Genomic DNA, 288,358 nt, shown 5'->3' with positions numbered 1-288,358 from the left:
GAGGAGGCTTGGGGCATGCTGAGGTGGGGGGTGAAAGAAGAGTCCTTTCCATCATGCATAAGCAAGGCCTTCTGAGTTCAACAAACCAAACCAAGGAAATGAAGCAATGAATCCCATCTGGGGTTGGGAAGGAAATGAACCTCAGTGATAAAGGAGAAAGCAAGAGCAGAATTCAATGAGACCTGTGATGGACCATGATTCTGAAGCACTAAGGTGGGTTCTGAATGGTTAGATTCTCAAAAACAGAATCCACTTCTAAAGCAGAATTGAAAAGTACCCTGCAGTAGTTGCCTTTCCCTCCCAAGCCTCAGAACAAAATTTAGAGGTTTCAGTTTTATCAGTATCAGTTGGTTGATCAAATTGCACTTGGCATTGGTGGTTTTAAATGAGCATAGGAGATGCTTCCGCTCAGTGATGAGATTGCACAGTGGGATCCTGTCCCCTGCCAGGAGAAACAGAAGTGGAGAGCTACCAACAAGCTACCCTGAAGCCATTCCCAGGAGTCCCTGGGAAACAAATGAGAAAGTTGAGGTAGGAGAGGCTGAGAATTTGTGAGGACTGAAGATACCGTTGTGAAAACAAACAGACATCGAGTCCCAGGACCTCCAAAGACATGGTGGGCAATGTTTTGCTTCCCTATTGACTGGCTTAGCATAATATTTTCTCAATCTTGGTACCGTATCAATTTCTGACAGTACAATTGAAGGTCCATGTGGGAGCGCATTGTCTTCAGGGCCAGCCAAGGAAATTGGGAGCTTGGTCAGTGGCTGTAAATATCCTCTCTCGGTCTTTCAATTTGTTTACTCTTGAAGTGCTCTTTTAGGGACTGAGAGGCTTCTGGGACACACTGGCACCAGGTTTTCAGTGGGAAAGATCAGTTGCTGAGATAAGGGTTGGGGTCCGCCTGCCTTGAGACGTGCCATGAAAAAAAAAGATCTGATTTAGCCATTAAATCCCCCGAAAGGGTGGTGAGTTGGACTGTAACAATGGGGTATTCAGAAGAACACTTGGTAGGCAGGAAAGGCATTTTTCAAACATAAATGCCACAGCAGAGGCTTAAGGGACTAAAATGACACTCCCTCTCCTCTCAGGGCCACTAACTGACCCTCAGCAAGAAGACTGCAGAAGTAGGTTCTGACATCGGCCTTAGATATTGGAGACCAAACACAGGACAGCAAGATTTGTCCCCAGTGAAAATCCAGTCCTGATCCACATGGCTCACTGTGGGTGGTCCTGGCTGAGCTTAGGTGGATGAGCTCATTGGCTCCTCTTGTTTCTGTGTCCTCACAGACCCCCACTACCCCAGAAGCAAGATGGTTGGGAAAAAGAAGAGAGACAAAGACATTATGCAGAAAGAAAGACACAGAAAAAAAAAATGCACGCACAAATAAGCAAATGTTGAAGGAGGGAAAATCCTGGAGATAAATTCAACCGAGATTTATGCAGGGCAGCAGAAGATGCATACATGTCCGTAGTGGGTGGTCCCCTCTACCAAATAGTCAAGAGATACCATACACACACACACACACACACACACACACACACACACATGCCAGGAACTAAACAAAAGGGATTCTCTTGTGTCTGCAGTTCTTCAGTCTGAGATCTCTTGTTTGTATTTGGTGTAGAGTGTTTTCCCTCAAGGATATCCTGTTTGAGATTAGTATTGGCTGATTCCTCTTAACATCCTTGAAGACAGAAACATCCAGGGAAACTGAATAAACCCCCACCCCACCAATAGCATGCCAAATGATGTATCCAGAGCACCCAAGGGGAGACTTAACATGGACCGGGACACGGTCTCGTCCCCTGAGTAGATTCCTGCGATGGCCCACAGTCTGGGACGACTTCCCAGATGGAGAGGGAGCCTTGGGATCATGACTGGTGATCTAGGGAGGCAGGGTGGCATTGGAATCGAAACCACCTGAGACCAATCTATGGCATAGTGCATCGGTGCCTCATTCCCTTCCCTATACAATGAGGATAAACATTCACCTCACGAGGCCCCTGGAAGACCAAAAGGACCAAGTGTATGTAGTAGCACCTTAGAGCTTACCATACACTTGATACACATGGTTATTTTTCATCTTCCTTGCATCCGCCTGAAGATATTGACTTTATAGAAGGAGTGAATGAATAAATGAACATCTGAAAAATTAAACTTTTACAAATACTTTTTTTATGATTCAACTCAACAATAGACAGTACGTTTTTTTATATGCTACAGAAACACACAATGTGGCGATTATTGTTTTTTTTGTCACTGTCAGATTTAAAACATCAGATTTCCTAGTCATTGTTTCCAGGGTCCCTTCTTTAATCACTCGACAGAGTTATAATACCCACAGCCCTAACACATACGGGCGGTAGAAGTTAGGATTCTACGGAAACTGAGCCTGTGTGACCCAATAAATCGTACACCACTATTCTGGAAGTTCCGTATCCTTTAATCTCTTAAACCTGAGTTTTCTCATTTTTCCATGGCCATTAGCTTGGACTTTCGATGTAGCTTACCTGGAATTCCTGTAGTAACCTTTGTAATCATCATCTCCGTCTTGATTTATTCAGTCCATTTTCACAAGTCAGGCAACATGCTGACGGTCCACCACTTCAATCCCTTCACCATTCCTCATGATACTGTATCCTATCTAATAATCTTGGCTTTCCTGAATCATGTTCTCTCTGAAACTTTCACCTGAAATGAAAAGTTAAAAACCCCTTTTGACCTTCATTTTTCAGGTCTTAGGTCAGGTGTCCCCTCTCTGGGAGGTATTTCTAACCCTCTTTCCATGCCATTCACCTCCTTCCAAATCCATGGAAGATGCCCATCTGATATCATCTGGAGTCGTCTTGTGGGTTTTTTAAAATCACAGCACTCATGGTATGGCCTTGCAGTTGTTTATTCTCAGATTTTCCCTAGGACATTACAAGCATCTTAAGGAGGAGGATTATATCAAATGTCCCTTTGCATTTCTGAGACTTAGCACAGTGCCTGACATAGTACAGGTCCAATGTATGTTTTTTGCGATAGACAAATAGACGAGAGATCGAATGTGGTGAGCTGATATGAACTGCCAAGTGAGGGCAGCCTGCCTGCCTGGGGATTTTTTAAGATGAGGTCACAGAGCTCTCCTTTCAGGGTGCTTTGAAATGCAGAATTGGCAGAGGCTGGAAGATGGACTACTTGGTACCAGCATCCCATCTGGTTCTCTTCTTCCAGGCCCAAGGCTAGAGGTAGGGAGGGGGCAATAGTATCTTTACAAAGGGAAGAAACACACATCCAAATATACTATTTTGTCTGTACAATAATCTTGGGAGTTTGGTGTTTTTAATCCCCCTATTTTACAGATAAACTGAGAATTAGAGAGTTTAATTTAATTTCTAAAACTAGAAGATCCCTCAGTGGAAAAATTCAGGGTTGGAACCAAATTCTCCTGGATCTTCTATCCAGGCTTACTCATTTACTCCATTATTCATTCTCCAAATGGAGGCTGAGTAACCTCAGGTAGATGGTGCGCTGGCCACACAAAGAGAACCCTCCTCCTGGGACCATTCTCCTTAAAGATTTTTGGAGAAAATACTAGAGCCATATTCAAAACCCATGAAATGAAATTCACCACTGGTATAAATATTTAATACAAAGAAAGACGTTAAGAGAGACATTTTAATACAAAGAAAGATGTTAAGAGAGACATTTTCAGATTTAGGGCCAGCTGATTTGGGATAGAGCCACCAAATGGAAAAGTTTGAAATGTTCTGGATGACAGGCAAGAGAGCAGCAGACACAGGCCCAGAATGAGGAGGAGTCTAAGGACACTGTTGCCTCCAGACAGAGGGGGAGGCTGTGGAAGAGACTCCAGCTGTGACTCACGTGGTGGTGCAGGGTAGGAGAAGGAAACAGCAGGAGTTGCTCTGGGAGTTTGGTGGCTCAAACTTGTCCAAGAAGACCTTTCCAAATGGACATATCCCCTTCCCGCCTGAGCAGCTGACTCCAGCCCAGGGATGGAGCACCTTGCCAAGGAACAGCAAAGCCAGTGTTGTCTCAGCCATCAAGAATGAAGGAGAGAAGTTTGAAATGTCACTTTTTAAGCCTGGACTCAGATGCCCAGCCAGTGAAGAACCTTCTTCTGGAGTTCCTCCTCAATGTATATTGCACTAGACCCTTGACCTCTGAGCAGTCACGAAATAGCCAAGCAATCTAAGACTTCAATTCCACCTCATATCTAACAAGTATACACCAGTCGCCTTCTACATTCAGACACACATTTTATTGACATGCCTAACATCTCAGGTGATGATGATATGTCTCCTAAAATCTAGGGTACCTCATATAGCAAGGGATCATGTTTTTCCTTTCTGAGTGTCACATTCAATGATGATGTCTCTTATCATCAAAGGTTCTTGGAATTGAAATAAGGTATTGCTTTTACTACTGAGTTTCTGTATAAGCATCATTAATATGTGTAAGTTAACAAGCTTTAAACATTGTAGGCTGCTGAAATTCGTCTTCTGGTGAGCTCTTAAGACGAAAAACTCTGTACAAAAGAAATGGTCCTACAAAGACAAGGAAGGATCTTCCTCTACCTGTAAGGCTCCACTGAGGATCCCCAGGTGTCCCTGAGGCAAGTCCACAGGTTATGGCAAATCAAGTAGACAACACGTGGATGGCAGTGGATGACAGTGTATGTGTGTGTGCATGTGTGTGTGTGTGTGTGTGTGTGTGTAATATATAAGGCACAATATAAGTATCATAATTGATCTTATTGTCTATTTCCATCTCTGTTTTCAACTCCATGCCAGAAATAGGAAGCCCCCATAATGAATGAAGGTGTACATAATTATTTGAACCTATAAATGTAGTTGACCCTCAGAAGCCATGGGGAATTGGTTCCAGGACCCTCCATGGATACCAAAATTAGCAGATACCCATTTCAAGTCCTTGATATTAAAAAAAAATGGCATAATATTTGCATGTAACCTATGAACATCTTCCGAAGCATTTTAAGCTATCTCTATTACTTACAAGTAAGACAATGCATATATTATATAAATAAATAGTATATTGTTTATAGAATAATGATGCAGAAAAAATCTATGCATGGTCAGTACAGATGCAATTTTTCCCCTGAATATTTTCCATCCAAGATTGACAGAAACCACAGTTATTGAGGTCTGAATGTAACTTGAATGTATAACTTTGAGAAATTTTACAAAGGTAAATATCAAAAACAGAAAAATCTATATGATACAGATGAAGCTGTATTTAGAGAAAAATTTAAATACAGGGATCAATACAAGTAAAAGTAGAAATTAATTAATTATAAAGAAAAAAAGGTGAGAACTGATATATTATACATACAATATATTGTATATTGCTGGGAAAGAACAGCAACTCAAATAAACAATAAACAGTAAACAAGTAGAATACTACTAAAGTAACCAAGAAATCTAGCAAGTCAGACAGAGTCTCCATATTGTGACAGGAGTCAAAAGGGATTTTCATCAGGAAAAAATAAAAGAAACAGGAAAACTTTAAAGTAACTCATCTCTGTAATGAGAATATATTACTTGAACATATTTAGAATTATTTCTCCCAAACTTTAAACATTTTTGGTATTAAATTTAACACCTAAGAGTCAATTATTTTCTTTTATTTGAAACATAAAATAATTTTCATGATCATAGGAATAATTATTATTCACTAAAGGCAATGGTATGCATAGAAAAACATACTGAAGTATTAAGAAGAAAATAAACCCCACAATGACACCATTTAGAGGTGACACTGATGAATGTGGGTTCTTTTAATGCACGCTTTACTTGACATTGTGCATGAGTTTTGTCCTCATCATTTTACATCATTTTAATAGCTGCATAGTAGTTCATTGCAAAATATACATAATTTATTTTAACAATATCCTCTTACTGGAAATTTTGGCTACTACCAAATTTTTACATTCACTAAAAAAAACTCAGTTGGATAATTTGTATATACTGTGATTATTTTAAAAGGATAAACTTCTTTAAAAATTACCGGGTCAAAGATTATGAATGTTATCAAATGTCATGATATAGATGGTTGACATTTGCCCTTCAGAAATATTGTGCCTCTATGATTCCCAAGGAATATTCTTATAAATTCCTATAATTCATGAGCACATACCTATTCAGCATTTTTGTCTAGAAAGATCATGCCAGTGAAATACACAACTACTCGGGCAATGCAGGTCAAAACTAGACAAGGGTAAGAAGAAAAACATGGCCCCAAGGGGTGGCCAGAACAGCTCCGTCCATGACCAGGATTGGGGTCCCTGAGGAACCTCAAGTCACAGACAGCACTTCTTAGTGGGCTGTGCCCTTCAAAGAGCCAAGGAGGCTGACGTTGTGTTTTTGACTCCACACCCAAACAGGTTCAAACACACTCAAAAGGTCCAGACCCCTAGAACCCATTTCAAAATGGAAAATCCCAAATAGTGCAGAAGTATCAAGATCCCAAGGGCGCTCAGATCTCAGTCGTAAGTCACTGACGTGCTGAGCACCTCCTGATTCTTTTCTGCCCAGTTAATTGCACCTTCTCTCCTTTATCTGATAGTGGTATTCACACTTCGGACTGACTCGTCTTTGCCTTGTAATTCATTGTTCATCTCTTTATTTTCAACCTGTAACAGTTAAATGTGTTCCATGTGTCCAACAGATCTAAAGTTTTTAAAGTCAATCTGACAGTCTGTGTTTGATGGGATAACTATGCCAATCACAATTCACTTTATCCCTTATGTTTTGCTATTTATTGTATCTGTTTTAAAGGATTGCACCTACTTTTTCCTTTTATGGAATTTTTCTTTTTTAGACAACCTGATTGACGTTTCGCTTTCCCCTTGTTAATTTGAAAACTGTTGTCCATTCCCTTAGTGATTGCCTTTCTCTGCATTCAAAATCTAACTCTTATTTCTCTATTTTTATTTCCAAGTAAGCTAGCAAAATTTTCTCCCATCAAGATGCAGTATTTTCCCCATTTCTTCCTCCTCTTTTTTTAACTAAAATATTTTATCTCATCCATTATATTATATTGAGAATGTCATTACACATTGAAGAATTGATTATAACAATGGCATGATACAACAATAAAATATGATCATTAATACTACTTAATAATAAAATGATCCTCAGAAAAGCAATAAAATAATAGGATCATATCAAAATATTTTCCCTTTCATTCAAAAAGACTTTTTGTACTGCATAAATACATATTTTTAACTCTTTTTAGTTATATATATATAGCATTAGGATATGTTTTGACATAATCACAAAAACATGGGCTATAATTTGCTCTAATTCAATCTCCAGAATTCTTCCCCTTCCGTTTCTCCTTCCCCTACTCCCTGCCCTCTACTCTACTGATGTAATTTATTTGTAGAGTCTTTTTTCAATTAGTGTCTTGAAGATATACTTGATGTTGAGATTCATTGTATTATATTCATGCATGTGCATACAGAAGTTTAGTTAGATTCATTCCACTGTTCTTCCAATTCCCCTTCCCTCCTTCCTCCTTTTCAATTCCCTTCATCAACTCTACTGATAATTTCCTCTGTTTTGATGAAATTTCCTCTCTCTTTTCTCCCTCTCTTTATTTTTTCTTTTCTTTCTTTCTTTCTTCTCTCTCTCTTTCTTTCTTTTTTCTTTCTTTCTTTCTTTCTTTCTTTCTTTCTTTCTTTCTTTCTTTCTTTCTTTCTTTCTTTCTTTCTTTCTCTTATCCCACCACCTTATTTTAATTAGCTTCCACATATCAGAGAAAACATTCGACTTTTGACTTTTGGGGGACTGGCTTATTTCACTTAGCATGATAGTCTCCAGTCCTTCCATTTACAAGCAAATGCCATATTTCATTCTTCTTTATGACTGAGAAATATTCCATTGTGTGTATATGCCACATTTGCTTTATCCATTCATCTCTTGAGGGACACCTAGTTTGGTTCTATAGCTTTGATATTGTTAATTGAGTTGCTATAAACAATGAAGTGGCTGCAACACTGAAGTGTGCTGATTTTAGATCCTTTGAATTTATACCAAAGATTGGGATAGCTAAGTAAAATAGTGGTTCCATTCCTAGTTTTTTGAGAAATCTCCATACTGCTTTCCAGAGTGGTTGCACCAATTTGCAGTCCCACCAGCAATGTATTAGTGTACCGTTTTCCCCACATCCTTGCAGCATGTATTAATTTTTTGTATTCTTGATAATTGCCATTCTGGCAATTAGCATGAGATGAAATCTCAGTGTAGATTTGATTTTAGTTTCTTAATTGTTCGAGATTTTGAAGATTTTTTTCATATATTTTTTGTTCATTTGTAGTTCTCCTCTTAAAAAGAGTCTCTTTAGTTATTTTTTTCATTTACTGAGTCATTTGTTATGCTTTTGATTTTAGCTTTTGTTGTTGTTGTTTGGTGATTTTTAAGTTTGTTGTTGTTGTTATTGTTTGTTTGTTTGTTTTGATTGTGTTTTTGTTTTTGTTCCTTTGTTTTGGTATTAGGGACTGAACCCATGGGTTCTTAACCACTGAACTACATCCCCAAACCTTTTATTATTTTTTTATTTGAAACAGGGTCTCACTAAGTTGCCTAGGCCCTGTTTCTGAGGCTGGCTTTGCTTTGATTCTTTGTATATTCTGAATATTAATGGCTTGAGAGGCAGGTGGAAAAGATCTTCTTTAATTCTGTAGATGCTCCTATCATGTTCTTGTTTCTTTTGCTGTAAAAAAAATATTTTTTTAATTTGATGCCATCCCAACTTATTGATTTTTAAATTTTATTTCTTTCATTTGGGGAGTCTTATTAAGGAAGTCAGTTTCTGTGCTATCATGCAGGAATATTGGACCTACATTTTCTTCCAACAGTTGCAGGATTTCTAATTCCTAGATCTTTGATCCACTTTGAGTTCACTTTTGTGCAGAGTGAGAGATAGGGAACAAGATGCCCACTCTCACCACTTTTATTCAACATAACAAATAGCCAAAACAATTAGGCAAGAGAAGGAAATTAAAGCGATACAAATAGGAAAAGAAGAGCTCAAATTTTCTCTGTTTGCTACCAACATGATCCTATATTTAGAAAACTAAAAAACTCCACCAGAAAACTTCTAGAACTCATAAAAGAATTCAGCAAAGTAGCAGGATACAAAACCAACACCCATAAATCAATCATCTTCCTATATTCCAATGATGAATCTTCTGAAAAGGAATTAGGAAAAATATTCACAATGGCCTCAAAAATAAAATAAAAATACCTGAGAATCAATCTAAATGAAAACTACAAAATACCAAAGAAAGAAATTGAAGAAGATCTTAGAAGATGTAAAGACCTCTGATATTCTTACATAGGCAGAATTAATATTGCCCAAATAGCCTTATTACCAAAAGCACTACAGAGATTCAACTCAATCCCATCAAAATTTCAACAACATTCTTCACAGAACTAGAAAAAGCCGTTCCCATTTCTTCTTTATACATACAAGATTAAATGAGTTCTTCAGAATATACTCACTTCCTTTTATCTTTCCCTCCATCCCTCCTCACCTAAAAGATGAAATGTTAAACATTTTTCTTGCCCCAAATTCCTATTTTTTAGGAGTAGAAGTGTGTTTTTTTTTGTTTTTGCTCCTAGTCTTGTGTTTCTGAAAAATACATTAGTGATATCCAATGTCTTCAAATACATATATTTTCTTTTTTTATTATACTTATTGACATATTAATTGTACAAATTTCTGAACTCCACTGTGCACATGGTATTTTGATCATGTCCTCCCTCGCTCCTACCCTCTCTTGACCTCTGCTATCTACAAATGTTATATGCAAACATTTATTAAAATCTCCCTTACCACTCTTACAATGTTTTTGAATTTTCACTTTCATCATATATCCTACTAATGTAAATTTTTTTCACCATTTCTGGTATCTATAAAAGATCATTTCTCACTCATGTTTCCTTTCCTCTTTTACCTGACCTATAAGGTCTATGTTCATGACTTATTGCAATTTTGTTAGAGCTTCTTCTTGATTCCTAAATCTTCCTTAAACAAGGAATATGGGGTTTCTCTAAACTTTTGAATGTCTCAACATATTTCTATTATGCCTTAGCAAGTAACCAAGTCTATATTAGTTTATGCAGAATTTTGCATAAGTGACTTTCTCTCTGCAGTGAATGCCTCTTTGTAGCCTCTAGTGCTACAGATAGGAAGTCTGATCTTTCTTTTCCGTTGTAGGGAACTTGTGCTTTCTACAATACACATTAATATATTCATATCATCTTAAGAATTCAGGAATCTTACCATATAGTTCCTGGTGAATATTGTTTGTCATTAATCCTGACTTGAACTTGAATACTTTCAGTCTGCAAATTCAGAGCTGTCTTCAACTCAGGAAAAGTCCTGCCCTCATCCCTCAACCCCTCCAACCCTCACTATCTGGCCCCATTATTTGTTAAAGAATTTTGTTTTTTTTTTAAAAAAAAATCCTTTTCCAATGTCTAAAATTTCTGCTTTTCACATGCTCAGTCTTTGATACACCTGTACCAACCTTCTCATCTCCCCTGTAGCTACTTTATAAGTCTTTGTATTTCTTTGGGCTTTGAGATAACCCTCTGACCTGTCTCCAGGGTACTCATCTCCTCCTCTATTTATCTACTAACTTGTTTGATTGGAAAATCATAATTTAGCTCTGTGACAGGGGTGCACTTGAGTCTCCCTCGGTGTCTAACTATGGCTCAAACTGCCACTGCTGTGTCTAGCAAGCCTTCCTGGTGACATGCATGCTGTCAGAGAGGACTAGTCACGACTAGCCTCCCTCTTTTCTTTCTGCTAGCATCACTCAGATGTGTTTTCATTTCATTTGTCCATTCACTGATGCTTGATAGAGTCCCCACTTGGTGCAGAGAAAACTTTTTTTTTTTTTTTAATCCCTGTGGAGTGACAGTTTAGAAACCAGGAAGTTGTCAGTCACCTGCAAAGGCACCAGGAGAGGTCACCACACCGGGCACAAAACAGGCCTTCATATCCTGCCACCTCTAGGCCATGAAGAGCCCAGATCCAGCTCTCTCTTGGTTCTGTAGAAACCAGAGAAATCAGACACTCTGCAGACCCCTGTTGCCTTTCCCTGAAACCTGCACGTCTCAGAGCCACCATCTCCTCAGGATCTCCAGCCCGTCCTGTCAATCAATCTCCTTCCCAGCGCTGACACTGATTTAAAGAAGACAACCTGTGTTTTCCCTCCTAAACTCAGCCTCCTCTCCTTGCCACCCAGCTCAGGAAGAGACGAGAGGAGAGCTCCACTTGGGTAGTACAGAATCTTTACTCCTTTGTGTTCTCTTAAATGGTCTTGTGCCAATTTTTAAGTGAAAGGAAGGGAAAAAAATAATCAAGGCCAGAAATGAGATAATAAGATTATGTCATTTAAATAATGCACTCGTGGTCAAGATGTAAGAGGAAAGACCCAGCACTGAAAAACAGAAGACCTGATTTTCCCTTGGGACCCTGGCAGGGGAGTTCACACTACTCCTATACTTCCAATGTTCCTTCCTCCTAAATGAAGGTGCTAGACCCAGTCACCCAGGGCCCAAGCCCACACTGATGTCCTCCAAGGCCGGAGGGCTCAAGTCGAGCTCCCTCAGGATGTACAAGTGGTTTCTTGATCAATGCTCATCCCAGGTCCAAACTGACTTTAAAAGTGACTTTAGAAGTGTAAGAGCACCAGAGTCAGGAAAAGTGGGATCTGGCATTCTTAAAAACAGCAAAGCCTCAGTTCCTGCATCTGCGCAGCTGTTCAGGAATCCATATCAGCAACAGAAACACATACAAGGAGTGTCCTGGAGTTCTCTTTGCCTTGGGTCCCATGCAATAAACACAGAAGAATAGGATTAGGTCACTGGGTTCTGTGGTCCACGGGTCCCTCCCTGCTGACGGCAGAGTATGTGGGAACTGGACATAGAGTACCACTTTCCTTCCTGTCCCTGTGCTGTGCAGCCAGCCTAGACCACCCAGCTCACCCCATATGTGAACAGGTTCACTGCACTCGCTCAGTTCAAGGGTCTCATCTCTCTAACCCACTTGTCTTCTCCTCCAAACTTATTTCGGATCTCCTGGGCTCCAAAGCTCTCATCTGTGTTTATGGAACCAAACTCATTCCTCAGAACTGATGCCTGAACCAGGCTTTCTAGAACTGACTTCCAACTTCTCTCATCCAACTGCTGTTGAGACTGTTGTCTAAGTCTCCAGCCCAGAACAAGCCTGCTGCACAATCATGAGGTTCCCCCTTGGACTGGTATAAGAGTGGTCCAGGATAGTGAACCGCAGTCATGCACAACCTAAGGGGGTAGTGAGTTAGAGAAGCAGCTTGGGGACAACTTGGGAAGAGCCTTGAATCCTACAGTGTTAAATTTTATACCAGAGACAACACTGAGCTTTTACAGATGTTTGAAGAGAAAGCACCTTTCACCAGATCTGTTAGACTTTTAAAAGAGGGAGACAGGCAAGATGGAGAATAAGCATGAGAGACACCAGAGAAACAAGATTAATTCACAAGGCAGGAGAGTCTCACAGGTTGATGCTGGTCCTGGCAGTGAGGATGAAGTAAAGTGAGCAAAACCTCTTAGAGTAGCAGAGGCAAAAATTCTCTCAGGAATTTTGAGATTTAATTTGAAAAGAGAGAAGAGGCTCAGGTGATAGGTATAGTGGGTTGTAGAGTGTCTCCCCAAAATTCTTGCCCACTCAGAAACTTAGAATATAATCCTATTTGGAGGGCTGGGGATGTGGCTCAAGCGGTAGCGCGCTCGCCTGGCATGCATGCGGCCCGGGTTCGATCCTCAGCACCACATACCAACAAAGATGTTGTGTCCGCCGAGAACTAAAAAATAAATATTAAAAATTCTCTCTCTCTCTCTCCTCTCTTTCTCTTTAAAAAAAAAATCCTATTTGGAAACAGGGTCTTTGCTGATGTAATTGATAAGAATCTCAAAATGATACCACACTTGATTTGGGTGGACCCTATATCCGATAGCTGGTGTCTTTATAGGAAGAGGAGAGGTCACAGAGACAGAGTGAAGAATGCATATGAGGACAGAGATTGCAGAGATGGGGCCAGAAGCCAAAGATTGCCAGGGGCCACCAGAAGCTGAAAGAGGGAAGGAAGGAGTCTTTCCTAGAGCTGATTCTTAGAGAATAAATTCTTAGAGAATAAATATCTGTATGGCCAGGAACTCAATTCAAACTTTGCATACTTCTAACTTCAAATCTCATGTTGTATTTACAGATAAACGGAGGAAACAAAAATTAGGTTAACATGATGGCATCAGTGGATATCTGAAAAGAATTGTGAGATATTAAACTGAGATGTTTCCAAAAGACACTATTAAATGAAGGACATTTGAAGTAAATATGGGAATTTGGGTCTGATTTTTTTTTAAATTATAATCAGAACTACTGTCATTTCCCACTTACTATTCTGCATTCATTAGGTTCCTCATGTCATTCTTCCTCCTCCGGAGCACACAGTCAATCTCACAAGGGCAGGCAGGTGGAGAAGTGGGGTCTGGGTTTCTGAAGTCAACAGGGTAGAGTGTATTTCACCACATGAGCTGCAGGAACTGGAGACCAGGAAAAAGACCTCCACCAAACCAAGACAAACTGTTCACATCTGCAAACAATCCTCTTTGCCAAAATTCTGGCCGTTGTTTTGTTTTGTTATTTCCATACACATATACACAAAGAAAAATGTAATAAAACAAAAAAAATTAAAATAGATTACCCTGGGGTAAGGGAAAAACAGGCTGTGGATAAGGAAATGAGAAGAAAGGGGATTGCAGTTCTCTGACTGTCAGCAAACTACACATACAACACACGTGCGTGCAGAAATTCATGTCTGCCCATTAAATGTACATATAAAATTCCACACACAAGACACACACCACACATGGGCTTGGGTGGGCACAAACCATTTGAATACAGGGGGTCTTGCTATCAAACCCTGAGAGCCTAGTAACTTTGTATCCTCAAGTTCAATATTCTGAGCCTGCTGGGGTGGATCCTGCCTGGGAAAATCTCAGTTTAACTCCCTCTGGATCAGTTTATGCATTTTTAGTAGGGGTAGAGTGAAAAGCTTGTTATTTTTGAAAAGCAAAAGGAGGGAAGTTTGCCTCTTTCCACTAAGGGTTGTCCAGCAGCTGTAATTTTAATGGCAGTAACTGACAGGAACAGCTTGGTGGCATCATATTTAATGGGAAGAGACCAGTTCACCTCGTGCCCCAGTTGGAGTCCATAATAAAGGCCATGAGAGTCAATGCTTAGGGTAGAAGGAAACAAGGCCTGTCCCAAAGAAGAGGGGACTTGCTTTTGTCCAGCCTTGTTAGAACTTAGGAATGAAGCTCATGGGAGTGACTCAGGGGCCAGTCAAAGCTCCTATGAGTTGCTCAGAGATGCTTAACTCTAAGCAGTTTCTCTAAGTAATGAACTTGGGAGAACGTAACACAGGTTTCTGAGGACTGTCTGCATAGCAGATAACTTTCTAGAATTTTTAAAATGCACATCAGTTTCCATTTCTTACCCTCTGGAATTCTCTGACCCTCCAGCAATTGTCCATTCCTTGGAGCAGGATGAGTAATGATCCCAATTATTCGAGATGTGAAAACTAAAGGATGAGCAGGTTTCATCAGCCTTGAGAAGAAAAAAAGAACAGTACATTTTAAGAATAAACAGGTAAGAGGGACCGGGGTTGTGGCTTAGTGGTAGAGTGCTTGCCTAGCCTGTGTGAGGCACTGGGTTCCACCCCCCGAACCACATAAAAAATGAAAATAAAAACAAATAAAATAAAGATATTGTGTCCATCTACAAATTTAAAAAAAAAGAATAAATAGGTGGGAGTTTAGGAAATCAGTTGTATCAAAGGGTATAAATTAAGTGAAAGCATGAATTAGCTAAAAAATGGCTTCAAAATTAAAATGTTAAATTGAGAACACTTAAAACAGGAGGAATATAAAAAATAAAAGGAAATCTAAAAGTTAGGGAGAGAAGAATAAAATTAGAAGTGACAACACCAGAGTAATACAATTCTTAAAAAAGAAGAAATAATAATATAAATAATGGGGATAAACTTCCCTGAATGAAAGTAAAAATGAAGAGGAAGAAGCTTCATATGAAATGACAGAGTCCCAAAGAGAAGACATAAAGAAAAACCTCACATTGGATATCTAAAAAAGAAATGTAAGGATATCAAATACAAGGAAAAAATTATAAAAGCTCCTAGAGGAAAAAACAGATCCTTTATTGCAAAAAAAAAAAATCAGATTAATCTCAGATATTTCAATAGCATAGTAGAAACAGTCAACAAAAATTGTAACTTTTAAAACTAGGATAATATTCTTAAAGTATTATTTAAAAGTTCAGAAAACCAGTAAGTTTACACGCCGCCAGGTTGTTGTTTAATATGAGAGGATACTGAAGTCAATTTTGAATCAAATACTCAAATGAGTAAAAAATTTAGGTGATGACACAAGCTTTTTATGAAGTAACAGTGGTCAAATATCTTGGTAGATTTCGATGATGTCTTAAATGTTACCAAGTGGCATTGGCAAGATGATGAAATAGGAAATCCTAGACTTTGTTTCCCCACAGAAATATTGCCTTACCAATAACAACATATGGATCAAAATACTTTTGTGAGAATGGCAGAAAACAGATAGGAAATCTCAGTACCACTGGCAAACTCAAAACCAAGATCATCTGAAAGACCCCCGTTTCCCTGTCCAAGGAGAATCACACGAAACACTGGCTGCAAAAGCGCAAGAGGTTTGTTTATTGGGACACAGGCGCCTGCGGGTGCCCAGCAGAACCTCAGCCGGAGCTTTGGTGAGCTGGCACACCGGGCTTGGGGATACAGAAATTTTTATAGGGTAAAGGGGCAGTTTTGACGCGTGGTAAACAATAGGTTTCTTATTAATTTTAAACCCAGCATATAGATTACCTAAAGGGCAAAGTTGTTTTTCACTGTATGCTACTGAAAAAGAACCACATAAAAGCTACATATTTGCACTCTGGTCCTCTTGTTTCTGCTTATTCAGGCATGCCTCGGGACCTGGTTCTCTGTCCTTTTTCAACCGGTTACACCTAACTAATTATTTGAATAACACCTCTGGTGCCTGCGTAGGTTTGTGACATGCCTCGGTGGTTTTGCAACTAGGCCTGACGTTGTTGGGCTGGGGTCTTTCACATCTCCACTGTAAAAGGTAAGAAAAACTATTTTGTGTCACCTACACCTGCCCCTCCCCCCCACTGGCCCTGCTCGTGTGCAGATGGAAAACACATACCTTCTTCCTAAAGCAGGAAAGAAAGGTTGGAATGCAAATCCAACACCTCAGTTTTTATTTGTTTGTTGAGAGGGGGAATGAAGCTGCCTGAGAGATTTTTTTCTAACATGACTAAGAGAATTGTTGGGGAAGCAACCACACTTTGGGTGCCTGGCAGCTACTGAAAACAAGAGAGCTCAGCAGATTGTGGGAGCACCAGAGAACTTGGAATACTGACAGAAGCCAACATGGTTCACTGTAATAGGAAAATATACTGCACACAATTTCTCCCATAGGAGAGAAAAAGAAGACAGGAGCATGTGTTCAATGTTTTAGCTTCCTGAATGGGACTGATTTTTGTCCCAACTAACTCACTCAGAATGCTAATAGGAAACAGGCACTCTATGGCTGCCAGGAGGCCACTGAGAACAAAGAGAACTCAGTGTCACATAACAATACAAGAAAAAACCTGCAGTACCATAAAAATCCACCAGAGTGAGCAAGAGACTACAAGCTCCTTATCAAGAAATAAATCTCTCTATCTAGGAAGTAACACCCAAACCCAGAGAAATAGGATCCCTTTGAAAATTTTGAAGGGTCCCCAGAATTGTTAGCAGGACTGATGGAGAGAAAGTTTTCCCCTGTACAAAACCAATCCACAAAGAATGAAAAGGTAGCTAATTTTTCAAATACAAAACTCATAGCAATGAGTATAACAATGAATACAAAGAAACAAGGAAACATGACACAATTAAAGGACCAAAAAAATCTTCCCCTGCTGATCTTAAGTAATTGAAGGTTTGTGATTGCCTGACAAAAAAAAAAAAAAAACAAAAAACTAACATAATTACCTTAAAGAAGTCCAATGTATTGTAAGAGAACTCAAATGAACAGCTAAGTGAAATCAAGAAAACAATTCATGAACAAATGACAATATTCAAAAAAGAAACTATGAAAAATAAAACATACTTTCTAAATGCAGAATACAATAACTGAATTGAAAAATTCACTAAAGGAATCAGTAGCAGATCTGCTCAATCACTTCAGTGAACTCATAGATGGGTCATTTGAAATTATCAAGTCATATGAACATAAAGAAAAAATAATAAAGAAAACTGAAGAAAATCTAAGGGATTTACAGGATACAATCAAGTGGACCATTAACACATTAGAAAGTGAAAAAAAAAATCAGAAAAGAGGAAGTGGGTCAGAGAATTTATTTGAAGAAATAATGGCAAAAAACTTTCTAAATCCAGGGAAGGAAATGGACATTCAAATTCAAGGAGGGCAAAAATCTCCAACTAGGATAAACCTAAAAAATCCCACAGTGAGACACTAACAAACAAAAGTATCAAAACTCATAGCAAAAAATAATCTGTTTAAAAACAAGAGAAAAACAAATTTTCATATACAAGCAAACTGTTACAAGATGAGAGGCATATTTCTTAGTGAAGTCATTGTATTCCAGAATGAAGTGGCATGATATATTCAAAGTACTAGAAAGGGGAAGAAAACACTGCCAATCAAGAGTACTATATTTAGCAAAACTATATTTCAAAAATGAAGAATAAATAAGATTTTTCCAAAATAAATAAAAGATCAGGGAGGTCATTACAATAGGCCAGCCTATGGAAATTGCTAAATGAACTTTTTCAAGTGAAATGAAAGGATAATAACTCTTGACAATACCACATATATTAAAACATTAATCTCTGTGGCAAAAGTAATATACTGACAAATATAGAACCCTGCAATATTGTTATTGTGACATAAATTACCTTTAATTCAGATATAGAATGTAAAAAAGTATAAAACAACCACAATTATAAAATTATGCTATTAGATATAAAATATAAAAAGATATTCATGACATCAATAATATTAAGGAAGAGATGAGGAATGTACACAAGTTTTATATGTAGTTGAAGTTAAATTGCTATCAGTTTAAAATAGGTTATATAACCAGAAGGTGTTTTATGTAATCCTCATGGTAACTACAAAGAAAATACCTGTACCTTTTAATGAGGTCAAATAGAAGAGAAACAAGGAAATAGAGGACTTAAACATTGCTTCAGACCAAATAGACCTAACAGGTATATACAGAAGAGTCCATTCGACAGGAATGAAATACACATTGTTTTTGAAGGTGTATAGAAAATTCAACAGAATAAATCACATTTTGGGCTTTAGCAATTTTTACAAATTTGATCTAACAAATTCAGAATATCCTTAACAAATTTAAGGTTGAAATAATTACCAGTTATCTTTTCCAACTACAATGGAATGAAACTATAAATCAATAACAAAAGAGAAGGAAGCAAATTCAAAAATATGTGGAAATTAAACAACCCATTCGTGAACAATCAATGGGGTAAGAATAAATCACAAGGGATATTGGTACATCTTTTGATACAAGTGAAAAAGAAAACCTGATATATCAAAACTTAGCGCTTCCAGTAAAAACACCACCAAGAGGAAAGTTTTAATGGTTAACACATATATTAAAAACAAAAACAAAAAAATCTTAAATGAACAACCTAAATGTACACCTTAAAGAACTAAAAGAAGAAGAAATTAAATCTGAAGTTAGCAGAAAAAATAAAATAATAAAGATTAGAACAGAAATAAATGGAATAAAAATGTTGTAGAAACAAGTTGGTTTTTGTGAAACATCATCAGAATCAGCCAACACCTAGTCTAAGAAATAAAGAGGAGACTCAAACAGCAAAAATCCAATTCGGTGTCCACATATCTTATATATAATCAGAAATATGACGAATTATTGTATAATGGTATATTAAGAATTGTAATGCAAAATAAATAAATAAATAAAAATCATTTAAAAATAGCAAAAATCCAAAATGAAACAGAAAGCATTAAAACCATTGACACAGAAACTTTTAAAAATCACCAGAGATACTAAGAACAAGTATACACCAACAGATTGGAGAAACTAGAACAAATAGAGAGATTTTTAGAAATGTAAAATCTATCAAGACTGAGTCATGAATAAAGTTAAAGAATTATAAACATAACTCTATACTTAGTAAGGTGATAGAACCAGTAACCAAATGATCCATATAGAGAAAAACTCAGCTCTTTACAATTCACTGGAAAATTCTCTGAAACATTTAAAGCATTAATATCAATCCTTCTCTTTCAGAACATTGAAGAAGAGGAAGCATTTCTGTTTTTTTTTTTCAGCTAGGCACTTTTAATTTTAATTTTAAATTTTAAATGCTTGTATTAGAGTGTTACAGTTACACATAGTAGTTACATTCATTTTGACATTATCATACATGTATGGAATTTAATTTGTTACATTTCAGTCTCTGGTGCCTCTTCTTTCCCTTCCTAACTCCCTTCTCTTATTTCCCTCCCCCTTGTCTTTTATGTATTTGTTTGTTTATATTTTTATTTTATATCTTTATAGATACACATAGAGGTGGAATTCACTGTGGCTTCCTTACACAGGCATGTGGTGTAATTTTGTCAGATTCATTCTGCATTTCTTCCCCTTCCTGTCCTTCCTCCCTCCCTCTCAACTCCACTGATCTTTCTCCATCTTTAGGATATGCAGTCCCTCCTCCCCCTCCCTTTTTTTTCTTTACTTTGGTCTAGCTTCTGCCTGTGAGAGAAAAAAAAATCTGACCTTTGACTTTCTAAGTCTGACTTATTTCACTACCATAATGTTCCCCAGTTCTATCCATTTATTTGAAAATGCTATATTTTTGCTCTTCTTTATGGCTGAGTAAATCCATTCAGTTATTGACAGGCACCTAAGCTGTTCTCGTGATTTACCTACTTTGAATTGTGCTGCTATAAACATAGAGGTGGCTGTATGGCTGTTGTATGCTAATTTTAGTCCTTTTAGATAAATATCAATGAGTGGGCAGAGCTGGATCATATGGTGGTTGCTTTCCAATTTTTTTGAGAAGTCTCCTTATTGCTTTCCAGAGTGATTGTACGGTTGTACTAATTTGCAATCCTACTGACAATGTGTGAGTATAACTTTTCTACATCCTCACCAATATTTATTATTTGTTTTCTTGATGATTACCATTCTTACTGCAGTGAGGGGAAATCCTAATGTACTTTGGATTTGTATTTCCCTGATTGCTATGAATGTTTAACGTGTTTTCATATATTTGCTGGCCATTTGTATTTCTTTTTTTTGAGAAATATCTTTTTAATTATTTTGCCATTTATTGATTGAATTATTTGTACTTTTGGTCTTAAGCTTTTTGAATTTTTTAAATATTCAGAATATTGATTCCCTGTCCAAGGAGCAGTTGGCAAAGGTTTTCTCACATTTTTTAGGCTTTCTTTCCTTGCTTTTAACAGTTTTCTTAACTGGATAGAAGCTTTAAAATTCAATGATGTTCCATTTACTGATTATTGGTTTATTTCTTGAGCTTTTGGGGTCTTGTTTAGGAAGTTAGTGCCTGGGCCAACATGTTGGAGTATTGAGCCTGTGATTTCTTCTAGCAGTTGCAAAGTTTCTGGTCTAATTCCTAAGATCCACTCTAATTTGACTTTCCTGCAGCATAACAGATAGGGATCCAGTTTCATTCTTCTGCCTATGGATATCCAATTTTCCCAGCACCATTTATTAACAAGGCAATATTTTCTCCACCTTATATTTTGGCACCTTTGTCAAGTATCAGATGCTGTAAATGTGTGGGTTCATCTCTGTGATTTCTATTCCATTTGTCCTCATGCCAATATAATGCTATTTAGTTACTATAGCTCAGTAGTATAATTTGATATCAGGTATTGTAAAAAAGACAGAACACTTCTAAACTTGTTCTATAAAACAACTACTAGCCTAATATCAAAGTGAGATAAAGATATTTTAAGAAAAGAAAGCTGCAGACCAAATTCTGCCTAATAACTACATATATGTGAAATCTTCAATAAATACAAGTTGAGTATCCCTTATTGGAAATGCTGGAAACAGAAGTGTTTTTAATTTCAAAGTTTCTTTGGGTTTTGGAATATTTACATAGACTTTGTAGGTCTAGTATCCCCAATCCCAAATCTGAAATGCTCCAAGTCCAAAAGTTTTTGAGCATCATGTCAGCATTCAAGAAGTTTTGGATTCCAGGCTATTTGTGATCTCAGATTTTCTGATTGAGGATACTTCACCTTGACTAGCAAGTCAAATTCAACTGCATATTTAGAGGATTATACATGGTGACCTGATTAATTAGGAATAGAAGGAAAGTACCTCAACATAATAAAGGCTATATATGAAAAGTCTACAGCCAACAGCCAACAACTTAATGATGAAAACTGAAAACTCCTTCTATGATCACAAACATGGCAAAAATGCTCATTCTTAGCCCTTTTAGCCAGAATAATACTACAAGTCCTAGACAGAGAAGGAAGGAAGGAAGGAAGGAAGGAAGGAAGGAAGGAAGGAAGGAAGGAAGGAAGGAAGGAAGGAAGGAAGGAAGGAAGGAAGGAAGGAAGGAAGGAAGGGAAAGGAAAGGAAAGGAAAGGAAAGGAAAGGAAAGAAAAGAAAGAAAGAAAAGAAAGAAAGAAAAGAAAGAAAGAAAGAAATCGAAAGCCTTTCCTACCTATTTCTTAAGAGTTAATAAATAGAATAGAGTAAAATTATCTCTACTCACAAATCTGGTATATAGGAAAAGTCAGAATTTTTCACTACACCTCTCCAAAAAAAACCTGTCAGAACTAATAAATACAGCAAAGTTTCAGGTTATTAAATCAACACACAAAAATCAGGGGTTTTATGCACTAAATAAAAAGCAACCCAAGAAGGAAATTAAGAAAATAATCCCATTAACAATAGTATCAAGAATGAAGTACTAGGGCTGAGGTGGGGCTCAGTGGTAGAACACTTGCCTCGCACATGTGAGGCACTGAGTTTAATCCTCAGCACCACATAAAAATAAAATAAAGGTATTGTACCCACCTACAACTAATATATATATATATATTTTTTTAAAGAAGAGTTACATTCTTAGGAATAAACATAATCAAGGACACAAGAAGACTTACACACTGAAACTATAAAACATTACTGAAAGAAATCAAAGAAGACACAAATAAATGGAAAGATACCATGTGTTCATGGACTGAAAGACTTAATATTTTCAAACAGCAATACTACTCAAAGCAATCTACACAGACTGAATGCAATCCCTATCAAAATCCCAGTGGCAATTTTTGCAGAAAAAAGCATCGTAAAATTCATACGGAACCTCAAAGGACACTACACAGTCAAAATAATTGGAAGTTTCATACTTCCTGACTTCAAAACATACCAGAAAGCTACAGTTTTCAAAATAGTATAGAACGGGTATAAAACTGACATATATATGAATGGAAGAAAAGAGAACTCAGAACTAAGCCCTCACATAATCTGTCAAACGATTCTCAACAATGGTGCAAAGGCTGCGGAATGGAGAAAGGCAGTCTCTTGAACACCTGGTGTAGGGAAAATGCATATCCAAATGCACAAGACTGAAACTGCACTTCTATCTTAAGCTGCACAAAAAGATACTAACTTAAAATGGATTGGAGACCTAAATGTAAGATACATACCTCTCAGAAAACAAGAGAGAGGAAAAGCTCCAGGACATTGAATGTGGTGGCAATGGTTTCTTGGATATGATATAAAAAGCACAGAAAACAGAAACAAAAATAGATAAAATGAGACAACATCAGACCTAACCTATGTTCAGCAAAGAAAACCATCAATTGAGTGAAAAAAGACAATGAATAAAATGGAAGAAAATATTCACAAACCATATGTTTGATAATGGATTCATACTCAAAGTATATAAATAACTCCAGAAGCAGAAAAAGGTACATGTGTGTGTCTGTGTGTGTGTGTGTGTGTGTGTGTGTGTGTGTGTGTGCTGGGAATCAAACCCAGGGCCTTATGCATGCAAGGCAATCATACTACCAACTGAGCTATATCCCTAGCCCAGTCCACTTTTTAAAATAGGCAAAGGACATGAATAGTCATCTCTCCAACAAGCTTATGAAAAGATGTTCAACATTATGGAAATGAAAATCAAAAGTGCAATGAAATATCACCTCATATCCTTTCTGTTATCAAATGAGAAAAAAAAAAATACCTTCTGAAGAGGATGTGGAGAAATTGGAACACTTGCGCACAACTGGTGAGAATGTGAAATGGTATAGCTGCTGTGGAAGACAAGATGGAGATTTCTTCAAAAAATTAAAACAAAATGACGTATGATCCAGCAATCCCACATCCCGGAATAGAATGTAGCTTTCTTAATCTGATAAAGGCTTTCTAGGAAAAAGAAAGAAGAAGAAGAAGACAGCAAGCATCTACTATACAGGAGACCTTGACAGAAATTGGGTTCATAAAACCAGTTATGCAGTTTGGGACCTGGAGGTCAGTGGGACTCACTGTCAGCCTACACAGTTTTTCAGACTTCCCTCTTCATCCCACTGAAATATCTTCACATATCTTCAGAGAATTGGCACCACTTTGCTGGGAGATCTAGCGACCTCCTCATTTTTACACCTACAAATGTTAGGAGCATGCTTTGCATACACTAGGCACATCATAAATGCATATTAGGGACAGCAATTCAGGGGACCATAATCCCTAAAGCAGCACAAACAAGTTTCATTATTCTTCCCTACCCCTATCACTGGCCTGGAATGTTATTTGCAAGTGGGAGTAAATCTCTCATCTGGACCATAGTGTGTTGACTTCACTCTTCCCTGTACCCATTTAATTAACCTAGCAACAATTTCCTGACTAGGGAAGTAATCTGATAACTTCACTTTCCCAGGTTTCCTCCCTGTATTTTGTTCATTCTCTTCTTCTCCCCCTCTTGTCCCTCTATCTGATTTGGCTGGGGATTGCTTTTATTTTTCCCACCATAGAGTCAGTCTCTTGACTAGCTCCCTAGATATATCAATTAATGCAAGTTTAAATAAGTGCAAGACTTATTCCATAGTCTGAAAATGTTCATCGGCTATGGTTCCAAGCCCAACATTGAAATTACACGCAAAGAAAAATAACAAAAGAGTTTGACATGTAATATCCCCGTCCACCAGAAATCTGGAAAAACAGACATATATTTTGTTTCTGATTCGAAATATGAGTTTCCTACAGTGTTCCCAGCTTCATAAATTCTCTGCTTCCTTGGGAAAATCCCCATAATGCTAGGAAGCCACTTGGTCTCTCAGTGAATACTGTTCTTAAGGAGGCTTCATAGAGACACGGGAACAACAGGATATTTAGCATTTCAACATTAATTACATAATTTATGAGCTATTTTACATAACTTAGATCATATTTATATGTAATATGTGATATATAATTATATTACCTAGTTTACTATTTTGCATAATTATGAATCCTGAGCAACTCTGAAAGGCATAATCCACTTAGCCTTTAACTCTGCTAAAATGAGGGTCTACTTGCCCCTAGATAGAGGCAGCAATTTGAAAAGTCCCTGTGGGCATCTCTTCCCATGAGAAGCTGGACAGGTTTCACGCTGGAAGGTTTCTCTAGTTCAAGTCTCCTCCCAGACTTTTCTCCTTCCTCCCACCCGCTCCATTCCATTTCTTTTCCCACCATCCCAGCTCCACTAATGGTAGTGATAGGAAGCCAATTCCTTGTGGCCTCCTGCTGTAGGTCCTGAAATCACCTCCATCGACCACCAGGAAATAAATGACAACCTCTAGCCTTGGCTCTTTGAGCTCTGTACAGTTGGGGACCGATTCTTTGAGGAGGAGGAGGAGGAGGAGCAGAAGGATATGCAGTGGGTTGATGGACCCGGGTCAGGTAGTAGGTGACAGATGCTTCCTCGGCCCGCTTTTCATTTCTTCCTCACTTGTGGATTTTTCTACAACCCCAAGCCCCATCCATTCTCTCATATGGAAGCTTTCTGTGGGCTGTTTGATTTTTCAAGATTTGCACAGCTCTTTTGTAGGCATACATTCTTATCTTCAGGGCAAAGGCAAATGAATTGACCCCAGCTGGTGGCCCCTGTTACTCCTTCAGGGGTCTGGCCTTCCATCACAAGTCCAGAGTTTGGGGAAAGGAAGGCTGATGGGTCCAAGTGCAGAGCGGAGAGGAAGCTTGGTTTCCATGGAATAAGCCCAGAGGGAATTTCGAAGCCATGATCCTTTGTTTAGCGGCTTTGTAACCCAGCACGCTTGCTCTCCAGCAAAGGGATTTAGGGCTTTCCGAAAGAGTTGAGAGGTCTTGGAACACATCTCCACCGCAGGCTACAGAATCACGCTGTCTAGAAACTTGAAATAATATATAAACAACGATGACCGAATCCCCATGCCACTCGGAAAAGGGATGTGGTATGAAAGAAAAAAAAAAGTGAGATAATGTTGGTGAAGCACTTAGGAAGTAACAGGGGTATGTTAAGGACCTTTAATTACTGTAGTAATTGTCCCTATTGTGTCAATCTAAATGTTTATTTTCTTATAACATTCTTCATCAGTGCTAAGAAGGTCCTGCTGTTTTGTTAATAACTAACTCTTCCAAGGTCATCAAGATACATAAACTCTGTTACATCATTGTCCCCATTTGTGGGTCATATTCATTAATCCCCTCAATTGACTTTTGTTGAATAGGTATTACATAGCAGGCACAGAATTAAGTGCTCCGGGTTCAAAGATGGGCAAGATACGGTCACTACTCCTAGAGCGCTCACAATCTGGTTAGAGAAATAGCCACATAAACAATGGAAATCCGAAGCAGGGACAGCAGCAAACACCCTGCGAAGCATAAGGTCAGAGTTCACAGAGTCAGTGGAGGAGAGCTGTGGAGGGATCAGCCCACCCAACAGGGAGGGAGAAGGGAAGGGGATCAGGAAAGGCTTCCTGGAGTAGGGAACGCACCCTCACCTATTAGAACCAGATGAGGATTCTGTATCCACCAAGCCAAAAGGGAACTTGGGCAGGACATCCCGCAGCCTGAGCAAAGCAGGCAAGCCACAGAGTGTGAGTCACCAAGAAGTGCTCCTACAATTGCAAACTTTGTGCAAATAACTGGAGCCTGGGAAGGCGGGCGGGAGTGCCAGAGTAGCCTGGAGCAGGACCATAAAGGACCTTGGTGGCCTTGCAGTCCTCCCTCTGCTCTTTGGCCAGACAAAGAAAGGCAGCTAGCCAGATGCAAGAACAGCTGGAGGCGTGAGATAACAAGCACATTAAGGCAGAAACCCCACTATACAAGCCTCCAGAGGGGTATCTGAAACTGCCCAGAGAGACTCCCTCCAGCGCATAAGTCTGGTTCTAAGGCTCAGGAACGTGGATTTTGTGTTTGCGACAGGCCCCGGGTTCAGGACACAGTGCCCAGTGTTGAAACTCCCTCTTTGGAAGGAAGAACAGTTGCACATCTGGGAAAGGTTAGGGTCAAACATATAAATGAGGAGAGCGGAGCACACTGCTCAGAGACACTGCGTCTGTGACGTCAATGGCTCCTGGGTTTGGACAGAGGCTGCTCTCTCCTGCAGCAGGCAGGAGCCCATTAACTTTGCCCAGGGCTCCAGTGTTTATGTGGAAAATGTGAAGCCAGGAAGTTTCTCCTCATTATGATTTGGAGGTTGTCAAGTAACTAGGGTTGGTTTCTGTCTTTCCCACCTCTCCAGTGCCTCTCTGTTTCTAAGATCTCCTTTTGTCCTTGTCCAATTCCCAACCCCCTCCCCGGCTGTCTCTCATTTTCGGAGAGGCAAGAGAGAAAGAAGGAACTCTATTTACTCCTAGTGCCTTCTCTGTGTGGCTTTCTCTCTCTCTATTACAAAACCCAAGGTTCCCCCACACACACCCCTCCCTTCTCCATGGCTGTGGGCCCAGCTGGGAACTGAATTCTCAGAGCACAGAGTCCCACATAACATAGTGAGTGGTTTGACTGTTGATGACTTTCTCTTTCAAACTTCAGGGAGCAAGCTCCGTTCTTTTCAGGCACCATCAGGGCCTGTCCCTAATGCCAAATCACAAGGAGACAGGAACAGAGTCAGCACCATTCCTTACCCCCTCTTGTATCAACCAGCTCTAAAGAGAAGGACGATGGATACCGAAATCTGTGTGTTGGAAGACGCTTACAGTCAGAAATCCCCTTCTGCCTGCCTGCAATCTCTCACCCTCGTCCTATCCCCAACGCTTCCAAAGCCATTCAAAAAATAACTTGGAGAACCAGAGACCTTCTGTGGCAACTCATCTTCCTATGCAATTCTGGGCCAGTGTAAGGCACCCCAGCAATGCACCGCCAACCCTAGGGAAAGCATCAGCAGTCTGTTACAGTGGGCCATTAGCCGCTTACAGACGATCCACTTTAAGAAGGATCAACAGCACGTTTTAAGTCCAAGACTTCTGTGTTCACTCAGCCACTTTCCCTCCCACTACGCAGCAGCGTTCTTTTGCGTAAGTACTACTGTGAAGCTTGAGAAAGCCAGAGAAGAGCCAAGAAAGAGTTGGAAAATACAAACGCATTTCAAAACCAGCCTCCACCAGGCCTGGACTGAAAAGTGAATAAGCAAGAAGGGGGAAAAAAAAATACATATATATGTGGAGACACACACACACACATTACCTAATTTTGTGAATTTGCATTCTATTGATATCAATGTTATGTTCAATAATGTAAGTACATGTTCAGTACTTATCTTGATACGTTTGTGGTATGTGTGTGTGTGTGTGTGTGTGTGTGAAGCTGTTTCTTTAGATAGTTAGCTCCTTTCATTACCATCTCAGTCAATACCTACCCCTGGATGTGACCACTCTTCTGACTTACGTCACTATGAATGGTTTTCTTGTTCATCACATAAATTGAATAATAGGGTATATTATTCTTTGGTGTCTGGTTTCTTCTGCTTCAATATTTTTTTGAGATTTCCACTTTATCACATTTCATGTTTTTTTTTTCTCATGATCATGTAGAATTCCATTATATAAAAACCCCACAGTTTATCCACTCTCTTGTCCAATCATTTAATTGTTTTTTGTTTTTTTTTTTTCATGTATATACCTCAGATTGAACCCAGGGGCATTTAACCACTGAACCACATCCCCAGCCTGTTTTTTTTTTTTTCAACATTTTATTTTGAGACAAGGTCTCACTAAGTTGCTTAGGGCCTCACTAAGTTGCTACGGCTGGCTTTGAACTTGCAATCCTCTTGCCTCAGCCTCCCAAACTGCTGGGATTAAAAAGGTGTACACCACCACACCCGGCCCAATCACTTAATTTTGTAAATAATATTTTCTCTTTAGTATCATCCAGGATACTCTTTCTTTCCAGTAAGGTACTAACTACACTGCCGCAGGGTCTATATCTCAGTGACTTGCAACCTCAACTGTATGTTAACAGCACTTGAGTAACTGTTCACCTTACAGCTTTTTACAATAGTTGGATGCTCAAGGGCATTGTTTTAGTCAGCTCTTTCACTGCAGTGACCAGAAAACCTGACAAGAACAATTAGAGGAGGGTAAGTTTATTTGGGGGAATCACAGTTTCAGAGGCAACTGGTTCCATTCCTTGGGGCTAGAGATGAAGCAGAACCTCATGTCGGAAGAGTGTGGTGGAGGAAAGCATCTCACAACATGATCAAGAAGCAGAGAAAGAGAGAGTCTCCACTCACCATGTACAAAACACAGAACCCCAAAGGCACACCCCCATGACCCACCTCATCTAGCCACACTCTACCTGCTTATAGTCACCACCCAGTTAAACCGTGTCCGGGGATTTATTCCCTGATTGTGCTAAAGCTCTCATAACTCCATCATTCCACCTCTAAGACTTCCTGCATAATCTTACACGCGAGCCTTAGGAGGATACCTCATACCCAAACCATAACAGGCATCTTGGATTCTTCTATGAGAAGACAATTCTCAGAATCCCTCAGATGATTCAGTGATTTATTTTTTGATTGAGAATGGAGGATTTAAGATGTAAATGCATTATCCTGTGCTTGTGTAGCACAACACAGATATGAGGATGATGACAAAATGACATGTTGAAGCTTGCTGTCTCCCGGACCATGTGCTCTTCACAGTAAAATTGCACAATCTAGCTGGCTCACCACTGGAATCCTGTGACCTGGCATGATAAGGACACAGAGCAGGTGCTCTAAGTACACTGAGTAAGTAAATTTAAGTCAATCCCCATAATAGCCCTTTGAAGTAGGTGTCATTATCTCTATTTTTAAAGAAAAATAGAATATAAAAAAATTTTTAAATTTGCCTAGAGTTCCCCCAACACAAATGTGGGGGGGAAGTAGGAATTAAATTCAGATTTTAGCTACCCTGCCAGTGTATCCTTAAATGAATCTTAAAGACATGACTATTTGGAACCAGCCAAGGGATCCATCAATGGATAAATGGACAAAGAAAATGTAGTGTATATATATATATATATATATATATATATACACATAGTGAAGTTTTATTCAGTCATAAGGAAAAATGAAATTACATCATTTGCAGGAAAATGGATGGAACTTGAGAACATCATGTTAAGCGAAATAAGCCAAACTCAGAAGGTCAATGGCAGTATGTTTACTCTCATATGTGGAGGCTGGAGAGGAAATAGGCATGAAGGTTAAACTTGTGGACATGTGGTCATAAAGCTGAGATATGAACCTACAGATCAAACAGTAAAAGCTTCTTTTTCCCCCTCCAGGGACTGTGAAGGTTTAAGGTAAAATTGAAACACTACGAATACATTTTCAAGAAATGACAGTGATCTCAATAGTTGGAATTAGATGAGTTTCTGTTGGCCACCAGGACTGTTCAGACTCACCAGTTTCTGTAATGTCCATCCTACTCCAGCTGGACTGTCTATTAAGACATGTGAATTTATAATAGGCATCCCGGAATAGCTGCCCTCCAAGTGCATAATCCTGGGATGGACAATCATGGAAAACACTGTTGCCGAATATCTACCTGTTTGAGTGAAAAAAAAAAAAATCCTTGAGATGATTTTTAGAAATACAAATAGAAACTTTAATAGATTACAAAGAAAGAAAACCCCAACACATTTATTGAAGAAATTCAAATACAGAAAAATATAAAGAAAGTGCAGGCCACTGAGTCTACCTCCAGAAAGTTGTTCACATTTTAAGAAACTTTCAGAAAGTTATGAAAAGCATACCTATAGCCCGTCCAGATACCTACTGTGGTCTTCGGTACTTTAAGGTTAGAAAGAGACTGTTATGAACCCCTTTGCTTGGCCTTGAAGGAGAATTCATGTGCATTTGAGGTGCATTCTATGAAAGCCCATGAGGCTTATCTGCTCATGATGGTCGCTGGCTCTCATATGCTTTCCTTGAATCCAGACTCTTTACTGTGTCTTCCAGCTGCTTCTCTAACCTCAGTCTGGTGTTGACCTAAATGAAGAAATCTGTCATGTTCTTCTCATGCAAACTCCTCAGGTGTGAAATAGACTAAAATAAATGGGGGCTTTGCATTGTGTCAATACAAATAACTAAAATTCACCAGGCACCTTAGCTCCTTCATTCCGCCTTTCTTCTGCTCCCATCCTTTCTGTTCTCTCCTCTCCTTCCATCCCTAATTCTTTTCCATTCCCAAATGCACAGTGATTAAGCTGTCTCTCATCTTACTTTATATCTTATCTACCCAAGTCCTTGGGATCTCTCCTTCTTTCAGAAGCTTATAAAGGAAATTTATTAAACTAATAATCTTTTTAAAGAGAAAAATCTAGCATCTACTGGTATGATTTCTTAACTTCGCTTTCTTACCATGCCAATAAATATAAATATGCACTATTGATCTCTGCAGTGGTTGATTTTGGTAGCCCGCCTGATATCTAGAGAATTGGTAAAGCATTACTTTTGGTATGTCTGTGAGATGCTTCCAGAGAAGATTGGCATGTGGGTCAGTGAACTGAACAGGGAAGATCCAGCTGAAATTTGGGCTGGCATCATCCAATGGGCTGGGAGTCCAGATGGAACAGAAAATAAAATGGAAAAACTCACTCTCTCTAGTTCCTTCTTCCTGAGCAGGGTGCATTTTTTTTTTTTCATGCTGCTGTGCTGAAACTTAGACACTCAGTTCTTTAGCCTTTGGATTCTAGATTTGTACCAGAGACCTACTGGGGACTCCTGAGCTTTGGTCTCAAAACTGAGGGTTATACCACTGGCCTCCCGGGTTCTGAGGCTTTCAACTTCTTGGGCTGAGCCTCACTTCTGATCTCTCTAGCTCTCCGGGTTGCAGATGGCCACCTTGGAACTTTTCAGCCTCTGTGATCATGTGAGCCAATCTAATAAATTCATACATGCATGACATATATATCCTATTGGCTTCGTTTCTTTGGAGAATTCTAATACAATCTCCAAGAAAGGAATTGCATGCAGCTATTTGCAGATATGTTTGAGGTTTTGTTCCCCCAGAGTGTCTTTCAGGCCTAATGTATTCTGGAACATACAATGGAAAATGCTGAGTAAATTCCATTAAAAAAACAAATAAAGGAAAATACTGAAGAAAACAGCTTTGCAACAGTGGTGTGCTCTCCCTTATGACCAATCCCTCGGGCAATAGGAAATTTGCTCTCTACTCAGTAGCATAACTGAGTGAAAAAGGCGTTGAACAAAATCAAAGGCACTATTGACCCCCAAAGTAAGATATTGGGAAAGGAAATATTCTTTAAAGCCACAATACTGGAAAATGATCCAGATTTTTTTTAAAAGATCCTTTTTTATAAAATGGTTATGATCTCCTTAATCCTAAAAGTCTGGGGATGTCATTTCCTTTATGAAGTCCTCATAGCATTCTCTGCTTCAGAAATGTTAGATGTCTTCATTTCTCACCACCTTCCTCGTGTCACACATTGCTCACGTGGTGAGCCTGGCCCTGATCACAGGGTGGCCTCCTTACCACCTGCCCTGTGTCTGTCCCCTTAGGTGGGATAGAGAGAGGAAGGAGGGAAGGAATATGAGGAGAGGGAACACAGCCCCAACCCAAGGTCCAGCCCCACCCTACTGAGTATTAAGAACCTTTATACTGATGTGAATGAAATTGAAATTATTTGGAAATAACTAGTTAAACCAAAGTATAGAGAACACTTTTATTATGAGTAAAATAAAACAAGTTTTTATTACCTAGAAATCTCTACATCTTTCCAAATGTCTCCTAAATTTCCTGCAAGCACTTGTAAGGAATTAAATAAAAAACACTCAATCAACATTTTTAGCTTATAAATGACAAGATAAACAATAAATGTCAAGTGGAAGTAAAAGAACTTTCAAATGTTGAACTATGAGCTGAAGGAGATAAGTGAAGATTAAGGAAAAATACGAATCAATGGGAAAAGTTAGAAATGCTAAACAATTTTTATTTTATTTTATTTTTTTTTTATTGTTGGTCGTTCAAAACATTACATAGTTCTTAATACATCATATTTCACAGTTTGATTCAAGCAGGTTATGAACTCCCAACTTTACCCCGTATACAGATTGCTGTATCACATCAGTTACCCTTCCATTGATTGACATATTGCCTTTCTAGTGTCTGATGTATTCTGCTGTCTGTCCTATTCTCTACTATCCCCCCTCCCCTCCCCTCCCCTCCCCTTTTCTCTCTCTACCCCTTCTACTGTAAATCATTTCTTCCATTTACATTATCTTGTCTTACCCCTCCTTTCCTCTTATATATCATTTTGTATAACCCTGAGGATTGCCTTCCATTTCCATGCGATTTCCCTTCTCACTCCCTTTCCCTCCCACCTTTCATCCCTGTTTAATGTAAATCTTCTTCTCAAGCTCTTCGTCCCTACCCTGTCCTTGTTTACTCCCCTTATATCAAAGGGGTCATTTGGTATTTGTTTTTTAAAGATTGACTAGTTTCACGTAGCATAATCTGCTCTAATGCCATCCATTTCCCTCCAAATTCTATGAGCTAAACAATTTTTAATCATCTCAAGGATTAACTTTGTTAAATGCAGGCGCGTACTGTAAGATATAAGGTTAGCAAAATAATAAGAGAGTACATAGATATTTTGAGGAAATTCATATCAATTAATTCTAATAGTAATAGAATATTAATAATTAGTAAAACAAACATAACCAATTTTATTTACTTTTTTTGATTGTTGATTTTTTGCAGACTTGCAGAAAATGATTAGGTTACATGAACTAAAATATGTAAAAGCCAAAGAAAAATTGTAAGATGATGGCTGAAAAATAAATTAATGAAATGATAAGATTAAGAGAGCATTTCTCACAAAATTATCATCACCATATATTAAAAATTGAACACAAGTCCCAAATCATTCAAATGTCCACATTAAAAAGAAGAAAATGATATAGCATAAAAAATAAAAGCAAGGAAAGTAACTGACTTAAAATAGGTGGGGAAATAAATAAATAAATAAAAATTTTTAAAATAATATGTGGAATAACCTTAGTTCTCCATACCTGTTGGAGATTCAAATGAAATTTGTAGAAAGAGCCATTATTTTGCAGCCAAAGCTTTCAAAATTGATGGGTGGAGCAATGGAAGGACAATGAGTAGTTCAATGTGGCTGTTGAGCAGGGGTCAGAGTGAGGAAATGGGACTAATACTTTCTGTTTTTTCTCTCTTCCTGAGCTTCCTGGTTCACATCTTATCTGTGCATGGTCTCCATCATCATGTACATGGAACCAGACTGTGAATGTCCTTAAATGCCTAGAGAGGAGTTTAGATTTCACTCTCTAATAGATTGTAAGGGATATCTGGGGTGGGTTAGTGAGAGTCAATAAGTGTTCATTCTAGACTCATTTATTGTGTATCTATCCTGTGTAAAGCTTCATGCTCCAGCTGACCGGTAAATGTAAAGAAAACAGACACAATCCCAGGCCCAGTGATCTTATTTTCCAGTAAGAATATTTCTGTAGTCCATGAAAAAGATTGACTAAATCAGGTGAAAATTCCAAGAACCAGACAACATTTGACCGAATGATAATGTCACCATTGACTTCGTGAAATCTTCTCATGTTAACAGAAAACAAAGATGAGGCTAAGAAAAAGGATCCAAGTTCTCACTTGAGTTTGGATGCCATCTATTCCAATAGAAGCTATCATATCAGATTTGGGAATCCATATTTCAGAAATTTAAGTGTGAACTGTAAAGAAAAAATGCATTTTGCGTTATAGTTCATCTGTTGTAATTATCTTACCAGAATTTCTCATCAGCGAGGAAATAGAGTAGGACAGAACAAAGGACAGATTTGAAAAGCACCCAGGTGTTATTTCCTTACCTTAAATATAGATAGAGACATAGATGTAGAGGGGAATATGAATCAATATTTGTTTTGGATTGTACCATGGTGATGGAGAAGGCCAAGCACAGATGAGATGTCAGCCAGGAAGCTTAGAAAGAGAGGAAAAACAGAAAAGAAGAGCATAGGGATATCAATAACACACAGCATTATAACAGATCAGTAATGGCGAATACCTGAGTATTAGCATTATTGTATTTGAGGCCTGAAAAATCCATCTGAATTTTTAAATTTGTGTCTTCATTTCCATGATAGCACATCTTTGTAAATTAAATCAGGTGAACATCTGATGAACACTTTATAACAGTTCCCCCATGCAACCTCTGGGCCATTTCTGAACTTGAGACAAGAGCATTGATACAAAGTAAAGGTTCAATGACCCCATGGTGCACTTTTAAATGAAGTTGTAGGGTTGTGCAAGCAGACAAAAGAGAGGAAAGAACTGAGACGTCACACAGAAGATAACAGAAGTATCCTAGATGCAAAACTCCATTCATGTGATGAATAAATGGGAGCCGTGACATCCACCACCACTTGGATGTCACACTGGTGTGTGCATTTGGAGAAATGTCATTGATGTGGGGGGACTCTCTTTCCTATAATGAAAATTAAGATTATTATTTATTATTAAAACAGAAAAACAGTGAATGATGCGATAATTATGTGATAATACCACGTGCACGAATGGAAAAGAAACAGGTCAGCCATGAAAATAGAAAACCCAAAGTTCATTGTTTTTCACTCTGAACAGTGACCCAATTCTCACACTGTATAATTTACTTACTTGTGCAATTCAGTGGCTTTTGAAATATTGCATATTAATTTTTAAGTTGTGATTAAATATATTCTATATTAAATAATATATTTTATGTTAAACAAAATATGCCATTTGTCTATTGTTAAATGAAACATTTACTGGCATTAATTACATTCAATAGTTCATGCAATTCTTCACCACTATTTCCAAAACTTTTTTATCACCCCAAACACCAGCTCTGTAACCATTAACCAATAACTCTCCATTTTTCTCCTCTTCACTGCCCCTGATAATGTCTTATCTACTTTCTGTATCTAAGAATTTCTTAGAATGATGTTCACTGAAATTTGTTCCCTATTACTTTGAACCGATCCCAAACATGTAGTCAATACATATTTGCTGGACAGATGAGGGATGAAGATATAGTGTCTGGGTATCTTTGCCTAAACTATAGTTTTTTAAATGCCTCCTCTTTTTCTTCACCAGCATTTCTCCTTATGCCATCTTCATTTAAACTCCAGCTTGGAAGCTCATCTTCTCTAGGCAACAGTACTCTTGTTCCTACCCATGTCCTATACCATCCAGAAGTACACCATGTCCTACTTCAGCTGCACAGTAATCAATCAGCTGGTGAGAGGCCAAGGATACTGAGATGAATGCAAAAGCTTCCATGTCATCCAAGGAATGGTCATGACCACGGGCATCTCACACGGACGTAGATGATTAAGCAAGTCCCTGGACTGCTCTCACGGTAGGCTAGATGGGTAAGCAATGATAGACTCCTCCTGAATGTCATTGTCTCCCAACAACCCCTTTGTACTGTAGAATAGAATAGAGAAAGACGGGATGGGAAGCAGGTTTTGCATAGAGGCAACACAAAGAGAGATGCTTTCTTCCTGAAGTGACCAGAAGGAGGATGAGAGGTGGTAGTTGTTCCACTCATTTACCAAAAAAAAACAAACAAACAACAACAAAAAAAAACAGCTGTAGTTAGCATTTTGCTGAGCACTTTGAAGGGGAGCTCTTCCTCTAGAATTTCAGAATGTTAGCATCAGCGAAGCAATTGATGCTACAGAAATGCTCTTGATATGCTCCAAATCTGTACTTTAAACAATTGCACGTAGATAAAGAGTTGTCTGCATTTTGTGTAAAGCCACCGCTAGAATGAAGTAATGACAACATCTGGATGAGTAATTAAGAAAAAGAACAGGATCAATGGACTGCTTGAAACTTCAAATGGGTGTGTGTAACTGTGTATGAAAGGAAGAGAGAATCATCTAAAATTGACCTCGAGAGAGTCTTTTACTTCACAATTAAGAGTTTCATGAATTCCTTAATAAGAAAAGAATGGAAGTTAATACTGGAATACTACATATTTCTTTTAAATTATATGCTGCTATAATTTCAATCTTGAACATCCCCTTAAAATCCATGTGCTGGAGGCTTGGTCTTCAGCATGGCTTGACTGGAAGTTAATGGAACCTTTAAGACATAGGGCCTAGAGGAGGTCTTTAGGTTACTGGGGGAATGTCCTTCAAGGGGACCCTGGCCCCTTCATCTTAACATTTTCTTTTGCCTGCTGGCCAAGAAATCTGCAGTTTTGCTTCACCACATTCTCCCAAAATGATGCACTGTCTTGCCACAAACCCAAAGTCAAGAGGATCAATCAACCCGTGACTGAAACCTCCAGAACTGTGATTCCAAAATAAACCTTTTCTCTTTATAAGTTAATTGTCTCAGGTAATTGTAATAGTAACAGAAAACCTACTGACACATATGTACGGACTTAGGCTAATAACTTAGTAAAGGGATGTTTTATTATCTCATACCAAGAATTAAATTGTTCTTAATTCTTTTGTGGTCTTTAAAAAGTATTTTTTATTAAACCCACATCTAAGGTCATATGTTTGCTAAAGACACCTCCACTATCATAAAACCATAACCTCTGTGATCATAACTCTACTGGACAAAAATAATTTGTATCTTTATCAATTTTTCTACAAGTTCAGGGCTGAGTTCACAGGGTCTGGGCCCTAACCAAAGGTAAATGGTTCATCAAATAATAACCAGTACCTGTCGACAGGCTGATTACACAATGCTCTATGACAATGAAGAACACCATTATCCTTTCGGGCTGTTTTCAGGTGTTCATCTTTCTTGATGAACAAAAATCGACACTCCACCAGCAAGCAATCCCTCAATCATTCGATTCTCACATAAATCCCATTACCCATCACACAAGGATGTGTCGCCTTCAGCCCAGTTGAAGGAACAAAGGGATTTACCCCATCAGGGGACTGGGAAGGCACTCATGAGCAAGGAGACCCTGCGGGGAAACAGGAATGATGGACAGCAGATGACCAGGCAGGCCCCCTTCTCCTCCCTCCCTGCAGGTCTCCCCATGACTTCATCACATCATCATCATCATCATCCCTCACTCTCTCCTTCCTTCTCTCTCTCCCTCCCTCCCTCCCACTTCTGTCTTAGGAACCATTTCACCCTTGCTGTCGATCATGCCAGTCTTCTTCTCAAATCCCTCCAGTGACAACTGGAATAAAATCCAAACTCCCCCTCCTAACGCCACCCGGACTCTCTGCCTGGAATATTCTTTCCTACAACTTGTGACCTGGCTGGCTGCCTTCATCCTTCAGATCTCAGCTTAGGTCTCAATGTCTTCAGCAGGCTTGGGGAAGACCTCAATGTCTTGAGGTCTTCCCCAAGCCCCAAGCTAAAGCACACCAAGGATAGAAGGGACACCAGGAGAGAAAGGGGACCGAGAAGACGGAGGAGGATAGGGAAAGGGGAGATGCTGAGGAAAGAAACTGACCCATGTATCAGCAATGACAACGAATCTCATTATCACGTGTGATTGTGACGCACCAAAATCGTTTTAAGTTAGACAATTCCTATACAAAAATAAATAAATAAATAGAAATAACATGCACAGAGGTCCTCTCCATGAGATCCCTTGATTTTTAAATTTTATTTGTTCTTTTTAGATACACATGACAGTAGAGTGTATTTTGGCATATTGTACATACATGGAATATAACTTATTCTAATTAGGATCCCATTCTTTTTTTAAAATGTATATATATATATAATTTTTTTTAGTTGTAGATGGACATAATACCTTTATTTTGTTTATTTTTATGTGGTGCCAAGGATCAAACCCAGGGCCTCACACCTGCAAGGCAAGCGCTCTCCCACTGAGCCCCAGCCCCAGCCCAGGATCCCATTCTTGTGGTTGAGCATGATGTGGAGTTTACACTGGTCATGTATTCATATATTAATGTAAGAAAGTTATGTCTGATTCATTCTGTCTTCCCCAATGCCAACCCAGGTCCCTTCCCTTCAATCTCCTTTGTCTAATCCAATGGACTTCTATTCTCCCCTCCCAACTTATTGTGTGTTAGCATCTGCATATGAAAGAGGATGTTCAGTTCAGCCTGTGGTTTATGAGGACTGGATTATTTCACTTAGCATGATAGTCGGTCTCCAGTTCCATTCATATATATACCACATTTTCTCTATTCATTCATCTGTTGAAGGGCACCTAGGTTAGTTCCATGTATTGGATATTGTGAATTGAGCTGCTATATACATTAATGTGGCTGCCTCATTGTAGTATGCTGATTTAAAATCCTTTGGGTATATTTCAAGGAGTGAGAAAACTGGGTCAAATGGTGATTCCATTCCAACTTCTCTGAGGAATCTGCATATTGCTTTCCAGAGCAGTTGCACCAATTTGCAGTCCCACCAGCAATGTATAAGTGTACCTTTTCCTCCACATCCTCACCAACATTTTTTTTTTTACTTGTGTTGTTAATATTTGCCATTCTGACTGGAGTGAGATAAAATCTAAGCCTAGTTTTAATTTGCATTTCTCTAATTGCTAGAGTTGTTGACCATTTTTTCATATATTTGTTGACTATTTGTATTTTTTTCTTCTGTGAAGTATCTATTCATTTCCTTTGCCCATGGATCAATGGGGTTATTTGGGTTTTAGCGTTAAGCATTGTTGAATTCCTTGTATATCCTGGAGATTAACACTCTATCTGAGATCCAGGTGGCAAAGATTTTCTCCCATTCTGCAGGCTCTCTGTTACCATAAGTTTTACCATCAACGGATCTCCCTCTTATCTATTTCTCTCTCTTTGTATTTTGCATTTTTTTTTCCTCAGTTGGTCTGCTCTTCTATACCATGAAGCATGTCTTGAATTTTAGTTGTCACCACAGTACTAAGGACAGTGTCCCACACATCATAGACAATTGGTCAGGCAGAAAGAGATGGAAGGAGCAGGAAGGATTAAAAAACAGTGTCCAGCCAGGTGCAGTGATGTAATCCCAGTGAATCAGGAGGCAGAGGCAGGAGGATCACAAGTTGAATGCCAGCCCCAGCAATTTAGGGAGACTCTATCTCAAAATTTAAAAAAATAAAAAAGGCCTAGAATATAGCTCAGTAGTAAAGTGCTTCTGATTTTGATCTCTAGTGCCCAAAATAAATAAATAAATAATAAAATAGCATCGTGGGAAGTTTGGAGCAGAAAGAACAGGCAGGAGCAAGATAAAAGGGACACCCAGGGATGAGAAATGAAAGATGATAGACTCGTGATCTGGAGCTCAAATTGAAAGAAATGTATAGGAAAAAATAAATAAATAAGCCATCGTGCTGGCCCGCCCTGGCACAGAGCAGAAATCCCTCTATATCCATTCATTTCCTTCCCTGACAGGCCGCTTCCCAAGGCACACACACATACAGGCAGGATGGCTTCCAACCTCGTGACCAAGAAATGATCAACAGCCCATGCTGAACTTTCTCTCACTTCTTCAAGTGCAGCCAGCTGCTCTCCAACTCAGGCCCACCCCACAGTGTTTTCTCTGCATGCGCCGCTCTTCCAGTTCCCAGCCCATCTGCCTACTTAACTCTCTCTTTGCCTTCCTATCTCAGTTTAAATATAACATCGTTTCCCCAAGAACCTTCTTCCATCTCCCCGACGCCATCCTAGGTCAGAGCGGACCGTAATGTGCTGTTACAGATCCTTGAACTTACAGCTCCAAGAAACGGCTAGTATTCCCATCACAGCAACAATCAAGGTTGAAATGTACGGTTGAAAACAAAGGCTGTGAGTTGGTCTTCCCGGTTAGCATACTAGATTTTCCAGATGGTAGCTGTGTGTGATGTCCTACAGATTATATCACCTCTCTGAACGTCAGTTTTATCATCTGGACAACAGAAATAGGGATGGCCCCTACTTCAATGCATTTTAAGATCAACACAATACCTGAATGCCTGACACATAGTTAAGGGTCCTGTTCGTTAAATGTTAGTTACCACCACCATCGTGATCCTTGTCATCTGTAATTATGTATTTGAGTCATTAATGCCTTTCATTTCTATCAAACTGAAATCGCTATTAGGAAAAGAACAATGAGGGCTTATTCTAGTATAGTCGTGCGTCTGCCTTATGGTAAGAGTTCAATTAACAGTTGGATGAATGGATTTACATAGCTAGTTCTTCAATGCAAGATGGTTATCTTATAATATCCCTTTGCTGGGACGTGTCTGGCCACACAGCGTCTGGTCTCCCGTGTTGGGTACTGCAGACCCGATTTAGAACAAAACTTGAGTCATGGTTGTTTTCTTGTGTTCTGGCTACTATAGCAAAATGCCTGAGTGCCTTGCAAACACAGAAACATATTTTCTCACCATTCTAGAGGCTGGGGACTGGAGTCTTCACCTACAGACTGAGGCTCTGGTGGGAACCCTCTTCCTCAGAGACAGCCATGTTCTCAGTTAGGCCTTGAGTGAGGGAGAGCTGTGGGATCTCTTTTATAAGGTCCGAGTCCAAAGCCTAATCACCATCCAAAGGCACCACCTTCTAACACCGCCTCCTTGCAGGGGAGGACTTCAGCATATGAGCTGGTATGAACAAGCATCCAGAGCACAACAGGAGCTGCCGGGCCTGTGTCTGCTGATCTCTGTGCAGCTTCCACTCCCATCAGTCCTCCCTCTTGGAATTCTTTTCAGTTCGGGTATCTTCTGCCTCAGAATGGACTCTTCTGGTCTCATTTGCAGTGCTCTCCTTACACCTCCAATGGGTGGCTGTTTGGGTTCTAGAATGTTCTTTCCAGGCAGGAGAGGCCAAAGGAGAGGGATGTGCAGAGTAGAAAGAACAGCGCCACTGGCTGGGAGAGATATGGAAACGGATGAGCCACTCCCTGGTGATGGACGCTGTGATTCTAAGACAGGAATGGTGCTCAGGAGCTCACTGGATTGCTCCCAGAACCCGTGGGGAGGCTCTGAGCACAGGCAGGGCTCCTTCACGCCCTGGGGGCCGCAGTGCTGCCCTGCTGGGCACGTGGCCTTCCTTCTTCCTTCTGCACAGAGGCCAAGCAGAGCTCTAGCCCACTCAGAATGCAGGGTCTTCCAGGTGGCCCCTCTGTGACAGGGCTGAGTCTCCCTTCAGTTTGTTGCACAAATGGCAGGGGAGGGTGGAGCAGAAGGAAAACAGCCCCCCGGGGGCCACCAGGCTAAGCCATGCTGGTCGGTCATAGACTAAAAACAGCAAATTATAACTGCAGAAGATTCTAAGTCAATGCCCAAAGAACAGCAAGGTGGGAAAGCTACAAGTGACCCTGGAAGGAGAATTCAGGAAGAGGATGTAAACACAGCAGAAGAAATCAAACAGCATGAGGTCACTTCACAGAGGAACAAACAGACACACGGGTCTCAAATAATATCTGAAGACATCTAGCCTCTTCAGATAATAGCATAATGAGATTAGTATCAAGCTCTGAGTCACCAAGTAAAACTTAAATTAAGCGTAGCCTCTTATCTTTTGGGTTCCGATAAAATTATAAGAAATTTAGGAAATATTTTTAACAGTACTTTAATATAAGTGAGATTTGGAGCTGGAATAGATGTATGAATTCAATTTAATTTTATTGAGTACCTCATATGTGCAATGAGTAGGCAGGATTCTAGACATTGGGAATGTAAGAGGAAGTAAAAGGGATCAAATTCCCTGGTCTACTGGAACTTAAATTCTAGTGGACTAGACAGACCTATAAAATTTCTCTCAAAAGTCAGGTACAACCGGATGCAGTGGTGCACACACCTGTAATCCCAGAGGTTTAGGAGGCTGAGGCAGGAGGATCAGGAGTTCAAAGCCAGCCTCAGCAACAGCAAGGCACTAAGCAACTCAGTGAGACCCTGTCTCTAAATAAAATACAAAATAGGGCTGGGGATGTGGCTCAGTGGTTGAGTGCCCCAGATTTCATCCCTGGTACCTCCCCCCAACCTCCGGCCAAAAAAAAGAGCCAGGTACATAGATTTCTTTGTATCATACACTTCATTATCACTCTGCAGTCATCTGAACACATTTAAGTCTAAGCCGAACCATTTGGAAATCATCCAGGTGTTCTTCCCTGCCTGTTGGACAAGTCACATCTTTGACAGCCACCACAGCACTCAGCTCATCTTAGAGTCCCTCACCCCTGCCGCCAATGTGAACTCAATCAATGTTGCTGTGTTGGGCTCCATGACACTTTAAAAAAAAAAAAAAAAAAAAGGAGCTGGAGGGCAGTGGGAGATTATGTTCCACCAATTTGGATCCAGGACTAGGAAACCCAGAGCCATTTGGATCGGTGGTGGAGAGGATCCCCTGGAGGGACCAGTGCCTGGACTCAAATCTCCAGCTGACGTGGGAGAGTTACTCAACTGCTCCTTCTCGTTCTCTGGCACAGCAGTGCTCTAGCTGAAGCGTTGCATGGTCACCCTGGGCTTGGCAGAGCTGTCTCTGCTCTCAGGGTCGCCCCTCCTGCAGCTCTCAGAGGAAACGAGGACTCTGGGTGAACATGGGGCCGATTCCTCCAGCTCCAGGGATGGCTCAGCTTGAAGTCAAGGTCTCTCTTTCTTCCTAAGAGACCAGCCCCTTCCCCATTTCCAGCTGGCAGAGAAACAGGCTGCCTGCGCCAGGTTTCAGAGACAACAGTCATGCGATGGCGCAAGAAGTCAGACTGTGTTTGGGTACACACTGAAAGCTCTGGGGATCCTGCTGCTTAGGAGGAGATGGGCTAGAGCCAGAGGGAGGAGAATCTCTTTGATCTCGTTTCACACCCCACCACTGACGGCTCTGAAGGAGGTTATCAAATGAAGCCTTCTTACTGGACATTGGAGAGTCCAGTTAGCCACCACCTCTTAAAATTAGAGAAACCCTCCCCTCGGCAAGAGAACGAGCACAAGTATGTGGACAGTTCTTTCCAAGCTGGATGATTTACTAAAGCAGATATATGGGGGTGCAAGGAATGTGGGGGGAACAGAAGAAGGAGCCAGTGAACTATACAAGGACTCCTTAGCCCTGTATCTGTAATGCTGGGAATAGCAATATCCTCGGGGCGGGAGGGAGCTTGCTCTTTCCAAGGCTTTGAGCTCTTTGCCATAGATTCAGCGGGGGGAACTTTCAAAGCAAGATGGCCCCCACCCCTTTCTCCACCCAGGTCCTGGGGAAGGACTCAGACTACTTATACAACCATCTGGGAACAGCCCAAACCCAGTTGCAATTAGCTCTCCACTTTCAGGAAGATGTGAGGCGGTCTGTTTTTTATTACTCTACTCTTATCACATCATGCTGTTCTCTTGGGGAAGCAGTCTCATTTCCAAGAAACCTGTTTTGATTTTCCTCCCTTGCAGTCTTCCGGGCCCTTGCCTCCTCCCTCTGCCCAAGCCCTCCCCCATCATCTCACCCCTAACCCAATCCACTTCTACATCAGGCCCTTTCCCCCACCCTGCAAATTTGGAAGTGAGCTGCAAAAATGACCCTAAGTAATACCAGACCTAGGAAATAAAAAGATGAGAGTTTGATCAGAGAAGGCAACATATTATTCTCCGGCCTTGGCCATTTTCTTGCCTTCTTGCTTGTGTGGTTAATGGGACCATGGACCTCAGTCCATTTTGTGGCAACTTGGTGGAAGTGGCCCCGGCTTGTTTGCAGGTAGGACTCCTTATAAGAATCCTAGAGGCCCAGTCTGAAAGGCAGAAAGAGTAAGAAACGTGTTAGAGCCCAGCTGCCACCCTCCAACACCATCTCCCTCAGAACTCAGGGGTGATATGGAGGGTGAGCGTCCTCCATTGTTCCAGAAGTTTCCAAAGGACCTGGAAGGTTCTTGGCCAATGAAGACCAGCTGTCGGCTGCTACTCACGCTGGTGCCATTCAGTGGGATTGGGGAACCCCATGTGCCTCTCTATAAGTTCCTATCACTTGCACGGTCTCTGGTTTTTACTTCCTTCTTTCTTTGTCCCTAACATTTTCCCCAAAAAACACACACCTTTTTCTGTTTTCCCCATCTTTTCAAGAGTCTCCCTCATAGTGACTCATCCCTCTTCCCCAATGGGACAAACAGCTTCAACCAGAGACCACTGACGTGTCCCTGCTCCAAGGCTTCAGAGATCACCTCAATTCCAGTCGCTCCTATGCCCCAACCTGTGGAAATCCAAAGTCTCCACGTTTTCGGTGAATTCTTCAAGAGGCAGATCATTTGAGTGAATGCAGGGTCTCAACACCTAGTTCTACTGAGTGAGCTAACAGCGTCTATCTTGCTAATTCTTTTTATCAGTATCATCCAGATAAGAACCTGATCACTTCCTCAGTTTAAAAACACAATTCACAGCAGGTGCCTCTGTGTGCGTGGATGGAGAGGTTTAGAGCAACTTCAGATCTCAGGTAGCTATCCCTTTTATGAAGCAATCAAACCACACTTTGAGATTTTTTCATAGACTCCATGACCCTCTGGGGCCCTAGGCTCTCCTCCTCTCAATGTCCCTCTTCCTCATCTCTCCTCTTCACCACCTCTTTGTGGGACAGATCATTGTAATCACAAAAGAGCCAGTCACTTTTAAAAACAGGTATCTCTTCCTTAGAAACCTGTGGTAGGATTTTTTTAATTTTTATTTTTCATTCTAAATTGACAAATTACAGTTGTATATATTTATGAAGCACAATTTTATTTTATAGTTTAATCATAAAAATATTTGTAAACATTTAGAAAAGCAGAGAATGTTATATCATTTTAAGATGTAACAGATTTAAATAAGATATAACAAATGTTAAAATGTTATCAGTTTTGCTCTAGGTCTCTCTCTCCCTCTCTCTCACTCCCTCCTACCCCACCCCCCGAAATAATTTCTTTTTTCTAGTACTAGGGATTGAAAGATTGAACCCAAGGGGCACTTTACCACTAAACCACATTCCCAGCCCATTCTATTTATTTTGAGACAGCATCTTCTTATGTTGCTTTGGGCCTAAGTGGCTGAGGCTGGCTTTGAACTTGCAATCCTCATGCCTCACCTTCCCAAATCTCTTGGATTACAGGTGTGTGCCACCACGCTAGGCTAAAAAAAAAAAAAAAAAAAAAAAAAAAAAAAACTCTTCATACAGCTAAATCCCAGGCCCATCCCTTTCCTTCCCTGTCCCCTTTCTTAGGGTTGTCGTATCATCCCCATGCATGGTTTTGCACTTTGGTTACATACAAATATTTCCAAAAACAAGTATACAGTATTGTTTGAGGAGTTTAAAAATGTTTGTCTAATACTTGCAGCAGATGCTAGGAATGAGCTTATAAACCACAGCAACACTGTCTTACTCTGGTTCCCATCTCTCACCATTTCAGCCCTGGGCCCATCATTTGGAAGACACTTAACAAATACTCTGAATGAATTACATAAGAAAATAAGATCCACTAAGTCATTGATATTCAAAGTATGCCAAGTTCAGAAGTAATCCAAATAAGCAGGTATTCTGTATATGTCTTACAAAATGTTTTGGCCTAAAAATCTTCCATGACAACAAATAACTCTTCCAACTTGGGTACCTTCTTTCCTAGAGGAAGGGAGCTTCACAAATGCCTCACTAAAGCCACTTCTACCCAAGGACACAATGTGTCCCCCTTCACGTGGCTCTCCACATGACCCTGATTTCAGTGGGATCGCCTGGGACTTGCATTCTTAGTCCTCACCCAAAACCACTGACTTCATGGATGAGCACAGCATCTTCTACCACCCTCAGTTCATCCCCTCCAATACCAAAAATGGCACCTGATATCACTATGTTGGGAGCAGCCAAAATCCCAGCTGTCACTTGGTTGCATGGTGGAGTTCACCTCCCTAAGGCATTATGTACTCTGCCAAATTGTGAAGGAGCAAATTAGAGGTGCCATCCAGTTCAACCAGGCTGAAACTCCCTATAAAACAGAAACTCCACCCAGAATGATGGTGCTGGAAGTCACTGCAACCTCCTGCACAGCTCTGACCTTCAGTAGAGGGGTCACCTAATTTATCACCCAGACTCTAAAGCTTGAAAGTGAAGATGGTGCTATTCATAATTAGGCCAGGTTAACAGGCTGCTCTTGGCACACCAGGATGTATGATCACCCTAAATTAGTAATCCTGTGTAAAAGCCAACTCTAGTGTCTCTTCTTAGAAGATGCCTCAAGTGACATTCAGACCTTCAGGGAATGACGCCCTCCATCCCTCTCCCAGTATTGGTCTGACAATGGATGAGTCCATTCTCTTACAGAGCCTGTGAAGACCTAACCCTCAGGTAGTTAAGTTTCTCCACTGGAATGAGAGTAGTGCCAATCCTTTCCTCATAGCCCTCTGAAAATTTGCAGGGAAATGACAACAAATGTCAGACCCATGTAAATCAGAAGAGAAAGAAGAAAATATCACCAGGGGATCAGCACTGTAGCTCTGAAACAGGGCCCATTTGGCATCGTACTAGTGTTTATTGGGTGACCATATAGCTCCAAGAATGGGAACATGGGCTTCAGGATAGACGAACTGGGATTTCCAGCACTCTTTATATGACCTTAGACAAGTTACTTCTCTAAACCTCAGTTTATCCATCTATAAAACAGGGGGAAGGATGATATCAATCAATCTCCTGGGTTAGTTAGACATTTTCAGTAAGACAAGGAATTTAAAACCCCAGGGACAGTACTCAGTGTGTTTCAGTACCTAGCAAATATCTCCATTGTTATTCATACTATCGAAATCATCATTGTATATTTTTTCATCATTAGCTCTTCCTACTCCCATATACATACTCACTCTCTCTCTCTCTTCTCTCTCTCTCTCTCTCTCTCTCTCTCTCTCTCTCTCTCTCTCTCTCTCTCTCTCTCTCTCTCTCTCTCTCTGATCAAACTGGCTATATTTTTTTCCAAAAAATAAAAAATGCTTTTTCTTTATCATTTCTATATTTTTGCTCCTGCTCTGTTTGCTCCCTGGAATTCTTGTATCTTCCCTCTCTATTTTTATCTTCTTGTCTCAGCATGGTGGCATCTTACCCCTTTTCAAAGGCCCACTTCAACTGCTCCACCCTCCAGGGAGTCTTCTAAAAGGTGAGTTTTTTATCCCTCAATCTGATGTTTTCTTATCATTTCCACTTTGTGCTTCAAGGGATTCGCATATTTCTAGTACACTATAAATTCTTCAAGGACACATACTACATCTGATCAAGATTTCTCTTCCCCACAGAGCTTATCATACACTTGCAAAGGGTGCTCAGGAAATATCTCTCTTTTTTTTTCCATTTTTTGTTGGTTTTATTTTTTAAATACATAACAGTGGAATGCATCACAATACTTGTTACACATATAGAACAATTTTTCCCATTTCTGTTTGTATATAAAGTATGTTCACACCAATTCATGTCTTCATACATGCACTTTGGATAATGATGTCCATCACATTCCTCCATCTTGACCACAGTAAAGCTTAGAACACAGGGATTAACAGCTGAACTCAATTAAGACCTAGGATTCACTGACAACTTATCAGCTAAAACAAATTATTTAACCTCTTCTAATCTTGATGTTCCCCTCCCAAAATGGCACCAGCAAGATGAGGACTGTTATTCTATCTAGATTTGAACCATTGATAAACATTTAGAAGACAATGCCCTTCCATTGGATTTTTTAGTTTAGTCAATGTTGCAATCAACTTTATCTTCAGTGATACACTTTTGGAAAGATGCATATCTACTCCCATAATGTTGTTTTTGTTTTTCTTTATGTTTTGTTGTTTTTATTTAAATCACTGCCAATAAATGCAAGAGACCTCTGTAGCAAAGACCTATCCTATCCCTTCTACTTGGGGTCAAGTCTAACTTCCTGCAAGCTCTCAATTGCAACAGCTGCAGTGCTCACAGATTTTCATGAGAAGCAATATGGACATTAATCTCACCCAATGTGTTGGTTCTTGAGCTGAAGAACACATAGGGATTTCCTCTTCCCTAGCACAATGCACCTGAAAACAGAAGTCTGATCTTGTTCACTTACAAATACCTCCCTTCTGGGTCCACTTTGAGTAGTTCTTCTTTTTCTACCACTTAGTTTGTTTCTTCTCACCAGATTACTGGTTCCCCTGGGGACTTGCTGTTTACCACTTCTGAACCCTGACACAAGCCATCCACCCACCTCTTCCATCCAAATAGAACAGAGCAGAGTGGTGAGGAGGGTGGGCTCTGAATGAACAAAACCAGACACCATTTCTGGCTTCACCACTGACAGGCTAGAAATGTTGGACAACACGCTTCCCCTTTCTGGGCTATAATTTCCTCATCTATAAAATGTAAATAACTAGTAAGAGTGCCTTCTGGTTATATAAAGAACTGAGCTGAGGTGAAAAGGTTGCCCTTCCACATCAAACACACAGAGAAATATGACACACAATATAGCAAAAAAGTAAAACATTTAAATACATTACCAAACTCATAAATAATAGAAGGAAAATTCCCAAGTTCCAGAAACAGAATGGAAACTCAGAGACTGGGTAGAAAATGGTGGACAGATGGACAGAAATTGGCGAAGGCCTTCATGATGGGAGTCATGTTTCGGGTCTCTGTCAGGAAAGGTGCTGAACTTGAGTACCCTACTTAGAGCTGTTGGCACAAAGTGCCATCAGACCATGGAATTGGTCTTCAAATACTCCTTCCATTGGTCTGAAGGCATGATAAGAAAGCTACCCATGACCAGCCAGGTGCCACGGGCAGAAATTTAGACCTATAAGAAATCTCAGACTCTAGTTTAACATTTTCCACCTGGGGAAAGCAAAGAAAGCTAAGAATTTAGCACAAAAAAAATATTCGATCTTGGTAAAAATCCATTGACCTCTAGAAGAAGTAAACTCAGATCACTCTCTAAGGGAGCTGATACTCCCTGAGGATGAGTCAGAAAACAATTTCCAAACATCCAATAAGTCACACAAGGGGAAATTGGCAACGAATAGAAGGAAATGGCCATACAAAACAGAGCTCGAATAACATGAAAATTATTTTAAAACAAATATTTTTCGTCTTAAAGAGAGAAAGAATATAAACATAAGACATTATGAGAACATTTTAAAGAATTTTAAGAAAAATATCTGTTGAGAACCAAATAGAACTCTGGATAAGAAACACGTAGCCATTGCAATATATACAATCATACTTCATGCCTGGGTCAAAGGCAGGTTATTATTCATAGCTGAGGAAATAATTGAAAAATAAGAATGTTGTGCTGATGCTTGGATATTTTCACAGGAGACAACCAAATGGGAAATAAGCAAGATGAAAGAACTGGAGAGTAGGGTGAGATGGGCCCACGAGGGGCTAACGGGAATTCTAAGGGAACACAGAAAATGAAGGAGGAGGGAAGAAATATCAAAATAGAGATTGTATGATGGGTTAACCAGAATTTAAGGGCTGAAGTCTCAGAATGAAGGACCATTCTTAGTCTTAAAAAAAAAAAGAACAATAACAATAACAAAAAAAACCCTCCTAGTTATACTAATAGTGTAGTAACTCTCCCAGATACACTATAATCTGTTTTATAGTGACAGAATGTGAAAACAAATCATTTGGATCAAAACATCAAAATCTCCTGAGAAAAGGCAGATTATTCACAAAGAAATGACCATAACATAGAGAAGTCTCCCTGTTAGCGATAACGGATGCCCGGAAACAGTAGAACAATATCTTCAAAGAGCTAAGGAAACTCTTTGCTCATCTAGATTTCTATACTCATCTAAATCCTCACACAGGAATGAGGAATAGTGAAGAAATCTTTCACCTCAAAAAGACTGAGTTTCTTATTCACAGTCTCAGGTCAACTACTTCTACAGAATAACATTCTGCTAAAAGAACCTTAAGCCCCGATGGAAAGATAAGGATTCAAAAAGAGAAAAGAAATTGGCAAACACCTTGGTAAAGCTAACGTATTGTTAAGAAGAAGAATATTAAGCAAATTGGGCGGGGGTGGTTAAAACAAGTTGAAACTAAAGAACAAAAACATGGAAGTAGAGATTCAGAAAAAGCTAAAAATATTTTAGGTATTGTTTACAAAGAGATGAAAGATATCAATTAATTTTAGACTCTTTTTTTGGCGAGGGGTGAGGTACAGGGATTGAACTCAGGGACACTCAACTACTGAGCCACATCACCAGCCCCATTTTATATTTTATTTATAGACAGGGTCTCCCTGAGTTGCTTAGACTCTCTCTTCTGCTGAGGCTAGCTTTGAACTTGCAATCCTCCTGCCTCAGCCTCCCAAGCCACTGCACCCAGCAATTTCAGCCTTTCTAATACACACATGTTAAAGATGTAAGGCAACTGTTGCAAGAACAGAAATAGAATGTTGAACTTCTACAGGGAAGTAAAAGCAAGAATAAAGAAAGCCTAATTCATCAGATAAGGAACAGAAAGGGAATGGGGGAAAGAGGTTAGAGAAACAGAAAACACAAAATTGTTTCTTAAAGCACATACACATCTGAATACATGTGCACAGATTCAACTTCCCTCTGAAAAGACAAACTATTAAACTGCACTGTTCTTTTTGTGATCGCAAGATAGGCTGTTCACAAAGACGTACCTAAACAGAAGGGCACAGAAAGGTTAAAAACAAAGGGATCAGAAAATAATATACCTCACAAATGTCAGCACAGAGAATCCCTCCTGCCCCTCTTGGGTTGACAGCCTATTTCTAAAATTCATTTGGTAGAAGACCATGAAATTATGAAAAAGGTAAACAAGGAGACAGATCTTGCCTTACTAAGTATCAAGATGCATTTTAAATCATAGTAATTAAAACCCTGTGGTATTGGCATGAAAATGGACGAAACAGACTAAAGGAAGAGAAGATTCAGCCCACGGACTTGTAGAGACACAACAGCTCTAAGAACTAGCAGAAAGACGAGACACAAGTGAAGTCAGTCCTATGGAACACCTGACTGTTCAACTGGAAATGAGTACAAGTAGACAGACCCCCTACGTGGGTCCATATACAAAAAGTGAATTCCATAAGGATTAAAAAAATCTTCATCTGAAAAACCAGACTTTTTAGACATTTTAGAAAATGTTCTAGATGAAGCAAACTATCTTTGTGACATTAGAAGAGGAAGTCACAAAAGTCAAATCTGATGAAGAAAAAGCTTGGTCTATTTGAGTGAAAGAAACATGTTAGAATGACAAAAAAAAATAAAATAAAGTTAATCTGTGAGCAACAGATCAGAGAAAGATGGATGAGGGTCCAAATTATAAAAGAACCATGACACACAAAAAAAACAAATATTTACCTAAAACTATTACTATGGGATTAAGATTTCAACATGGGGGAAAACATAGACATTCAATCTATAACAGTATCTAAAAGCACAATTCCCTATGTGATCTATAATTCATACGGTAATATTAGTGTCTAATACGTAGTTTGATATATGAAGTTCCAAGTATTCTACACATTCCATCCCTCCAAAATATACATGGTGAAACCCTGTCCCCCAGAGGGACGGTATCAGAAATAGGAGCTTCGGAGGTGAGAGGGTGCTGAGTGTGGAGCCTGCATGAATGAGATTATGCTCTTATGAGAGAGCCCCAGAAAGCCCCCTTGGCCTTGTGCCATGTAAAGTGACAATGAGAAGATATTGTTTGGACACGGGCGCAGGTCCTCACCAGGCACCAATTCTGCCAGCATCTTGATCTCAGACTTCCTAGCCTCCAGCATGATGCGAAATAATTTTCTGTTGTTTAATAAGCTACCCCGTCTATGGCATTTTGTCATAGCAGCCCCTAATGGACTTTTTAGTTTGTATAATTGACCATAATTTAAAACAAAGAAAAGGAAACTTATCTTTCTGAAATTCACACTGAGTCTTTGATTATCAGACATTTAATCAATGGAGAGTTGCCTCCAAGCAAAAATCTCCTTTATGTTGTAAATACTATGTATATATATTTAAAATTAATTTTTTTTTTTTTAGAAAAAAAAGTGTTGTCTTTGGCAATTCAATTATAAAAGGAAAAGATCAGGTGGCAGAAATCGGGGGAAAAAGTAGTACCACATAACACTATCCCTTCACCACATCTCTGTTATCTCATTTAAAGATCGTGGGCCACTCTAGTTCTTTACATCTGATGCCCAGGCCAGAGTGGCCCCTTTCAGTTACACACACACACACACACACACACACACACACACACACGGCTTTCCTGCCTCAGGACCTTCACTCCACTGTTCCATCAAGTCTTGAGCACATATACCCCTGCTCCTCGGTGGTCTCATTCTAGAATTTCATAACTTCAGAGATGCCTTTGGGGGGTCCTGCTGCCTGAGTCTTCACTCTTCCCTTGCTTATGACTCTCAGTCCATGTGCCCTCTTCATTTCCTTTATAGAACTTATCACCATTCATTATATATGTGTGTGCTTGTGTGTGGTTTTCGTCCTTCTGTCCCGTGACCGCAGGGATGCTGGTCATTTTATTCACAATGTGTACTAGTATGAACACTGCCGGGCACCTAGAAGGCACTCACGATTATGTGAGAGTGTGTGTGGATGTGTTTATTTACATTTGATTGAATAAAAAATAATTTCTCAAGGGAAATTTTGCCCTGAGCCAAGATGGACCCTGGGCGTCTCCCTTTTCACCAGTGGAAAGAAGGTTACAATAATCGTGGAGGGCACTTGCAAAGCGGGCAGGCTACACTCAGATGGTAAGAAACTTAATGAGAGATGATTGAACACAGCCAAGGGCATGTGGGGGCGGGAAGGACATGATGGTGACTTGGGAACGGGGATCTCTCTCAAACCATCGCTCGGCTCCAGTAATAGGAAAATGAAAAACAGGCCCAGCTCTTAGAAGCTAATTGTTTAAGATGTGATTTAGAAGGAAAGGAGAGGAGGAAGGAAGGAAGGATAGAAAAGGGAAGGGAAGAGAATGAGAAGGAAGAAACCCAATGTTCTTGGTGGTTTTATTCTATGCAATTAAGAGCAACGTATCACCAGGGAGGAGGGAACTTTAATGAAATACTTGGAAGACTTTACTGACGGAACTAAAGCAATGTGTGCTGCTCTTTGAGAAAGATCTTATTGAACAGTTGGCCACCAATCCCAGTCACCGATGGCAAAGACTCTCTGTGTATAAATTATTCATCAAGAACTGGTGGCACCACCTTCTTCTCCATCTCCTGCCGCTGCTTCTTCTCAGAGTCCTTTCTTTATCTCCTCTTTTAATTATCTTTTCTTTTTAGACATACATGACAGTATAGTGCATTTTAGCATATTATACACACATGAGGTATAACTTATTCTAATTAGGATCCCATTCTTGTGGTTGTACATGATGTGAAGTTACTCTGGTGGTATATTCATGTATAAGGATAGGAAAAGTTAGGTCTGATTCATTCTACTGTCTTTCCTATATCTCTCCCCCTCCCTTCCCTTCACTCCCCTTTGTCTGATCCAATGAATTTCTATTCTTCCTCTTTCCACCCTCCCTTATTGTGGGTTAAGATACACATATCAGAGAGAAGATTCAGCCTTTCATTTTTGAGGACTGGCTTATTTCACTTAGCATGATAATTTCCAGTTCCATCCATTTATTGGCAAATGCTAAATTTCATTCTTCTTTATGGCTGAGTAATAGTTCATCTTGTATATATATATATATATATATATATATATATATATATATATATACCCCATTTTCTTTATCCATTCATCTATTGAAGAACACCTAGGCTACTTCTATAGCTCAGCTATTGTGAATTGAGTTACTATAAGTATTGATGTGACTCCATCACTGTAGTATAATGATTTTAAGTCCTCTGGGTATAAAATCAGGAGTGGAATAACTGGGTCAAATGGCAGTTCCATTTTCTGAGGAATCTCCATACTTCTGTTCAGAGTAGTTGCACCAATTTGCAGTCCCACTAGCAATGTATAAGTGTACCTTTTCCCCCCACATCCTCACCAACATTTATTGTTACTTGTATTCTTGATAATTGCCATTCTGACTGGAGTGAGCTGAAACCTCAGTGTGGTTTTAATTTGCATTTCTCTAATTGCTAGAGACGTTGAGCATTTTTTTCACATCTTTGTTGACCAATCATATTTCCTCTTCTGTGAAGTGCCTGTTCAGTTCCTCTGCCCATTTATTGATTGGGTTATTTGTTCTTCTGTGTTAGGTTTTTTTACTTATTTGTATATCCTGGAGATTAATGCTCTGTCTGAGGTGCAGATGGCAAAGATTTTCCTATTCTGAAGGCTGCTGTCTCTACGAGTTCTTGATTGTTTCCTTTCCTATGAAGGAACTTTTTAGTTTGATGCCATCCCTTTGGTTGATTCTTGATCTTACTAAGAAGTAAAGCTTTAGGAGTCTTATTGAGGAAGTCTGTTCCTAAGCTGACATGATAAAAAAAAAAACGGGCCTACTTTTTCCTATAGTAAGCACAGGGCTAAACCAAAAATTAAACCAATGTAGTGCTCGGGAAAACAAAGGTTGTCCTAAGGAGTAACAGTCAACTGTGTTTCTTTGATTAAAAAGAAAAAAAAAAAAAGCTTAATTTAAAAGGCATCTATCACCAAAGAGTTTCACAGCACCCCACCCGCTTTCTTGTTTTAGACATTTGATCTCTGTGCTGTTGTATTGATTACTTCTTCCACTGGTGCAGAGGAAAAGGATTTATATCTACATATTCTAATATCCCTCACTTACACACATACACTCCCCTCCACCGCCACCTTCCTGATCTAACAATTTTTGGGTAAACCGACATTCAGGGTTAATAATATTACTACCATGCAAATAGTTGTAGTTCAGGTGGTGAAAAAAATTCATGTACAAGGTCAGTCAATAAAATGTCTACAATTGTAAAAAAAAAATCAATCCTTCTTCAGCATATTTATGTGTAAGGAAGCAAAATTGGGAAGAGTCCACTAAGAGTTGAAAGTTGCCACTTCTGGGAGTGTTACGTGATGTTAGGGAACAGGACCTTGTAGGTCTGTTTGAATTTTTACAACATAATGGTTATTCTCTGATAGTACTTTTAATTAAAACGGAAAAATTATAATCTCCAGGGAGCTGTTTCCCTAAAAGTCTTTTTTTTTTTTGTATTTTTTTTTTAATTTTAGGAAACGTGTCCTTGAAATTAAAAAAAAAAAAAGTCCATTTAAGGATCAAATAATTTATTCTGAAAAACTGAAAAATCAAGTTAATGTAATATATATTTGGGACTCAGGCCATTTGGCCAAAAGAGGTTGACACACTGCACTTACTGTTTTTTCTTTTATCTTTTTCTTTCTCCACCCCCCTCATTTTTCTGTTTATCATCATGTTTCACTTCCAAAATTATTTGGAAACTGAAAATGCATATTGAAATTTAGCATGGCCATCTTTGAATCAGTAAAATCTCTTTAGTCATATTTCCTCTTGGTTGTGAACAATGAAAGGAGAAAGTTTAAAAGAAGACTGTGCACATATAAGTCTATGAACCAGTTTTTAATTTCTCATCTAAAGCCCAGTTCTTCTTGGAGTTTGCCTTCAGGGAGTGAGGGAAACAAAGATAAAAAGGTATTTGGGATCATTGATTTTCATAATTCTAACACATAAAATTACAGTTAGGAATATTTGTCCATATAGGTCTCCACAATTTGAGGTAAGTAACAAGTGTACTCCAAATTACTAAGCATGCTTGCTCTTTTTTCTTTCTGTAAATAAGAAAACTTGAAACTATTTCTCTGAAAAAAAAATTGCAAAACAAAATTTGATTTACTATTTAATCATCTAAGCTGCTGCTACAGGTGAGTTGAACTAGCCAGAAAATTATCCAGAGAATTTATACTCAGGGACTTGATAAAATTAGATTGAATATGTAAAGTCCAAATGTTGGGAGGGGGAAAGCAATTTAAAAACTAGGGGAGCCATTACTACCAAGCACTGGTATTCTGTTTTGTGAATCCTACATTTAATAATAGGACATGATAAAAAAAAAAAAAAGATTGGAATTGGGATTTTGATCCTAGATCTGCCACTCATATGACATTGGACAGCAGACTGGCCAATTTTCTCCTCTGAGCTTCTGTTTTCATCTGTAAAAATGAGAGGATCAGACTGGTTGATCTCTGAAATTTCTTTCAAATCTCAGGAGAATATAAAAATCACATAAGAAATATAACAAGAACCTCCTCTTTCTCCATGTATGCATCTCCCAGCTTAATTTTGTATAATTGTATGCAGGCATCTGAAAAACCCTTGCAGTCTTCAGGGAACTGACCATCAATTACAGCAGGAAATGTAGTAGTCTAATTTGAGCTAACTCTTAAATATCATCAGCAAGACTCAAAGCTTGGATGCATCTCAATTACCCCCACAAATTATGGGTGTGGTGTCAAACATAATCCAAAATATTTCCACTTAGCTTTAGGATCCATTATATTTGATGGTTTGCAGCAGCAGACTCAAATTAACATTTTGGTTTCCCAGGGCTGAAAATTTGTTGCTCTAATTACATAGGCAAATGATCTCGTCTAAAAATATGCCTAGCTCTAGAGAAGGGACCCTTGTCTTTGAATTCAACATAGTCCTTGAATTTCTAAGGGCTGATTTTATACAGAGACCTAGTGACATAGGAATAGAAGAGGCCTTTGTGGGGTTTGCTCAGCTCACAATTCTCCTTTCTCTGAAAAAGGCTCTCCACTCTGCTCCCCTGGGTCCCAGGGATGGGACTCTGGAAGCCACGTTTTTAGCTATAGAAAGCCTAGGATTCAGCTGATTGGACAATGGCTGAGCACCACAACAAAACGGAGCCAATCAGAGCCCCTCCTTGGGAATGTATAACTGTGACTCAGAGAGTAAAATCTTAATATGGAATCACTCATAAGGAAACTATATAAACTCAGAACTGGGACATAGTGATTGTCTTAGGAGCAGATGAGTTACAGCTGATTTGCAAAGACAACAAATGAAAAACATTCTCAGAGAAAAGCAGAAATGAAAAAAAAATAGAGAAACCCTGTTTTCTGGGCTGCTCATGGTTTTCCATGTCTAATCTTTTTTGAGTCACAGCTGCATCGTTGTCATTGGCTTTTAGGACATTATATTATATTGTCCTGTATATTAAATTCTTCCTTCTTACTTAGACTAATTCAAGCTGCTTTCTATTACTAACAACAACAACAACAAAAGTCTTTCTTTGGGTTTTGAAGTGGCTTTTTCAAACCAGATTGGGAACTCTAATGGAGAAATCTTTTCAAGTGCTTTTCTCCCCACAACCTCTTTTAATCTGAATTAACTTGTGGCTTGACCAGACAGAGAAGTTGCTTGGCTTCTGAGAGTTTCAAATAACTAAAAGATGACCGCATGTCGAGAAATTGTATCTTTTTGTTTTTCTGTGCCAATCTCTATCAATTGGGATGACATATGGCTTTTATGAGGCTGAAGAGAGGGTCACAGTGGTGGAAATCTTTCTGGTGATGTCCAATAACATTCCTGAATCAGGAACAGGTTAATACCTAATAATTAATTATTTTCTGGAATAATGGCTAGATATTCCTAAGAACAAAGAAACGAGGGAGCCACTGCTGTATTATGGCTGCCATGTATTTATTTATTTTCAAGATATGTGGTATACACACACACACACACACACACACCTTTATTTATTTATTTTTATGTGGTACTGAGGATCAAACCCAGTACTTCACAAACTAGGCAAGCGTTCTGCCACTGAGTCACAAACCCAGCCCAGTGGCCATTTATTGATTGCCTCCAGATAGCTGCAAAACCTATACCCTTTTCTGCAGAAACTGAAACTCCAAACTTCTGGGAAAACGAGAGCAGGTATTACAATAAGGGAGGGGCAGCTGGTGTGAAGCTTCATCTTTACAAGTGTCTTCACTTCTGTGAATTTTAGCCTTTTCATTCTTTCGATCTCATCAGAAATAAAGAGAATCTAGCATCTGGGTCTACTATAGATCTATGTGCTACTGGGTCTCCCTTCCCTAGACAGGGCACTAATCTGTTTGTGCTTCTACTTCCTTAGCAGTACCCTGGGGTGCTGATCATGCATACCTCACAGGGAGGGTTGTTTCAAGGCTGTTATTAGAGAAGGAGCTTAGGAGAGAACCTGGCACATAGGGACACTCAAGTGATGATTGCTGTTGTTATTCTTTATTTTAATCATTCCTGAGGAATCTTTCTAACCAGTTGGCTAGTTATCACGTATCTCATTGCTACTATTGTATCTGACCACTATCAATGATGTAGTTCGTGGGACTTGTTGGACAAGTGTGTGACTATAACCCAAACCAAATACATGTAATGATAAGACATTCAAGTTCAATTCCACTAAAAGTAAATCATTAAACTGGAGTAACTTAAAGCATTATTGGGTAATGAAGAACAGAGCTAAAGAAAGCCTATAGGCAGCCCCTGGTACATTTTTGGACCGACCACAGTTAATATTTGTTCTATGAGAGTAGCTTCCCATGTGGTTTTTACACATCTGACTTTTATGTAATGAGGACAAGCTGTTGAAAATCTATAGACATAAGAAAAGAAAAAAAATGGACATCCTCTATTTGTTTCAGTTCTAATATTGCTCACAGATCAGACCTTCTGGACTTCCATACTTCTGGTTCCAGAAAATTCTGAATGTATAAACCAATTGTTTCTGTGAGCATCCGGAAGAAGAAAACTGCTACGGAGTACAAGAGCAGATGGTGGTTTCTTCTGCACCTTTTCAGGGTAGCATCAGAGGAGAGAAGATGCTGTTCATTAAAACAGAATGACCCTCATTGAACCACTCCACCCCAGGCATAGTCTGGGAAGATCTAGAAATTTTTTTAAAAGTTAATTGCTCTGTACAATTAAGGGAGAAGAACTTTGAATCTCAAAAGCCAACTCAGGCAAGATAGCACAAAGAAAAGAGAGATGAAAAGTTATGAGCCATAAGAAGGAAGGCCAGCCCTTCATAAAAGCAGGAAGACATTCCCTATGGCAGAAGAGATGATGAATTTTAAGACAGTAACATCTAGTATTCTTATATCTAATATTTAAGCTGCTGTCTACATGGTGCTGTCCTGTAAGATCTGTTACCCCCTTGGGCGCCAATTGCTGGGTTTCTGTTTGCGACTAAAAGGCTCAGGGGTCATTCCAGTTAAACTGGGCTAACTGGGCTGCACGAAATAGCCACACAAGAGACACAAATACCTTTTTCTTTGGGATCGCTGTGATGGCTCCTCTGACCTTAAGGGTCCCCAGAAAGAGAGAGAGCAAGGCACCCGCTGACCCCTTTTATTGAGGAGAAACTATTCAAATGAGGCAAGGGGTCAAGTTTCAGGGAGCTGAGTCTATCTTCATGATGTCCACTGTCAGCAGGTTGACTGACACCTGGGTAGGCCACACCCAAGGGCACAGTAAGAGAAGGGGACACACACAAGGCACTTCCACGGAAGATTCTATCCTAAACAGGGCAAGGGGTTATATTACAAAGGAACAGGTGAGCATAGCTTCACCCATGGGGCTGTAGCAAGACACACCGATGCATAGACACCGACCCTCGCACCCAAGAAGGGTGCCACATTTCTGCAACTGAGAGCCTCAGCACCCAGCCAGGGAGTGTAACTCCGTCACGTGTAAGGTTGGCCTCCCACACCCAAGCTTCAAGTAAAAGAGATAAAGAAAGAATTCAAAAAGCAGAACTCAAGAGCAAGAGTGAGGAAGCACACTGGGACATGAGCAAAGTCGTGAAATACCAGAAAAATCCACGGGTGTGACTATTCCATAGCCATGTCATCTATGGAGTTTAAAAATAAAGGCTGGTCCCAGAAGGGAGAGCACTTGGGCTCACACAAATGACCGGTGGGTTACGAGATGCAGGGCGCATTCCTCCAGAAGGGAGAGACACCTGTCCACGTCATGCGAATGACCCCATGAATGTTATCTCCTCATCTTCAACCTTATCTTACCATTGTCCCATTTGTTTAGTCCCTTCTTGGGTCCCGTTTCCGGATGATTGTGTCGTCTCCACTTATTATAGTGTTTACATTCCGCTTCTGAAACAATTATATCTACTACAGCACGGAGTGTATGTAGAACAATGACTGTGTGTACTGATGAGTCGTGGGAATAAAAGTCATCTATCCAAAGTAGAGTTGGGTTTCAAAGGAAAAATAATAATAATTTAATTGGTTTTTTGTTTTGTTTTCGTTTTTACTCTGACATTTATTTCTTCCAAGGGGTCAGCGGACACGTAACACTCTCGTTTTTATTGAGACCAAAAGTTAAGCAACGAGAAGATCATGAATGCCACAAATATTTATGGGCCGCAACTCAGAATGAATGGCCCAGCCAGGAAGTAGGATCCCAGACAGGAATAATGAATTCAGTTAGAGAAACAGAAATGAAAAAAAAAAAAAAAATGGTGGCCTGTGTAGACACAAGGCTAAGATAATATAAAGAGATATCAAAGGATCCACCTTAGGGAGATACAAAAACTTCAAAGGAAGGTGATGACAGGAGCAAGTTTTTATGAATGGGTGGGTCTTTGCCCAGCCAACAGGAGAGAGAGGGCACAAGGGGAAGGCAAGGGCCTGAATCTACATGCAACCCTCACCTGAGCAAGGAATGCTGGCAGATGTGGGCCTAGCAAGAGAAAAGAGAAAGGCAGCAATGGGGGACTGTGGAAGTCCTGGCATGACAGATGTATGGCCTTGATTTTGAGAACTGCGGAACAAAAGCTGATAGAAATCTGCATGATTAAGAAAATAGGTGCTTTGGGGGAGGAAAAAAAAAAATGGGCCGGAAGGAGATAGAAATGAAGTCTGTAAGTACAAATGTCTCAACTACAGTAATGACCAGGGGGAGGGCCGGAAAGTCAGATCATTATTATTAGGTCTGAATAGAACGTCTCTATTTGATTTCCTGTGCCCAGCTGCCTGAATCTGATGTCGAACTCGCCTCACCAAAGAGGGTCAAAACAACTTCACTTATTTCTGCCGCCCTGGTCAATTTCTAATTCCCAGATGGAAAGTTCTACCTCAAAGCAATTTCTTCTGCTCCCCTGCATTTGTAACTGCCTCTGGAACAGTCTGCATGAAGGAGCTCCGCTGCCCCTGAGCTTCCCATCCCTATTGCTCCAGCGAAAACCTCCTGCCTCCACAAAGATTTCAATTGCAGAAGTGGGACCCCAAGGCCTCCTCTGTGAATGGCAGAGTAGGGAGTAAAGTGGATCTGAGTTCCCAGAGCAGCACTCACTGTCCTGAGCTGAACTGGTCAGCAATCCTCCTCTCCCCACTTCCTGACCTCCACCACCATGGGCAATCTCTGAAGAGGACCCTATCCTGCCCCAAGCAATCCAAATGGCCTTCTGCCAAATCCCCCACGGGAGTCTGCAGATCCTGGTGGGTGACTTGGAAAGCTTTTTTGTTTTTAGGTCAAATTTTCTCTTTTGTTTCTCTTTCCCTTTCTCAGACATGGAGGCGAGCTCAGTTTTCAGGTTGAGGGTGGACTATGGGTTAAAAACCTCCTCCCTAAAGGGACCTCTATGAGTCTTATTGGAAACAGTCTCCGTTGAGTTAACAAGGTGGCCAAGGATGTAGATATAAAACAATAGGAAATGAAGACTTATCTGCATAGCTGAGCTGTATCTACATCAGCCTACTTATTTAGAAGGAAAAGTTGTGTTTACCATCATATAAAATATTTTTAATGGAAAATTAGTTATGAGATGTTGGGAAAAGTTCAGCTAATTGTTTGCAAAACCAGCTGGCTTAAGGAAAAAAAGAACATATTCTGAGTGGTACCATCTTTGTATGGTTATTATGTGCTTCAGTCTGAAGAAACCTACCAAGGATAGTCCTGTCTCATGTTCCCTTTTTCTCTTCAGAGTAAATATCAACGTCTGTGAGCTCTTCTTCATGCAATTTTCAATATTCAGTGCTAGACAGTCTCAGAACCAATGTCTAAGAGAGATCCTTGTAGGTACAAATTAGGACTCCAAAACCCAGAGAGGTTAAGCGACTTATCCTAGGTTGCTTGAGAAGTTTGTGGCAGAGCTTCAAGTCCACTCAGATGTCCTTAACCCTTTAGGTACATTTCTTTGCACGCAAAATACATTTTTTTCCAGAGACCTTAGCAGAAGAAGAAAAAACAAATAAGTAATAAGTTAAATAATCACACCTGCCTGAGATGATACCCAAGTTGGTTAAAAAAAAAAAAAGAAAAAAATGTTGGTATTGATTTGCATGTTCACATATATGAAAAAAAACACTAGCTAGGCATTTATGATGTGCCTCACAGGGGGCTGGATGCTAGGATAACAATGAGACAACACTAACCAGGCTTTTAAGGGTTCCACGGTCCAGATAGCAAGACACACTAAAATAATGAATATTTTGTGCTCTAATCCTGGGGTGTGCAAAGTTCCAGGATTACTGAGGCTGAAAAGTGAAAGCAATATTTTAGGGTTCTGATCACTGGCTGAAATGTTTCCAGGGCAGGAGAGAAAAACAGGGCATTTCCAACTAAGGCCTGCCTAGGCTCACACATGAAGCTGCGAAGATACAGGCCCAAAGATGGGGTAGTCCTAGTCTGGGGCAAGGTCTGCAGAGTCTGGTATCTGCCAAAGATGGGGTAGTCCTAGTCTGGGGCAAGGTCTGCAGAGTCTGGTATCTGCCACTTCTACTAAGATGACTGCTTTCTGAGAATAGATACAAGGCTTCCAAACCTAAGTTGCTAGTTCCCATCTTCAGTGATCTGTTTGAGTTGGCTTTTTTTTTTCCCCTGACTGTAAAATGGTCTACAAGAGAAAATTCCTGTTCCATGTGCGCCCTCTCTTGGTGAGAGTTCACCTACAGCCTTTTCCTCCAAAAAAAAAAAAAAAAAATTATATATATATAATATATATATATATTATATATATAATATATATAGGCAAAGTGTGCAAACTGATATATATACATATATATTACATGTGTATATATATTACATATTACATGTGTATATATATTTCAAGGATACATGTGTGTGTATCCAAAAAGGAAATATTTCATTATATTTCAGGAATATCTAGGCAGACAGACAGACAGATAGATGTTCCTGATTAGAATTGCGTACAGCTCCCTCCTACAGATTTAAGAATAAGGCACAACTCCCCTGACAGTTACTTCAGTTGGCAATAAGAGTAGGCATGGGGGGGGGGGGGGCAGAAGCATGGACTGAGAGAAACAAGGTCTCATAGGCCTGATGACCTCAGGATTTTGCGTCTCTGCTTATTCAATCAGTAAATTGCACTACATGATCTTAGTCCTCCTTCTCTGATGTTCCCTGACCTCCAGAAGCATGGGTCTTGTGTCTTGGATGAACGTAAAGTGCTTGGTATTTTGATGACATTGATAGAAGTTAATGATTCTGAATAAGCCAGAGAATCTGCACCAGGAGAAAAATATTGTTTCTGGCTGTGGCAGTTTTAGCCTCTGAATTTTCCACAGCAGCCAGAGATAATTGGCCCAAACAAGTTTCCCTTTTACTTCTTCTCACATTTTTAACTGTAAAGAGCCTATTTGAAGATGGTAAATAATGTGAATACATCCTGCAGAATCACTACCGATTTCTGCAATCCACCCCCAACATCCCTTTAAACTAAAACACTGCCAGCAACATATCATCCAAACTCTGCTTTTTGAGCACAAGAGGGGACTCAAGAGGGTATCTTCTTCCTAGATGATTTCATTTTTCCAGCGTGCAATGGAATGGTTAAGTGTGCTGGCAAGCCGCCTGCTAAGGAGAGTGCAGAGATGACCCCTAAGGTGGTGGGATCTTGAAATCTGGAAATGCTCCAGCTTGCAATGTTCCACCGATCATTCTGGCAAATGCATAATTAAGGGGGAAACAGTTACTGGAAATAGAGAAGGAGGCAGAGTGTGGAAGCAAACTGTGAGTGGTCATATGGAGGGGAGGGGAGTCATTTGTTTTTTCCGTCGTTGCCCAAAGAATGTCACTGATGATGAAAAGAATTGAACTGGAAAATGAGAAAACTCCATTATTCTCCAAGCCACTATTGTTCCTTTCCTGCTCCTGATGGGAAAAGAAAATTGGACCCTAAACCTTAGGCTTGCACAGGGTCGTGGTCTTTGGGTGCCCTCTACTGGCGGGGAGAAAGACGGCAGCTGCCTTTGAGGAGGAAAGAAGAGGACCATCCAGAAACTGGGGGTGGGGGGGGTGGGGGGGTGCTGAGATTCAACAATAATTGTTACATAATAAGAGCAAAAGAAAAAAAAGTGGGAGGATGGCGGGGGAGAAAAAGGGACAGAAAAATCCTAAAAGTTCTTTCCAAGGCTGCAGCCAGAAACATGGACTCATAAAAGAGCACCTTCCTGAGTCCACAGGACTAGATGATCAAATGGAAGGAACTCCTAGAAATGTCTACAGGAGGGCAGCTCTCAGCACCAGATGGATGCTGAAAGGAGGTGTGATGAAAGAGGGAGAAAACGGAGGGAGAGAGAAAAAGAGCACTAACTGGCCCAAACCATTTTTCCCTCCAACCTGTCGTCTTAACAGAATGACTGGTACTCACTCTCATCTTCATAAGAGACAGAATTGTGTATGTTTGAACCCCTGAAAAAGACAACAAGAAGTTCTACTACTTTGACTTTTTACGGAGTCTTACACCTTCTGAATTGTTCTACCATGATGGAGTATTCTTTGTGGTGTGGACCATTTAAATTCGGAAGCGCAGGGTGCCTGGATCAAGGATTTCCCATTTAGGGGTGGAAGGAGGCGTCTTTGGCTCCTCAGGAGGAGAGAGCTGCTCTGACAGTTTGTTTCACTTCACTGAAAGCACAATGGATCATAGGTCAGGACAGACAGAACCAATACTTTTAATAGTTCCCTACCAGATGTGACATACAAGCTGGCAATTATGACTGAGAGACATTTGAAACTGACCTTTATACTCCACAACAAATACCTGATTTGGTACTAGGATAATTGAGAATGATCGGACTCCCTTGACAGATACCTTAAGCTTGCTCTAGTATATCAGTCAATGAGGCTGGAGTAACGAATAGACCCCTTCAATACTTTTTTTTTTATTTGCTTATGTATCAGTCCTAAGGAGGAGTTCCTGCCCCACAGGCAGCTGTTCTCACAGTGACTCAGGGCCCCAGGTCTCTTTTATTCGAGGCTCTGCTATCCTATAGGCCCTCACCATCGTATGCATTTGATTAGAGGAACATACAAACCAAGAAATCACATCCTCCATCATTTGCACTCACTTTCCATTGGCTAGTGCTTAGGCCACCCCTACCTGGAGGAGATGCCAGGAAATGCAGTCTAGTTATGTGCCCAAGAAGATTAACACAGATTTTGGTGACCAAGTTCTAGTTTACGGCTACCAGAACTTTTAGAGTCCAATTTGTGTTATCTCTCCTGATAATTCACCCTATCGAAATCCTTCCTTCCTATAAAATTCTTCAGGTTAGCATATCACCACACTTCTAAATCATAGCCCTAACATTTACGAATTCTATTACTTTGGACAAACTCCATAATATCTCTAACCTTCATTTCCTTCGTTTATTAAATGAGGATAATAACAGTAATTACCTTATAGTAACATCAGGATGAAATGAACTAACATACATAATATATTCAACAAGAGGCCGGCTCTTAATTAGAATGGCCACATTTATTCTTTCCTTCTTCAACCTAGATTGTTCCTTTTCTTTCAAATCAGCAAAAAGCAGATTAATAAATCTCTACTGCATTTTCATTTTGTTCAGAGTACCATAGGTAGTAGATATTTTTATCCCTCGCCTCAGTGAATTAAATCTATTTTGATGATGAAACATGAAACTGATGAGAAATTAAGTCTTCAAAGGATGCTTAGAGACTATTGAGTCATCAAAAGAAGAATTTTAATAAGAAGGTAAATTATTAATTCCTAAATTACTTTTGCATGCAATGGAAGTTTCAAAAGACAAAGTTCATGTAAAACTGCATGGGGAAGGTCGGATTTAGACTTGGTCTTGAGGAGTGAATTCTAGCTATAGAGTACAGGTAAGCATGAGAACAGAAGACAGTATAGGAAATTAGAGTGACAATAATAAATAAGTAAATCGAGTTAGGGAAAATCTGAGAGACAAGAAATGATATAAATTTTCTAGACATAGGTGAAGAGTAAAAAATAAAGCAGGAAAGGTAATTTTTTTTTTGCTAATAGGTAAGGTAAGAACTTGCCCTGGCAGGTCAGGGAGTAACCTAAATGTGCAGAAAAAAACATTCTGAAGATAAAGGGACACATATTAAAGGAGGCAGAGAGCAAGAGTTAAGCACAGGCTCCAGACCCACAGCCTGAATTCAAATCTTGGCTCTGTCATGTACAAACTTATGACCTTGAACAACTTTCTCAGCCTCTCTATGCCTCAGTTTTCTCATCTGTAAAATAAATGATAATCTTTTAGAGTTGGTGTGAAGATGAGATGACTTAGTGCATGTCAAGGAGTTGGGAAGGAACCTAGCACACAGTCAGCCCTCAGTCAGGGTTAGTCACTACAATAATGGCAATATAGTGATCCTCTTTCTTTTATGTGACCCTTCATTGCATCAGGATTGAAATCAAACTGGCTTCATACAATTGCTACTAGTACTAAGACAACCTTTTCCTCTCAGAAATAATGAACTCCCAGGCACCCCTGGACTCGGGGATCTCTGGTGTCTTCTGGGTGTCCTAATTTCCTCTTCTTATAAAGAAACTAATCGGCCCCTGTAATCCCAGGGGCTTGGGAGGCTAAGGCAGGAGGATCACATGTTAGCAACTTAGCAAGGCCCTAAGAAATTTAGCAAGATCCTGTCTCAAAATAAAAAATATAAAGGTCTAGGGACGTGGCTCAATGGTTAAGCATCCCTGGGTTCAATCACTGGTAACAAGAAAGAAGGAAGAGGAAGAGGAAGGGAAGAAACCAGACTGGATTCAGGCTGTTATGGTTTGCCTAGGAGGAGTCCCTCACAGAAATGCTCATGTGAGACAATGTAGCAACATTCGGAAGTGAAATGGTTAGATTATGAAAACTATACACTGGTCAGTGATTTAATTCATTCAATTAATAATTTAAATGGATTACTAGGTGGTAAACGTAGGCAAGTAGGGCATGGCTAGAGGAATTAGGTCACTAGAGGCATGCCTTTGGCAATTCTTTTGTCCACTGATATCTCTCTCTCTCTCTCTCTCTCTGTCTTTTCTGGGTGCCATTGGCTGAGCAGCTTTCCTCCACCATTCCCTTCCACCTTGCCTCACCTTGGGACCAGAGCTACGGTGTTGACTGTAAACCAAGACGTCTCAAACCATGAGACTAAAATAAACTTTTCCTCCTCTAAGTTGATCTTGTCAGGTGTTTATAGCCCCCAAAAGCCAACTAACACAGAATGGATAATAGAAGTAGGGTGACTAACTAAATTGATGGTATGGTTCAGAAACTTTTGGAACTTGTTTGTGGGAGGAGTTTAGAAAACTTGGGTAATGCAGGCTAGAGAAGACTTAGAATTTTGTAAATAGAGCTTAATGAGTGATTCTGCTAGGAGCTCAGAAGATCAGAATGCTAGTAGTAATGCAGACTGTAAAGACTGTGCTCATGAGGTTTCAGAAGGGAATGAGGAAAATTGGACTGGAGGCCATTTATGTTACATTCTGACAGAGAACTTGTGTACATTTTGTCCATGTCCTAAGACTTTCTGTGAATTTAAAGATTATTAATTAACCTGATGGAGGAAGTTTAAGAGAGTACAGCACTCAAGCGATGCATAGGTGCTGCTGGTAGCTTTGATTCAGGTTTACTGTAATCATCAGGAGAAGGACTCTAGAAGAAAGATTTTTAAAACTTGCAGTTTGGCCAGAGAAACACATGTAAACTGAAACCAAGGAAACTGTGGTTGTTGAAGACATCACCACAACTAAAGAGATGCTAAGTACTTTGCACAGAAACAATGGGAAAAATGCCTGAGAGCATCTCAAGAATCAGCAAGACCATACCCATGGCTGGCTCAAGGGTGTAAAAATAAAAATTCATTTAAGAGAACTTACAGGCATCTTGCTCATATATGGGGGGGGCCTAGGAAGTTGTTTCCCTGGAATTCATTTCACTGTGCTCAGCCACCCAGGCACTCAGGCCACTTTAGCCATGGTCAAGGGGGTCTGGCTATTGCTCAAGCTGGTGGAAGATCTTGGCATCATCCATTTGTGCTGGTTCTGCAGGAATTCAAGATGCTAGAGTTAAGGGGTCATGGAAGATTTCACCCAGATTTCAAAGAAAATCCTAGGAGTGCAGATGAAGTTGAGCAGAATGGAATCCCTGTGGGCTATCCCTGAGAAGGTGATGTGACATATAAAGCTGTGAGAAGGAAGCCAAAGCTCCAGTAGAGACCTCCAAGATTAAGAGATGCCAAAAACATAGAAAATCTGCCAAGATAGCCTTCTGGGTTTGGACAGAGCCCACCTAAGGCCATATGAGGTACAATCATCGAAGTCATAGGGATGGGGATGTACAAGCCCTTTGGAGATAACAGCTGTCACATGTTCCAGATGCCAGCTACGGGACCCAATGTTTGTCTAGCAGGGTTTCCATCTTGTTTTAGGCCCATCCCTTCTTTCTAGGCTGCTATTCCTTCACTCTGCAAGGGAAATGCTTACTCTGTGCCATTATGTTTGTATTCTACATATTTAACTTGCTCTTGATCTTTAAAGCTTTACAGAGTCTCACAGCCAAGTGTTTGCCTTCACGCTGAGATGAGACTTGGACCTTTAGGCAATGCAGGAACTGTTAAGACTGTGGGGACTCTTACAGACAGACTAAATGCATTTTGCACCATGAGAGGGACATGAGCTTTGAGGGGCCAGGGGTAGAATCTGTTATGTTTTGGATATGAGGTGCCCCCAGCAAAAACTCATGTCAGGCTATGAAGCAGTGTTCAGAGGTGAAATGATTATGAGAGCTTTAGCTTGGTCGGTGGGTTAATCCATTTGATTAAAAATTTATTGGGCAATAAATGTCAAGAGCATCTCTTTTGTCACCACTCTCTCACAGTAAATAGTCTGATAACTTATCAAGAAAGGCAAGAGGTATTTTTGTGAATGACTCCATTCTTTCATTTCCCAAATATGTATTTAATGCTCAGAGTGTGCCATGCTCTGGGCAGTGTGCAAGGATACAGCAATGAATAGACAAACTCCCTGCTGTCGTCTAGAGAACTTTTCAATAAGGGGAATCACACAGCATCCCTCAGAGTATGTAGAGTGAGGACAAGTGCAATGGAGGAGAATAATTGAGATAAGAGGTACTCCATGCAGGGAGGGTTGCTGTTCTATAAGTTGTCATAGACAGCCTCTCTCATAAATTCATATCTGAGCAATGGCCCGAAGGAAGCTCAGGAACAAAAAAAATAATGCAGATGATTAGTGAAAGAACATTCCAGCAGACAGAATAGCAAGTACTAAGGTTCTGGGGTAGAAGTGATTTAGAGGGTCCAAGGAACACTAAAGTGGCTCCAATAGAATAGGTGAGGGACAAACCTCCTGGAAGTGAGAAGAAAGAGGTAGGTCAGGCCACCTCGTACTGTGCTTTCTCATCCTTGCAAGAATGCTGGGTTTTACTGGAGTGAAATGGGATGCCTTCGAAGGTTTTATGCACATTCTTTTATACATATGTTATTATGTGATTCTAACATAATCTGACTTGTGTTTTCAAAGGCTCACTCGAGTTATGCTGAAAATAGTCCAGGTAAAGGCAATGGGGAAAGCTGAGCAGATAGTCTAGTTGCAAGTCAAGTCTGGAGATAACAGAGGTTTGGCACAAAGTTGAAACAGTGAGGTCTGGATTCTTAGTATAATTTAAATGTAGAGCCACCAGGACTCTCTGCTGTCCCATATGGTACCCGAGCCTCCCTCTCGGTTGCTTTTGGCATCCTGGCAAAGTTTTAGTTGCATCTGAGCATTCTTTCTATCTTGGAGCCAAGTATACATCTTAAATCCATGCATGTCCTCCCAAGTCCAATCTACATATCCAAATAAATGAACACTAACATTACATACATTCCACTTGGGAAAGTGGATAAAGATATAGTAGGCATCGTTAGCCATTAGCCATCTATACCCTCCCTAATCACGGGTTATAAAAAAGTCCAAAGTCAAAAGCATTGCAGAAAATTCCTCCAGATGGTATGAGACTCGGATAAGGAAATGCAGAATACCATTATGAGTGTGAAACATTTCTAACCAGAAAAGGGAAAGAGAGCAGAATAAAGAAAAGCAAACCAGGGAAGTGATAAAATTCGCTCTCCCTAAAACTGGGTAACTCGAATGGTGCAATTGGTTTTTTTTGTGTGTTTTTTTTGCACTGATACATGCAAAAGCAAGCTTACAAAAAATGGTCTTCTAACCGCTGAACTTAAGGGAAATTGGTGTCATCTTAGTTTTTCTTATTTAAAATGGAGCATGTAACCTGGTTCTGCTCATCTCTCTTTCCCTGATTTTTGCTCATACGTTCACCTTTAAATCAACATTAATTTTTATGAAGCAAAAATTACTATGACTATGATTGGCATCCTCTTTATGGAAAAGTGACTGTCCTGAGGACACTGGTTCCACACTAGACATATATAATAATGGAAGCTGGTTTTTTCTCTAGAAACTTGAGCCTCCCGGAAAATATCCACTCCCTAATTCCTGAAACCCATGAATGTTACCTTACATGGCAATTTATGCAGATGTGATTAAATTAAGTTTCTTGAAATGAGGCAATTATACTAAATTATCTAGGTGGGATAAAAGTGTAGTCACATTATACCCTTATAAGAGGGAGGCACTGCACGAAAGTCAAATCAAAATGGATCAAAGACTTCATAATTAGACCTTGCAACTGCTAGAAGAAAACACAAAGTCAACACTCCAATATATTGGTGCCACCCCAACTTCCTTAATAAGACTCCCAAAGTATAAGAAGTAAAACCAAGAATCACTGTGTGAGATGCTATCAAATAAAAATAAAATAAAATAAACTCCTGCACAGCAAAGGAAATGTTTAAGATTGTAAAGAAAAAGCCAACAGAAATGGGAGAAAATCTTTGCCAGCTACTCCTCCAATAGAGCATTATTACCTAGAATATATATTTTTAAAAAACTCAAAAAACAAATAGCTCAAGCAATAAATTGACAAAAAAGCTGAACAGAAACTTCTCAAAAGAAGAAATGCAAATGTCCAACAAATATATGAAAAAAAATGTTCCACAGCTCTAACCATCAGGAAGATGCAAATCAAAACTATGCTAAGATTTCATCTCCTTCCTGTCAAAAGGGCAATTATCAAGAACACAAATAATAATGAAGGCGGAAGAGGATGTGAAGGACAAGGTCCACTTGCACATTGTTGGGGGACTGCAGACTGCAAACATGGTGGAAAGCAGTATGGAGATTCCTCAAAAAACTAGGGATGGAACCACCATATGGCCCAGCTAATCTGCTCATTAGTATTTTTTTCCAAAAAAAAAAACAACTAAAATCAGCATACTATAGCAATTCAGCCACCTCAATGTTGATAGCAGCATAATTCACAATAGCTAAATTATGGAATCAACCCAGATGCCCATTGATAGATGAATGGGTTAAGAAATTGTGGTATATATACACAATGGAGTTCTACTCAGTCATGAAGAAGAATGAAAGTTTGGCAGTTGCTGGTAAATAAGGGAAAATGGACACCAATCATGCTCAGTGAAATAAGCCAGATTCAGAAACTCCAAGTTGAATGTATTCTCTCATGTGTGGAAGCTAGAGTGAAATAAAGGAAAGGAGGAGGTAAGGATAGAATATCATAAAGCTAGAGGAAAGAACATTAATGTAGAAAAAGGAGATCTAGAGGCAGAAGGGAAGGAAGGGAAAGAAAAGGAAATGCAGAATGAATTCTTTAAAAAAATATCATGTTTTGAGCACATATAAATAAACCACAGGGAATTTCACTTTCATGTATGAGTAAGAAGAACCAAACGAAAATAAATAAATATCCAGGTGTGTTGGCACATATCTGTAATCCCAGTGGCTCAGAAGTCTGAGGCCGTAGAATCATGAGTTCAAAGGCAGCCTCAGCAACTTAGGGAGACCCTGAGCAACTCAGTGAAACCCTGTCCTTAAAAGGGGCCTGGGGTGTGGTTCAGTGGTTCAGCGTCCCTGGGTTCAATCTTTGATACCAAAAAAATAAATGATTAAGCCAAAGGAAGTCTAGCAGAGTAGAGGAAGAAGAGGGGGCGAGGGGAGGAAGGATGAGGGAAGAGTGGAGGGATTGCATGCATGATTTTGTCAGGATGAACACAGCTACTCTGTATAAGTATAATGCTAAAAAAAAAAAAACCTCTCAACATGATTATAAAAAAAAAAAAGTGGCAAAAGGATTTTACCCATAAGGAGGAGAAGGCAATGAGAAAGCAGAGCAGATACCTGAAGATGCTGGCTTTAAAGATGGGAGCCAGGCCACCACAAGGCAAGGAATGCCAGCAGCCCAATTCACAATAGTGAAGTTATGGAATCAACCCAGATGCCCATTCATAGATGAATAGGTGAAGAACAGGGGAAAGACGGTGGGGGTGAGATGGACATCATTACCCTAAGTACATGTATAAAGACTCCAGTGGTGTGGATATACTTTATATACAACCAGAAATATAAAAAATTGTGCTCTGTGTAATATGAATTGCAGTGCATTCTGCTGTCATATATATAACAAATTAGAATAAAAAAGAAAAAGTAAAAATAAATTTAAAAAGGTGTGTGTGGGGTGCGGACAACAAGGAGCTGATTCTCCCGCAGGCCTGGAGAGGGCACGGCTTTGACTTTGGCCCGCTGGTGCTTATTTTGCCCTTCTGGCCTCTAGAACTGTGACAGAATAAATGTCTGTAGTTTTATGCCACAGATTTTTTTTATGCCACAAATATGTGTTCATTTATTATAGCTGCTACAGGAAACACGCCTGCCTACTTCAGGGCCTGCGATTTCCGTGGGTGATTTATTACCCCACATTGTTACTTCTAAAGATTTTTTTTTTCTTTTTCTACATAGAAATCCTGAGCCAGTGTGCAAGCGAAGGGCCCACCATCAAACTTAACTGGCCTTGCTTGTGACTGCATCTAGAAACTTCCTGACCAGCCTCTCCCCCAGGGCCTCGGCACTGGACTCTCCTCAACCTCTCCACTCCTTCTTCTTCCTTCTGGGCAGCTGCACCAACACCTGCTCCTCTAGATGTCTGGCCTCCTCCGTGCCAAAGACACGCCCTTCACTCCACCCCAGCAGGACATTCTCAGGGTCCTCCCCAGGACTCCCCAATCTCTGCTCCAGCCCTGCCCTTCTCCAGCCATCTCCGCCAACCCCCTGAAGCACTCACTAATCCTGAACTCCAACTCTTTCCACCATCACCATCCACCTCTCCCCTGACTCCCCTTGTTGTGGTGTGAACTGATAAATACAATCAATAAAAGTGTGAGTTATATAGATTAGTAAACAGTATAGATTATAGATATAAGATTTTGATAAGTGAGAGAAGACAATTATAAAGCAAGAACTGTGATAGGCAGGCCTCAGACTCCAGTTTGCTACCTTCTATTTAAAAAAAAAAAAAAGAGCTGTTTCTGAGAAACTGAAATGAAAGCTGTTTTTTTATTTTATTTTTTTTAAAATTGTCTTTCTGTACGTTGTACCCCACAAATTGTATCCTACCCAGCATGCAGTGATGGTCGTGGTGAGCTACATCCTGGGTTTGAATGCCTGTGTGGGTCTCCATGACTTTGAAGTAGATTCTCACCCCCACCCAAGTTCAGAATGTGACTGTCTAGCACCTGCTGGAACCCAGGACTGTGGTCAAGTGAACTGCAAAGTTATGCTTTTTTAGCTTCTGTTTATCACTTGCTTGCTGAATAGAAAACTCCAGTCCTGCCCAGAGCCCACAGGTCCCACTTATTAATGTTTTAATTGCTGTGATTGGCTAGCTTACATGACGATAAGCAAGTCACTGAGTTGTGGGGTTTGTCCTTATGTTCTCCTTGGATGGACCAGGAAGCTGCTGTCCTCCCACAGAGCTTGAGTCTCTACGGTGGATGACAGTCCCTGGCCAGGTAAATAAAGCTCTCTTTTGATTTAAATTCGGACTTAGAGTGCTTTCTGAGGCGTCTCCCCATAACCCTCCCATCACAGTCTACAGCCACCCCCAATGCCTCCCATCCCCACCACACTCCTTCCCCACCTGCCTCTTCAGACCGAGGCTTGGATCCAGGACCAGAACCTTTCCTTCCTCACTCCCTTACCACCCCACCCTCTGTTTTATCCACCCCATTAAACTTCCCGCCCCACAAACTATCTGCTGACTCTGAGCAGATAAACACATCACTTTAAACTCCCAGAACACACCCCGCGGGGGAACCCAACACTGCCCGGCAATCCTGACCTGCTTCTCTATAGGATATCTGTCTCCTCTTTCCTCAAAATAATGATTTCAAAATTCCTGCTCCTTTTAAATACACCACACATTTCCCCCGCCCAATCTCAGCTAATGGTCTTAACGTTTTCCTGTGTGGGATTTTTAAAAAAAGTCACTCAGGAATGAGATAAAACCAACCTCCTCTTCCTACCTCTAAAACCACCCCAAACCAACTCACTTTTCTTTTCTCTTGATACGATAGAACTGTCTCTGCTCCTAGTTCACACCCATCCTTCCATGTTTACTCTGGATGCATTTCTGCCCAAGGACCTTGCTCCTACATGTTTTCCTTTTCTCCTGTATCATCAATTGCCCGTGGGCTCATGCGCATGCCTTCATATTACTCATCTAAAACAAACAAGAAATTCTTTCCTCCTTCTCCCCTCTAGCTGTTTCTCTGCAATCTTTCACAACCGACCTCCTCAAAAAGATCTGTCATTACTGTCTCCACGTCTTACCGTATATTCTTTTTTTCAACCTACATTTGGGGGTTTCATCCCTCACCTCATCTCTTCTAAAACTCCTTCAGTTTTTATGAATTTCTCAAAACTAAAACCAATTCTCCATTCTCATATTATTCAACCATTGTGCACCTCCGAGCCCTGTTGCCTCTTCCTTGGTAAAAATCTCCCTCTATCTTGATTTCCATGACACCAAGTTCTCCCAGTTTTCCTCTGACCTCACTATCCACACTTTCTTTTCCTCACTTATTGGCTCTTTCTTCTGTGCTCAACCTCTAACTGGAATACTCTGCTGGAATACTCAGGCCCTGTCCTTATCCTTCTTCTCTTCCCTATCTGCACTTTCTGCCAATGCCATCAAATCCAGTTCCATGATTATACATGCTACCTACATATGGATAGCTCCAAAATCTGTATTGGCAATAGCAACCTTTCCACAGGATCTAGGTTCAGATATCTAACTGACTCCTCAACATCTCAAATATCACCAAACCAAAGGCAGACTCTGTATCCACCACCCCCATCCTACTTTGCTCCTGTTGTGCACATGTCACTAAATGATATCCCCCTAGGCCCAGTAGTTCACTCTGTCCTCTTGGTAGAACCATGGGCCCTTGTTCATCAGACATCTGCTCAACTCTCCCAACTCAATTTTGAAGTCTTAGAAACTCTCAGCCATTTTCTTGTGCCATCTAAGTATACTTTCAATTGTAAGGTAGCCCTGTGGTGGTCCCATTAGCTCTTTTCTCCATTCTTGCTCTCCACAATCCCAGAACATAGCTGCTCAGTGTCATACAGGGCATGAGACTTCTCCACCAACCTGACAGTCTCCCAAGGATATGCATGGCATCAAAGCCCAAGCCTTTCTGTGTTGGAGTGTTCATTCTGGTAATTCTACAGTCCTTCTCCCAATATATGACGTGTGGTAGAATCCCACGGGACCTTCTTCAGGACACTGGTTGACATCTAGGTTCTTGTTATCTCCTCTTGGAGCAGGAGTTCTTTCCGACGAGTCTTACTGCTTTTAGGGTAACAAAGCTGCTCACAGGTCTTTGGTGTGAATTTTATGCTTTTAGTCTCTTGCCAATATTTTCAAATTTAAAAAGAGCCCTGCTCTCCCCACCGCCTATGGTTCTAAGACCATGGATTTTGGGATGAATGTAGAGAAGTCCACCAAGAAGCTCAAGAATGATGAATTTGACTCTTCCAGACTGGATCTCTCCTGAGAGTCACTACTCTAAAAAAAATCCTGAAGACAAAGGACAAGAGAAACAGGTTCAAATAAGTTTGGGGAAAGAAATATTATCTTAAAAATATTATCCCCCACTACTTTGTTTTTCATTGTTTTTTGTAGGTTTTTACATTTTCTGTCTTCTGAGGAATTTTACTGGGAAGATATAAAAGGCTACTTCCAGGGACTGCCAGCCAGATGCTATTTTAAATGGAAGGTCTTTATTTTTTTTTTATGGAAGTAAATTTCACATACAGGAATGTTCTCTCATCGTGAACATTTTGTTCTGCTGTCATACCTGAGAAAAAGGGAGCAGAATCATAAAGAGCAAGTGCCAAAAGAAAACAGAGGAAGATCTGAAAGAACTTAACATACTTCAGTTTTCTCTGAGCCATTTCTGGCTTTTTTTTTTTAATCTATGCATTAGATAGGTCATCCATTAGTTCCCTAGAATTTTTCTAAGAACATAAAATTAAAAAGAGTAGCTTAAAACAATGAGATCTATCCCCTGACTTCTATGGAGACCAGAAGTCGAAATCAAGATGGCGGCAGGCTGGTTCTTTCCGGAGGCTCTGAGGGAGCACCTGTCCCCTGCCTCTCTCACAGCTTCTGGTGTTCCTTGGTTTATACACACCTCACTCCTATTTCTGCCTCCATCTTCTCAAGGTATTCCTCTCTGTGTGTCTCTCTGTCTTCACATGATCAGTTTATAAGAACACCAGTAACTGGATTTGTCGGGAGTCACCCTGGCTCCAAAGACTAACTTCCCCATCTCCCAAGAAGAGCCTCCAATGGTGAACCCTGCTGGCTCACATGATCCTTACCCATCAATCAGAGCCCTGATGGCTCACATGATCCTTACCCACCAATCAGAGCCCTGTTGGCTCACCTGATCCTACCCACCAATCAGACTAGCCCTGCTGGCTCACCTGATCCTTACCCTCCAATCAAAAAGCACCCCATGCCAACTGTCAAACCACCCCTGGCTCTATAAATATGCAGAGCTGTTCCTCAATAAACGGCATTTGCTCCAATGACAAGCCTTGTTCGTTCTTTCAGGATTCAAGACACCCTCTTATCCAGTAACACCTCATCTTAACTATTTATATCTATAAAGATCCTGTTTCCAAATAAAGTCACATTTTGAGGTTCCATGTGGATATAAATTGGGGTGAGGGGCATACTATTCAATGATAAAATTGTTCTGTGATAAAAGTGTGGCAGCATTTCTCCAGGGGTTCCCAGAGGAGCAACCCACTAGGCTATAAATGGGAAGCTGAGAAGGGCAGTGGATTGGGAGGAGGGCTATGTCCTCAGTGCAGATTTGAAGGGCAAGTTGTCTTTTGAAAATATAGGTGCCTAGCATTCAGTTTTTGTCATTATTGTCATTCTCGCTATGCCAGCTTATACAGCATCCATTGCCCTTTCATGTTTCACTCTATCTAGTTGAGAGTTCCAGTGAATAAAGGCAACTAGACTAGAATTCAAAAAAAAAAAAAAAAAACCTGCCTTAAAGCCTTGTTTCTGTCACTGAGTCTAAATGTGCTCAAAAAATAGTATCCTGAAAACAATGAAATTTCCAATGGTCTTTGGGGGATATTTGTGACATTTTTTCAGCCCTGGAGTTATTAAAATCTAACACTGCACTAAGACTTTTGTGATACTATATTTTATTGAGGACACAAGGCACTCTGAATGTAATACCAGAGGTAAATTCCCCTTCCAGAAGAGTAAAATCACACACACAAAAAAAATATTTTTGGTATTTTTAAGCAATAAACTCCAGTTGCCTAGAAATACAACTAGAATTTCGCAACTATACAGGACACACATTTGCCTGGCATTAGGAAGTCATGTTCCAGATCAGCAGTTAAAATGGACTGTAATGCAAATAAATGTGCATACAGGTAAGGATCCCAGGAGTTTCAAATACCCCACAACATAGGGCATTCCATGTAGGAATTTGATTCATATTTCAGGCACTAGAAAAGAGAGGTGACAGAGTAAGAGGGGGAAGAATGAGCTCATTAGAATTACATGACTTCTCTGAGCTTCAATTTTCTCTTTCCAGAAATGGGCTTAATAATTCATTTTTTCATCGGAGTTCTCTCACATGGAGTGTGTAGTGCAATTTCATTATTCATCACATAATCAAGCTCCAAAATGCCTAGCACCTCGCCAGCCTATAGTAAGTGTGCAATTCATGTTGGTAGTGAATGAAGGAATGAGTATGTCCTGACAATTTCAAGGGGTTGTTCTGAAATGTGTTGTTAACAGCTACAGGCCCCTGTTCTGCTAAGTAGGACTGACCATCCTCATTTCCCTGTGGCCTACAAATGTTTTCTTTCTTGAGCAGCCTCTGCTTTGGCCACTAGATGGCGCAAGAAGAAAGTCCTTGAAAGACACAGAACTGAGGCAAGATGGGAAATTGGCCCCAATAGGAATAAAGCAGACATCCTCCAGGTTACATCAGTAAAATAGGTAGGCAACAGTTCACCCAAGACACTGAAAGGAAGTGCAGCCTCCAGGAGGAGGATGAACTTAAAATGAACTCTGAGCACTGGGCAAAACAGAGACCAAAAAAAAAAAAAAAAAAGTATGCAAATAGTAATAAGATACTGGAGTCAAGAACAGTGATCTTGAATAACTTTCTGGGACCCCAGGGGAAGATCAGCACAGCTGGGACAATGCAAGAAGGCCGTCCAGATCAACCCCTGCAGTGAAGGAGTATCACCACTACAGTGAGAAACCTAGAACGGATTGTGAAAACTCCACTCCACAGAACCGAGATGTTGCGTAGACTCTAATGCAGATCACTCTAATCTAATGCAGATCATGCCGTAGGTAGTTCTCATTTCAGAGTCAATTCTTAACAAATCCTTGTGCCGTCCTATTTAAAGGCACCAAAGAACTCCCCTAAATGGTTACATGGAGGCACCAGGGCCATAAGCTCAGTTCCCTATTGAAGTCAAGAATCTGGAGTTGAGCGTGGGTGAAAGAGAGCAGTCATCTGGAATACAGTGCTGCTTTTAAAGCCTTGCTTCCTCTCGGTTGTGTAGCATGTGATTTCCAGATGCAACGGGGACCCCTCCACTTCCTGGGATTGTGTGCTCATCAGGAGACTTCCCAATGATTGATGGAAATTTCTTCCTGTAGATGAGCCTCCAGGAAGAAAAGCTGTGGTCTTTGGAGTACAAGCCACTCCCAACCCTGGAACAATGGCATTGGTCACGGAAGCTTCATGCATTGCTGTTCTGTATTTTTAACATCAGTCTCTTACGAGCTTGGTAAATGTGAATTGCTACCATGAAAAAAAAATTTTTCCTCTGGACAAAATTCGTTCTCTGAACCTGTTGGACTCAGAGCCTTGAATTCTGTGTTGAATGCCAGCTGGGATGTTTTTTGACACCCGATCGAGACCCCTGGTTGCTGATCCTTTTCCTTCACATCCTCTTTTCACTCTTCATGTCCAGGACTCTCTATCCTGGTTGCATATCAAAATTATGCATGAAGAATTTTATTCAATGCAGACTCCCAGACTCAAGCCCCAAAGATTGTAACTCAGTCGATGTGGTTGACACAGAATCTGTATTCCTAAGAAGCCAAAGGATTCCAGTGAGGCTACCCCTAAACCTCTGGTGTATAAGAACTGTTCATATCTTCTTGAGTATAATCCCACAGGTTACTCCAGGAGCAGAGAATCAGGAAGTATTTTATTTGGGGGATAGGGGGGCAAGGTCTCCTGATGAATAAGAACTCCCTTCTACAGCACCCCTGACCTTTCAATTTCCCATGGAAGCTGGGTATCAAGGAGCTTGGCCAAAAGCTGCCAGTCCACTAAAGCTTATCAATGTTAGGAAAACAGCCAACCTCTGGAAGCACCTGCCTTTAACTATAAGTATCAAGAGAATCCCATTAGTTGTTGGAGAAATGGCTACTGGTACACTGTTTGGGACCACCAAAATACATATGAGACCAAAGTCAGATATATAATTTATGGCACTCAATGCAAAATTTAAAAATCATCAATAGTTTCAAGATAGTAAGAGTAAAGCATTAAACCAAACGAGTACTCTGAGCAAAGGGCCTTGGTCTCCTGCACAATTACACACCCAGGAAGCTGGCTGGCCCTATTTAGGAGTCTGGAGACAGAGCTACCACTGAGACAAGAGAAAGATTGTAAATCAATAAGCATGTTCTAATCTGTATCCATCTTCCTTTTAATTTGCATGTCTTCCTGATCCACACAGCAGCCAAGGATCTTTTAAAAATGCAGATGGATGGTGTCACTCCCCTACCTGAGCTATTGAGTGGCGTCCCATTGCTCAAGGTGGAAGTCTGAGGTTCTCAGTGGCCCACAAGCCCCTGTGCCACCTGAGCCCCTGCCTTCCTCTCTCACCTTGCGCTCCCCATTCTCTCTGGATGCTCCAGTTCACACTGTCCTTGTTCCAGTTCCTCCCACTGCCCAGGCCTTTGCTGCTCAGAGCGTCCACAGAGGCTGTTCTCTGTAGCCAGAGAACTTTCCATACCTCACTTCTCCTAGCTAAATTCCACTTATCCTTCAGGTCAAAGGTTAAGTGCCGCTTCTTCACAGGAGCTGCTGCTTCTTGGGATCTGTCTGTTTTCTCTTGTGACCCACTATTCCCAGCCTTCCTTGAGGGTGCCCTGTGCAGTTATTTGTTTAACTTCCATTTTTCCCCAGGTGACTAAATGCATCTGTATCTTATTCCTGTCACACCTTCCTTGCTTAGCACAGAGCCTGAAACACAGGAGATGGACTAGAAGTATTTTTTAATTGATGAGTGGGGGAAAAAAGGTAAAGAGAGGGTAAAAATGCCAGCTACCCGTGTTGTCTTCTTGTGAAAGAAATACCACCACTCCCAAAGGCCACCGGCTTGATAGCCCCAATCACTCCATACTTGGCCTTGAACTTTCCTTACTAATTGAAAACAATGCAGTTGGCCCAGGACCATCCAGGTTCTTAACTTTAATCTCCGTGTGCTTATTGACGGCACTCTGGCTCACCAAAAATTCCATGGGGGATTTTTTTGTGGTCGCTCCTACGTACCGGGATTTCGTAGCAGGAGAACCATCTCTCCTTCTCTTTCTCTCTCTGTGTAGGGGAACTGGGGAGAGACGGTGTCTGTGATTTGGTGGCTCTGGGGTATTAACAGCCAGAGCTTAAGTTATTAAACAGAGCAGCTCTAATCCTCAAGGTTTCCTGGAGCAGGGGGGATTATTGTATTTGTTTTTTTAACAGCAGAGTCCATGGAGCTATTCTAATGAACCACAGTTTGCTCCCTGCCAGGCCAAAACTGACCCTAAATGCCTTTCCGCTAGGTCCGAGTCCCCACTGTGGGAGAGGTGATGGAGTTCTACCTGGAGATCGACCCCGTCACCTTGAACCTGATTATCTTAGTGGTGAGCTACGTCATCCTGCTCCTGGTGTTCCTCGTCTCCTGTGTGCTCTATGACTGCCGAGGCAAGGACCCCAGTAAGGAGGATGCTCCCGAGGCCACCGTGGATGCCCAGCCCTCCATACGCCTGGTGATGGTGCCACAGAGCACTCCTGGGGCCCACTGGGCGAGGGGGCCGGGCCTGCATATGAAAGATCCTGCCCCTCTGGGGAAGAAAAGCACCATGGTGTGAGCTGGATATGGGACCCTGGTGAGAGACCACTGGACCCTGGGTAGAGACCCCTGGACTTGCCAGAGAGGACCAACTCTTGCCTATGGTGGCTCCAGTTCTCTCAGCACGTGGGTCCTGCTTGGCTAAGGAAGCTGGACGTCCTGTCTTACTTTCTGATTTCTGGTCCCCCCTCTTTGTGGATAAAGCAACTGTTTAAGGTAAGATGCCCCAAGGGGTCTTCAGTCGAATTCTCCAAAGGCAAAATATCAGCAGGACCATTGTATGATGAAGTCAGTTCCTGTCACTCCTGAGAGGAGAGGTTGGCGTTGAGTAAGGGTTGAAAGGAGAGAGTGCAAGAGTGGGGTGTGTGTGTGTGTGTGTGTGTGTGTGTGTGTGTGTGTGTGTGTGTGTGACAGAGAGACAGACAGACAGACAGACGTCAGGCAGGCAGGCAGAGAGAGAGAAATGAGGAATGACACTCACTCAGATCCTTCCTATACTTTCCGAGTCCTTTACGTTCGAGGTGACCATGCTGGACTGACTCCAGGTTATTGTTATTTCTGTACTTAGCAGTTCTTCACCTGGTGACAGTAAGTCAGTGTCGGGAATGCGGGCGGCCAATCTTGCACAAGAGGCGCTTAGACACAGCTGTGTCTGAGCCCTTCCCCACCCTTTCCCAGGTCCGAGGGCTTGTCCCTGCAGAGGTGTGCCTGGCCACTGTCCTGAAGACCCAATCGTCGCCCCTGACCTTGGGATGCTGCCCCCTTAACCTTCATTGGATGGGATTTTCCCTGGAATTTTTTGTTCCCCAATAAAAGCTCACTCCCTGGCGTGTTCTCTCTCCCTCTCTTTCTCTCTCTCTCTCTCTCTCTCTTCTGTAAACCTCGCCACCGCATTAGGTGGCTGGAGGCGGGAGCTAGGAGAAGCTGTCTCAGAGCTGGTGTTAAAGGTAATGAGAGTCTGTCTCTTTAATTTAAAACTCCCTAGCAATTACTTATGAATGGAACCTTCTTTCATGAAGCCAGCCCTGGTCGCGTGGCAGAAGGGAACATGGTCACTGTAGAGCAACAATGAAGATGACAAAGCTTGGAGCCTGGGTTCAAACCTGCCTCCTCCACTTAGCAGCTCTGTCACCATGGCTGTGTCAGGCCAGCTCTTCAAGCCTCAGCCTGGTGACAGGACCTCGAAGATGCCCGGGCTATGTAAATGAGAGAGCACTTGAGACCTTGCTTGTCGCACGGCCATAGCAATTATGACACTTGGGGTCGTGATTCCCTGCCATGCTGCTCATCAAGTTGTTTGACCTGAGTCCTCCAATCTGTAACACAAAGTTTGTGAAGACTCATTAAAAAGCCAAGGTGCTTCCAAGTGCCGTGGCACACAACTATAATCCCAGCGGCGAGGGAGGCCAAGGCAGGAGGATGGCGGGTTCAAAGCCAGCCTCAGCAACTTAGCAAGTCCCTATGCAACTTAGCAGGACCCTGTCTCAGAAGGAAAATTAAAAAGGTCTGGGGATGTTGACTCCGTGGTTAAGTGTCCCTGGGTTCAATCCCTGATGCCAAAAAGAAGGTCAAGGTCCCTCAGCTGGGTGTCTCCGCTCCCCAAAACCCTGCTGGGCATCTTTCTCACGCCCTTTGTTCATTGTTGTTGACTAATCAATTTGTTACCCTGTTCATTTATTTACTTGCCTAATTTTGCATTATTATCTCCAGAGGGTGTGTGTGTGTGTGTGTGTGTGTGTGTGTGTGTGTGTGTGTTTAATCCTCCTCTCCCTGAGCTCAGGGCAACTTGTATGTTCATTTGGTGATTTATTCAACCCTTCTTCCCATGAGGACCTGGGTAGAAATACAAAGAAACAAGCACATCAAGCCCCTGCCCTCTGGTCTTTGCTGCCTGGCAGAAGGAAGAGGGGTCCCAGGTGACTTAGTCAATGAAGAAGGAGAAGGCACTGCAGGTGCTCTGCTGGATGTCCACCCAGGGTCCAGGAGTCCACAGAGGTGCCCCATGTGCAGGGAGGGCTCAAGGGGCACTCGAATGATGTCGAGTGGCCAGTTCCGTCTCAGACTTGGGCATCAGAGATAAGAGACTCTGATTGAAGGGTGAGTGGCCCCCACAGCCCTCTGGAGAGCAGGGCCTGGCACAGCCTCCCTGCCTCGGTCACAAGGAGCACGGTTTCCACTCTGAATGATTAAGTAGCTGTGGCAAATGTGAAGATAACCCCTCTTGCATTTTTTTTTTCTGATTTTGACATTTATTTTTAATTTTGTTCTGATTAGATCAGAAAAGTATACTTTCTCGTAGGCACATGAGGTGAAAATGATATTGAAAACCCTGCTAGAGTTTGAATCTTGAAAGCTTCCCAAAAGCCTGTGTGTTACAGGCTTGGCCACCAGCCTGTGGCACCATTGGGAGGTGGTGGAACCTTTACAAGGTAGGACCTACCTGGTGGAGGGAAATTAGGTCACCGGGGGCATTCTGTTGATGGGCTGTTGGGTACCCGCTCCCATCCTCTTTCTCTCTTTGTTTCCTGGCCAATGAATGAACAGGTCTACTCTACCACACCCTACCACCCACACACTGTCCTATCACAGGCCTAATGCAATAGAACCAAATTACCATGCGCTGAAACCATGAGCCAAAATGTACCTTTTTTTATTTATGAAGTTCATTTTCTCAGGTATTTTGTCACAGCAATTGACAAACACAAACTTTTTTTCTTTTATGGTCAAGTAGTTATCTCTACTTTTATAATGAAAATATAAAAGGAAGGGGTAAACACAGTAAATTCACAGTGTCTTCTAGGAATCTGCTATTTCTCTAGTGTGAACTTCCCCTGGACTAATCTTCTTATTTCTCCTGTCATGGGAATGAATATACATATATATTCATCAATTAGGGGAAAAAAATCAGTGGACCACAAGAAAATAATGATAATAATAATAATTAATGTATGTTATCAAGAGACAGAAATATATGTTCAACCCATCTAATATTAAAATTAAGAATATGAAATAAATATTCAAAAAAATTTAAATAAAATATCTCCAATTATGTCTTCATTTTTATATTAGAATCAATTGAAGAGGAAAAATTAACAGAAGTGGAGAATAGAAAAATAAATTACAAGAGAAAAGAGAAAAAAAACAAATAATGATAATAGCAATCATAACCACTACAACAGGTAAAGGAAATAAAAATAAAGACAGAAAGAAAAAAGGAAGAAAAGAAGGAAACAGAAAACACTGTAAGGTGAATTCGGAATAAATCAAGCCTCTGGTTGATTTGATTTGGGGTACATTGAATTCATGTTCTTTAAACAGAAACCAAGTTCTTAACACTTAAAATAATCTCTTCTGTAAATCATCTACTCTTGGAATCTTATAGAAGCTAGAGATATAAAAATTTAAGAATTTTACTGGCATCTTCTTCATTTTCTGTTGCTATAACCGAGTACCACAGGCTGGATGATTTATAAAGAACAGAGGTTCATTTAATTCACGGTTCTGGATGCTGAGAAGTTCAAGAACATGGTGCTGGTATGTGCTGTGGGCTTTCTGGCTGCATCATGGCACAGCAGAGGGCATCACATGGTGAGACAGAGTGAGCATACCAGCTTGGGTCTCTCTTCCTGTTCTTATAAATCTTCTAATGGTAGGATAGGGGCCCCATCATCTAATCCTAAGTACCCCAGTGGCAACCACCTCTAAGTACCATTAATAAATAAATTTGGGGATTAAGTTTCCAACACATGAGCATCTGGGGAACACATTCAAACCATTGCAACCAGTGAGGAAGTGAGCCCAGAAGAAATCATGATTTTCCCAGGGGTATCTGGCCTTAGAGCTGGGACTCATGCCCTGCCTTTTTCCTGTCTCTGCCCCCAGGCTCTCTCTACAACATGATCTCCTTACCTCTCTGTGTTTTATACCTTCTATGAATGATTTCTTATTTTTAATTAAAATTTTATTTCCTAATGGAAGGATTAGTGGTGCGGCTGTGAGGTTCTAATGCGTTAGAAATGTAGGATTAAAACCTGGTGGAGTGGATCACCCGCTGGAACCGAGGAACCCCCTGGACCTTGGAATCCTCTGCCTTACGGGATTAGGACTCCCTCAGTTCACTTTATTTTAACCCATTCCTCTCTCATCAATTTGTATCAAAGCGAATGCAGAATTGGGGCCTGATGTGAATCACAACTGTGGGAAGAACACACGCAGAACCCTTCCAAGATGAGGGAAGTGAGGGGGGGGGCGGGGAATGGAGATTCATCAAGAATTTTGCTAGGTACATTTTACTCACATTATCACTTAACTTTCACACTCCTCTCTGAGAGAAGCCGAGCCAAAACTAGTCTAAAGACAAGCACCTGAAAGCTCAGAGGTAAAGCTCATGCAAAGCTACACAGCTGGCCCACGTGGGGGGCAGGATTTGAACTCAGCTGTAGAGGTATGGCCTTCTGCCCTGTCTTTTTTTTTTTGAGGAGGGATACCAGGGATTGAACTCAGCCACATCCCCAGCCCTATTTTGTATTTTATTTAGAAACAGGATCTCACTGAGTTACTTAGCACCTCGCTTTTGCTGAGGCTGGCTTTGAACTCACGATCCCCCTGCCTCAGCCTCCTGAGCCACTGGGATTATAGGCATGTGCCACCATGCCCGGCTCTTAAAGGAAAGTGTCCCCTCTTGTTTGTTCTGCCTACCTGATCTCTCTCTCTCTCTCTCTCTCTCTCTCTCTCTCTCTCTCTCTCTCTCTCCACTCTTGCTAGAATTGCAATCTAATCCCTAGAGGGTTATTCAATACATGTCTATTAAATAATCTTATGGACTTTCAGACTTTCTCCCCTGAAAAATATGGCTGTGGACGGACAACCAGACAGGCCTGGCTCAAGTCCCCCTGGGTCGCTACTGGTCTTAAGCTTTGTGTTCACTTAACTTCCTAACCTTTTCCTGTAATGAAAAGTGGATGTAATGGTAATGTCGATGAGGTTTGAAATAATATTCATAAGTATCCGACACGGTAAGATTTCAACAGAATAAAAGCCACTATTATTATGCCAGCAAATACGGTGACAATAAAGAGGGATGGCCTCAGGGGAAGGCTCAGCCAATTCAGGTTCTTTTGTGGGAGTGCAGAGGGGGAGGGATGAGAGACTGGAGAGGGGCCACATGCAGTAGAAATTTGGAAAGAAGAGAAAGCATCTGTTTTGGGTTGAACTCTGCAACTTTCCCCTAATTATATGTCAAAGTCCTTCACCACAGCACCTCAAAGGTGCCCTTGCTTGGAAATAGGGTCATTGTCGTTATATGGGTGAAAATAAGGTCATGTGGGTGTCGGGAAGGGCCCTCATCCTAAATGATTGGCATTCTTATAAAAAGGAATTTGAGCACAGAGCAAAGACCACGTGAATTCTGAAGTGATGTGACCACCATCCCAAGAACCAGAAGGTAGAACAAGGGCCAGGAACGATCCTTTCCTTGCACTTTTGAAGGGAGCAATCCCTGCTGAAACCTTGATCTTGGGTTTCAGCCTCCAGAAGTGTGAGACAGTAAATTTCTCTTGTTTGAGTCATTCTGTTTGAGGCACTTGGTTTGGATGGCCCTAACAAACTAATTCAGTGCCTGGACACAGGATGGGATGCTGAGCACTTCAAGCCTCTTCAAGGTCAGTTACTCGACGGGAAGAGACAGAGTCGGGGGTCTCGGGACCAGGAACAAGTCACAAAGTAAAACTGTGGGCCTCCTGTGCAAAACCATTTGATTGAAGCAGAAAAAGCCCAGAACTAGCTCCAAATGATCCACGTCTCTCCAGATACCCCATGACTTCTGGAAAAGACCTCATGCAAATATTAGGTACCTCACTGAATCCTCCTGAAAGTGTGTAGGGGCGGAAACCATTATTCTTCTTTCAGAGACAGGGGAGTTCCAGCTTCTCTTGCATAAACTTTTGGGATGGAATTCATAGAGTCCAGAGACCCTGACTCACTTCTGACTCTGCCCCATGGCTCCATAGCTGCCCAGAATCCATGCAGAGTCACAGAGTGATTTGTCAAGGTGGACATAGATCTGACACACTCTTGCCATTTGTCACTCTGTGACTTTATTTTTTGTGTTTTGAATGACACAGTCCTCTAGAGGAAGGCCCAAACTCCCTGGGATTGAGAGGCCACCCGCTATTTCTCAGGAGTGTTGAGAACAGCTTCTTTCTCATGACTTCCCCTTTCCTGAGAACACTGGTGGTTGAGATACAGAAAGTACAAGAGCATTGACAGCTACCTGTGTTGTAACACTTGATTTCAACTTTAACCTTCTCACGCTGTCAGTTCCAGATAAGGGCTTTGTGACGCGAAGAGTAAGAAAGATCTTAGCTGTTCCATAATCTCCCAAGAGAGTGGGAAGTTGTCTGCACATTATTATTATTATTATTATTATTATTATTATTATTATTATTATTATTATTAACTCGAGGCTTCTCTGCACCTGCCCGATATTTAATTAAACCCCAACCAGAGGCTGGGATCAGCTGGTTCTGTTTGGCACATCCCAGCCTGGTGGCCTCAACTACAATTGAGAGTCGATAAGCGTACAGTGTAAAGCTCGAGATACCTGCAGGATGGAGACTTTGTTTGGAAGCCCAAAATGCTGCAGGGAGAGAGAAATGGTGCTGTTTGAAAAGAGGCCTTATAATCGCACAAGAGCAGCTCAGTGGAAACGTGGTAGTGGAATTTGGAATCTGAAACACCACCGGTCAAATAGGATAAAGGCCTTCCTATCGTGGCAATTTATCAGCAAAAGACTGTCACTGCAGGAGGAAGAAAAGCTGATACTGACAATCGAATTTGGGAGAAAAACTCACATGCAGCAATCATCATACACAGGCTCAGGAGGAAAATCAGAAGACCCAGAGAAGGACAAGATTTGACAAATCTCACCATCAAGAAGGTCTCCCTCTATGTGGCCTAGTTCTTTTCTGCTCTGGAACTTTACATTCATTTTCTCTCATTTACACCTTTTCTGGTTTCATTAAAACAAAACAACAACAACAACAACAAAAACACTGTTTAGACAGTGATTTCTCTAAACGTGTCTGGTAAAAGAATCCAGATTCAGATTAGATCAGAAGGTGTGATAAGATGTGGTTGGAAAGGTGGCTGAAAGCATACAGTCATAGCATACTGGTGAATCACCGTCTACTGTGCCATGTGTGGCAAATCATCTGTTTTACCAATAAGAATTACCTAAGCTAGGGACTGGGATTGTGGCTCAGTGATAGAGCACTTGCCCAGCATGTGTGAGGCACTTGGGTTAGATTCTCAGCACTGCATGTCAATAAATGAATACAATAAAGCCCCATTAACAACTAAAAATATATTTTAAAAAAATAAAAGAATTACCTAAGCTAATGAACAATGGACCAGTTTGTATACAGAAGGTGAGCTGAGGGTAATTCCCACCACAATGTCATTCTCAGTCCTGTGTACTCCAATTATGCCACTTGTGGAGCGCAGATACACTTGGAAGTACAGTTAATGTGGAAGGAACTGTATACACCTACAGACCATTCTCCATCTATCTGACAAATACTTATAAATCATCTACTTCCTGCACACCCAATGCCAGGGTCAGGGGATGCATCACTGCCCACAACAGATGTAAGCTCTGTCTTTATGAAATGTCCCAAGAGACAGCAAAAAATGTACTAAGCACTTTGCATACGTTGTCTGAATGATCACTACAACCTGGAGAGGTAATGACATTTTCCCGATTTTATACATTTTAGGCAATTGAGGCTCCAAAGCCCAAAGAAACTGTTTAAACCAGTGGCTCCAAATGGCTTTGAGCATCAGTCAAGAAAATTTTAATACTCACCCAGTGAGTGTCTACTTAAATAAATAAACATTGTGCCTTTGTGCATTAGACAGGCACAAATACACATTCTTTTAAATCATAGGCATGTTATATAAATCTTTTTGTATGTCTAACTTTGGAGATCTGCCCTCTATCCCTCCACTGTATCAGCTCTGATTAGGTCTGTGACTAATGGGAATAATCTACCTCCAATCTTCTCCTACCTAATCAACCCCAGGTTTTATTCTGGAACCCTGTCTAAGAACTTGACGTAAGAAATAGGTTCAAGTAAAAAAATAATAATTTTCACGTGGGGACTAAATCTTTGTATTGCCAAGGATGGTTTGCAGAATTCCTGGATGACTATTTTACATGCAAAGGTAAGTTCTCCCTTTAGTTGATAAATCCGATTCATTTCCTTTGTGTTCTCTTTCCTGGCTGGATCTTAAGTACTTCAAGCAAAAGACTGTCTCATACATCTGTTTCAACCCCCCCGCAGTACCTAGTAAAGAACTAAACACATCACAAATTCTCCATCCTCCGGGGATGACTTTGTTTCTCATTGGAAAAAAAAAAAGAAAGATCTTTTACATCCATTGGAGAGCAAAAATTGCATCCCTGTAGAAACAAACTGCTGCCACTCACAGTAGGGAAGAGGCTGAGATGCTTCAAGTGGGTACAGAGGGCTGGGGATGCAGCAGACAGGCTTACAATCAAGGAGGCCCATGAGAAGCAACCAAGGGTTCCATCTCAAACCCAGTCATTCTCCCTAGGGACACCAGTCCCCATTTGCTCATCTGCATATGCTAGAATTAATGAGTCACCTTCCAAGGTCCTTTCAGTTCTGACATGTTTGACCCGGCATCTTTTCTTTTTCCCTGATCTTTTCTGTCTCTTCCCACGTTGGCCTTCTAGAATTAAATATCTAGTGACGGGAGGATTTGTCTGAAAAACGGTAGCTGGGGCATTGTTGATCAGATTGGCGGCAGCAGGAAGCCTAACGGAGGGTTGAGTCCTTTCCTTCTCCGGGGGTGCATGCACACACCCCATTTGCTAATGTGCTTTCCATCTGACATTTCAAGTAACTATCCCCACGTTGGTGCTTCTTCAAGTCAAGCTCTGTTCTGCAGTCTTTGGAAGGAACGTAAACCGTGACAAATGGTCTCAGTTCAGGCATATGGTTGTGTGTTGATTTCCTAGTTGCTGGGGTGTATGGACACAATTATTGTCCCCAAATGTAAAAATAATGAAATCACCACCATACGTGGAATGACGACGGCGATGGGAAACAGATTTGATGTATTGGCATTTTGGAGACGATCTTTAATTTTTAGTAGAATATTGCCTGTAATTTCTATCCTCAGTGAATTTCAATTGCAGTCCTCCTAAAATTGTTTTTTTTTTTAAAAAAAAAAAAGATGGCTAGGAATTCAAGTTTGCCTTATTGTTCTGGGTACATGAGTTAGAAATTATGCTTAGCTATGAAAATTAAAAAAAAAAAAGCAGAATGCAGTGGTGAATTTGTTCTCTCTCCTGCAGCCCAAGATTGGGAACAAAGTGGTTCAGCCAGAAACAGAGCCTCCAAGATGCCCCCAATATCCCAGGTACCTTTAATTCTGCTCCACCAGCTTTCCTTCATCCCTGAGGTAGTCCTCTCATTTAAAGTTGGCTCCCGAAGCTCCAAATCTTCAGCCTAAATTCCAGGCAAGGAGAGGAGTAGGAGGAAAAGCAAAGAGACACATGCTAGTTGAGTTAGCTGCAAGGCTCACCCACACTTCTATTTATATTTCATGGGCTAGAACTTAATTAACGTCTACATCTATCTAGAAGGAAGACTGAAAGAGGTCGATTTTTTGTTGGGGACATCAGCATTTCAAACAAAACCAGGGTTGCATTGGAAAGGAAAAGGGAGAGAATGAGTTTGGAATGAGCAATTGCCCTAGTAGGATTGTTGCCCGCCCCCCCCTACCCCCCCACCCTCACCCCCCACCACCACCACCCCCGCCACTACCACCACCATCACCTCCACCTTCTAACACTTGTTGAGATAATCTTGAAAAATATGGAGAAGGAAAGGATGATGTTAACTACTTGGAAGCCATCTCTAGTAGCATGCAATGTCATGGTTTGCTCATTTTTTCAATTAATATTTGAAGATGTTTTCTGATTGCATTTTTATCATAAAAGGAATGCCTATTCATTTGGAAAACTTTGAGGGAAAAAAATACAGCAAAGTAGAGAGAAGAAAATAGAATTCACCCATAATCCCATTACCCAGATTGTACTACACTATTTTGTTGCATTTTCTGACATTCTTTATATATATATATTGTGCATATTTATAATCACAGTGTATGTACCAGTTGGCACCTCTTGTTTTCACTTTCTGCATCGAATGAGTGAATTTGCATATGACCCTACCCAGAGCATATCCCTGGCTCCTCATATTCCAATCATGGTTAAATCTGTTTGGAATGTGCTTGAAGTAGGAGGGCATGAATAGCATAGACTGATTTTTCTCCTGCACCATTTCTGGGAGACCATACGGCAGGGCTGGCTCACTTCTCACTTTCACTCCGAGACCATATCATATGCTCTCCTTGATGTATTTTTCCATCTCAAAAAATGTCAAGTGTATGCACCAAGAGTTAAAATTATTCTTGAGGGAACATGAGCTACCATGCTCATTCCCACCATATGCCTCACATGGTGGATTTTGCTCTGCCTTATAAATTCATTGGATGTCATGACTTTTTAAGAAAGAATCCTCAGGCATGCCCCAGCAGTCCAAACCCCTAATGAAACAACAAAGAGAAGAGAAAAAGGCCCTGCTCAAGGTCATACTGTCATGGTCAGTGCCACACCTAGGCCGCTGAGATCTTTTCTACTGATTTCTCCCTCTACTTCAGATGCTTTTGATGATGTAACTATCAGGGAAACTTCAAAGATGTTATGTCTCCTATGAAAATATAATTCATAAGATTTCCCAGGATTCCCACCCCCAACGGTAGCCAGTTACTAATGGCATTAACTAATTCCTGATATTAACTAGAGATTCATCACTTGCTCAGGGTAGCTTAATCAGATTACCATTTCTATTTAGCGCAGTTGATCTTTCAGAGAAAATATACATTCTGTAGAAAACATTTTTTTTTCCTCCATTCTGTATTTACTTGCTACAAGTTCAGACCTTTGCTAAATACCAGGGGGTTGTGCTATGGCTTTACAAAATTTACAGCCTGGTTAGAAAATGAGAAAGACACATGAACCAATGTGGTGTGTTCCTATATTGGAATGCCAGGCACCTGTGAAAAGCAAGGAGGTAAATCTGCACAGACGGCTATGGAAACTGCTATGGAAAGATGACCGTGATGTACTCTTAGGAGAAAATGGAGGTTTCATAAGAGTTTGATGGTGTCTGTAATATCTCTTCTGTGTTTTAATCAAAAGTACATTCCCACACTTTTTGTATGTGCATAGAAAACACCTAGAGAAGCACATACAAGGCTTTGAACAGTGATAATTGTCAACAGTGGAATTTGAAAATGATAGAAATAACATCTTTTTTTTACTTTTTCATTTACATTCTGTTTTTTAAGTATAATCATGAATTGCACTTTCTCTGTCCTACATTTTGAATAATCATAGTATCTTCCAGAGTTGTTGTGACAGCTAAGTCAGTTGCTGCAAATGAAATGCTTAGAACCTTGCCAGGAACATGATAAGTGCTCAGTGTATATTAACCAGGATGATGCCCATGATGATGACGATGATGACGATGATGATGACAATGGTGGCAAAGATGGAGGACAATGTGTTTTTCCACCCTACTGCTCAGCATATACACTCACACAAGTTATTTATAGGGCAATTGATATGCATCAAAAGCCTTTAAAATTGAAAATATTTGGCCCAGCAGTTTCTCCTCTGGGGAAAAAAAAAATCGAATGCACATATAAGAAGTACATAAAAAATAAAGAAAGAATGAAACATTGGTGACAAGCTAAATGTTCAAAATGAGAATAGTTTAAATTTTTGGTGTATATTTACACTGAAATAGTATGCATTCATTGTAGCAATGAATTGATGGCCATTTTAATATGCGGATCCTATACCATTCAGGGAAGTAAAGATAATTTCTGAATAGTATATATGATTCCATAATAGTAAAAATATATATGTAAACCACATACGCATATTTCTGTATGTCTGGAAACACAAGCCACAAAATTGCATGGACAATATGGAACCCTGGGCAACTGTGATATTTTTTTTCTTTAGAGTCAGGCATAATTTCCAATTTTTCTATGATGAATTTCCATTGCTGGGCAAGTGTTTAAAGGAAGGCAAAGGGCCTTCGGGAGCATTTCTTAATACGGTCTCCATGCCAACCCACTAGTTACGGCACCTCTTGTCTGGAGCTATCAGAGGGCAAGTAATTCCAGCCACCAGGGAGAAGTGGGCAAGTTCTTTTGGTCTCCAGTGCAGACTCAGTGGACATGGGGCTAGTGTCCTGGCCTGACTCTGGAGACTGACTTTTGGATGTCGGTGAAAAGCCAAGGTGGACTCTATGGGACCATGTCATTGTAATCAGCCAACCCCAAAATGTTCAATTTCTGAGTAAAGATAAGAGTTGAGGGGAACTAAGAAGAGCTACTTAACCTCACCTCCCTGGTAACTTTATCCCAGAGCAGCGAAAGCCTTGTTTGAATCTGTCCAGAATCCAGATGACCTTTAGGCTTCTTGCAGCCACTTGCCTCAGAAGAGCCAAAGGCTGACAGCACTACTTAGCAGCCAGGGGAGTCAGCCCTGCCTCTCCTGATTTATCAAGGAAGAAGAACTGGAAACTTAGCTGCTTGCTGTTTTCTGTGATTTCTGTCTAAGCCCTCCTGCGTGATACCACCTGCGGGAAGAGGGGAAAAGCCCCAGGGAGCTAAACTGGATGGAGCAAGGCACCCACAAGGACTGACCCGGGCCTCATTTCTTGCAATTCCCCACCCACCTGAAATACCCCCCCAATTCTGATATTTCGTATTTGGGGTTTCTTTCATTGACTTTACCCCCCGCCTTTTTTTTTTTCCCCTCTTAAATTTTTGCAGAGAACTTCAGGGCTCAGCTGAGATCCTCTTTCTCAGTGCTATCTCTCCTGATCCCTCACCTTCCTCACCACTCTGGGACCCTGCCCTGTGACCGCACAGCAACCTCTACTAAACTCCATAGGGACCCTTTCCCACTATATTGGAATCACCTGCTTCTCGTCTCTGTTCTCCAGCTCTGGCGTAAGTTCCTTAAGAGCAGAGGCCATGGCTTCCTGACCTCCGTGATCTCTGTGCCCAGCCCACAGCATGTGTTTAATACACGTTCGTCAAATAAGTAAACGAACAAGCCCATCCATCCGTCAATTTGCTCTAACTTGGTGGCAAATTATCTTCTGTCTAGAAGGTGAAGAATTCTGAAACTTTGAAGGAGCTGCTATTAGTTATTCTCATCTTAGTGTGATTTGGTTTGTTTGATTGGACTGCTTTCCAATTCGTGCTAAACAAAAGAATATGAAACCGAGATGGAATCTTGGTGCAGTTTGGATTCACATTTCCCTGATGGCTAAAGTTGTTGAACATTTTCTCATAGAATTGTTGGCCATTTGTATTTCTTCTTTTGAGAAGAGTTTGTTCAGTTCATTTGCTCATTTTATTGATTGGGTTATTTGTTGTTTCTTAATGTAGAGTTTTAGTTTTTTTTGAGTTCTTATAATTTTGGATATTAGTCCTAGGTTGGAAGAGTAGCTGGTAAAGATTTTCTCCCTTTCTGTAATCTGTCTATTCACTCTGTTCACTGTTACCTTTGCTGTGCAGAAGCTTTTTAATTTGATGCCTTCCCATTTATTTGCTCTTTGTTTATTTCCTGAGCCATGACAATCTTATTCAGGAAGTCTTTGCCTGTGTCTATTTGTTAAAGAGTTTCCCTGTGGGTTTTTTTTTTTTTAATTCTAATAGCAGGAAAGTTTCTGATCTTACATTTAGATCTTTGATCCACTTTGAGTTTACTTTTGTACAGGGTGATAAGGATCTAGTTTCATTCTTCTACATATGGATATCCAGTTTTCTTCGCACTACTTGTTAAAGAAGCTTTTTTTTTTTCTCCAATGTGTGTTTTGGGGAATTTTGTCCAGATTGAGATGATTATAGCTTTGCAGTTTGTCTTTGTGTCTTCATTCTGATCCGTGGGTCTGTATGTCTGCTTTTATGCACACACTATTCTGTATAATTAATAGGCATCCACAAAAAATAATCAAAAATTAAAAACAATGAGAAATTAATACTTGACTTGGTGATTAGAATGGAGAAAGATAAGTTCACTTGGGTTAGAGGATTGGGTACAGTCTGTTGAAAATGTCAGCCCTATCCTTAGTGTGCCTGTGCTTCAGTGTCCTCAAAGGTCAAATGGCAGTGATAATAATAGCTATCTGCTTCCTAAGGTTTATAGAGTAAAAGTACACATGATGCACTTGGAACTGCATGTAATAAGTACAAAGTGTATTAGATATTTAACATGACTCTATAAATTGTAGGTCAAAAAGTTGATCGTGCTCTAAGACCGACAACCATGGCATACACTGATTCTTAGGAGGTCTTTTTTTTTTTTTTTCTGATTTAGCTTCTCATTTGTATCATGAACATTTTCAAATGGACCAAGTAGAGAAAATGGTAGACACTCTCCATAAAATGATCACCCAAATGCAATAGTTTATTAAGATATGGCCATACTAACCTAATCTACCTTTTGATAAAACAAGATTTTAAAAATCACACCATGTCATTTTACCGCCTGTGGATTTCAACTGTGCATCTTGACAAAGTATAGAGACCTGCTTACGTGATCTTAACGTTCTTCCTCTATCTACAAAGTGAGGATTCCTTGGAATCTCTAGAATCCAGTCAATAATGGCCTAGTTTCCTATTGGTTGGAGTCAGAATCCAAATCAGTTCTACTCATTACATTTGGTCCTAATTTTTCTCAACCCTCTTCATCTAAAACAGTCTCTTCCTTTTTCTCACTTATTGCAGGAACCAGGGCCAAAGGTCCATTAGAATGAAACACATTCTTACGACTGGGACAGTCTAGGTTTATAACTTTATCCCAGTACAATTATGAATAACACCCTTTCCTTCTTAGTCATGCTACATATTTGTGGTTTGTCCGTGTGTTTCATTGTTTGCTCTAATTTATTCTTCTATCTGCTATATATTTCCTGTACATTGAAGTTAAAGACTGGATTCAGGCTTACGTACTTTTTGGCAAAATTTTTTTCATCAATGTTCCTGTTTTGGTATATGTCACCCCATGTCAGGAGGTGTGCAGTGTCCTGTTGTTCCACTCTTGGTGATCTACAAATTGATGAACGGGTTCATATGAGGTCAGCATGATCAAGCCACCATAAAGTTCTTCATGGAATTTTCACGGTTTCCGCATTGTCAATCATTACCTGAATCAATCACTACATCAAAGGTTAAGAAACAGTTCTAGCTCCACCATCCCTTCCCCACGTACTGAATGGAATTCTTTTGTAAAGGAAAACTTTCTCTCACCAGCTCAGGCTTGTTTGCCCTGCACTTACCATTTATAAAGGAAGAACAGAATAATTAACTCTTTTCTTCCAACAGTGAGTTTTCAGAATATGGGATTGAAAATTTAGTTACCTTCAACAGTGTCTAGTTTATTGGAGGTTTTTGGGTTTTAGTTGTTTGGTGTTTAGTTTAGTTTTGGTTTTTTTTTTTTTTTGAGTATTTTTATTTGTTCGTCTTTATTGGGGAAATTTTTTCTTTCTTTTTAGAAAACAGTATCATAAATTCATGAGTTCTTACATGTTAAATTCAAATGCATTCATAAAAAAAATAGCCTCATAAATTAAAAGCTGCCTATGTTAGTCAAGTTTCTCTAGAGAAAAATAATATAATGCTCATATATAGAGAAGTTTTGTTTTGGAATCTTGACTCACACAATTGTAGAGACTGGCACAGCTGACATCTACAGGACAGTCAGGCAGGCTAAAAACTCAAAGAAAAGTGGATGTTGCAACCTCAGTCTGAAGATAGCCTGGGGGCAGAAGTCCTCTGGGAGCAGGGAGTCTTGAGTTTTTTTCCTCCTAAGGTCTTCAACTGATTGAACGAGGGCCCATCCACATTAGGAAAGATCATTTGTTTTATTTGAGTTCTACTGATTTAAATGCTAATTTTATCCTTAAAATATTTTCCCAGTGATATCCAGACTGGTGTTTGCCGAAATATCTTGGTGTCATAGCCAGATATTGTAAGTTGACACATAAAATTTATCATTACTGTCTCAATATTTATACATAATAATAACAACAACAATAAAAATGCTGAGTGATAAAAATCAATGCTTTATTGCAGGCATTCAAAGATAACAGAGAAACAAATAAGAAAGATTTGAATTAGTAATTTCTTTGTGCCCTGCTGGGTTGGGTGCTACACCAAATGCTGACCAAAAAAAAAAAAAAATGCCCTTATTTCTGCCATATCCTACATAACCTTGAGCAGCTCACATTAGTTCACTGAATCTCAGGACATTCATCTGAAAATGTGTCCTGCCTATTATATTTTGTTATGACAGCCAAAAAAGACCGCATATCAAAACATTCTGAAAACCCTACTCGTTAACACAAATCTCAGATGCTCTTAAGACTATTTTTGTTAAGCACCAATGAACCAAAGAGTGTCAAGCAAATGCACTCAGAAGCTGTAGCTGTGAGTTCGTGCCACATTATGAAGGTCAATAACTTTCTCCCCACTTGAGAGAAGCAGTGATTTGGGGGGCCCCACATTTTAAGAGAAGGGAAAGTTGTTCCTCTCCTAAGGGAAAAAGAATCAGAGCACCAATTTTCCACATGGATGCCTTTGTCACTAAGTTCGTATTTCCCCTAGAGTCTCTAATTCTCTATGTCAACAATGTAAGGATGACAAAGGCAAAGGATAAATAAAGGTAGCTTTCAATGTCGCAATGATGAATGCAAAGTCTACCTCGATTTATTTGTTGGTTCATTCACCAAGCATTTATCAAACACTCATTCTACGCAAAAGCTTATGCCAGGTGCTATTAAAGATACAGAAATGAAGCAAATCCAGATTCTGTCCTTGAGCAAAATTAATAGGAAGAAAAAGGAAATACCTATAACAAGAGATTGAAGAGTACCATAAGAGAGCTCCGTAACATCTCATGGAGCTTCAGAAACCCAGTTCACAGGCCAAGCCGAAGTTTCCACGTGGCTTCTTGGAAGAGGAGGCACTGAAGCTAACCTGAAGAATAGGAACAGATTAGGACCTGAGAGATGGGGGGTCGGGTGGGGCAGATAGAATGACCCGGGGAGTGGTACCATGGGAAAGAAAAAGTAGGAAAGACCTCTGGGCAAGTGCTATTTGTGGCAGTCAGTGAATTCTCCCTTTTACCTATAACTTCCTTTTCTGCAATGTGGAGAGGATTTTTGAATTCATCTAAAACGGAAATGTCAAAAAGGCTTTCTCTGGCTCACCAGCTTCAACTGATGGGTAGTAGACGGTCACAGCTGGTGGGTCAGCTTAACAGAGAGGATTACTGTCATATCCCCTCTCAATGAGTCCTAATTTTCCGAAGATTACATGTCTTCCAATTCTAAAACTCTATGACTCTCAGAAGCTTAAGCTTGTCTGAAAATTTCAACATTCAAGATAGAAATCTTTTCTTAGCTATAATGCCCAAGCCCATGTTTCCTAAACAAAAAACACAGAACTTGATCTAGCCTTTATGAGGATGCAGAATCATCCTCAAAAACAGAAAAAAAAAAAATCATACACAACTGTCAGGACAGGAGTAGCACAGGACTATGAGGATCCCTGGAGGCTCAGGGGGGTATTTATCCTTCAACTCACTCGGTGGCTCCAGAATGCTCTCTTTGTTATATGGTTGGTTGTTGGTTTTTTTCCCTCTCTGCCATTTCTGTTGGGCATTTAGCTCTCAGATTTTGGTGCTCTCAATGTTTCTACCCCCTTTTTTTTTTCCCACTTCTTTCTGTCTGTTTGCTGCTTCTCTTATACTTGAGGATTGGAAACTAAGATTCAAGTTCTGTTAGAACAACATGTAAAATAAGAGTAAGTTCTGAGAGTGAATATAAGAAGGTTGACTAGATGTAAAGTATCTTGAGTCTTAGTGCACTCTGGCTCTAGTCTGGATGGTTTTGTTGATTTGTTGGTTTGTTTTTGTGGTGCAAGGGATTGAACCCAGGACCTCCATAGGCTAGGCAAGTGCTCTTCCACTGAGCTGTACCCCAGGCTCTGATCCGGCTGTTCAAGTAAAGGTATGTGTGTACACACGCGTGCATGTGTGTTTGTGAGTGTGTCCAAGATGGAGAGGTATCTCTATGTATGTGATTAAGTGAGATTTTCCCTTCTGGTTTTTTACTGTGAGTGTGTGACAGCTAAGTATGACCATCCGTAATTTTCCTAGAGAAATTGGAAAGCATAGAACATTGAAGATAACAAGGCATTTTTGTAGGACTGTATATAAAAATTACCCCCCTGTGCTAGACAGGCTCCGTGATTATTCTGAGGCAGGGTAAGCTGCATCCATTATCTCTGAGAAATAACAGTTGTATGTTTAGGCTAAGTTCCTACTGGGAAATTGAAAGAAAATTATTATTTGGCTTGAGGTCCCTTGATCCCCAAAGAGACTTCCTTCAGCTACTATGAGCTGCTACGCATGTGATAATTATTATGAGAAATCCCGCACATCTCTCCCACGTCAGTGTATGAGGGAGTCAACAGACATGGATTCAGAGAAAGTCAAGGTCTGTGCTAAACAAAATCACCTGGAAATCCTGTTCAACACGTAGGTGCTTGGAGCCTGTTATCGAGAGTCTATTTTAGCAGATCTGGGACTAAGACCAGAAGTTTGGGAGAGATTTTCACCCCACGGTAATTAAGCTTCTAAATCCACCCATAACTGCAATACCCTTATCACACCCAGGTCTGATTTTGTAAGAAATCCAGATTGTCTATGTGCTCACAACCATTTAGTATTCAGACGCGGGGCTTTAGATAGTCAGAAGGACATTGCTTTTTATTCTGAGTACTCCTTTTTCTGCCCCTGAGCTTCCTGCCCAGCTCACCATGTACCTGTCAGCCCCATCAGCCGTGCCTGTGCCCAGATAACAAGATATCTAGACATGCATGAGCTCCTACCCATTTCTTCTCGTTCTATCTCTTCTCATGGTGCTGAGCTGGAAGCAGTGCCCAGGTTACTATAGGACACTCACATAGCATGGCGCTGCCTCCTAGGAGTGTCGGGGTTTTCTCTACAAAGGGCATGCTTCTGAAAGAAGGGACATGGTCAAAAGTAATGTTAATCACAAAACTGCTGACAGCACTAGGCACATGCCTATAATCCTAGCAGCTCAGGAGGCTGAGGCAGGAGGATTGCAAGTTCAAGGCCAGCCTCAGCAACTTGGTGAATCCTAAACAACTTAGCAATACCTTGTCTCAAAATTTAAAAAAAAAAAAAAAAACGGGCTGGGGATGTGGCTTAATGGTTAAATTCCCCTGGGTTCAATCCCTCCCCCCAAAAAGATGAAAGCCAACCCACTAGGAAGTAGAAGCACTGGACAGAGTTAAAAGCACCCCTGACCTATTCTACAACAGCAGCATCTGGGCCACTTCCTGAGAGTGGATACAAGTAGGGAAGAGTTTTTGTTCATACTACCTCATTTAGTACTCATAATAACTCTAAGATGGAAATACTATTACTTCTAACTTACGAAGAAACCAAAGTGAATAAGTTGTTTGTCCAAGTTTGAAAGAGGCAAAGCCGGATTCAAAGTCATCATGGTAGAGATAAAGTCTGAGTATCACTCTGGAGCACATCGGCACACAACCAGATTAGAATTCCTACTCAGATGTCACAGGGATCCTGATGTTGGTCTGTGGTCCTCAGCAATGCAATTGGGGAGGCCAAGTCGATTTCTGCACCTGGAAGGCATTTAGGGATACCAACTCCTGTGAGAGCACTAGCTAGAAGCTTCAAACTCACCAAAAATCCAAGAAGTACTCTGCCCCCTACAATTCAGTGTAGGATCCATAGCCAACTCAATGCTGCATGGAAGAAACTTGGGGGTTGTGCTATCTGATTGGGGATGCTGGGATCCCTCTCCTTCAGGGAGATGGAACATTACAGACTTCAGGAAAATCCAGGAGAGCTGGTTTTCTGTAGGTCTACAGGACTTTGGCAGTCCCTGCTGCACAGGGATTCCATTCTTCTGCCCCAGATACAAAATCGACATGACATGATGGATCCAGATTGGACAAGGAACATGTACTCCAGTGGTTCCACAACTCCCCAGGTGGCTGAGAAGTTCCACAAAGATGTCTTCAAGAACACTGCAAAGGAATCTCCATACCCTTCAACAGATGAATGGATTTTTTAAAATGTGGTGTGTGTGTGTGTGTGTGTGTGTGTGTGTGTGTGTGTGTGTGTGATGGAATATTACTCAGCCTTAAAGAAGAATGAAATTATGGCATTTGCTGGTAAATGGATGGAGCTGAGGAATATCATGCTAAGCAAAATAACCCATTTCAAAAAATCAAAAGCCAGACCTTTTCTCTCATATGTGGATGCTAATTCACAAGGCAGCAGGTAGCTAGGAAAGAATAGAGTTACTTAAGATTAGGGGAGTGAAGGGAGGGAAGTGGGTGTGGGGGTAGGAAGGAGAGTAGAATGAATCCGACATTATTATCCTATGTACATATATAACTATATGACTGGTTGGATTCTACATCATGTACAAGCAGAAGAATGAGAAATTATGCTCCATTATACATGATGTACCAAAGTGCATAGTACTGTCATGTATAGGTAATTAAAACGAATTAAATTTTTTTAAACATATATATTTAGGGAAAAAAAAGAACAGTGTAAAGAAATCTGATAAATACAGTATGCCTGGCTCTTCCCAACCAACCCATGTTGACTAGAACACATTGCTGCGATGCGTTTTATATATTGGGATTCCTTGTAAACTTCTGTTTGAAGGAAAGACTCCAAGTCAAGATACATGCTTGGAAATGACTGCTTCTATCCTCCTAAATCCATCTACTGTTATCCCTAAACCCTTCTGGACAGTAGGGCATCTGAAGCTGAATACAATCTAAGGACGAAGCTTCCCCTGCCATCAGTTTCCAATACACCTGGAAGGTTTATTTCTTAGTCCTTCACTGATAGGGCAAAGGAACCAAGGATCAGTTACTCTTCATGGAAAAAAAAAAATATATCCTTTCCTAAAAAAAAAAAAAAAAAGGGATAGTTCTTTAAACTTGCAACTCTGATCCCAAAGGGATAAGAAGAGTCTGTCTCCCAGACCCCTCTACATCATGGGAGTGAGAGGGACCCCAGCCAACTCCACCACTGTCCAGATTTAGTCCAATCAAACCTACTGCACACAGATCTTCAGAGAAACTCTGAGTTCTGTTGAGGAAACATGAAGCGAAACGTAGGTAAGAAAGACAGTCGCGACCTGGGCCTGGCACACACTGGTGGTCGCCTTCTTGCCAAGGGTTTCCCACCCACAATCCACCTCTTCTTCACTGGAAGAACTCATCTCCCACTGTCACCTCCCATCACTGAGGCAGAAAATGGCAGCCATTAACTTTCCCAGTCTCCCTCCTACATAGGACATGAAATTGTGACCTGTTCCTCCAGGGGGCTTCTAGGAAAGACCTTCTCTCCCACCACAACTTAAAAACAATAGGTCCATGAAAATGCCCCTCTTCTTCACTGGCTGGGCACTTGAAAAGCATTATCCCCTTTTAAACTCATAGCAACCTGGTGGTGTAGCTGAGAGCGTATTCCCAGGTTCAGAAATGAACAAATGGAGGCATAGGAAGGTGAATAATTTAACCAAGACTGTATCTAATTAACGGTAGGACCAAGATTCAAGCCCAGATCTGTAGGATTCCTGATGTGGTTGTCCCCGAAAAGGATATGTTGAAACCTTCATCCATAACACCACAGAACGAGATCTTATTTAAAAATAAAGGCTGTACAGAGATAACCATATGAAAATGGGGACATCAGGGTGAGCCCTAATCCAAAAGGACCAGTATGTTATAAACAGGGGCAAATTTGCACACAGAGGCAGACACACGCACAGGGAGGACCAGCTGAAGACCCAGGAGATAGGGGTGATGTGTCTACAAACCAGGGAAAGCCACTGATTGAATGGGAACACCAGAAATCAGAAGACAGGAGGGAGGATTCTCCCCTAGAGCCGTCACAGAGCATGACCCTGCCAACACTTTCAGTTAGGCTCCTGGCTTCCAGAAGCATGAGACAATAACTTTCCGTGACTTGAAGGCATCTCACGTTGGGTTCTTTTAACAAAGCAGCCCTAGGAAACTCATACAACTTGCAAACCCTTATGCACATTATTAATATGTCTAAATCTGTCTCTTTGAAAATGTACTGATTTAGACATCCTTGGCCGGGAATGGTAGTGGAGTAGCAGAGACCAATCCTAGAAAACAGTGGTGTCTTGAAGGTGCAAAGACAGAGGCAAGCAGATTGTGCACTGGCCCTACAGGGAGGCAACCAGGAACCCAACCCGTGCTTATCAAACTAAAAAATTATGGGTGTCACATGGAAGACTTCAATTTCCTTTGAGATTGGTGTATCTATCTTCATTCTGCAGGTGGTGGAACCGACTGGCCCCAAACCCCACAGCAAATAAAGTGAAGAAGCCTCCAAACCCACAGCTTCTAACAGGCCTCATGGTTCTTTCTGCCTGTTGTGATTCAGTCCCACAGGAGACCATCTTCAGGAACATTTCACTGCCTCGGATTTGGGCAGATATTAGAAAGAACAGTGTGTAAGTACATTTGCCTCATGTTTTGCACTTTTAGTTGTCCTTTGCTCTCTGAGGGTTCAGGAGTAGGTTTGAGACCTCCTCCTCCTCCTCCTCCTCCTCCTCCTCCTCCTCCTCCTCCTCCTCCTCCTCCTCCTCCTCCTCCTCCTCCTCCCCCTTCTCCTCCCTCCCCCTTCTCCTCCTCTTACTCCTCCTCCTCCTCCTCCTGCTCCTCCTCCTTCTCTTCTTAAGGCTTAATTGATCAGTGTGACTGGCTGCAGTTCCTCTGGGTGTTATCTCAGAGCATCCAACCACATCTCCCCCGATAGCCTCTTCTGTTATTGTGCATTCCACGGCAGTAGAGCTAATAATTGCTACTAATTAACTTAAGAACTGCCTTGAGATAAGAACAAACTTGCTGACATGAAAGAAGTAGGGTTGAGCATAGGCAAAAGAACTTGTCCCTCGAAAGTAAGCTCTGAACTTTGGCTCCCAGCCCTGGGTACCTCTGTGGTCAACAAGACTGTGATCTCTCGCTTTTATGTTGAGCAGACAAGCTTGGGTGCTTTCTCTACAGCTGGGAGAATTAGTCAGTGAAAGTCCCCTGGCTTCCCACATGCTGGGAAAGGAAGGGAGCCTGGAGGTGAGGATTGATCTCTACGCAGTGTGTAATTAAGAATAGCTGGGAATGAAGGAAATGGCAGGTGAAGGTGACAATTCAAACTACAGATTCCAAGCTAGATAACTGCAAGAGAGAAAGGAATAAAGAAAGTTGCCTTTATTTATTATTTAGCTCATTCTTTCAGAGGGAGTTTGCATGTAACTGCTACATTCATTGTGGAATTCAGAATTCTTCCTGGTTACCTCCAAGTTCGCACCCATAGCACCTAAACTTCTCCATGCACAGGCCCTCACTCTCCATCCCAGGTAGACTCCCAGACACTCCTTAGCTTGAACTCTTCATTCTGATCAAAAGATTTCAAAGTATATTTGGCATGAAGATAAGTGTATCTTCATGTCTCCTTGCTTGAAACATCTTTACTCTGGAATCCCATCACCTAGACTCATACAGGTGAAAGGATATGCATCCTCCACACCACAGTGGGTCCAAATTTTCTATCGAGAGACTCATCTTTTCAGAACCACCTGAAGTGTCTGCTTATTAGTGATTCCTGATCTCTACTCCTAAATGATTCTCAAGTTTAGGAACCCCCGATAACCCCAATTCACATACCCAGTACAAGATGCCCCTCTATACCATCTTCAGGCATGGAAGTAGCCTCTGCATGAAACTTCACTGTGGTCTAGAAGTCACCATCTGATTGAAGCACTGAATTCCATTTTTAAACAAGGCTGATTATCAAAAATTCCTGCTATATATCAAATATCATCTTCTTCTCTGCAAATCCCAGTATTTTATCTAATTCAGGCATATGAGTCTACCCAAAAAAGTCCACTGACTCTTCCCATAGCAACTATTCAAATATCTAATAATGGATATCATTTCCAATTCATTGCCCAATGTCTAAGTTTTCAAATTTAGTAGTCTAACAATTCTGAATCCTTCAACCATAAATCACAATTTATCATCATTATTGTAATGCTTACCATAACTCCATGAAGTAAGTGCTGTTATTACTTCCATTATATAGAGGAGATAACTGAGGTTAAGTGAATTTACCAAGGTGACAAAGTGTCAGAGCTTGGACCTGAACAAGTCTGTGTGACTCCAAAGCAGATATCCTAACAACTTCGTTATACTGTCACTAATTATTTTCCTTCTTCTTTGGGAAGACTCCAGTGATGATATCTCTCTTTACATACAATATTCAGAATAGAACAGACTGCTTCTCAACTTTTCCATCCAGAACAGAGACAGAGTTCTCTTACTACCCACCGTGTACATTTTCTGTTAATATAGCCCAAGATGATCTTAGTATTTCCTAGCAGCTCCCTTACACAATTAATTGGTGTCAAGTAAAACTCTGATCTACTGTCACTTGGACTGCTGTTATTTCTAATTTATTAATTGCTGTTACTTCTAATTTATTAATCAAAGAACTGTGGAGTAGGAATACAGGAATGGACACAGGATTAGGTAAGGCACACCCTGCTCTCAAAGGAGCAAAAGAAAGAAAAGATAAAGGACAGTACTAAGGGAAAGAGATTATGGAACTAGTTGCTATCCACATCATTAACAGGGATCAGAGGTCTCAGTCCACAGAAGGCCGACTCCATCTCTCTGGGCCCAAGGTGAGGCAGAACGTCTTGGGGAAAGGGCACAGTGGAATAAAGCTTCTCCCCTCAGAGTAGTCAGGAAAGGGATGGGGATGCATTCTTCCAGGGCACTACTCTCTTCGGTGACCCATCTCCTCCAGCCATGTCCCACCTGCCTAGCCCATTCAATCTAGTATGGACTAATTAGGTTACAGATTCCACAATCCACTCATTTCACCTCTGAATATTCCTGTATTAACACAGGAGCCTTTCAGAGGCAAGTCATATCCAAACCATAATAATTATGCTGACTTTCATTCTTTAGGATTAATACAGAGGAGTGGTATAGCTAAATTATATGGTGCTTCCATGCCTAGTCTTTTGAAGAAACTCCATACTGATTTCCATATGGGTTTTGTATTCATTTACAATCCCACCAACAGTGTAAAATATGGGCTGTGCCAATTTACAATCCCACCAAGTGACAGTAGATCATCTTGGGCCAACAGAAAATGTACACAGTGGGCAGAAAGAGAACTCTGCTCCGGACAGAAAAGTTGACAAGCAATACGTTCTATTCTGAATATTGTATTTAAGGAGCGATATCACCCCTGGAGTCTGCCCAAAGAAGAAAGAAAAACTTAGTGACAGTGTAACCATCAAATTCTTGAAGGTTGCTTTTCTGCATGGAATGAGATGAAAGCACAATCTACCACACAATGTCCCTGAAGACATTCCCAGCTCTGAACTCTGCACAAATGGTATCAACGTGCCTTCTAGGTTACAAATAAAAATATTGAATGGTAATTGACCTTGAACAGGAAATAAAAATATTGAATAGGAATTGACCTTGAATTCCCTCTGATAGTTATTAGCTCAAGCCAGGAAAGGCCTCTCTCATTCATTAACTCCACAGCACAAAGCACAGAGACTCAACATCCAGCGAGTACTGTGTCAAGCCTTATCCACATCCATCAATTCATTAAGATCCTTCTCCAGTTTCAAATCATAGAATATTAGAATACCCTAGTTGGACGGAAGCTCAAAAGAACATCGTCCTTTCATACAATCAGTGAATGAGACCTAAATAAGATAAAGTATTCAACCTCAAGTCACCTACTTAGGGGAAAACAAAAAAGCAAACACCAGATCAAAGGCCCAGGCTTCTAAAATCCAGAGCACCATCCATCACACCCACCAGTGGAGTTACGAATCTACACTTTCCTATTATTTGTGTTGACTCATATAAGTGAACAACTGTTATCTGTCCTGGGGGGATCCTGTGACAACTCCAGCCAGGACAAAAGAAATACCCTTTCCTTGACTCAAGGTTCAAATGCTGTTGGGTGAGTGAAGTCAAATTACCCAGCTCCTTAGGCACTAAATGTATAAGAATAAGGGAAAGACCTCTTCAGTAGAGTCCCCCAGCTCCAGGGTCTTGGTGGGGATAAGAAGCCTTCCATCATTTCTCAGACACAGCTATTGGCCTTCAAAGGAGCTCTCCAGGGTACTGTCTGGGGGCATGGCCCCAGACACCTGAGAGTGCTGTCTCTAGGCCTGACCTATTGTGAATTCTGCTGACTAAACCAAAGCACGTTGAAAATCAAGTCTGTGGATGGTTGAACACTTACCAAGTGCCAGTCTACTTCTCTTTGGCTTTGGGGTTTAATTTCAAATCTTCATAACAACCCTACACACTCGCTTTTTGTAGTCCATTTTGCGGATGAGGAAATGAAGATCCAGAGAAATTCATTTTTTTTCCCAAGGTAATAAACTGGAGAAGCCAATATTCAAATCTGAGACCATTGATGTAAATCCAAGACTAAATCCAAAGTCATACACTTTCCACATTCACTGCTTGCCCTAAACCCTGTCCTAAATTATTTCAAATTTGACCTGAACTATCTCCCAAATAATTTACCCAGAAAAAGATGAATTTGGCTATCACCCGTGTTTATGGACTCTCCCATCTGCTACTCTAGACCAGTCATCCCCAGTGGATTCCTACTGTAACCTACACTTGCAGCCTTCTTCCACAAGAACTCTCTCCCTGAATTGTCCTGTTTACTAACAACATTACAGAGTTAAAAATAGTATGTTTGAGGAGACATTTAGCATATTCGACATAACCAATGAGAGAGGTCTAGGGTTTGGGGGATTCTTTTTTGGTGGGGTGGGAGAGTTGATCTTGCTTTTTAGCTTCACTTAAAAAGTAATGTCATGAAAGCAAACAAATTATATATGTTCTGAATATTCAGAGAAATGTGTCTGTTTTCTGTATCAGAATGTACACCATAACTTTTAGATAAGTGAACAATTTGTATTTTGTTTATTGAGATATGATACATAGGGAGTAATACACGCTTTCATGAGGTGTACAGTTCTATGCATTTTGATTATACAGTTGCTCTGGTTTGAATTATGTGTGCCCAAGGTTCACATATAGAAGTCCTATGCTACCAAAGGACAGTGTAGCCATATATTACTTAACAACAGAGACATATTCTGAGAAGTGCTCCACTTGATGATTTTGTCGTTGTGTGAACACTGTGATGTGTTCTTACATAAACTGAAAAGCCACAATGTCACTAGGAGATGTAATCTTATGCAACCACCAGGTATATGTGGTCCTCATTGACCAGATCATTGTCATTACTCAACTATATTTGGAGATAGGGCCTTTGAAGAGGTGACTAAGGTTAATTGGGGTCATCAAGAGGGGACTTTAATGTTGGATAGCTAGTGTCCTTATAAAAAGAGGAAAATACACCTAGAGTTTAGAGATTTGTGTATAGAGGAAAGAGTGTGTGAGGACCAGTGAGAAGGCAGCATCTGAAAGCAAAGAGAGGCCTGAAGAAACTGACCCCAATGGCAGTTTGGTCTCAGATATCCAGCCTCTAGAACTGTGAGAAAATAAATTTTTGTTATTTAAGCCTCCTGGCTTGTGGCATTTTGCTATAGCAACCCCAGACAACCAATACAGTGGTGTATCCACCACACAGATATGGATTATTTCCATCATTCCAAAGTCATCTCCTGTCCCTAGGTAGTGAATCCTCTTTCCCCATCTATAGTCCCTGGTAACCAATGACCTAATTTCTATGCTCCATAGTTCTACCTATAAATGGAATCATACAGTGTGTGACCTTTTGAGTCTGTTTTTTTTTTTTCACTTAGATAGGTCTCAAATCATCCTTGTAATTGCGTGGATAATCATTTCTTTTTGTGAAAGTGTTTTGAGAAAGTATGAGAAAAAAGGAAAAGGAGGAGAAAGAGGAAGAAGATAAGAAAGAAATGTGAAGAAAGGAGCGTAGAACAGTGATTTTGAAAGTAGGGTGACATTAAGAATGAGGCATTTGGTGCTGGGCACAGTGGCACACACCCATAATCTCGGAGACTTGGGAGGCTGAGGAAGGAGGATCACAAGTTCAAGAACAGCTTCAGCAACTTCGTGAGACCCTAAGCAACTTAGCAAGACCCTGCCTCAAAATAAAAAATAAATGAATGAAAGAGCTGGGGATATAGCTCAATAGTAAAGCATCTTTGGGTTCCATCCCTGGTACAAAAAAAAAAGAATCAGTTATTTGGCATTTGGGAAATTGAATGCACTCAAAATATAGTGCAAACCATTATTTTAGATTTTTTTTCCCAAAATCTGGTCTAGACAAATATCTTCCTCCTCTCTTATAGGCCTTTTGCCAGAGCTGAGATCATCGTACTTCTGTTTCCAATATCCTGTTACCTTCCGTCTGTGTGAAGTCTCACTTTTGCTTAATTGTATTATGTTTCTTAATTTATTCTCTGTACCACTGCCAATCTCCTCCTCCTAGATTCTGTCTTGTGTGTTCACTACATGTGCTTAGGTGTATATGGATTCTTAAAATCTATATGGTACAAGTTTGTTTATGTATGTGTTTCAAATTCACAGGAATGGTATTCCACAATACCAATCTATATGGTATAGATCTTGGACTATTGCTTTTAAACTGAGCACCTTTTTTTTGTTTGTTTTTTGCTTATTTGTTTGTTTAATACTAGGGATTGAACCCAGAGGTGCCTTACCACTGAGATACATCCCCAGCTGTACCCCCACACACACTTTTTAAATTTTGAGTCAAGGTCTTGCTAAGTTGCGGAGGCTGGCCTCAAACTCCTGCCTCAGCCTCCCCAGTTGCTGAGTTTACAGGTATGTGCCACCACACTTGGCTTGCACTGTGTTTTAAGATCTATCCAAGATGAATTTATGTAGATTACTTCAAAAACTGTAAAGAACTCAACGCATGTTTGCTATGACTGTTTCTAGTAGTAATAACTTAAGAAATATTTTTGAGCATCTACTCTGTTCTAGGAGTTTTGTTAAACCCTGGGTATAAAGAAATAATTTTAACAGTTTCTTATGGAGGACTATATGAAAATGATAATTGTATAATTAACTATAAAAAATGATATCAGTAAGTCTAAAATTGTGAAGAAAATGAGTAGTATGAGCATTTTTTAAAAAATATTTTTTATAGTAGATGGACACAATACCTTATTCTAATGTGGTGCTGAGGATCAAACCCAGTGCCTCACACATACTAGGCAAGCACTCTACCACTGAGCTACAGCCCCAGCCCTAGTATGAGCATTTTAACAGGAGGACTTAAACTCATCTTGAGACTAAGGTTCAAGTTCTCGGAGTCAGACTCACGTAAGCCACATATGTTGGGTATAAACCAGTTGGATTTTGCATTTTTGTTTTCCAAAGGGTAAGTTTGACCAAAAGAAACCTAGGACTGATTGCAGACAACTTAGGCCCAAGGAACTATTTTAGAGAGATGAGTCAAACCCAGGTGACATAGAGATGACTTAGAGCTACGTAGACCATTTGAAATTGAAATCATCAATACTGTGAATCCACCACTCATTCCTCACAAATGGATGACATCAGCAGCTACACCAACATCCTCAAAAGAAATATGCACAGAACTGCAGCCACTGCACATTGTGTCTGTGGGCCTGTTTGTTTGCTTTGATGGAGGATCAATCAGAGACGCTGAGTAATTCAAAGTCCAAGATCAAGTCATTCCTCCTCGCTTTACTACCACGTTGCATCCAATAATTGGTTTTAAAGAAGGAAAAAAAAAACCTCAAGTTCAAAATATAGGATTAATGTCTCCATGCTAAGTAGTGCATGCTGCTTAATTTCCCTTTAATGTAAAGCAGGAAAAACAAAAGAAAAAACATGCAGTTTTAACAACAGAGACCACATACCTACGTGCAGATGTTCACATAGCAGGCAAATCCCAACTCTCTCCACCCTTTTAATCTCAAGAACAAGTAGCATACTGTGGGTTAATGGCATGCACAAATATTTTCCTTTTAGTGAGATAATCAGATAAAGATCTTGAGAGCTGTCAACAGCATTATTTTTTTAAATACAAGCCTATATAAACATGGTTCCTCTTAGAGAGCATGTCTGTATTTTCCAATACTGCAGACTTTCATGAAAATAGCCTGGTTTATCCTCTCTTAATCGACTCCTATGCCATGAATTAATCTCTTAAAAATCTGTGCCCTTGTGTTTGAAAAATATTATAACTGCTTACCGATTTACAATCCTTTCGCTCAGGAAATCTGAAGTCACAAACTGCACGGGCAGACTCACCAAAATGCTTACTGCTGAATGATGCCTTAAAGACTAAAAGTTGTTGTCCATTTCCAATGTATTCTGCAAACCTCTCAATTAACCTTTTTAGGGTGTTGACATAAATGGAGATTTAAGAGTAACCCACATAATTATTTTTTAGTCTCACCACCTTCCTGCTTGAATATGATTCACAGTGAAAAAATATTTATTGAACCTTCCTATGATATTCAAGAGAGAAACACGAACAATCCTCAACATAGAGCCCAATGCTTGTCTCAGGCACAGTATCGCACAACTGTAATACCAGGGTCTCGGGAGGCTGAGGCAGGAGGATCACAAGTTCAAAGCCAGCCTCAGCAAGGCCCTAAGAAACTTAGCAAGACCCTTTCTCAAAATAAAAATTAAAATTAAAAAAAAAGAAAAAAGAAAATAAAAAAAGAAAAAGAACTGAAGGTGTAGCTGGGTAGTAGAGCACCCCTGAGCTCAATTCCCCACTACAAGGAGTGGTGGGGAGAAGTCAAATTCTTTACCTTGGGCCCTTAACTGAGCTTCTAGTGATGGTTGAATAAACACATTGCTATTACATATCCACACCTCTAAATCTTCACGATTTGTCACACATAGGGCCCATTCTCAAATGCATCTGTGACTTCAAGAAATTTAAGGGTCACTGTGCTCACTGTGGAATCACTCGGGTATAAATCAAAGGGTAAGTTGTTAAAGGTGAAATGATACTTTGGAATCACCCAGTCTGCATTAGCCCCCTTCTGTTTACAGAAGGAGAAACTAAGACACAGCAAGGAAAATGACTTGCTCCCAGTGTAGGATGGAATGATGAATGGTCCTCCTCCCTCCTTCTGGAACTATGGATGTGACAAGGGTAGAGTAAGATAATTACAGGAGGAGAAGGGAAAGCTTCCATTTAACTGGGGACGTCCAAAAGAGACCCAGGGAGGGATGTGGCCTTACAAACAGTGTCAGATGATAGATTTTGAGATGTCATTGGGAAGGCTAAGGTGAGAGTGAATGGAATATGAATGTCGTCAAAGAAGAAACGTAAAGCTAGGAGTGCACGAATCTTGTTTGGACGGCCGTGGTGTGTGCTTGCATGCGTGTGTGTTTGTATCTGGGGTCGGGGAGAGGAAAGAGAAGATGAATCTGGAACAATAGATGGCGGCCCTATTGTGAATGGAATCAGAGACCAGATGAGGACTTTGTACTTGATGCACAGCACACAGTACTGTATATTCCCTGTCAAGTTTCCAGAGACTTCTTTAAATGTTCCTACTTACTCAGCACTCGCAAACGATCATAATAACTGCTGGTGGCATTTCCAATTGATCCAACCTCTCTAGAAAGCAATTTGGGAATCAGTACCAAAATGCTTTGAAAGGGCATAGCTTTTGACTGCGCAATGGTTTTACTTAAGAATTTACTTACTCTGGGCTAGGGATGTGGCTCAAGTGGTAGCGCGCTCGCCTGGCATGCGTGCGGCCCGGGTTCGATCCTCAGCACCACATACCAACAAAGATGTTGTGTCCGCCGAGAACTAAAAAATAAATATTAAAATCCTCTCTCTCTCTCTCTCTCATAAAATAAATAAATAAATAAAAGGATTTACTTACTCTAAGTAAACAACAGAAGTGCACAGAGATTTCTCTCTAAAGAAATCTATTGAAGTGCTCATGCTAGAAATGAATAATTAGAAGTTGACTAATGTTCCCACATAGAGAATAAATTAAATGAGTTATGGTGCCTCTTTATGACGGAAAAACACTTATTAAACATATTGTCAAAGAGTCGTTAATGGCACTGGGAAATGTTTGTGACAAATTGTGAAGATTTTAAATTTGTCGTGATTATTGTGTTAGTCAGCTTTCCCTTACTGTAAAAAAATACCTCAGATAAATTAACCTGCAAAGTGAAAAGGTTATGTGGGCTCATAGTTTCAATCCACGGTTGATTGGCCTCATTTTTTTAGGCCCATGATAAGGCATGGAGCACTTGGTAGAGCTGTCATCTCATGGTGGCTGGGAAGCAAAAGAAAGAGTAGAGATCAGTATCCATAATCCCCTTCAAGAGCATGCCCCCAGTGGCCTAAAACCTCCCAGTAGGTCTCATCTCTTCAAGTTCCTATCACCTCCCAATAGTGCCAAGCTGAGAACCAAGCCTTGAGCACACAAGCCTCTGAGAAGCACTCCAGAACCAAACTACAGCCATCATTTGTCTCCAATAAGAAGCCGGAGATTTTTAAATTGCCTGTGCGCCTTATCTACATAAAGAATCCAAGATGCATTTTTATTGAAATAAAGCAATTGGCTAAGCAGTAAGCGTTGCATGATCAGTGTTGCAAAAAGGCAGGTGAATCCATGCAGATAGACTACAAGAATATTCACAAAAAACATTAATACCGATTATCCCCAATTGTGAAATTAATGCATTAAAATTTTTACTCCCTGGTCTTTTATGTTTCATAGGTTTTTAAAAAATAATGTGATCAAAATAATCTCTTAACTGATGTTTTTTTTTTTCTTCAGGATCTTCTTTAATGCCCCATTTAAAGACAAAACTATACAGGTGTTTTTGTTTGTTTGTTTGTTTTATTTTAGCAAGGAGGGTAATCTAGCCAGGATGATTTATGACCTCGGCAGCTCTTTGTTTTGGGCAAGGTATATTAAAAGGCCACAAGACGTGCCCCCTGTCTCCGTCCTTCCTGTCTTTGAAGGCTTGGTTTTATCTGGGATAATTTATTTAGGAGCTTTGTTTACCTCTTAACTCTTCCTCCCTTTCTCCTGAGCATCTCTATAAATCAGCTTTTTAAATTTAAATATTACAGAGAAGCCCACCAAACATATATTCAGAACCAGCATCCTAGGAAAGTCACTTTGGATTTGGGCAACAGTTTCATGGCCCTGGGTCCAGGTGACCCAGAGTCGTCAGCTGCCAGGGCTCCTTCTACTAGACGGGAGGAAGGTGACCAGGCTCTAACTCGCCCTGACCTCCTGCCAGCCCGCTGCGTCTGCAGGGGGACCTCCGGAGTCTCATTCCCCTGCAAATTCCCATGATGCCATTTCTCAGAGTGAAGGCTCTGCTACTGACTCTAGAGCAGGGGTCAACAGAGAAGACCCACCCCACCACCATGCTTGAGTAGTCTTGACCCGCCTACTCTGAACATCCCTGTAGCTTACTGTTAAAACGTGGGGCTCTCCCCTCAGCAGCATAACTGGTAAATAAATTGTGATATATTCGTACCTGCAGGGGTGGGAGGGAGCAGTAGGGACCTCCCGGGGAGCTCGGAATATTCTGATTCTTGTTTTCGGTGCTGGTTGTAAGGTGTGTGTTCCACTTTGGAAGTCCTTTCTGTTCCACTTCTAGAAGTCCTTTCTGTTCCCCAATGATGAGGGGCATCTTTTTAGTAAATCTGTTATACTTCAATATAAAGTTTAAAAAATACAAAACAGAAAACCATCCTACACACTGTGACGGCCAATCCCAGAGCAAAAGTTCTGCTGTATCTCGATTTGAGTAGTGACGAATTTACCAAGAAGCCTGTAGGATGATTTGTGGTTTGCAGACCTCTTGAGAGTGTAAGGAAAGAAGGAGACTAGGAAACAGGTGCTTAGAAACCTCCTGTGGCCTCACAATCTGAGGAACTATCGATAGGAGATGTGGCAGGAGTCCAAACACTGAAGCCCATTCCCAGGCCTGCCCTCAGAGACCAGACCCCTGAGTACCTCCCTCCTCTCCTTCTGGGCTTCATCTTGGCCAACCCTAAAAGGAGGACTTTGAATTTAACAAACCATGACCTAGTGATTTTGTTCTCCCTGGGTGTCTGTGTCTCAGGAAAGACATAGTTGGCAGGGGAAAGTACAAAAATAATACGACATTGACAGAGTCATTTTTCTTACGAGAAAGCAAATTCAAAACTTTTATAGGTCACCCTCGGGTCATTCAGGAACAGGATACAAGCTGAACGGTGCCAAAGCCCACGTTCCAGAACAGGATGATGCCTGGGCGAGCAGATCATGTGGAGGCAACAGAGCTAGAGCCTTCTATGGGCTCTTCCCGGCAAGTTCTTGTTGGGCTGGGCTTATGGTCAAGGTCCCATGGAGAAGCTTAGGACGTGTTCCACCCCACATCCCTTTCAGTGTTAGTGGTCAGAGGTCACAGCAAAGGTCACAGCCGCCCACTCCTCCAGCAAACAGTGAGTTCTTCCCCCACCAGGCCCACTGACCCAGTTCCTGTGGCAGCTCTTCTCTGCTGTCTTCTGTACACAAAACTGTGTGTACATGTACATGACATCCTGGAGTCAACCCAGTGTTTTCAAACAAACGAGGAATTTAACTACCTGCAGTGGTTAGCAATTTCTCTGCCAGCAGTTCCCAAACTGTGTTCTGTGGAGCTCCCTTTTGCATTCAAATTCTTGAACAAAAGAGACTTATGATGAAATACACCTGGGGAATGCTGGGTTTGCTAAAGTGTTTCCTTTAGAACTTTCTTTAGAACTGGAGACCGTGATTCACATTGTGAAGGGTCAAGAGGAAACCAAATCTTCAGTCTTTTTGGTAAGGAATATGCAGCAACTCCTCAGGCAACCTCATTTAGGAAGACTGGTAAATGCACTCATTCAACAAACCTAAGTACCTACTCGGGTAGTGTTCCAGGTACAGAGGTGTGTCTTTCTCAACCTCCTTTTCATAGCAACTTGATTATTCGAGAGAAGACACTAAACAAGTGAACAAAATATTTTCAGCATGTGATAGGAAGCATATAAAAGAAAAGGGCAGGGCCCCCTTTAAGGGCTCTCTGGGGCTGTCTTCAAGCCAAAACTTGAAGTTGAAATATGAGTCGGCCACAGGAAGAGCCATGGGTAGGCATTCCAGGCAGACAGAGAGCAAGTGCACAGTCCCAGGGCGGAAAAGACCTTGGCTCCAGGGCTGGGCCAGGTTCTGCCCAGAGCGGCAGTTCTGAAGGGTGGGAGGGGTGAAGATGCTGGAAGGTGGAGATCTTGGATCAGGGAGAGCTGGTCAGGCTGCGATCTCCTGATTTTAATTTGGGTCTTAGTCTAAGGGTGATCCAAAGCCAGTAGGGAGTTTTAAGCACGTGAGGGAGATGGAAAGAAGAGGGCAACTGGAGATGTACCTTGGATTCTCCATGATGACCGCTTGGATTCTCTGTTCCTAAACACATTATGTGTGCTACGCTGGTATATATGCCTGTGAGCCTATTTCCTAGCTCAGCTGCAGGTTCCCGTTCTCTAAGCCTTAAGCATAAAACAAAGAATTCTGTGTAGGTAATCAGACCTGGATTGGAGTCTGGACTGATACCAAGCAGCCCCGTGAGTAGGGGCAAAGTTGCTTCGCCGCCCTAAGAGCCTCCGTCACCTCACCTATAAAGCAAAATCAAAGAAGGAATCCACCTACTTCCAACATCCTGAGACCCTATTCTAAGCCTCTCAAGACAACAGAGCTAGATTAATAGCAGGTAATCAGGGCCTTGAGCAGAAACAAGGAGGAAATATAAAAGGTCACATGTTAGATGTCATCCTGGTTTGCTGTAACAAATCCCCACACGTGGAGCACCTCCAGCTACAGAAATGACACCACCACCCCCACCCCCCACCCCCCCCACTCTGGATGCCGGAAGTGTGACATCAAGGTGTCAGCAGAACAGCTTTGCTTCCAAAGACTAGGGAACATCCATTCCCAGAGGCTGCCAGTTTCTAGGGGCTATTGAGTTCCCAGTCTGCATCCTTCAATCTTAACCTCCTGGTCAGACGACCTCCTCCTCTTCTCCCTCAAATCTTCTTCTGCCTGCCACCTGTGAGGAAGGTATTTGTGAATGCATTTATGGCCCATGTGGATAATCCCAGTGGATAAAATCCCACTGTCAAGATTTAACTTAACCACATCTTTTGCCCTGTAAAGCATCATTCAATCTTTTACCACATGAAGTAGTATTCTGTTTCTGGGAATTAGGATGCAAATTTCTCCATTAGGAGGCTATCACTCAAGCCCCTAAAGACATCGGTTTCCTCCATCCCAAATAGATCTTCACACTATTTTCAGACATCGTTCTTCCTCGCTCCAGAGTCCCCTTTCAGCCCGATCTCCATTTCTTTCACTTTTCCTTCATCGTGCTCAGTAAAGGACTTTGCATAGAGTGGGTAGTTATTCAGGGAGTGTTGCTCCCATTGGAAACTTCCAGAAATCCTTTTAGTAAGGGTATCCCAGCCATCTGCCTTCAAATTCAAAGTCGGGGAAATCAGCTGGACCCCAGTTGATCTGTAAAGCAACAAAGGAAATACTCAGCTAGACTGGAAGTGATCAGGGATTTAGTGCCTACTCCAAACCAACCTTTCTTATGACCCTGGCCATGTAGGTCCCTCCGGCTGTCTAGGTATTAGCTTTCTAAAGAGAGAGGTTTAGTCGAGTGGCTTCTAGAAGCCCTCCCCCCATTTATATTCCCCAAGAAGAATTCAAGATTAAATAGATACTTTTTTTTCCCCTCAGGATCCTTTGAGACACCTATTGATGTTACAGAAAGAAAAAAAAAATATATAACCTTTTGCCCTGTCCTACTACTATTCTGAGGGGGAACATCTGCCCTTGAAAGAAGAAAGGATTGAAGTGAGATAAAGATCTTCTTTTTCCAGTCTCAATGGCCCAGATCTGAACACTTGAGGCTTTTGCAATACGGAGAGTCAGGTTTCAAAGATCGCTATCTCGGTAGTAAGCTCTACTGCTGCTTTGGAAAAAGTTAGCAGATCCTTCAGCTAACAAATATTCTTAGGCCTAGTGACATATCACCAACTGGATGTCTGTTTCCATTTTCTATGGTCATCTTATTGGCTCCCCAACCTCACCTTCCCAAGTCCCCAAGCATACCCTCAGAGAAACTTCTTCCCATAAATAATATGAAAAGCCACGCTGTTGAGAGATTATAACAGAGGAATCAAAAGAGGCATGGAAAAAGAACAAAAATCATCCTACCCCCTTCATTATACCCTTTACTTAAGATTTTAAGGAAATATGTAAACTTATAAACCAGGAAGAAAATAGCATTAGTTGAGCACCAGCTAAATACCCAGTTATCTTTTCCTAGTTATCTTATCCTCACAATAATTTGTGTGAAATAGATTTTATCAACCCTTTTAAAAGACAGAAACCACAGTCAATGGGCAGTGGCAATAGTTGCACGGCATTTTGAAGCTACTCGATGCGACTGAATTGCACACTTAAAAACGGGTAAAATGATAAATTTGATACTATGTCTATTTTACTATAATAAAATGAAAGGATATGGAAACAGAGAGGGTTTTCAAAGCCACACAGCCATTACAAGGGACAGCCAGGGTCTGAACCCATCTGTCTGTCATGTAATGCATATGGGGGTAAAAATCAGCAGTGATAATACTGATCCCAGAAGAGGCAGAAATCACAACAGAATCAACAATAGCATCCCACGTCTGCCCAGACTCATTTCCTGATCCGAGTTTATTTTTCAGATGATGACTGAGTGGGTGGAAAGAAGGCTAGCACATGGCTCTTCGAGCATTATCTAACCACATCACAATCCTCATGAGTCTCTTATGTAAATGGCCTTGTGTGCTGCTTTATCTCCTAGTTCCACCTCTGTTTGAACTTTGAGAATAATTAAAGACCTAAAAGAAAAATAAACATGCCTCCTACAGTCTACAAATAACAGCAGAAATGAGAGTCAACAGGGTGAATCCCTTGAGCTAGGGTCTTGGACTTTTCGAGGTCACTAGGCTGTGATACTTAAATATGTCATCTTTGTCTCTCATTCCCAAGTATTTGGCCTAATACTTAATTATTTTTTAAGAAAGAACTTTGCACAGAATAGGTAGTTATTCTATAAGTCCTGTTCCCCAATGGAAACTTCCAGAAATCCTTTTAGTCCAGGTATCCTAGCTATCTGCCTTACAACTCAAAGTGTGGAAACTCAAACTTTGAAAACTCAAAATTCAAATTAAATTTTGAAACTTTAACCCCAAACCTGACAGGATATACTCTGCCAGTCTAGAAACTGAATAATCTCTGGTCACTAAAGCACATCATTGGTCTAAGTTTTTTTTCTTTTTCTATCCCCCTCTACCACCACCACCAGTTACACAGAGATTGACTCTGATGTTTGGTCTCATTTCCAGTGCATATTTAGCAAAGGACAACTTAAGAAAGATTAAGTACCATATAAGACTCCTTGGTGACAATAATAGCTTATGTTTATGGAGTTGGTGCTATGTGCCAGGTTAACTTTATCTGAGCAGCTCATTTAATGTATACAACTCCGTGAGATAAATATTAATATTTTTCTCACTTTAGCAATGAAGAAACTAAAAAAAAAAAAAAAAAAAAACAATTTGCCCTGGGTCACAAACTGTCATTTCTGGTCATTTTGTATTGCTATTCAAAATATTCAGTCATACAATATAGATCTCCTCAAGAGACAAACATGAGATCATATGGAGGTCAATTTCTATCAGGCCTGCAGTGAATAATTTCCTATGAAGAATGCCAACAACAGGTGCAAGATGCAAGGTTGGAATGAAAACCTTCACCTGAATTCTAGATTAGTTAGTACTCTCCTTGTCCCTGAAACTCAAGCCTTCTCTTTTGTCCTTTAAATATTCATTAATGCACCCACTGCAGTCATTAAAACTCCACCTCATAGGAAATTGTGTAATAAAATGACCTCAACCCTGCCAGAATATTATCTGGTTTCTAATTTAGGGGTCAACTCAATTCGGTTCTGTCTTGGCAGCAGGAAGGGGAAGCCGTCAAATGGTCTCAGTCTCTTTGGGCGTTGATTTCATCTCTGCAGCTAGTAGCTGGGGACCCAAAGGGAAAGTACCTCTGGGCTCTTGTGAAATGAAGAGAAGGTTTTAGCTACAGAAACTAAAAATCCTTTTCAACTTAGACTTGCTGTAACCAGCACTTAGAATAATCAGTTTCACCACCAAACTCTTCTGTTTGGTTCAACTGTAGAATTTTTAAAGAAAGTGTCTTATGGCTGGGCAAATCTCTGCCCTTCTAAAGTGTTTTGGTTCTACTTTTAAAGCATCCTCCTGGCTTCTTTTCACCCCAGGAGTTTCCATCTGATAGCCAACTGCAGAGACCCTGAAACAGAGGAGGTTCCAGGTTCGAATGGTGTGACTTTAGGAGAGGGTTTTAAAAGGCAAATCTTTCCCTCCCTTGGGCCAGAAATGGCCAAGACTGACATGCTAAGCCCAGGTCCTCTTCTCCTTCTTGAATCCCAGAATTGCATATGCTACAAACAGCCAGAAATGCACCATAAACAGTAAACTACCCACAGGCTCTCAAAAGTCAGATCGATGAAGGGAATGTATATGAATTTCACCTGAGTCTGTTCAGTCCCCAGAATTGTACCAGCCAAAGAGCCTACCCATCTCAAGGTCAGCGGGACTCATGGAGGTCAATGCCGTTCAGCGGATTGAGTTGACAGGGATTCTAATCTTCCAGCTGAGGCATAGAAAGCCAGCCCTGGCTCTGATTTCCAAAAGTCCCATGAAGACCTTTGATTACCCTGATTTCCGGTAGAAATTTGCTTTGAGGCACACCACAAAAGACCTCACCTAAACTGGGCACTAACCAGCAAGGAGTAGGCTGCCCTCCCAGCTGCCAACTCACCTCCTATCCATCCGGGGGCAGTGGCTCCTCAGCATTTTCTCACTAAGGAAAAGTTTTTCTGTTTTGTTTTGCTTTTTTTTTTTTTTTTTAAGCAACTTTTGCTTGTGATTTTCTTTTTTAACTTTTGTTTTACAGCAAAACTAAAGCTACTAAAATTCATTTTCAATAGAGGCATTGAAAACTTCTTCTGGAAGAAATTGAAGGTTGCCAGGATCATTTGTTGTGGTTGTTAAGTTTTGAAAATAGGTGAAGTAATGTATGAACTGCAACATACAGTGCTAAACCCAAAGAGCCACCCCCCCACCCCCCACCCCTGCAATGGAGGGAGTCCCTGAGCAGGAGCAGCAGCCCAGGAGATTGGGAGCCTAATCCCTTGCCAAGATTGGTTGCTGACGTCGTTGAAAGATCTCGCTCCAGCTTGAGAGGGTAAGCCTGCTCAGAAGGCTGAGTGCCCAGGCCCCTGCTCTCCACCCAGGACACCCCCCCTCCCTCGGGTATTTCTAAATCAGGACCAAAGGTAACAAAGTGTAAACGCTACATTCCATTCCTTATGTAAGAAAGCCCTGTGAAAATTCCCATCCTGGCAAGGGAGGAGAGGAGGAGTGTTGGGAAGTTGCCAAAGGACTGTACACTTGAAAGGCAAATTCTCCCCATCTTCCCCTGGGGCGGGGAGAAAAAGATTTCAAAAGGAAACTGGGTAAAGTTGTGCACCATGTCTCAAAGCATCATGTTCTGGTACAAAGCAATTCCAATTTTAAATAAGATTGGGAAGTAACGCACATGAGTGTCTATCAGAAAGTGGCACTGTGGGTGGGCATGTTAAGGCTTCTGAGGAAGGCAGCTATAAAGACTCCAGTTAATGTTTAAGGCAAGATCTCCAAAAATCGATCTGACCATACCGTTCTTTTTCTCTTTCTTTTATGTAACACTGTTAACATCTGTTCTGAGGAATGCACACTGGGAAATACTGGTGGAATGGAAAATTGTGATCTTTGGAGTCAGCAAACCTAGAATGAAATCACCACCTGGTCACTTACTTACGGTGGGGCCCTAGGAAATTTACTTGACCTCCCTGAGTCTCTGTTTGGCTGTCTTTAAAAAAGGAAGACAATGATTCTGACTTCATAAGGTTACTGGGGGTGAAACAAGCAAGCATGTTGCTTGGTACCTGATGGGAACCTGATAAATGATTATCGCCATTAACGAAAATGACAGGGTGGTTATTGGGCACTTCGCAAGATCCCACTTTGGAGTCATGGAAGCCCTTGTTCCCTTAATTACTGGGAATGCTATAGGAGGACAGCCCTCAGCTCTTAGTCCTCTGCAGAAATTGCCTGGACTGAAGAGAGCCACTTGGCCCTGGGGCACACCTCATCCTTAGAGAAGCTATAAATATAAAGAAGCTATTAATATAAAACAGGGTTCCAGAGATCCGGCTCCCTCCTGCTGTTTGGAGACGTGTCTGAAGGTCTATCTCAGCTTGGGGTTGGCTAAGGCCTCCCTTGAGACTATCTTGTAGCCTATATCATTCTTTTCCATCCTCCTGTTTCCCCATTGTCTTCCCCTCCATTTCTTCTTATCCCTTCCTCCCTCGTCCTGTTCACCCAGGAGAATTCCCTATAAACCTCCTGCCAACAAATTTCCTGGGAAGTCCTCTGACACCGCACTGGCACTGGTTTTAATAGTCCACCTTCCATCCTGACTGTTTTGTTTGTTTGTTTTGTTTTGTTTGAATTTGAAAATAGAAATTGTCTCATTTTTACGATTTCACATTTGTGCATTATATTCATATTTTAAATGAGCATTGTACAACATAAAAATGAATGGTGAAACTCATGGAAGTCATCTAAAATTTTTCATTTTTCTGTACAGAGAATCATGTTCAATAGCAAAACATCATCACAATCTAAGAGAGATGCCTAAAAGGAAGGGAAAAAAAGGCTTTCTATTTTTGTACATTTAATGGTGTTTTTATTCTGCTTTTCTAACAAGATACCCTGCATCTCTGTTTTCAACTAGGTAGTGCAATTGGTATAGCTGGCCCTTGTTGGTGCTGCTTTCAACTGAGTGATCAGGAGAGGCCTCCCTGAAGGATATAGCATTTAATTTGATACCAAAAAGGCCAATATGAGCGAATCATGAGAAGATTGGGAAAAAGAGGAAAACGAGTACAAAGATTCTAGGAAGGTTGGAAATTTGTTTGTTCAAGAAGTAAATGACCAGTATCATCAAAGGGTAGTGAGTAAGGATTAGAGTATAAAGAGATGAGGTCAGAATTGGGAGGGGCCAGAGTACAGGGGCCTTAAAGTTTATAGGAATTTATGCTGCTTGTGTTAGGTAGCTATTGAAAAGTTTAAGGCAAGGAAATGACTTACTTCATCCTCCAGTGTGGAGGCAAGAGTGGACTCAAGGAAGACCATCCTGGGCAGTGTGTAGCTAGATTCCTTACCCTTCCAGCTTGAAATCATCATCCTTCTATCATAACTTCCATTGTTGTACTTACGGATTTCTGAGTCTCAGAAGTAGACATTAGATTCCTTGTAGGTACTGACATTGTCTTATTCTTCTCCATATCACTTGCATCCAGCATTGTTTGCAAAGAGCAGTCACTTACTAAATATTTATTGACTAAATTACTGAAACAGACGTAGTCTCTCTCTCCTCTCTCTCTCTCTCTCTCTCTCTCTCTCTCTCTCTCTCTCTCTCTTTGTGTGTGTGTGTGTGTGTGTGTGTGTGTATGATGTAGTCAAAGCTCAGTCCTTGGAATTTTCTTCAAATTAAGATAATTAATTAATTAGTTGGTCTGTCCTGATTTTGAATAGCAGGAAAGAAAGTTTTGCACAGCTCCAAGGACCTCAGCCAAACTCTGGTGTATGCATCTAAGTATGAATGTTTCTTTCTAAATTCTTAAAATTAATTTATTTTTATTTTTTAAATTTGTTTAAATTAGTTACACATGACAGTACAATTATTTTGACTAAAATTAATTTTTAATTGGTACATTCTGATTATACATAATCTTAGGATACATTGGGACCTAGTCATACAGGCACATACCACAATTTGGTCAATCCCTGAGTGTGTTCCTTAAAGAAAAGCATCCAATGCCAGGAAGATGCCCTCCCCATCAATGACCAGGTCCCTCAATAAGACAAGGTGTGCCTTCTCCTCCAGGTGTGTCTCCTCAGCATCTCCTAACCATGGGCTTGCCAGGGCTACCCCCAACAGTCTTAGGAATGGGTTGCAGGTGACACTGGGAATCAGCATTTTACCAAACCTCCAAATGATGCTGATGCAGGCTGTCCTTGGACTGCCCTTGGAGAATTAGCACCGCAAACTTTTTCTGTAATTGGGTAGACAGTAAATATTTTAAGACTGGGAGTCCAGGTAGTCTCTGTCATGACTACTGAACTCCTCCATCACAGCATGAAAGCAACCACAGACAGCATGTCAGACCCAGAAGAGCGCTGTCATCCAGTAACACTTTATTTACAGAAAAAGCATCAGGCTGGATTTGGCCATAGGCCACGCTTTGCTGTTCCTTGCTCTCTTTTCCAGACTTGATCCTAGGATTGTCAACATTATCTGGGACCATGTTAGAAAGGCCACATCTTCAGCTGAGCCCCCATACTACAAAATCAGAATCAGCAATTTAACAAGATCCTCAAGTGATTTCTAGGTACATTTGGGTTTGAAAAGCAATGCTATAACAGTGGCCGCTGGGACAAGGCCACAGATCAATGTAGTCATGAGCTGGTTAACGTCTCTCTGTTCTGTGATTACAGAGGAAAGATTGTCCCGAGGCTGTGCCAGCAGCCTTGCAAAAGTGTTGCTCTTAGAGGAGGCCAGCTCCATGTTCCCCATTACTGAGCAAAAGGAGTGAGTTCTGACTTCTTAACTGGAGGCCAGTGGTTAATTAATAGGAAGGACACACACTTTTTGAAAGATGCAATCAAGCTGATAGATAGGGAAGGGGGGAAAAAAAAAGGAACTTCTTATCTCTGAAGGGGAGTGGAGTGGAAGACTGGTGGTTGCCAGGCACTGGAGCTCATCTTCCTGATTCATGTCATCTTGTTTTTCCAGTAGAGACTTTGCAATATTGCATTAGTCAAATGATTCTGCAACATCATTTAAACGACATGAGGTGTCTGCTTGTGTCTGAGCGTGGTTCTGAGGGAGAACTTGTGCCAACCCATCTGTTCCTCTGAGAATATATCCAGAATTAATTCTATTAGAAACTCAAAAACAACAGGCTTGCTTTGACAGGATGACCCTCGTAAATGGATATAAAAGGCCTGTGTGCCAAAAGATACATCTTGTTCTCTCTTCTGCCCATGCCTTGAAAAAAAAAAAGCAGAGAGAGACTTTCTTGGCTGGACCTGACCATCGCATCCTCTAAAGCAGTGGTCGGCAAACTATCTAGAAGGACCAGATAGTAAGTATAGGTAAATGTAAGGGAGGGGACATGTTACCCTTCCAAGACCCTGGCTGGGACCTGAGAATTAAATTGACATGACACAGGTTAACAGGAGGAAAACACAAGAATTCAATAAAAGTTGTGTATAACATGGGAACCCTTATAAAGAAATAAGGACTCAAAAAATACCAAAACCTATCTGCTATTGTCTTAGATGGAACAATTGTGAAAAAGGAATGAAATTATGAGGGAAAGCTAAAAGAGGATAAGAAGTTTTTCATTCATTCATCCATTCATTATTACTCTGGAGATGAGCCTGACTTTTCCAGGCTGGCCTTGAACTCACAATCCTCCTGCCTCGGCTTCCCAGGTAGCTAAGATTAAAGGCATGTGCCATTGTGCCCAGGTAAAGGGAGTATTTTAACAAGGGTGTTTGTTTTAGTCAGCTTTTTCAGTGCTGTGACTAAAGGACCCGACCAGCACAACTGTAGAGGATAAAAGGTTTCTTCAGGGGCTCACGATTTCAGAGGTCACCAACCATAGACAGCAGGCTGCATTCCTTGGGACTTGAGGCGAGACAGGATGACATGGTGGAAGAGTGTCACAGAGGGAAGCAGCTCACATGGTGATCAGGAAGCAGAGAGAGGGGGAAAAGAAAAGATGGAGAGAGACTTCACTCTCCAGATGCATAGCCATGCCCCCAATATCCCCCCACCTCCTCCAGCCAACAATCCACCTGCTTCTAGATACCACCCAGTTAATCCCATCAGGGATGGATTAACTGATTATGTTAAGGCTGTGACCCAATCATTTCTCCTCCAAACCTTATTGCATTGTCTTACGCTTAAGATTTTGGGGAATACCACATCTAAACCATAACAGTGTTTGTATAAAATTCTCTGGGCTGTGACTTTCCACAAAAGAGTGTCTCTCTTCTCTTGGTACGGGGAGGGCATCTTTCATGCGGAAGTTTTAATCTCCATTTTTGGGAGTGGGTGGAAAGGGAAGATTAGAAGGCCCTTCTTCATCTGCTCCAGGTGCCCTTTTCTCTAGGTCACCCTTATATCAAAGTACCATATTTGGGGGTGATACATTCTGCCACCCTTCCTAAATAGTTTAGGCTTTGTCAGCTACTAGGTCTGTTACAACTACTCAGCTCTGCCATTGTAATCCCAAAACATTTGTAGACACTATGTGAAGAGTGGGTGTGACTCTCTTCAATGAAACTTCAGTTGTCAAAAGCAGGGAGTGAGATGGCCGTGGCTTCTGGATTTCAGTTTCCTAGCTCCTGCTCCAGAGTCTGATCTAAATGACTTTCATGTGCTTAGAAATCACTTAGAAATTCAGACACAGATTCTGCTTCAAAAGATGGAGCCTGAGATTCTACATTTTGAACCAAATGCTCACATGACAATGCTGATGGCACAAGTCCCATATGTTGAGGAGCAAGGGTAGAGTTTACATTCTGGAATTGCCAGGAGAGCTTGGAAAATATCAACACTTGGTTCCCACTTCCCCCCCAACCTCCCACCCACAAAACTGTGATTTCATTATTCTGAGATGTGGCCTGAGCATCAGGAATTTTGAAAGCTCTCCAGGTACTTCCAATAGGTCTCTAAATTAAGAACACTGCCCAGCAAATAAATGATTTAGCAGTTTCTTTGAGAAGGATTAAATTCACTACTTAGATTTCTAAAGTGGAACAATTGTTCAGAATGAAGTTCTCTTTGGAGGAAAGAAAATATTTCTACCCAAGAGGAATGACACTGTCTCTTATATGCAAAGTAACCAGCTCTTTGAATTAGCCGAACAGGACTAGATTTAAAGCCCAAGTGGACAAAATGAGCCTTCTAGAAGGGACTAGCTCCTTCCTCTGAGATTGGGACAAGAAGGGAGTTTTGTTAGAGTTGAGTCCAGCACTGGACTCAACTCTAACAAAAGTGTATCCATGCCAACTGATTTGTATAGGAAAAGATAGTCATCCAGGAAACACTATGTGAGCACTTGGCATGGCCAGAGGAGGCCACCTGCTGAGCATGGGACATGTAATGGAGTAAAAGACTCCAAGAGAATTGTGAAATTTTCAAATAGGTTAGGGGAACATGCAGAGCAGGCCACAAATGGATCTGCCAGTGGTGTTGCAGGCCAGTTGCAATTAGAGATTTTTTTTTTCAACTGAATAAAAGAAGGAATTTGCTGATGGTAAAAACTGTCCAAAGTTGTCATGAGTTTTCATCAGAAATGAGGAACTCTTCTTTCCCAGTGGCAGGATGTAGGCCACAGGTGAGAGCAGCCCTTTTCATCCACAAAACCTACCTCTCAAGAACATCCAAGTGGCATGTTATTAGTCATTTCGGCCAACATGGATTAAATTGCCAACCTTTGCAAGTGGATGGCTTTCCAACACACACACACATTAGGATACAATCAAGGCTGTCTCTGAAATGGCATCCCCCTTCATTACTTTCATTATTGATTAACTTTGAGTGGAAGAAGAAGGCGTAGCACAAGAGGTGAGTGTGCCAGGAATTGTACAAAACCCGCAAGCTCTTATCTCACCTTATCTCACCTCCAGAGGTAACATATCACACACGTGGATGTCATCCCTTGAGTGTTCAGCATGGAATAGAAGGGTTGAGAAATGCTGAGGCAGGGGAAAATGTGGTTGTGGGGACCCAAGAATTGAATGTGTAGTGGGGACTCTGAGTTGAGCAACAGTTTAAAGTCTTCCCAGTTCTAATACCCTTTGATTCTAAGAAAACACCTGTGCTTCCTGATGTTCTTTTGGTTTGGAAGTGAAAGCTTCATAGAAGAAGGGAATGAATCACTATATAAATTATTCAGAGTCTAAAGTCCTTTAGGGAATTGCTCTCTGGTCTTTGATTGAGCAATGAATCTTCTCTCGTATCCCTAGTGTGGATCAAGGCTGAATTTTTGACCTCTCGGGTACAGAGAAAGACCATAAGTAATTAAGCCATAAGTACTAGATCCCCCCCCTTCTCTTTCATGATGATTAGCAAAAGCATCATTTCCTGCAGAGCTTGCAATAAATAAACTCTTTTCCTTGAAGCCCAGAATTGTGTGAGCTAGTTTAGGTATTGTTGCAAAAGGATTTCATAGCCATATGACATAGTGCTATGGCTAGGTTTAGACATTAACTTTATCCCACTCCAGGGAATGGCTTTAGGTTGATTTCTGCACAGTACCAGCCTTATCACTGGTAAATGAGGGCACAAATTATTATTATGAGAACATAATACATGCTAAGTACTTAGGAACCACCTGAAACCCGGCACAGTAGCACACCCCTGTAATTTTAGCTACTTTGGAGGCTGAGGTAGGAGGATCTTAAGTTCAAGGCCAGCCTCAGCAACTTAGTGGAACCCTGTCTCACAAAAAAAAAAAAAAAAAAGAAGAAGAAGAAGAAGAATTTAAAACAAAGCTTGGGATGTAGTGAGCTTCAGCAAATGAGTTATATAATTCTGAACTTCTAGGAAGGTACACTTAGACTAGCATGCTTTTATAACACATGCAGCTAAAAAAATAAGAACATAAAAAATAATTAGCAGGTATTTTATTAGTTTCCTTTTTTGATTCTCCTTGTTTATAAAATTAGGCACCTACTCTTTACTTAGCATAAAAGTCCTTCATGTAAAGTGATGCCACTGTTTCTATACATATAATACACTCTTCCCAGAGGGGTATGTGGTGCACACCTGTAAAACAAGCTACACAGGAATCTGAGGCGGGATGATTGCAAGTTCGAGGCCAGCCTGGGAAACTTAGTGACAGCCTGTCTCAAAGAAAAAACTAGAAACAGCTGAGAATATATCTCCATGGTAGAGGGCCCCTGGATTTAATCCCCAGTACTAAAAATTAGAATAAATAAATTAAAAACTCTTCCCCAATAAGTGAATAACCTACACTTGAACCAAACCAGACCACTTCTTTGGGTCCGAGTGGGCACCATATCTTCTTGTCTCTACAAACTTACTCATGGTCTTTACTCAAACTGTATGTAATATACTTTTCACTCATCTCAGCTGGTCAGGGTCTTTCCACCCATTTACCACCTAGACCAAAAGACTTTGCCCATGAAGTCTTTCTTTCAAACCCCACTAGACTGAGTGTATCTATCCCTCTCTGCGGTACCTTTATACTTTATGCTTGCATAGCTACATAACATAACATTCTCTTGGTTTACAATTATCTTTTGATTCTTATCAGATTGTAAATACTTTGAAAGACAGAGCTTGTTCCTTGTTCATCTTTAAGTCCTGTCTTCTTACCAGACCCCAACATCATCACCTCCATACTGTGCATGATACTGGCATTTGATAAACTCAGTTGGGCTAAGCATAGGCATCTCTGGGATGTAAGGAAGCATGCAGTTGGAAAAGAGATTAGGATGAATTTCCCTATCTAATCCAGTTTGGGGCTATAACTTAGGGGCTGTAAACCCTTACTAAAATTAGATAGCTAATGTCAGAAAACAAATTCTTACCCACAATTTGTAACAGGCACTGCTGGATTGCTAGCCACACCCAGGCCCCCTTTCATAACAACTTTCTTGTATTCACATCTCTCAGTGAAGTTGTGGATGAGTCACTTACTGGTACACTCCCAGTTTGAGATGATGGGACCTTGACAGCCAGTTTATAAGGCCTGGCTACCTGTGCCCTTGTGAGACAAAATGAGCTCTAACAATGACTCTTTCCACAGAGAATTTTAAATTGGGACCTGAAGATATTCAGGTAGGAGCTGTGAACACCAAGAGTTATAACAATGATAACAAAGATAATAGCTATATTAACTGAGCATATACTCCGTGCCTGTCACTATGCTGAATATGGAAGGATATGATTTTTTTATCTCTTCAGTATATCCTACGGAGTTTAGGCTGTTGGGGGTTCAGAAAATCAAGTCACACAATACGGCCCTTGGACATACTGAGTATTTTGAACTAAAACAATAAAATAAAAAGCTGTATCAGAACCAAGGTCCCTCTAGAGAAGATTTTTCTCTGAAGTTCCCCTACATACTTGTATGTCAGATTCTCCGGAAGATTAACTTATAGGAAAGAAGAGTTGTGGAAGTGTCCCCAAATGCCAGATGCATTTTGTCCCAGATTATTGCTTGTTCTTCAAGTTCATTTGTCTCCCTGAAAAGTTATTCTCCCTATAAATTTTCTCTATCCCCCACTCGCTCCCTCCTCTGAAGAGGGAACATGAGCTTCCTAGGTTGCTGGGAACTCACCTTCTGGTAATATTCCCTGCCTGCTTAATGCATTTGGACGACTTTTCTCCTGTGACTCTGTCTGTTGTCAGTTTATGTTAGCTAAACCCATCATCAAAACCTTCAGAGGGCAGAGAAGAAGTTCCTTTTGCCCCTCCAAAGCTGTTATTCACCCCGTTTCACAGATGAGGAAACCGGAAAAGAAAAAAAAAAAAGTTAAGTGATAAATCAGGAGTCCAGCCCAAGTAATCTGTCTGCAGACCATTTCTTAGCTGCCGTGCTACAGTGTTTTCCCAGGCAGGTCAAGGCACAACCCCACCCCAATCCCCCCACCAAGGTTCAAACAGCACAGCACTTTGATGGTCACTTTGATTAGTCAATGAAGAAGCAGAAGCATCCAGCACACAGAGGAAAACCAAACAACAACAACTCTGGGGAAGAGCAAAGGATGGAATGTAAATGGAAGATTGAGCCATCACAGAGAGTCATGAAACAGCCCCGTTTCCTGTCAGCTGTAAAATTCCCAGGATTTGGCAATTTGGTGTTTCCTGCCTTAGGATTTTGTGAACCTCACCGCTTACGATAAACTGACTCTTTCATCATCTAAATATGTGAAGCTGCTTTGTAAAAAAACAAACAAACAAACAAACAACAACAACAACAAAAAAATCCTGAGTGCACTTGTTGAGAGCCTGTGCCTTCCTATGTATTGTGGACCCCAAAGTCACATTCATCGCATGGTCCTCAACTCAGGACATCTCTGATCTGCAGACCATCACATTCTGCAAAGTATTCAGATTCAGCAGCCTTTATTGGGGTTGTAGCTCTGCCCTGGTCACTGGGCCACCTTGAACTGGTCCTTCATGTGTCTGAGCCTCAGCAGCTTTCTTTATAAAATGCCCTTCCTGCAGCCCAGAGTTTGGGCTACAGCTTAGCTAAGACAGAATATGTGAAAGAGCTATGTCAACATTCTTTAGGGCTTGTGTGCGAAAACACTGTTATCAGAGGAGCTGGGGATCAGTAAAGAAAAAGCCAATGTTATCTCTCCTTGTGGCCTGTGTCTCTGTTTAGAGAGTCACAGGTATGGCCACAAAATACCCACAATCCTTTGACCACACTAGTGAGTCACCTTTAGATAATGGAGTCTCTCCATCCAGAGGCAGATCTGTTTTTCACATCTCTGTTTATTGGTCAGTGGAAATTCTGGATTGGGTCTTTGTTCTCTTATCTCTCTGCTTGACCAAATCCTACCTTCTCTTTGCCCTTGAACTCAGCAGGCCTCCCTCCTCAGCCCCTGCTCTCAACAAGGATGATGATTTCCTGGGGCTGGGAATGTGGCTCAAGAGGTAGCATGCTCGCCTGGCATGTGCAGAGCGCAGGGTTTGATCCTCAGCACCACATAAAAATAAAACAAAGATGTTGTGTCCACCGAAAACTAAAAAATAAATATTGAAAAATTCTCTCTCTCTCTCTCTCTCTCTCTCTCTCTCTCTCTCTCTCTCTTAAAAAAAAAAAGGATTATGATTTCCTGCCTAAGAGAATCTTCCTTGACTATAGGAGCATGAGCTTGCCACCAACAACTGGGCCAAAGAGAAAGCAGATTGAGAGCCAACTGTACGGTTTCTTGATACACTAAATTTAAATGACTCAGAAGTTTTAAATGTAATTGAATGTTGAGTGGATTTATTTGTAAATAAACCATGCCTTGCCTCAATATCAGAGCAACTTCAGGAAGGATTCCTATCTCATCAAAGTCATCAAAATATCTAGGGGTCTCTGACTTTTATAACAGATGGCATTTATCTCCAGTTCTCAGAATCCTCTGTCAAATGAGAAGCCTGGACAAAATGAATCCTAAGTTTTCTTGCAGCAGAATAATTATGCAATCCTATGACTCAGATACTAAGGAGCTGTAAATGTGATACTGGGAAAGTTATTTAATTTCTTGGTAGATCAATTTCCTCCTCTCCCAAATAACAATGATAAAGCCATGTCACAGAGATCTTAGATGAACGGACCTGGCTCATGCCTCTGAAATAGGTCAACAAAGCTGGACTTCAGTTAAGGTGGCGAAAATAGATCTTATCGGGAAACTGCTGACAGTAAGAGAAAGAGTAGAGCTCCATTTTGGTTTGTGCAGGGGTGACTGGGCATTTTAAAGGGAGAATCAAGAAGTAGCAAAGAAGGAATATTCTGGGCTCCAGCAAAGCCAGGGAATTGAAAAATTACAGAGGGATGATTAGTGTGAACGAAGGTAGGTCAGCTGTGTGTGTTAGTGGGCAATGATGAGAGTCAGTATTCTAGTTTCACACAGAGACTGGCTCTATCAGGTCCCTGAGAGACGCACTCCTGAGTTGTACACATACATGTCAAAGGCAAAGGAAGCACAATCTAGTACAGCTTTAGGAAAGAGAGGTAAGAGGGTCAGTTGTTGGCTAGAACAAATAGTCAATTCTTCTGACAGCCTTGAACTGGAAAAGAGACTGAATTGTCCCAAGGATGCCACCTTGGGAAGCCATGCTAGGGCTGGTCAAGTTTCTCAGTACAGGGGTTTGGATAAGTTCCTACATGCCAAGAGTTCTATGTAGTTCTGATCTTTAAAATGCCTGGAAGAATCACTTGCATTTAATATATCATCATTCATTTATTCATACAAAAACCCTCTAAGATCCCATGCAATCAAACTCTAACGAGAGTTTTTTTTTTTTTTAATTTAATTCTATGTGAAGAAAGGGCTTCCGATGCAAATTTTAAGGATAAAAACGGTAAAGGAAACTTAATTAATTTGCCTGAAATACTATTGTAAAATTGTTGGCAAGCAATGGGTGTGCTATATTTTTAAATGAATCTTATTTTTTAATTAAGGAGTCTCTTACAACTTGCCGATATTTTTGTTGACATGGGATTTGGTGGTTTGCTGGCAGAAAAAAATATACATATTTAAGTTATCCTACAATTTGCATGTTAACTCTTAGCTTGCCCTTCCTTTGAAGAATCCAAAAAAAAAAAATTCCCAGTTTCAGAATAGGTCAGGGTACTACACTGATTTAATTATACTTCATTGCTGCAGAGCTGAGCTGGATCTGGGGAACAGCATGTGGCCTATTTTTATTTCTCTTTGCTCATTAGATTTCTATTTTTAAATGATACTAAATTGTGAGTTAAAGGCTATGCACACAGAAGCAGTAATAGGTGGAACTGTCTTCCTCCTTGACTCTGAAGTATCGTCATAGCCTTAGGTTTTATGTAAAGAATGACTTCATCTTCCTCTACCCTTCAAAGTTCCTGTGTTGAAGACTTGGTCACCAGTCTGTGGTACAACTTGGAGATGGTGGACCCTTTGAATAATGAGGCCTAGTAGAAGAAAGTTAGGTCATTATGACCTTGACCAGGACTTTGGGCACCTGTTCCCTTCTTTCTCTCTTTGCTTTTGGTTGGCCACAAGGTACAAAGTTTCCTCTATACATGCAGTTCCTACCGTGATATACTATCTCACTATAGACCCAAAGACATTGGAGCCAAGTGACCATGGACTGAAACTTCTGAAACCATGAGCCAAAACTAACCTTTCCTCCTTATGAGCTTGAGATAACTCAAGTGTTTTGTCACAATAATGGAAAGCTAACTGACACACTCAGATTATTCCCTTTTGGGGAGGGGGGGGTACCAGGGATTCAACTCAGGAGCACTCAACCACTGAGCCACATCTCCAGCCCTATTTTTTATTTTATTTAGAGACAGGGTCTCACTGAATTGCTTAGTGCCTCACCATTGCTGAGGCTGGCTTTGAACTTTCGATCCTCCTGCCTCAGCCTCCCCAGCTGCTGGGTTTACAGATGTGTACCATGGGGCCCAGCAGATTATTCCCTTTTTCTGCCCTTGAGTTGATGTGGCTTTAATTCTAATAGTCATCACTTCTTGCCTGGACTGTTGTAATTCTTTTGTAAATAGTCCCTATCCTTCCAATTTCACTTATAGCATTTGTTAGGATAAGATGTTGTCACAGAAGCCCAAAATAAGAGTGGTATAAAGTAGATAAAAATTTATTTCTGTCATTTAAAAGCATGAACTGGCATGGAAACTCTGGGCCAAAGTCATTAGGGCCCAGGAATTTTGCTGCTCTGCTGTGCCAGAGAGTTACCTTTGACATCTAGTCCAAATGCCACTGTTCAATGTCCACATTTCAACCTATGGAGAAAGAAAATTAAGAAAGGGAATTTTCACTTATAAAGGCATGATCCATAGATTGCATGTCAGCTCACATCCTATTGTCTAGAACTTAGTCATATGGACAAACTCAGCTAGAAGGCAGGCTAGAAAATGTGGTCTTTATTCTGGTAAGTCATGTGCCCAACTAACAAACTGGGGTGTTATCAGTGCAACAACGAAGAGAAAAATAATATAGAACTGCACTATCCAATATGGTAGCCACTCATCACATGTGGCTATTTAATCTTAAGTTTATTGAAACTAAGTAACAGTAAAAATGTGCTCCTCTGAGCACATTTCAAGTGTTCAGTAGCCACAAGAGGCAGCTTAGTGGCTTAGAGAACATGTCAATCATCATTGGAAGCTCTACTGCTAGAGCTGTTCTAGACAATCAACAATCTCTTCTGTATCCTTCCAGCCATTCCCCATACAAATTTTATCAGGGAGATGGATTAAATAAAAAACTGATGACCTCATTTGTGTGTTTCAAGTTTCTCAATGGGTCTTTCCTGCTTTCAGTGTAATCTGCAAATTTCCTTAATTTAGCACATTGAGCCTTTCTTCAATTGGGAACATTCTTGCCTCCATCTTCATCAGCTACACTTCTGCACAAGGCCTTTTGCTTGTGTCATGTGGAATTGCAGACCTGCAGACCCATCAGGCTTTCGCATGTGCTATATTCTCTTTTCCCTGAATCCCAACTTTGTTATCCCTCTTGCCTTGCTTACTTGCTCTCTCCTAACTAACCACTGGGGACAAAGTCCCAGTGTCATCTCTTTTACCACCCCCCTCCTGCTGCCCCACCTTAATATCACCAGTGATTTGTACTATGTACCTCTAAAATGTCCTGAACAGTAAATACTACATCACCATAGCACACAACACACTACACAGTGATTGATGGACGATTATTTCTCCCATCACCTGAAGGTCATTGAGGAGAGTCTATCTTATTTGACTTTGTTTCTTGGACCTATATGCTCATGAGACTTTCAACAAGTGTTCATCCAATAAATGTGTGAGGAAAAATAATTCCCTTTTCCATATTCACAAGAGACTTTGGTAACAGCAACATTGGTGCTTTCAAAGTATGTTTTAGGTTTGTGTTGCTTCCAAGTTCCGTTGTCCTTCAGTATCCACAGAGGATTGGTTCCAAGACCTGCCCTCTCCTACATGATCTCAGAATGCAAACTCTGAGGATACTCAAGGTCATTATAGAAAAAGGCACAGTATTTGCATATAGACTTGCATGCAGACAGACATTCTTCTGCATACTTACATTGGTCTCTAGAGTAGCCACAATACCTAATACAGTGCCTGCCTATCACATCTCTTCACTTGTGTTAATTCAGTATAGTACTCAGTGCAGTGAGTCAAGTTTTGCTCTTAAGAATTTTCTGGAATTTAACAAAATATATATTTTCTATCCACACCATGGGTTGAATCTGCATATGCAGAGCCCAGAAATAGAGTCAAGTATATATCAGCAATGGAGGTGCAAGGCTTGTTCAAAAAGGCCCAGTTGGATTTGAATTATAAATGAATGATGATAAACTACTGTATCTGGACCCTCTACAATAGTAAGCATGTTCCAGCGCATCAGCTTTCAGTGCGGGCAAGTTAAAAATAGTACTGAGCATTTCCATCAATATACTCTGCTATTCCCTTTTTAAAAGGGAAGTTATGCCTCATTTTGCTACTTCTGCTTATTTATCATGACCACATAGGATAACTGAGACCATAGAGAGGCACTAAGAACCTCTCAACTCTTTCCCCTCTCGGTTGACTGTGGCACAATAAAAGAACTCGACAGGTGTGTATCCACAGTGGTTCCTACCACCTCTACCTAAAGAAGTAAGGTGCATCGGGACTAAATGACCCTAATGGAAGGCCATCTACATTCTGTTAAATATTACTTTTTTATTTTGACTAAAGCAAAAGCTCAGACATCAATTTTAAACAGACTGACATCTGGGTGATCTTGTTGTCTCTGAACCACATGGTGAGAACGACTGCCATCAGCTTCTTTTTCGTTGGATGTGGGTTTGGGGTATCTACTTTGCACTTTCTGGTATTCCCATCCCTATTCTCACCAATTCTTTTAAAGAAAGAGCTGAGCATCCTAACCCTCTTTCCATGCTCAGTAAGAAAGTCACGAGGCAGGCAAAGTGTCCTACATTCAAAGAATAATCTTTTTTTTTTTTTTGAGGGGAAACAACCACTATAGCCAACAGAATGCCATTTATTGATTGTCCACTGAGAGAAGAATGCTGCTTTGTGCCATGAGGAATGACACAGTCGTATACTGAGATGAAGCAAGGACAGGAAAAGCATTGAGCTCGGGGTCAGAAAACCTGGGCTCATGTCTATATCTTAACTTTTTTACTTCCATATACAAATTGAAGCATTTTGAAAAAAAAAACCTCTGTAAGCATTCTCTTCTTCATTTATTAAATAAGCATGATATTATCTACCTCACAAGAAGGTTTAATGAATAAAATGAAATAATGGATACAGAAGTCCTAGGACCATGTTAGGCACTCAAAGAAATTAATCTGTGTAACCATTGTACCTCCCCTTTCCATGCCATCTCATCTCTGAGTCACTGTTGAATCAATACATCCAAACAGTTGATAATAACCATAATTTTAAATGGGACCCAAAATTGTATTTGCTAGAAAATATTAGCATATCTATTACACACGCTTAATAAAACTTCTCACGGTTCCTTTCATTTTCTTCTCATTCTACTCAAATTCCTTATTCTGAGAATCCTCTTACTTTGCTAAATCCCTCTCCACCTCTCAAAACACCTTGACCAACATCCCCCCCAGATAATGGATTTCTTTTTTCACTCATCTTCATCATATAGAGCAATACATCTTATTTTCTCAAGTTCTTCCCGTTTTTCCCCCCTTGGATTTTTCCTCCTTCCCATTGTTTTCTCCCATTATTTTATGGTGAAAGTCTAGGAGCTGGGGATCCAGAGACAAGCATTCCCAGCAGGTAAGGAAATGCAGACAAAAGATCAAATAGGAAAAGATATTCTCTTCAGGAATGGGGGAAGCACTGGAAGCATCTACCTTGGAATAACTGATTTACTTGGCCATCTTTGCAAAGAGACAGACTGAAAGCCAATCACTGAAGTTTAGTTACCTTTCCAGGACATTGAGAGTAAAAATCTGGAGCAGGTCTGCTATTTGCTGATTTGTTGATCACGTCACATCAAGGGGAGGGCGTCCCTGGTGCTTCCTAGTGTGGCTGGCATCTTATCCAGGGTCTCTGTGTCCCTCAGTGAGCAGAGTTGAGTATTCTCCCCAAGGTTACCTCTGAACCTTAAGTCTGCTCTGTCAAAAATCCCTTCTATCTAGGCGTAGGCTTTTTTTGTGTGCAAATGTGTGCCTACAGGTTCTCAGAAAGAATAACTGCCTCTCTGAGCTCAAGAAATATGTCATATCCTGCTGATTAAAAAAAAAAAAAACAAAAAACTAGAACCAACAACTTTCCATTTTCTTCTGCTCCCACCCCCCTAATCTCTAAATTGAATCTGAATCTGGTGTATCTTTTCCGCAAACACAACTGGGTTCCTTCTCGGAAGGAGATGCAAAGGGAAACTTCAGTTTTAAAAAAAATAAAATTTAAAAAGTGTGGCAGGTGTTCAAAGGATGCTATTTTTATTGTGTTTTATTTTTATTTTTTGAGGCCTGCATTTACCATGGAAGATAGGCTTCATGAATGATCAGGCTAATTTAAAACTTTGATCATATTTGTTAAATATGCCACTTTCCTTTAATATTCCTATGATTCTGCAGAAGAGACAATTGTAGGTCAAGGTGTTTTATTCTATCCTATTTAATCTATTTTTGTGAAAGGCTATGCCAAATCATGCTGGCATTTCATTCAAACTCCTTCCTCAGACTTCTTTCTCTCCCTCCCTCCCCTAATTAGCCTCACCACACTCTGATCACACATCTCTGCACATCCATGACCCACTCTCAGGGATGTGACCTGGCATCTGTTGGTTTATAGTACTGTCTTTGCTTTCAGCTATTATGTTTTCTCAAATTCATGTATTTGTTGAGTACCTACTAAGTCTGAGCTTCTTGAAAATTTTTAATAAAAGTCTAAGTAATATAGTTTTCCTGATCCAGCCATTTTAATCTGTTTTGATTTTTATCTTTTTACAGAAATGGATGTTTTTCAAAATAGTTTTTAACAGCCTTATTCAGATACCAAACCAGCCCCATTCAGATACCAAACTATACCAATTCATATACCAAACCATTCATTTAAAGTGTACAATTAATTGCTTACACTGTGTTCACAGAGTGTGTATCCCTCACCATACTTCTAGAACATTTTCTTTAGTTACCAAAAGAAACTTTATACCTCTTAGCATTTCCTTTCCAATACCTTCCTACTCTCTTGCTGAGACAACCACTAATCTATTTTCTGTCTCTATGGATTTGTCTATTCTAGACATTTTATATAAATGCAACCATATAATATGTGGTCTTTTGTAACTGGTTTCTTTCATTTAACATTGTGTTTTCAAAGTTCATCCATGTTGCAGCATATACCAGTACTTTCTTTTTTAAGGCTTTTTTTTTTTTGAGCCATTGTAAGTCCACAGCAAAAGTATAGAGATTTCCCATAAATCTCCCCCCTCAAAATGCATGGCCTTCTCCATTATCAACATCTTCCAACAGACTGGTATATTTGTTACAGTTGAGGTTCCTTTTTTATAACCCTTCTTATGCTATTTCATATGGTTATTTTTCATCTGTCTTTATTAGTTCTTTCCTTTGTTACCTTCCCTTCCCTATAACTTAACTTAGTATTCCTAAGTAGTCAAATGATAGACTTTTTCAGTCCATCTTCATTTTCATGGCTTAGTATGGACAAAAAGAGAGAGAGAAAGTGTGTGTATATTTAAAGAGACAAACATAGGAAGAGGCAGGCAGGCATACTGAAAAGATCTGGAGCTTTATTGCTAGAGGAAGATAGTGTGAGTTTTGCATTTGACAAGTTTCTTAACCTCTAAAAGCCTCAGTTTCCTTATGTGTGGAATGAGGAAGATAATGCCTATCCAGAAATGTTCCTGAAAAAAAAAATAATGCAACCAACATAGAAAACATCCCTCTAGATTCTGGTCTTAGGATTTAAAGAAAAGGAAATTATGGGTAAAATTAAAATTATGGGTGGAAGAATCCTCCTCCAGCTTTCCAATGCTTCATTGCAAGCAGAGTAAACCCCCTCTAACAAGCTGACTTAATGCTCTCTTGAGAGTTTCCATTTTGAGGAGTAAGGAATGATATGGACAGATTAACTGAGGGGAGCACATCTAAATTCCAGAAGTGGTCCCAGGAAGACTCAGTAAATCACTCATTCATTTTTCTATTTCCTTCATCCATTTGAACCTCTCTTCCAGAAAGCCCACTTTCTGAGTTCAAAAGCTTTAGCTACAAGACCCTAATTCAGCATTATATTTTAGGTGGTTTAGAAACTGCTTGGATAAAATATCAAAAGATAAATGGGAGGATAACATAAAAGAATCCCTGTAGAAGATCCCTCCTTTCATGGTTCTCATTGAATCTCAGTGTTAGATTATTCCTAAAGGTTTCAATCCTTTCATATGACAGACAAGCAAAGGTTTAAAAAATCTGCCTTGGATCTCTTACAATAGCTAGTTGACACTCAAAATAATGAAGAAATAAAGGAATAGAAAGATGGAGAAATGAATGACGAAGGAGGGATGAATGATACCGAGATAAGAATAGAATGTGATCAGAGGTCCTTGTTTGCTATGTTTTTCATAATTGCTTTTCAGAGTCTTAGTCCAAATCCTTTTATAATTCCTCTCCCCCTCCTCCACCTCCATTCATGCTGCATCTCAAGGCTGTATGGAAGAGCGCCGGCCGCCCTTCCATCGCCCCACCCCTTTCTCTTCGCCCCGCCTCTGCCTCAGTAAGGCCCCGCCCCGCCGCCTGAGCTCCTCAGAAATGAATGGCAGCGTAGCCGCCGCGCCGCTCAGGACGCTGATTGGCCGCTCGGTGCGGTGACGCGCTGGCGGCCGCGGGCGCACGCAGAAGGGCGGAGCGGGCGGGGGTGGAGCTGGGCGGTGGGGCGGGGCGCGGGCACCGGGGGCGGAGGACCTGGGGAGGCGGGAGGCGGGAGGCGGGAGGCGCCGGGGCCGTTTAAGCGGCCTCCCTCCCGCCCCCAGCCGCCCGATCTGGCCCCGGCCCTGTCCCGACCCCCAGTGTGGCCCACTCCGGCCCAGCGGCTCCACCGGGCACGCAGACGGCCTCTGGAGCAGCCCAAGCCCATGAGGGCCGCGCGCCCCGCCGCCGGTGCTGACGAGACGGAGCTCCTGGCCCCCGAGGAGGAGCGGAGGATCAATGCGGTTCAAGAATCGATTCCAGCGGTGAGAAGGCTGGCGCGCCCGCCGCGCCGCTGGTGCTGGGAACGGGTCCCCACCTTCCGCCCCTTCGCGCGTGGGTCCTGGCTCCTCACCTGGGTGCATCCCGGTGGATCCCGCGCCCTGGCTTGGTTCGGCTCCCAAGGGATTCCCTGCCCTTCTGTCCCTGGGCGATCCCCTTCCTCCGCGGAGCTCGCGCCTGACCTGGGTGGCCCCTCGCGATCTGCCCATCCGGAGCCCGCTCTTGCCCTGGTTCCCAGGAATTCTCTGGTTTTGCCCTCCGGATCAGCATCCAAGCAGAGCTCTTGCTAGCCCTGAGGACCCGAGCCCCAGCCTCAGTGCCGCCGCCCCCCCCCCCCAGTCCTCCCGCCCAGGCTTTGGCCTCCATCCTTTTACCCCCCGGGGTGGGGTCTCCCGGGGCGCACGGAATGAGGGTTGCTACTGAGTCCTGACGTGTTGTAAAGCCGGGGAGAGTGGCCTGGGCGGTTTGGATGCTTTGTCTGTGAATGGCCCCAGCTACGGGGAAACTGAGGCATGCTCATCCGGCCCAGCCTTCTCTGACCACGTCGGGGCCTCGCTGGGTTGTCAGGCTTAAGAGTGCCAGAGCCATGCTATTTTGGGCTCAGCGAAGGAGCAAGTGCAGAGCTTTCGAGTGCAGAGACCTGCTGTTGAGACGCTTGGGTTGGGAAACCAAGAGGGGGAGGAACCCAGGAGGCGCCACCGGAAGGCAGGTCGGCTGCTTCTTCACTGAAGAGCTGCTGGGGACGCCAGACCGCGAGGGGTGGGGGGTGCGCACCGCGGCCTTCACTTCTGCTGGTCTCTGCCCTGCAGCAGTGGATGGAGGCCGCTGGCCCATAGTTCCCAGAGGAAGCTCTGGGCTTTTCTGTTTCGTTTAAGTGGGTGAAAGTTCACGCCTCCTGTGTTTGTAGTAACTCTCCATCCCTTTGTCTGAACAAGGCAGCCATCCCTATTCCCAAACCTTCACCACCAGCCAGCTAGCTTAGCAGGCTGTGATGGGGAACTTAAAATAAGACATACCTGAAATCTTCCAAAGAGGTTATTGTTGAGTTTTTAGGCACTGCCTTAATTTTACAATTTTCAAGTGCACCTTTTTCTTGCTTCCAGTATCTTCCTTCACTGCCGACTTACGAATTATACTTATCTTGTTCTTTTCCTAGTCCCAAAAGGTAAAGGAGCCAACAACCCCCGCCCCCCATGAGTTGTGGTAGTCTGTGCCATCAGGAAGGGGACCAACTTGAAGATTTGGCTTCTGAATATTGCTCATCACTCAGGGTGTACAAAGCCTGGCACCATTTCCCAAATGGGAACTTCATATCAATGTTTCTAAGGGCAAAAGGGAATGAAAGTGTTCTGGCTTTAAAACCTTATATCAGAATTGGGGACTATAGGGGATAAGGGAGAATGTAACAGTGGTTCAGGCATGCTTTGTGAAGCTCTATGCATGTGGTTTGTTTGATTTGGTTTTACTTGTCTGCACATCTGTGTTCTTCCTGTTTTCAGAGAACAGTGGCTCTATTCTGTGAAACTACCCCTTCCCTATTTGATTAAGTTCGTATTTCTCTGTTGCCCCTTTGAATTCTTCTATTTTAAAGAAAGAACAAAAAAGCCTGTTTTATTTTTTGTTGCAAAAACATTCAAACAGTCCTAAAAGAAATGAAAGGGAAAAAAAAGCCCAACCAATTTCACTTAGGATCCTGCCTTCTCAGCTGATTGCACTACCTTCTTTTTGCTGGACAGTAATCTGTCTAGTTTTTATTAGCATCACTGTAATGTGATTTTAGATTCTTCTATCTATTTAAAAATTGAAAATACATGCATTTTCTTTTGGTGTAGTATAGATAGTAATTTTCTCAGCAGATGCATATTATTGTGCACTGTGGATATTAACAGTTTCTTTATGACATCTAGATCTACATTGATTTTGATTGAAGAATTGAGTGATTCTGTAATTTCTTGTTTATGATAGGCTAGATTGGAAAGCTATTTGTAAGCATCAATTTGTACTTGAAAATAAAACTTGCAAATAAAAGGTAATATAACTAGAAAGTCCTGATTTTTGTGGTTTACACATTAAAATGTTGAGAATACTTGTCTACATTTTCTGGAAGCTGTGATCATTACACATCTTTCTGAGTATTCACTATAGTTGCAGGTACGTAAATTACACAGGAATTGTAGGGAGGGACATGCTGTCTTTCAAATAGTTCCCTCATTTTCCTGATAGATCATTTAGACCCAGTTGAAAAGCACTGGATTGCAGTAAAGACATTTCATTAGGCCACAGTTTGTAGCTATGCCTAAATTACAAGAACACCTTGCTGCTTTGTTCAAAATGAAACTTGGTGGTTATTGTGGCTTTGGGTCAGCATCCAGAGTTCTGCCATTCCTATGAAGGAGGGCTGTAAGGAAACAGACTGCTATCCTAACTGGAGGGATTTATGCAATTGTGTTTTCTCAAAAAACTGAGGATGTGAAAGATAACAGTGGGACACAATATTTTCTTGCTTATTTTATTGGTTTCCCAGTTGAGAATCCCAGTATGCCAAATCATACATATATAGTCATTCCTCCCCATTCACAACATCTGACTAATGATAATAACTGCTAACATTAATTGAGTGCCTGTTGGTGCCAAGGCACTGTCTGGGTACTTATAGTTTACCCATTTCATCAACCATAACCCTTGAAGACAGAATTTTATACCCACTTAATAAAAGAACAAATAGGTTTAAAGAACAACAGAGAACTTGCCTATAGGCACAGTTAAGAAGGGGCAGAAGGAGTTCAGTTTTGTGTCTCTCTCCCTACCACCCTTGTGGGTAGCTCATCCTTTCTTTTTCTGTGTCCACACCACGACGTCTCTGAGATATGGATGTTCTCTTCCTCATCCCAGCCTTGTGAATAATGGTTAGCTTCAAGATTGAACATATGGGAAAGTATCTTATCTTGCAGTGTTAGAAGTCTTCCATGGGTGCCTGTTTTGCATGTTTTTAGAGCATTGAATCATAGGATTGGGGTGGCCTCCTTAGGTATGCCTTCTCCCTTTATTTAATAATGAAGTCACATTGGCATTATACATTTCCTGAACAATTATGCTCAGTTCCAAAGGGGAGCTAATAAATAGTAAGGTGCTGTGCCCAGGATTGGCCTAAGTGATGTTGAAGTGGCCCTTGGAGGATCTGTTGTCTCAATCTTTGTTTTCATTTTTTGAGATTCCAAGTTGCATTGACTGTAGAACTGCCTATTTCTCTTACAGAACCTTCTGAACCCCCAGGAAAACTAAATTGTATTAAAATAGTTGAGCAGTAGTTGAAATGCCTTTCTATTCATTTATTCATTGAGCATTTTTTTTAAAATTAAACTTCATTAATAAGCTGGGCATTGTCCTTGGGATTGGAAATGACATGGTGAACAAGACAGCCTTCATGGGATTGATGCCACAGTGGGGAAAGATGAAACGAAAAACAGGTTTTAAAAAATCTTACGAATTATGATAAAGTCTGTGGTTGTTGGGAAGGGCTGAAGTGACACTTTAGGTAGGAAGGTCTGGAAAAATCTCTGAGCAGGTGACATCTAAGCTAAGCTTGAAGGATGAGAAGAGAACTGAGCCTGCTGGGGAAGAGTTTTCCTGCAGAAATAAACAACTAGTGCCCTGAGGCAGACAAGACCTTGACCTGTTGAAAGAACAGAAAGGTGTAGCTGGAGGGTGTAGCTGCAGGAAGGGAGTACCTTGAGATTGGAGAAGTGAAAACTACACTGCCCAGGGCTTGTGGATCAGGGACATGTTATAGTGTTACCAAAAGATAGGTTTTAAGTTGGGATAGGGTTGTGATGTGATCTTCGAGTTAGACTCTGTGGTTGCTATATTAAAGAAGAGTCTGGGTGAGGACAGGCAGCAAGGCCAGTTAAGAGGCTATATTTTCACAGACTTCAGATGATGGTGTCTTGATTGAAGGTAGGAATTGTGGAGTTGTAGAGAGAAGTACTGACCTGGAATGTATTTTGAAGGTAATGATGTTGCACTTGGAGAAAGGAACACAGAGAAATCAAAGACAGCTTGTAGGATTTGATCATAGGCCTCTGAGATCTGCTGATGGATTGCTAAGGCTTTTTCCGGATCCCTAATTGTTCTTTCCCTCTGTAGTTTTGCATTCTGTCACATGGGATGGCCACATAAGGACACTGGGCAAGGGAGAGGCAAGAGAGAATGTTGAAAGACAAAGTGAGGCAATGAATTAAAAAACCCTACTTAACTAATAATGTATTAAGTGTGGTTCCCATCCCTCTGACTAAATCACCTTCACTCAGACCCTTCCCAGCATGCTGGTTACCCTTTTCTAAGCACTGGGTAACCATTAAGTTACTCTACTTTAACAGAGATGTCTTCTGTAAATGGGTGCCTATTCTCCATAACACTTGAACCTTTCTCTGTTCTTTTTTGGAGGAAGAGATTAGGCACATGTGTGGGAGTTTATTTGCATTTTACATCTGCTTTTCCATTTAGGTCTTAGAAGTAATTTCTTCAGAACACTGAGGAGGAGGCTTGATGGCATGCTGGTAGATCAGAGAGAAATGGAAAAATTCTATTAAAATTTTCTAGCAGAACAATTGTGCTATCTATCCCTCTGAGCCCCAGACAGTGAAATGCTCTCAAGATACTTGCTTCTTACTTTTCCTTATTGCCCTAATCTTGTCCCTGTCCATCAAAAGAGACTCCCTTAAGTCACTAGACAGGGACTTTTTTTCTCTACAACTTCCTACTTTATTTTTAACCTGAAGTTTTCCAGGTGAGCAGGGACCACGCTGCCAAAAACATGGCTACCAGCTTCTTTGCTTATAGGAGAAAAATGTGAAAATCTATCCCTGATGCTGTGTAATGGCCTGTCTATTTTTAGATTGGGCTGCCAGAGATATAAATTGCTATCTTAGGCTGCAGGCTCTTGGTGGGTAGACAGATCCTACTTTCTGCACCCTACATGGAGCATTTTCTTTCTTTCTTTTTTTTTTTTTAAAGAGAGAGAGAGTGAGAGAGGGGGGGGACAGAGAGAGAGAGAGAGGGAGAATTTTAATATTTATTTATGTTTTCTTAGTTCTCAGCGGACACAACATCTTTGTTTGTATGTGGTGCTGAGGATCTAACCTGGGCTGCACACACGCCAGGCGAGCGCGCTACTGCTTGAGCCACATCCCCAGCCCTGGAGCATTTTCAATTTAATCTAACTTCAGCCATTTTGGAGCCTCACTTTTTACCCATTGAAATTCCCACTAGGCTGTGCTACTTGTAGCTCTGTTGTTATGTCTCAGGGTAATGATGTGGTAGGTCCTTCAATGCTTCAGACACTGAAAGCATTCTTCCCAAGAGCGTAATTATTTTTCTTTTTACTAATAAGAGCTGTATAGCAACACCATTATCCCTTAGGAAATTAGCAAAATTATTTAAAGAATTATCATGGGAGAAAAGATGATTGCTTGAAATCATTTCTCCATGTGTGAGAATAGTTTGGATAAATTCAGAAGTGCTTGCTGTAGATTTTTTTAAAAATAGTTTTCAAGTCACCAGGTGGACAACATCAATAAGTAGATATTTTACTAATTAAATATCTAACCCATTGATGGTTCAAGATCTTCACTGTCCCAAATTCATCCCATAGATATTCCACCTGAACTGTGTGTATGGGGTTGACAGAACTGCCATTTGGTTTTTATTTATTTGATTTAAGGATTTAAGGCCATTCTTAATCAGGGAGAAAATATTGGTCAGTCTTTTGATCACCAACTGGGCCCTGTGTAGAATGGCTTGCTACCATGTTTTAGCCAGTTTTTGATAATATGGCTCTGCCATTTGTTCAGCCTGGTCTGGGTTTTCATCATGTCAACAAATAATGTGTGACTAGTCAAAACTTGTTAGTGACAAAAATTTTTCCCCTCCTCCAAACTAGCTCATACAAAGAGACAATTTTATTGTATGAAACCTGTTGACCTCTGAGACCTAAGTGCTGCCCAGGGCTCTTTGACCCCTCTTTATTTCTGCTTTGCATCTACTTCTTTGTTCAGACAACTTTTTTTTTTTTTCTCCTCTTGGGAGTGGTCAGAGTAATCCTGGATCCACTATGAAACCTGGGTGAGTGCAGATTTAGGGGCATCCTCATCTGCACACTGAAATAGATGAGCACTGTCATCTCTTGGTCTTGTGTATTTAGGTTTTCATTCTGTTGCTGATTATGATAGTGTCTGGGTACACAGGAAGTATGGAATTCCAGCATGTATCTGTATTGGTAACAGGTTTTAATATTTACATCCATGTTAATTTGTGAGATATATAAATTTTATAGCCAGGATATCAGGTACTAGTCATGTGTTTGGTTTTTGAAGCAAACTCCTTTAATTCAGGAAGAATGAAGGTGAAAATATACCTGCTTGTTTAGGTGGCCTAGAGGAAGCCAGGTATCATTTAAACCGTCTGCTGCCAGAACAGGTAACACAATATGGGGAAACTAGTTGGGCAAGCCTTTAATTGTGGGATGTAGGCTTTATAAAGATCTGCATATATAAAGCTGTATACATTCTGGGAGAGAAAACAGAAACCTTTCAAATACAACATATATCTTTTCATTTAATGACAACAACTGAAGTCCAGAAAATTCCCTTGTTTTTTTTTCTATTAATATTTAATATTAACCATTTGGTTATGACTTTTTTTGGCTCATTAGGGATACCAGTTGAAGTGTTGAATATGGTTTCTGTTTGTTTTGGTTGGTAGAAGGTTTATCTTTTGAGTAAACTAAAAGAAAACTTCATTCATTAGACCTGGGTATTTGCTTTAGGATCATTGGTATTACTCCAGTTTACATTTTTTTAATGGCTTCTGATTTTCTTCCTGTAACTATGTATTTTCACCAGTGACCTCTTCATTTAGAATAAACAGTCATTGCAGGCCTACCTCATTGTTCTTCCCATGGCTTTAAGCTTTATTCACATGATGGCTTTTTGTTTCTACAGTTTCATGAACCATCCAGCTCCAGCCAATGGCCGCTACAAACCAACTTGCTATGAACATGCTGCTAACTGTTACACACATGCAGTGAGTACATGTTTTCTGTTATTGCTGTTCTGCCCATAGGGTTCTGGTGGGAAGAAGGGTAATTAGCTCTAATAACCTCGGCATGATTAGTGGGGTTTACTCACCTCTGTGACCTTAGCTACCCAGAAATCAGCAGTGGGTCTTGTTCTGGAAATTTTTACTGGGAGTTTCTGTATTATAAAATGCTTACTAGTCACAGCTACACTCATATAACTAGATTAGCATAGAGTAAAATTCTTTTTTTTTTCTCTCTGTTTTTCCATATTTTTTATTCATGCATTATAATTATACACATGGTGGGATTTGTTGTTACATATTCATACATGCACATGATGTAACAATACTATTTGGCCAATATCATTTCTTGGTATTTCTCCTTTCTTCCCCTTTTCTTCCTCACAGAGATCAAAATTCTAAGATTCTGGCTTCTTAAAATTTTTTGAGTAGTTGATCCTTAAAAGTGGATTGTTCTTGTTTACTTAAAAACAAAAGTATTAAAAATGAAATGCTGCAAAATTAGTATCATTCTGTAGTAACTCCCAAATGGATAGAATGAACAGAAAATCAGGACATGACTTGAATAATTGATTTTGTGTGTGTGTGGTGTTGTATGCATAATATTAGTCATTGACTTGATTCATTCATTGACCCTTTACTGAAACATTGGAATTTCAGTAGCCCATGGGGGCAATAGAACAGAATATTTTAAAATCTGGACCTCCATGAGAAATCTAGGCATATGAGTGGCATTTGAACACTGTACTTATTTTATTTTATTTATTTTTTGAAGTACTGATTGAATGTAGGGGTGTTCTGCCAGTGAGCTGCATCCTCAGCCCTTTTTATTTTTACTTTTTTAAATTGTCCAGGCTGGCCTTAAACTGGGGCCTCAGCCTCCTGAGTTGCTGGGATTAAAGGCATGCACCAATGCACCTAGTGCATTTGAATATTTTAAAAAAACCTATTCCAAATCAGATTAGAGAGTAGAATGAAATGTGCCTTTCTTTAATGAAATCAGGATAAAGAACATCTATTTTGCAACAGTTGAGTAATGTTGCATCTTTGCCTGCCTATTGGTGTACACTTTGGTTAGCACAGTCCCTGAGAACAGTGTGCTTCCAGTGCAACAGCTAACCCCTTCATTGTGCTCTCATGATTATTCAAGAAAGGAAAATGTTTCTTAGAAAATTATTTTGCTAAGCCTCTATTTTTAGCAAAAGTCTTATTTTCATGATGGCTAGGATGTTTACTTCTCATTACCTTTCCTCCAGTTCCTCATTGTTCCGGCCATTGTGGGCAGTGCCCTCCTCCATCGGCTGTCTGATGACTGCTGGGAAAAGATAACAGCATGGATTTATGGGATGGGCCTTTGTGCCCTCTTCATCGTTTCCACAGTATTTCACATTGTATCATGGAAAAAGAGTCACTTAAGGTACAGTGGATAAAATGCTATTTAAATAGGCCAAACTAGTTGACTCAGTGTATTGTCATTCTCCCAAACTGGCATGTTTTTAGTCACATGGGGCAAAGAGTGGACATCTTCTTGTTGCAGGAGGGCAGCAATAGATGTTGGAGGGTCTAAAAAAGTTTTGTTCTGTAATCAGAACACTTTCTTTGGGTTGGACAGAGCTTGAGGATTCCTCTCCCTCTTAGCATCTAAGAAAGCAAGCCTTTGCTAATAACCACAAATAATAACTAACTCACTGGTTCCCCAAGACTTAACAACTTATAATCCTTAGAGCAATTTTGTAATTCTATCTAGCACACCAAGGATACTTACTGTAAGAAGCAATAGCCATGGGTTAGTGACAAAGCACATTGACTTTGGAGTCAGCAAGTGGGTTTTGAGTCCTAGTCCTGCCCCTTAATCTTGGGTAAGTCACTAGACCTCAAGGAGCTTCAGTTTCTTCACTGCTAAAATGAGAGTTATAATACCTGACTCACAAGTTATTGTGATAGATGAATAAGATAATGTATATGAAAATGATTGGAAAATTACAAAAGACCATAGGACTATGTGATGTAAGGAGATATATGACAGTTTGGGTTTACCATTTCGTGAAGTTGAGCTTTTAGAAAGAAGTTCCATGTATAGCATTTAAGTATTTTGCTATTGTTAGCTGTCAGGCACTTTGCAAACATTGCTGTGGCCATCGGCCTACCAACAAGAAGAAGACAGAAACATTCCTTCTCAGTAAAGGAATCATTTGAGCAACTTTATTTAGAAGGAGCAGCACATTCAGATGGGGGTGGGTTGCTTGTGAAATAGCTTTTTAGTAGATTAAAACCAAGAGGGTAATTTTTTTTTTCTTGAAAAAGGAGGATTCAGAGCAGTCTAAGAGAAATTTAAAGTAATACTTGAAAGTACTTTTTGGTTTTATAGAATTTCAAAAAAATAATCTCAAAATATTCAAAAAATCTAGTATTGAAAAGATGTTTCATTTACAAGCAGGATTTTGGAGATGACTACTGATTTTGTCACATGTAGAATCGAGAGTAACAGAGCTGGAAGGATATTTAGAGATCATCTAATCCAAACTCCTTAATTTTAGTTGGGCAAACCTGACTTGTCTAGCTCAGTGAAACCAGCAGAATTGGATCATCCCAAGACCTTTGACCCTTAAGCACTTTTTTTTTTTCTTTCTCCGTATCCTTCACAATACTGCATATAGTTTGCTGTCTGCTACCCTTTCCTATAAGGTGACAGTTCCCTGGGATTAAAATAAAACCACAGCAATGAATTTCAAGGGTTCTTTGGAACATGCTCATAAGACAACCACAAAAGTACCCACCCTGGCTCCTCAGGGCACCTCGCGGAGGCCAGTCTGGAAGCAGAGCACTTCATTATCATCTTGGCATATTCCAATGCTTGTGGTTGCCTCAGCAGACTTGGCTTTGATGTCTAGATTTCTGAATCAATAAAGAGTTGTAGATGCCTACTTCAGTATTCAGGGCCTCCTTGCCAGGGACAAGGAAAGTGTAACGAAACCAGACTCTCTTGAACCTTGATGTAGCACTGGTAGAATCAAAAGCCACATTTAGATTTTTTGCTCTGCATTAAATATTTTAAATATCCAAATAATGCCTTAATTTCAGTGGAAAAGAGAAGGGAAATAAATATGTGCTAGGTGCTACTATGTGCTAAATATTTTACATGGCCTACATTATCACATTTAATGCTTCACATTCTATGTAAGAAAGAAATTACTTTCATTTTACTTGTGAGAATAGTGAGAGAGAAATGGGTGGCAGATCTTGATTAAGTTCCAGGTGTGGCTCCCTATTCTAACAATGTCTTGACAATCTAGAAAGCAGAATAAAAAAGGTCCCGAACCTTGCTAGGAGTTGCAGTCATTCCAGAAGGTTAGGGAAAATGGAAAAAAAAAAAAAAAGTTTCAAAACAGATACTCCCTTTCCTTGGACCATCTATCACATTTCTAGCCTTAAAGTAGAATTGTGTGGGCTGGAGTCCATGGTTACAATTTAAAGCTCCCCAGGTGATTGTAATACATAGTAGTCAAATTTGAGAAGCATTGATCTGGTGCTTGCTTCTTTAGATCTGTGACCTGAGTTACATTGGGAGTGAGTTGTAGCTTCCGGCCACTAAACTAAAAACCATTCCTCCTCACAAATGTATTCTCGCTTAAGTAACACAGGTCCTGATCAGTCTGTTGGGTCAATACTGTGTGGGGGGAGGTCAAGCCTAATGCTAGTGCTCCTTCAGATTGTCTTAGAACCTCCTGCACACTGAAGAGAGATACAAGGTGATGCTGTGCATTTATACTTTTAAATCACTTCAGTAAAGGGCAGATTCTGCTTAAGCCATTTTGAGTAGACATCCATGAGGCAGATGTTGGTGCATACATTTCCTGACTTCGATTTTGGAAAGAGGAACTTGCTTAGAAATCTGAGAGGTCACCCTCTTGTAGCAAATGCAATGTTTTGTGTTTTTGTTATGGCTTTTCCTAAATTACTGCATTGCCTTTATTACATCCTCTTGTCTACTCTGCGGTATTTAAAAATGAAAGCTTTTTAAAAGACATTCTAAACAGATACGAAGAGTGTAGCCTGAGTTCAGGGAGTGTTTGCTGAACATCAGGACCTCATGCCCTGCGCTGTGGGAAGAACTAGGAGGTGATCTGCTGTCAAGGAATTTCATTTCTCTGTTAGATAGGCTCTGAAAGAAATGGACAATATCAGAAAAGACAAGATTTCATTTCTTTTAATCACTTTAGACTTCCTAATTATCATGGGGCTCTATTTCTGTCTTATACATGGTAAGAATATTGTGTGAACAACCTGAAAGTCAATATAAAGCTTTTTATTTGTGGCTTCATAATATTAAAAAAAAAACAAGAGCAAGTTATAAATGTCATGAGAGACTAGAACAGGAATGGAAATCGCAACATAGTGCAGTGATAACCCATACTTTCAGTCTAAACATTTTCTTTTTAAATGTGTCTAACTTGTGTTTTCTTCCTTACCAGGACAGTGGAGCATTGTTTTCACATGTGTGATAGAATGGTAATTTATTTCTTCATTGCAGCATCTTATGCTCCATGGTAAGATAAAACTATTCTTGAAGGCAATATTTTTATGATTAGAATTCCTCATTTCTCTTTTCTTCTATTCCTCCTCTCCCTGCCCCCAGCTCTCATGCATATATCCCATTTCCCCCTGAAGGATATAAATATATGCATTTTTTCCTATTTGATTACTTGGGTCAGATTGTAGTTTTGAAGTGAGAAATATTGCTGTTTAGAATGAATATCTGAGAATTGAATTGTCTGAGAGGACGTGAATGCTATGAACTTAATTGTAGGTAGCATGTTCATTTTTAAACATAAACTTTGCCCTCTATATTCTTTCCATATACCTCTGCTGCTTTTCAGAACTTGAATTGTTCAGGTAAACAGTGCTGTAAATATATATGAGAAAAGCAAGCTTCCTTTTGAGATTTATGCAGCACATTCTCATTTCTTTGCTATCTAAGTAAGTGAACTAGCCAAATTAGTTAACTATTTAAAATACCTCGTATTCTCTTCCATTTCCTTGATCTTATTTTCCTGTTGGTACAGATCAAATGCAATCTTATGTTGCTTTGAAGCACATAATTAAAGAAACATTAGTTTTCCCTTATCAAGACATGGTTCAATTTTAAACACTCAGAAGTTCTTATTATGCCATCAATTGCTATAGTCATTAGAAAAGCAGACTTCTAGATTCTGGCTAATGTAGCCTCACTTGTTCCAAAGAAGCATAATTATCTGTTAGTATAAAAATAAGTGCTAGCTCTCTCCAATACATCTTACTAAATTATAGGTCTGATTCATATTGGAGCAAGAATGCTTGAATGCTTTTGTGAAGTACATTTCAATTTAAAATAAGTAAATAAGTAAAAAAAATTTTAAGTATGAGCTGAGGAATCAGGTATCAAAGTAGGCACTTTATTCACATTTACTTTAGCTACGCAAGGACACCTTTTCCATTTGAAAATATTAATTTTATAGTCATAGACAATTAGAGCATTTTTTTCATATTCTTATTATGACACTATTACAGATGAACTCACAACATTTTAAAATTCAGACCTCACAATGGTCCGCAGTTAAATTCTAACAGAATATCTTCCATCACACATGTTGGGATAATTCTTCTCATGTTTCATCTTGGCAGAGAGCTAGGTAATGGAGACATGTTGTCTGTGTATTAGGTATCTGCTATGGGTATGTGATTCTGGCTCAGAAATTTATTCAGGTTTCTCATTAAGCTTTGTAAGCAATTCACTCCCCAAAACATGCTCAGAAATAAAAAGACAAGTATCCTTTACCCCAGTCTGCACTCCTAGACAAATTCAGGCGTGACAGGTGTGCTGGGACTCACTTCTGCTTGTCTGTTCTTAGTTGGTTCTCTTTTTAAATCATGCTAGAACTTATTTTAAGTCTTAAAGGTTGACCGAGAATTTTATCTTTTTTAAGTTATTAATTTTACCCAAATTGCCCACCTGCCTCCTTATTGTTCTGATACCTTCTCTTCCTGCTCTTATCCTAATTATTTTCTCAGTTTTCAGTGATTAGAGGAAAACACAAGTTCTGTGAATTTCCTTCATTTATCCCTTGTGTTCTTTGTTGTCATGTTTACGTTTGTAGGTTAAATCTCCGTGAACTTGGACCCCTGGCATCTCATATGCGTTGGTTTATCTGGCTCATGGCAGCTGGAGGAACCATTTATGTATTTCTCTACCATGAAAAGTAAGAGAAAATAATTTATGTTTGATAATTTAAAAATTAACTGCCTAAATTTTACCTGCATTTCAATACAATTTCCTTTACATTTGTACTTCAAAATAGTAGAAATACATAAATAGACTATATTGTTTTTAATAAATCTTTAGAACCATTTGGTAGTCATTATTGGTGAACAGATTGCCATGGAAAGATATGAATGACGTGTATGATATGATGTGGATGAGGGACAATATGGCCAAGCATTTTGGAATCAGTGGGACCTCATTTCTCATTCTAAGGCCAACTAGCCTTGTCCTCTGTAATTTACAGTCTTGAGGTAAGAAAAATAGCCTTTTGTAAGGTTTCTATGAAGATTGAAGGTAACAGATATTAAGTGCCCAGCAGCATAATACCTACCAACATAGGAACGTACTGGGTGTTCCAAATAGGCTTCCATAAAAAAAAGGGCCATTTGGAAGGATATCTAAACTCTTACTATTATGGCCTTGGGGCACACTTGACAGTTCCTTATTTAGAGCTCATAGTCACAAGTATTGAACAATATAAAAAGAAAGGCTTATTGAAATTTGTCTTAAGGGACTCACTGGAAATTAGGACCCAGGTATTCCAGTTTCTGATCCATAGCTCTTTTTATTATTTAAGATGCTTGAATTTGAGAATCTCATAACCATGATATCATTGTCATTTAATTTAACAGTTTATTAAATTCTTTATCTCCATGGTTGGCAGAAGGGCTTTCAGAATATAATTTGTGTTTGTCAGAGAGTATTGTCTTATTTTCTCCTTTCAGGAGAAAGTGGTACTTCTCACTAATGTCTCTCTGATTTTGAAATTCACTCAAAATCTCTTTTGACCATAATTAGCAGTGCCAAGTGGGTATATGTGATATATATAAATCCAAGGGTACACTTTGCTTCTTGGGCTCAAACTCTTAAATCATATACTCAGATAAAATAGGAAGTAAGGAAGGAAGGCCTTCTGATGTACACCAAACTGCTAAGCTCCTCCTTCTCCTGATATGGTTACTTCACAACAGGTTTTGAGTATTAAAAACTAAGAACGAAGTGAATCACCCTTGACCATTTAGTTTGGCAGACATTATTGAGCACTTAAATTGAATCCAGCACTGTTCTAGGCCCTGTAGATCGAAACATAAATAAACTCAGTCCCTGCCTTTGAAGAGACTCCAGTCTTTTATGATTAGATAGACATGTAAGTTGAATTTTAATACATTGAGTTCCTTGGAATTTTCAGGTATTCTGTAGCCTAATCTGATAATTATTAGGCTAGAGAATTGGAGTTTGTACAAATACAAAATGAAGACACAGACAAAATGCATCTCTTTCCTTAGGGCTGTTGTTTCTTTGCCCTTGATAAACTAGGTCCCAAACTGCATCCCCATCTGCCTTCATAGTTTGATGTTCTCTTAAGTGTGGATGGTAATGAAGACAGACACTCTAGGGTTGGAAAGGGAAAGATGTAAGGTGGATTGAATTCAATTTGGTAACTTTGACACATGTTCTAAGTAGCATGTAATGTTTGCTGCCTATTCAATCCTAGAGGAAATGCTAGGTCATTGTTACTCCCTGATGGTATGTTAGGTAGAGGCCTAGTGGTCTTCTTCTGAGGGATATATATCACTTAAGTGGTTAAAAGTTTACACTTCTCTTTTAAAATAAAAAAGGAAAATCTTTTATGTTAATGCTCTATGTAACAAAGAAATGCTTAAATTCAAAAGCATTTCTCTTTTTTTGCAGGTATAAAGTGGTTGAGCTCTTCTTCTATCTCACAATGGGATTTTCTCCTGCCTTGGTGGTGACGTCAATGGTAAGAAAAGACTTTATAATTTTAGTTATTTCTTTTTAAATTTCTGGGGCTTGTAATATGATTATAAATATGATACATAGTAGTTTTCTTTGTGTATGTATGTGTGTGTGTGTTTTAACTACTGCATGTCTCTTAACTACAGATTAAAAGGAAAAAGAAATAAATAATGAAGTGTGCTAGACACTAGCACTCAGTCCTCTCTGAGGCTTGGAGAAGCTATGTATTTAGATATGTTTTTCTTCTTTTGATATCTTCAGTATTTATTTGTTTATTTTCTGTTTTTGATCCCACCATTTACCTTACGCTTGTCCCAAAGAAGTATGTCATTATATTTCTGATTGAACTATTTAGCTTCTTAACCCTGAATATATGGAAGAGGGTAAATTTTGAGGTTTCTTTGAAGACTTCTAAAAATCTCAAGAATTAGAAGGACCTTAAAAGGCCATTTTCTTCAGTAGTTTGGATATTCTTTAGATCCTTTTGGGCTTATTTTGTCTTTCACTTTTTTAAATTAATATGTATAAATGGTACAAATTAATGGGTTTCACTGACATTTCCATGCATGTATATATCATCCATTGATTATGTCTACTGTCTCTTTCACCTTTTCTCAGTCTCCCATTTCTCTTCACTGCTCTCCAACCCCCAGTGTGTCACCCTTCCTAGCCCCTAATAGTCCCTGACTTATTTCACTCAATATGTTCTCCAGTTCCATCCATTTTCCTGTAAATGATAGGATTTCATTCTTTTCTATGATTGAATAATACTCCATTGTGCATATATACACACACACACACACACACACACACACACACACACACATACACACGCACACCATATTTGTTATCCACTCATCTGTTGACAGCATCTAGGTTGATTCTGTGTCCTAGCTGTTCTAAATAGTGCTATAATAAACATGGATATACAGGTGTCTTTTATAACCCAGAAGCGGTATAACTGGATCATATGATAGTTCTGTTTTTAGTTTTTTGAGGAACTTACATACTATTTTCCACATGGACTATTCTAACTTAACATTCCTACCACCAACAGTATGTGAGTTCCTTTTTGTCTACATCATTGCCGGTAGTTTTTATTTTTTTGATAATATCCTTTCTAACTAAGGTTCAGTGTAGTTTTGATTTGCATTTCCCTGATAGCTAAAGATGTTGAACATTTTTTTCATGTTTATTGGCCATTTGTACTTTTTTTGAGAAATAAATTCAGGCCACTTGCCCATTTTTTAAATTGGATTACTTATTTTTTGTTGTTAAATTTTTTTGTTCTTTATATTAATCTAGATATTAATCCAGTCAGGTGAATAGCTGGTAAAGATTTTCTTGCAGTCTCTAGGTTATGTCTATACTTGAGTGTCTCCTTAGTTGTGCTAAAACTAAAATTTGATATAATCACTTTGGTTCTTGTTTTTCTTTTTTTTTCCTGAGCTTTGGAATTCTAGCCAAAAAAATTATCACCTGTGCCAATATCATGAAGTGTTTCCCTTCTGTTTTTTTCCTAGTAGTTTTAAAGTTTTGGGTCTTACATTAAAGTTTTTGGTCTATTTTGAGTTGACTATTGTACAGGGTGAGAGATAGTGGTCTAGTTTCAATCTTCTGCTTGTGGGTATCTGATTTTCTCGGATCATTTGTTGAAGAGACTGTCCTTTATTCAGCGTGAGTTTTTGGCACCTTTGTCAAGAATCAGTTGGTTGACTATGCATGGATTTATTTCTGGGTCCTTGATTTTCTTCTCTTGGTCTACATATCTATCTTTATGTCAATAACGTACTGTTTTTTGTTACTATGGCTCTGTAGTATGTTTTGAAATCCTTCAGCATTGCTCTCTTTGCTCAGGGTTGCTCTGGCTATTCTGGGTCTTTTATGTATCCATGTGGATTTTTAGGTTTATTCTGTGAAGAATGTCATTGGTATTTTGATGGGGATTGCACTGAATCTGTAGATCACTTTGGATAGAATGACCATTTCAACAATATTGATTCTCCAGTCCAAGAATGTGGGTGGTCTTTCCATCTTTTAGTATCTCCTTCAGTATCTTTATTCAGTGTTTTGCAATATTCGATGTAAAGGTTTTTCACATCCTCGATTGGGTTTATTCCAAGGGTTATTTTGTGTATGGCTAATATGTATGGGACTTCTTTCTGATTTCTTTTTTAGTAACTTCATTATTGGTGTATAATAAGAGTATTGATTTTTGTATGTTGATTTTCATATCCTGCTATTTTACTGAAATTCTTTATCAGGTCTAAAAGTCTTTCAGTGCAAGTATTTTCTATATATAGAATCATTAGCAAATAGGGATAATTTGACTTTCCTGTTCCTTACTTGTGTACTTTTTATTTCATTCTCTTGTCTAATTGTTCTGGCTAAAACTTCTAGTATTATATGAAATAAGGGTGAAGGTGGACTTTCTTGGATCTTAGAAAAAATGCTTTCAGTTTCCCCACTTAGTGTGATGTTGGCCATGGGTTTGTCACATGTTGTCCGTATTATGTTGAGTCAGGATCCTTCTGTGCCTAATTTATTCAGGAATTTTATCATGAAAGGATGTTAAGCTTTAACACAGGCTTGTCCTGCATATATTGAGATGATCTTATGGTTCTTATCCTTGATTTTTATTCATCTGCTGTGTTACACTCATTGATTTGCAGTGTGGCATGCAACCTTGTATTCCTGAAACCAACTTGATCATGGTGAATGCTTTTTTAATGTTTTGGTTGTTTTTAAGTGATAATATTTCTCTTTTCAAGTGTTGTGGGTTTTTTCATTTTTGTTTTTGTTTTAACTTTATTTGAAAATATCTTTTGGGAACTTTCATGGGGAGAAGTATTACATTACCTTTAGTAGTCAAATGCATATATATTTTGAATTCTTTTCACATTGAATTTCTGTTGAGAAATCAATGCATATCTGTCACTTTGATATCATTGCTTATAGTTTAATCCAACTAATTTTTTGCTCAAATACTTTAGCTCAAATACTACAGTGACTTATGCTGTACATTTTTGCCATTAGCCATGACATTGATTAAAGAGACCCCGATATGTTTAGTTTGAACTCTCTTCCAAGCCTGCAATGGTTAGAATAAGTGTACCTATAATTTTACTCCTGAGATCATAGGCACATTATAAGCACCTTACTATATTCAGTGCTTGCCTTGGTCACAAAAATATCTAGAGAATTAAAATGTAGTTCTGTTTTTTCTGGTAATATGTCTTAGGAAAATCTAACAAAATATGTTTCTTTGAGGTATGAGTTTTATGATGGCTTTAATAATTACCTACCACCAAAAAAATACATGTATTTTAGTTGGCAACAGAATTTTTAAATGGAGGGAAGCAAATGACTAAATTGGCCAGACAGCCATATAGTTATATTGCTCAGGACACCCAGAGCAATATAAGCAAAGTCTATGTAGATAGGTTACTAATTATTAGAGTAGAATTTCAAGTAAATTCCCTCTGGGTATTATAAGAACAGGTTTATCTAGTACTTTTCCTAGCCCAAATCTTTAATTGGTATTTTCATAAGTGTTACAATAGTAGGTGACTAAAGTTTGATAATCAAACAGGATAATCCCCACACTGCCCTCATACATCTTAGAATCCAGCAGGCAAATATAATTCATATTCAGTAAGAAGCTATAATGAAATTTTATAATGTCTTTGATTAGGGAAGGTTGAAACTGCTATGTGAACTCAAGAGAGAAATAACAGAGATATTTAAGCTGATTTGAAAAGATAAGTAGAAGCCAAGAGATGAGGCAAGGGTTATAGATAGAGAGAACAAAATGAAGGAAGCCTGGACTGGGGGTAGAAGCTTCAGCATTTTTGAAGAATTGAAAATGGTTTGTTGTTAGGAACATGCAGGGTGTCTTGATTGTGCACATATATGTGGTGGTATAGGTATGCTGGTGGCATAGTATTGTGATAATGCTGTAGAGGTAGGCAGAAAGAACCGTATAAGTCATTTGAACCAACAAAGGCACAGTGTGAGGGAGGACTCAAATTCTTTGGTTCCAGTCAGTCATGGATACCAGATGTAACCCTTTGGCCATAGAGAACTACAAAAGAATGAAAGCAACTGGTTTTTGGCATTGCACACAGACATATAGAACTGTGATCCTTGAGAGAAGAGTTTTGAATTCTCCCTGCTTGTTTCCCTGGATACCTTCCAAATAGCAATAAAAGGAAGTGGAGCCCAGAGAGCAGCAGTCTGGGCATAAGAAGCAGAAGTTGGCATTTCAGGCTGCAGAGAAAGCTGCATTTTGGGTCAGGGAACTGGAAGGTGGGGCCTGCTGAGAGAAGCTCCAGAAATCTGCAAAAGAGTTTCCTTGACCAACTGTCAAGCTAAATATGTGCAGGGCAAAACTCTGCCAACCCTTTCTGAGAATAACTTTTTGAAGGTCATGAGATAAATGGAAATTCCAGAAAGTGCACAGTGCTGGGAAACATGGAGTTTCAACCAGCCCTGAGTGGAGAGATCACTGTGAACATCACAAGCATTCAGCTGATCCTGCCAAAGCCACAGCTTAGGAACAGAGCTATAGTAGCCCTAGATTGAGTACTACTCTAGACCTACCATAACAATGCTCCTGAACAAACCTTGAAAAAGTAAAAGTGATCTTTCAGGAAATAAAACTGTCTGCTAGAACAAGTCTCAACTATCTTCCAAGGAAATCAACAAAATCTACAGTCATTAACAATTTGGTATCCACCATCTAGATAAATACTACCAGGTAGGTAAGAAGCAGGAAAATCACACATACCTAAGGAAATCAGGTCAAGAGAAACAGATCCAAAGATGACAGAGATGTAGAAATTTGCAAGGACATTACAACATAATTAGTAAATAGATGAGGAATCTCAGAAAATAAAAGGAGACTATAAAAAGGAAACCAAATGGAAATTCTTGACATAAACACTGTGCTGTCTTGAGAAAAACAACATTATTGGAGAGGTTTAACAATAAATTGGTTACTGTAGAAGAAAAAGTTGGTGAACTTGAATCCAGATCAGTAGAAACTACTCAGACCAGAGAGCAAGAGGAAAAAGAAGTAATTGAACAGAACCTTAGTAAATGTTGGACAATAATGAGTGGCTTAAGGAAGCATAATAGAAATAATAGTTGAAATTTTCCCAAATGTGATGAAATCAATCCACAGGTTTGCAAAGCAAAGCAGGATAAACATGAGAACTACACTTGGGCACATTAGTCAAATCACTAAAAAACAACCATGAGGGGAGAAAATAGAGAAAATCATAAGATCAGCCAAAGGAAAAAAGCAAACAGAGAAGATTGACCACTAGCATATGGTCAGAGTCAGTAGAAGCAGGAATACAGTGTGGTGGTATCATTAAAATGCCACAGGGTACAAACCTATCAGCTGCACACTGAAGCTCTCCTGATGGTCATGCCAAAAATCAATCAAGAAGCCAGAAGTGATAGATCTGCAAATGAATACAAAATACTGTTTTCCATGTTTTAATTTCTTCAGAAGGTAAGTGAGGGGTTGTAACATTTTGAGGTAAACTAAATGACAACTAAGGGTGGGATGGAAAAAAAGGAAGTGTACTGCTGTATTTTTGATCTTGTGCAGAAGGGGGTATAATAATAAAGGTATATTGGGATAGGTTTAGAATGCATTTTGTAATCTGTAGAATAGCCACCAACAGCAACCAAGACCCAGTAAATAGGTCTGTAGCTGAGTAGCCAAGAGAAAAGGTGAAATGGAATACCAGACTTACTCAGTTTACTCTAGCAGAAGCCAGGATAAAAGGAAAGTGGGGACAAAGAATGGATGAAACCGAACAGAAATCAAATAGTAAGATGAGAGGCTGAAGTACAGCCATGTCAATAATTGTGTATATTATATATAGCAACAGTTAAATGAAAATTCAAATTAAAAAGCAAAGATTTTCAGACGGGATTTAAATATAGCAAAACTCAGGGTATGTGTGTTTTACATGCAACACATTTTAAAATATGAAGACAGTTTAAAAGTAAAAGAAAGGAGAAGATACCTTGTGAAAGACTAATCATGAGAAAGTGGAAGTGGTTATATAATATTAGACAAAGTGGATATCAAGATGAAGACTATTACCAGTTTGAGAGGGGCATTTTGTAACGACACAGTTCATTTTAAGGAGACACAACAATTCTAAGTTGGTGTGTAGGTTAACAATAGAGCTTCAAAATACGTGAAACAAAATCTTACACAAGTAAGGCAGAAACAAACCCAAAGTTGCAGTTGGAGATTGTAATACTCCTTTCTCAATAACAAGTAATTTATTAAACACATGAACAAAAGTAGTAATAGGGACAATACGTTTCAGCAACATAATCAACAAGTTAACCTAATTGGCATGTCAGAATACTCCACCCAAATCCTGCAGTACAAATTCTTTTAATCAAAATAGATAATATATTGAGCCATAAAATAATCCTCAGTGAATATCAAAGAATTGAAATCATGCAGCAGAAAAGATACAGAAAATCCCCAAATATTTGTAAATACACCCATGGGTATTTGAACTGAGTAATAATGAAAAGGCAATCTAACAATTGGTGGTAAGCAGCCTAAGCAGCACCGGGAAAGACCTGTGCTGCTTCAGTTGCTTGTGTTGGTATGATGGTTGCTTTTATCTGTCAATTTGGCTAGGCTGTTGTGCCCAGATGTTTGTCAAGTATCAGTCTAGTTACTGGGAAGGTACTTTTTAGTTGAGATTAACATTTAACTCGGTAGACACTGATTAAAAAACTATTCTCCATAATGTAGGTAGGCTTCAGCCAATCAATCAAAGGGCTTAGGGGAAAAAGTCTGAGGTCCCTAGGAAAGACTTTGCCTCTAGATTTTCTTTGGTTTTGGGCTACATCAACTCTTCCTTGGGTCTCCAGCCTGCCAACCAAGCCTGCAGAATTCACTCTTGCTGCCCCCATAATTACATATGCCAGTTCCTTAAAATAAATCAATACACACATACAAGCACACATGCATGTCCTATTGGCTGTGTTTCTGATGAACCCAAGTAGAAAAGAAGAAAGTTTTAGAATTATTGATCTAAGGTTCTACCTTAAGCTCCAGAGAAAGAGTGAGTTAACCTCAAAAAAAAAAAAAACCAGCAGTAAAAAAAAAAAAGAAAAAGACAATGGAAATCAGTAAGATAGAAAATGAATTATCAAATGTAGAAAATTAATGAAACCAAAGTAGTTTCTTTGAAAAGATTATAAATGGTAACATTTTGATAGATGGATCAAGAAAGAGAGAAAACATAATGTTGTAAGGAATAAATTAGGGAATATCAGCATAGATCCTATAAATATTAAAAGCAAAATAATGCGATATTATATACAACTGTATACCACTAAATATAGTACCAGTGAATATAGATGAAATGGACAAATTTATTAAAAGGCAGTCTGTCCCATAACAGACTCCAGAAGAAACGAAAGATCTGACTAGCCTACTTCATCTTTAAAGAAATTAAATCTATAATCAGACCCTTTCTACAATGAAAACCCTAGGTCTTGATAACTTGACTGACACACTCTAACAAATAGTTAAGGTAGAAATAAGGCTGGTATCACCCTAATGCTAAAATGACAAAGACATTACAGGAAAAGAAAACTTCATGAAAGAGGAAAAAATTTCAAAAAAAAAAATTTTTAAATCTGATTTATCGATATATAAAAAGAATAATGCATTATAATCAAGTTAGATTTATTCTGGGAATGCAAGATTGATACATCACTTAAAATTAGTCTTTTAAATTCATCATAATTAGAGAAACAAGGAGAAAAACATTGGTCATTTCAGTAGATGCAGGAAAAGCATTTGGAAAAATTCAGTATTCATGGCTTGAAAGAAATTCTCAGAAAACTTGGAAACTTCATAAATCTCTTCTATAAAATACCTGCCAGGTAATGACATAACTAATGGTGAAAGACTGAATGATTGAGAACAGGCAATGATGTCTGCTCTTGCTACTTCTGTTTAGCATTGAACTGAGCTTCTAGCCATGCAGTAAGGGGAAAAAAGAATTAAAAGGCACACAGAGTGGAAGAGAATAGATAGAACCATCTTTATTCACAGATGGCATTGTTCATGTATAGGAAATCTTAAAGGATCTACAAAAAGTTATAGGATCTTAGAAGCAAATTTAGCAAAGTAGTAGGATGCAAAATTGAAATAAAAGAGTAAATATGTGTATAAAAGAGTACAGTGGGCAAGGGAAGTCTTTTCAACAAATATGAACTTCAATTTCACACCATACACAGAAATTAATTTGAGGTGTCTCATAGACCTAATTATAAAGCCAACACTATAAAGTTTCTAGAAATCCTAGAAACTTTAAAGAACATGGGGGCACCTTGTCATTACAGTTTGGGGTTGGGCACCAATTTCTTGGGTCATAGAATAACCAAGAAAAAAATAAGTTGAGCTTATTTGCTAAAAGTATTGCTCATCAGAAGACACTATTAAGGAAATGAAAAAAGGCACACACTGGGAGGAAATATTTGCGTTCTCCATATCTGACAAAGGAATACATCCTAAAAATATAATGGCAAAGAATTGAAATCATGCAGTAGAAAAGATATAGAAAATCCCCAAATATTTGTAAATAAACCCATGAGTATTTGAACTGAATAATAATGAAAAGGCAATCTAACAATTGGTGGTAAGCAGCCTAAGCAGCACCAGGAAGGACCTGTACTACTTCAGTTGCTTGTGTTGATGATGGTTTAAGAAATGTGTGTGTATATATGGATGCATGTGTGTATAAATTATCGATTTATATAATATATGTACACACACCCACATATATTCAAATCAATAATGAAAGGATAATCTAGAAAATTCGGTAAAAGACTTGCACAGTCATTACACACACACATGCTATGTGTGTGTGTGTGTGTGTATACACACATACACAAACACATACATATACACCCAAAAAAATATTCAGTAAGGCTTTGAAAAGGTGTTCAGTATCATTAGTCATCAGGAAAGTGAAAATTAACACCCCAGTGAACTACAACTACAAACCTTGTGGAATGGCTATAATTAAAAAGACAAAAAACTGGAACCTCTTAATATGTTGTTGGGAAAGTATAAAATGATATAATCACTTCAGAAAATTGTTTTCTTTCTTATAAAATTAAACATATTAATCCTGTGATTCAACAGATATCACCCAACAGAAATGAAAACTTACATCTATAAAAAGACTTAGGCAATAATGTAAATGTTAGTTTTATTTATAGTAGCTCCCAAGTGGAAATAATTAGTAGACAAATAGTGTTAAGTAAATCACTGGACTACTACGCAATAAAAAGGGATGCATGGATATATGCTAGTACATGTGTGGATTTCAGAAAAACATTGAGCAAACAAGAAACCAGAGACAGAAATGTATATAAAACTCCACTTATGTGAAATTCTGGAAGAATTGGACTTGGTATGTGTTAGTGTAGCAACAGTGCTTGCTTTGGTAGCTGGAGGCCTGCCTACAGGATTGGAAAGGATGGCAGTGAACTTTGCGGGTATTGGGGTCACGTGGATGTGTACATTTATCAAAAGTCATACCGTTCACTTAAGGTCTATGCATTGCTTTGTAAATTAGTCATCAAGAAATTAATACCCCTGCATGCCCCCACAAAATGAAAGTTCAAAAACCAGACCAGCTTAGTTCAAATTCTGACTCTGACATTTTAAAGCTATGTAACTTTGAGCAAATTATTTAACCCCTCTGTTTTAGTTTTCTCATTTGTAAAGTGGAGTTTATAACTAGACTTAATTTAGGGGTTTTGTGGAGATCAAAATGAGTAAATACATGGAAGTGCCTCAAAAAGCACCTGGCATGTAGTAATAATAATGACGAAAACACTATGTTTTAGAGTTGCCTATGTTCTTGTCTTTGAAAGTTGATAAAGTAAGTGGGGTGTCTTGAAGAACTATTAACTAAATATTTCAAAATCAACTTTTATTAGATGAGTAACTCTTGCCACTTGGGGGTCCTGAGTCCCTTTGTGAATCTGACAAAGGCTTTTGCCCTCTCCTAGAAAAGTGCTCCTAATATACACACAGAATTTTGTATAATGGGTATTAGTTTCTCTGTAACCTTGAGGAAGTTATAGATGGGTGTGATACATTGATTTTGTTTTTGTTTTTACTTAAGTAAAAATCTGGCTAAAGTCCCTTCTTACCAAGTATAAGAAGAAATCTGATATCAGTCAATATGGGTTGGTGCCTTCCCCATCTTCAATCCTGCAAAAATGGCTCCTGTGAACTTTGAAGATAGGATTGCTCACCTGGCCTCACACCTAGTCCTTAGCTCATACTCATCTGTCATTGTCCTTGTCTTTAGGACCCACATAGAGCAGGTGTCTGAATCCAAGCTTCTGGCAGATTTGGCCACAGGGAACTGCTCCAAGGTTCATAAGTCTGCTGTCACCAGTCCCCAGGCCTCCAGGACAGCCACACACCTATCCTATCTGATCCTGCCATGAGCTGGCTTAGGTTTCTACTCCCCAAGGCCTTGCTGTACCTGAGCCTCGGGAATCCAGAGAATTGACTTTTTCCCTGTCATCTTCTAAGCACTTTCTGTTCACTCTCCTTCTCATTTATACAAGCCAGTTTCATCTTGGGCCTACGTGTTTGAAAATCCACAATAGCCCAACATCTTATTTTTTATCTAAAACACACAAGACTTTTGACTTCTTGTTCAGCAAAAAAAAAAAAAATGCCCAACCCTCAAGACAAAAAGCCCTGGAGACCCCTAGGAGGTTAGGAAATATCTAGTTCTACATGGTCTATAATCTTAAAGGTCACTTGGGCTGTGATTTCCTGTGTCAGCCATAAGGAAGCTCTAAGCTCACACAAGCAGGGGAAGTCTCAGAAAAGCAATCAGTGTAGAGCAGTGTGTGAGGAGGTCAAAGGGAAATGAAAACCTTGGCCGAGATGTAAATTTTTTAAGTGAAGGAGTTTGGGCCTGCTGCATAGAGCTTTTGAAGGGGAAGATGGGAACCGAGGATTACACTGTATATTACAATGAACTTGTATGTCTGGCAGTGATTACAGTCTGCTTAAACATGTAATAAATGAGCAGAATGTGCTGCTTTTTCATGTGGGGCCTGTAATGACATGGACCAAATCAAGACTGCCACTCTAAAGGGTGTACCCATGGAGTGTGTGGGACCTTTTAATGTTTGGTTTCTGTTTACAGATTAGGACTCTCTTCACACTGAGCTTCTTATTGCCAAGAAAAATCAGGAGCCTTAGGGGGAATTATAGTTGTCTCTGCAGCTTGTCAGATCAGAGTAACGTCAAACCCTTTTTATTTTTTTTTTCCTCTGTTGACAGAATAACACCGACGGACTTCAGGAACTTGCCTATGGGGGCTTAATTTATTGCTTGGGAGTTGTGTTCTTCAAGAGTGATGGCATCATTCCCTTTGCCCACGCCATCTGGCACCTCTTTGTGGCCACAGCAGCTGCCGTACACTACTACGCCATTTGGAAATACTTATACCGAAGTCCTACAGACTTTATTCGACATTTATGACCAGTCTGGACTAGGTCTCCAAACAGTATTATCTCAACTGTGGCACTTGGGAGTGGGGTAAGAGCTGAAAATTGCACAGGGAAAAAAAAAAAAGCAATGCACTGACTTTCTTTATATCTTTTGAATATAATTACTGTGAAAGGTTAAAAGCTGCGTTCTGGATTTCCCCCCTCACAGCAAACAAATAAGGCAGTGAGTTCATTATTCATTCCATTCCACTATCATGAAGGACTCTGGATAGACTTTGGCCAACTGATGTTTACAAACCAGAATTTTGTATTTTAATTTTACAGATTTTACTACATGATTTTTCTAAATTAGTAGGTCATGTTATAAAAGTCAGTGCAATAACAAAACTTCCTTTGTAAGAAAAAAAATTCTTTCTATCGCTTTCCCATTCACTGTGTAAAGAATCATGAACAGAACTTACACTACTTTTTACCATGTTTCATCTTGGCATAACATGGTTATTTTTTAAATAGAAACTTTAGTTTTTTGTAAATTTTTAAAAAATACTTCATTGACCTGCTTCTCTGCGGTTCCTCATTCATGTTGTGAATTTTTGCAGCAAGCAGTCAACATTCCACAAATGAACAAACATTATACCTCTTCTGATAGTTATATGAAGTGTGGAAAAATTGCCAATTTTTAAAAACTGCAGTTTTCCAAACTTTTCTGCCAACCTCTGACTCTGAATTCAGTGCTGCTTTGGGCCATACACTTGACACGGTTTGGCTTACCAGTGATGGAAAAGCATTTTGATATCATTAACTTTTTCAAAAGATCCAACTTTTCTCTATGCCTTTGCCATGTTTTCTTCAGGGTCTCTTTCAACAGTGGATGAGTATTCTATGTGTTATGCTAGTGTTGTTGGGCTGGCCATCCGCTGAAAATTTCTCAAGAGCATTATGAATTACAGTGAAGAGTGGTATTGCCTGTTCTGTGCCCAACAGGTTAGGTCACTGTCACTTAGTTTATAGTATCAGTTTGAAATTCATTTTAAATTGTGAAATCAGATTATAAATTCACATTTCTGCCTTTCCTCTGCATCTCCCGATATACTTTTTTTTTTTTAAACTACAAAAATATTTAAAGCATTGTTTGACAGGTAGAAACTTGTATCTGTAGTCCATGAGTTATATCCTGGCTCAATGGAGTAGTATTTATATATTATTTTTGTTTTTCCTCAGTGTGTTGTATTACAGCTAATGTCTTAGTTGCTTTGTTGGTTAACCTCTCTTGTTGGTGTTGTAAGAAATGAAATAACCTTGCCCTTAGTTCGGGTACCAATACTGCCTATTTTCTAGCAATGCACTTGCTCAATGGAATTGTTGAATTGATAATTAGCTTATTAATTCAAATTTTGTACTGACGTAGCTTTAAAAGAGAGTTTATTTTGTGTGTATGTTTAGAATTCTATGATTTTGGTTAATTATAGGGGAACAGAACTGATGTTTGCTGATGAGTTCTTAATTAGGCAAGGTACCCATGACATCACCACCCAGACCACCTCTATCTGCATGATTCTGAACATCTGGATGCCTGTTGTTTTACTGTGTATATTTTATTTTAACATATGAACTTTTGTAGATTGATTTAAAAATCTGCTTAAAAGTTACACTGTCAAAAACCACTAAAATGTATGTAAAAATTGTGCTGTAGATTAGAATAAAATTGTTACTTGGATTTATTTCACTGTCTCTAAATCAGATGACTCTGAAAATAATAATGCATATTTGAGATCTTCAATTCATCTTGGCATTTACAAGTTGTGTACTATTTCCTTTTTTAAAAATCATGGAAAGAAGAATATGCCCTCTCATTTAGAACTTTCTAGTCTACCTGTTAATAATTGAAATTCCAGGGCCAGCTCAAATATTAATCAACACTCTTATCAATCTAAAATATGCTAGTTGTGGCCTGAAGACAGTTTTGTAGATGATGTCTCTTTACCAAGAGCAGCCTTTTGGTTGAAGTTATCTGATACACTGCAGTACTAAGGTCACAGGCTTTTCTGTTACCAGCCGTACATACATCATACTGTAAATCTAACCACTCTGGGTGTTTGGTGCAGAAAACTAGGATCAAAGAGATTGTAAGGGCTTCATCCTTAATCAGGGAGCTGGGACAGGAATCCAGGTCTGTCCCATTCCAGAGCCTCCCGTTCACCGTACATCACTCTGGAAAAGTCAGCAAGAACAAATTAAAAAACAAAACAAAACAAAAAAACTTTTGAACTGAAAATTGATTGAGTGTGGGCCTGGAAAAGAAGACGCTATTCATACAGCATAGAGCCTCAATAAACCCTCAGACAGTGCTCCATCCAATCTAATTTTGAGAATTACATGCCCCGAAGCAATATTATCCCCATGAACTCCAACCTCTAGTTCACCAGGATCACTTCCTCCAATTCTAGAGCACACTGCTGCCCTGTCACCTTCCTGATCAGCAAGTCCAGCCTAAACTGTTTCTAAGGACCAGACCTCTATACTCAACTGCATAAGTGTCCCCGGGCATGCTCACTTACCCTGTCATTACCTTTCCTTATCCCCCGTCACACATATCTCTCTGAAATTTCTCATCTTAGTTGATGGTATGGTCACCATGGTTCATTGTCTGTCTGTCCATCCATCCATCCTTGGTTTCTCTTCTCTCAACCCCAGGAGCCAAGCAGTAAACCAAGCTTGTCACCTCTGCCTTAGTCACACTCTGATCAGGTTCCTCACCTCCTTTCCCACTGCAAGGCCTTAAGAAGCCCTGGCTAGCAGTCCTCACACTACTGCAGCTACTCCCTCATTTCTATCCCTGCCACCCCTCAAACAAGCTCGTCCTCCACACTGACACCAGCATTTTCTTCCTGAAATAAAACCTGAGCATGTGTCTCCCCAGCTTCAGAACTTCCATTGTTGTTAGCCTGTAAGTCTCATGCCAAATGCCTTAGCCTACTTTTCACGTGCTGATTCCTTGTGGACTGCCTTCTCCCCCAGCTGAACCCCTCTCGACACCAGTGCTGCTGGTGAACTTCACAGTCTCTCTTATTTTTTTATTTTCTTTTTTTACTTTGGTAACCATGCTTTTGCACCTGCTGTTGCTTGGCCAAATCTCTGCTGTGCTGTTGACCCCAGCCCCACACATGGTTATTAGTCCTCCTCTTTGATTCTACAGCCCTGATACTCCTTCATGGCTCTGTAATATTACATTGATGGTGTTTAGTGTCTTTCCTTTTTTTTTTTTTTTTCTGTGGTCCTGAAACCAAACTCTTGGGAGGCAGGGCTGAGTCTCATCCACCTCTATTTCCAGGTTGGAGTGTAGCGCTGGGCTCACGGTAAGGACAGTTTGTTGAATGAAAGAGAGAGAATGGAGGGTGGTTAGGCATGGTGTTGTGGAGGACAGACTGAGAAAGACAGATTTTGGTTTTCAGCAAGTTCATCTCGTCCATCATGAGCACTGAGCTGGGCTCTAACTGACTGGAACCTGACCTTCAGCTTTTTCAGAACATTTGGAGCAACCACAGGAAAGCTAATGAGAAACTGGAAACTGGAGTGTGAATATTAGTGTGCTCTGAATAAGCCAGAGTCAAGCTTGTTTATTGAAGGTTTCATCAAACCTACTATCAACAGTTCATAAGCTTGGAAAATTATTTCACCTACTCTATTTCCCCTCGGTCCTTCTTTTCTGAACATAATAATAAAATAAACAGAAATAGCACTTAGTTCTGCAACCCTTGAGCCTTAGTGAAGATTATAGTAAAAAAGTAATAACTTTAAATTATATATTTCTACCCTAAAAAAATCATATAACTATATGAAATTCTTTGGAAAATAGAGACAAGAAAATTAAAAATTACTGAATCCATTCATCCTAACATGTTTTCATACGCCTTTTCTCAACCTTTCCCACCTATTCATAGAATTTTCTACATTGCAAATATGCCATGTATATAATTTTATATAGTACTAATTATCCTCACTTATAAACATTTAAAAATACTGTAGAGTTTTATACCTAGAATTTTCTTTTTCCTTTATGTACTGTGCTGAGGATTAGACCCCAAGCCTTTCACACTCTAGGCAACATAGCCAGAATTTTCAATGGCTCCATCACTTTTCAGAACTGAATATGCAGACTGTTTTGCTTAATCCTTCACTTAAATTTGGAATTTTAGATTTTTTTCAGTTTTTTTTTATTATAAATAATGCTACAGGGACCATATTTATGATTGGGGTTTAAAGATAATAATAAAAAATTGAGTATTACTTATGAATTGGGTTCTGTCTTGTTTAATCAGTACAAAAAACATTATAGGTAGATGATTTTTCCTATCCCCATTTTACAGATGAGAAAGCAAGAACAGAGGTTGGGTTCTTTGCCCAAGGTAAGTGGCAAAGCCCAAACAAACTAAGGAGGCCTTGAGTTCTGTTTTCCTTCTCAAGAGTTCAGTTCCTGGGTCAAAGGTTCATTAATGGATTCACCCAGAGAAAGACCTAAAAATATAGCTCATGCCAAACATCCTTTTTTTTGCATCTTTGGGTTATGGCACCACATGCCCAATTAGATGGAGAGTGGAAGAGGAAAATCTCCGAATGAAACCTGACCTTAAAGAAGCTGGTTCAACTCCCTCCTCATAAAGTAAAATAAAGTTTCCCAAGAAGACCTGGGGAATGTTTTCAGTTTTAACAAGGTTAGAATTACTGCATTTATGTCTTTCTGCTGCTTTTGCTGTTTGAAATAGACAGTGCCAATATGTTCTTATATTCTGTGCCATTCCCACCTACATCCCTGCAATACATCAGTGATGGTATTTTTCCAAGAAGCGGTGCCATTGTGCACTCGGGCTGCTTTGCAAGGGGAGTTAAGCTGTTCTCATCAGGAGCCAGCTCAGCACAACAGAGCACTTTCTCACTCTGCTACACAGCTCATTATCACTCAGACTTTCGCTGCAGTCAGAAGTCATTAAGTCAAAGTAGACTAGTGAGGCTTATGGAAGAAAATGTGGGGAAAAATACTTTGGAGCCTACCCAATCTCCTAGGAGAGCCCACAGGTCATTTGCTGCCCTGTTCCAGGCCATACTTAATGCACGCAGTCTGTCGGCCAATGGAAAGACCAGAAAGACATTCTCAGCAAAAGTATTTGATTCTCTTAAATCATTTTCGGAATCCCATCAGTGAGCTGCATTGCAAATCAGTGTAGAATCAGACAATCTGTGACAAATTGGCTGGGTGAGCTTAGTTAGGCAAGTTTAAGTATTACCTTTGAGTTCAGTTCTTGTCTGCAAAAGGGGTATACCAACTTCCTCAAGCATTGTCATTATGTTTAAAAAATATACCACAACTGTTTGGTTTCTACATTGTGGTATATGACTGGCAATAGAGAAAACGTTCAAGTGCTTCCTTTGCATATGGCCAAGCTTTTAAAATTAGGGCTATAGCCCACCTGGGGAGATTTTTCATGTAGATACACCTGAAGAGATCTGCATTTTCTAGCTCTTAAAAATGGCCTTGGATCAAACAATGGCCATAGTGCAACTGAAGCATGTGGTCACCCCAGATTTCCCATAATTTTCTGACATCTAAGCAAATGATCTCAGTATTTCCTTAGATTAGAAGCTGAATATCAAGGAGAAAAGAGGAAACTGGAGCGAGTCTTTTGTGCCCAGACGGGAGCTGCATATTCCACTTACAAAAACAAGGGGCCTTCAGTTAGCCAGACCCACACTCTGGGCCATTTGGTCACCATCTGTTATTACCTGAGCATGCCTCTTGGGCTAGTCACCCACCTAACTGACCTTTAGTGACTTATTAAAGAATTCCTTCCAACTACAGTACTATGATACCTTGTTTCTTTCCCGGTGATGTCGTAGGGGCCCTGATTTCACACATTCATTCAACAAAGGTTTGTTGGGTGTCAAACTAGGTGCCTGGGACTGGTCCACGCATTGGGGATGCTAGAATGAAAGAAAAGACAAAACTGTCTGTTGCTCAACCTACATGCTAACCTGCCCCAATCCCTTAATCTGAATCAGATACCTTTGTAAGCTTTGTAGCTCTGCTGGCATCTCATAGATGCCTGTGGCCAGCAAACACAGCAGCGTGTGTAGGCAAGCAGAAAGTGCTGCAGACACCCAGGTTTTCAACACAGGAGCTTTACTTTGTGCAATGCATTGATGATGCATCTGCTGAAATGAGTTACCAATCTGAAAATTGCTCTTTTTTTTTTTTTTTAATATATCAGGGATTGAACCCATGGGAGCTTTATGACAGAGCTATATCTCCAGCACTTCATTTTTTGTTTTGTTTTGTTTTAAGACAGAGTCACCCCATGTTACTTAGGGCCTTGCTAAGTTGCTGAGGCTGGCCTCAAACTTGCAATCCTCCTGTCTCCTCCTCCTCAGCTGCTAGAATTACAGATGTATCCCACCTTGGCCAGCTGGCTCTTACTTCTGAGAGCAAAAAGTGGCTTATTATTTAAAGGAACCCATAGTGACCTCTTCCCTCAAATGAATAACCCTCATGCATGAATGACTCACCCTCTTCTGAAGCTGCACTTTTAAGTATGTCAAGTTCATCGGAAGGAGGTCTACTTTTTTGTTCCAGGCAAAGGATGGATGATGAATGAGAAACATGTCCCTGGGCTGAGATGTTTTCCTTCCTTTCATACGTTGCCTGGGGTGCCTATGGTCCCTCCATCATTCACCCCAGTCCTATGCTGTCACATTTATGATTTGGGGGTACAGTACTGAATAAGGTAGATCTCCTCCCTGCAGAAGCAGTGTTTCAGCTGAGACTTGAAGGGTGAGTGAGCCATTGCCAGGGAGACAAGAAGTGAGGGCACAGCATGCAGAGGCAGGGTAGGGGAAAGAGGGTGTTTCAGGCATAGGAAGCAGCAGGGTTCTGGAACAGCATGGGGTGCACTTGGAAGAATGCGGCACAGGATGTCTGGAGGGGAGATGATAATGAGAGTGAATAGTGATTACATTCCCATTAAGGGCCCAGCCCATGCTTCATGTTTCATATATTGACTCATCTGTTATTTTAGGGAGCAAGGAAGGTGATCTTGTATCCATGTGCATTCTTTTGCAGCAACCCGAATCTTAGAAGGGTTTCTTTATCTCAATATTTCTGGACTTCCTTTTTCTTCCTCTCACAGTCGTTGGACCTCCATAAAATTTTTATAGAAGGCCAATATTTTATGGCTCATCTGAACTCTGAATACCCCTTTCTTCATGATGCATAAGGACAGCTATGTTAATATGTTAATATCTTGTGTTACTGTATTAAAATTGGGGGGAAATACAAGACATCATGAGTGGATCATCTATCACTGGGAATTATCATCTTTTGCTGTTGACATAGATGATCAAGATCTGAGGATATTTGTGGAAGGAACCCTTTATCCAGACCACCAATGTGTTCAGGTGTGCTCCCAGGTGCCAGATGCTTTTCCAGGTTTGGGGGTTAAGGTGGTGAACAAAGGTGTCTCATGGGTCGGACATTCTAGAGAGAAGGAAACAGGTAATAAGTAAGTAAAATATACAGTGTGTTAGATAATGCTAAATACCAGGGAGGAGAACAAATCAGGAAAGAGGCACAGAGAAAGCCCAGGGCTGGGCAGGTGTGTGCACATGAACAGCAGTGTGTGGACGGCCTCATGAAGAAGGGGGTATTGAGTAAAGAGCTGAGAAGCAAAGGCCTGGGTCCCCCAGGTGCCCACTGGAAAAGGCCTCCAGGCAAAGGCCACAGGAAACACCAGACCTGAGCTAGAGAGAGCCTGGGGCCAAGGCCCTGAAGTGAGTATTTTGGGCAAGGGGAGAATCTTCTTAGCACTGAGGTCAGGGAGGTGATAAAGACTCCCACCCTTGATCAGAGTTGAGTCAGGCTTCTCTAAGTCTTTCTGCCTAGTCCCTGACCTTTGGCTCTGTTATCTGTTTATTTCAGTTTTAGCAAGTCTCCTACTTGGTCATTTTAGTGAAAATTTCCCACCCTTGATGGTGGATCAAATTCCTACACCTCCCCCTTAATAAAACCCTGCCTGCCTTCAGCAAGAAGCCTTGGCCTTGCTGGCTCTTCACAGTAATTTTCCTCTGACCCAGCTACTGCTCCTTGGTTATCCTTCCCCACTTTTCCTTGTTGCCTTCAGCATTCGTTGCAGGAATCTCCCTGAATAAAGTCTGCCTTTCCGCTCTTAACAAGTGGCACAAGTTATTTTTCCTTTAACTGAATTTTTCTTGGTACTGAATGACCGAGTGCCTAGGTCCTCATAAGCCACTGTGAGCCCGCCGGCTCACATGGGGGGCGGTTATTAGTGGGAGTTCTTGTGGAGTCGTCCATGCCCAGGTATTAGAAAGGCCTCAGCATCTCCATTCAGATCACCAAATTGAGGCCTGGCTCCTAAAGAGCTGAGAATCCATGACAAATGTCTGAGCCTCTTCATTTATTATTAAAATGCAGATGACAGCAATCAGACATGAACCTCCTAGGATAGGAAAATACTATGAAAGTGTTCATTTAAAAATGATAATCCATCTTAAAGGTCAGAGTGAACCAGTGGGTTCCCAAGAACCTTGGACAGTCTAGTCATTGTGGGGGGATGGGGTGGGGAAGATTTGCCACTCAGTTACAGGGGCAGAAACTGCAGTCCTTCTGGCTGACCTTCCTCCCTCCCTATACCATCCCCCTGGCTGTCCTTTGCTCTTTGAAAGAAAGCATCTTTGTGCAGAGTCCTGTCTCTAGACTGTTGATGTAACTGTTGCGTAGCTCCCTTGGTGGCAGAGCTAGCATCCTGTGCCTTCTTTGTTTCTGTTTCGTGTGAGGAGCTCCAAGGCTCTCTACAGATCTGTCTTAGGGAGTGTGATCTGGTGACAAGGAGAGAAAAGAGACAACAGGGTGCCTTGGTCCTGCTGAGCCTTGACTTCTTCTTCTTGAGTTTAGGTTTCCGGCTCAAAGGGCGGCAGGCAGTGAGATTATTTGCATAAACTCTCTCTCTAGCATCGGACCTGAAAGCGAATGTGTGTCAATTAGTCACAATTATATTTTCATCAGAGGTTATGATGGTTGGGATCTGGAATATTCCTCCGAGGCTCATGTGTTGAAGGCTGGGCCCGATGCAGTAATGTCCAGAGGTGGGGCCCTTAGGAAAAGATTGGCTCATGAAAGCCCTAACCTCATCAGTAGATGAATCCATTTGATGGGTTAATAATTTAAATGGACTATTATTGGAGGTAGTGGAAACTACAGACAGGCCGAGCATAGTTGGAAGAAGTAGGTCACCTGGGGTGTGCCCTAGGAGACTGTGTCTTATCCCTGGCCCCTCCTCCCTCCCCCCCCCTCTCTCCTACAAGCCAAGCAGCTTTCGTCCTCCTTACCTTACTTTCATGATGTTCTGCCTCACCTGAGGCCCAGAGAAATGGATCAGGCTGACCATAGACTGAGCTAAAATGAACTTTTCCATACCTAAGTTGTTAATGTCAGGTTTTTGTTTTTTTTTTTGCCACAGCACTGAAAAGCCGACTGACACAGAGGTGCTCTGATGAATTTGAAACAGTCCTTGGCTAGAGATTAGGACCAGGGGTCCCAGGCAGTTTGCCCTCGTACACACTTCCTTTCATCTGACACTAGTGAAAGAAAGACTGCGGGAAGCCATCTTTGAAATACAGGAGGATCTCCTCTGGGCATGGTAGCCAGGGAGAGACAGGCCTGGCATTGGGAACTTTCTGTGGCTGTCCCACAGTGACAGATTGCCCAATTCACGGGATCTGTCCCTCCACTCTTCTAGGAAGGTCCCTCATAGTAGCTCCGGAGATGGGCATAACTATTTGGAACTGAGCAGCCCATCTTTAACCTTTTCTGGAAAAGGAGATTCTATAGAACCTCTTGGATATTTTCTGATATAAATAAAACAGGCGCAGGCTCCATTTTGTCTAGAAGCTCCATCCCTCAGCTTGCCTGTCCTGCCCCTGCTTTTGAAACTATTTTTTTTTGTGTGTGTGTGTGTTCTGTGGGGTTTTTTCTGCAGATTTATTTCTCAGCCAGCCCATTCCACCCAGGGGAACCCCATTCCCACTGCCCACGGGGGACGTGGGCGGGAAAAGACAACTCTGCTATCTAAGGCTCTCCCTTCAGCACATCAGCTGCTTGGGACTTACTCCAGCATCTCTCTCTTGTCCCCAGCTTTGGTCTTCATCATGCGTATCCCACTGAAGAACGAGATGGCATTGTCTCCTCACCTTTCTTAAACCTCCCCTCATCCCAGGTCTCCCTGACACCACTGCCTTCTGGTTTTCCTAATATATTTCTAACCTCTTCCTCAGTCTTCTTACCTGGTTCCCCCTGCACAGAGACACAGATTGGTGTCTCTCCTGTACTCTCTTCTTCTCCCCCTCCCGATCTCCTTTGGCAATCTCGTTGACATTTATGGTGAGGGTCTGCGGCCCCAGCCTCTCCTCTGACTTCCACATCCTTCAAGTCATTTACTTTCAGACTTTTTCCACATAGATGGCCCACCCTATCCACCTCCAAGTCAGTATTTTCCAAGCTAAATATATCACTCTTTTCCCCAAACCTGATCTTCCTGCTATGTATCCTATGTAGACCAACAGCCTGAATATCCATGCAATCACCTAAACTGGAACTTATTCTAGACTTTTCCTCTCCCTCACATGTATTCCCCACGTTCCATAGCCCCCAAGTCCCTTGTACTCTCAGTTCAGTTCTCTCTCTAGATCTTCACCTTCTCCATAGACACTGCCTTGGTTAAGGTCCTGAACCATTCTCAGTTGGTTTATTGTGATCGTCCCACCAGGTCTCTGCTGCTGTCCGCCCCACTCCTTCATACTCACACACCTTTCATGGAACATGTCTGCCAGGGCATGCTTTCTAAAATGAGAATCTGATTCAGTTCTCCGAAGTGGCTCCTTTTCTCCTTCAGGCTAAGCTTAGTGCTGGGTCTGACCCCAGATGACCTGTTTGGATTCATCTCTTATTGCTCAATAGCCCATCAAACTGTTTGCTATTCCTCAAATATTTTCCCTTGCCTGCATGACTTTGCTCATTTTTCACCTTTATCCACCCACCTAAATGTTCCTACGTATTCTTCAAGTTCAACTTCAAGTGTTACCTCCCCAAACTCTTTTCTGGCCACCCTAAACTTAGAACAGGCTCTTCCTAATACATCCCATGTTGCTAGTCACCAATTACACTGTAGTTTACTCCCCTCTTTCCCTCAGTGGACCTCAAGGTGAAGGAAGAGTTCTGATTTTTGTACTGCTGGTCCTTTAGAAGTTCTTGACCTGTAGGACTCAATTCTTGAATGAGGGAAGACTTGGTGGTCAACAGTCGCAGTGGCACTGAGAAGACAAGAAACAGGGACACCAGGCTGTAAATGAGCTATCAGCATGTGTACTGAAGTTCTTCAAAATGACAGTAAAGAGGAAAATCTTGAGGCAGCCTTAACTTCAGCTGACCTTCTTTCCACCATAGAACGTCCACCTCTTCCTTCCATCTTGCAAAGCTGAGCCTGAGCAGGGCAAAATTCAGAAGGTAAAGCTTTATGATCATCATCACATTGCTGATGTAAAATGATTCACAGTCCTTGAGATTATCTGCTCTCTCAGATTGCGTTCTGCCCCTTAGCTTGGATAATCAAGGACTTGAACACATCTCTTTCCAGAATACTCTTTCCTAATGCACTAGAGCAAACTGGCAACACTTTCTGAGATGAAAATTGTGTCAAAACAACCAGGCAAACCAGGAGACGTCTTAGATGAGCAGAAAGATGATGGGATTCAGAAGATCTGAGGTTGTTTCTCAGCTACCCGGATCACTGAGGCTCTGTCAGCTTAGATCAGCCAGGACATTGGCCTACAGGGACCCAACCTCAGGCATCCCTCTTTGGAAATTTTCCAAGCACCTTCATGGCTGTCATTCTGCCTCCTCTCAGTTTCCTTGGGAGACCATTGAGTGGCAAATGTTCTAAATCCTATGATACAGTTGAGAGAAAGAACCTCCTACGAGGTTAATAACCCAAGATCACACAGTGAATTGTAGAACAAGCCAGGACCTGAATTCAGGCAGAATAACTTGGAAAGGCTATTTTACCAAGTCCTCTGTGAGGCATCATCTGTTCTTTATTTAAGTCTGGGGGAAAATTAAATTTGGGGAAAAAAAGAATAGGAACATAATTAAAAGACCTGGCAAGAGAATATAAAACCCGGAGGGAACAAATCATTCCTTGGTGCCTTTATTTTATTTTTATTTTTTTTAGCTGTTTGAGCATTCATATGATTTTCTGTATTCCTTATTCCCACATGTTCCTTTTTCTTTTTTTAAAGTCAAATCTTCAAGCTCTGAAGCTCAAACCTTTCAGCACCTGACTTCCTTGGGGCCTGACCTCCTCTTTACAGAGCCAGGAGCTGACCAAGCAACTTAACTCTGGTCTTTTAAATTGTAAAACCTTTTTATCATGGAAAATTTCACATGTATATAAAAGTTTACAGCAGCCCAACTCTAAACAACAGGAAAGAAAGAAAGAAAGAAAGAAAGAAAGAAAGAAAGAAAGAAAGAAAGAAAGAAAGAAAGAAAGAAAGAAAGAAAGAAAGGAGGGAGGGAGGGAGGGAGGGAGGGAGGGAGGAGAAAAGAAAAGAAAGAAAAACAGAAAACATAGCCTAAAGGGATTTAAATTTATGCCATCTCAGGACATTAGCCCAATTTCCAATTCAACTGAGGGGAAATGAGCTCAGGATTTGTAGGGGAATACCTGCATCCAGATATTCTTAGCTGTGTGTTGTTTGGGTAGTTGCTCTGAAACTTGGTTTTTCCAGTTATAGAATGGGAATACTCAAGCCAACCACCATGGAATGGCTGTGACAGTGAGAGGAGATAATATCTGAGAGCAAGTTCTATAAGTTATAAAATGCTCTTGAAACATGAAGGACTATTGTTTTACAGTACTCATGGACCATCAACATGTAAAAGTATGGTTACTCTGCTCGGGAATGTTGGCAGAAGGAGCTCTGCTATGCCTGTCTCCTATTCAAATTTAATCCTGAACTGCTCTCCTCATACCATCTTGTTTTTCACCTATTTGTCTACTAACCTTGCTATTACCACCACTCTTCCTCCTTACTTAAAGAACAATTCTTGCATCAGTCTTGTCTCCATCCCTACCCAGGCTTTTCTAGTCACCAGTCCTGTTTTCCGCCCAGACTATACCAACTCAGACTGTTTTCAATTGACACTCCCCCAGGGACACGTATGGTTTTCTTATTCCAGGAAAACCCTGATTGGCAGCACCCCTGCCTAATTGTCAGGACTCAGGCATGAGGCAGTATGGGCATAGAAAGGAGGCAGAAATGGAGGAATCTTTGCAGCAGATTCATTCTTATGGACTGAGGACGGGACTTAGTTTTCTTAGAAAGAGTGACTTAGGGACCTATGGTGACCAAGATGAAACCTATGATCTAATGGAACTTATATTTCAGAGGTGGAACTGACTATAAACAAATAAACATAAACAATAAATAACAAAGTACTAATAAACATTTCAAATGTTAAAAGGAATAATTCAGACTTAGGGACTGGCAAGAGACTAGAGGTAGGTGTGGTCAAGGTCATGGGTTGTGACTTTGGTTTTGTCAGTGCCCTCCCCATAATAAACATTGTGAACAAGGAGGCAAGAGCCCTCCTTGCTGCTGGCAGCCATCTCAATACTCTGAGAGTAGTTGCTTTTACGTTAAAACCATCAGTGCAGAAAAGAGAACAAAAGAATGAAAAATTGAGTCCTTCAAGCTATGGATAAGCCAATGTATACTATTGAAATGTGAAGCTCACCTAAATTATAGATCTTATTGTTAGGTGAGCAAATGTTATAGTTTGCATGTGAGGTGTCCTCCAAAAAGCACATGTGTGAGACAATGCAAGATGTTTAGAGGAGAAATTATCTGGTTATGAGAGCCTTAACCCAATCAGTGAATTAATCCCATGATGGGATTAACTGAGTGGTGGCTGAAGATGGGTAGGGTGTGGCTTCAGGAGGTGGGTCAGTGGGGGCATGGCTTTGAAGGATATATATTTGGTGTCTGGCAAATGGAGTCTCTCTCTCTTTCTGTGTCTGCTTTCTGATCATTATGTAAACTGTTTCCCTCCACCATACTCTTCTGCCATGATGTTCAGTCTCACCTCAAGTCTGAGAAATGGAGCTAGCTGCCTATGGACAGAGACCTCTGAAACTCTGAGCCCTCAAATAAACTTTTCCTTCTCTACAATTGTTCTGGTCAGATCTTTTAGCCACAGCAGTGAAAAAGCTTACTAAAACAGAAATTGGTACCATGAGTGGGGTTGTTACTGTGACCCACCTGACCATGTGGTTCATCAGCATTTGGAGCTTTTTGGAATTGGCTGGAGAAATTTTGAGATGTTTAGCAGTGCAAGTTGGAAATGCTTTATATTGTTGTCAGTAGAGCTTATGGCCGATTCTGGTGCGAGCTCAGAAGACCAGAATGACAATAGGACCATGGACAGTGAAGGCAGGGCTCAAGAGGATTTAGAGGAAAAGAGGACGCTATTGATTGGATTAGAGACCATCAATTTGTATTATGTTCTGGCTGAGAAGTTGTCTGCATTTTACCCATGTCTTGAGACTTTCTTTGATTTTAAAAGTGATGGACTTCTTGGCCAGGTGCGGTGGTGCACACCTGTAATCCCAGTGGTTGGGGAGATGGAATCAGAAGGATCAAAAGTTCAAAGCCAGCCTCAGCAAAAAGCAAGGCACTAAGCATCTCAGTGAGACCTTGTCTTTAAATAAAATACACACACACACACACAAAAAAAAATAGTGATGGGAATGTGGCTTAGTGGCTGAGTGCCCCTCAGTTCAATCCCCAGTATCCCACCCCCCGCCCCCCGCAAAAAAGTGATGAACTTCTTGATCTGGCAGAAGATATTTCTAGACAGCATAGCATTCAGGTGGTGACATGGATAATTCTGGCAGCTTTTAGCCAAATTTATTTTGAGAATTAGGAGCAGAATGCAGAGCAAAAAGATTTGAAAAACTTGAAATTGAAAGGTGGGAGTAAAACTGGGGCTAAGGAAGTTACTGTTGCTAAAGACTTTACTGCCTCTGAAGAAATGCTAAAGACTTTGCCCAGAGACAATAAGAAAGGGCTTGAGGGCATCTCAGTAACTGGCAAGATCATATTCATCTCAGACTCAAGGAAGTAAAAGTAAAAATCCTCTTGAGAAGAGAGCCATGGGGTACCTTTCTTGCATAAAGGGACTGAGGAAGTTTTTTCAACATGCTCAGCCACCCATGCACTCAGAGGCTACTGCAGCCAGGGTCCCTGGAAGCTTGGCTACTGCTTGAGATGGTGGCAGACCTTGGTGCCAACCATGTGGTACTGGTTCTTCAGGAATGCAAGATGCTAGAGTTAGGAGGTCATGGAAGCTTCCACCAGGATTTCAAAGGAAGGCGTGGGAGGCCAGACAAAGTGCTCCAGGCTCAGTGTCTCTGTTGGATGCCCCTGAGAGGGCAATGTGTGGAAATGTGAAGAGGAAGTCAAAGCTGCAGTGGAGTCTGCCAAGATTAAGAAATGCCAATAGTGTGGAACGTCCACCAAAGAAAGCTACAGGACCCAAAGAGAGACAACAGAAAGGCCAATGCCATATGGCCTGGATGCTGGATGAGGAGCTACAGGAATTATTTGCCCATCTGGATTTTGGTCTTGCTTTGGTCCTATTCCTTCTTTCCCTGCCTTATTTTTGTAAATGGAAATGTTTACTCTGTACCTTTACATATTGTATACTTGTAAACTGCTTTTTAATTTTACAGGAACACTCACGATGCAAACTTACTCTGAGTATCAGAGGAGACTTTGGACTTTAACTTTAGGCAATCTTGGAATTGTTGAGACTGGGGACTCTTGGAAATGGACTAAATGTATTTTGCATTGTGAAATAGATGGCCATGACCTTTTGGGGGCCAGGGGTGGAATGTTATGGTTTGGATGTGAGGGGTCCCCCAAAAGCTTATGTGTGAGATAATGCAAGAGGATTTAGAGGAGAAATGATTGGGTTGTGAGAGCCTTAGTTCAATCAGTGAGTCAATCCCATGATGGGATTAACTGGGTGGTAACTGAAGGTAGGTAGGGTGTGGCTACAGGAGGTGGGTTAGTGGGGGCATGCCTTTGAAGTATATTTGGTGTCTGTCAAGTGGAGTCTTTCTCTGTCTCTCTTTCTCTCCCTCTCCCTCCCTCCCTCGCTCTCCTTCCTGATCATCATGTGAGCTGTTTCCATCCACCATAACCTTCCGCCATGATGTTCAGCCTCATCTCAAGCCCAAGGAATGAAGCCAGCTGCCTATGGACAGAGACCTCTGCAACTATGAGCCTTCAAATAAACTTTTCCTTTTCTGCAATTGTTCTGGCTAGATCTTTTAGCCACAGCAGTGAAAAAGCGAGCTAAAACAGCCATAAAAAAGATAAATAAAAACAACACGGTTCAGGTTATTTCCATTTGGGTTTTCAATTCCCAGTGACCAAATGCATTATAATTGATACATGCCTCTGTGGTTATTATCCCTACTCTGGGCAGTTTATCTATCTGGCCAGCCACATACAGCAGTTCCCATGAGAATTCTGGCAAGCCCAGGTTTCTCCATCTTCTGGTATTTCTGGGAGTGCCATTACCTGACTGAGGTATTTCTTAATGTGCCTAACATATCAATGATACTTGGCAAACATCTGTTGAACTGGATTGAGAAGAATAAGCCAGAGGGATGCTTAAGAGAAGAAAAAAAAAATTCAGGAAACCCTAGTCTCGCCAAAGATAAAGGCATGCCCAAATAAAACTCCAAAACCCTTTCTAGGTAGAGAAGGCTTCCACAGACCTTGTAGCTGTTAACCTTGTACTGTTTCGGGGACCATCACTGTCTTTATTCATAGTTAAAGAAACAGGATAAGAAAAGCATGGAACTTAGGTGATATTCAAAGGCATTCTAACTCCCAATCTCCCACAGCTTTCTGGGCTCTGATAATAAAACAAATGAATGTAATAGATTCTCAAGTTCTAGGTACAGCTGCATTATGACCAAAATGATGTACATAGGCTAACTGAACTGGAAGAACAGAGCTTCTGGGGATGACATTGTTTATCCGGGATCTGCCAGGCACTGGAAGGGCTATATATTTGTGTCAGGAATGCAGCCCTTTCTGTACTACTTCAATAAAAGCTGATTGCAAACTTGACAGATTCATGGTAAGGAGGATAAAGACTTATGCTACCTTCACCTCCCTTGCAATGCTGGCAATAAATTAATTGCACCTTTTTAATTTTATCTTTATTTTGTCTTTGTTTTTAAAATTTATTCATTTTAAATATACTTTTTATTTTACACTCATAAAAAGTTGCAGAGTTCCTATATACCTCTGTACCTAGTTTCCCGTATTACTAACAGCTCATGTTTAGATAGGATACTAGTCACAATGAGTGGACTCAAATCAATAAATTATTGTTAAGTAAAGTCTATGCTTTGTCCAGATTTCCTTAGATGTTGTCTAATACCCTTTATCCAGGATCCTACATTTACCTTTAGTCATCATGTCTCCTTAGGCTCCTCTTGGCTGTGACAACTTCTCAGACTTAGAAACCTTGACAGTTTTAAGGTATACTGGTCAGGTATTTTTTTGCAGAATGTCCATGAATTGGGATTTGTCTGACATTTTTTCTCATGGTTAAGCTGAGGTTTTGGGTTTTGAGAGGAAGATCACAAAGATAAAGTGCCTTCACATCATATCAAGGGAACATACTGCCAACATGACCTATCATGTTGATGTTGACCTTGAGCACCTGGCTGAGGTGGTGTTTGTGGGGCTGCTGTGTTGGCCATAGCTGCCGGGTTGCTTTCTTCTTCTCCTTCTCCCTCTCCCTCTCCCTTTTCCTCTCCCTCTCCTTCCTCTCCTTCCATTTTCTCTTCCCCTTCTTCATCCTCTTCCTCTTCTCCTCCTCCTCCTTCTCCTTCTCCTCCTTCTCTTCCTTCCTCCTCCTCCTCCTCTTCTCCACTTCCTCTTCCTCCTCCTCCTTCTTTCTTCTCCTCCTCCTTCTCCCTTCCCCTCTCCTCCTCTTCCTTTTCCCCCTCCCCCTCCTCTGAAAGACTTCACTAGGCACAGCCCACAATTCCCTCCTTGAGCAGGTAATACATCCATAAATTATTTGTAATTCTTCTGCAGGGAAGTTTGGCTATTCTCTTATATTTATGCCTAATGGTAGAGACCCATGAATTTTGATCATATTCCTTGGAGTATAGTCTACTACTGCTTGATTTCTTTTGTTGCCCAAATTTTTCGAGCTTTGACCTCCAGGAGCTGATGGCAATTTTAACCCAAACATATGTTCCCATGTCCTTCTACCCGGATGCATGAAGCACAGAGTCAAGAACAGAAGGATTTTTCCCCCCCAGCTCTGCCCTAACTTTTTGTGTCACTCTGGTCACATCTCAGTGTCTCTCTCCTTTTCATCACCTGTACAGCGAAGTTAACACCATCTTCTTCTCTTCACCTGTGTTGGAGCTGTGAAGATAGAGTGACAGGATAGGTTAAACTTTAGGAAACAAAAAGCTAAAAATAAAAACATGCAAATCCAAGGCGCTGTGTTAGAGCTCCACTTCCCCTCTCCACTCACATTTGTGGAGCTCCACAGTTCACCCAGGATTTTTCATGTTTTCTGAGGGAATCAGTGAGTGAATGATGGAGAAATGCATACATGCATGCCTCCTGATTGTGACACAGGTGATCGAGGAAGAGGGGACACAGCCTCAATTTGCCAGGATATACTGGCTCTAAATCAGCTCATTTTCAGAGCAATTTCACACACTTCTCAGTTGGGTCCGATGGTGTTCCAGACACACAAACAGCTATTCACAGAGAGTGAGATACATCTCAGGGGTATAGAAATTCATGTCTACTTTGTAATTTCTGTAACTTGATCATCTCTGTAAAAGTCTCCATGCCCCTTAAGACTCTGTCTGAGTTCTAAGCCTCATTCACTGAAAAGGCATTAAAGGTGGAGAGGCATCTGATACCTGGGTGTCATCTGTCACCATTAAGCTGCCCTCTGCCTGATCCTCAGGTGTGGTTACCTGTCCATCGGCTTCATCATCAGGATCCATGGGGCTGCTTCTCTCTCATGCACTTCTTGGAGACCCAGGAAAACTTGGGATTCTCTCATGCTGCTTTGGAGCCTCAGGAAACTGAGGATGGCTGCTTCGGGCACTCTATGCTGTCAGCCTCTCCCAGAAGTCTCTGCCTTCTCCTCTCAGGCCTTAGCGATGTGAGGAACACCTGCAGGATGCCAGGGTTGCAGACAAGAATCAAGGCAGGCTCCTGTGTTTATGGATACCCACACTAACCTGCTGAAACTATCACCTCGCCCCCCTTGGAAGCCAACTCCGAGGAGGAGGCCTCTTCTCCAGTGCATCACCATCTGCCTTCCTGCTTTTATTCCAGTCCTTGGATGCTCTTGCTATTGGGAGACAGAAATGGGTGGAGGGGAGCCAGCTCAGCAAGTGTTCTGTTCCATCAGTGCCACTGACACCTGCTCCATGATGTTTAGCTGAAGACCCAATCATCTGACCATGTGGTTTCTACTTGGTAGTCCCTCTTTGAACTCCCAAGATCTTTTCTCGTGGACTGTATGCAGAAAGATCTCAAGGTGATAGCGGGGCCAGAGGTAGTGACTGGTTGGCACATATTGGAGAGAAAGGCAGTGTCTTCTCCCTTTAGGAATATGGTGCCATGAGGGAAACAGGACAGGCAGTCAATGTCCTCACCAGGAACCTCATTCCTGCACCTCATCCAGTCTTCATATGCCTCTTTAGGCCGTCTGGGCTCTTGGATAAAGGAGATGATCCCCCTCTTATAACAAATTACCATCTCAGACTGAAGGCCTTAGGTACGCTGAATTCGTCACAGTTTATAAGAATGTTGCGCCCATCTCTTAGTGCATTTGATCATTATATCCCTAAGAGGAGAGCAGGTTTTATAATCCTATTTCAGACAGCTTTTCCACCACTATGACAAACAGACCTGACAAGAACAAGGTAGAGGAGGAAGGTTTATTTGGCTCATGGTTTCAGAGGTCTAAGTCCATATATGGTTAACACGGGTCCCTAAGGGAGGCAGAACATGGCGGAAGAGTGTGGTGGAGGAAAGCAGCACATGGCAATAAAGAAGCAAAGAGAGTTCTGCTCACCAGGAAACAAAAACCTCCAAGGCACATCCCCAATGACCTACCTCCTCCAGCCACATGCTACCAGGCTGTAGACACCACCCAGATAATCCAATCAAGCGAATTAAAGAATTGATTTGGTTAAGGCTTTCATGACCCAATCATTTCACCTCTAACCTTTCTTCTTCTTCCCTCCCAACCAGGGATTGAACCTAGAGGGCACTTAATCACTGAGTCACATCCCCAGCCTGTTTATTAATGTTGAGACAGAGTCTCCCTAACTTGCTCAGGGCCTCACTAAGTTGCAGAGGCTCACTTTGAACTTGTGAACCTCCTGCTTCAGTCTCCCAAGCCACTGGGACTGCAGGAATGTGCCACCAAGCTCTGCTACCTCTCAACTTTCATGCATTTTCTCACACATGAAATTGTGAGGGCCATCACGTATCCAAATCCTAACAGATTCCCATCTAGAAATGAGGAAACCAAAGTTCAGAGAGGTTAAGAGAAACAGAGAATGGACAATAATCACCAGAACTTACAAGGCGTCTGTTTCTAAATGCCCTTGTGGGGTGCACTGCAAGGTGTGTCTCATCACCTTTAGAGAAGGAAGACGTGGCAAGACAGAGTGCCCACCCCACTCCTAGAGCTTTGGGAAGATTGCCATGATGTGACCATCAGAAGAGCATCTAGTTCTTTGGCATTTTAACTTTTAACTGCCGTCCTTTAGATATGTGGAAGGGAGTGTGGCATGGTAAAAGGGGTATGAGCTCATGTATTGATTATTTATTCATTCAGTAAACATTTATTAAGTGTCTGTTAGAGTTGGGTGCTCTTCCAAGTGCAGTTAAAGCCAGTATTTTGGTGGTAGTGAGATTGTCCAGAGACAGTGAGAACTGAGAAGAGAGACAGATTCTAGGGACAGATTCCCACAGTTAAAACTCAAATTTTGATCAGAATCATCAGTGTTCAAGAAAAAAATATGATAGGCATGAATTTATACTTGTCATTTTAACCATATGCCTCACGGGGACCTAGAATTAAGTAACTGTTTCATAGAGTTTCAAAATCCTTCTTCTGATTCTAATTACCAACGACTTATGTTCCATCAATGACCCAAGATAAACAGAAGCTTTTATTTGTGAATTTATCATTAGTAATTTTTTTTTTTGCTAAGTCACAGAAACTTCCTGAGCTTCCCTTTCTTCATCTAAAAAACTGGGGTACCCTTACCTCTCACAGAATTGATGGTAAAATGGGTAGTGTCTGTCAAGCACGGCACTTGACTGGCCCACAGTGGCATCTCCATGAGGATAATTATTATTGTCATGAGACCACTTTGGAGGTGGAGCTGCTTCCCTATTGAGTGAGGGTCAAAGAAAGACTCCCTTCACATAGAATCCCATGCTATGCAGACAGTGGATTTGAAGAACCAAAAATAGCAAAATACTCTTCCTATTTTAAGAATTGAAATTTTAGAATTGAGGGGTGGAAAGAATAATTACTTGGAGCAATGCGTGTTGTCCAGTTTTCTTTTCTATTCGTATAACAATTGAAGTCCAAAGAAAACAGCCTTCCTAAATGAGCTAGGCAGGTTGGATACCTTATTTCATTTAAATTGTCCATGTATAGCTTTCCATAAGTCTCCAGGGAATGGCTTTAAGTGTTTTCTGGGATGAGCTAGTTTCCTCTGATCCCAACATGCTCTTGCTAAGCTCATCAAAAGCTGGGTCATTACAAATGGCTTGTCATGTATCCAGGGCAGCAGATGGCTGGCCCCAGTTCTGATTCCACTGATAGGCAGGTCACACACCTGCATACATGAGCACAGCCTCTCTCTGTTCCTTTACACCATTTTCTCTAGCACCCTCTCCTGTTCTCATTTTCTTTGGGAGCATCAGCACCCCCTTTGATTTGCCTGCTGTTTTGCACCACACAAGACTCTTTTCCACCTGAGAAAGTCCTCCTCAGATTACCTTTAATCTGCATATCAATCTTAGCATCTTAACCAGACAGCCTTATCTGGTCTAGCAGCTTTGATTTAGATGAGGTCTGCAAAGAAATAAAATCATATTTGAGAGGCTTGGCTGATATCTCTTCCAGTCCTGCTGTACGTCTATTTCCAGATATTTCCCACCTCTCCTCAGGTCCTGGTGCTAATGAAATAGATATTCTTTTTCATTGTTGTTGCTACTGGGCACAGAGTGAGGCCCAAATGCATTTCCTAATGGTTTGTTTTCCAGCTGAGCTGAACAGAATCAAAACCACAAACCACCAGCGCGGGGGCCCAAGCCAAGAACAGAGGAAGCCATTTACAATGCTAAAAATAAAATCACATCAGACAGCGGTGGGATTCACTGTAGTTATTTGATTAAGGAGTGGGAGCAGAGTTTTTATATACATATAAATGTATATCATTTATAAATGTTGTTATTTTAGGGTATTTACGGAGCCACCGGCTAATTTGCCTGTTTTTTTAAATTAATTTATTTATTTGTTCTACTTAGTTGTACATGGCAGCAGAATGTGTTTCAAGTCATAGTACACAAATGGAGCACAGGTTTTCATTTCTCTGGTTGTTCACAAAGTAGAGTCACACCATTTGTGTCTTCATACATGTACCTTGGGTAATGATGTCCATCTCATTTCACTGTCTTTCCTACCCCCATTTCCCCTGCCTTTTGCCCTATCCAAAGTTCCTCCATTCCTCCCATGCCCATTATGGATCAGCATCCACATATCAGAGAAAACATTTAGCATTTAGTTTTTTGGGATTGGCTATCTTCACTTAGCATGATATTCTCTAGCTCCATCCATTTACCTGCAGATGCCATGATTTTATTCTCTTTTAATGCTGAGTAATATTCTTTATTTATTCATCTATTGAAGGGCATCTAGTTTGGTTCCACAGTTTAGTAATTGTGAATTGTGCTGCTATAAACATTGAAGTGACTGTGTCACTGTAGTATGCTGTTTTTAATTCCTTTGGGTATAGACCGAGGAGTTGGATAGCTGGGTTGAATGGTGGTTCCATTCTGAGTTTTCTAAAGAATCTCCACACTGCTTTCTAGATTGGTTGTACCCATTTGCAGTCCCACCAGCAATGTATGAGTGTACCTTTTCCCCCCACATCCTTGTCAACACTTACTATTGCTTGTATTATCGATAACTGCCATTCTACCTGAAGTGAGATGAAATCTTAGAGTACTCTTGATTTGCATTTCTTTAATTACTAGAGATGTTGAACATTTTTTTCATATATTTGTTGATGGATTGTATTTCTTCTTCTGAGAAGTATCTGTTCCGTTCTTTAGCCCATTTATTGATTAGTTTATTTGGGTTTTTTTTTGGGGGGGTGGGGTAGGTAAGTTTTTTAATTCTTTATGTATCCTGGAGATTAGTACTCTATTTGATGTGCATGCGGTAAAAATTTTAATTTGCTTGATTTTTAAAATTTTAAAATTAAAATTTTAATTTGCTTGGTTTTAAAACATCCCCTCATCTAACCGGCCCTTTACACTTCCTTTCCCTCCAACTCTGCCACCAAGAGCCTACTAAGTGATGGACCAACGCACTTCTATTCCCAAACACTTCTTTGACTATTTCTGGTATCTCCTCGCCCAAGGTAAAATCCCAGGTAACTGTGTATCCTCTAGTATGACCTGAATGTTTGTGCCCCTCAGCCCCCTATTTGTATGTTGAAATCCTAGCCCCCAAGATGATAATATTAAGATTAAAGGAAATTATTAAATCATGAGAGCAGAGCCCTCCTGAATGGGGTTACTACACTTACTGAGAAGCCTGTTTGTTCCTTCCACCAGAACAGAGAAAAGGCGCCATCTGTGTGAAGGGGCCCTCACCAGACACCAAATTCACCAGCACCTTGATCTTGTGCTTTCCAATCTCTAGAACTGGGATGAAATGAATTTCTGTTGTTTCTAAGCCACCTAGTTTGTGGTATTTTTTTTTATAACAGCATGAAAGAACTATCTTCTTCCTCTCCCACAGCTCAAGGTCAGATGGTAGAATGAGGGTCCTCTTGGTTTACCATTGCTACTCCAGACAATTATTTCTCTGTCCTCTTGTCAAAAAGAAACCACCACAACAATAAACCCAGTTCCTTTGAAGTTCATGCTGTGCTGCATTACCTCCCTCTTCTTTAATTATCAGTCTCTCTCTCCTTCACTTAAGAACTCAGGACCTGGGCTGGGGATGTGGCTCAAGCGGTAGCGCGCTCGCCTGGCATGCGTGCGGCCCGGGTTCGATCCTCAGCACCACATACCAACAAAGATGTTGTGTCTGCCGAAAAATAAAAAATAAATATTAAAATTCTCTGTCTCAAAAAAAAAAAAAAAAAAACTTAGGACCTGGTTTATGGTCCCCGACTCTTGCAATTCACACCCTCAATCTTAATTAACTTCTGCTGCAGGTGAGCTGCTCACCCAGCACCTGTGTGTTAACTCAATGACCTTTTCACCTCCATCTCGTCTCACTTACTCATGATTACACCCAGGGTGTTGTCATCTCCACATACCTTCGTTCTTCCAAAGTTGCGATTTTGCGTATGTAATTTTCAGACCACATCTATCTTTCCTGCCAGGAATTCTTTATCCTCATGAAAACTTCCACCCTATTAGACTGATTAGTTGAACTGCTTTTTCCCTACTTTGGTCTGTCTGCCCTCTCTTAACATCACTTACATCTTTATGACCAATAATTCCTGATTCATCAGTATCATCTACACCCTTGCCACTACCTTTAACAATTTTGTCCTTCTCTCTGTTCTTCCCATTTACCTCACAAAACGAACAGTTGTAGAAAACTACAAAATGGAACCAATGGCTGACCCTCAAAATTAAAGACAGATCGCTTCAAATGGGTGCCTCATGAGGCCTAGGATTCCTATTCTGAAGTCAGCTTGAGCTCTGAGATGATTAGTTTTATGTGTCAACCTGTCAGGGCTACAGGATGCTTAGATAACTGGGAGAACATAATTTTGGAGTGCGTCTGTAAGGGTTTTTCTGCAAGAGATCAGCCCTGAATCCGTATACAAGTAAAGAATACCTACCCTCAATTCATGTGAGTGGCCCTCATCCTGTCCATTGAGGGCCCAGATAGAACAAAAAGATAGAAGAAGGGCAAATGTTCTCTTTGTTCTTCAACTAGAACATCCATCTTCTCTCCATCTAGATTCTGGGACTTGCTCTAGCATATTCTCTCTCTCTCTCTCTCTCTCTCTCTCTCTCTCTCTCTCTCTCTCTCTCTCTCTCTCTCTCTTCCTTCTCTGGTTTTGACACTGCCTCTCTGGATTCTTATTACAGCCTGTGTAGGCATCTTTCCTCCGTGCATACAGATCTGCTCTCTGAACTTCTCCCTCCTGCTCTGGGCTTTGAGAAGCTGGCTCACATGCATTAGCTGCTCATTCGCCCTCTGATTGCTTATTCCAATGGGAGGCTTCTACAGGAAACAGGAGGGTGGGAGGAGAGTAAGGATGCTGTATGTAAGTCCCAGCTCTGGCCCAGCTGGGTCGCTGTGGGTTGACGGTGCCCACTATCAAAAGGCCACAACTTCTGGTGGAGACCTCTTGCTTTCAGTGCCTTCCTCTGGCCCCTTCAACCCTGGGAAAGTAGAGCGCCAGGTGATCCCTACCCTGAGGGTACTGTTTCCCCCAAGCCTTCCCACCCCTTTGTAAATAGCGTCTTTATAAAATTCTGTTCCAAGTACCCAGCTCCGATGCGTCATTTTATTCCTGCTTGCTGGGATCAAAAGCTTCTCTTCTTGAACTCTAAATGTCTGCATTTCTCAGATTTCAGTCTTAGCGCCTTTTTCTTTCTGTATTCTTCCTGGGTTGTCTCATTGACTTCTATTGCTATATGCTAACCCTCCAAGAAACTCTATCTCTGGCTAAGGATTCTTCTTTGATCTGGAAACTCATATAGCCAACTGCCTACGCGGGAGTCTCATGGACAATAAGCATACTAAAAGAGCGTGCTCTGCCCCTAAATGTAAGTGTCCCTGTTTGTCCTTATTGCTGCTGTGGCTTACAAAAGTCAGTTCTTATTGCAGAACCATAGCTGTTCTATTCCAAGCCCTTCCCTGTTCCCCCTAAATTTGATATTGTCTCTTCCTCTGACTGGCATATACACAAGACAATACAGATAGTTCATAGTCAAATGCATTCAAATTAAAGGAGTCTCCTGAAAGTTTATCAGGAATTTAGAATTCCCAGTGCTTCCCCCAGAGCATCATGCTGTAGCTTCTGCCTAGATTTCTAGTCTACTTCACAAAGACAGCTGAAGGCATATTGTACCATAAGTATGTCAAGAGCCAGGATCCTGTCTAATTCAATTTTATAAAGAAAAATGCTTTATTTAGATGGGATTTAAACATCACACAAGTCACCCATTAAAAACATGTAATCCAGGGTTTTCAGTATATTCATAGTGCATATACTCACCACAATCCGATTTTAGGACATTTCATCCCCCTCCCTCTAAAACAAATCCTATGCCCATTAGCAGTCATTCCCCATCTTATCTCACCCCATCCCTAGGCAACCACTAATCTCCTTTCTGTCTCTATAGATTTGCCCATTCTGGACATTTCATAGAAACAGATTCATGCAATATGTGATCTTTGGTGACTGGCTTCTTTCACTTAATGGGATGCTTTTAAGGTTCATCCACGGTGTAGCATGTCCCATCAATACAGTCACGCCCTGCATCACCACATTTCAGCCAAGACCATGAATGATAATGGACTGAGCACTGCCTGCCGCCTGGTGATATTGTAGCTGCCATAGCATTGTAGTGCAGCCTGTTACCCACGTGTGTGTGGCAGTGTTGGTGCACACAAACCTACAATGCCACCAACTATAGAACAGTACAGCAACACAATTAAGTAGGGTACATAACACCTAATAATGGTAATAATATTAGGTATTTACTATAGTATAATTGCTATCATTATTTTAGGGAATACTTCTACGTATGAAAAAATATTTCTGTAAAACATCATGCTGTATTAAACCAACGGCAGCCTCACGTAACTCATGTTTACACCTTTTGAATGTATCAGGAGGCCAAGGGATGTGATTGATCTTATCATTTAGGTTTGTTAAGTATGCTCTATGAGGTTATCAAATGATGAGATTACCCAACAATGCAAGTCTCAGAACATATCCCCATTGTTCAGAGATGTATGACCATACTTCATTCCTTTTCATTGCCAAATGCTATTCCATTGTATGGATATACCATATTTTGTTTCTCTCTTTTCCCTTGGTAGACATTTAGATTGTTTCTACTTTTGGCTATTATAAATAATGATGCTGCCATGTATAAGTTTTTGTATAGTCATGGTTTTTAAAAAATATTTTAATTCTAGGTAGACACATATCTTTATTTTTATGTGGTGCTGAAACCCAGTGCCTCACACTTGGTAGGCAAGCGCTCTACCTCTGAGCCACAACCCCAGCCCTAGACAGGGTGTTTTTTCAATGGTATATTTTAACAAAATAGAAACAAACAAACAAAAAATAATGAGTAAAACATTGGAAGAATAGACATAAGTTTTAGTCTTTTGTGGGCACATAACTAAGAGCAGAATTGCCAGGTCATGTAAAAAAAACACTACATTTATCTTTTTGAGTATTTGTTTAAAAGTTTTCTAGAGCATTTGTGCCATTTTACATTCTTGGTTGACGCATTTTTCTTCCTAGCACTTTGCATGTGCTTTCTGTTTTTCTTTTTTAGCATCCTGTGTTTCTGGTGAGAAGTTAGCTTTGACTCTTTCCTTTGTAATAAGTGTTCTGTTCTTGCTCCTTTCAAGATTCTTTGTCTTTTGAATTTGACGAGAGTGTGTCTGGATGTGGGTCTCTTTGGGTTTCCATGACTTGGAGTTCTCTGAGCCTCTCAAATGTGTAATGGTTTTTTATCAAATTTGGGAAGTTTTCAGCCATTATTTCTTCAGGGTATTTTTTTTTCAGTCTCTTTCCTTGACTTCCGGCGCTCTCATTACAGATATGGTGGTGTGTTTCATGGCATCTCCCCTATCTCTGAGGTTCTGTTTGCTTTTATTAATTCATCTTCCTCTTGTTTGTCAGACTGCATGATCTCTATCAAGTTATCTTCAAATTCGCTGATTCTTTCTTCTGCCACTTCAAATGCATTATTGAGCCTCTCTAGTGAGTCATGCATTTTGATTATCATAGTACTCAACTCTAGATTTTGGGCTTGTTTTTTTTAAAAACTAATTTCCCTTTACTTAGTTTGTACTTGATGAGATATTTACGTCAGACCTTTATTTCTGTAAGCATGTTTTCCTTTAGTCTATCATAGTAGTTACTTCGCTATTAAGTGCAATATCTAGGCCTCCTCAAAAGCAGTTTCTGTTGCCTGCTATATTTTTTCCTTAGGTATGGGTGATATTTCCTTGCTTCCTTCCTCTGTCTCATGATCTATTTTGGAACCTGGACATTTTGGATAAAATATTAGAATAGCTCTGTGCATTGAAGGCCTGGGGTTGTTGTTTCCTTGGATATGTGTTTGTTTAGTAGCTAGGCAGAAGTAATTCTGCAAAGTCTATTTAACCTACAGCATGCAGCCTTGAATGTTCCTGCTTGGATTCCACCCCCACCTCATTTTTAGTCTTTTAACCTAGCTAAATAGGGGTTACCCCTGGATCAGCATGAGACACTAATTAGAAGGTTGTGTTTAAGCCCCCTGAGCCTGTGTGATGTGGCCGCTGTGATCACTATTCAGGGAGCTTTACTATTTTTGTTCCATGTTCAGCTAGGAACTCTTTGTTGGGTGGTTCGCTGGTGTAGCCTTGGGCATGCACATAGTCTTTCAAACTGCGAGGGATGACTGTGATTTTATTTTTAAGTTTAGCTTTCTAGGAATTGCTCCTGAGTCAGAATAGCTTATTTTTGAGTCAGTTTTTGATCAGAAGAGGTATTCAAGCCCTATATGCCAATAAAGTTCCCACTCTGGGTTGGCGGGTCTGCGGGTGACTTGGGGAATGTTTTGAACCTGTCTCACATCCTGCTCTGACCGTCCCCGAGTGGGTGCTGTATAACAGCTTCTCTGACCCACAGAGTTGACTCTGATCTTCTGAGTGCTGTCCCTGCACACCTCTTGCCCTGGTTCTATTAAACTTTGGGCAGCTCTGATATTTTGTCTGGGTCGTTTGGAACCAGCCTTCTCTTAATTGCCCTCTCCCACCATCACCTTTATTTTCAACAATGACTTTGCATGTCCAGTTCTGTGCTCTTGGTTCCAAATAACGGCTGCCACCTCAAGAAGAACTGAGGAGCTTCCCCCAGTGAGACGTGTCTTTCCCATGGGCAGAACCCATGAACACCTCCCTGGAGTTCCACCAGAGAGCTTCTTTTCCCAGAGTGATATCCCTGCTCTCTGAGTGGGTACTGGGGTAGGAGGGCATCTTACCTCTCGCTGTGTCTAGAGCAGAACTTCCACCCTACAATTGGAACTGGATAAGACCCGGTCCTCCTGGCCCTGCTTCCTAGAATTTCTGGAAGTTGGGGCTTGGAGGAGGGTGAGAAATACTAGCTTCCCACCTCTTCTGAGAACAAACCATAGCCTCAGACTGGTATCTAGGGAGAGCTGGAGGTCTACCTTCCCGGCTGCCCATGCCCTAGGCAGAGCTCCCAGAATAGGAAACTTATGGGTGGGTAATAGAGTAGATGGTGACACCGAATGCCACAGACTTGTCATCGAATTACATTTATATTTTACATATTTTATTGAAAGAATATTTCTTCTTGGTTATAGGCGCTTAGGACACTCTCCAGATACTTTATATGATGGATATTTTAAAGAATTGTCTCTAGTTCAATTGTTATTTTGCTGGGGAGAGGATCCACCAAGATGTTTTCCCATCATTCCCGAAGTACTGTCTCTTAATTCATCTTTATATACCCAGCACAGTATCTCTGTCCATAACAGGAATTAAACGCAGGAGTTTCAATCTATCCAGCCTGGATTCAAGTCCTTATTCTGCCACTTGCTTGCTGTGTCTTGGAACAAGTTATTAAACTAATAGTAGCTGCCTCGATCACTGTGAGATTGTGGTGAGGCTAAATGAATTAATCCATGGAAAATGCCCAGCATAGTTTCTAGTTCAAAGTTAGGCACCTATAGCTAGCTGGCTGCCGTGTTCATCTTGGTAATTTCTGCATGATGACAGACTGCCACAAGGGGGCACTCAAAACCAGGTGTCATCTCAGTCACCTATATTCACAGGTTAATAGTTGCATTAGTAGGCTACAGAGGTAGGTATTTTTTTAGATAATGGAAGTTGGAAGGTAAAATCACTTCCTAAACATTACCATAATTTTTTTTGGTACTGTGGATTGAACTCGGGGGCACTTAACCACTGAGCTACATCCCCAGTTCCTCACCCCCAACCCTACTATTTTTTTTAAATTAATTTAGAAACAGGATTTTTGTTGAATTACTTAGGGCCTTGCTAAGGCTGGATTGAACCTGAGATCCTCCTGCCTCAGCCTCCTGAGCCACTGGGATTACAGGTGTACATCACCACGCCCGGCTACCCATACCATTTTGTTGTTGTTGTTGCTTTTGTTGTTGTTTTACAGAAAATAGAAATTCAGCACCCTTCCTAAATATCATTGAGCCATTTCCCCAAATTGGAAACTTAGCACAATGAAGTATGCTATGAAGGTGAATGACTCATTCCATTTGTAAGGCACTCTTACCTTGTGCAGGGTACTTTTCACGGAGTTGAGAGAATGCAAAAGTTCTCTGAAGGAGCAATCAAATATAGAAAGTTGGCATTTACTTACTGATGGCCAGCCGTACACTGCAGATTCTTAACAGCCTAAGGCATCATATTATTTCTTCCTTTCTGTTTAAAGGGGGCCCCAGAGGCCTGGTTGAGGATTTGCCCTATGTCCTGAAAGTGATTAAAAGTTAATAAATATTATGGATAAGGGAGGGGTAACTTAATGAAGAAGGCACTTCGCATGATTTATTTAGAGTGGAATGCGGGAAAGACAAACGGCAAAAGTCAAGGATGTTCCTGGCAACATTGGAATACACTAGTGCAATGTCAAACTTTGTTAAAGCAGAAATTCATAATAAAACTGAATTTTCATGAAACCATAATAGTTAAGAGAAACAAAATGAAACTTTTATTCTGGCCAAAACAGAGGAGGAACCCTGAGTCTCCATTTACTATGCCTACTTCTTATCCTTAGAATATTTGGGGAAAAAAAAAAGTTGTGGTTTAAAAAAGAAAAAATGGAATCAAACATTGGAAAAATCTTGGGTGCACCTCTGTGAAACATCGTTTCAAAATCATTGCAAGGTCCAGTCAAGTGAACGGATGAAGTCCAGGATGAAGGGTGGCCGTGAGGATGGGGGACATGCAGCAGAAGGGTGGCCTCGTGCTCTGCACCAGCTGCCACAACATCCTGGCCCTGTCACAGCTGCATGCCACACACCCTGCGTCCTTCCTTCTGCCACTGCTTCCCCCGCCCTCCTTTGCCTTCTGTCCACTGCCTCCCTCTAGCACAGGCTCAGGGTTTGGGCCTAATCTCTGACATTGGTCTTGCTTCCTGCCTTGGTCATAATTCACTTGGCCTTTGGTTTCCCAGAAACAATCCAACCCTTGAGCTGGAAGCCCTAGCGCAGTCCTGGGAGGCCGCTGTTTTTGAAGAGTTTTCTAGTTCCTGCAAAAATGAGAGGAAAAAATGAAAGTCTCTGGCAACTGATTGTATATGGAACCAGAATTAATAAAGGAAAGAATAAAAGGAAGAAGGTTAATGATAAGCTAATGTTAGTAAGTGGAGTCTGTGTGTGCCAGGCACATTGCTGGAACAGACAGACAGATACACACACACACACACACACACACACACACACACACACACACACACACAAAGATCAAATAGCTCACTAGGACGCAACTCACATCTGACTTGGTATTTTCTAGATTCTATGCTTCCAAGACTCTTTGCCTATTTTTCCAAACCATCCATATTGAGCCCACTCTAGCAATCCAACCCCATTTCCCATTTCTAGTCAAAAGACACCTACCAATATGAACACCATTAGGAAGGCTTCAGTGTCACAGCATTATTGGGTATTCTCATCTCCGTATTGCAGTTGGAAGATTCAATTTTATTCACTTACATTTAATAAGCATTTATTGGATGACAGTACCATCAGGCACTGAATAATAGAAAAAAATGTATAGAGATGAACTTATTTCAAAGCACTCTTGTACTCTATCTCATTCTACCAGAAAAGAAGCCTCATAAAGTAGACACGAGAAGTATGATCATTCTATAGAATAGATGAGAAAAATAAGGTTTAGCTATTTTGACGGTTGGCCTAATATCACACAAATCTTGCCGATTCATCAAGATCTAACGAAGTCCATCTCCTGCCCAAAGTCTTCTCTAAAGTACTTCTACCCTCAGCAGCTTCCTGATTTGGTTTCTGTCAGAAGAATCAGCAGCTTTCAGGGTTCTGACAGAAGCAGAGTGATCTTAGGGATGGGGGATTGTTTCTAGAAACTCAACCAGGAACCTGTTTCTTGAATCTTTTTTATCATTAGTAATCTGCCTGATAATAAAAATCTGCCTGGTAATAAATCTTTGTTTTAAAAATCATCTGGAGTGGCTTCTGACGTCTGCAGCTGTCAATATAGAACAAGGACCAGTTAACAGCAATAAGGTACACAGGTAGGAGGAGGGAGGAAAGCAACCATTATAAAAGCCAGGTCTTCAGAAACAGAGAACCACAGGAGAGCAACCCTACCTATGTTAAATACCATTTCTGCTGGGTAAACAGAGCAGAAGTGTCCACTCCGTATTCTCCACTCCCCCCTCCACACCCAGTTTATTTTTGGAGGTTCTGCAGTGGAGAGCCTTGTGAACAATTCCAGGACACACTCTTCCTTCATTTGCAGGGAATCTTATATTGAGCTAAAATGTGTGTCTGTGCCACTTATTCCCATGGGTACTCTTATCTCCATCTTTAGGAACTCAAGTGAATTTAAATTCTTTTTATGGAAGCCCTTTAAATATTCTGACCCCAAATCTCACTTTTCATTACTCTTCATGGTGTATCTTTTTTAATCTTTTCTCTTCGAATCTGTCTGAATCTAAAGTGTGCCTCTTGTAGACTGCATCCAGTTGGATTCTGTGGGGGTTTTTTTTAGTTTATTTTATCAATCTCTGCTTTTGATTGGAATGTTTAGTTTGATTGGATTTAATGTAACTACAGATAAGCAAACTTTACTTCTGTATTTTGCTGTTACTTTTCCACGTGTGTTATGTCTTTTCTAGTTCTTTATTTCTCCTCCCTCCTTTGATGTCTTCTTTTGTGTTAAGCAGATATTTTCTGGTGTACTATTATAATTCCCATGTCATTTTTAAAATTTGTTCTAATTAGTTATACATGACAATAGAATGCATTTTGACACATATCATACATAAATGGAGTATAACTTCTCATTCTTCTAGTTGTATATGACGTAGGGTTACACTGGTCATGTAATCATAAATACACATAAGGTAATAATGTGTTATTGGTTCTACCTCCTCCCCCTCCTTTCACTCCCTTCTGTCTAATCCAAACTACGTCTATTCTTCCTAGCATCCTCCTCATTGTGAATTAGCATCCACATATCAAAGAAAACATTTGGCCTTTGGGTCTTTGGGATTGGCTTATTTTGCTTAGCACGATATTCTCCAGTTCCATCCATTTACCAGCCAATGCCATAATTTCATTCTTCTTTAAAGTTGAGTAGACAGGACCCCAAATGTACAAAATACAGCAGACAAAATATACAGGATCCCAAATGTACAAAATTATAACCAACCCCCACAAAAGCACATTCTATAATATTCCATTGTGTATATAGACCACAACTTCTTAATCCATTCATCTGTTGAAGGGCACCTAAGTTGGTTCCATAGTTTAGCTATTGTGAATTAAGCTGCTATAAACATTGATTTGGCTATTTCACTGTAGTATGCTGATTTTAAGTCCTTTGCATATAAACCAAAGAGTGGGATAACTGGATCAAATGGTGATTCCATTCCAAGTTTTCTAAGGAATATCATGCTGCTTTCTATAGAGGTTGCACCAATTTGCAGTCCCACCAGCAATGTATTAGTGTACCTTTCCTCCCACATCCTTGACAACATTTATTATTACTTATTTTCTTGATAATTACCATTTTGACTTGAGTGAGATGGAATCTCAGTGTAGTTTTGATTTGCATTTCTTTAATTGCTAGAGATGTTGAACATTTTTTTCATATATTTGTCGAGCAATTGTATTTCTTCTTCTTTGAAATGCCTGTTCAATTCCTTAGCCCATTTGTTGATTGGGTTATTGGGGTTGTGTGTGTGTGTGTGTGTGTGTGTGTGTGTTTGAGTTCTTTATATATCCTGGAGATTAATGCTCTATCTGAGGTGCGGGAGGTAAAGATTTTCTCCTATTCTGTAGGTTTTTGCTTCATGATTGTTTCCTTTGCTATGAAGAAGCTTTTTTTGGTTTGATTCCATCCCATGTATTGATTCTTGATTTTACTTCTGGCACTTTAGGAATCTTGTTAAGGAAATCAGTTCCTAAGCTGACATTGTGGCAATTTGGGCCTATTATTTGTTCTATTAGACACAGGGTCTCCGGTCTAATGCCTAGCCCCTTGATCCATTTTGAGTAGAGTTTTGTGCAGGGTGAGATATAGGGGTTTAATTTCATTTTACTACATGTGGATTTCCAGTTTTCCCAGCACCATTTGTCCAAGAGACTATCTTTTCTTCAATTTATGTGTTTAGTGCCTTTGTCTAGTATGAGATAACTGTATTTATGAGAGTTTGTCTCTGTGCTGTGTATTCTGTACCATTGGTCTGCATATCTGTTTTGGTGCCAATGTCAGGCTGTTTTTTGTTACTATAGCTCTATAGTATACTTTAATGTCCTGTATTGTGATGCCTCCTGCTTCACTCTTCTTGCTAAGGATTGCTTTGGCTATTCTGTGTCTCTTATTTTTCCAGATGAATAATCTTGAAAAGAAATTGGCCACACAGAGAAGATGTGCTTTTATGGGTATCTGCTATAATTTTGTACATTTGGGGTCCTGTAAGCCTCTTGTAGTTCATTTTCCATTGCATTCTTTAGATCTGGGAAATTTTCTGATATTATGTCATTGAAGATTGTGCATTCCTTTGATTTGTATCTCCATACCTTCGTCTATTGCAGTAAATCTTAAATTTGGTCTTTTCATGTTATCCAATATTTCTTGGAATTTCTGTTCATGGTTTGTTTTCACCTTTTCTGTATTTTCAAGAGTATACATTTTGTGTTCATTGCCTGAGGTTCTATCGTCCAAGGGATCTACTCTGTTGGTGATGCTTTCTACTGAATTTTTAATTTGGTTTATTGGTTTCTTCATATCAAGTATTTCTGCTTGATTTCCTTCAGAATCAATGTCTTTTTTATTGAAGGGACCTTTCATCTCTGGAAATTTATCTCTGATTTCACTCCTTACATTGTCCTTTACGTCATGGATCAGTGTAACGATGTACATTCTAAACTCCTTCTCTGACATGTTTGTCAATGAACTCTATTATTGGAGCATCTTGGTTTGTTTGGGACACTTTGTTCCCTTGTGTTTTTGTGTTGTTTGTGTGTCTTCCCATCTTATAGTGTGTATCTGAGACAGTACAGTTTCTACCCTGTAGACTTATAGTGGCCTTGAAGTTTTCCAGTACCTCACCTTTAAGGGGGAGATAAATAATAACAGTACTTGATGCAAACAATATACAGCCTTAAACCAAATAGCTTCTATTAAGACTTCTACAGTTTTGTCACATTAAAGAGAAATTATTTGATCAATTATTGTCTACAGTATAAATAGTAAGTTTGCAAAAGGGTTTACAATTTCAAATGGTGAACAGAGAGAACAGAAGTGGTGTAGGATGTAATGTTTATAAGGAAGAAGGAGAGAAGATAGAAGTTAAAAAATTATAGGAAGAGTGAAAGAGGAATGAATAGGGGTTGGCTGTTAGAAAAAGAATACAGGAAAACAGATAAGTGAGAGGGAAAACATATTTAACATATTTTTTTTAAATAAAAAGAAAAAGTAAATATAAAAGAATATACAACAAAACTGTAATATACAAAGAAAGGGATCTCAATGAAAGCTTAAATAATTGTTTCCATGGAGTTCAAAAGTTTTTCAGCTTTCTTTCTCAGAAATTAGGTTGAGTTATCTGGAGTGTGATGCTAGCTCCACCCTTAGGATGGCTGGGGTTGTTAGAGTGAGAGGGTTAGTCCTGAAGGTGGAACTCATGGAGGCAGGGTGCAGGCTTACGTAGGCTTCATTCTTTTCACTGGGTGCCTATTGGTCTGCAGTTGCTGGTCCATGTTGGAAGACTGAACCCAAGGAATCTCCTTTGGGTTCCACTCATGTGGTGTAGGAGCTGGTTCTATCCTACTATTTTGCCTTTTAACCCCATGATTCACTTTGAACTTGATCTCTCCTGTCCCTACCCTTTCGTATTCCCAGTCAGGTGCTTCTCTCCTAGCTGGTCCTGCAAGCAGCTGGATTGGAGAGGGAGAGGAAATTCAGGTGGGTTTCTGCAACTAACTTTCCCCTGTGTACCTTGTTCCATGCTTGATTTTCTCCTGGTTACTTAGGCATACTGTCATGCAGCATGGGTTTGTCGGGCTCTTTTTTCGGGACAGACTCAGATCTGACAGTAATTGGCTCCCCCAGCTGCTGACCCCAAGCTGCAGCTAAAAAACAGTTCCTTCCCGTGCATGCTACCAAGAGAGATGGTGGCTTCCCTCCCATACACAGATACTATGCACAGCTTACTGTTTTTTCAAGCAGGGTCATGGAACTCTAAGCTCTCCATACTCCGACAGGCCTCAGTCTTCCCAAGAACGGGGATACCTTTAATCCCTTTATTGCTTTACTGCATTTATATATGTTTTGACTTGTGCCTCCAGCTGATGTTGCAGCTGTGGGGCTGGAGATCTCTCCCCCTTATTTTATTATAAATACAAGATCTCCCATCTCTGATCCATTTTGAGTGTCCAGTATTAAATTCCAGTAAAGTTCCCCCTAATTATTGATCATTCACCCACCTTGTTGAAAAGCTGCCTATCTGCTTTTCTTGGTTCACACCACAGGTCCACCAGGGAAGTGACCCCTCCATTATGCCATCTTCCTGGTTCTCCACATCATTTCTCTGTGTGTTTTCTAAATGGGTGTTCTGGTAATTACATTTAATGCTTTAATTTATAACCATCTATTTTAATACCATACAAAAATTGTGTATCTATATAACTCATTCTCTCCCATATCCTCTGTGCTATTACTAGCATTAAAAAGTTTATCTTTGTATACTATAAGCCCATAATCTCAGTTTTATAATTACTGTTCTATGTAGGTGTCTTTTTAATCACCTAGGAAAATATATGCATATTATATTGTATATTTACTTTTATTTGTGTCATTTATTTTTTTTCATCAGTATTTGCATTACCGTCTAGTGTCCCTTCATGTCAACCTGGACTACCTATAGTCTTTCTTGTAGGTCAAGTCTGCTAGTGACAAATCCTCATCAAGAAAAAAAAAAAAAGTTGATTTCTTCTTTATTTTTTAATGATAGTTTTTCTGGACACAGAATTCTTCATTAACAGCTTTGTTTTTTCTTTTTATCTTAACATTCTGAATATGGCCTTCATGCTTTCTGATGAGAAATTGGCTGTTAATCTTATTGAAGATCATAATAAGTTGCTTCCCTTTTATTGCCTTTAAGATTCTACCTTGACAGTTTGATTATAATTTGTCTAAGTGTGAATCTCTTTGCATTCAGCTTCTTGGATGTGTTTTTTAATTTTTTTCACCAAATTTTAGAAAAATTTCACCGTATTTGTGTGTGTGTGTGTGTGTGTGTGTGTGTGCACACGCACTATGCATTGAACCTAGGGCCTCACATGTACTATGAAGCATGTGCTCTACCACTGAACTACACTCCTAATCCTTCACCATTAATTTTTCAAATATTCTTTCTGCTCATTTTCTCTCTCTCCTCCCCTCAGAACTCTTGTTGTGCACATATTGGTGTGCCTGATGGTATCTCATGGGTCTCTGAGGCTCTTTTGTTTTCTCAGTTTTTTTTCCTAACTCAACATTAAACTTTATGAACATAATTGATTCATCTTCAAATTCACTGATTCTCTTTTTTGCTAGCTCAAATCTGCCATTGAATTTCTCTGGTCATTTCAATCATCATACTTTTCAACTCTAGAATTACGATTTGATTATTTTTATTGATATTCTATAATTGATGAAGCTTGTTCTCATACTTTCCTTTTGTTCTTTATATATGCCCTCCTTTAGTTATTTGAACTTATTTATAATAACTGATTTGAAGTTGTTGTCTAGAGTTGGGCTTCCTCAGAGACAGTTTCCACTAATTTTTTTTTTCTGTGTATAGGCCATACTTTCCTTTTATTTCCATGCCTAATTATTTTTTTGTTGAAAACTGGATGTTTTTAAATGATATAATGTGGCAATTCTGGGGATCAAATCCCTCTCTTTCCCAGGATTTGTTATTATTTCGACTTGTTTTATTGTTTGCTTATATAGTGACCTTTTGGAACTAATTCTGTAAAGTCCCCACTTGTTTAGCTCAGTGGTCAGCTAATAATGGGTCAGAAATATCCTTATGTGCCTTGTACCAATAAGGTTCCCAGTTTTCCCCAAGGGGTTCCCTATAGAGTTGTGCTATGGCTTGAACTCTGAGGTTTACAATTCGGCCTTCACCTTCACTTCCTGCTTGTATGGAGCCCAGAAGTGAAAGATGAAGGAATTCTCACATCTTTTCTGTGCATAGCCCTACCCATTTGCATGACCTTCTAGATTCCTTAAAACATGCTGAAGTTTTTCAGAGTCCTCTATGAGTATCTCATCCTTCAGCTTTTCTTTTTTAGTTTTCTGATCAACTTCTCATTTGTCCCAAATGCTCTCTCTGATTCAGGCACCCGAAATGTTAAAAAAATTGCTGGTGATTGTTTTTTTTTTTCTTAAACAAAATTCCCCAGACTTTTCACATTGAGGAATCTCTGAGTCAGGTCAGTACCTAGAGGCTCTCAGGGAGCTACCGAACAAGTCACATAGGGGCAATTCTCTGAAGGTAGGGTTTTGAGGTTGTGCCAGACACATGTCTGCTTCCTCCTGTGGCTGCTAGGCTACTGATTTTCACAGCTACAAAAAGGTTCCGAGGCTGCTAAGTTTCAAAGCTATTGTCATGCTGGGGAGAGGGGGGGGGGAGGGTAAGATAAAATGCCTTGAAGTTCATTGTTCTTCCTGAGATTTGGCCATTTTTCCTGAATAAATACTTCCTGTATTATTGTAAGCCTTTGATTAATTCTGGAGTTCTGAAAAAGTTTATTCTGACATTTTTTTTTCCAATTTCTCATTGCTTTCAGAGCAGAACAGATTTTTAGAGGTCTTTGCTCTGCCATTGTGGATGTCACAACCCCCTGGTTGCAGAAGTTTCTAAGCAAACTGTGTCATTTTGTTCATTCATTCTTGGTTTATTGTCACCCAAATCCTGAGTCTTTTGTTGTGAACTGCTGGCTACTCTTTCTGATTTTGAATTCGTTTTTAAGTAGATTTAAAATGTTTCATTTTTGCCCATTACATTTCATGTTCTTAATTTCTGATGTTGTTCAAAAAAAAAAAAAGTCAAATATTTTTGAATCCCTGACCTCAATGACTATGCTTTTAAAATTTCTTTTAAATCATAGATAGCAGAACTGGTCAAGTCGAGCATAGATTGGCCTGTTGGCACTCCATGGGGCTCCCCTTCCGTGGGGACATTTACTCCATTCAGTAGTTTTAGAAATTCATCTATTTTAAAATGTTGTTTCTAGGATTCCAAACTCTACCAGCAAGGCAGTTTTATTCTTAAATGCAAAGTGCATCTATTGAATATGATTTATTCATGATGAATTTTCCAAACTCTTATTGTTCACAGTTTCTTCACCCTTCACCCATCATTTGCCTCTATAAAAAAATGTTACATTAACTGAAATACCAAGGATTCGTCATTGCCCCTTTTTGAAAATGGAGCAACACTGGTCTGTTCTCAATTTTCTAGCCCCTCTTCCCTTTGCCACATATCTCAGAGGACAATTGCAATTGTGTGAAAATTAGCTCTGCACCCTTAGCCAACCCTGGTGAAGAGAGGACCAGAAGGAACTTGATTCAGGAAAAGCTGCCAGTTGGCTGGTTCCAACTGGGTCACCTGGGAAGTTAGCAGAGAGCTCTGGTTGTGGTATAAACTCTATCCGAGCTCTGGCCTCACTCACAGGGCTGTGGTGTGGTCCAGGGCTGGCTTCCTTTATAATCACGACATATTTCGTCAGTAAGAGCGAGAGTGGACAGAGTGAAGAACAGCACTTCCCACCTGCTAAGAGAAGGGGCTGGTAAGAGGATCATGAGCCTCTGAAGCTAACTGAGATTCAGAGCTGGAGCCTTAGACCTAGTTCTCAAGGCAGGATCCTCACACCATGAACTGCACAACAGAGCGGTGGCAGAGGGCACCAACCCTACTGACACCCACTGTGGACACGTCTCTGCCTATTGCATGAGTAGCTCCAACGAGGGCAGAGCATGCATCTGTGATCCCAGTCCTAAGGGATGCAGAAGCCATTGTCTACCAAGGAACACCTCTTGTGAGAATTTGCAAAGTATAAGGGAAATAAAGGTTCAGGGAGTCTACGTAGATTATAGTCAAATCCCTTGGCAAGTTAATTAATACTATTGAGTTTTATGTTTCTCATTAATAAAATCAAGTTATGCCTCTCTTGCAGGATTTATATGGAAAAAAAATTTACAGGAAATGCTATACTCAAGAGGGCCAATAAATTGTACTTGGGGAAAATGTCTTTTCATAGGTCCCTGTTTTTCTCAGAGCAGTTTCCCACCTTTGCTGCCAGATGGCGCCCGTGAGCAGAGCGGCCCTTCCCCAAGGATTTAATTTCCACCCTTTTTGGATGCTAGGTAGGAAGAAACTCTGTCAGTGCTCATGTTGGCATTTAAAACCCCGGGTTGCACACAGACTTTGTGCTTTTGATCCATCTGCTCCATGAAGAACTGTGAAACTTACCTATTTCTAGCCAGGCACCCATTCCTCCAATAGGATTTGTCAGATGATGAAACTTTGTGATAATTAACCATGTAGAAGTCAAACAATGCTTAAATAGTAATCTATTTTTTTTTGCATACTTATCTCTCTTATAAGTTTGAGCGGCTGCAAAGAGCTCAGAGGCTCCACGTTCAGGCTGTGTGGTTTTGAATCTCGGTTATCAGGGTTAGTTGAGGAAACTTGGACAATCTGATCTCTCTGAACTTCACTTTGCTCATCTATAAAATGGTCATACTAATGTAGCTGCATTATTATATAATCACAGGATTGTTCTGAGAATAAATGAGATAATACACTTAGGATACCCTATAGGAACCCTGCTAGATAGTAAGTGCTTACTGAGCAATTACAACTATCTGAGCATGAGCTTTGGAGTCGGGTGGATATAGATATGACACTTAGCTCTTGGATTTAAAAGTCAAATTATCTTGAAGTTATGTAACCCCATAAGCCCCACTTGCTTTGACAATTGCAAGTTTATAATGAAAATCACAGAGATGTATATACAATCCTTTTTTACCTGTTATTTATCTCTATCGTGACCCATTTCAGATGGGATCTGAGTTTACCTGTCTGAAACAAAATTTAACCCACTGACATTTCTTTTAAAGGCCAGTAATAGAAGCAGAGCAAGAGAAAAGCAAGTGGACGGGGTGGTGGGGGAGAAAGGTAACGTTAAGATCCTGGATCGCATCATAAGATTTGGTATACTTGCAAGCGCAGGGTCACAAATTTTGCTTTGAGCTTCTGAGCATCCAAGGCAATAAAGAAAGGAAATGTGGTTAGTTAGATGATTCATAGTGCCAAGATAAATGCAGAGGAGTTCTGAAGAAGAACCCCAGCTATTCCTAGTTCTGAGACTCAAGAGACGGTAGCACATGGTGGATACACAATAGATGTATAAATGTTAGCTCCCCTCATCCTGAAACACAGAAGAAAGTGAGTCTAAGAATAAAAGCAACAAGGAAGAGGTAACTTTGAAGCTGAATAAGGCAGAATATGAATTTTCCAGGAGTCTGCAAGGCTGGAGAAGGGGGTGGGGAGTCTGTCCATCAAGGAAGAGTTGTGGCAGTGTCTGGATGGTCCACACATTAAGCAGAACAACTGTAAACCCAGGACCTAGCCAGTGGAGGTGAAGCTTCTAGTAGCTAATGTGCACAGAGCCTGCAATATGGGGGCCTGTGATATGAGGGTCTGGGGAGCAGTGTCCAAACAGCTGCTTTGTTTTAGAGGCTGTCCCTACTGGACATCTGGAATTTAATGACTATTCTCAAAGGGAAGTTAGCTATTTTTTTAAAGTATGTTTTCTTTTGTTCTGTTTTCTTCAGGACCCACAATTTTGGTTCTTGAAGGAAGAAAATGGCCAGGGTAGTCACAAAGGATTTTATCTTTTTCTTTTTTTTTTTCTCCATGCCTTTCCAACCATTACAACCAGTAGAAGAACAGTCATAGGGCAAAAGGAGACAGGCCTGGTGCTCCAAATGAAGAAGGAAGGATTCTGATACTATTTGAACAGCAGGGAAAACAAAAATTCAGGAATATCACTTTAACAGGACACTCACAGTCTTTCGCTCTGTGGCATCTCAGGAGACTCTCAGAGCTAGGTTGTCAACCTCAGTTTTCAGAAGACGTTTGCAGATAAAGACTGAGGTCTTGAGAGCTAGAATATATGTGCTTAGATTGTTTAACAGAGCAGACAAGCAATGCAGTCAGAACCTAGGTCCTGTGCCTGTGGACTCCAGACCTCGGAGAAACTTCTTCCAGAACGTGTGTTAGGAGCTGGAGAAGAGATCTGAGGAGGAAATTTGGGCCTTGGTCCTCCAGGAAATAGAGCTCATGTGAAATAGCTATAGGGAAATTGGGATCTTTCCACAGTGGGATTATTACGATTTTGCCTCCTGGTGCTGCATTGGCCATAACCCAATAGCTGTAATCCCAAGGGAGCGCTCTCTGCTGGTCTGCTATGGGGGAGCCTGCATTGTCCTCAATCCACCTGTTGCCTAACCATGTTTCTTTGTTCAACAAATAAGGCTCTGTTCAATCACATAGTGACTTTCTACTAAAGGCTCAGGTATCATACCTGTCCCTTGGGCTAAAATACAGAATACTTGTCTTCATGAGCTCCATCATCTAATCAACAGACAAGGATGAAGGTAATAATCATCACTATGCTAGAAGGTCAGTGGGAATAGGAAAATGAGAGTGTTTTGCCTGGCTTGGGAGTGGGAAGTAGTCAGGGAAGATCTGCTGGAGAAAGTTCCCCTGAACTTAGCCTGAAGAAGGAGTAGACATTGGACAGGAGAAGAAGGCGGTGGACATTCCAGGCAGATGGAGTCACCCGAGCCAGGGTGAAATCAGGACGTTTTCAGGAAATTGAAAGTGGTTTGCTTTCCCTGAAACAGCAGGGTATGTGGAGGAGATATTTGGTAGTTTCCTAGGGCCATTGAAATAAAACACCACAAACTAGGTGCCTTAAACAATGGAAATGCATTCTGTCACCGTTCTGGAGACCAGAACTTCTAGAGATCCAGGTATCAGCCAAGCCCTCCTCCCTCTGAAGGCTTTGGAGAGAATCCCTCCCTGACTCTTCTCAGCTTCTGGCAACCCTTAGCATTCCTTGGCTTGTAGCTGCATTGCTGGTCTCTGCCTCTGTCAACCCACGGCCTTCTCTAGATCTCTCAGCTCGGTGTTTGTGTGCCCTCTGCTCTTCTGATAAAGATATAGGCATTGGATCTAATCCAGTATGATCTCATCTTAATGAATTACATCAGCAAAGACCTTATTTCTGAATAAGATGACATGAATTTGGGGGTTGGAGGGAGTCACTGTTTAACCCACCACAAGTTCTTGATTCCAGAGAGAGAAGCCAAAGTTTGTATTAGATTTTCCCCCAAAAGTGCTCCTTAATCAAAAAACCCTAGGCATTTCACTGCCTAGGCAAATTTTGAACCAGAGAAGTAGAAAAGGGACAGGAAGCAAAGTATTCATCTTGACCAGAATCCTGACTGTCACCCACTTCCTAATCCCACAACCCCAATCACCTAAGCAAGTTTTGTGGACCTCCCAGCACCCTGCACCAACATGTGCCCAACAAACCAGTAGAAACGAGGAGAGGATATTGCTGGGAACAGTGTCTCTTTGCTCCTCTCAGGGTCCCTCATCTGTGAACTGGGGAACGAGTCATTGCCCAGCCCCGCTTTACAGGATTGCTGCAGGATGGAGTTTATGGGATAGCCAACCGGGAAAGTATTTTGCAGGTGGCGAGGAGGCCCGAATTGTAGGGAAGGGTGTTCTGATTCCTCATCTTCACACCACACTCTGCTCCCTCTTTCTCCACCACCCCCCTTTCAGAAAGTGGAAGGGGGTGGAATAAACCTCAAAGAAATCTGTGCTTCCTTCTGCCTTCGACACCCAGAAGGGGCAGGCTCGGAGGAGCGACCAAGTCCCCGCATCCCCTCGGGGACTTCGCCCTAAGTAAACTGGTAATGTGAAGCCAGAGCTTCTCTGCTTTGAGGTGTTCATGCCTGGGCGGTTGAAAAGGAGCTCATTAGTGATCACAATTAGGTTTGAGTTCCCCAGCACAGCACTTGGTATTACTGCCTCACTCTCAGAGACAATTGAGTTGTCACCCATTTGGGGGAGCTTCGGTAATACCCTTTGGGCTCTCCCTGGCCTGCCCAGGACAGACAGTGGATCACAGCAGCCCAGGATAGGAGCCCCGTTATCTCAGCCATCATCTGTTTGCTAAGAATTCTCCCCAGGGCCAGTTCTTGGTATGGTTCTGATGGTTATCTTTGCATCTCTGTGTGACATTTTAGCTCGTCCTGCCCAGGCACAGCAGAAGAGGGACAGGATCAGAGAGTCAGGACATGTGGGTTCTAGGTATGACTGTGACAGACAAATGTGGTAGGCTTGGCGAAGCCATTTCAGTGTTCTGGTGTTCAATTTTATCATCTTGAAAAAAAAAAACTTAAAAAAATGAAGTTGTATATTTTAAAAAAAAGTTTTTATATGTGGATTTTTCTGGGAGAAAACGCTCAAAACTGTCATCATTTTCCCCAGAGACTAAGAACTTAGCACTGTTCTTTGGTACTTTAAGAATGTCATATATCTGACCATTGACAAATTCTTTGCCGATGGCCTATTGTATGCTAAGTTGTTTAATAAGGTCCAAGGATGCAAAAGTAAATAAGACCCTTTCCAAGGAGACCCCTTTCCCCTAGGATAGACAGACCTACATACAGAATTATTTTAAGATGTAATATATAATATAAAATAATATAATATAATAATACGATGTGAAATACAATGATAGTGATAAACACAGACATGAGAGCAACATGGAATTTCTGGAAAGGTCTGGAACTTTTCTTCTCACCTCCAGAGGAGTCATGAATTGCTAGAAACGAAAAGGGGACTTTCCAGGACACCCCTGCAGGTTGACAGCGGGAGGGCACCCTCCCTTCGGCTCATCTGGGGGTCCCAGGCTCCCTCTGGCTGACCTTTCCCCTCCAGGACCCTCCACCCACAGTCTGTCTCCTGGTGCTGCCACCAGCAGGTGGATCTTAGGTGAACCCAGGCCTCCTCCTTCCTGGATCTGTTTCCCTACTGTGTGGGCCTTGGACCTTCTTCCAAAGTGAGGAGCCCCTGGGTCCTGGGAACCCCTGGGTCCTGCCAGTTCTGCTTTTCCTACCCGGGCTGGCTGGGTGGTCCCCTCCTGGCCCCTTTCCTGTCTAACCCCCAGGAGAGCAGATCTTGAGATGCTGATGAATGAGTGCAGCATCACATCCAGTGTTACTCTCGCTCCTGTTTCGAGTCCTCGGTGACTTGACAGCTCTGCACGAAACAGAAATTCAGTAATTAAAAAAATAAATAAATAAATAAAGAGGGTGGTATTTAATTGGCACATGGTGGGCTGCAGGGGCAGAAGGTACAGTGGGCCCTAGTGCTTGTCCCACTGCCTCTACTTACTGCTGGGTCCAGGCCTTGCCACTGAACTACTCCCCTCTGTCCAGGCCACCATCCCCTCCGCCTTTGACCACTCCACTGAACTTCCACACGTCTCAGGACAATTCATTCTCCATATGGCAGCCAGAGGGGCCTTTTTAAAATGTACACCAGGGCATGCCACTCCCCACTGTTAAAACTTTCCAAATATTTTCACAGCGTTTAGAAAAAATCAGCTTCCATGAGGCGACATCTGTCTGCTTCTCTGGCCCTATCCTGGGCCCCTCTGCTTCTCACGCACTGGGCTGGCTGACCTGGCTATCCTGACATCAAGGTTCTACCCACGGCCTTTCCACTCTCTGCCCTGGGTGATTTAGCGGCTCTTCCCTCCCATTGAGGCATGGCTTCTTCCCCTGATGATTCAAATCTCGGTTTTAAAGACACTGTTTTCCCCAGCCATCTCATCTGGAGTTTCCCCACCTTCCCCTCACCACGGTTTTTACACTCTGCTTTCTTTTACCCTCTTTATAGCATTTATTGTAAGCTGAAATTATTTTATTCACTTGCTTATTATCTATTTTCCCATTTGCCCCACTCCTGATCTGTCCCATTATGTGTTCCTTGTCATCTACAGTACAGTACAGCATATAGTAGATGAACAAGAAACACTTGAGCATTTATTAATACTATGATAAAAAGTCATTGAATATAGTTGAACCCCCAAATCTTTACAGTAGAATGGGGAAAGGAAAATGTCTACTTGGCTACCTGTCTGATCTTTTGTGATCCTTGGAGAATTCTCTGAAGTTTCATATATTATAGCTATGTTCTAGTTAAATAAATGAAAAGTCCCATGAGTTAAAAAGTTGACCCAAATCACAATTGTGACCTGAAAATTTATCTTCATTAACATATCAATAAAGATTTGGGAGAGAGAGGCAAGGGAGAGAAATTCTTCCCATTCTTCCGAATTTTAAACCTCACCAAAATGTTAGCCATCCTTTGGAGGCTGCCATAGGCTCTCTATCTATCTAGTACCCTCCAAAGAACTTGTAGTCAGGACCCTATTCTGATATATAATTCTCGTGCGTCTGATGTAGTGAATATCATTTATTTATTTATATAATGCATGACAACTGGATGCTATGGTACCTCATGGCTCCCAGGAGGAGATGTAAGATCTCCCAATAGTGAAAAACCCATATGTAAAGTTAGAACACAAATAAGAGTATGAGAGGAAATTTTTGTTATAGTTAAAACAGATGAGAAGATTATATCCATATGTATAAAATTGTTCGTGTTGAGGGTATGTACCTGGTCTTCCCTAGAAATGGGATAGTTCCCAACAGGACTTATTAGCCAAACTCTTTTTGACAAATAGGATAATGAATATAAAATGCTCATGAGCCAGGGTTCTGGCAAGGAGTAGGTATGCAAGGAATGTCGGCAAAAATGTCTGGCATGGCCGTGCACGCCTGTAATCCCAGCAGCTCAGGAGGCTGAGGCAGGAGGATAGCAAGTTCAAAGCCAGCCTCAGCAACTTAGCAAGGCCCTGAGCAATTTAGACCTTGTCTCAAAATAAAAATAAAAAATAAAAAGGGCTGAGGATGTGGCTCAGTGTTAAGTGTCCCAGGTTCAAGCTGCAGTACTCTCCCCACCCCATCCCCCCAAAAATGTTGGTAATGTTGGCAATGATTCTAGGACTTTCACCTCCTTCCTCAATCGGGATGTCTAGAAGAGAAGGAGATTAAACATGCTCTTGGTAATTTTCCCTCCCAGATCCATCCCATTAAAAAAACCCAGCTCACATGACTCCCATTGCCTTTTCCTAAATCCACAGCTTGTACAAGCAACTGAAAGTAATAAGCATAATTTAAATGCTATGTCTTTCCTAATTAAAATCCACCCAGAAAGGCATGCCACGGTTATTTTAGTCCATGTGACAGAGGACATTCCATTATATAAATCCAGGCTTCTAAATGGAGTCCCAGGGAAGGTGTGTCTCTGCATACACGAGCGTGTGTTGCATGCACACATGCATGTCTGCAGTGTCCGTCTGGGAGTGCTACAAGGATAGGCACATTTGGCCCTGAACAGGATCTGAGTTTTCAAAGGGAGCTGCTGCTGGAGCCCCTGGGGATTGCTCCCCGAGGTGCCTCTGGCCGGTGAAGCACCCTAGATTCGGCTTTGGCCCTGTCTGGCACTTGCGAAGGAAAACACTAGAATGGCTTTTCCATGAGAGGACGTTGTCCCAGCTCTCTCCGCGGAGGCTCCACATGCTTGGCAGCTCTCCTTGGCAACACTGGTTGCCAGAGCAGCTGTGTCAGCCTGGCTTCCCCAGGAAAGATGGGAAGGCAAGCAGGGAGCACTCTGCTCACCCAAGGGCTTCTGTCCAGGGACAACCCCCCAGAGCAAGGCACACAGAAAACCAGATCCAGAGAGAGGAGAGAGGACAGTGGGAAAATCAGGAGGAAAAGAAGGGAAGGGAGGGAAGGTAAGAAGGGCAAAGAAAGTTTAGAAGTCGAAGAGACAGACATTCTGAGAGTCGGTTTTGCTTTTCAAGGGCAGGAGCTTATTTCTGTGTGGGTGGACAGTTGGTTGAAGTATGAAGACGATTTGAACAAGCTTTTCATTTTCAGAGGATTCTTTTTTCCCCATCACCTGGCCCTGAACCCTTGCCGTAACCCTGCTAATATTTTTGAAATATGTCTCAATGTCTTTTTCTCTTCCTGGTAAATCTGCTTCTTAGCGGCCCTTCTGCCATTTTGTTGCTAAAAATTCCCATCATTCAGGGTAGAAGGAAGATAGGATATTAAGGGAGCTCCCCACTCCACAGAAAGGGAAGGAAAGGATTTTCAGATCTGAGGGGATGGAGGGAAGAGAGAAGACAGGGCAATAGGTACAGACAGGAGGTTTGTGGTCCCTCACTTGAGGTCAAACCTGGAGTTGCTTCAGGTCGGAGGGGAAGAAAGTTCAGGAGGGCCATGCAGGTAAGGAAATAGGATCATTTGCCCTAGGATGTACAAATGGCTTAGAGACAGCCCATGGTCCACCCAGCACAGCACCAGGGCAGCAGGCTAAGGGCTGAGGAATGTGTCAGGGTGAATGAGTGGACCATCTTGCCAAGAGTTGCAGACTCCACTTTGCTTCAGGGAAATATCCGACGCCCCCAAGCAGATGCAGAAGCTGAAAGAAATGAAGGACCCGAACATCTGGGCCATCCATAAAGTGGCTGCCAGATGCAGGGATCTCACCTTGGAGCCAAGTTGGGAACCACATGCAAAGCTTCCCAAGAAGTTTGGATTCTCTTCCCAGGCTGATAACCAGGAAGCAAACCAAAATGCTCCAAAGAGCTGCCCGTGGCCAGCACATGAAACTGAGACCCCTCCCCATCCTATCTTGGATTTATTTGCAATTTACACCTGTGTCCAGACACAACCTTGAGAAAGAGAAGGTGGGAAGATGCCATGAGAGGAGTGATCCTGGACATTTGTACTTTGAATTGATTGAATTTTTAACTCAAAAGAGATCACAATGGATGAAAGATTCTATTTTAAATCAGAAAAGAAGAAATTACCTTTAATTGGCCAATTAAATTTTGGTGGACTCAAAGATGAAACCAATTACAGATCATTTTGAGAGCTGAGTTCTTCCCACAATTGAGTGTCGTGTCAAATTTTTGACCTGTCTGTAATAATGACTTTTTAAAACCGAACAACTCTTTTTCACATGTATTAACATTTTTGAGTTTCATATCAAATAAAAATAGTTGCTTTTTTTCTAACTTTAGATCCCCCCCCCAAAATAAAGGAGGCTCAACAATGGTAGGAACCTTGCCCAAGTTCAACAAAATTTATTAATTTTAATTTTGAAACTTCACATAAAGGAGCAGATTTACAAATACAGAGGATGGCCCCCTCCAGGATTGTTTTAACCACAAACTGCTGAATCTCAGTGTAATAAAGACTCTACTGGGGTGATTTCTGGAGATGATGTTTGTTTTCACACTGGAGAGAGGAGAGTGCTACTGGTATTTCGTGGATAGAGGCCAGAGATGAAATTAAAGATCCAAAGCCTAGACAGCTCCCATAATAAAGGATCACCTATTCCAAAATGTCCATAGAATCAAGATGGAGAAACCCTCTAATCTAGGAGATTCCAAAGAGAAGAGCGTCCCTTTCCTTTCACACTTGTGAAAATGGACAAGGACCCTAAGTCAAAGTGATGCCATTTAATAAGGAAGGCCCAAGGGAACAAACTTACTTGCCAGAGGCATAGCCTTGTTGGAGCTTCATTTGCAAGATGCTGTGGGGGATGGGCATGCCAGAGGTCTTACCTGAGGGTTGGGTTGGGAGGAGATAGTATTCCCCGTGGGCAGGGGAGTACACAGGACTGAACTGGAAGCAGATTGCGGTTTTTACTCCTCTGTACCATGCAGTTATTTTTAGTAACAATCAAAAAATAAAATAAGTAATAATAATGTCCAGAAAACCATACTTTTTTCTTTTATTGCCATATTTACCATCATAAAAATAAGTAGAGTATATTAGAAAAAGAGTAGAATCATGTTTTTAATTACATTCATGTGTTTTTAAAGGAAAAAACTCATACGTATATATTGAGCTGTTGCATTCATGAGTAGTCATACTAAAGATTTTTTTATGTCTTGAGTTGTTGATGGACCTTTATTTTCAATTCTCAGCACCACATTTATTTATATGTGGTGCTGAGAATTGAACCCAGTGCCTCACACGTGCCAGGCAAGTGCTCTACCACTGAGCCACCACCCCATGGATTTTATGTTCATGTCTTAACTTTCGTAACTTTGTGACTCCATGAAAATTGGCCTTCTTTGCATCTTCTTGTTCAGCAGACAGTGCCGCCAGATTTATCAAGTTCTTCTCACAGTTTATTGGAAACCTTTTTATTAATTTTAATTTTGAAACTTCACATAAAGGGGCAGATTTACAAATGCAGATTTTAATATTTATGAAAGGGGAGACAGGCATAAATTCATAAAAACCCTATTTCCCCATAAATTCCACAAATTGAAACACTGTTCATGTCTTTGTTCCTCTTTAGGATCTATTCTAGCAGTTTTCTAAAGTCTCCACAGTTTAAAATTTCCACTAAAATACCTTTATCAGAAATTTCATAATTTCTATTATATTTGGTAAAAAAAAACTTGAAAAAAAAATTTCTTCTACCACAAAAATAGAGAAGTACTTCCAACAATGAACCCCCATGTTACCTACATCCAGGGCTGACCACCTCACCATCTAATCCTTAGTATACATCTTCTCGGGGGTGATTCCTGGAGGAGGTACATTTCCTTGTTTAGGTAATAAGGCAGGCTTCATTGAATTAATGTTCTAAGATTAGATTCTTTTCTAGGTTTATGATTTTTTAATTGCAAAAAGACTATGAAAACACATGAAAGAATAAAGATCATGCATTGAATTAGTTAGTATTAGGTTTGATTGCAATCTATAACATCCAGTCTGTCCTTAAAGATGCTGACATCTTGTGAAAGGGGCTGCATTGTAGTCAAATGTACTTAACCACATTGTAGAAAGCCCTGAAAACAGAGGGTCAGAGATAGAACTTAGGTGGGAAATGAGGTGAAGTTCAGAGCAGGGAGTCACCACTTCCAACAGAAAATCCAGAGATTTCATGGAAAAGTGACATTTAGATTCATCTTGAAGAGTGGGTAGGATTTGGATATGTAAAGGTTATGCTGAGTCCTAGAAGACAGTGGACAGAAGGAATTAAGGTCTTTGTGTCTCTATTTCTCCATCTGCCAAACAAGAATCAGGCCATCTTTGCCCTTTGGAGCCACCTCGGAAAATAACAAAAGAAGAGACGGATTGTATTAAACAACGCAGGCAGGAAAATAGGGAGTTGCCATAGTGTTATTGTGTGTCAACTTGTAGAACATTCAGCAAGTCACATTCCTTCTTATTTCAGTTAGCTTTTTTATTTCTGTGACCAAAAGACGTGACATAAACAATTAGAGGAGGGGAAAATTTATTTTGGCTCAAGGGTTCAGAGGTCTCGGTCCATAAATGGCCAACTTGGTAACTGTAGGCCAGAGGGGAGGCAGAACATGCTGGGGCCGTAGCAGAGGAAAGCAGCTCAAGACATGGCACCAGGAAGCAGAGATAGAGAGAGCTCTGCTCACCAGGGACAAAATATGAACCCCCAAGGCACACCCCCAGTGACCTACTTCTTCCAGCCACACTCTACCTGCCTACAGTTACCACCCACTTAATTCATTCAAGTAGATGAATGCACTGATTAGATTAAGGCTATCATCACCCCATCACTTCACCTCTAAACTTTCTTGCATTGTCTCACACATGAGCTTTTGGGGGCCACCTCATATCTAAACCACAATACTTCTCAAGACCACAAGGGTTCTGGAAAATGAAAGAATTTACAAGATGGAATACAGTAAATGCATCCTCTGACTCAAACACGATTTGGTGATCCTAAAAGTGCCATGACTGGTAGGTGGGTCTCACCAATGTGATGGGATGTGTAGTCATCATCAGGAGGCCAGCGAGTCTAGGCACCTGCCTGGGCTTAATTCCTATTTCCACCCACAACCTGGGGGACTTCAATCTCCATCCTCCCTTTTCCCTGTAGTCATTTCCACCTCTCAGCCACATCCGCCACTCACATCCCCCTCCACAACCTCACTCAGAGGAGAGGGAAGAAATGGAGGGGGGTGGGGGAGACAGGGAGGATGAGAGAGAGAAGGACCACCTCGGTACACAAATAGCTCAAATCCACGGTTCCCCGCTGCGAACTGTGAGACCAGGGGAAGGCTCATCTCCTTTTTGCTCACCCACCTCTGTCTCCTCTTTTAAATTAAATTCCTCTGTTTCGGAGATTCATCTTCATTCAAAAGAAAAGAAAGGACTTGGGTCTTTTAAATGTTCTTTTTCATGAGGCTTTTCTGTACCTCCGCTTCCCTCTGTAGTCCTGGAGAGGCAGCAGGGGAGACTGGGGGACGTGATAGGAGGGTGAGGGGTGTCTGCAGGGCTGCCTGGTTAAGAAGTGGGCAGGCTGAAGACAGGGAGGGGGGGATTGCTGGGCTGGCCCAGACGTCTTGTCAAAGAAAACCCATTTTCTGGTTGCAAAGCTAGGAACGGAAAAGTTAGGAAGAGGAGAAGCAGGTGACAGGTGAGGGAGATTCATTTGGGGGAAGACAGCCCTAGCTCAGATGGAGTCCACTGAACACTGGTTTTTCCCTTAGTGGGTGAAGAAGCACGTGGGGGCAGGCTGGGGAGTGAGTACACCATTGGAGACATTTCTAAAAATTTTATTCAGAAGTCATTGGAACATGTTTGCAGTGGGTCGAGGGGGCACTGTGAACTCTTCAACCCTCACAGAACTGAGCTGGGACCAGCAGGCACACCCTTAGCAATATAGGGATGTCAGAGCACACTGCCGCACAAGCCTCTCACTCTTCTCTGACCTTGGGCAAGGCTCACCATCACCAAATCTCTTTCTGTGTTTATTCTGCCCTCAAGCACTTCCCAAGGTTACTGAAAGGGCCAGATGAAATACATCGGAGGGAACGTTCAGGTGTACTGTGGTGCTCAGCCACGGCAAGATCCTATCCCTGAGAGGTTGCCATCTTCCTTCCCTGAGGACATTTTCCTTATGGGAGAAGTTCATGAGGAGTCCTTCCCCTTACTTTCCCTTTTCTCACCCCCTTTCAAAGTTGTAGGATGTTGCCAAGAAAAGGGGAGAGGACTGATTATTGGGGGAACCAGCCTGGATTGTAGCTGAGCCTTGTGACTCATGATGGAAATCCATTGTATCTCTTTCCAGGGGAAAAAAAAAACACACACACACAATTCCCAAACTGGCTGGGGATTGCAGGTTCAACGAAAGGGCACTGGCCTCAGGTCTTTGATATCCCAGGACTCATTTTCAGTAGTGGCTTCAGAATTTCTACTTAGAAGAGGCTTGGAGGCTGTGATGTATTTGAATGGTGAGGGCACACAGCTAGAAGAACTTGATGCCCTCTTAGCAAAGCCAGCTCCCTGGTTAACTTGAGTATGTTAATCAGCTTTCTGCTGCTCTGATGAAATACCTGAGGGAAAAACGTGAAAAAAAAGGAAAGATTTGTTTTGGCTTATAGTTTCAGAGTTTTCAGTCCTTGGGTGGCTGGCTCCATTGTCATGGGCCTGAAGTGGGGCAGAACAACACGGCCCCAAGAGCATGGTGGAGCCAAGCTACTAGCCTCATGGCTCCTAGGAAGCAGAAAGAGGGCCCAAGAATAAGCTAGATCTTTCCAGGGCACGCTGGCAGTGACCTACTTTCTTCAATTAGATTCTACCTCCTACATTTCCTACCATCTCCCGGTAATCCACTTAGCTATGAATCCCTCCATGGATTCATCCACTGATGAGGTCAGAGCCCTCATGATTCCATCATTTTCCAAAAGCCACACCTCTGAACATTGCTGCACCGGGGAACCAAATCTTCAGCACATGAAACTTTAGGGGACGTCGTTCTAGAATCCAAACTGTAAGATTATGTATATCAAAACCGGGGTGGAAATTAGTGGTGGTTACGGGGTACAAAAGTTAATGTTCTTTGCACTACCCTTCAATCTTGGGGGTGAAAGATAAAGATGCGGTGTTGCTTGTCAGGGGCACGACTGATGATGTGGCCTGAGACTGGGGGTTTGCAAACCTAGGGTGGAATCGAATCTCCACCAGCAAATATTTGATTTCTCTTCTTAAAATAGCTCTAGTAGATGCAAGATTCTCTAACATTCTTTCTTAATTTATTCCCTGCCTTCTAAATGTTAGGATAGAAACTTGCAAAAATCTCTCCTTTAGAAACAAAAGTGCTAAGTGATCTCAACATGTTTGCTCATGTCCCCTCATTTATTTGCTTTTCAAAGGCCAGAGAAGAGGACACGGAACCTGGGCCACTTCCTTCTAGAGGCTTCTTCTCTACCTCTGGCAATGTGGCAGAAGGGGAGGAGGATTGGACAGTATAAGGGAGGTATTCATATTTGTTGATTATCTAATCCTCTAGTCTGGCGGGTGCTTTATATAGGTTATTTTGCATAATGCGAATAATATTAAGACAGCATTAAATGACTCCAATTCGGAAAGATTACGCATAATGTTATCATATAAAGAAGATTTCTCTGACACGGATGCCCAATAATATGGTTATTAAATAATCAGATGTCACAAACAGGATTTAAAACCACATTTTATGCAATCCCAAAATGTGTGCTCCTTCTTTGTGTATTCTCAAACCCAACTTGGAGAAGGTAGTGACTGACCGCCTCCCAAATGCTGTATGTCTCTGGTAAGCAACATATACATAAATATATTTATATATATTTGTCCAAAAAAAAATATATATATAATGGAGAAACCCCTTTGAGACCATGCATCAAAATACCAGGGATGACTTAGTGTGTCCCCTCTGGTGGAGAAAGTAGTGTGCAAGGTACTTTGGTTGGTTGGAGTCAGTAGACATTTATAAGGCAAGTGTCTTATGATACCCATACTTTTAAGAAATCAAAGCCCACTCAAGCTAGCTCCAAAGGTGGGGTGTGTGTGGGGGGGTAATTTTAATGGCAGATATTGTTTTTGAATCCAAGGGACACTGAACAATTAAAGCAAGAATCGGGGAAGTCTGAGGACTTGGAAGGATTGCAATGACCTTGTTGATTTGCCATTCACTCCTCTACTGACCATTCAGCCCCTCCCTATCATTTAGAGGAATAGTTTCCACATTGTAATGTGCTTAGGAATCACCCTGTGTTAAGCCAACATAATCATCAAATTGGAGGGGGGGGGTAGGGAGTATACGTCTAGTGGTTCACAAAGTATATCCAAGGAATATACTTGCACAGGCACATTTTGAGGTTCAAAAAGTACATCCAAGAAACATGCATAGGCACATTTTGAGAGTTTCATATATATAATATATATTATAGATTCCATATATATTATATAATATACACACATATATAAAATTTCATATATAATTTCATGTTTCTCATATATATGTTTCACATTTGTAAATACATACATATATATATTTGTGTATGTGTATGTATATGAAATTGACCTGCTCAAGAAATTGCTTGTTGATGAAGCCTCATGCTGGTCCTGTTCCTCTTCCTTTCTCTATTATGCTATTGCTGACATATAGTTAGGTCTAGGATGGTTGTGTCTATACTGAACATATGCAGATTTTCTTCCTCGTCATTACTCCCTAAACAATACAATTACTTACACAGAATTTACAGTATATTAAATATTATAAGTAACCTAGAACTGATTTATGGTATACAGGTGATGTGTTATGTACAATTACTGTGTCATTTTATTTAAGGAACTGAGCATGCATGGATTTTAGTATTCACAGGGGGCCTGGAACAAGTCCCCTCAGACACTAAGGAACAACTGTACTTAACCATACATGGGAGTTAGCTGGAAGCATTTAAAAATTCAGAAGTTTGGGGCTGGGGATGTGGCTCAGCAGTAGCGCGCTCGCCTGGCATGCGTGCGGCCCGGGTTCGATCCTCAGCACCACATACTAACAAAGATGTTGTGTCCGACGAGAACTAAAAAAAAATAAATATTAAAAAAAATTCTCTCTCTCTCTCTCTCTCCTCTCTCACTCTCTCTTTAAAAAAATAAATAAATAAATAAATAAAAATAAATAAATAAAAATTCAGAAGTTTGAGCCCCAGCCCAGATCTGTTTTAAGATTGCTAGATCTGTGCTCCTATAGTATGTCCCCAGGTGATTTTTATTTATCCAACAAGAACACAGTCTGTGGGCTGTCCTTTGGAAAGTGCCCCTCTAAATGGTACCAATTCAATGAATCAGAATTTATCTGTCACCTTAGGTAATCTTAACTTGCCTAACCTCCTGTTCTCCAATTTCTTCTTCTGTAAACAGGGGTAACAACTGTCCCTACTTCATAGAATTGATATGGGATTAAATAAAATATTTCATGTGTGTAGAACAGTGTCTGGCTCATGATTATCAAGTAAATGTTAATTCGTTACTAATTATATAGTATTATAATTTTATCATCTATGTAATTAGTCTCTGTAAATAGTCTCTTGGTTATGGAGGTCGAACAGAATCCAATTGCTGTGCCAACTGTTTAACAAAAATACATGAAAGAAAGGAAAAAAATTCAAAGTTTATTAAACATTAAGAATAACAGAGAGAGAAAGGTTTGGACTTAACAGCATATATACCACCAATATCATGATGTACAATTAAACTAACCTCATGTTAACTTGTACCTGTTTAACAGATTTGATCTTTGTGGTGTTGCCAAAAAGATAATGGGTTATTGTTGTTTGGTAAGGTGCTCAAAAAATGTAAGATTTTACGTCTTGACTTATTCATACACACATGCACATTCACACACTCCCCTGCATACTCTTGACTTCCTGCAAAATGCACTGAATTTGGTTGCTAAATCCAATTCATCAGGACCTAAGATAAAGTTTTGCTCATTCTTAGAAACATTAATTTTAGCCAACACCCCCAGGTGAACCTGGTCTCGCCCATGGGGAGTGCCAAGGAGCCCTCAGGAGGAAGTGGGTACATTGGGTGCAGAAGGTGTGTACCTTGTGAAGGGCATAACACATCTCAGGCACCTGCAGGGGACTGACCCCAGTATGCCAAGCAGGCTGCTGTGTTAGGATCTCATTAATTAACTGATAAAGTGTGATTTTTCCTAAAAGGAACATAAGGGGGAAATTTGATGAATTACTAGAAAATCCAAAGTCAACTTTGCATTTTACAGAATGTCTGTTGTTTCACTCTGGGGCAAAGCAGAGGGTACTGCTTAAAATTCTCCTTGATTCTTCTGACCCTAGACCTTTTGAATGTACAGTTAGAATTATGAGTTTCCAGACAAAATCAAGAGGGTTAGAAGGAACCTCTGGGTTAGATTATACAGCTTCTTACCAACTCAATGCCAGAATCACATCCATACTCTCCTTCTCTTCAAACAAAAGGTTCTGCTTTGAGGGATGACTCCATGGAGACCTGTGGTATTCAAAGACCCAAGGCCTAGCACAATCTTACCTCATGTGATTTCTGAATGGTCCAAAGTGGCCACATTCTCAAGGTAGCAAGCAGCAGAGATAGGCTGATCATTTCTTTGCCTTTTTTTTTTTTTTAAATCTAATCAAAAGAAACAGTGAGATAACCTTATCAGGAAGTTCTATGCCACTCATCCCAAATTGCATCTAAATAATGTTGGTATGATGTGACTTGTATTCATTTTTTAATGGCCAAATCATTAATCTCTGAAAGATGCTTAGGATGAAAAGGTGAAAAATGACAACAAGACTCTCATAATAGCTGCAGTCTGCAAGTACTCACTTGACCCTGGATCCAAGTCACTCCTAGTCAGACCGTGGCTTCCCACTCTACTTAGCAAAAATTAGCTTATTTATTACTTAATTCCCCTGGACAGTCAGGCAGCCAGTCCATGAGAGTGTGTGTGTGTATGTGTGTGTGTGTGTGTGTGTGTGTGTGTGTGTGTGTGTGTATGTGTGACAATGACCTGCATATAAGGCACCTGTACAGACTCCAAAGTGTTCAATTTTTTAAGACGAGGTAGGTTTCTGAAACCTCTCCTGGCACAAAAAAAGAATAAATTTTGTTATGATTATTTTATTCATTCTGCAGAAACACCTATGATGCTCATTTGATACAACGTAATTCCAAGAAAGACCAGTGCTCAAATATGGTTTGTTTGTTTGTTTGTTTTCAGTTACCATGTGACACTTCCAAAATTGGGATGGTCCATAGCAAGGCCCTTCAACTTCTGCACTTAAAGGTGTCATTTGTCCTTCTTTGCTTTAATGATGACTATCATTTAAGGATTCTGCAGTTAGCCTCTTCGTCTGTAAAAAGGCCAACTCTATGTCCGCTTGGGGCTCTTGCTGAATTTCATATTCAGTAATTCTTAAGATTGCCAAAGGTTTTGTTGATTTTTATTCGTCATGTACCTAAGTCGTGTATATTATTAGTTCCAATACTCCCCCATCCCCTGACATTCTCAGTGGCTTGGAACAAAACGGGTACAAGTAGAAATAGCCTACTGGCCGCATTTCCAAAGTCCGTGACACTAGAGAGGAGCAGTATGATGCACAGACAGGGGACCTGGCAGATCATTAAAGAATGAAGATGCTGTGGAGGCAGGAAAATAGAAAACTCCCGTGGATGAAAGGGGATTTTAATCTAGCACAAAATGTTTCTTTGCAGTAACAGCAGAATCTCTTGACAATTATACAACTTAGTGAAACAGAAGAACAATCATCTTTAAAGTCCAAACATCTATCAGAGCATAAGCCATACACATAGCACCGATGTCAACCTTACACGGCGTGAGATGCACAGGCTGGAAGAGGAGAAAACAAAATCATTTGGGGCACTGGCAGCAATGCTCCGTTCCAGGAACTCAGAATTTTGAAGTGAACATTTTTGTGGCAGATGCTTTTCCTAAAAAAACACTGTATCATCCAATAAATATTTGACTAAAATCCATTTTGTGCTTTTGGGTGATGTTAACTGACTTCTTTCTGAGACCTAATAAGAAACAAGAAAGCATCGGAGCAGGATTTGTCACGGCGAGCCTCGATTCTGTCATAAAATTTTAATTGAAAGCAGAAAACATGCTGATGTGTCAATAATAGGCTTAAAATATTAAAGACTTCAAAAACCCCAAAGCGCTTCTTCTCTATACAGCATCGGTGAATATATATCTTTGCTATATAATTTTAAAACAAGGAATACTTTTCTCTTTTCTATATATAATATATGTCTTCCAAAATACATTGTCAGTATTTATATCTGAAAAATACTGTACAAAAAAAGAACTTCCTATAATTACTCTGTATAAACATTAAACAATTTAATAATCTCTCCTTTTGGTCTGCAGTAAACATTTAAATCGATTGGATGAACCACAGTTTGCAACACCATCCCCTTCTGAGATACGCCAGTGTCTTTTACATTCATTTTTCAGAAGTCCACTTTATAAGAGCACATACGTTCAAAAGCAAACAGAGAATTAGAAACGAAAGCTCCAGAATCCTTAACTGATGAGGCATTCAGAAATGATACCACGAGGATAGAGGGTCTTACAAAACATCAACTTATTAACTGAATCAACTGATTTTTAAAAACAGCAAAATAGAATTCACAAAAAAATATATATATATTACCAAAAAAAATGGAAAAACTGAATCTTAAGTAATTGTTTTTGACTATCGAGAGGGATATGGAAAAAGTTAACTAGAAAAGTGAGAGTGGGGTGAGCGTGGGGGAAGGGAGACAATGAAACCAAGGTCAATGCCACAGGCTAGTCCAAGAAGCATTTTTGGCTCATGTACTGATCCATCTAACCCCTCATTCATAGACCTCCCGTTACCCTTTGCTTCCCTGTCCTGGGGATGTTCTGGTCATGCTCAAATGCATTGTTTTAATTTTTGTTTTTTTTTTTTAAAGACAGTGAAAAAATCTTAGGTAGGGAACATATCCTACGTCCACTAGTAATACTCAGGCAGCATGCTCTAGCGTACAATAGGATTATTGCTTTAGGTACAGACAGTGCAAAAACACACTCTGTGTTCTATAATAGTACTCTTATTTATCTGGGGGCCGGTAGAATGAAAAGGAAACTTAGTAAATAGCAGTAAGTAAATATGGGATCTAACAAATCTAAACAGCACTTTAAATTTGAAGACGATTATCACCAAAACTGGGGGTGGGGTGGGATGGGGCGGGAAATGAAAGCAACCTATAAAGGAACAGAGCTGCGTGTGTAGTGCTAAGTTATTGTGTGCACCGTTATTAGCATGGCGACTTACGGATTCAACAAAAACAAGAGTTTATACTCTTGAGAACTGACACCCACTATTTTACCAGGGCTCTTCTTAAGTGAATCCAAGTGGAGTCCTGGAAGAGTAGGTAAGCCGGAAACGTGAAGCCACAAGGATAGGGCAGAAGTGGAAAAGGGAGGGGGAGGGAAACCCACAAGAGGTCTCCAGAGTCTAGTCAAAACATGGCACCTTTCTTTGTTCAAACTAAAAGACGATGAGAGGGCCATCTTCAAATGGCAAGTGCAAAGGAACACACACACACACACACGGTGGACCACACACATGAGCACAAGCACATGGGCGCGCCTACGCCCACGTGTGCACACACACACACACACACACACTCACACACACGTATGCACACCAAAATGTGAGTCAGTTGTGTTTATGCCTCTGGTAAAGTGCTGATGTCAGAAAGGTTGGTTTGGGTGTGGTGCTATCAGACAGGAAACAAGCTGTCCATCTAGTCAACAGCCAGCCCGCAAAAATGCCATGCTACAGGGGCCCGTGCCTGGCCTCGTACTTGGCAAGTATGTTCTTGCATTTGCCCAGCTCCTTCCTCAAGTCAGCCACCTCCTGGCGGAGGGCCGAGTTCTCCTTCTCCAGGAACGAAGCCCGGATGGCAATCTGGTTCTCCTTCAGCCGCCGGGCGTCGCGGGAGCGCTTGGCAGCCATGTTGTTCTTTCTGCGCCTTGCCCAGTACTTGTCATCCTGCTCATTAGTGACAGAAGGAAAAAGAAACAAGATATTAGATTTCAGCAATGCAGCGCCTCGGCCAGGGGGCTGGCAGCCTCTAGGGTTGTGCGGAGACACCAGCCCAGGTGCTTAACTTGGGCCTCCTTCTTTGACACTTTCTGCACATGGGAGAGAGCGGCCCACGGGCCATGGCTTCCTTCCTGGAGCAAGGACCAACTTGTCACAACAGGCTCCAAAGCTCTTTGCCCAACAGAGCATGTGCTCAGTGAGGGAGACATCAGAACTGGAATGAAAGCAAGTGACTTGCCTCTCACCCTGAACGACATTCCAATCTTCTTGCCTCTCTTGGCTGAAATTTTTAAGAACTTTTTTTTTTCCTTCCATGTGTACTCCTATGCTTATTTATTTATTTATTGTAGTAAATTCATATAATATTTTTTGGAAGGCAATTTAGCAACATGTCTCAACCATTTCCTGCATTTACTATCCATCTAGCAATTCTGCTTCTAGGATTCCATTCTGCTGCAATGACCGTGCTTGTGCACAGAGACACAGGCCCAGAATTGTTATTGTAGCATTGTTTGTAAAGGAAGAAAATGGGGGAAAAACAATTATCTGCAGGAGATTTACTACATTAGGATAGTCAAGGCAACACTCTGTAGCAGTTAAAAAATAATAATCCACTGAACCCAAAAGATGTTCATGATATACTACAGTGTGGGTGGAACCAAGGACAACCTGCTGATAAATATGTGTGACTTCATTTTGGCTTGATTAAAAAAACGTAACATAATATATTCATAGAAAGAGGCTTAGAAGGATTTATACCAAGCTACAAAAGTGGTACCTCTAAAAAGTGACTGTAGAGAGAGACAAAGGAGACAAGTGAGGTCTTTAACCTTTTATGCCTTTCTGAACTAAAAGAATATTATATAATGGGCATGTAGACTTTGGTGGTTGAAAATGGAAATTTTTTTTTAAAGTGCTTTGTCCTGCCACTAACCAATGTACTCACATCAGTGGCTAACATTTAAATAACTTACTCTAGTTTTCTATTTAGCTGTTTACTAGGCCCCAGCTAGCCTGGCTAGAATTCAGTTGGTCAGTGTGAAAGCAGACCCTCCTTTTCCTCTTAACAAAAGAAAGGGAAAGCGTCTTAGGGAGACTAGGAACTGTGAGTCTTCTTTTAGACCTTCCCAGTTCATTGATAGTGCCACCTGATCAATTTTGCAAGTGTCTTTGCCTAACAATTTGCAATAGCAAAACCCCTCCGTCTTACCTGTGCATGCCACCCAGAATATGTCGGTGAGGCCAGTCCTTACTCTCCCCCTGGATTCCAAGGGACAGCTGGCACTGGAAGAGGTCACTGGGATTGGGGAAAGGCTGCCAGGAAAGTCCAAGATCATGGTCTTTCCCCAGACCTACCTGTCACCCTTAGCACACATTCACACTACGCAGAGTATGTGAGGTGGAAAGTGTGTCCTGTCTGCTGGTCACTGTCATCTTACTTATAAAGCACCCCCAGCTTTCCATACATTTTATAATAATGTATAATAGAGTGAAAAGAATCTTTATGATAGGTGGTACCAGAATTCTTCTGAGCGAGGAGGCTGCCCACTGAAGAATACCTGATAAGTAAGCTTGGACCAGTGTGCTAGGGTTGTTGGTAGAACCTATCATTTGTGCTTCTAAAAGGGAGTTGGAGGAGCTGGAAGAAAGGCAGAGAGACTGGGAGGAACTAGGAGAGCCAATGACATCATGGGGGGTGGAGGGTGCCCAAAGCATATTCACAACAGTAGGCTTCCAGTTCCGATGGAGGATGTTTGTGTCACTTGGATGCAAGACCCTGTTCCACCCGCTTTGTAGGTAAATCTACCGCACTGGCCAGTGTGTCTGGGAGTGCGGCTTCCAAGAGCATTCCAAAGAGGAGCTGAATCAGGACAGATCAGAACCTACACACCAGGGAAGAGGAGCCCAGGAGGTGAGCGAGGACAGATCAAGCCCCCAGGAAATCATAGACAAGAAAGGGCCGGGGGGAGGTATTGCCATAGGCCATGGACTTGCTGGTCTGTGACAATCCTATCAGGTCTTAAGGACCAGGGAGTCACTTGCTGAGCTCAGGGTAACAACCAGCCTGTCTGTCTCTACTTGGAGCTCGTCTAAAGTGCTTTCAGCTCTAGCCTCGCCAGTCCACACATGCAGATGAGCTGGCAAAGATGCAGAATGAAGCATAAATGTCTCTGGGAGGGAAGTGAGGAATAGGGGTGGAACAATGGGTGCAGAAGGCAGAATGAAGAAGACCAAGCGCACTGGCCTGGAAAAACCAGCTCGCCTCCCTTTATCGTCACAGGATGGTTGTGGGGAGGGGAAAGCAGGGTCTTGCTTAGGCCTGATAACCTGGCATGACATCCCCTGTGCCCTTCTCCCAACCTCCTAGATGCTGATGCCATCTAGATACTCAGTCATTTGCACCAGCAAAGACCCGCACAGCCATGATCCTTCTCATAGGTTAGCATGTTTTTCTTGTTTTTACCAGACTAGAAATTTCATGAGGCCAGGGACAGTATCAGTGCTGGCTGACACTGTTATCCTTGGTATCCCCGGCCCAAGACAGGGCTTGGCACACACTAGCATTTGAAAAATATTTGTCAAGTAAGTGAATGGACTGTTAAAATATTAAGGAATCAAGATGCATAGGCTGATGTTTCGGTTAGAAATCCCAGTATGCCATTCCTTAATTCTCCCGGGGGAGCGTGCTCAATTCTGGCCGTGAGGAGTGGGAAAGACCAGTTTTGGGGTGGGCATCGGTTCACCACTCATCATCCAATGCCGGGGCTACGAACACCTCCCCCACCCACCCCAGCTCAGTCCTCTCTGCAGAAAGGAGAACATGTTACAATTCTTCCTGCTTCATGCCAGCACATGGTCTGTGGCTTCAGGCTTTATATACAACTGCAAAAAAAAAAAAAAAAAAAAAAAAGAAAAACCCAAGGGTACATGGGAAGAGCATGTTTCTGCCCATGAACAGGTCATGAAAAGGTCAGGCCTGGCTATGACAGTTGTCACATGTATAATTCCAGCACAGTTTCACATGGCCTCTCTGTTGCTAAGGTTAGCTGGATTATTAAGCAATCTTGCTCTTTGCTTTGAGGGTGTAAATTTGGAGACTCTATGAAAGTCTGGCTGAAAGTTCTATCTAGTATTCAGCGGCATCCTTTCAAACTACCTCCCAAAGGAGAGGAAATCCATATAGAACGGGCTCCCTGATTTCGGATGAGGTATGAAGCTCTGAAATACACCTAGAATTGGATCACTAAGAACACAAGACCGTACCAGGCATCCAACTGAAAGAGGGTGCCAACTTGTCCTGGATCTAATCCCACCGCACCCTGGTCTCATCCCATCCAGCCTGACTAGTTTTGATTTTCTGACTTTTTAGCACACACTTTCCTTTTTTTTGACTCTCAGGGTAAGGGCCCTTGCTGTATCCCTTGTCAGGATAACATGCTGCAGTGACCTTTCTGGAAATGAGTCAACCTGGGAGCTGGCCTTACTCTAAAAGTAGAGTTAACCTCAGTTCCCCTTTCTGCTTCTCCATTTCCTCAATTGGAAAGTGATAACTCTGGACTAATGGATCTCTAAGGTCCCTTTCAGCCCTGACATTTTCCCATTCTGCAGCAGTTAAGGTAATCTCAGATATGTGGGTGACAACAGTGAGTTAGATCTGCTGGGTACTTCTTCTTACTGTGTATGTTCATCCTAGATTTTAAAAAGCAGCAGGAACTGGACTAAGTCAGTTCAGACAATGTCCCAAACTCCCCTTTTCCTGGCCCAGGAAAGTCGACACATGAGCATACTTAGATTTGAGAAATGGGAGTCAGATGTTAGAAAAGAGCTAATTAAATATAGTTTCAGTGCCTTGAATATGTACAATCATATCTACATTGTCCTCCTGATTGGAAAGAAGAATATATTCAAAACAGTTCTATGAAATGGCCAATTAAAAATGGTTCCATGCCGGGCACAGTGGCACACACCTATCATTCCAGCAACTCAGGAGGCTGAGACAGGAAGATCGTGAGTTCAAAGCCAGTCTCAGCAAAAGCAAGGTGCTAAGCAACTCAGTGAACCCCTGTCTCTAAATAAAATTTGAAATAGAGCTGGGATGTGGTTCAGTGGTTGAATGCCCCTGAATTCAATACCAGATACAAAAAAAAAAAAAAGTTATTCCATGTTGGTATTAGTAGACATGGCATGATTTTGGAAAGAATTCTCATCCTAAATTATGACTAAATATGTCAGATTGATTTTGTCTTACGTTGTATTCAATTTCCTAAGGTAAATCTATTTCCCCTTATAAATAATGTATACCATTGAAGATATCAAGGAAACCCAATCTAGAATTAGCCTTTTGTTGGGATGCTCAAGTGATCACCACTTGCAACTCAAAGTGAAGGTAACATATAAACAGTATCAAGGAGTCTACCAGCTTCAATCACATTATCACACCCTGGTCACCCCAAGTTGGCAACGTGAAGGGAAGTTCTATCTCTGGCTGTTCATTTGTGAGGCCTTCTGGGAAATGGTAATGATTATCCACAAATTTGCAAACGGCAGATAATAGTTGGAGGACTATGAGGTCCTGACATCCTTCCCAAGGTATTTTCTTTCTCTTTCCAACCTTGAAAGATTGGGGTTTTAAATATGGGATATTTCATGGCTTTTCTTTGCAGAAGGCAGCAGGTGTCTTTCCTTCCTAGACTTGACATCAATCTAACATCTTACTATTTCTCCTTATTTCTGTTCAGTGTCAAGACATGAAATCATCTTTCAGAAGACACCCAGAGAGGAAGCCGTAGGCCAAGAAGCTACAAGCCACCAAACAAGATCAGAAACCCCGTGCCCTTCATTCATTGGCTTATGTGAGCTTCTTGGAGTCACCCCTTGCATTTGCCTCTCAATCCCACTCTCCATTTTCCCAAAGCCTGATTACCAGTTCCAATTTACCTTCAGATCATCAGGGATGAAGACTTTGCGAGCTTTCTTAATCATGGGCTGTGGCTTCAGTTCTTCCTCAGAGAACTTGCGTTTGCGAGGGTCAAACATTTCCTGGCCAGGGATGCTGGAGAGGGCAAGATCTGCTGGATCTGGCTCATAACCCACCGGGACCTGGATGGTGTCAGGATCAATGGGACTTGGTGTATTGCGGTTTGCTGGCAACAGCTGACCTGGAACAACACAGGAGTTTAAAATTCATGAACACTGCAGGGAGACCCAGCAGACTGCTACTTAATGATACAACCAAGGTGAGTGGCAAGAGTCTCCAACCTGTATGTATGTGACTCTGGTGTCATTTGTCTTATTCATCTTCACCATGTTTCTGAGAACCCAGCAGGATAAATGCAGACTTCACTCATGTCACATCAGGCAACACGAAGACACACAAACACATGTTCGCACACTGGGCAGGGCAGGGAGAAACTCAGTTTAAAAAACACACATTCTTTCTTTCCTATTGCACATTCACATAGCTATGCATTAAATGGACTGCTGGCTGCGGTGGACAGAATAGCATGGTGTTTATCTTCAAGGTATCTTCCAGGTGAGTCCTGGGGAAAGACCAGTAATTAGCCAGTTAAGATAGAATGTAGGTGCTGGGATGGTTCCAGATGGCTCCTGTGGTTCCAGAGTGTGGGAAATGGTAACATGACACCATATGGGTTGGGGAGCTCACCATGGAAAGGATACTTGCCATAGCTGCATTTTGAGAGAGTGATTTGCAAAAAAAATCATTTTTTAGGAAAAACTGATAAGGCAGGGGTTTGCATTTTGATGACCTCCAGGAGCTGGAAGGCTGAATTCAAAGAAGAAATGGAGTTGGGAAAGCACACATGCAAGAGATGCGGCCACTAGCAAGGATGTTTTAAGAGGGCCTGAATGTCACTGAAGAAGTCTGGGTTTGGTGAACAGACTCAAAGAGTGTCATGAAGGAATTGAAGGAGGCACCCCTTGAGACAGATCAGATACAAGTCCACTGCAATAAACCATGCACCCATGGCAGTGGAGACAGCGAGAAGGGGTCAAGTTCAAGCATACTTAACAACTTAGAGAGGACGCAATGGAGACAATCTACCCTCCACTTGACGGTTGTACAGGCTAAACCACCGAAATGCACAAACATCCATGGAACAATGGGTTTATTGTGTTCCTGAATACGTCTTACTGGTGAAAGTGAACTTAATAACAGACCAACATGTTTATGCTGGGAGCTCTGAATCTTAACTTCTGGTTTCACCTGAATTTTACAATTGCTTCTTTCACGCCCAGAAAATAAATGAGAGGACCCAGCATGGCTATTGGGCTCATCTCCTCTTCATCCTCACTGCCAATGGTAGGTCACTATGTGAAGTACCCTTTAGGTTTCATTAAAAGCTACCCCAGGTTGGAGCAGAAGCCATTGGCTTGCATTCTAGCAAAACCGTGAAACCATGCTTTGTCTGTTTTTTTGGAAGGGCCTGGTAGGGAGCTTGCAAAATGAGTGCTCTGGGTGACCTTTCAGGTCCCCACTCTGCTTTGAGCTATTTGCAGCCTGCTTGCCAAAGAGGAAGAGATGGGCCCCGAGGCACTGGCAGGGGATGGGGATTTCTCATTAGCCAAGCTGCAGCTTAGCTCCAGCTTCTGGAGACTGCTGGGATCTGTGCTGGATGGTGTCAAGCTGGATTTGCTCTTGTGCTGCTTGACATTGCCTCAGAAAATGAACCAAACGGGGGTTTTATTTTCCTTAAAAAATTCTCTTTGAGCTTAACAACAGAACGACCTAACCGCTCCATCACTACGACCCCTACCACCACCCCACAGGCCAGCGCACCCTTCCCCTACCTTCTCAAGCATCTGTTAATACTTCCCAAATGCAACTGCTCCAAGGTACGACAAGATCCTCCTTTATACTTCAGGATCGTACTTTTATGCTATATTAAATATTCTTAAGCTTCACACACACACACACACACACACACACACACACACACACACTCATACCACATGGTCTTTCATTTCATCTCCACCCAACTCCTTGCCATGACACCAATTCAATGTTCAGCTTCTATAGAGAGCATTCCTGGGTTTTTGGTGCACTTCTGAGATGCTGAGCTATGACAGTCATTCGTGGTCATTCTAACAGGGACTTTCCCATTTAGGTAGTTCCTTCTCAGCGTTCTTTCTTTTTCGAGCCCTTTCCTCCAGGGGAAGCAGGTCCTCCCTACCTGCAGAATGGAGAAAACCTGACTGGACCACAGCCCAGGTAAAAATGGCTTCCCCAGTGGCAAATGCAGATGGCAAAGGACCGTGAAACAAAGCCAAGGCCTTTCTCTCCCCCAGAGACTCTGCTGCTGTCTTATTTATCCATATTTTCCATAGAATTACTTCTGCTGGACTCATCCCCCCCCCTTTATTCCAAAATGTCAATAGTGTCACTGGGATGCAGGCAGAGGAGCTTTTGTTATTTTTTTTCCTACCTTTTGTGGATTTAAAGCATCCTCATGTAAAAATTGTAGGTTTAAGAATGTGTCAGTACATTAACTTTTTACACCGCCAAAAATATCTCCTGCAAAATTCCAAGTGCAGGAATGTATCAAGAAAGCTAAAGTCCTAGGTCTTACTATTCTCCTCTCTCCCAGTCCCTCTCACATCACTTCTCAGAGGTGACCACCCTCAACCCACTTGGTTGTGAACCTCTCATGCCTTGGTTTCTTACACATAAGTGATTTAAGCCAAGTGGGATTATACTATCCACATATCTTAAATTACTTTTTCAATATACCAACATACCATATGCAAGTTCCCACATCAGTACAAATAAACTACCTTGTTCTTTTTTTAAAGGCTGAACAAAATTAATATGGTTTGGGCATAAGAAATTACCTAAGCATTCCCCAACTGATAGATTTTTAAATTATATATTTAACTTATATAATAGTATATAATATATGTAATATACAATAGACCTAATAGTTCCAACAGTTCTAGCTTCTCTTGGTTTTTTTGGTGTATCATCAACTCTCCCTCTAAGAACAGTCGTGGCTTCTTCATGTTTGTAATTCCTACATTCCTTTATAAAATTTTCAATCTCACTGCATGAACGAGGCTCTGCAGGATCTGAGGAGTAAGAGGCCATGAGACCAGTGACCCCTGCTTGTCCCACACTCCAGTGGAAAATGCTTTAATGCTTCGCACCCTGAAGTAGGAAGCTTTATTCTAGAATCCTAGTAGATACGGTTGGACAAGTTAAGGCATTCCACCCCTCCAGCCCTACTGTACTGAAATGATGTATTAAGTTTTCTCCAGTGCTTTTTTAGCATCCGTTAAGATAACCATGTGGCTTTTCTCCTGTCTGGGTGAAGTGTGAGCTTGGTGTTTTCCAGGGCTGTGTTGGAAAGACCCCCAGTGATACCCACAAGATCAACCCGGTTACACAGACTCCGCAGTTTATGGGACATTGTTTCCTTCTTCTAAAAGCATCTTGATGAAAGTCACTTCCAGAAGGACCAAGGAGGATTTCTGGAGGAAAGGGTGGAACAAAGAGCTTAAAGAAATCTGGACAGAGATTAGAACGCACCTTCAAACCCAGGGTTGGTCTCCACTTTTGTCACCAATGAGGTATGACTAAAACCTCCAAAGGGTACAATGGAAAATAGGATGTTCCTATTGCTTTCCTACATTAACAGGAACTTAGCAGCTCATGTTCAATTAGCTGATGAGGTAACTGTCATCAGTGAATGGGGACAGCCACAGTCTGCGTTCTTAATGTTTTTTTGTTTGTTTGTTTGTTTAATTTATGACTGCATCAAAGTAATAAATTACTGTTGTATTCATTACTCAATCCTCAAGGCTAATTGCAACCCTTCTGATGTGCTCCTTATTCAGGCAGTTAAATAAACAAAGCATTAAATTTGCAGCAGTCACTTCAAAACACATACCATAGTCCAGGGTTTATCACTGATTAGCATTAATAGGCGGAACATGATCCTACCACAAAAGGCCGAGAGAAGAGAAAATGGTTTTTTTTTGGGGGGGGGGGCAGAGGTTTCCCTTTAGAATTGATGGGTGAAATTCCTGTGATTTAAAATTTGCTGCCAGATCATTCTCTCCTGCCCATCTCTCCCCTCCTCCCCACAATCAGTTTGGTTGGTGGCTTGTCATGATCTCTCAGACCACAGAAAGTCATAAGGTGGGTGTGAAATAGCTTCTTTTACCCTCTTGGCATCCCCAGCTTTCAAAAGAAAACCACCATCAGGGCTCCTTGCCTGCTTCAGTGTAAAATGTCCCTACCTCTGAAAACATCTTCAACAGACTAGGAACCGACAGGCACAGAGGTACACACCCGTAATCCCAGCAGCTTGGGAGGCTGAGGCAGGAGGATTATAAATTCAAAGCTAATCTTAGCAACTTAGCAAGACCCTGTCTTGAAATAAAAAAATAACAAGGGTTGGTGATGTGGTTCAGTGGTTAAGCACCCCTGGGTTGAATCCCTGGTACCAAAAAAAAAAAAAAAGAAAGAAAAGACAAGAAGCTAATTAGCCTAGGAGACCAGGACTTAACAGAATCAATAAAGAATGCTCACATGTATACAGAGATTAATAAAATCTCATAAGAACATCCTAAGGATGTTGGCTTTCTGGACTACGAGGGCAGATTCAGTGGTGTCTATTCCAATGGCGAGACCTGTTTGTAATCTCATACAACAAGCACTTTGCAAAGGTAGCTGTGTCCTTACGGCCAAAGGTCTCATCCACGTCCTGTCCCCTGTGACCTTGCAATCTCAGGAAGAGCCTATTTCCCCATCCCTTGTATCTGGGCTGGCCAACAGAATGTAGCAGAAGTGACAGAAAGTCAGTCCCAAGGCTGGAACTAAAGAGCCTTCACACGTTTCTGCCGATTCTCTGAAGTGTGTCTGTCACCACCATAAACCTGCCCCATCTCGCCTGCCGGAGGAGGTAGATGATGTGGAGTGAGCCAATCTAGGTCAGCTAAATCACCTTCTCCCTGGACGTGTGAGTCCAGCCAAGGTCAGAGACACCTGACACACAGTTATTACAGATGAGAGAACAACAAACGCTATTTGTGTGTGCTCCTGAGTTTGTGTGATTGTTAAACATTCTCTTGGCAATGGATGACTAACCCGTGAGCTGAGCTACAGTATATGGGGTGATGTTTACAATCACATTTACATTAGAGCAGAATTGAAATGTGTACAGTTAAGCTGCAAAGTGAGTCATACTTGGGTTTGAATTCTGATTCTGCCACCTGTACATTATACCCTTGAACATCTGGGAATAAAAGAATCATAAAGAAGTGCCCCTCTAAATTCTAACAAAGTCCGTTTGGGAGAAAGAAGGGATTGGTGATCCCATCCTCCATTTTCCCCTTGTATCTCTGCATTCCAGTTTCGTCACATGCAAAAGAAGATTCGCATGCCTGCATCACTGTGTTGTGTGGGAGATGTATGTAGAGAGGTTGAAGTGCATAGCGCCATGCCTAGGACGTGATGGCGCTCAGTGCATGATCTGGACATCAACAAATGCAAAATACGAATACAATGATCAGAAAGACTTTGAAATAAATCATATACACTACCTCCCTTGTTTAAGCCAGCACATCCCTCCCCTGACTGCATCAAAGTAATAAATTACAGTTGTATTACAGTTGACTACTGTATGTCCTCCTGTCTTCCTTCCTTCCATGCACATCCCTATGGTGCTATGCAGCTACCAGAAGATATTCTACAAATGCAGACGCATGCAGGCCACTTCCCATAAGGAGCCTTCAAAGGCATTCCTTTGGCACACGTGATAACATTCCAGGCTCCCTCGGTGGCCTTCCTTCTGCTCCTCACACACCCCAAGTGTGACCATCCAGGCTTTAGTACTTAGTATTCCCTGCACCTACAACATTCTTCCACCTGTCCTCTGCCCGCTTGGTCCTTTTGATCATTTGGATGCCAACATCAATGCCATCTCCTCCAATCCTCTGATGTCCTTCTACCCCCACTCACCGCCAATCTAACACGTTTTATTTCCCTCACAGTATTTATCTCCATCCACAATGATTTTTTGTGTGTGAGACCTTCCTGACAAGCTCCCTCCACAGGCGTGGAAACTGCAGGGGACAGGGACCTTGTCTTATTTACTGCTGCAACCCCAGCGTCTAGATGGAGCTTACATGAGGGGGACAGTACCAGCTACTGAGTAGCCGAACACAAAGACCCCCACAAGCTGACAAGGACTGTGTGGGGACTGCCTTTTCTTCCTATTTTATGTAATTTTCCAATAAACAGCAATGAGCATTTCAAAATCAGAAAATGAAGACGTCGTTCGTAAATCCTGGACCTGGCTTCACATTGCACACGTCCATTCCTGCAGACGGTGCTTGCTAAACACTGCTGAGAGGAGACCACTCAGGCTGCTGGAAGAAGAGGAGGAGGCGGCACCAAAGAGATGGAGGGAAGTGGGGTGGAGGAAGAAAAGAAGAAAGCATCCAAGGGCACTGCTCTGCTGCAGGCCAACTGCTCGACCCACCCGGGAATTCAGCTGATGGACCAGGCCAGCCTTGGCCTAGAGGCTCCACCTCCAAGGGGCCACAGCAGCCATTGTCCCCTCATGTGTCAATGCCAGGTGGCAGGGAGTGAGAGGGAGGAAAGAAAGAAAGGGAGAGAGGAACCGAGGAACCAAAGAAGGACTGCAAGAATGAGGGAAAGAAGGAATAAACAGAGGGAATGCAGAAGGAAAGAAAGGCTTGAAGCGGGGAAGGGAGAGGGGAGGAAAGATGTGGGCAAAGGTTAAATTGGAAATGACCCTTCTGAACTCAGCAGATAGGAACCTGTCACAACTCTGATGTTTTCTTCTAAGTGCCCTGAGCATTCTATGGTTGATAAGCTGATTTGAAGTAAAAAAACAAATCTCTCTCACTTACTAACACACACACACACACACACACACACACACACACACACACACACACCTTTGTGTCACGTGCAGACACGGTACCCAGTAAGTGCCGGTCTAAGACCACAGAACAAACATACTGAAAGGCCCACTGTCAAGACGCCTTTGATCTCGGTGGCTCTGATCCAACAGCTCCCTTCACAGAGCAACAGGCTGTCAGCAGAAATAAGGGGAAAATATGGCGCGGAAACGCCAGCTCAAACCTCACGTGTAGACACAGGGAAGGGAGCCTGCTACCGTTTACTGTAAAGGCGAATGCTATGCAGTCCCGTGGGCGGGCAGGTTCCCGGCCCCCTGAGTAATCGGTTAGTAGTACTAGTGGGTTACAGGGTGAAGCCCTTCCTCCACCAGGCCCCCCAGGCCCACCATCTCACTTAATCCTCAGAACAACTCTACAAGGGTGGAATTATTCCTATCCCCATTTTCTGGATGTGGTCATGAAGGAATGGAAACAGATGGTTCAAGATGAGCTCAGAGATGCTGACTCTAGCCTTAGGATGCCCAACAGCAGAGGGAGAAACAGACGCACCTTCCGATTCTCTAAAACCCAGTTTCTACATCAGTCAAAGGCCCATGGCTGGGGCCCAGAAGCCTGCCCCTGACTCAAGGGCAAGCCAGGGACGGTCCTGCATCAGGACCTGGGCTCACACCTGCTGACCTGCGTGACTCTGAACCACCAGCCAGTTCCACCCAGGTCATTGTACCCCACATCTGTTGAGAGAGAGTGGAGGACAGAGATGTGAAGCCACCTGCATCAAGTCACACAGCGGGAAAACAGGAGGGGTGGGGTGGAGCTCTGTCTCAAACCAACCTGCCCCTAACCCATGCTCTTTCTGACCCATTTCACTTCCTCCTCAGAGGGGCAGAAGAGGAAGAAGAAGAAAGGGAGGGCTTTCCAAGTCCCTCATCTCTAGCCCAGCAGGTTCCTGGTCAAGGGCTGGTCCCTCAAAGATGGACAGCCTCCCATCATGGACAAGAGCCCCCAAAGGGCTGCAGGTAATCGGGCAGCCCGTCCTCTGTTCCTCTCCCCCTTCTTGAACCTCCTCTTCTCCTCCTGAATGGCAAATCTGGGCCAAGGGCAAGGGCACATGGAACAAAGCAACAGCTGACCCACAAGGCCAGGGGTCCTGCCCCTGAGACGTCTCACAGGCTGGCATGTGTGAGCACCTCTGGGTGCTCTGGAGAGCATGCCTCGCTAAGGGATGGGCGGGGACTCCTGGCAGAAACGGTCTGACTATCACGCTCTGTGAACAGGAAGTTGGCTTCAAAGGTCACTTCATGGGAGAGGAGTGTCTTAAATCTATAACCTTAAGTTATTATTAATATGCTGATTAATGTTTGGTTTGGGCTTGGGCAACGGGACAGCTGGAACACGGCTCTGAGGCTCTGCTTGGACCTGTCCCGTGGAAGCAGCAGAGTTCATCAGAAAACACGGACGAGCTTAGAATTCATCAGGGCTTTGCCCACACAGAGCTCTGTGGCCTGGGGCCAGTTCCTCTGCCTTGCAGAACCCTGTCCCCTCACCTTCCAAGCGGAGAAGACAAGACTCCCCACACAGGGGAAGGCCCCCTGGTCTCCTGCAGCCCAGACTTCCCTCGCGTCATACCCTGGCTCCCCTTTTCCTTTTTCTCAGCCCCAGCCAAGCCTGACTGACATCACCGAGCGTGACCCTGTGCCCAGGACAAGCACTTTGCCCCGGCGTTGTGCCTGAGTACTCAAAATGGCCCTGACTTGACTCGGCAGCTTCTAACTTGGCAGGAGTTTGGAACCGGATGAACAAGGCCTCTTGTTCCAAGGGCGTTTGTCATCACGCTTCTTGCCAGTGCTGTCAGCAAAACCTGCCTCCTTGAACCCACTGGGAGGTGAGACCAGAGGAGCTCGCAGCCCATCAGAAGTCAGTGCAGTGGGGACAGAATGGAGGTCAGGCAGGGCATGGTGGCCCTTTGGTCCTCCCACCATTGCCCTGGAGAAAGGGCAATAGAGCTCCCTCTAGCTGCTCTTCCCAAGAACCTCTCCCTGGACATGTGAGTGACAGGACATGGGGCCCATGTGGCTCTGTGGCTTTAGCATTGGCATCCTCCTTCCCTATAGCTATCCCAGCACCTCTGGGTGCAGTGAAGGGTCTGGCCAGAAGGGAGCTCACAGTGCCAAAAGTACGGTACCCCAGCGAGAGGTTCCCTTCAGATCTTGCAACCCCGGCTCCCCAGAGGTGGGTTTGGAAGGTTACACATGAGAAACGAGAGGCCCAGTAAGCCCCCGTCACACACCCCCATGCACACACCCCCATGTCCTGCTCCATACTCCACCCCAATGTTTAGAGCTCTGGTGAGACAAGATAGTGTTTCCTCTGCCCTCATGGGGAATGTGTAGGGGTGAAAGCTGGGGAATGGGAGGGTGTCAGGGAGCCCAGTGCTGGGTGCTCAGTCCTTCAACTGTTCTATGCAGCAGTATCCCTTCTTAGAGCAGCCCCATCCCCCTCCAAGGCTGCCACGGTGTTGGGTGTAATAAAAAAGCTATTCCAAGCTGCTGTGCACAACTCCACATGCTAAAGAGCAAGCCAGAGAGACAGCTAAAGGGAACAGAGTGGGGGCTCAAGTCCAGCATTCCCTTCGGCCCTCGGCAGAGCCCACTGTGCCATGCAGTTTGGCAACAAGGCCCCCCAGCTCTCCACAGAGGGGCTCAGGGGGGAGGGCCTTCTGTTTTCCATACCAGCATTGGGACTTAGCTGGACTATATGCCACACACCTATAGCCTTATTGTGCCTTCCCAGTGACCGTGTGAAATGGGTAGGGACAAATGGGCATGTTTGGCTTGTAGAGAAATTGAGTCACTCAACAATTTACCCAGCACCTCCTAAGATGGGCCGACTTCTTCCCAAGCAGGGAGACGTGCTCTCCCTTACCTGAAGTCTATTTTCAGAAAGCGGCTCTTCCCATTTTTAATGACAACAGGCACTACTTGAATCAGCACCACCCGGGGGTCCCCAGAGTCCCTTTAATCCTCTGAGTTGGTGAAAATGTGCAGGCCTATGTCATTTGAAACCTGCAGTTTTTAAAGTGCTGCCATGGCTGGTTATTAAACTGACTATTCTCTTCCCGGCTACCTTAAGTTTTCGATTATGCATCAGAGGAGAGAGTGAAGCAGGAGACTAAACAGGCGACAGGGCCTGCTGATCTTCCCTGTGAACTCAGGACACAAAGGGCCCTGGGCTCTCCCCAGCAACACCCTTCCCCCGCTCCTGCCACCCAAACCAAACTAAATAAAACGGAGGAAGAAAAACAGGATTGTTTTAAAGTCTGCATTTCCGGCTGAAGGTGAATGAACAGGATTCAGGTGTGTCTACAGTCTGGCTTCTCAAGGAGACCCACATAGGTTCTCACCAGTAGGAGAGTCTCCAAGTCAGCGCCCAAAAGCAAACATGCTTCTCCAAAGCCTCCTGGCCTTGGATCTTGGCCAGTGCTCTCTGATTCTCTTACACCACAGTTCACAGAGTCCCCAATGGGTCTGTGGATTGCCTGTCAGTCACAGCCTCCAGTCTTGCTGCCATTTAAGCCAATGTGCTTATATCAATGTATCCTCCAATTTCCTGCAGGTCCCCTCGGACCTGTGAACCACCTATTTCTCCCATAGTGTCTGGCTTTAAACTTTAACCACTCGCTCCCGCTCAGGCAGGATGGAGAAATGAGCCACGGACTGGAATCCAAAGGCCCCCGTGGTTATGGGAACCTTGGGGAGACTCCATGAGCCTCCGTTTGCACACCCTTTAAATAATGGCTTGGGACAATAGAAAAGGCTCCTTCCAGCTGTAGCAAGAAACTATTTGGGGATTCAGTGAAGGCTTTCTTTTGTTTCATATCCTATCACACAGGCCAGGCACAGGCCATCTCATGGGGGACTTGGACTACTGTATGACCTGCCCACCTGATCTTTCTGCCACCTTGCCATCCCTTGTCCCAACAGAAACACCAGGTTATTCTCCCTAGAGCATCTTCACCGTGTTCCAAAGTAGACAGCTTCCCACTGCCGTGTGGTCCAAACTCAGTGGTAGCTAAGGACCTCTACAATCAGGTACAATGCTCTTGTCATAGACTTTCGGCTCCAGCCAGGTTGGTCTGCCTTGTCTCTGGACACTCTTGGTTCTTATCTTCTCCACCCCTACTTGTCCACTGAGGTCTAATTTAAGCCCTTGTCCTCCTGACTATCCCAGTGTTGGTGATGGCTCCTGATAACTTCTCTCATACTTAATGCCTATGCCATTTTCTACCTAGTATATGCCAGCATAGAATTTATATCAGATTAAGTGATTCTGTAACTTTTAAGCAATGATCTAGTCTCAAACTTGATTGAGAATCTTTTCAGGCAAAGGTCAAGCCAAAGTCCTGTGCAGATGATGATTAACACAGGTTTGCTGATTAAAACATTCATTTGCATAACCAACTCTGATTGGGCACCTGCTCTGGGCTAGACTCTGAGAACAGGTAAATGAAACCCAAGCTCTGGGAGCATGCAGCCTGGAGGTGGAGACCCGTCCAGGTGGCAAAGACATAATTAAGAGTGTGGGGCACTAAGTGCTATGAAAGAGCTTTGCCCAGGGATCCAAGGGTGGGAGTTCAAAGGTTGATGGCTAAATCCAGATCTTTGGAGACAGTGCGTCAGGAAATGCCTCTGAAGAGGGACTTGGCATCTTGGCCAAGTCTTGAAATTGGCCAAGCAAGCAAAGAGATGAGGAATGATGAAGGTAGAGGAAACAATGTATGTGAAGACACAAAGACATGAGAGAATCTGTGCACCAGACAGAGTACTGGAAATAGCTGACGGTTGAAACCCAGAGGCAAAAAGAGGAGTAGAGCGAGTACTGACAGCAGAAAAGCAACCACTTAAGATGTGCAGCTTTGACCCTGGAGGAAATGGAAACCATTGCTGAAATCAGAGCTAGGGCGTCTGTTGAATGACTCATCTCCAGAAGACTGTGAGGCCACTCAGCAGAGGTGGGTTCAGAGGAACCAGAATGGGCCTCAGTCACATCAGGGACAAGGGAACAGGTGGGTTCCAGAGTTATTCAAGAGGTGGGAGCAATCTGAGTATCAGCCAACTAGCTCTGGGGAGGAGGAAAGGGCCAAGGTTAGCCTAGACATCCGGACAGGGGGTGATGTCAGGAAACACAGTGGGGTGAGCACAGGAGGAGGAAGAGAGCGCTAAGCCTCCGTGGACTCCTGATGGAGAAGAGGAGCTTGGATGACAATGGCCACAGCTTCATGTACAGATCTTCACTTTAGAAGAGTAATGTTAACTGGACATAGGGATGTGACAATCTTGAGTTCTCTCCAGAAACAAATACAGAGCGAGGAAATCAAAGAAAATGCCCTGGGGACACTGACACTTTAGGGACAGGGAGAAGAGGAGGACTCTATGGAGGATAATTAGAAGAGGCCAGAGAGGTAGGAGGCAGACCAGTCTTTGGACAAGCCAGAGAAATGGGACTCACCCAAGAGAGGTCCTCCTAATTTGCATGGACAGTCATTGTACTTCCTAATCAAGTAGCCAACAGTCTTATTACCTCCATTGAAGAAATAAGAAACAATAAAACCAAAGAGATTCAGTACGGCACCTAAGGTCAATAGCTGATGAGTTGAAAGAACTTATATTCAAAATTAAAGCTAACTTCAAAGCCCTGACGTTCCTTCTATACTTCCGCTCCCACCCACACAGGTCCACTCGCATCAAAGATGCCATTAATACAAAAAGCTAGTGTCTAGAAATTTCTTTCAAGCCACACTCACAGGCCCCCTACACGAGGCTGGCATGCTGGGGTTCTTACATACTTTTTGTGATGTGAGGTGTCTACTCTGCATTCTCTGGGGGGATATTTTGAGAGGTGATCACAAGATGGTCTAGGTAGGGGGAATCCACCTTACTGATGGAGGGTTTTTCCTTTTTCTGTCTATTACACCCAATTCCTAACACTCCCACATCATCTTTTTACCTTTCTTATTTCTTGGTCTGGAGTGTGATGTTATAGAGGGGGAGAGAGAGAGAGAGAGAGAGAGAGAGAGAGAGAGAGAGAGAGAGAGAGAGAGAGGATAGCAGATGGAAGTGCCTGTAGAGATGTCTTCATAGCCTACAATCAGAGACGTCTGCTCCATCAGCTATGAAAACCACACAGGATAGGGGCCATTCACCTTCTCCTTGTTAGGAAATGATAATTCTGAAAGGTCAGTAAATAATTGCTGTAGGCAGTGGAAGCTGCCTGGAGGAGGTAATGCTAAGTCAGGAATATGGACTCTGGGGGGGACTAATCAACGACATTCCAGAGTCAGCTGGTACCGAAACAAAATCGATTTCATGACCCCTGCCTCTGATGTGGGGTAAGGTGAGCCATCTCCTAATACCACCCGCCTTTGCAGTCACCAGCTGTACCTAAGTATTCACTGCAAAGCTTTATTATCGGCCAACTGGCACGCACCTGTGTGATGAGGTGGCGCAGGAGGAAGTTTGAGATAACAAAGTGACAGCTAGCTCCTCAGTCCTTCAGGCAGAGGGAAAGGGAGAGCACAGAGCAGCATATGTGGTTGACAGACGTCTGTGACTGGAATTCAGGGCAGGTGCGTTTGAATTTTATCTTCAGATGCAAGCCAAGACTTGAGGAAGAGAACGCTGGGGTTTTCTAAATAAACTCAAGTCCCATAGAGAAGAATTTCCCAACCGCCACTGATTTAGACAAGTAATAAAAATAGAGGAGTTTATTAAATCTTATTCTTTCCATCATCATGTTGGCAAGGGAAAAGAGAGAGAGAGAGAGAGAGAGAGAGAGAGAGAGAGAGAGAGTAAATTCTCGCACACATTTATAAACCTGCAGTAATTCAGACTTGATCTACAGTCAGACAGTTCTTTTATATACACTAGAATAATATTCCAGACCAATTTCTTAGAAATGTGTTGTTTCAGAAAAACTGAAAATTTCCAGCTCGCTCTAAGATTAGCCAAGCTCAACCCATCTGGCTGGCTCCAGCTCCATCTAGTCTATGAAGAAGTCTCCATGGGACAAAAAAAAAAAAAAAAAAAAATCTGCCTTTATATTTCATAGGCACAAGGTGAGGTTTGGGCACCTCTTAGGTAAACAGAAATAAGACATCACGTCATCATCATCAAAGATTCAGACGATCACCTTTTTCACTCTCCAGCTCCTCAAACCCACTGCGCACTGGAAGGAGATCCACAGTCTGAAATCTTTCCGCCAACACAAACTATCCCAGCACCTCTGAAATTCTTTGTCATTTCCAAGTGTTGACAAACTCTGGCCTGATGGGCTTGTATTTCCTAACACAAAACCCCTTCAGGGAAGGCAGTTCTCACCTAATCATGGGAGTGAGTGAGTTGGCTGATAAGGAGACCAGCAGGGAAGCCATGCCAGGCAAGTGCCAGCCGAGGGCAGGGGTCAGTTTCCCCCAGAAAGGAGGAGGAAGAGGAAATGCTATGAGATGGAGACAGAGGGTCTGTCTACAGGGTGGCAGGGCAGCATGTGTATGCAAGTTGCACTTGCCTTCCTAATGCCACAGAGCAGGGGACAGTGCCCCAGTCCCCTTGGTCTGGAGTGTGATGTTTTAGAGGGGGAGAGAGAGAGGGTAGCAGATGGAAGTGCCTGCAGAGATATCTTCATAGCACACAATCAGAGACGTCTGCTCCATCAGCTATGAAAACAACATAGAAGGACAGGGGCATACAGAGGATGTGTCCCAGAGGACAAAGACATGCAGAGGAGGAAGACAAGGCTTAGCCTCAAAGGTAAGTATGGAAGAACTGAAGGCTAGTGATCTGTTTCTGAAACGGGTTGTAAACAAGGCAATCATTGGAATAATTTCTGAAGTTGAATAGATTCTTGGGTTTTCTAGATTTCTGGAGGATAGATGTTCGTGTTCATTCATTCACATTCATTCTCTCCCCTCCCTTCCCCCTCCCCTCTGCTACCACCAATAGAAAGGGGACACCTTGAATTCTCAAAGCTGCCAAGCTATGTACCAACCTGGGAACATTTCATATGGAAATCAGAAACACCAGCATTGACTTTCAATATCCATAAACTCTACCTACTTCTAACGGGATGTGAAGCCACACCAAAAGGAATTAAATAATTCTTTCTTAAAAGCCTATAAAAAGGGGGCTGGGGATGTGGCTCAAGGGGTAGCGCGCTCACCTGGCATGTGTGCGGCCCGGGTTCGATCCTCAGCGCCACATACAAACAAAGAAGAAATGGGGGCTGGGGTGGTAGCTCAGTGATAGTGTGCTTGCCTGGCACATTTGAGGCACTGGGTTCAATCCTCAGCACCACATAAGAATAAATTTTAAAAAAGAAGAAATGGATTAGGACTAAATAATGAAAGAATAAAGAGAAAAGTATCAAACAGAACCTAGGTGTTACTTCTCTGGCTCTTGCTGCTTTAGGTACACTATTTCAATAAATACAGATCCACTAATGTTTACGTCTGTGTAGATACAGATCTCCAGTGTAATAGGGATTTCGGAAGAAATGAGTCATTCTATTTCTCCCACCCCACCACAGTATGGGAAGTCTTGCTGCTTGTGTCTCAAAGGACATACCATGGCATCATCCTCAGAAGCAGCATCTCCTTCCTTTACCCAGTCTACAGCCAATATTCTCAGCCTTGGTTATAGATCAGATTCACCTGTGGAACTTTCTAGTCATACAACTGATCAGCAACCCTACCAGCTCCATCAGACCTGAACATGGGGCCTGGGTTCTATTATTATTATTTTATGAAAGAAAAAATACCTTTCTCACATGTTTTCAGTGGAATGTGGACTAGTTCATTCTTTTGGAGACTATACACTTTGATATTGCAATTCTACATATAGGAATTAAATTATGCATCAACCACAGAAGTGAACAATGGCATCTGTGGCAGAAACCAATCTAAATGCCTAGAGGTGAAGTTAAATAAATTATGGCAATCCACACAATAGGATTCTATGCAGCTGGTTGATCTAGAAGTACTAACATGGAAAGAGCTCCAAAAGATATTAAATAAAAAAGGCAAGTTGCATAATATTATGCATTATATGCCTGTAAGTGTATGTACATACATTTCCATATTCCTGCATAATATATACACACCCACACATTAAAGACATACATATGTATACACACACACACACACACACACACACACACACACACATGCTTATAAAGACAATAGAAATGTTTGGAAGAGTATTCAAGAAACTGCTGACACTTAAATCCAAGAATGGAATATACTCCTGCAGGGTTCTGACCTTATTTTACAAGGACCCTATCTTACTTCTGTAATGAAGAATCCTTAAATAATTTTTAAAAATCTCCACTAGTAGTTCTTATGTGAGGCCAGAGCTGAGAAATGTTAGTCTAGAGGAAATAGCCCCTGTAAGGAGCTTGCAAACTGCAAGCTTGCTTGTAGGGAAATCAACCACCCACAGGGGGAGTTTATGCCATGTCATAAGTATGATCTACCAGAAGGTGGTGCCGCAGAGGCAATCACTCAGGACTTCAACCAAAACTCTTAGAGTAGCAGAAGATTGGGGTTCATGAAAAATTGATTGTCAAAGGACTATTTCACTTATGCCCCAAAGCATTCAATGCTACTTTTCTCTATAAAGGGAAGTTTACACACATGGATGCCATATATATATTTTTTTTTCCTGTAGAAAATCTATACTTTACGTTACTTAATACATTCAAATATCACATTGGGAAAACGTGTCTCGGCAAAGAGTTGGCCATGCCCACTCAGGCCTCTTCCTTTCCTCTCCTCACTGTTCCCTGTAGTCTTTTCTCTGGTTTACACATTTCCTTGTCTTATTCCAGGGTTGATCCACAAAGTAAGATGGCAGTGAGTCATGTGGGGTGTTGGTCCTTTTGAATTTGTCCAGATTTTCAGCCCAGATCAGGTGCTTCAGACACAGGGCAGCCCAGGGCAAGAGCCACGAGCTTGCCTGCCCTCCCTCCCACTAACACTGATGTTCTGGAAGTGGGTGTGTTGCCACAGCAACTTTTAAATCACATCAATTATACCGCCTCTACCCTCCCAGCATCTTTAAGCACACCATGCTTGAGACACGTGGTTCACTGCCCTGGAGGTGCAGAGCTGCAGGGTCCTCCCCTTGCAGCAAAGTCCCCCTTATCTGGGTTGGGGGAATAAACCACCTGCCCAGATGTAGATGTGTATATATTAACCACCATATACATTTTTAATTCTCTTTTATTCTCCTGTTTTTTATATTTGCTGGCCATATCCCATAGTACTCTGCTCTATGAATTACCGGTGCAATTTAATAGACATTAACTCTTAATATCAATCAAGGAAAACTCAGCGGGTCATTTATTGTATCCTTCCCTATTTTTTTTTAATAATTGTAGATGGACAGAATACCTTTAGTTGTTTATCTTTATGTGGTGCTGAGGATCAAACCCAGTGCCTCACACAGGCTAGGCAAGTGCTCTGCCACTGAGCCCCAGCCCCGGCCCATGTATCTTTCCTTTTTGTCCATATCATTTTTGCTGATTCTTCAATACGTAAATCAAGGACCTTCTTCTCTCTCTTCCTCCTTCTCCCTATTCAGAGCTGGCCATTCTTTTCTTCCTGGTGTTACCTTGCCCATTCTCTCATACCACCTGTCATACTCCATTTACAGTTATTTATCTCTTTGCAATTCTCAAGCGTCTCCAGTTCAAAGGATGACATCTTCCTTATCTCTGAATCCCCAGCACAACTCAATGCCTGGTAAACAGTTGGCCCTCCGTGCAGTGGCCAGAAAATGAATACATGGCCTCCAAACATCCATGCATGGGGTTCTCCACTAGTGACAGGGAAAATGGCATGATGACTGTTTCTCTGACTCGAGAGAAAGGCCTGAGGTCCATATATATACATGCACACAAAGGCTTCTGCAAAAGGAGAACACAGAAGGCCCATTCCCTGAGATTTTTCTTTCCTCTTTTTCAGATCCAAGATGCGCACTGAAAGGGAGGCTTCTCCATATGGAGAGAAGGAGCGGAGCCCTGAAGAAGGAAGCCGTAACATTCCTGGAGTCTTCACAAGGCAGCCTGACATCTGGTCCACACTCGGGGAAAAGAGGCCACATCCTCACATGCGGAGCTATTTTTGCATTCTGAGCTCTGACGCCTCGCTCGTAGAGCTTGCCTTATACACAGGAAAGGGAAGGGCACTAATATTTACCAAGTGCTGGCTACGTGTCCCCAGAAGTATCTCAAAAGAGCCTCCTGCCCACGTTGTGTGTCTGCACAGAGCACTCACCAGGCATGTCTGAATAGCACACGGAGGGGACACTGAGTAAGCACCTCCCTCCCCACGCCTGGCTGACGGGAAAAGCACAGCTGATGCCCAACTGGGCCCCTGTATTCACATACGCATCTTGGTAAGGTCTTCTCACCCAGCAGATTCGGACTGAATATGCCCCCCTGCTGTGCTAAGCGAGATCAGCACACCCTAGGCACAGGGCCATGGATTCTGATCTCTTCCATGGACTGGGCTGTGGGCTCGTACCAGTGACCTCAGGAACACAGCAGCACTCCGTGTTCCTAACACCCCTGGGCCATCTCTAAATCTTCCTGGAATGCTGTGTATCATCTCCTAGTGCTTCTTCTCTTCTAAGACCAGATCCAAAGGAGCTTTGACTTTGAGAGTCATGCAAAAGCACAGAATTCATGTTTAAATTAAACCCTTCATGGTTTAAAAATAGAATCTGTGTGTGAAAGCTAGCCTCTCTGATCTTTAAAACTCAATTCCCTGGAGCTGGCTGCAGCCCTCGGGCCTCCACAGATGCGCCTTCAGGTGTCACTTCTTTGCTCTTTAGTTCCTCCACCTCTAGGTTCCCAGAACAAATCTATGATGATACCATTCCATCCACACAAGTGTTCCGACGGTTCCAGAAGTCTTGCTACCTTCCAGCAGCAAAGAGCCCTCTACTGAGAGACGGAGGAGGGCATCGGCCAGCTCATGGGCTCTGGTGCTAGAGGCCTGGCGTCCTGGCCTGGCCTTGCTGTCACTGACTGCTCACTGCAACATTTTGCTAACTCTCTGGGCCTCAGTGTTCCCATCTGTCAAAAGAGATAATAATAATACCTACCTACTACTAATACAGAAGCACCCAGAGGTAGCTTAGAGATTTAACATAGTAACGCATATTAACCACATTGTGTCGAGCCCAAATCACAATAAGAGCTGAAGCAGGACTAGTTGTTATTGTAATGTTTCCTTTCCCACCCATCATATGATGGAAGTTCTATATTCAGAGAAAAATTGGTGCAGAGTTGATTGCCAGAGTTAGGGTTTGATTGCCAGTCAGGAGCAAAGAGGGAAGCACTGCTGTCTCTCCTGGGAGCGCTGTAGTGATGGGCATGGCCCCACGCCCATCCACTAGCATCCCCTGCGTCTCTCCGGGCAGATGCAGCTCCTGTGTCCTATGCGCTGGCCCTTCTGTTGATGTGGAGGCTGCTTATCTGTTGTTTGCTTTTCTTCAGCAATGAGGAAGGGAGCTCTCTACCCCAGGCAGGCTCCCCTTGGGTTATTCAAGAGAGACGCCTTTTACATTTGGAACAAGACATCCCGGAACTCTGGGCTAACTGGCCTCCCACCCTGTGCCAAAGGGTAACCCAGGGGAATGTGGAATTCCAATGAACCAGGCTGAAACCAGGCTTATTTATTAATACAATGGGTGCAAAATGCTAGGAGGGATTAAGAACGGAGAAAACACACTTTGAATTATTGCAGTTTGGCCTTATGAATAAAACATGTTTCTTTTATTTAAAAAAGTTTCCCAAGACCTCAACCAGATCTGTAATGTGGAGATCCACGGATGAATGAAAAGGTGAATTTACATGTAGACATATCTCTATCTCATATATGTCACATCATTAATTCTGGGTGATTGGAATAAGGACACTTGCTACTTTTTTTTTTTTTTTTTTTGCTTTTCTGTATTTTAAGTCATTCTCAAAATAATTTTCAAATGCTTCTGTCGTATGAATAATCTTATGCACTATTCTATCCCAAGAACTTTGCTGCTTCATCCTGGGAAGAGAGATGCTATCTTCTTAACCCACTAAGAAAGCCAGGCCCAGTAAGCTGAACAGCAGCAGAAAAGGCTTTGGAAAGCATCGATTCTGTATGGGGAACAGTGAGGTCATCCCAAATCTGGGGACACCTCTTCTATCCTTGACCTATTGCTGTCCAGGCAGTGAGCCAGGAGGGCAGCTCCTAAGAGCTACGACTGCTCATGGAGTGGCACCTGGAAGCCCCCTGTCCTCTCCAGCAGGGCCATGTCTGTTTTAGAGACCATAACTGCCGACCAGTGTGGGGAGAAGCACCGTTCTATAAACCAGTGGGACCATCTGCCCAGAGAAGCGACACCCTAATGTGCCTCATGGAGAGGCATCCTCCTGCATCTGTTAAGAAAAGCAATGTCACTTTTAGATGTTCTAAAATCGATGTCCCTCTGTATTCCTTCTTCCCCTCGCCCAGCATGGAACTTCTCTACTTACTCAGGCGAAATTCCCATTGAGAACCTGTGGGCTGAGTTCTAAAACTTCTTACAAGTTAGCTGGGAGCATGCAGGTGGAGCTGCTGACTTCCAATCACATCTCTGAGATGAAGGGGTGGAAAAACTGGGGGTCGATATCCCCTTTTATTTGTAAACACCTAAATCCTCTTGTCGGAAAACAAGACTTTTAAACAGCCAATCAGAAAACAGTAAAATGTTAAGAAAGGCAGCTCGTGGAAGCATCATGGAGGAGCCCTGAGTCTGTCCCCAGGGGGGGTGTCTGCACCGCACCTCTTCTGACACTGTGTTGACTCAAGTCCATCCCGAAGAGTTCACTGCTCTCTCAGGACCCTTTGCAACACAGAGCATGTTGAAAAGCCTCGGCCAGCATAAGTGCTTGTTTAAAATCATTTCTAATGAAAGTACCATCTTTGTAGTTTCATTCAATCAATGCCTATGGAGTACCAGCTCTGGCGGAAAGCAGGTGCTTGAGTGCCTCGGACAGAAGCCCTGTCCCAGCCTCAAAGAAACTTGCCATTTAACCACAGCAGGTCAACAAGGGCCCATCCCGGGGTCCGGGGTGCTGTGGGAGCTGGGAAGATGGGCCTCGGTAAATCTTCACCTGCTTTGTGCACCAAGACAAAATCCTGCAGGATTAAATTACTGTCTCTGGTGTAAGGAGAGGCCAAATTCAAGCCCTACAACCTAAATGACCGATTTTCAAAGTATTCCAGGTTCAATTCATTCCGAATAATCATTATCCTGCTGTTATAATGTACTAAGGAAATGCAATGTGAATTGTCTCAGTTAATTATAAAATGAAATTGTGTTCCCTGGTCCTTCCCAATGAGTTCAGGGGGTAGAAGTCTTACGGTAGCATTCTGCAGGGTGGCAAATGGCAACCAGCCAGGGATTACTCATTCACCATGGCTAATATGCCAAGCAGATAGTCCACACGTGAATGGAGAACTGATGCTTGATGCTGACTTATGTGTGACTCTCAATCATCTACCAGAGCTTTTATTGATTCAAAAAAAAAAAATGTGATGATGGGGCTAGAGGAATAGCTCAATGGTACATTGCGTTCTTAGTAGGTGGGATGTTCTGGGTTCAATTCCTAGCAGCAAAGGGTGGAGGGGGAGAAGAAAAGAAGGCAGGCAGGGAGAGAGAAAGAAAATGTGACTTTTAAGAAAATATCAGTGTCATTTATAAAGGGAAGGAGAACACAGCTCCAAACTTTGAAACTTCGAGTGTTATCGCTGGACCTTTTAGAAGACCTCTTTGAAAGTGCAGGCCAACTTCATCTCTCCAACAACCTCATCTAACCTCACCTGGAATGACTAAGGTGACTACAACGGTGTTCCTCTGTCAAGTAGCACTCCCCCCCTGCCCAGCCCATGAGCTAATGCACCTACCAGCCGTGTGAGAACCTGGCATTATTTTTAAAGCTAATTACCAGCAGGTTTTTGAGACAGGTGGAATGGGTCGCTGTCAGGACCTTCTGCAGAGGAAGGAAAGACCTTGCCAGCTGACGGCAGGAGGCTGCATCCCAGCTCCTGAGATTCTGGGCCTCCTTTGCCACCACGGGGGTCCTCCCAGCAGTGCCCTGTCTTACGGAGAACAGCCTGGCGTGTGCATCTGGCCGGGAGAGATTCCTTGAGTCTCGGCTGGTTGCTGCTTGGCTGCTTGGGACTGAGATCAAAAGGAACCTTCCAAAGCCAATGAATTCTAGAATCGGAATAAGACTTGGCACCTGAGTGATTGCTAGGGAGTCTGTGGGTTGGGTTGATGAGGAAGAAAGTTTATTTCCACAAGAGGGGGCCTCGCTCATTGAGAAAAGAGAAATCCCTCATATTCCAATAAACCTGTGGGTTTTTTTTTTTTTAATCATTCTAATGGGAGTTTTAAAATTCAAAAAAACAACTTTATTTTCAAACCCACGTGAGGCTTTAGGCAGCCACCTAGAAGAACACCGTATGGGGCGGGGAAGGGAAAATACCCAAAAAATTAAATTACACCTCCTTCCTCCTGAAGCCTGTTTTTGAAGTTAGATGTTTGTTTTACTAAAGGCAAAACAGCCAGCTTGGTCCCTGAGAGGAGGGAGATAGTGCTGGGAGTAAGGGTGGAGTGGGAAAGTACAAGGGGGGGAAAACAAAAAGAAATCGAAATAGACAAGTAAGGGAAAATGGCATGGAGGAGGCCAGTTTGTTTATTTTCACAGTGTTCTCCATTCTAAGAAGGCCTGCTGAAGTTCCTTCCTTCAATGGCTGGCTTTGGCCCAACATTCGAAAAGTCTTAGATCTTTGGAAAGAAAGATTTGGACAACAAAGTTGTTTTATCTGGGAGAGTAACCAGTTTACCCAAGAGTTCCAGGACTTTGGTTTTGATGTTATTACCTTGGCCTAAGTTTCTCTGTCCCAGGCGGGAGGTCCTGGCTTGTGTTTACAGATTTTGCAAGGGGAAAAGGTGGCCCGGGAGTAAGGGGGCTTCTCTTAGGCGCTGCTGCTGCTGCTGCCTTTAACTGGATCCTCTTCATACCTGGGCACCTTGAGGATGAAGGTGGGGGAAAGGCAAAACATTTTCCAAAAGTCCTCTCTTCTCTCTCGACACTCTCCTAAGAGGGAAACAACACTTCTCTAACTTACTCCCCAAATAGACACCGCCGTGGATGTTCTGCCAAGGAGTGATGCGAAAGTGTGTTCCGAAGTGAAATGTAAGCTTGGCCCCGTGCCCAGCTCTCTGCTGTATTTTGCACAGAGAGCTGCAGGCTGGCGGGCCGAAGAAACACATTTCTCTCCACGTGACTGCAAGAGCCAGGCAGCCCAAGCAGATTTCTTTGTGTTAATAAAATGTGATCTCTAGACTGTACATACACACTAGCAGCCCTGGGAAAACGTGAGCCAGAGAGAAAGACCCAAAGAAACCCAGGGTCCTGGCTGAAAAGGGACAGCAGCACTCTATTGCACCAAGGCAAGGGGACTGTGGGCCCAGAGAGTGCAAAATGAGAACCCTATCTGAGAAAAGACTCATCAGGGGCTAGGGCAGACGCTGCTTGAGGTACTCCGCTGAACCCATCAAGCACCAGCCTGTGCAAATGTTCACTCTTCTTTGGGCTGCACACCAAAGCCTCAGTGGATACTTGCTTAAGATGGAGAGAATACCTAGGATCCAAGATACCTCTCCCCCAAACTGAGACCATCTCGAATATGGCTGGAGGTTAAATGGTACAGATTCTGATCTGAAGGTACGGTGGTGTGACAAGCACACTGATTTCTACTCTCACTCCACAGGGACTCAGGCAGATGCAGTCCACGTTCTGTGAACCAAGACAACCCTGGGAGACAATCACCAGGGGATGGCCTGGGTCCACAGGCACTTGCTTTAGCAGGCAGCCCCTGCCCTCACTGCCACTGTGGCCTTGGTCTCCAGTGGCCTCAGGGGGGATCCAGTGCTCAGTGTCTCAAGCCTGTCAATCTACATTTTTGGTGGGAGGAGGTTCACAGGCTGAGGAGGAAAAGGGGGAATTAGCAGACCTTGCTTACTGGGCCACCTTTCAACATATTAGATTCCTAAATCTCCAGAACCCCCAAATCCACTGTGCCTTGGAGCCAACTTGAATTTCCCAATTTGGAGCATGCATTAGGGCCCCGGGGCCGGAAAGCTGTCGGGGTACAGAAGCAGGACCCCAGGGAACTTAGGAACCTCTCAGGGATGGTCCTGGAGAATGCAGAACTTCACAGGTGGAAGAGTAGAGGGTCAGGGAAGGAAATGCCCCTTGATTTCCCTTCCCTGCTATAAGTACCCCAGCCCCCAGCTCCTCAACCCTGGAGCAGGCAATCAGCCGTAACCAGCTAATTAAGGAGCAGCTGAGTTGATGGGTGCCTCCCAGGCCCAGGTAAGCCTTCACCTTGGTTAATCTGCAAACTGGCTAGTCAGCCTCAGGATAATTGAAAGTTAATGGTATGCAGAGCTCAAGTGCAGTCACTGGGAATAATGAAAAGAGCAGTAGCAGAGGAAATTGGGTCCACTCTCCGTGCACTCTTGTAGCTTCTCCATAGACAATGTTTAACCTCCAGCTCACCTCACCCCACTGCCCAGCACACTCCTAGATTGACCCCCTTGTCACACAGTTGCCTGGATCCCAGGGAGCCCATAGTAAGTGCTCAATAAAAGTCAGTGATTACAAGTCCACTGGTACCGTTCCTGGGTTTCAAGTCAGGAGGCTGAGAGGGCTCAGGCATATTTGGCTAGCTACAAGCAACACACTGGGGCACTGCCAAAAGCACTACTCTTCCCTTCGAATGTTCTTTACAGAAAAGAATATCTGAAGCATTCAAACATCGCCAGCAAAGCAGATCAGCAGCGCAAGAGGATAAAGCACATTCCAAAGTTGAAGAGAAATAGAACTCAGATGATCTGTCCCACTAACATGGATAATTGAGAATCACCCTCAAGCCTGAGTAGAACTGGCAAATTCTCCAGGGCTCCCTTAAAGAAAGTGGCAACACTTCTACTTTAAATTCAAGATGGCAACGTATGAAATATATGGCCCAGTTTCCAGGGAATCTGCAGCCATGCCTCTGGCCACAGCCTCCCAGGACCTGTGGTCTGTGGATGCCTTTGATGGAGCAGGGGGCACCCAGGCCTGGCTCAGCTCGAGCATCCCTGGAATTACATGCTGGACGCTAGCTTCCTTCTATCTTGCAGTTCCTGTCTTGTGACCATGGAACAGAATCAACAGACATTCTTTATTCCATTCTCTCTGTTAAGTTAACCAGAATAAGCCTCCTTTAGAGAGTAAAACAGAACGTGCCGGAGGCTTAGAAAAATACTTTTCCAGGACACCGGAAACAATACTGGCCCGAGTCCTTGGTCTGCTGCCCAGTGCAAGGGACAAGTACTGAAGGATCTTCCCAACCTGCTCTGGCAGGGCAGCAGATACCTGGCACCAGTACTGCCCCACCTAAGTTCCTGGCAGACATCACTAATTAATTCCAGAACTCTTTCCACTGATCCCAGACCACGAATCTTCCAAGATCCCAGAATCTTCCAAGGTGACAATGCCAGGTACCTACTAAGCTATCAAAGCTGGTTGTGAGATGAGACCTACTGCCATGCGCAGTCCTACAAACCTGAACCCAGTTACCTTGAGAAGCAGCCGGAAGCCCAGCTGGCCATTACCCCCTCTGGAAAAGTTGCCATCAAAATAGGTAGCAATGGGCCTTGGCAGCTGCCCCTCTGTGGTTTTCCTTTTATTTTAATATTTTGCCTGGCTAATAAACCACTGCTAGGAAACCCAGCCCTCGGAGCAATGATTCCTGACAGATAACTCACTTTCAGGGTTCCTCTGAAACGCTGAGCACCAGGGAGGAGCCAATGGTTCCCATTCATCATGAAGACCATTTTAAAGGAAGTGATTTGCTTTAATGCTGTTGAATTTTTTCTCCCCAGAAGGTGTCAAATGACTTTTGCTTTTCAGCTTCTAAAGTCCGTCATCCTTTCTGTACGAGGGACAGAATGTCAGATACTTTGTCCATCTACCTGGCTTGGGAGCAGCAAGAGGTGTGATATTTTTGCACCAAAATGTCAACATTAATTCTTCCAGCTCATAGTAGTCTTAGAGCCCAGGGTCACAGAGCTTAAAAACAAAAACGAAACCACCCCTACGTTGTACAGACAAGAAAACTGAGGCTCAGAGATTTGGTGACCAATCCAGAGACATACACCCCAAACCCTGACAAGCCAGCTCTAGAACCTAAAATCGACTGGCTCCAAGTTCAGAGCTCTTTGTGACCAACCCAACTTTGAAGGTGTGACTCCATGGTTCCACCTTTTTTTTGCACATAACCCTCCCCTCGGAAATAATAATGTTAACCCAGTTTGGACTTTGATTCGAATTTCGTTGGGGTCGATTTTCTATTTGGCTGTCCTGTGACGTACTTGTAAATTAGAAGGACATACATTATTCTCCTTTTACCAATGAAGAAGCAAAACCCAGAGAGCTTGATGACTTTGTGGTTCTACTTCTAATTAATAGTGCAGCTGGGACTACACATCAGCTCTCTCTGGGTACCTAAACGAGCATCATGGAGCTTGCAAAGGCCCAGCCCAGCATTCAGAAACCTGGAAGTGAGATTCCAAAGATAGGAACAACAAATGCCATTGAGAAAGTTATCTATAAAATACCAGATGCTGACCCTGAATTCAAACTGAGTTGCAGCGCTGAGCAGGCACAGGCCCGAGGCCTTTCGCTGACAGCATGTTTACCGCTATTTATCCCTAAATAGTGGAACAGGCCACCATATCTGGATAAGGAGATGGGAGCTCAGACTTTAAGTGGTTTGCTCAAAGTTTCACGGCTTCCTAGGGGGCCTCTGATTTCAGATCCAATTCAGTTTGGCGAGTAAAGGGTCCAACAAGGAGGTGCTAATATTATTAGGATTCTGTTTCTCTGAATATCTTTATCAAAGCTGGTTATTTCTGCCTTGACAGTGATTTCATCTGATCTCCATGGTTTCTGGCCACTGAGATAGGCCCACATTTATTTTAAGCCTGCAGTCAAAATGGAAGGGCTGGTAGAAAGAAAGAAGGAAAAAAAAAGAGAGAGAGAAAAGGGACAAATTTGGGCAAAGTATCTATAATACCCAAACCTCTTAGAAACAGACTGAATACCAGGAACAAGTATTATTTCTAACATGAGTTGATTCTTTACAATCTCCTACATTTAATGCTTAACAGGATCCTGACTGAAATACCCCATGGGTACTGCTGTGATTTCATAGTGTCTTTATCTGACTTAAAGTGAGGAGTATTGTGCCCACTATTTTATAAGAGGAGAGCCCAGAGATATATGACAGGATGTGAAAGGGCCAGAATTAAACACCCCTTTCTGGAGGGGGAAAAAAATCTTGCCTCATTGGGTGCTGATGTACTCTGCAATCCCTTAAGATGGCTGTACCTTTAATAGCTTTAGTCAGCCACGCCCAGATGTGCAGTACAGGACACACAGCATCCAGAACCAGGCCAAGAACCCTAGACTTCTAACCTGGCTGAAAAGCCAGGTCATACTAGGTTAATCCTACTTCTGCAGTCAATCAATTTCTAGAGTTGTCTCCTATGGCTAAAACTAGTTTTACACTTTCCTTCCAAATAATCCACTTTAGTTTCCTCAATTCCCTTGTGCTTTCCTACCACTTCAACAGATTTCCCCAGCTCCCTGTCATTTCCAACTGGTGGGGCACAGAGAAGAGACTCACCCAAGGGAAAAGAGAAGGCAGGGGGTTCCTGGAGCACTAGAAACCCACCAATCTGCCTCTCCCTGCTCTGCAGGCCATCGCCAACCACTGGGCAAGTGCCAGTTCTCTCCTTCCTGACCCAGAGGTGTGTCCCCGAGAGCTCTGAAGGAAAAGTACAGACACTCCCTCGCACCCCTGCTACCCCAGCTCTTTCAGGCACAGCATCAGAGGATGGAACTTGTGAAGAAGAAAGACAGCCAGGTCCCCCCGTAAAGCATATGCTATGAGAGGCACTCTCCAAGAAGGCGGGCAGATACCGCCCCATGCTGAGGCTGAGAGGGCTGTGGATGGGGCTGCCCAGGGAGGCGCCTCTTTCCACAGGTGTAACCCACCCACGATGCTCACTGCTCGGCTTCATTGGGACCCTGCCCTTCACTTGCTCACAGGTGGGGAGCGGTTTCTAGGCCATCAGCACTACAGGTAGTCTGTAAGAGGATGATGGAGACGGGAGAAGAAGAGAAAGAGCAACCGCAGAACAAGAAACCCAAGGGATAAAAGCCACCATTTGTATTTTGAATGCTGCTTGATGTGCTCGACGCATCATCTCATTTCCTCCTATAGGAATCCTCAGAAGCAGGTATTCCCATCCCTTCTCACAGTGCAGGAAACCGAGGCGGAGCTGGAAGTTGAACCACCACGTTTTACTGCTTCTCCATGAGATGGGGAAGACTGATGGGATGGACTGCTCTGATGGACGGTCACTGTATTAGTAAAATTCAAGAGAAAACCACCTTTCTCTTTGGAGAGATTGGTCCATGACGTCCCCTATGATGGCAGGTAAATGAACAAATTGGTCTTTCAATTTTGTACATGTACATGAGTGTTTAATTTAAAATATGAAAGTTTTGTGGTGGCATAGCAAGTGGAGGGGTGGGGCAGCAGAGATAAAGGGCAACAATTTGGTGGGAGGCTAATCTGAATTATGGAAATGTCTGAGTGACCGAAATTCTTTTATTATTTACTAATGTATACTTGGGTTTAAAAATATCACTTTAGGGCACATGCCTGTATCTGAGCAACTCCGGAGGCTGAGGCAGGAGGATCACAATTTTTAGGTCAGTCTCAGCAACTTAAGGAGGCCCTGAGCAACTTAGCAAGACCTTCTCAAAAAAAAAGGGTTGGATCGGTAGGTCAGTGTAAAGCCCCTGTTTTCACCTAATACAAAACAAACAAACAAAACCACACAACCCATATTAATTTATATGCACACATGTAAAGTCTTTATAGAGATGATTTTGTACTCAAATAAATTAAATATGCCTTCCCAAAACTGTTTCCTTAATTAACCTGTTTGGTAATATCTTACTTTATAAAGAAGACAATAGATACAAATTTCAGCTTAATCAATTTGAGATCAAATGATCATAAAATCAAAATTAATGAAATAGTATTGCCTAGAAAGCTAACAGGTCAAAAGAGAAATAGAATATAAAGAGGTCCCCAAGAACTTCTTTATACCTACCTACCAAATATTCATGCTTTAAAAAAAATTGATAACTGAATACTACTAACTGGCCTTCTTTGTTTTGGTGAATCTCACTTATATGTGCAAAAACACTAATATTTTGACACGGAACTAATTATTATTTAAAAAAATCATTCACGCATTACTGTCCATTTGAAATAAACATACCTCTGATTTTAAGAGGAAACATGATACCCAGCTCCCCTGGGAAAATGTATTAATATAAAGAAATCAATTATAATGAAATGAATTCTACAAAATTCTTATAAAGTCACTTCTGCAAGTTTATCTTTGCTTGCCATTAGATGCTCTATCTAAAGGCTTTATTTCCATTTTTACATCTTATGTTATCTACTCATTCCTCTGTAAATCTTCAGGGGCCTTTGGCCCTGCTCTGATTGGACCTCAGGTCTCCCTCCTATGTTTCAGAGCTCTATCTAGCAAAGTTTGCATGGTCTCCTTGAGTGACACTAAGCCTAGACCATAATGAATCCATCCTAAGGCGAATTAAGTCTGTACAAACTGTGGGGCAGATGGAGTTCGTTTGCTAATACCCTTTCAAAAACCTTTATATCTCAGGGTATTGCGATCTCTGTTCTGGGTAATCTGATTACTTCGTACCTGGATGATCTTGCTCATCTGGTTTACAGCATTGATTCCCATTGGTCAGAGCCCAGTGGCATCCTTCCCCCAACAAGCCTTCACCTTCCCTATTCAGTCCAACTCAAGAGGCATTTATCGTGCATGAGTGGACAGTGTGCTTAACTCTTTCCGTTAACACCAGAAGTGCTTAGCAGCAGTGAGACTTCTCCACTGTCTCTGCCGGGGTTCCTCAACAAAGACATCAGAGCAGACTGCTACCCAGAGCTAATTAGAAAAGAAAGCATTGCTCTTTCCCACTCAAGGAGTTTCTGCCAAAGCATTTATTTCTGCCGATCCATTTATGCAATTCCACTTTCTGAAAGAACATTTTGTCACAGATGATTTAGTGTTGTAGCTCCCCAGAGCATCTTTCTGTACACGCACTCATTGTTTTTAGGAATTGAGGGTCTCCCAGGCAAAACTGGAGAGCCAAGGGGGTTTAATTATCCCACAAGCCATATCCCATTATAAGACTCCAAACTCCAAAACATCCTTCCAACAATCGTTAATAATAAAAATTTTTAAATCCCAGATTAAACTTCTAAGAGCAAAACTTTTAGAAACACAATGTGACAGGGGAGCTGAGTCATTTTTCAGGAGAGGAAATGAGACTGGCTAGGTGGTGAGTTAAGACAGTAAAATTTGTTAAAAGTTATAAAATAAGAAGAAGAAGGGAAAAAAAAAAAAAACAAAAAAACAAGAGCAGGTGTGGTGACATGTGCCTGTAACCCCAGCAAGTTGGAGCCTGAGGCAGGACAAACACAAGTTCAAGGCCAGTCTCAGTATTTTAGCAAGACTGTCTCAAAATAAAATGTAAAAAGGGCTGGCGAGGGAGCTTAATGGAAAAGCACTGCTGGGTTCAATCTCCAGTACTGGGGGGTGGCGGGGACAAACATTTTAGGAATTTCCACATACAGTCATGGAGTTTGTATCTACCAGCAAGCAATGTAACAGAAATAAATACTATGTCGACTCTTCCCAAAGCAGACGCTCTATTCTGCCAACATTCCTGTAATTGGCTACTGTATGTAGCTGGAGGTGAAACAGCACACACTGTCTGTTAACTTTTTATTTAGGTGAACTGGTTTGGTTATGGCAACTTTTCCAGACTCCTATAATGCTGGCTTAATATCAGAGGACACTTCAGGGGTACCTGAACAAGTTGTTTCAAGCATGTGCCATTCAGCAGCCATCCTCTCCCCTCCCACAAAGCCTCATTCCTCCAGCAGCACTCCCAACAAAAACACACACACACACACACACACACACACACACACACACACACACCACATAAAGAGAGAGAGAGAAAGTATGATGTGCAATTCATTTGGTTTCAGGGAAGACAGGAGCCAGAAATACAAGGTCAAGTCTTAAGCATGCAAAACTGCAATAATAATTTCTTTGTCTCTCAGGAATAAAATTAATAAGCTGGCCAGAAACTTGGCTAAGTTATTTTTAGCTCGATGTCACTGCTGCAGGTAATCCTTACAATCAAGTACTATTTGCACCGATGAGGCAACCGCTCCCCACCCCTGCAATACACGTGCACGCATGCACCCCCCAAGCACGCTCAAAAAGTGGTTCAGTATACTTGTTTGCAAACCTAGTAGGCCGTATAAAATAGAGGCATTTAAAAGCAATGAATGCTAATGGGTTGAGTTTATTAAAATCTATTTTTTTACTCCTACGAGACCAGCCCTGCTTTTGGACTTCTAAATTCTAAACCATTCAAATCCTTCAAACTATTTTCTTGCCAAAAGAGTGTTTCCCCCAATCACCAAAATTATGGGTTTTTACAAGTGAAATATAAACCCTGTGTTTTGGAATTACTTCATCTAGATCATTAGAACATCGTGTTTTGAAAAGCTGTTTGATGTTCAGGCAGAGTATTTATTTTTCAAAATAATAAAAATAAGGAAATCCTGGTTTGCCAGAGGAAACTATTGTCAAATTTCTAAAAATGTTTCAGATCTAACCTTGAACCCAAGTGGAAAGGTCCGCATGCCACTTCCCTGCCCAAAAACCTTCACTGGCTCCCCACCGCCTCTTGAACAAAGTTCAGGCTCTGAAGCCTGGTCCTCCTGAAAATGCCACTCTGACCAACCTCAGCCCCTCCCACTCGTTTCCCTGTCTCCTTCCTGTGAATTTCCTGCACCAGCCCAACTGAATCTGCACCTTGTTCCCTAAACATCCTGGGCATTCCTGCCTCTATACCTTTGTGGCTCCAGGGTCTACCCTTCAATCTGGCTCCCTCTCTGTCTCCCTTTGAGACCCAACTCAAGGTCCAGCTGTTCCAGGAAGCCTCACCCCAGGCGCTCCTGCCCTGAGCAATGGCTGCTTCCTGTGAGGTCTGGCAGCCCTTAATGGTCTGCAATGCTCCCTTATTTATTTTTAAATATTTTCCTCACTTTTTTGATTAACCTCTCACCCTCCTCTTCCCAATAGATATTGGAGGACTCTGTCTAGCCATCATTTGGCCCTGAGAACTTGCCAGTTTGTCCTGCCAATCATCCCTTTGCTTCTCAGTTTCTCACGTTCCTATTAAGTGGCATCTGCATGAGACCAGCAGCTGAGTTGTACTCATCTGCCTTCCCCGAGGTGCACAATGCAAAACAAAGCCCAAACTGATGTTATTTCTGGGACTGCCCACATTGCTCCTTGCCTCCTACAACCTCCTCTTGGTTCCATTCGAATCACTGTTTCACTTCCTAGAGAAGAGTAGTGGAACCCACTTGTGGGAAGAGCTGGCCCACTTGGTGCCAGGTACCCTGCTGGACTCTTCTGGTCCATTAGCATTACAAAGCTCACAGGAACTAGCAAGGATATCACTTTGCAGAGGAGACAATGAAGGTTCAGAAAGATTAAGGATTTACACATTAAAGGACTATGGGGTGGAGGAAGAGGAATTATTTTTCTGGAAGGCTCCTGTCCTCCTTTCCCAAGGCCATCATATGGTGTTATGATTTCCTAACTCCTGAGGTCATTACATTGCCTTCAGATTAATTATCAATACCTGCTATTAAAATTTTGATAGTAGCACTGATGAATTGATTTACCAGCAAATATGACATGAAAGAAATCGAAGCAAGAACTTCTTCAAACTGCACTTTCTTTGATTTTTTTTTTTTAAAAGCTGTAAACAAGGAGAAATGAGTAAAGGTTACAGTTAGACACCCAAGGTCACCGAAAACTCAGAGGCTAAGAGAAGGGCAATGGAGATTAGGCAGAAGAGCAGAGGAGAAATCCAAAATCCTTGATCATAGTGGTTAGCTGGCTCGGAAGGGTCAAATCCCACACCAGGTTTTCTATAAGAAATGAGACTCAATGTTGGTGAGAATGCTGTTCACAGCAGCTGTTATTAAGTGCTTACTGTTTGCCAGGCACTGTGCCTACACTCTACATGCCCTGGCTCATGTGACCTTCAACAATCCCGTGAAGAAGATGCAATGATAACTGCAGAGTTCCAGTTCGGAAACCGGAAGTTCAGATCACTTAAATGACTTGCCTGAGATCATGAATAAGCCTGCAAATGGCAAAGTCAGATTTCACACTCTGGTCTGTTTATCGGGTCCTGAACTTGCAAACACATTGCCATATTTCCTGGATAGATCTATGTCTCAAACACAGGGCATTCTCATAGACACCCTGAGTGCGGAGCTGGCAGGCAACTCTATATTAAGGAAAATTAAGTTTAAGGCCAAACAACGGCTTCAGCTCAAGGCATTTGCTTGGGGATGCTAAATAGAACAAATGAAAATTATTTAATATAGCCAATATTTTTCAGCCACTCTCCCTACAGAATCAAACCCAGACCCTGTGCCTCCCCGTCTCTAACATAGTCTTTCCCAATTTTCTTTTTCATCTTATTAATTCCCCGACTACCTTCCCTCTTCTCTCCATTTTCCCTGCCGAGATATAAAAAATGACTCCTGTGTAAAAGTGATTAGTGCTGGCTGGAAGAGAGGTTTCTGAGAAGCCTAATAAATCACTGCTGTCTTCTCACCCTCTGGCTTTTGACATTAGGATGCTATCAGGCTTTTTTTTTTTTTTTTTTCCTCTTCCCACCTCCCCCACCTTCTTCCCTTCTCCTCCACCGGATTCTGTCTTCCTATTGCTATTTTTCTAGTCTGGTAGGCACAGTGCTGAACTGGAAAGACTTTGCCAAGACCCTTGGCAGGAGTTGGCCTCAGGAATCCTGCCCACCGCAGCGGTGCAGAGAAGATGGGGCCTCTCTAAACAGAAGCTGGAGAGAGAGGGTGAGCTTGGGGTCTGGCTGGAACACTGGACAGAACAGGTTTCCCTGGCCTATCCACCTCCGTCCAGAACTCAGCATTCTCACGCCAGGGTAAGGATTACAATTGCTCACTGGCATTTGCTGTGGTTCTCCTGGGAAGAGAAGCAAGAGGGAGGAGGAGAAGGAAAAAAGAAAAAAAAAAAAAAAAAGGCAAGCCAGCACACCACCCAGAGTTGGGCAAGCTCCACAGGGCACAGCCACGTGCCTGGAGCACACGGTCCTGCAGGCTGGCAGCCAGGGCTTCCAGGGCTCCCACGAGAGCTGGGGGGCTGGGCATGGAGACAGTGGCTGTTTCCACACTGGTCGAACAGGAGTTGCTAACCCAGAAGCAAGGTTGCTGGGTTAACATCAGGGAAGTGATTCGTCCTAACCCAGAAGGAAGAGAAAGGTCAGGTCGGCTGCAGAGAATAAGTATTGGGTATGCTGGAAAAAGGAGAAAAAAAAAGAAAGAAAGGAAAGCATGCCCTATTTTTGCAGAGGAAAGAGGACTGGATGAACAAATCCCTAAATGGAATGGAGAACAGGGGCTGGGAACCCAGGCATTCTTTCCCCTCCCCCCAGGTGGTTGCCCTCACAGGGGACCTATGCACTGAGCATTTGCGGGACAGACAGCATGCCATCCTCTGCCTCGGTTTTATCTTCTTGAATCCTGCTAAAGCCCCACAAGGGAGAACAGACTGTTCACAATCTCCATTCTATTGATGAGCCAATTGCAGTTTAAAGAGGTTAGGAAATTGACACCAAGTTACATGGCAAGCCAATGGCAGGTCCAGGATGAAAAACCAAGCCCCAAGGTTCAGAGCCTGCACTCCTACCCATCAAATGGCCTTGCTCTCCACACCTATCCCAAAGCACCCCTTGCCACAGGCAAGAGATTGCCATCCAGGGAATGAGAGCAACATGGCAAAGCCAAGAGAACAGGGAAGCCCATCCTCTATGGAGCTTGGTGGAGAAGATAAAGAATCCTAAAAAGCAGAAAATAGGCTGCCTAACTCTAGAACAAAGTGGACTTCCGCCCCGCATGATCCCCTTGATCCTGATAAAAAAGGAGGCAGTTCCAAGAGACCCGAGGTGCTGTGCATGACAATGATCAATTATCAGCCACAGCATGCCAACCTGAGGACATGCCTATGCTCCACGGTAAGTTAGGGGACACTTCTGTCCTTCAGAGGAGCTCCATCTCATGATATTTGGAAAAGCAAGAGAGTCCTCTTGCCTCAGCAGGACCTCCTATTATCCCAGACCCATCAGCAGAGCTTCCCCGCATCACTACATTGTGCCCATGAGTAGCACAATCTTTGTCACAAAGGATGGTCAGCATCTGCACTGCAGAGGTACAGCAGGGCTTCCCCAAACCCTTCTCTTATGCCACCCACTTAAGTCCTCTACCCACACACGACCACACAGAAAGGCTTCCACTTGACTCTATACCAAGCCTTCACCATTACCCCATCTCTGCACTCACAACTGAAAAGAGAACTTTCCTAATTCTTAGTGGACTAGGGGCCTAAGAGTGGTAGGACACCCCCAAGCTATTCAAAGAAAAACCACCAGAGGAAACAGTTTCAAATCTAGCTTTACAAGCATGGGGTTTAAAAATAACTCTGCCTTTGTCTGCTTTAGATGACTTTCCCTAAAGGGACAGCTGTCCTTAAAGCAATCGCTTAATTCTCAGGACAAACATGTTTTTATTTTCCCCAATACCTAGCACATACCTCCAGGAGCTCATCCCCACATACCACCTATGATACTATCTGAAATGCAAACACTGAAGGCTTCTGGATGATTCCTGTCATCCTTGCTGACCTGGCCACATCCAGGATGCTGCACTTCAGATGACTTGAAGACCCTGGAGGTAACTACAGCGTCCGAGAACCACCACTCTTCCCTTTATTGAGGGGACAGCTCAGAAAACACGGTAGTTGCATCTTTGCCAAATCAGATGTTCGTGGATCCCTAGAGTATTTCTTCAGAGATTTGATTCACTCTTTGATCAGAGAAACATGGTTGGGGTGGACAAAATAGGAAAGGAGGCTGAGGCCCGGAGGAGTCATGGTACATAGTTCTGAGAATTCACAAGAATGCTCACCTTGTCACTCCAAGATACCCGTGGGGTGGATTTCGTAATCTGTAATTTGTCTGTTTATGGCTTTATTTCCTTTCCACCAGACAGTACTAACGACACAATGCAACTGAGCATAACTCAAAAGATGCTCACTGAGTACACAGCTGAAAACAAATGTTTAGTAAATTGCTCTGCAATTATCTCTTGATTAGCTTGATGACTTCATATTTTATCAACTTGAAGTGTTTAACAACGTACTTTAAAATACTCTCTCTCTTCTTGGCAACCTACTGTCTCCTGACCTTCCCAAAAGTTTTGTCATAAAATATTTTGGAAGGTGAAAAACATCAGGGCCCTTAATTAAGTCTAAGTGTTGCCAGGTTGAAGGTCTAGACCATTGGCTTTCAACTGGGAGTGATTTTATCCCCCAGGGGACATTTAGAAGTGACTAGAGACATCCTTACTGGTCACAGCCGGAGGATAGGAGCAATGGGCATGTGGGGGGGTAGAGGCAGGGATGTCACTAAACATCCTGCACTGCACAGGATGATGTCCCAAAGACTTAACCTAAAATGTTAGTAGTCCCAAGATTGAGAACTCCTGACTGAGAATGAAATTATACAGTTCCCAGAATGTTCAAGGCTACATCTGTGTTCTTCCCTTCTGAGGACTCATTTTCCTCAAGATTTCACTTGGTACTTCTATTCTGGTCATTCCTGTAAGCTACACAGAATAATCAGGAACATTCTCCATTTTCAGACTGGCTTCTGATACACATCCATCAAGCCCACATCCCCTAGAGTTTCATTTTGCATTATCATCTTTATAAGGGCCAACACTATATGAACAGCAGAGTGTGATTTTTATCTGTTTGGCATTTGAAGGAGAGCTTTAACTTTTTCTCTCTTCTGTTAGGACTCGCATTGAGTTTTCAATTCAAAAAAAGAAAAAAGAAAACTTTTCTTGAAGAGCATCTCCACTATTTCTAAAAAGATATTGAAATAAAGAGCTTATTTCCAGAGACTCAGTGTGTGTACTTTTCTACTATAAAGTAACAAAAGGACACCCACAGGGGCTCAGGAGCTCTTTGCTGTGGATTGCAACTCTGCCTGGGACAGCCCAAATTGCTGCAAGTCATTGACTGATATAAACTCCTAACAAGCTCTGGAAAATGACTCAAGTATCAAATTCCAAAATCCTGATTTTTGACTCTCAATAAGACAGTCCAAAAGCTACTGGGCAAAACCTGACACTTCCCTCCAGAGGAAGGACGTACACTCTACCTAATTACTTTAAGAAGGTATTTCAGAGGACGAGGATTAGAATAAATGGTTAAAGTTGATACAGCTATAACAAGGACGGCAATCCCCCTCCCAATAGTGGGACCCCAGTGCAAATAAATCATCAGACACTTTATGCACCTGACCTTGTAATTCTCACAACAACCCCATCAAATAAAAATTATACCCTTTGACACCAAGGGCCACTGAGTCTCCAAGAGGCCATGCCATTTGCTAAAGTCAAACATGTTTGAAGTAGCAAACATCTCACTGCACAGCAGAGTGACTTAAGCTCCAACACGTGTGACCCCTGGGGCTCCGCTTCCTTTTCCCAGCCGTCTTTCCCCTTGGAAGAGTTATGTATTTTGCTGGTTGTCTGTTCCCAGGAAGAAACTGAAGAGAGTGGCACTAGACAGTCTATGCAGAAGGGGTCCCAGTTCCCTTAAAGGAGTGTTTGCTCAGGTTCCTGCAGCCTCCAGGGTTGATGGGAGGTTAAGACTTTGTTCCATTCCAGCCAGTGGCCTGGAGTTATCCTTCAAAGTGGGTTTTGGAGAAGGGACAAGAGGGATTTGAAAGGCCAGATCTATTTAAAAGAGTGAACTTGAACTTCAATACTAATGTATCAAGGCACAGGTATTCTCTTCCTCCTTCACCTCATTTCCTTCCACTTAAATCTCACTCCACATGTCACAGAAATTTCTGCAATGAGTTGAGGACATGGAGTTCAGTAACAATCTCCCACACAAGTCTCACATTGTCCTGCTTTTTGTCTTCCCCTGCAGGGAAGGCTCTCTGCTTGATGACCTTCCTGTCAATTAATCAGGCTGAATCCTTGTTCCTGGTTACCTGGGCACATGAAATGATCTTTCTTCCTGTTCCCTTTGTACTATGGGGTGCTAAAGGCATGAATCCAGAGTTGCCTCAATCTGCGTTTATCTCTGTGCACTTAGCAATGGATTTTAAAGCACTGGCCCCTCTTTAGGTGATATTTTTGTGTAACATTTCAACATCATTTACAGCTGACTTTGCAGCCTTGTGGGCTTTGATAGAGATGGACTCTGATGGACAAATGAAAATAAAAACACAATGTAAGAACAGTTTGGTTCACAGAAATGGCAATGGGCGAGAGAAGGAAGAGGCTAAACCTCAGTTAATAGGATACCTGCTTTTAGAGTCGATTCTTCAGTGACAAAACAAGATGAATGAGAAAAAAAAAAATACCTGACCTACCTCTATTCACATGTCTGCACTTCAGGCAATAGAAGAATAAACAGAGATAAACCAAGCCTTATAAAACATCTACCCAAACCATGCAGCCAAATCCTATTAGCTATGTGTTTGGGAAATGGGGGAAAGAAATAGGAAATAAGACAGATGCTTAAATTATCCCTGCCATTATCTGCAGGAGGGCATAAAGTTTACTCTGCTATTCCTAGGATCAGTTTCCCACGGGAAACTAGCTAAAATACATATTTCTGAGCCCTTACCGCAGACCTGAAAAAAAAAAATCAAAATTTCCAGGGGTAGGTCTGCAGAGTGCATCCAACTGACTCTCCAGGTGAGTGGCACAGATGCTCACCGCAGTGGAAGAGCCCCTGCTGTGGGTGGAGCATGCTGAAACCTAGGAGTGTCAGGACAATGGTGCCACCTCCCTCCACCCCCTCCCTTCGCCCTCCTCCCCATCTGAAGTGAGAGTCTTCCCAGAGAGTTTACCTGGTCTGATGGGGCTCTGCATACAGTTTGGAGATGGGATGCCAGGGTGAATGGGTGCTGAGGCCCGGCTGCTGAGGTCCATGACCGACTGGGCGGCTGAGGAAGCCGGCTGCAGCCCAGGAGGGTGAGGGCTGTGGTCATGCTGGGACGGGCTGGGGGGAATGCCATTTTCTGACAAAAACTCCTCCAGGTCCATGTACTCCAACTGGAAAGTATCTCCGTCGTACGGAAGGGTTTTGTCCCATAAGGTGGGTCCCAAAAATGCTGACTGGGGGACCGTCGGGCTGTTGCTCTCATCATCCAGCTTCTTTTCCTTGTCTTTATCTTTACCAAATGCTGCAGAACAAGGGAAAGTTGGGATTAAAAGAAGAAGAAGAAGAAAGAAAAGTCGCTCTGACTACCCTGTTACAAAAGCACTCAGGAGCACCAGGGTCTGCTGGCTGCTGTTTTGTGGATTTAGAGTTAAAAGTTCAGGCAGGACATGGATCTCTGCCTGTTTTTTAACATCTTCCTATTTACTTTGGAAAGAAAGCACTAGTCAGTGGGATAGGGCTACAAGGCTGATCTGGGATTAAAAACAAGAGAATAGTCTTCAGTGATTATTGGAGGAGATAAATTATTGAAATCTATAAAGTGAGAAAATAGCACCTGGGATTACATACAATGGATGTGATTTTTTAAGAAAATCACCAAAAAACCTGGCTTGACTTATCTTTCCGAAATTTATCACAGAAACAATATGAGGTCGCAGAGACTTACAAAGCCAGTGTGTTGGTGCTCTTAATCTTAGTAAAGCAGAAACTCTCCACCCTTTTCTAATACTTTGTATCCAGTACCTACACTTCTTTGAAAGCCACTGGGCACATAGTGTCTACTGCTGCTTTGAAAGCTGCAGGGACATCATTGCTTTTTGTTGTTTTGTTTTACAAAAGGAGTAAATAAAAAGTGTTTTCTTCTTTCTCTTCCCCAAACACTTAAGTATTATCCAAGTCACAAAAATGATACATCTATGCAAAGGTCAAAAGCTGGGCTATAGGAAAAGGTGAGTTATTCTACATATCTCTGATAGAATTGTGCAGCTATTTTGTACATGGAAATACTGCTCCCTAGATTAGGTCCTTAACAGGCGCTCTAGATTTTGCCAATTCTAGTACTCAGGAGTGGGTGGAACTGGGATTAAGGAATTTGCTTCTGAGTTTTTATCTCGCAGAAACACAGCCTCCATTCTAGCTCTCTACAGTCTCATCTGAGAATCTGGTTTAAAACACCCACAGAAGCAAAAGCCTGCAGCCAGACCCTTCCTCCAAAGTGCTATTCCGAAAGGGAAGAGGTAGGGAATGGTCTGCAGACCACAACCAAACACCCCAGCTCTTGCAATGCAACAGGTTGTCCCCTCCCAGAAAAGATGTGAATACTCTGAAGCTATGTGCAGCTCAATAATGTTTCAAGACTTTATGCATGAGCTGCATGATTCGCATTTGTTACTGTGAAATCAAAAGTGTGAAACCGCACTGGCCCAATGACAAATCCCTGGGGGTATCAGTGGGGTTCCATGCCTCCTCTCATCTACGTACCCCTCCTCTAGCGCTACAGCCAAGGTTGTCTAGGGAAGGTTGGGGACTTACCACGAAAGGGCTCAGGCCAGAGGAGGCTCCTGCGCGGTTACACGTGAGCCTGCTCCGTTCTCTCCTCCCACCAGGAAAAGTGCACCGGCAAAGTGTCAGCGCTGGAGGCGTGCACGGCTGCCAGCCGAGAGACCACTCCCCCCACCAGCCCCCACCCCGCTGTTTCAATTACCCTTCAGCGGAAGAAAACGCGTCTCCACTCACACCTCCTAGAGTTTTAAATACTAAACAACAACAGAAGCAGTAACACAATTCCAATACTCAGGCTACGCCCTTGAAGACCACCTCACTGGAGCCTCCAACCCCTACTAGGCCCCCAATATCTCCTCCCCAACCGAGGAGGCTCTGTCCTCCAGCAGACGGTTCCACTCTGGTTATTCTAAGCACCAATCCTGACCTGTCAAGTTTATCTCCCACCTGCGCTGCAGGAGCTGGTCCCCGTGGATGCTGGGCCAGGTCCCCAGCGCTATTGTAAACGTTGGTCAGGAGAGAGCACCTCTTTTTATTGAGGAGGATGGGAGATGGGTGAGCTCCTTAATTTCCACAAAGCGAGGCTGGAGAGCCGGTGGGTCAGGGAGGGAAGGGGAGAGATGCTTCAGCCGGCCAACCGGGTGCCTGGCCAAGGAGGGGGCACCCCGGGAGCGTCGTCCCTCCCCAGAGCGGGACAGCCCGGATGGAAGAAGCGGCGGCGGCCGCTGCAGCGCTCACCGTCTTCGTGATGAAGGGGGAGCTTCAGCGGGTTCTCCAGCAGAGACCTGAGCACGCCGTAGGGAGGCGGGATAAAGGTGGGGTTCAGGGGGAGCTGTCGGGACATTTTCTCCATCGCGAAGCACTCAGTTTTTTTTTTCTTTCAAAAAGAAAGACAATCACCCCCCGAAATATTGCTGAGCTTTTTCCTCCGTTCTTTGCCAAAGTACTCGCTTTCAAAGCGGTGGAGAGACACGGGAAGCAAAAAAAAAAAAAAAAAAAAAAAACTTATATCTTTATAAATACATCTGCATAAAAATATCTTTTTTAAAAAATCAAAAACAACTTTGGGGTTCTCGGTGCAGACAGTCCCAGGAGGGCGCGCCAAGTGCCCGCGGGCTCCAGGGCGACGCGCAGGATGCTCTCACCTGCCTCGAACCCCTCGTCTTGCAAAAATGTTCCAAATTGCAAAATAGAAAGAAAAAATAGAGAGAGAGACGGCTGCAGAAGGACAGACGGCACCAACCCGTCCCTAGCCCCCAGTGCGAGCACCCGCGGCGCCGCGCCGTCCCACCCCACCCCCCTCCCCGCGCCTGCAGCCGCTGCTCCCCGCGCTCCGCGGCCCAGCAGCGCCGGGTTCAGCGCATCCGGCAGCCCATGTGCCGCGGCCCTGACAAGAGTGACGTCAGGGCCCGCACCGCGCGCCGATAGGCGTGCAGGGGCGGGGCCCCGAGGGGCACCACCTACCGGCTCCGCCCAGCGGCTCCGGAGTGTTTAGCATCGGCGCGCGCGCTGATTTTCCAAGACTTTGCTGCACTGGCGGGCGGCGTATAGGAGTTGTTCAGAGAATTCCTATGGCCCCTGACCTGGGCTCAGCATGTATTTTTTTCTTTTTTTTTTTGGTCAGAGTGGAAAGAGAAATTAGGAGTTTATATTAGTAGTTTGCAACCTGGAAATAAACTTTGGAGTTAAAAAAACACTCCGACACCCAGGCAACACCCCGGATTCATTAAATTAGACCCTCTGGGGTGATATCCAGACATTAATTGTTATGAAAGCTTCCCAAGCAGTCAACTTTGGGAAAGACTGGTTTAGATCGAATTAAAGGAAAAGACTTATAAATATTTCTCCTGGACCCAGCTAAGCCTAGCACCTTCTTTCTTGCTCTGCTCCCATAACCACCCCTAAATTATTTCCTTGAAATCAGAATAGTGTGCAAAAAGTAGAATGGAAAGGAGAGCGACGGAATGAACTGCTGTCAACTGTCTCATGCCGTCCGAGGTATTAAATGAGATATTGGCCTGAAATGGCGTGAGGGACACAGAGGGACCTATGCACTGCGTTCAGATTTTAGGAATGTTTGCAGGACCCAGTACATCTCTGCTTGGGTCAAGTTACAAGATCTTCACAGTAAATAAAATGATTTTGCTAAATATTTCTTAAGGGTGTCTCGGTGTTCTCAGCTGTAAGGGCAGCAGCAGCGCCTCCCTCCCGGTTTGACCCCACCGTGAGTTGTCCCCGCCCAAACCTCGCATGCCCCGCTTGGTGTGGTGTGGAATTCCCGCATTGGGACGGGCAGCTGGTTGACCTCCAGCCTCACCGCCATGGAGAGCCACGGACCTGCAAAAGGGTTCATGTCTCGCTCCCTATATCGCCTAAGAAGAGGATCACTTGATCTGGGGAAGGTACTGCAAGAATGAATGAGCACAGGTTAAAGAAAACCTGATTTCAGCGAGACATGAAGTCTTTGGGAGCCTAGGCTGATGCATCCTGGGCTAGGGTGAGAGGTCCAGTCTTAGTAGGATTAATTTCCATGGGGCTGTCCAAAGCCAAGAGACCAAAAGGGCCACCAGAGGAGTCCAGCTGAGCTGCAGGTTTCTCATAGAGGGACTTATGATCTAGTGACCTTTACCTTTTCTCATTCTCAAATCATGACAAAGGGGTAACATTAACATTCCAAGTAAGAAGCTGTTGCAATGTTTCAGATTCTAGAAACATCAGACTTTTAGTTAACTGCACATGTATTTATTGAACAGCCCTGTATGACAGTGACTATGCTGGGACTGACTAGATAAAGATGAATGATATAATTCTAATTCAAAGTTTAGGGTCTAGCTTATAAGCAAACCTTATAATATAGACGTAAAATAATAGGTGCAGGTAATATGAGAACTTTTTTTTTTTTTTTTTTTTTTTTTGGATGAAGAATGAGAATGTCTGACCTGGGCTTGCCAAGGGTCTTTCATGAATTTTCCAAATCCTTCCATTGTTATCCCGTTTTTCATGCAAGAAGGGAGTTTTCCACTATCCTTTGGAGAGAAGGAAGGCATCTCCCTAACATCTCCCTATCACTCATAAACTATAATAGCAGAAAGCAACCTCTCAGCCTGGTTAGAAATAGATTACAGATTCCATGTGCACAAAAAGAGGCACAATCTAGGCTTCCTGTAACAGTCCACTTTCATTGCTCAGCACACTCAAAATGCACCACCACTCATGGCTCTAGGAGCGTGTCCTTGCCCCACCCCCATGCCTTTTCCAGACACGGAGCCCTTTGCAGCTTAAAGTATCTGTTTTCCCACTACCTGAGAGCCTGGCACTCTGGCTTGGAAATTACATTTATTATTGCAAGTGCATGAACTGTCACTGGGGTCTCTTGGGAATTTGATTGATATCATTCAATTCCTCTGAGCCTGGTCCACTCTGGATATGGACCTCCTTGGCGCCCTCTCCCTTCTCTCTAGCTCAGCCTTCTCAAGTGCTTTTGCTACTTATATTTATAACTAGTATAAGCATTGACTAGTTCTCAAATTAACTCCATCCCTTAAGATAAATGAAAGTGATACATCTTTCCTATTCTGTTTAGATGGCAATTTATACATTTTAGTTTTCATTAAGCTGTGAGTGTGCATCTCACCAGCCCCCTTCCCAGCCTTCCCCACAAGTGTAGAAGGCTGCCCAGGTAAAAAGAAAATAGGCTATAGAAGAAACCACAGCTTATATTGGATATAAAGGTTATACCAAAGGTTATATTATTCCTAATGTTAGATAGGAACATTACTTTGTGCTTTATAAGAGAATGGGCTCCCTCAGGCTAATTTTTAAATGGACATATCTCTACAAATCAGCATGAAACTCAACCTGCACCTATGCCCAGAGATAGCAGCCCCTCACAAATACTTAGCACGTGATCACTTACAAAGCCCCTCCACAAGTGTGGGATTAGTCCCAATCATTCCATGAAGAAAGCAATGATTTCTATCGTTAAGTAACAGTTCTCTCCAAAACCTAATGTTTAAAACAACAACCCTTTTATTGTTTCTCATCCTGGGCTGGGTTCTGCTCTCCTGGGACTTAGACGTGGCTGGCCTCTTTCACAGCATGGCCTTTCCACATGGCCTTCTTCCATGGTCTTTCATGTGTTTGGTCCAGCAGGCTGGACAGAATTCCTTACACAGCATCTCAGGGCTGCCAAGAGCCTGCAATCCAGGATAAGTCCCACCATGCAGTCCTCAACCAGCCTCTGCTGAAAAAGGACTAGACAGGGCATGGGAGTTGGATGGCTATCATAGTTCATTGGGCATCACCAAAGTAACTACCTTAGCCATTCAGTTATTTTATCTTCATATGAAGGCAAATAATATTAGATAATTTACTGAACACTATTCGAGCAAGATCTTCTGACCATAAATAAGTCCCATGTGTCACTGGTTGAATATATGTCCACTTATTCATTCAGTGTTCTTTCAGAACAACTATGTATACACCTCTGAATGGGATGCAAAGATAAACCAGATACAGCAAGACATGGTGTCTGAGGGGAGCTCACACTCTGGGTGGGGATGTACCATGTGTGATTAATATAATGTTGAAAGTGATGTTCTAAGAGGAACACAAAGAGTACTGGAGAAAATGGGTAATATAAAGAGATTTGCTTAGAGAAGAACTTTTAGAAATGTCTACCAGTTTGCTTTCTCTGTGTCCTTCCTTACCCATGCAGGTCACTTCCGGAGTGCCTCTTTATCCCATCCCTATTCCTGAGTCCTGTACTAATGTTGTGCATCTTTAGCATCCGGGTTTGAAGAACTGTGCCAATTGCCCTTCTTTAGAGCATTCAGCTGACTTTTCAAAGAAGGAGGAATACACATGTGCAGAAGCTCCACACATGTATCTGTCCTAAAAATAAGACTAGCCATAGAAAGAGAGGTTTCTCAGAATCAATTTCTTAAAAGATTCCATGCCAGATGTGTGGGGCCCTTCTCTGTTCTGAAGTTCTAGACATCAACCTTTTGCCCAGCCAGTGGCTTCTACCTGTCCTGCCATTTTGGGAGATTTAATGATGAGGTTAGGTAGCAAGGTCTTTTTTGCAGCCTGGTAGGGGCAGATGTGAGGCAGTCATCTTGGCACTGGCTCTGTGGGATGCAGTGTCCATGTTTCAGATCCCCCAGTGGGAGTGAAACCAAGTTCAGCACACAGAGCCGGAACAAGGACCTGTCATCATCTCTACTGGGGGCTGGGAGCTTGGGGTAGATGCAGGTAAGAACTGGGATTCTGAAGGGCTTTGTACACCACTGAGCCAAAGCTCTTGATGAACCTGTTTGTCCTGTTGCCAGAAGGGTACTTGATCCCCGAATTAATTCAGAAGTGAAATGCATCCTTATGCCTACGCCAGGCTGGTGACTTCTCTCCTTCCTGAAATCTCTAACTCAGCTAAAATACAAAAGGAAAATGAGGTTTCATTGGTTTACCCAAGGAAGACCCTCAAACCTATTCACTGGATGCAGGAATATGCAAACCAGAAACGAAAAACAATATTAAAATGTTTGTTAGGAAGTTAAACTCTGTTTTAAAGAATGGCCCATGTAAAGGATCGTGGGTAGGCTTCCCTACCCCTTCCCTACATTCTATATTGCTCTGGTAAATTTGAGTGGCAAAGACTAAGATAGGTAGGACGCACTGCCCCAGTCATGTATATGTATTTATAATCAGGGAATAGTCGGATTTACATATAAGCCATAGGAAAGAAGGTGAGGGAAACTTGTGTAAAACGGTAAGAAAGAAAAGAAGGATATGCGTGGCAAAGGGAGAGGGAGAAAGAAATCAGTGCAGTGTATTTTAGCAGAGTGAGCAGGATTATGGGCCAGACACACCTGTGTACCTGCTGCTAGTGCTACTACTGCTATAAATATTAACGACATAAAGAAGGAGACAAAGGCCTATTTGTTATGTGCTTAACCGTGTTCTGGCACAGCATCAAACTTTTTATATATTATTTATTACTTCCATCGGCAATGTGGAGTGTGTATATAGCATTTTTATCTCCGTCTTACAGATGAGGCCCAGAGATAGGAGTGACTTGCATGTCCCTGTGCCTAGCTGAGACCCAGACAAGCTATGAGTTGAAAGCAACTCTGCTTGACTCCAAGGCTTGTGCTCTTAACCTCCACCCAGTAAATGAGTGACAAACATCGATTCAATAGACTTACTGGATTTCCAGCGGATTCAAATTCTGCCTCTGTCTTGTGATCTTGGATGACCTCTCTGATCTCTTGTTGTCTTTGTGTGAAATGCAAACTGATGGCGGCGTTTCCCAACTTGCCCAGTCACTAGGAGAATTAAATGTAATGCATGTAGAGACTCTTGGTGAATATTGAAGGAGGGTCTAATGTGCCAGCTTATTATTCAGGATACTTTTGCATTTTCTGGTTTCTCTCCTCCTTTGTAGTGTTGCACCCACCTATAAATCTGTACACATGTGTATTAAACTCTTGGTATTAGAAGCTACTTTCTGTCTAAGCACACATACCCTTTTTTTTTTTCTTATTCTTTTTTCCCCTCTCACAAGGGGCAGCTACATTCTATGGCTCCCAGTCTCCAAAAGAAATGCACACTGCAGATAGTCGTTCACCCTGAGTAGGAAAGGAATGTCCTACATCATATGAAGGGGGACAGTAATAGAGGTGTATTATTTATTTAAGCAATACTTTTAAATTATTTCAAGTCTAGTAAACACAGGGAGGTAGAGACAGTGAAGGTACAGAGGTGAGAAATCACCCTGACCCAGAATTAGTATTTAATTTGGTTGGAATCGGCTGTTGGTCAGGTTTACCCAAATCAACAATATTCTAAAATATCATTTCCAAATGTTAGTTAATTAGACTGCATTATAAGTTCAAACAGGAGGAGAAGGAGACCACAAAATTGGCCAAGGGCATACCTGCTCTCACAGACTTCCTGCAGACCTGGGGAGAGCCGGAACAAAGACTTATCACCATGCAAGGATTTAGGACCAACTTCTCTCCATTCATTGTGTCTTAATCCCAAGACAAATGTTTTGATTCATCCACCTTGACACCATCATCTATGGAGTTCCTGGGGTTTCGTATGAGCCATGTCAAAAGTGATTGTCCAACCTTATGCCTGTAAATGGGTGTCTTTGTTGGGCCATTGGTAATGGGCCCAATGATTAGAGGCCAAGGCATCTGGTTGAACTCAGACACGTGGCGTGTGCCGCGTGCAACCAGATTAGCCTGGCATGGCTTTCCTTTAGAAAGGAGCTCTTTCTAAAGCGCACGCCAGGTATGTTGAACTTCAAGCCATACTTAAAAATTCGTCTCAGCTGAACAATGTGTTCCCTGCCCTGCAGATGGGTCGCTCTCCCTGGGAGCTTTCTTGCCCAGGATGGGATCAGAGTAAGGAAAGGGAGTAGATGACAGGAGGCAGTGCCAGCCGGGTGCACACATGCTGCCCGAGTGCTCCCCTCCCAGTGAGGAAGTGTGTGGATGTGGACATTTCCATCCCAGGGATTCGGAGCCTGGTGAGAGATGCAGCTGGAAGGGTCCTGAATGGGAGAATGGGAGAGGCATGCCAGGTCAGGATGCACAGGCCCCAATAGGACAGCTTGAACTACTGGCGGCTCTGTTTTCTGGAATGCAAAGTTTATGAGAGAGGAAGAATGACACCGAAGATTGTAACAATAACGATTACTCTTTGTCAAGCACTGACTAGGCAAGGCACTGTGCTAAAAGGTTTGCATGCACCATTGCAATCCGTCTTTAAAACAATTCTGTGAGACAGGATCTCATAGTTATTGCTGGTAAAAACTCTTAGTTGTATCAGAGCCCAAAGTCAAACTGGCTCAGGTGAAGGGGGAAGCTCTGAAAACCTCTCCACCACCTTTCCACAGTCTCTGGTTTCTCTTTGTGTGGTCTTCTTTCTCTCTGCAAATGCCTCTTCCCCACTCCAGTTCGTGCAATGTTCAGCCAGGAGTTTCACGTGGGTGGGTGGCTTTCCTCCTCCAGAGAGGGGCCAATTCTCTTCCTTAGTTTTAGTTAAAAAAAAAAAAAAAATCCCCAAGAAAAGCTTGGATGGATCCAGTGTAGGGCAGCTACCCATTCTTGGAATAAGTAGCAATGATCTGGGTGGGGATGGTAAGAATGTCATGTCACCACTCTGATTGGGACCCAGGAGTAGAAGGAGGAGCAGTTCCCAAGAGGAGGGGCTTCTGGGCGGACAAAAATCACAAGTGCCTTCTGCACTCTCCATCTTACAGCTGAAGGTGGAGCGGCTTGGGGAGGTCAAACAGCTGATTCGCTACAGATACCGCAATCCAGTCTGTCGATCTCAGTGGTTCTCAAAGAAGAGCTCTGGGATAAAACTAGGAACTCAAATCCTGGCTCCACCACCTGTTTGCAGGGTGACTTTGAGCAAGTCACTTAGCTTCTTGGTGTCGCTGTGAGAATAGTAGTTGTGCCAACCTCAGGTGAGCAACAAGACTTAGTGCCTGGATCCAAGTCGGCCTCAACACACAGGAATAGTCATGCTCCCTTGCTTGCTTGGCTTTCCTCTCCTCATCGGATGGATGCGGGTCTCCATCTCCAGTGCCCAACTCAGCTGCCACTCCTCAGTAAAGCCTTCTTGATGTCCCCCAAATTAGCACTTCTTTGTGCTCCTGAAATTCTTGTTTTTACACCCATCTCCCCACCTCAAGAGTGTGGTTCCTCCCTCTAGACATTCATCTTCCTACTGAACGCTGTTCTTCCCGTCATATAGAGGCCTTGGATCACTGTGTGAAGGCATTAATACTTAGATTCCACTGGGGCATCACCAAACTGCAGAATCTTCTATCTGGGGCCTCTAAAATGACTGGTCGGTCTGCTGAGGGCTTGTTTTCTCTGGCTCTCACGTTTCCACCATTCTTACATGCCCGCCTCTCAAGGAGTGAAAAATATCATTTACAGAGTTCAGCAGCTTGGCCCTTCCTCCTTTGCCAGTCAGCTTTTATCCAAATCCGAACGGTAGTCGTGTTTGTTCTCAATGCTTCCCAGATTCTCCGTTACCTCTGCAGCTTGGGTTTCTGTTTACCTGCTAGGACTTAACCCTGACCACTCAGCTCTCCTTTCTTTTAGTTTTTGGACACACGGCATCACAATGATTTCCCCTCCAAGTGAGCACTACTGTCATGTTGGTAGTCTTGTGACTCCAGTTGCGACAGGGTCTCTGCTTAAGTAATGACAAGTCTCTGATAACTAATAATCTGGGTATCTTATACCACTTCCCCAAGTGTCCTGAGTACTTTGCTAAGAAAATAGCAGGCAGCTTGAGTGTGTGTGTGGGGGGGAGGGAATTCCATTTTTATTTTTTTTTTTTGTTTTTGTTTTAATCTTATAGAATTGAGCCATTCTGGTCCTGAAAGACAAAAGCCATACTCAATTGCTCCTTATCAGTAGCTGTCAAACTTTATAGCACCAAAGTTCAGCGGAGCTCCTCAGAATGCAGATTCCTGGGCCTGCAGCCAAAGGCTTTTCTTCAACAGTCTGTGAGTCTTGACATCTTTAACTTGATCATCCCAGCAACGACTCTATTTGAATTAGGGTCGCATTCACAGGTTCTGGAGTTTATGAGTTGGACACAAATTTTGGGGAGAACATAAATCAACCCAGTTTAAAGGTTATTCTGATTTATGGGGTCCCAGAATCCCACTATAAAAAAAAATCAACAACAAAAAACCCTGCCATATACAAGTTTAGAGCACATCTTGACATTAGCTACCATGAAATCCAGACAGTTCCACAGTAGGGTACTAGTAAGTTGAAAAGATTAGAAATAAGAGAGGAGAATGGTCTTTTGCAGCTGAGCACATCTTCCTGTCAGTGAAGGGCTAGGGATGAAAGGGAAAAGGGTCCATTTCTTTCTCTTGTTCTTTTTTTTTTTTTTTTTTTCTGTCTTCAACCTGTCCCTGGCTCCTAAATACCTGCTCTTTTTCCCTCTCCAGCCACCAGTTTCAGACACTTTGGCTCTAAAAGCAAAGTTTTAGGCACAAATATTGCATCTAAGTCACAAGCATTGAATCTCTTGCTAGACATCTATGAATGAATGAGCAAACACAAAACCAAGGAAGTATTTTTCTCTTCTTTCAATCCACTCAGGATTTTGTATGTCGACCCTTGAAAAAGAATTAACCTTCCCCCCCCCATAATCCTCATCCAGGTTTCCCCCTCCCTCTATCTTATCAGTATAATTTCACCCATGAGATAAGGTTCCTCCTCTTTCTCTTCCTGTGTGTTAGTCACCTTCCCCAATCCTGTTTCAAGCCAAATAAGGCTTTAAAGCCAAGGATCTGCAATAATACCTGCTCTTTCTGCAAGAGTCTCGTCGTCTTAATTTTCACGGCTGCAATCTGCCTTGTCTACAAGGGGCTCATCTCCTTTGCCGTATGTTCATTTCCTGTACACCTAATCCTCCACCTATCAGTTACAAATCCTTTCCCTGTTTCCCCCCTCCTTAGACAAGACACAGTTTTCCTTTTATAGGTCTGCATTTTCTTCTCTCAAGCAGTTCCCAGGACCTTCTTCAGAAACTGTGACCCATCCCCTGACATCAGGGTTCAGGGCCATGCACACTGGACTCCAACCCATAGTTCTCCCTCCCTCTGCTAACTCCATTCTCAGAAGTGTTCTCAGAAATTCAGCCCAAACGACCTCTGTAGTGGTGCTCACCTACCCACT

The 288,358-nt window shown here is 41.7% G+C and overlaps 3 protein-coding genes and 1 long non-coding RNA gene across 12 annotated transcripts; 2 read left to right on the top strand and 2 right to left on the bottom strand.

The window, feature by feature from the left end:
• The first annotated feature begins 82,033 nt into the window (after positions 1–82,033).
• On the top strand, positions 82,034–83,293 carry Smim36 (small integral membrane protein 36). Its single transcript, XM_078042277.1, has 2 exons — positions 82,034–82,680; positions 83,143–83,293. The coding sequence occupies exon 1, from the start codon at positions 82,202–82,204 to the stop codon at positions 82,481–82,483; it is 282 nt and encodes a 93-aa protein (XP_077898403.1). The 5' UTR covers positions 82,034–82,201; the 3' UTR covers positions 82,484–82,680; positions 83,143–83,293.
• Positions 83,294–105,113: 21,820 nt separating this feature from the next.
• On the top strand, positions 105,114–242,319 carry Mmd (monocyte to macrophage differentiation associated). 6 transcript variants are annotated; one of them, XR_013436134.1, is made up of 10 exons: positions 105,114–105,212; positions 150,005–150,086; positions 151,358–151,518; positions 154,574–154,648; positions 156,236–156,337; positions 158,092–158,161; positions 225,055–225,158; positions 236,544–237,041; positions 237,579–238,126; positions 240,156–242,319. XR_013436134.1 is itself a non-coding variant. In XM_078042276.1 (8 exons), exons 1-7 carry the CDS (start codon positions 105,115–105,117, stop codon positions 225,151–225,153), a joined length of 687 nt encoding a protein of 228 aa, XP_077898402.1. In that variant the 5' UTR covers position 105,114; the 3' UTR covers positions 225,154–225,158; positions 236,544–242,319. The 6 variants fall into 6 exon arrangements, 3 of the variants coding, with proteins under 3 accessions (XP_077898402.1, XP_021579773.1, XP_005321658.1); XR_013436133.1 differs by having other exon boundaries at positions 237,579–242,319; XR_013436135.1 differs by lacking the exon at positions 225,055–225,158 and having other exon boundaries at positions 237,579–242,319.
• On the bottom strand, positions 229,376–278,925 carry Hlf (HLF transcription factor, PAR bZIP family member). 4 transcript variants are annotated; one of them, XM_005321603.5, is made up of 4 exons: positions 278,373–278,925; positions 276,040–276,375; positions 236,743–236,963; positions 229,376–231,753 (listed from the first exon to the last, which is right to left on the bottom strand). In XM_005321603.5, the coding sequence occupies exons 1-4, from the start codon at positions 278,485–278,487 to the stop codon at positions 231,535–231,537; spliced, it is 891 nt and encodes a 296-aa protein (XP_005321660.2). In that variant the 5' UTR covers positions 278,488–278,925; the 3' UTR covers positions 229,376–231,534. The 4 variants fall into 4 exon arrangements, with proteins under 4 accessions (XP_005321660.2, XP_005321659.1, XP_077898401.1 ...); XM_005321602.5 differs by having other exon boundaries at positions 229,376–231,750; positions 278,373–278,923; XM_078042275.1 differs by lacking the exon at positions 278,373–278,925 and adding an exon at positions 278,062–278,320.
• LOC144376076 (uncharacterized) lies at positions 254,078–271,061 on the bottom strand. The gene is made up of 2 exons (XR_013436136.1): positions 259,682–271,061; positions 254,078–259,586 (listed from the first exon to the last, which is right to left on the bottom strand). It is a non-coding gene; the product is annotated as an uncharacterized LOC144376076 (long non-coding RNA).
• Positions 278,926–288,358: the final 9,433 nt, after the last annotated feature.

The sequence above is a fragment of the Ictidomys tridecemlineatus genome, chromosome 3, assembly GCF_052094955.1.
Source record: "Ictidomys tridecemlineatus isolate mIctTri1 chromosome 3, mIctTri1.hap1, whole genome shotgun sequence".
Classification (NCBI taxonomy): Eukaryota; Metazoa; Chordata; class Mammalia; order Rodentia; family Sciuridae; genus Ictidomys; species Ictidomys tridecemlineatus.
This window is presented reverse-complemented; position numbering and strand designations above follow the sequence as displayed.

Excerpts from the sequence above, each read along its gene's own strand:
- Smim36 (XM_078042277.1), top strand. The coding sequence starts at position 82,202 with ATGGAGTTCTACCTGGAGATCGACCCCGTCACCTTGAACCTGATTATC.
- Mmd (XM_021724098.3), top strand. The coding sequence starts at position 105,115 with ATGGTTCTTTCTGCCTGTTGTGATTCAGTCCCACAGGAGACCATCTTC. Across the intron at positions 150,087-151,357 it reads CTAACTGTTACACACATGCA|TTCCTCATTGTTCCGGCCAT; the intron begins GTGAGTACATGT and ends CCTTTCCTCCAG. Across the intron at positions 151,519-154,573 it reads TGGAAAAAGAGTCACTTAAG|GACAGTGGAGCATTGTTTTC; the intron begins GTACAGTGGATA and ends CTTCCTTACCAG.
- Hlf (XM_005321603.5), bottom strand. The coding sequence starts at position 278,487 with ATGGAGAAAATGTCCCGACAGCTCCCCCTGAACCCCACCTTTATCCCG. Across the intron at positions 276,376-278,372 it reads CCCCCTTCATCACGAAGACG|CATTTGGTAAAGATAAAGAC; the intron begins GTGAGCGCTGCA and ends CTTGTTCTGCAG. Across the intron at positions 236,964-276,039 it reads GCAGAGCCCCATCAGACCAG|GTCAGCTGTTGCCAGCAAAC; the intron begins GTAAACTCTCTG and ends GTGTTGTTCCAG.